The sequence below is a fragment of the Ranitomeya variabilis genome, chromosome 3, assembly GCF_051348905.1.
Source record: "Ranitomeya variabilis isolate aRanVar5 chromosome 3, aRanVar5.hap1, whole genome shotgun sequence".
NCBI classification, from domain to species: domain Eukaryota; kingdom Metazoa; phylum Chordata; class Amphibia; order Anura; family Dendrobatidae; genus Ranitomeya; species Ranitomeya variabilis.
The window spans coordinates 662,411,728-662,691,066 of NC_135234.1; the positions used below are offsets into that span (position 1 = coordinate 662,411,728).

Genomic DNA, 279,339 nt, shown 5'->3' on the forward strand with positions numbered 1-279,339 from the left:
TCTTTTGGAGCAAAAAATAATACAAAACCCGCTCTTATTTTTGAGGAAACATGCAATGTAGTAGTTCTGGAATAGTCAAGTAAAAAGTCACACAGCGTCACTGAGTAGCCCTAATGCTGCTACTGTGACATAGGGAGTGCTTATTAATTGCAGTAGGAATAAAGAGCCTAATTCCAAAGTATGGCTTTCTTACCTGCACTTCTCCCTATCTGTATATGTCCTGATGGAAGAAGTGTTGTTATCTGTAACTGCAGGACGCTACATTACCAGAATGGTTCACATTCCTGAGCAGATCATACATTTTGCATTACAGCACCACATTCTACAGTTTAATGTGAAGGATCCAAGGGCTCACGCTTAATAGGCAATAGCATGTAAAGAACATTTAGTAGACAAATGTGTTTTTCGAAGAATGCATCAGTCATTGGGAATATTGTTTCAAAATGTATGAAGGCAATCTGAATATACCTAAAGTAATTATACCTAAACTAAAGATTTCACCAATCTTTAACCCCTTCACCCCCCAAAGCTTTTTCCGTTTTTCGCTCCCCTCCTTCCCAGAGCCATAACTTTTTTATTTTTCCGTCAATATGGCCATGTGAGCACTTATTTTTTGCGGGATGAGATGTACTTTTGAACGATACCATTGGTTTTACCATGCCTTGTAACAGAAAACGGAAAAAAAATTCCAAGTGTGATGAAATTGCAAAAAAAGTGCAATCTCACACTTGTTTTTTGTTTGGGTTTTTTGCTAGGTTCACCAAATGCTAAAACTAACCTGCCATTATGATTCTCCAGGTCATTACGAGTTAATAGACACCAAACATGTCTAGGTTATTTTTTATCTAAGTGGTGAAAAAAAATTCCAAAGTTTGTGAATAAAAAAAACAAAAACAAATTGCGCGATTTTCCGATACCCGTAGCGTCTACAATTTTCGTGATCTGGGGTTGGGTGAGGGCTTATTTTTTGCGTGTCGAGCTGGCGTTTTTAATGATACCATGTTGGTGCAGAAACGTTCTTTTGATCGCCCGTTATTGCATTTTAATGCAATGTTGCGGCGACCAAAAAAATGTAATTTTGGCGTTTTTTTTTTCTCGCTACACCATTTAGCAATCAGGTTAATCCTTTGTTTTTATTGATAGATCGGGCGATTCTGAACGCGGCGATACCAAATATGTGTATTTTTTTTTAAATTGTTTTATTTTGATTGGGGCGAAAGGGGGGTGATTTGAACTTTTATATATTTTTTACTTTTTTTATATTTTTAAACACTTTTAAAAAATGTTGGCATGCTTCAATAGCCTCCATAGGAGGCTAGAAGCTGGCACTACACGATCGGCTGCTACATAGAGGTGAAGCACAGATCACCTCTATGTAGCAGAAATGCAGGTGCGCTTTGAACGCCGACCACAGGGTGGCGCTCAAAGCAATCGGCCATCAACAACCATAGAGGTCTCAAGGAGACCTCTGGTTGTTATGGCAATGCACCGATGACCCCCCGATCATGTGACGGGGTCAGCGGTGCGAGCACTTCCGGCCGGGAGCGCTAGTTAAATGCCGCTGTCAGCGGCATTTAACTAGTTAATGGGCGCGGGCGGATCGTGATTCCGCTCGCGCTCATTGCACGCACATGTCAGCTGTACAAAACAGCTGACATGTCGTGATGTCGCGGCTTTGAGGTGGGCTCACCGCCGGAGCCCACCTCAAAGCGGGGGTTCTACCAGCTGACGTACTATTCCGTCAGCTGGCAGAAAGGGGTTAAAGACTAAAGATCACCAGTAAAGGGAATGAGTTAGTAGGATCAACCCTCTCAAGCAGTCTATATGGGTCATGTGTCACAACAACCATAAGACAGCCCTGGGACCGTGAATGCTGACACTGCCGGAATGGCACCAGCAAAGGAGGCGAGTATAAGCTTTAATTATTTTACTATATGGTGGCCCGATTCTAACGCATCGGGTATTCTAGAATCTGCATGTCCACGTAGTATATTGCCCTGTCACGTAGTATTTTGCCCAGTCACGTAGTATAATGCTCCATGCAGTTATGGCCCCATAGATGCTCCATATAATGCTCCATGCAGCTATGGACCCAATAGATGCACCATATAATGCTCCATGCACTTATGGCCCCATAGATGCCCCATATAATGCTCCATGCAGTTCTTTATGGCCCCATAGATGCCCCATATAATGCTCCATGCACTTATGGCCCCATAGATGCCCCATATAATGCTCCATGCAGTTCTTTGTGGCCCCATAGATGCCCCATATAATGCTCCATGCACTTATGGCCCCATAGATGCCCCATATAATGCCCCATGCAGTTATGTCCTCATAGATGCTCCATATAATGCTCCATGCAGTTATGGCCCCATAGATGCTCCATATAATGCTCCATGCAGTTATGGCCACATAGATGCCCCATATAATGCTCCATGCACTTATGGCCCCATAGATGCCCCATATAATGCTCCATGCAGTTCTTTATGGCCCCATAGATGCCCCATATAATGTTCCATGCACTTATGGCCCCATAGATGCTCCATATAATTATGGTCCCATAGATGCCCCATATAATGCTCCATGCACTTATGGCCCCATAGATGCTCCATATAATGCTCCATGCAGTTATGGCCCCATAGATGCTCCATATAATGCTCCATGCAGTTATGGCCCCATAGATGCTCCATGCAGTTATGGCCCCATAGATGCTCCATATAATGCTCCATGCAGTTATGGCCACATAGATGCTCCATATAATGCTCCATGCAGTTATGGCCCCATAGATTCCCCATATAATGTTCCATGCAGTTATGGTCCCATAGATGCCCCATATAATGCTCCATGCAGTTATGGCTCCATATAATGCTCCATGCAGTTATGGCCCCATAGATGCTCCATGCAGTTATGGCCCCATAGATGGCCAATATAATGCTCCATGCAGTTATGGCCCCATAGATGCCCCATATAATGCTCCATGCAGTTCATTATGGCCCCATATAATGCTCCATGCAGTTCTTTATGGCTCCATAGACGCTTCATACAGCATTGTGCCACATGTAATGCTGCTGCAATAAAAAAAAATGACATACTCACCTCTCGTCGCTGCTCCTCAACGTCTCGTCTCTCCGCACTGACTGTTCAGGCAGAGGGCGGCGCGCACACTAATACATCATCGCGCCCTCTGACCTGCAGTCACTGCAAGAGGACGGAGCGGCGCCCGGCGGGTGGAACGCGGACAGGTGACTATGAAATACTCACCTGCTCCTGGCGCTCCTGACGCTGTCCCTGCCTGTCCCATGGTACCGCAGCTTCTTCGCGCCTGCGCGAGAAGGACCTGCCATGACGTCACGGTCACATGACCGTGACGTCATGGCAGGTCCTTCTCGCGCAGGGCCTGTGATGATGTCGCGGTCACATGACCGTGACATCATGGCAGGTCCTAAGCGCATACCATCCTTGCCACCAAAACCTGCCGGGGGAAGGTGGGTATATAATGATTTTTTATTTATTATTATTTTTAACATTAGATTTTTTTACTATTGACGCTGCATAGGGAGCATCAATAGTAAAAACTTGGTCGCACAGGGTTAATAGCGGCGGTAACGGAGTGAGTTACCCACGGCATAACGCGGTCCATTACCGCTGGCATTAACCCTGTGTGAGCGGTGACTGCGGGGAGTATGGAGTGGGCACTGACTGCAGGGAAGTAGGGAGGGACTAATCGGACTATGGCCGTCGCTGATTGGTCGCGGCAGCCATGACAGGCAGCTGGCGAGACCAATCAGCAACTTGGATTCCATGACAGACAGAGGTCGCGACCAATGAATATCCGTGACAGACGGACAGACAGACGTGACCCTTAGACAATTATATAGTAGATAGCAGCCAAACATTTAGATCAAGAAGGGATTGTCCAAGTAATGGACAACCCCTTTAGTATGCAAATGACTGTTCAGGACTATGGGTTGGACAGTCATCTGCACGAGAATCTGTCTACAGAGATCATTTTAAATAAATGGGGGCTGTGAGACATGTACAGAACAGCAGAACTGATCTTTTGTCTCCTTACAAACACATTTGCTGCAGCTCTCACAGCTCTGCTGTTTTACACTTTTTAGAAGCAGATTCTCATGCAGATCAGTGTCCAACCTTAAGGTACCTTCACATTAAGCGACGCTGCAGCGATCCGAGCGGCCCTGCGCTTAGTAACCCGATGTTTACCCTGGTTACCAGTGTAAAACATCGCTGGTATCGTTGCTTTTGGTGTCAAACACGACGATAAACGCCGGTCTGACGACCAAATAAAGTTCTGAACTTTGTTCAACGACCAGCGATATCACAGCAGGATCCTGATCGCTGCTGCGTGTCAAACTAAACGATATCGCTAGCCAGGACGCTGCAACGTCACGGATCGCTAGCGATATCGTTTAGTGTGAAGGTACCTTTAGGCAGGAACAGCTCATTTACATATAGGAAAAATGTGGCTTTCTTTGGAATGAGAAATCAGATTGCAGATATTAAGTTATCATTTTATTCAACTTTCTATGACCTACATGCCCATACAGATGGAGTAGAAGGCTTGATCCTACCGACATATACCCTTCAAATGGGACAAAATATGTTTTTCGTGATAAATTTATCTTCCGTTATATTGTTTGCCAAGCAAAGACCTGAACATGCTCACTCTGTTGCTTAGTAAAACAGAAACCAATATCAGATTTCCAGGACACCAGCACTTCTAGACACCGAGTGAGATAAATAAAGGCCCACTACTGTATTTTCCCAAAAATAAGACTGGGTTTTACTGTATATACTTGAGTATAAGCTGAGGCACATACTTTTGCCACGGAAACTGGGTAAGCTTATTGATGCGGTATGCATTGTCCCCTCATCCCTGTGCTGTGCATGGCTCCCCCTCCCCAGCCCTGTCATTGTATGTAAGCCTCCCCTCTTCATTGTCCTGGTATGAATGCCTCCCCATCCCTGTCTGTATGCTTCCCACTTCCGTCCCTATATACATGCCTCCTTATTCCCTATCCCTGTGTGCATGTTTCCTATTGAAAAAAACCCCCATCACACTCACCTACCTGCGCGCCCTGGATGTTGGCACTGCATCTTGTTCTGGCCACCGGCCCCTGCCTGAAGCTCTTCCTTTGCTCAGCGGCCACGTGGTACCGCTCACTAAGGTGATGAATATGCGCTCCAACCCTATGAGAGTGGAGACGCGTCCATATTCATCACCTTAATGAGCGGTACCACGTGACCGCTGAGCACAGGAAGAGCTGCAGGCAGGGGCCGGAATGAGATGCAGTGCCAGCACCGAGGGTGAGCAGGTAGGTGAGTATGATGTTTGCACCGGCTCCTGTCACCCGCTGCTCCGCCGGCTTTTTATTCCGTGACTCATGTATAAGCCAAGGGGGGCGTTTTCAGCACAAAAAATGTGCTGAAAAACTCAGCTTATACATGAGTATATACAGTATATTATTTTTGTTCCGAAAGTTGGATTAGGGCTTATTTTCAGGGAATGTCTTATTTTTTTTAATTTCTATGAATAATCCATATTTATTCTTGAACAAATTTTTTTAAAAATCAGCATTTATTCAAATATAACCATTATCACACATACCAAAGGTCCTTAAAGGGCCACTGTCACCCCCCCCAGCCGTTATAAACTAAAAGAGCCACCTTGTGCAGCAGTAATGCTGCAGTCTAACAAGGTGGTTCTTTTAGTTTTTGATTCATTTATTACCTCAATAAAGTGTTTTAAAAATTGGCCACAAAGACCAGATATTGTACCAGGAGGCGGTCCGAATCGTCCTCTATGAATCCACCAACTGCCGTCACTCTTCTCTTCAGGGGCGATGGTCGCCGCCCCCTTAACGTTGTTGCTTCTTAAATCCGGCGCCTGCGCTGTGCGTGCCTGCCTGGGGCCTGCGCAGTCTTCATTGTCAGTCACAGCTCAGACGCAGGGTGCCTGACTGCGCCTGTGCGGGCAGTGCGGCCACCCTGTTGCTGAATCCCCGCCCCGCACTGTGTTATTCATTATGCACAGGGCGGGGCTGGCATTCCTGGGCATGCGCACTGCGCTGTTCAGGCGCTCCCCATCTCGGACGCTCCCCCATCTCTGACGCTCCCCCTGCACCCTGCGTCTGTGCTGTGACTGACAATGAAGACTGCGCCTGCCCCAGGCAGGCACGCACAGCGCAGGCGCCGGATTTAAGAAGCAACAACGCTAAGGGGGCGGCGACCATCGCCCCTGAAGAGAAGAGTGACGGCAGTTGGTGGATTCATAGAGGACGATTCGGACCGCCTCCCGGTACAATATCTGGTCTTTGTGGCCAATTTTTAAAACGCTTTATTGAGGTAATAAATGAATCAAAAACTAAAAGAGCCACCTTGTTAGACTGCAGCATTACTGCTGCACAAGGTGGCTCTTTTAGTTTATAACGGCTGGAGGGGGTGACAGTGGCCCTTTAAAGGGAATCTGTCAGCAGGTTTTTGCTATGTAATCTGCAGGAGGTAGGGCTTAAACCACAGATCTCAGCAATGCCTCTCTTATCAAGCTCCCTGGTTTTGTTTGCTTACAAAGATTGTTTTGGTACCAGGAGCTTCTTGCTCAGACACAGCAGGCCATGCCTCCTGGTCCTCCTGTCACAGGCACCTGTCTATGGACATTCTACATACAGAGCCTGGTGTGGGCAGGGGCAGCTTCTTCAGCTCTGCTGTATTGCCAAGTCTAAAATCTCTGTGCCAGAATGGCTGCACCCAGTAAACTAAGTAATACATCCTTGGATTAAGCTTCACTTTGCGAACATTACTCTGCCCTCAGTTAAGGTAGCAAAAACCTGGTGACAGATTCTCTTTGAGCAGTCAACCTCAGAATAGAAAATCTGAAGAGGGGGGGGGGGGGGGTGTGTGCTAAGGGAGCCGAGGCCCTGGAATTGTCGACTTTGCCCCCCCCATACACACGTAATGCCGCCCTGACTAACTAGGGCATATTTTTGGAGTTGAGTTTATATTTGAAGCATACTCAAAAGCATGAAGAATCTTGCTGGGACTTATTTTCAGAGGTCTTTGTTTCGAGGAAACACAATAGTTACTTGGATTGTGGTGTAGTTTCTAGGTAAGCAAATGCTTATGCAGATGTAATTTTTTATTTACGTAAGTGTTCTCTCTATACCCATCTTAGTCTTTTGGGATGTTCACATATCCATTTTTTGGTATGCAGATTGTCCTTAAAAAAAAAAAGAAGGAAACATCCAAAGAATGGATAGCACACTAATATCATCTGAATCCTGTCTGTTTTTTAGAGTGTAATGGGTTGGAGAAACTTGGATTTTTTTTTTACACTCAAGAATAACAGATAAACACACGGAGCAAAAAAAGCATGAGAACAACATCCAGTAAACAGAATTAGGTCTACGGCCCTCAAATCGGACATCCATTTTTCACATATGTTTTTCAAAATTTTTTATTAAAAAGTCTATGGTGCTATTTTTATGGGCCTCATGTCCAATCAAAAACAGTCTGATCATTTTTTTTTTGTGAAGTCATGGGTCACAATTACACATCCAAGTTGATGGGTCCTTGAAAGATCATGAACAGCACACAGGCAAGCCATCCACGGCTGCAATTAAAATTGTAGTGGATAGGAGAAACTATGTAATTTTTTTTTTTTTTCAGGGGTGAAAAATTACAGATGAAACACTGATGGCAAAAACTGACACATGAACCACTCACTGATGAAAATAGGATCCAAAACTCTGATGAAAAATTGGGATGTTTTCTGTGTATGTGAAAAATCACGGATGTCTGAATGAGGCCCAAGATATCGACAAGTTTGGCAGAGTGATGGTTAGGGAAGAAGTTGTGCCTTTCTAATTCCAGGCTGACAATCACATTGTACTCCCCCGAGATAATCCGCCAGTCAACATGTCAGCCGGCAGATTTCTCCTAGAGAACACAGGAGAGCTGGGCTGAACAAGTGCTACTGTGTATGGGAGAGATGGCTGAGATGGCCGTCAACCCAACATTCCGCCAAAGCATCGTTTGGCCGACAGCCATTGTAATGTCTATGTCCGGCTTACGGGTGTGTGTTTGTGATCTATCTGATAAGCATATCCTTAAATTTCCATTAACCTAACAAAGAATGTCCTATTTCTCTGGCAGACCTTGCTTGTTGGCTAATAGAGGGGATGCCAACCACAAGACCCCCCCATTTCTATGATGTTCATATGCCCTTAAAGATATATTAAGAGATATAGCCTATAATTGCGGTCCAGCTCAATACTGAATTGGCGCTGTGCTGTCATCAGTACATTACCCATCAGGGACGGGTCCACTGCAGGAAAGAATGGCAAATATAGTGGTATTACATATTTTATATCAATATTTTGAAGATCTGTTAAACAATTTTAGTAATGAAAAACAAAGAGGTCAATGGGATTAATTTCTCTTCCAAATTACCAAAACCCAACGGTTAAAAAATAGCAGAATTTTCCCATTGCTTGACACCTAGTGAAATGATCAGATAAAGCACAAACTAGTTTTATTTACATATGATCTGTATAAAGACAATATGACATCCGTAAAGCAAACAGTAATGGAAATGTTCCAAGTGGTAAAACCATGCGGCACACATAGGATACAAAAGGTTCAAGTTTGCTCGTCTTTTATAATCTGTAAACAAGTGTTAACATTTAATGAAAAAAAAAAAAGACTTGGATGGACGTCCCTGCACATAGCATAATGTAACAAGAATTTCCAAACTTATGTAATCTTTACTAAATATGATTCATAGTGATTGTAACCATTTAAATAAGATAAAGTAAAGTTTGTCAGGAATGTATATCAGGAATAGCCAAGTACTAAACATAGAAGACAAAAAGTAACCTATACCTATAGTAGCCCCGATCAAATGTCACCACTGCGGCCATAGCTCAGCCAGTAGATGGCCTCCGCTGACCTCGCTCAGTAACCATCTAAATGGCTTATGTGGCTCACATACTTCTTACATGGAATCGGACATGAGTTTTATACTGCCCAAATCTCGGAGCATGTAAAATCCTGATCCTGCAGAGTTTAAATGGGAATAAAGAGAGGGGATTTATTAAATAATTTAAAAGTTTTCTGCAGTAAATTTATTTATTTTTTTAAATGTATAACTTTATTTGTTATTCAGCTTTAGAAGTGGTAGCAAAAGTGGGGCCCATATTCGAAAATTTGCTATGAATTATGTAAAAAGTTCTAAAAAATTAAATTGCTCAATACACAAGGAAACGTACATTTCGGGCCAAAAATGTGTCAAATTTCTAACAAGGTTCGCATCTCTTAGTAAATTTGGCATCTTTTACTCCAACGTACCTGAGTTGAAGTATTGGTAAATTTAACCCAGGTTTTATAAAATGAGCAGGGTTCAATGACCGGATTCTTCATATACAGAAAAATGGACAAACCGGGCAGGGAGAGGCCGAGCGGGGCAGGGAGAGGCCAGAGGGGAGCTGCGCAGGGAAAAGCCAGAAGGGAGCAGCGCAGGGAGAAGCCAGAAGGGAGCAGCGCAGGGAGAAGCCAGAAGGGAGCAGCGCAGGGAGAAGCCAGAAGGGAGCAGCACAGGGAGAAGCAGGAAGGGAGCAGCGCAGGAAGAAGCCAGAAGGGAGCAGCGCAGGGAGAAGCCAGAAGGGAGCAGCGCAGGGAGAGGACGACCGAGCCGGGCGAGGCCAGAGGGGAGCCACTGGCTACACATGGTTTGGGCAGAATAAAACTGAGGTTTTAGCTCTCATTAGTCTTGTTTTTGTCTATTGTAGAATTTTGAACTATTTCCTAATAATAAATCTAGTTGCAGTGAAAAGCTGGTGGCACGTGCTCCGTTGAAATGAATGAAAGTTATGTGATTCTATGAGCACTTTCACTGGGTAACATTTCCCTAGCAGACCAGTTTCCATGCAGGAAATGTAATAAGGCTACGTTCACATTTGCGTTGTGCGCCGCAGCGTCGGCGCCGCAGCGCACAACGCAAACAAAAACGCAGCAAAACGCACGCTAAAACGCTGCGTTTTGCGCCGCATGCGTCCTTTTTGGCCGAAAGTTGGACGCAAAAAAAATGCAACTTGATGCGTTTCTTGCGTCCAACGCTTGCGGCCATGCGGCGCAAAACGCAGCACAACGCATGTCCATGCGCCCCCATGTTAAATATAGGGGCGCATGACGCATGCGGCGACGCTGCGGCGCCCGACGCTGCGGCGCTGACCGCAAATGTGAAAGTAGCCTAACGGCGCTGTTAACCATGCCAGTCTAACCACATGTACCCATCAGCAGGAAGCTCCCAATGATAGCATTTACCTGCACTAGGCAGTAAAGATGAGCTCTTATCAGGTCCTGCCGAACTTATATACTGTACTAAATTAGGACTTAGGCCATGTTCACATGTCCAGTAATGATCCCTTTGAACGGATCCAGCAGAAATCTGTTAGGCTAGGGTCACATTGCGTTAGGGCAGTCCGTTTAGCGCATAGCGCTACGGACTGCGCTAACGCAATGTTCCAAAAGGGATCGCGTTATCCGATCCCGCTAGAGCAGATCCCCGATCTGCGCTAGCGAGGAACAGACCGCGAACGCTGCAAGCAGCGTTCGCGGGCCGTCACTCACATGACGGCACATTGCTAGCGCACGCCCAATGTGGGCGGGCGCTAGCGATGTGTTCGCCATTACAGGCAATGGCGGCGTTAACGGACTATGTTACACCGCGTTATGCCGCGGTGTAACGTAGTCCGTTAAACGCGGTCACATAACGCAATGTGACCCTAGCCTTAGGAAAAAAGTTGTGCTGACAACTTTTTAGTCCGTCATTCGGTGATCTCTACTGGAACCGTGTTTTTTTTTTAAATGATCTTTTTTTTAACATTGGAGTCAATGGAGCCCATTTGTATCTAATCCAGCAAGAAAAAGGCTTTTCTTGACTAATCTGTTACAAATAAATGACAATGGATGCCACATTAATGTGTTTTTTTTCCCATTGACTTCAGTGTTAAAAAACAAAACAAAAAAACCCGGTTCCAGTAGAGATCAGTTAGTGAGTAACGAGCTAAATCGATGTCAGCACAACTTTTCCTAACAGGTTTCTGCTGAATCCGTTCGAATGGATCATTTCCGGGTATGTGAATATGGCCTTATATGCAGCGTTGGAAAAAAAGTGCTCATCCAGAATTTATCTGACCTGGGAGAAAGCGGAGTGCCTACAAATCCCTGAATGTCTCCGGAGTAAGAGGCTGCCTGCCTGGAGTGAGATAAAGCGGCACATTATAATGCACTGTATGGGGAAGAAAATCTAATTAAGGGTCTGTTGAGAATCTCACAGAATTTTTGCTCCTATGAACTAGCACTTCTGAACTATGACTTAAGATTATTCCTTTGCTACATGTAGAGAATGATTAATAGGCTAAAAACCTGTAAAAACAAGCAACATATAATACAGGAATAAAATAAAATGACATCTGTGTATGTTATAATCGTGAAACCAGTTGCTACGCTCCTTTTATTTACAAGGTGGATTTAAACCAAGTCATTGATCTGTACTATAAAACACAAAATGGGAAGCGCACTGATGTCCGATCGGATGAATCTGCTACAATGATATGATGGGGACATACAACAAAGTAGTTAAAACCTAGTGAGAATTACTGTTTACCAGTGGGGAAAAAAAAAAATCTGGATAATTTATCATCTGCATGATTTACAGAAAAAAATAACTTCAATTGTTAAAACCCTGCCATCTAAAATGCTGGTTAAAAAAGACCCCCTCCCCCACATTGGTACCACCTGCCAACCCTCCCCTGAGACTACAGTATGCGGCAATAAGAAAATAGATGAAGTGAAGGATTTCTTTAATATATTTTGTAAAAATCTTTAAACTTGTGCAAATTATTCCACCATTAGTGGTCCTCGCGTTTACTGTACATTCACTCCTTAGGTCCTTAGCAATGTGCAGACAAGCCCCCCACCATGTATGAATGTCTAGATCATCTCGGCAAAGCAAATGGTTTTATTCACACTGGTATTTGGATGTGTGCAGTTTAGCACCAGTTGGGAATTTGATGTGAAGCCAATGACACACGTAAAAGCAGATACTAAATATTTGCTCATTAATATATGGCCAACAGCTCCGAACATGTGAGCTTGCCCAATAGTATGTTAGTTCGAAGGGCTGCTATCAAATGTAGATGGGTGGTCTAGTCTGATTGTTAATGGGGTCTGAAAAATATCTAATGTCTGATGACAACTTTGATATTGGCTCCTTATGTGTTCACCTGTGATTGACCACCATGTGGCGATTTGCTAGGAATGTGGTTTATACCAATGAACGCTACTGGAATGCTTCACATGATGACACCAAACACACTGTGGTATCGCTTGCATTCATATATCAGAATAAAACTATGTGCTTTTGTCTTTGGAGAGATGATTTCTAATATTATAAAAAAAAAAAGATCTGTCATGTTTAAAAAAAAAAAAAGTAAAAATCTAATAATTTCTATCGAGCCTGTAAGTTCTCATGTGGTGTTGTATTTCACATATCATAGGTCTGCTTAAAAGAAAAGAAAATGGTTTTGGTACCGTATTGGCCAGTTGAAAAAAAAATGTTGACTGTTCTCAGAGCGAGAAACTAATAATCTTGTAGTTACGATACCTTTTATTGGCTACCAAAACTAAAATAAGTGACGTTACGAAGCAAGCTGTCGGGACTTCTTAGAACCACAAATCTATGTCAGTGTCATGTCTCTGCTCTTTTTGTGCATAGAATATATATAATGTTTCTTCAGATACTTTGTTATAGAATGCCTGAGGAAAAAACCTAAGAAGACTGGAAAGCTTGCTTATTTTATTTATTTTTTTATCATAAGTACAAGATTATTATTTGTTTCTCCCAGGGAGAACAATCAATCATAGGTCTGATTCACATTGTGTTTTCCACAAATAATGAGAGTCAGACATGCGCTGATGGAGCCATTATTTTCAATAAGGCAGATTCCAAAATATTCACGAAGAAAGTTCAGGAGGCCTGGATGCTTTTCTTGATAAATAGAATATCACAGGTTATGGGTACTAGACTCAGTGATGGGACATTAATCCTGGGAACTTGTCTGATGAGGAGTCAGGAAATAATTTTTTCTCCTCATTTGGAGCAATTCGCATCGGCCTCATGGGGTTTTTGTTTTTCTCTTTATCAATGTGTTAAGTTCTATAGGTTGAACTCTATGAACTTATGTCTACTTTCAACCTTAGAAACTATAAAACGTGACCTCCTTTCTGGTGGTATACGCCCTTTAAGGCAGACACAATAGCATACGATGGATGAAAGTCCCTGATATTTTCAGGAATGGGCAGACAAATTCTCATCTTCATAGATGGATATTGCTGGACACAGCCTGGAAAAACATGCAGTTTGGCAATGTACTGTTCATTAAAATTTGAAGCAATCCTTTAGATATTAACAATTTCCCTTACAGCCGATTGTCTATAAGTCCAACTACCGCCGCTGTATATCCTATAAGCACTATAAGCATGGCACCGAGACTGGCCAGATTCAAAAAAGTGCTTATAAGCTCAATAGAAAAGAGCTTTTAAGCACTGTGCACGTTCTGTTGTCTAGCAGCCGGTGTCGATCTCCAGTAAATGGTAAAATTGCTTGTATCTCCAACAATGTCCAAAAAGATCCATTTAAGAAGATTTCAATCCTTTTTCAATCCTCGTTTTCCCTGACGCCTGAGGAGTAGAACGTTACTGAAGATCTGCCCTTTTGGCGAGTTAGGAGGCTTCAACTATTTAGTGAGATCCTTTTGACCGGAAAACGGAAAATGAGAACTGCCGGCTACTAGAAGATGAAGAAGACACGTTTCCCTAGCATGATATATTACAAAGTTTCATAAATTCTACTTGTTAATATAACAATAGGTATGGTTTGTGTTCCACAGAACGTCTTTACCTATCTACTATCATCTAGGATTCACAGCTTTTGGGTGGTCCAATTCAATATTCACATCTAAAAACATAACTACGGAATCCTAACGATATAAAAGAAAACGGCTAATGATACAGATCAGAGAGTGTAAAACGTGACACTTACCTGTAACTTTGCAAGAGAACTTACTTGTGGACCATGAAATTAGATAAACCCTAGCAAATATGACCAAGTCACAGACATTCATATGGGAGAACATACTGATGTATGACGTAACGCTTTACAGTGTGCTACTAAGTCAGTGATTACATATATGCCCAGGTTACGGTGCCAAGCGCGGCACGCACCCCTGCTGCCAATCACGTAGGTGGATGCGGCATGCAGCTTAGTAGATCTATTGGACTTGAACCACTTGCATGTGCATAGTGCTACTCCTAATCTTGGATACTGCTGTCTGGCAAGTGACTAGAATAAGAAATACAGCTGACATTAGCAGTAGTAACCAGTGTAAATATAGAAAAGTAGCATTCTAGTTGCCAGCATAATGTACAATCGCTGTGACAGAGGCCATCTCCGAACCCTATTGAGAGTCGTCCTGGGAGCAGAGTGCATATATGACTATTGCAGATCAGCCAGGTAGTATGACGGCGGAGTATATGGAAAGCTGGGGATGAATAATGACAATCCAGATCATAGCCATCGAAGAGAATCGCTTACTCCCTTGCCACAATGGAAAGAAGGCAGTAATGAAAAAGTGCATCGATATCGAGTTCTGTTTTGTTTGTGTTTTTTTTACCTGCTGGCAATACAGTTGAGTAGTTAGCAAATTTCCAAAAGACAAATTCATTAAAACATTCAGCATATATTTAACAACATATATTAGTAGGCAACAAAATACTTCTGTATGGATCAGGACGATCGTTCTATCACTTGCATTGTCTATGACAGGGGCAGGTAAACGATAGCTTGACTGCGGCGTATGAACAGGGGCTTGTCTGGTCACTCGGCCGGTAAGCTACAGCTGGCGCGCCCCTGTACTCTATATACTCAAAACCTAGTAAAAATGCTAAACCCTCTGCGATTGCCATAGAACAATTCAACATCACCTCCATATTTACCACGAGCGGATCTGAATGGTGATAATTGTTATATTAATATTTACATATTTAAAATATAGGCAGAATATTTTACATTTAAGACCTATCTAAATGAAAAATCTAAATTCTACACAGTTTGTTTTTTTTTTCCTAAGTTGAACGCCCCACCTTAGTAGCATCCAGGCTCAGCAGACGGTGGGCTCTGTCGCACTGTAGCAGGGCACTCATGGCACCATTATGAAGAAGCAGTTTTACTACCTAATTTTAATTTAATAAGACAATACAAAGCTACCGCTGCAAATATCAAGGATTTAAAAAAAATAAATCCTTTCAATATTAAATAAATCTCCACTGAAGAACTATGTAAGCGTACATGCAGAGTGCCCAGTATGCGCTGGCACCACAGATGCTGTACCCCCACCAACCGTTCTGTAGCTAAAATACATTAACGTCCAGTGACTTGCTTTTTAATACTACCGTAGCACAGTGTTCCCTTTCATAAAATTATGCAGACAGACCATGATCTACTAGAGGTTATGCTAAAAGATAACACACGTTTTAAACTATTATCAAGCATTGGAATTTTGTACGTGAAATTTTGACAAAAATAAGAGCCCGGTGGCATGTCTTGAATGGTCAAGTTCAGTCTATTGTCTTTACATGTTGTACGCAACATAGATCGGATCTAAATGATCCGCTAAGAAACTGTCCCGTAGATGCATCCTCTGTTTTTCCCCTCGAGAGTTGATAGGGATGACTCCAGGATCCACCACCACCACCACTCCCACGATCAAGTAATGTTCTTCCAGCACAACGTTGGTCACAAGAGGAACCAGGTCCAGAGCTTCTTGTTCAGAGCCACAAAGCTCAACCACGACCACCAACAGGTTGGTCCATGTGAACACAGCACTGTTTTCAAAGAAAGGAACACCAAAGAAGAAAATGTTTCAGCCATATAAAAGTGACACTGCAAAATTGTAAGCTCTTTTGACAAATTGTATTAATTTACTATATTTTTCAGACTATGGGACACACGATAAAAAGGCTCACCCCAGTTTTACATATTAAAAAACTGAAACAGTACTTCCTAATCAGTGGGACCCCCCTGGTGGTGTAAATAAGTAGAAGAGCCAATAGCATCAGGGGTCAATAATGTGCTCTAGGGTGTTCTACAGGGTCTGCCATGTTAACCATCAGATCCCATTAGTGCTTCTCTGCAGCATTCACATTATACACACAACACTGCTGTATGCACAGTAGACTCACAGCACTGCTGCACGAACAGTATATACACACACAGCACTGCTGCACGAACAGTATATACACACACAGCACTGCTGCACGAACAGTATATACACACACAGCACTGCTGCACTAATAGTATATACACACACAACTCTGCAGCACTAACAGTATACATACAACTCTGCAGCACACACAGCACTGCAGCCCTAACAGTACATACACACAGCACTAATAGTACACAACTGTGCACTAACAGTACATTCACACAGCACACACTGCACTAACCGTACGTACACACACAACTCTGCAGCACACACTGCACTAAGTACATTAACACAGCACTGGAGAACTAACAGTACATTCACACAGCACTGCTGCTCAGTACATATACACAGCACTGCTGCACTAACAGTATATACACACACAACTCTGCAGCACACACTGCACTAACAGTACATACACACTGCACTAATAGTACATACGCACTGCTGCACTAACAATACATACACAACTCTGCAGCACAGTAAAAACATGAACTGGATTTCTGCATATAAACATATATACACACACCACTGCTGTGGGAATCCTACAATGATTTTAATAAGTAGCTTAGTGCAGGTATAACCCCCCAAACTTTCCCACTTTCTCAAGACTTGATTGATATCCTAGAAGGTCTTTCAGGTCCAGTGTTCACTGGTGTGCGATTTCAGGACCTGCAGTATAGTGAGGACTGTGCCGGTCCCCCTTGAGCTTTAGTGATGTGCAGGTTCTGCTTCCTCTTCTGCCCTGCACAGATCAGATAGATCAGTGTCGGGCAGGAGGAGAGAGAATTGTGCCGCTGCATAGTTCTCTCACTGATCAGTAATAAAGCTATAGGAGCACTCCTCTCCATCCACAGAGAAAGCTGCCCCCTGAATTTCTGATTTCTTTTTGCCCTGTAGTCAGAGAAATACAGTAATTTAAATGTATGTATCTGATCCTAAGTGGTAAAAGCATATTTTTATTTTGCAGAGCTGCATTTAGTGTTCTGTTTTCTGCCTGAAATTTCCCGATACCCCTTGCTTATTCAGTGACTGCAGAAGGCTTGCTATGGAGTTTTGGTAAGTACGGGCTTCACACCAAGGACTATGCAGTAATCTGATGCAGAAAACAACTAAAGAACATTGCTTATAAATGTCAGCATACTGGTAAGGGTGTATAGGTGTGCGCGTCACAGACTAATTGGACGGTCAAATACAGCTCTGTAGAATAGAACGTAACTCAGATAAGACATTTGCATTGTTGCTCTTTATGAAGATTATATCTACCTCCTTTTCACGTATAACCATATGTCTCCATACTTACACACGTGTATTAATTCACGTGTCATACGTACCACTCAGCAATGCTCCGGTGTGTGCGTGACACTGAGGTTTCAATGTCTATGGGATGGTAGCGCAGTCCCCTCAGCTCCAGTGTTTCATCCAGTGCTCCAACAACAAATAAGGCATCATGCCGTTCTACAGATGGAAACAAATAACTGAGCAAAACTTATATTGTGGGAGAAAAAAGCCAAACTGGATCACATAAAGCATTTGCAGCACGTGTTCTCAGTGTCATCGCAACAGCGGGGGTGGGGATCCAGTGACTAAGTGAAATAGTCCAATCAGGGAGATATTAGATTTGGGACCACACTACAAGCCTAGAGATCAGACCATTTGTCCACCCTTGTTAAATATAAGTTAGTCCCGAAAAACCCTTTTAAAGTGAAGACTGTGGTTACAAGTGTACAGTTAAACAAATAAATCTCTAGACGACTTCCGTACCTCCACTTGCATCCGTCAGTTCTGTCCTACGAACAAAGCCAAGGTATCCAGTTCTTGCCCAAAGGGTCTGAGTGTCCCCGAAGCTGAGTTTGGTGTTAAAGTGATCAGCCTGCAGACTTTCACTGTCGTATATAGTGTAGTATCCACTGGCCGTGTGCGGACTGTTCACCCATATCTATGGCAAGAGAAGCAGACAATTAATAGCTGGAAATCCACACTGTAGTTAGATCAAAATGGGAGGTCTGGAATGGAGCTAAGCAATAAGTGAGGACAACGCAACAAGCACACAACCCTACAAGTGACGTAGTCACATATGGTGGCCTCATTTCCTCTTTTGAAGGTACGTATAGGGAAACTAGGCAAAAATTGGCAGTTGGACATCTTAGCAAGCAAACCCAGTGCCATCTTATAGTTTATTAAGACCTGCCATTTTTGATCAGCTGGAGAGATGTCTTAAAGTGATGGCTATATTTACACTCAGGATTAGTCTGTCATAGAAACTACACGACTACTGGTTCATATAGGAAGGCAACGTATTTATTTGAAACACTATTAAAAGTAATAGAAAATAAGTAATTCCAGAATCCTCAGTGATTACACAAATGTCACCTATTTTACAGCGAGCACCTACCTCACCAAGATGGGAATCTCCCAGGGGTCCTTTGGTCTCTGGATTAACAATAATCACTGTGACTCCAGGTAAAATCTGAAATAATCGAATAAATCGAACCATAACAGTAGTAAAGGAAGATAAACACCAGGAGCTCCATACGGATTCAACTTAATATACACTGCTCAAAAAACATAAAGGGAACACTTAAACAATACAATGTAACTCCATGTCAATCACACTTCTGTGAAATCAACCTGTCCAGTTATGAAGCAACACAGATTGTGAATCAGTTTCTCCTGTTGTGCAAATGGAACAGACAACAGGTAGAAATTATAGGAAATTATCAAGAAAACCCCTATATAGGAGTGGTTCTGTGGGAGTTGACCACAGACCATTTCTCTGTTGTCATCCTTTTTGGCTGTTTTGGTCAGTTTTGCATTTTGTCATTGCTGTCACCCATAGAGGTACTGTGCAATAACATGAGAAGATGTCTACAGTACAACCAACAGAAGTTGCTCAGGTAGTGCAGATCATCCAGGTTGGCACATCAGTGCGAGCTGTGACTAGAAGGGTAGCTGTTTCTGTCAGCACAGTGTCCAGAGCATGGAGCAGATTTGGTACCAGGAGACAGAACAGTACACCAGGAGATGTGTAGGGGGTTAACTCCTCATTGTGCAAGGAGGAATAGGAGTAGCAGTGCGAAAGCCCTGAAAAATGACCTCCAGCAGTCCACTAACATCCATTTGTTTTCATTCAAAAGTTTAGAGATGGTTGCATTAAGTTCACCTGAAAAGGTTAAGAGTGCATTTTAGGATCATCCTGAAATTTTTCTAGGAAGCCAAATATCCCTATCTTTTTGTGAGTAGTGTATATGAGACCGCCTGTTTTCATAAAACTGATCAGCCAAGTAATGTGTATCGGGGCATCTCGATCCCCCTCCGACAACAGATGTAAACAAAGACAAGAAGTGGGCTACTGGATCTAATCTGCCCAATTCTTTTGTTCTTGAGCAGATAAGCCCAAAGGAAGGACTCTGCAAGCAGCTTACCCTCTTCTTTCTACAGAGGGCACATGCATGTGTTTGGCTGTCAGCTACCTAATGTGTTTGGCCAGCCAAAGTGGCTACGTACATTAACCCTGCTGTTCTGTTCGTTTCCACTATACACTTTTACTGCTCCGGTCATTTTTGACCGGACCTATTAAAATGCTGTTTTAGCTACTTAAAAATTTTTTTTTGAATACCTGTTGCATTATTATACTGTATGTGAACATGGTTGGTCATTATAAAAAAAAAATACGCAAAAAAACGCAATTTTTTTTATTTATTTTGTGTTTATAAAGGTTACAAGGGCTTATTGAATTCTGCACAGAAATTACAAATTTGAGCTTAACTAACTAACTATAACAACTACTACTACTACTACTATAACAACAACTATAACTAACTGTAACTATAACTAAAATTAACTATAGTATAAAATTTAACTGCGTGCAAACATTTTGAAAAAAATAGTAATAGTAAAAATAATAAAAAAAAACACTGTTGTGTCTTGAGTGAAATAAAACATGGAACTATGTACACCACCTCTTTTGCTGAGAATACCTTGTGGAAGCTCAGGCTTGTTTTTTCAACAAAGGAGTCTAATATATCCTGGACCTCTATATGCCTCCCTTCCCCACTCTGGTGTTTTTACCATATGCTTTGTGTACTTAAGGCCCCGTCTCACATAGCGAGATCGCTAGCGAGATCGCTGCTGAGTCACAAGTTTTGTGACGCAACAGCGACCTCAGTAGCGATCTCGCTATGTGTGACACGTACCAGCGATCAGGCCCCTGCTGCGAGATCGCTGGTCGTGTCAGAATGGCCTGGACCTTTTTTTGATCGTTGAGGTCCCGCTGACATCGCTGAATCGGTGTGTGTGACACCGATCCAGCGATGTCTTCACTGGTAACCAGGGTAAACATCGGGTTACTAAGCGCAGGGCCGCGCTTAGTAACCCGATGTTTACCCTGGTTACCAGCGTAAATGTAAAAAAAAACAAACAGTACATACTCACCATCTGATGTCCGTCAGATCCCTTGGCGTCTGCTTCCTGCTCTGACTGAGCGCCGCAAAGTGAGAGCACAGCAGTGACGTCACCGCTGCGCTCTGCTCTCAGCTCTCACTGTACGGCGGCTCAGTCAGAGCAGGAAGCAGACGCCAAGGGACCTGACGGGCAACAGATGGTGAGTATGTACTGTTTGGTTTTTTTTACATTTACGCTGGTAACCAGGGTAAACATCGGGTTACTAAGCGCGGCCCTGCGCTTAGTAACCCGATGTTTACCCTGGTTACCCGGGTGCTGCAGGGGGACTTCGGCATCGTTGAAGACAGTTTCAACGATGCCGAAGTCGTTCCCCTGATCGTTGGTCGCTGGAGAGAGCGGTCTGTGTGACAGCTCCCCAGCGACCACACAGCGACTTACCAACGATCACGGCCAGGTCGTATCGCTGGTCGTGATCGTTGGTAAATCGCTTAGTGAGACGGGGCCTTTAGTCCTGCCAATAAAGCTCATTTGCATTTGAATTTGAAATGGCTGGCTGAACTGCTTACTTACTGTTAAGAAAAAAAAAAAACACCAGACACCACCCCCTGGGCTCCAACACCACAAGGTCTGCTTTGCACAGAGAACCAGCATAAGGAAAATTAAAAAAAAAGCAGGGTAAATACCGTATTTTTCAGACTACAAGACGCACTTTTTCCCCCCCAAAAAAAGGGGGGGGGGGAAAAAGGGGGTGCGTCTAATAGTCGTAATGCAGGCTTACCCGCAGAGGTGTGGTGGCGGCGGCAGAGGTGCGGCGGCAGAGGTGCGGGGATGAGGAGGCGCAGTAAGCGGGGTCCCTTTCACCGGTGAGATGATGCAGCAGCCCGGTAAGCAGCAGAGCCGGGTGAATCATGTTGTTATCAGTGGTGGCGGCCATCTTCCTGAGGCCGCGCATGCGCAGATGGAGTGCTCTGCTTCCCGGGGCTTCAGGAAAATGGCCGCGGGAGGCCGCGCGTGCGCAGATGGAGATCGCGGTGGCCATTTTCCTGAAGCCGAGTTCACAGATTTAGCTCTTGGCTTCAGGAAAATGGCAGCCGCGATCTCATCTGCGCACGCGCGGCCATTTTCCTGAAGCCCCGGGAAGCAGAGCACTCCATCTGCGCACGTGCGGCCTCAGGAAGATGGCCGCCACCACCGATAACAACATGATTCACCCGGCTCTGCTGCTTACCGGGCTGCTGCATCACCTCACCGGTGAAAGGGACCCCGCTCACTGAGCCTCCTCATCCCTGCACCTCTGCCGGTAACCACTGCTGCAACCCTCCCATGGACACCAGGCTGTGGCGTCGCCCACCTAAGCAGGAAGGGACCCTGCTCAGGTGCACGCCGTACCGCATCACCCCTCCTCTGCCGACACCATGCCTCCTGTGACCCTGCTCTGCCACTGCTAGCCCTCAGGTAAAATACTATAAATTCGAACAATAAGACAGACCCCCATCTTATAAAAAAATCTTTTTTTCTGCAGTTTTCACCCCAAATTTGGGGTGCATCTTATGGTCCGGTGCGTCTTATAGTCCGAAAAATACGGTAACATACAGAGAAAAAAAATTGCACAGAACTGTGCTGAAAGCCAATGCGTATGGTTTGTACTGAAAGCATGTGTAAATCTGCACCTAAAGCAACTGTTTACTTCATAAACAATAGTAGATGCAATAAGTAGTCTCAAAAGAAATTATGACTCATTTGTTTTACTCAAAAAATGGCTGAAATAGCATAAAATGCTATTCAGTCATTTTTGACCGGGAACAGTACAAGTGTAAAAAAAAATGTGGCGCAAAAACTAAACCAAAAAAAAAAAGTGCCCTTAGAAAGAACCCCTCTAATTAGGAAAATAGAAGTAACCATAAGTTTCAGAACCGCATAATGAATTTTTAAAAAATATCAACGTTCAAAAACGGTCATTTTTGACCGAACAGAACAGCAGGGTTAAGAATACACCACTCCTTTACCATAGCTTATTAAAAGGGCCGCATGTAATTCAGCCTGTATGAGATAATTGATTTATTGGGTATAAAGAAGACTTTAAAGCAGCAAACGCACATTATAAAATATAGATGTAGCAGAGGTTATTATGGTCATGGTCTAGAAGCTCACCTTTCCAGACTCCAGGAGAAGCAAACTCTGAGGAGACCCTCTTTCTACCAAGCGTACCCTTAAAATGGATAAGAACAAAATGGTCATTACATAACTTACTGATCTATTGGATCCAAATGATAAAGAATTTAGATGACGAATAAAACAACATACAAGCCATATTTTATATTATACAGTATGTACTATACAGTATATATTTATAAGACTAATGACACATCCTCGGAGTGATGAGGTTACTGATGGTGACGGGCCAGCACACGTGACCTGCCGCGGAGCAGCTGGAGAAATGTAATTAACCCTGATAGAAAATATAGCCTTGACTTTATCTGTCATCATGTGAGTTTATTTTGAAAGAACATTTAAAGTAAAAGAATAATTCCAGAAATTCCAGAAAGTGATTATACAAATATATTGTACAGTGCGCGCGAGGAGCGGAGGATTGGCCATGAACATGTAGTCACACATAAAATGTCCAGGACGGGGTTATAACTAATGCCAGCCCTCCTGACTAGGGTCAGGCGAAACTTCCAATATTGGCTGACGGTCTAACATGTATGGGGGCCTCCCAACTCTCCCAGATGATGATGTTGGGGAAGGAAAGGGTCTGGCTTTATGTTTTCCAGGGAAAAAAAAGCAGCTGTCAGAGCCATTTGAAAGCAGCTTTCTCTGCTCTCCCCGGTGAAAACACACAAACATTCATGTGTATGAGTAAGTGAGTAAGTTTTGCGAGCTGGTGATGGTCGAATGAGCGCTCGGCCACCAGCTATCGTACGTGTAAGGCCAAATTCCAGTCCACCATACACATTAGACTGCTTTCTGCCGAACAGCAGCAACCATCTCTGCCAAACACAGAAGTGCTCGTTCAGCCGAGGATATATTTGTGAGGTGACAAATTCCTTAAATTAGAGCCCCTGAGCTACCAGAAGATTAGAGAGACTCTGTCACGGTCTCTGACCCTGGGAGAGAACGTCTCCCGCACATCACATACTTTTCACAAGCCTCAAAAAAAAATAAAAAAATCTATCAACAGAAATTATCAATTGTTACTATCAGATTTTAGTGATTCATGTTCTTTTGGCAATTCAATTTTTTCATGATCTTTACTAAAAAACAAAATTGCAATTTTTAAAACTGGCCATTGGGGTTATTGCACACACAGACGTCATGTGTTTAGAAATGTTACGAAGAGTTTTCATCAGGCTCCTTATCATCAGAGGCAGGATTGCAAGGACATGTAAGATCTCTATACACAACTGATAATACAGGATCCACCATTCATAGAAGGTGATGTCACATCTGACATTGCTCCCCCTCTTCAAAATGATTTTTGTGGGGGCTCATTGGATGCTTTAATACAAAAGATAGGGTCAGTTCATTGTTTCTACTGTACATGTGGATTTCCTGAAACAGCGGGAATTTAGTCAAAAAAAGACTGTCGCCATTATGGAAATTTTAAGATTTCTATTTCTTTATTTTTAATACAAATTGTGGAACAGAAGAAAAGTAATTGCTAACATTTTTTTAAAATATAGTACTTATCAAAAGTTTGGACACACGTTGCATTGGTTTTCCTTGTTCTTATTGGAATGTGTACATTGTAGGATAAGAATGAAAGCAGCAAAACCACAAAGAAACAATAATGTGAAGAAGTTAGAAACATTTTACTCTGATGACAGATTTACACAACCTTGGCATTCTCTCAAGCAGCCAGGTAGTCAAGAGTAATGGCTACCAGTTAACAGGTGTGCCTCGTCAAGAGTTTGTCATTTGTGGAATCAGAGTCGTCAGAAAGGGTTTATGAATATCAGGTGTGTTTTGTAGAGGCAGTAATGGTACACAGCTCCATACAGTGGAGAGCCATATTTCACTGTTCCAAGTCAGAACATAGCAAGAACCACTCAACAACTTAGAGAGAAATGGCAGTGCATCATTCCTTTAAGACCTAAAGGTCAGTCAATCCCAGAAATGCCTAGAACCTCAAAGGTATCTTCACGTGCAGTCATGAAAACAATCAATCGCTATGGTGCAACTGGCTCTCATCAGGCCCCAGGAAAGAAAGACCAAGAATTACCTCTGCTGCAGAGGATAAGTTTGTCAGAGTAACAAGCCTCAGAAACTGCAAAGTGACAACACCTCATATAACCAACATCGTAAATGATGCATGCACATCAAGTAGCAGACACATCTCAACATCAACTGTCTAGAGTAGACTGTGAGAACAAGCCTCTCTAATCGAATTGCTGCAAAAAAGCCACTACTGGAGACTGCCAACATGAAGAAGAGTCTTAGGGACAAACAACACAGAGAATGGACATTAGATTAGTGAAAATCTGTAATGTGGGTCGGATGAGTCAAAATGTGAGATTTATGATACCAACCACCATGTCTTTGTGAAATTTGAAAATACAAGGCACACATACTCAGCATGGCTAACACAGCATTCTGCAATGACATGCCATCTCATCTGGTTTTTAGTCAGTGAAACCATCATGAGTGTTGCAACAGGGTCATGACCCAAAACACATCTTCAGATTATGGAACAGTTGTGTAACCAAGAAAGAGAGGAATGGAGTGCTGTGACAGATGACATGACCTTCAGAATCAAGATGGAGTGCTGTGACAGATGACATGACCTTCAGAATCAAGATGGAGTGCTGTGACAGATGACATGACCTTCAGAATCAAGATGGAGTGCTGTGACAGATGACATGACCTTCAGAATCAAGATGGAGTCCTGTGACAGATGACAGGACCTTCACAATCAACCGACCTCAACCCAATGGAGATGACTTGGGATGAGTTGGACTGAGTAGTGAAAGTAATGCAGCCAACAAATGCAAAGCACCTCTGTAAACGCCTTCAAGACTGTTGGAAAGCCGATCCAGGTAGCTAAAGTTATTTGAGAGAATGCCGTGGGGGTATAAAGTGGTCACCAGAGGTAAAAGAGTAATCTAATTTCTGGTTTGTTTCACACGTTTCGTTACTTCTTGTTTCCTTACGATTACCTTTGAGGTTTTGCCGCCTTCAGTCTGAATCTTAATGTGCACATTCCAATAAAAACTAGGAAAACTATTGCATGAACAGGTTTGTCCAAACTATTGGCTGGTAATGTACATTTATCACAAAAACCTGATTTAAACAATATGTCACTTAATGATAACACATTCTTTTTAAAAAGGACATATTAAAAAGCTATTTCATGGGGAAAATCATAACCAATGTTGTGGAAAAAAACAATTCTGAAGGCTGATTGATGTATAGACTTGGCAATAATAATAGTTACTTGCTGAATTCTATGAATTTTTGTCATCAGATTGTAATAAGTAACAATGCCATCTGGTCTCCAGCTATAATCAAGATGTCCAGTTCATGTAAAAACATTGACTACAGGAAGCAGCGGATGAGCTACTGGGAGGTTACGAAGGTCATGGCAGAAGGTTTTATCCGGTCACTTGTCAGACAGCCGGAGGTCGCAGAAATGACAGCATCCACAGCGATACCCTGACATTGGCATCCCAGCAGATCCTGGCAAGGATAACCATTATAGCCAGCATGACTAATCTGATGTGTGATGACAATCTGGTATAATGAGGAAGATATTTAACCATTTCACACCATTCAGGAATATACTCCAAAGACATACTGTTGGGGAATCTAGATTGTGAGCCCCAATGAGGACAGTGATGACAATATCTGTAAAGCGCTGCGGAATATGATGGCGCTGTATAAGCAAACCACAATAAATGATTAATTAGTCTGCTTTGCATATTTGTATGGCCACATACTTCTACTATTTCATCATGATTGACACTGCACATGCTGCACTTCACCTCAAAGTGACAAGAAACAATGGCCCCTATGCATGAAAGCCTTACACCAGAAAACTGGCGTAAAAAGGGTTTAAAAGTCGCAACATGAGGCAGCGCAAACATTTTTGACTTGGCATTTTCACACCATTTTTGCCCAGCTCCTACAAAGTGGGCAGAGCTTAGGCGGGATGGGATGTGGTGTCTCCTGCTCGTCAAATTCACGACGCACAATGGTGTTCCTTACTCTAGTCCCTGATTGGCATAAGATTTGTGGTGAGGGGCACACTTTACACCATGACCCTGTTAATGAATCAGGCCCATCGCACTCCACCCCGTCCTCTAACACCGGTGTGAAAAACGCCAGTTTTGATGATTTGGGGACAGTGTATTAATTATAACTTTACTAATTAATATTAATTGCAGCAAAATCATCAATATTTAAAAATTAATTAACTTATAACTTGAACTATAACTAGCTAACATTAAGCATTGGAGGTTTTTCAGCTTTCCAGAAAATGGCAGTATTATAAAACTGAATACCTGTCATGTCGAAGAGATTTGAGATCCACATACACCGTTGTAGGATCTGGCCCTGAGGTTCCCTGGGAAATAAATGAAAAAACAACATCAACATATATAAATGGAAGAAGTTTTCTATACACAGGGATTTTACGACAAAATGCATCTTGTCATAAATTCTAAGATGATTAAAAGTTAAAGGCGTTGTCCAGGACTACAATATTCAAGACTCATCCTTAGAATACCTCATCAATATCAGATGAGTGGGGGTCGGATATCCATCACCAGCCAGTGAACAGCAGGTTCCACAATGGTTCATCACCTGCCAGTGATCAGCAGGTTCCACAATGGTCCATCACCAGCCAGTGATTAGCAGGTTCCACAATGGTCTATCACCAGCCAGTGATCAGCAGTTTCCACAATGGTCCATCACCTGCCAGTGATCAGCAGGTTCCACAATGGTCTATCACCAGCCAGTGATCAGCAGGTTCCACAATGGTCCATCACCTGCCAGTGATCAGCAGGTTCCACAATGGTCCATCACCAGCCAGTGATCAGCAGGTTCCACGATGGTCCATCACCTGCCAGTGATCAGCAGGTTCCACAATGGTCCATCACCAGCCAGTGATCAGCAGGTTCCACTATGGTCCATCAGCAACCAGTGATCAGCAGGTTCCACAATGGTCCATCACCAGCCAGTGATCAGCAGGTTCCACAATGGTCCATCACCTGCCAATGATCAGCAGGTTCCACAATGGTCCATCACCAGCCAGTGGTTAGCAGGTTCCACAATGGTCCATCACCAGCCAGTGATCAGCAGGTTCCACAATGGTCCATCACCCGTCACTGATCAGCAGGTTCCACAATGGTCCATCACCAGCCAGTGATCAGCAGGTTCCACAATGGTCCATCACCAGCCAGTGATCAGCAGGTTCCACAATGGTTCATCACCTGCCAGTGATCAGCAGGTTCCACAATGGTCCATCACCCGCCAGTGTTCAGCAGGTTCCACAATGGTCCATCACCAACCAGTGATCAGCAGGTTCCAGAATGGTCCATCACTAGTCACTGATCAGCAGGTTCCACAGTGGCCAGATGTAAAGAACGTACAGAGTGGAACAGTACAGCCCCGTACTCTGAGTAGTGGCCAATCTCAGGTACCAAAACCCTGCTCCTATGAAGGTGAATAGGAGTGAGCCACAGTAATTGAGAAAGGCCCCTACACAGTGTACGGAGCTAAGCTGCTCCACTCTGCATACTACTGTCATCAACGTACCTGCTAAGAACTCATCGTGGAGACGCCGGGTGTTGGATCTACACAAATATTGTTGTCTGATTCTATGTATAGGTTATCCATATCACAGACCTAGACAACTCCATTAATAACAAGTGAAATTTCTTTTTTTTTCTCTTTTTTAAAAGGGGTTGTCCACTACTGGACAAAATAAAATCAATATATACTCACCTTCTACATAGCTGCCATTCAAGTGATGTCAGTGCTGCTATTCTCAGGGGGGCAATGTAACAATATGACTGCTGTATACTGTGACCGCTGCAACAAATTGCTGGTCATCTGAGTGGATATCCACTCTAACAAAATAGTAAAGTCTGCAGTCGGTCAGCGTCCACTGATAGCAATCAAGTGACACAACAGTGTCATGTCACCCGCTGTAAGAGCAGCACTGGAACGGCGCCACTGCAGGAGGAGAATAGACGTTGTTTTTATTTCAGTGGGGCCTTGAATTAAATCAGAAGTTGTCCAGTAGTGGACAATCCCTTTTAGTAGTTTGGGTGTACCTGCAATGAAAGCTAAAAACATCATTGCACTCTTTGATCCTTATGGCTGAATGTCTCTCGGCTGTTTAATAGTCACAACACATGCAGGGAGGATTGCCTACCAAACAGACATGCAGCCGCGGGGACTCAGATATTTTTCAAGCACGCTAAAGACACTTGGTTAGCACACGAGCGTGCTCAGATAACACCTTATCCGAGTATGTTCGCTCCTCACTATTCACTAACAGAACGTTGCTAGGATAGTCAGCCATGCTGCAGATCCTCTGATGCTGGTCATGGTCACGGTTTCTACAAGTGTGTAACTCATATTACATCTCTCCTCCCTACTATACCATAACGCAGTCTCTTCATTTCTAATTACCTGTAAACATATTGCAGTATTCACTCTTGATCCAAAGGTAGTACTAACAGCACGTGGAGACAGACCAAGGTCTTTGAAAAGTTTGGAGAACGAGTACGTGAGGGCAACTCTTGGACGTTCTTCTGCCACCACAACACAAGTTCGTACATAAGATAGATTTATTCCTCTGGTCTGTAAAAGAAAATATCAGATGAGTGAAATCCAATCAGAGTATAAGGACACAGCCGGGACGTAGGAATAGCTGTTTGTTCATCAGACTTTATACACCAAGAACTCATCCCACAGTGTTTTGTAGTCACATTATGTGTAATTCAGGTTATAGAAGTTTCTTGTCCAAATTCCAAAACTAAGTTAAGGTGTATACAGAACAATTGATGGCGCCGTGTCAGGCATCTACTTCCTTCTATTGGAAAGAAACCATTATGTGCAAAACGTTTAAAGCGAAGTACACGTTAAGAATGGACTTCACTAATGTGGAGTCACCTGCATTAAGCGCAAGACTACAAAGAGCAAGGTCTGCTGAAAATGCTGTGCACCAACCCCATCATCCTATTACTGCCCATGAGTGAGACAAGAACATCTGTGGAAAGTACAAAGGACCCTAAAAACATGGGAGAAGGTCCAGACTCTGGCAACGTCTTGGACATTTGGTGGACATTTTGATGTTTCTTTGTAGGCTCTGTGGTCTGGAAGCCGGCAGAATGATACAATAACAAAAATAATTGAAGAAACCTTATAATGAGCGTCTCTGATCTAGACCAAACGCCTTTAGAAGACAAATCTTACCTTCAACACCTCAATCTGGTTCCCAAGTCCCTTGGAGCACATCTCCATGACAGAATAGGAACAGAAAGTGTCTCTTATCTTGTACTGACTTACTGCAGACAGCCAAAGGAATAAGTTGGATTCCAACTCCATAGGAGGAATTAATATAGACTGGTGACCAGAGTAAACACTGTGTGCAAAGGGAGATGTAGAAATGATAATATTAGAGGACAGCATAGTCACTGTAAAAGAATAGGGAGAAAACCGTTGTACACAAGGGTAGACAACTTTATGATCCCTATAGGATAGGTTTTTATTATAAGTAATATAATCAATACAAAATCCCATCTAACTGCGCAAAGTAAAAATCTGTTCTATCCAATGATCCAAAACTGTCAATGTTTCCCCAGACATATTATAATGTGCTCTCAGTCCATATTTGTGGACTTGCCAAAGTAAGCAGAGCGAGAACATACAAAGTCAATGTAGATGTCGTCCTTGGTTGGATTCAAATCCAGGACCCCAGCGCTGCAAGTCAACAGTGCTAACCACTGAGCCACCGCATTGCCATCCTAACAATCATTATGCAGCTACATAATCTATATTTATGTACATGAAGCTGTCAGCTTTTTTATTTTTTCTTGATTTTATTATTTTAATACCAACCTGCAAAGGCACCAAAGTACAAAACCAAGTCCACAATAAGGATCCAGACATATGGCAATCTGGCGTGTAGAGTACAGTTCACACTGTAATTTTATCGCCCGGCAAAGTGCATTTACGGATCCATGGGACATCTGCAATTGAATGGAGAATTAAATTAATCAGGATCCTGACCATAAACACTCATCGTATACAAATAGAAATGTGGAAATAGTAGAAGATTTTGGTCTATTTAATATGGAATGAATAACTATCGAAAAATGAAAGATCATTTTCTACCTGAAGTTCGTTCATAGTTTAGGAATTTCTTCTTTTTAATGAAAACCCAAAGTAAGTATTAGGGAAGAAAAAGTAATATCACAAATACCTTTTCAAGCTCAGATTTATATAGCAGCAATGTGTCCTAAACTGCAATTATTGCCACCAGAATTTATAACCTACCATATTTTTCGGAATATAAGACGCACTTTTTTCCTCCAAAAATTTGGAGGACAATGGGCGAAATTGTCTTATAGTCCAGATGTACCTGCGTGAGTGGGGAGGTGGGGGAGCGGCAGCAGCAGAGCAGTGGGTCACAGGAGGAAGGAACAGGCTGCTGCGGCTAACCAGTGCCCGCAGCTAAAAAAATGAATATTCACTGCTTCCCACGCCCATAGTCCTTCCCATCTCTATTCACAGATGCAGTCACGGAGAGGTGGGAGGGGGACTATGGGCGTGGGGAGCAGTGGCTATTCATTGATCTTTAATAGTGGGCACAGTCGCCGCAGCCGCCAGCTTTCTACAGCAATTGGGAGATCACGTGTACCCGCTATTAGAGAATTAATATTCACTGCTCCCTACACGCATGGGAGTGGAGAGCAGTGAATATTCACTCTTTAGTAGCATGCACACATGATCGCCCAGCTGCGGCATGAAGAGGACTTCTCCACACGCTCATAGTCCTGGGTGTGGAGAGCAGTGAGTATTTTGGCAGCTGTCCTCTGCTTGCAAAACGCACATGGCGTCACTGACATAACCTGCTTACAAGCATAAAGAGCTACAGGTATCAGAGCAGGACGCAGCGAGGGAGTGCAGTAAAAATAAGCAGAATGGTTTTTCTTATGGGAGCATGCCTACCAGGATGGGGATGAGAGGGCCATGCGTACCAGGATTAGGACGAGGGGCCATGTGTACCAGGATAGGGATGAGGGGGCCATGCATACCAGGATGGGAGTGGGGGGGGAAACATTTACCAACATGGTGATGAGGGGGCCATGTATACCAGGATGGGAGTGGGAGGGGGGAACATATTTAACGGTATGGATATGAGGGGGCCATGTGTACCAGGATAGGGATGAGGGGGCCATGCATACCAGGATGGGAGTGGGGGGGGGAACATATTTACCGGTATGGATATGAGGGGGCCATGTGTACCAGGATAGGGATGAGGGGGCCATGCATACCAGGATGGGAGTTGGGGGGGGGGGGGGGCGGGGGAACATATTTACCGGCATGGTGATGAGGGGGCCATGTATACCAGGATGGGAGTGGGGGGGACATATTTACCAGCATGGTGATGAGGGGGCCATGTATACCAGGATGGGAGTGGCGGGGGGAACATATTTACCGGCATGGTGATGAGGGGGCCATGCATACCAGGATGGGAGTGGGAGGAAACATATTTACCGGCATGGTGATGAGGGGGCTATGTATACCAGGATAGGGATGAGGGGGCCATGTATACCAGGATAGGGATTAGAGGGCCATGCATACCAGGATGGGGGGACCATATTTACCAGAATGGTGTTGAGGGGGACATGTATACCTGGATTGGGAACATATATACACCAGGATGGGGGATATTAGTAAAGAATTTTTTTGCTTCAGTTTTTTTTCTATTTTCCTCCTCTAAAAGCTAGGTGTGTCTTATGGTCTGGTGCGCCTTCTAGTCCGAAAAATACATAAATTTTCCCATCTCAGGTACAGACCACTTATAATCTGAGAGAAGTAAATCACCCTATGGCTTTGGGCTACAGGAGAAGAATGGGGAAATGAAGACTTCGAGCTCAGATTACACAAAGTCCAAGTAGGTGTTTCCCTTGCTTAGACTGAACCTCGGGACCCAGTGCTGTAAGGTAATAATGCAGAACACAAAGCTGAAATTAAACTTTGGCTAAAAGACATCTACATAGAAAAAGTCATTGAAGGGAAATGTGCTATCAAAAAAGAAGCCATTGTTTAAATCAGGTTTTCATGTAAAATGTATGTTTTTTTTCCCCCCATATCACTATCTACATGCCTCCACATCAAAACACCAGATCACTAAACGTACCTTTACCCCTGTGAGCATGCCAGTGGTGCTAACACTGAAGTCGAGGTAGGCCAACATTTCGGGAGTAGGTGGCTTATATATCTGAAATGATCGCTTTCTGGGCAAATCATCTGAAGTCAAAGAAAATGTGCAAATTAATATACGGTTGAGTAGGCGAATAAACTCCATGTCATTACTGCAATATTTCCACATTTAAGATTCTATAAAGACTTTATCCCATGAATCAAGTTCAAATGAGAAGTCTCAAAAGTATAAAAATTTTATAGTAAACTTTGCACAACTTCACGGCACAGAATATCTTAGTTTTTTTCTTTGTCTAAGACGCTCTTGGCGCCACCGGTACTATTGTGAGAGAGTTGCATGAGCAGTGTCACGCGTTTCACTTCTCTGTTCTTACTCCTACAAGCCCTCCTGTGCACTCTATGGCCCGATTCATCAGTTTGTGCCAGAAATCTGACGGAAAACAATTTTAAGCACCACAAACTGAACAAATTTTGCAACTTTCAGTTTTTGCACCCCAGCTCCGGCAACTTTCTGCAAAATGAGTGGGGTTTAGCAAGGAAGGTTGTGGCCAAGCAAATGAAAGATTTTCCCAAATTATGAGGAAAATATGCTGGGCTCCGTAGGTGGATGTGCACTTTGAACCATAGATGGTGGCATACTAGGCAATGAATTGTAATAACTCTTCAGTGAATTATTTTCATCCATTTCTTTAAGCAAGTTAACAGAGAATATCGGTATTTTTTTCATAAACTGTGCAATAAAAATAATATTAACTGGGGAGTAAGGGGTGTGGACAACCCCTTTAAATACTAAGCTTGTATTTTTGTTGATCTGGTTGTAACTGCAAAAATTCAGAGAGAAGGGTGTTTTATGAACATCAAAGACTGACTGTCACTTCCGAACAGAAAACCAGGTGTGAACAGGTGCAAGCTAAGAGAGCCACCTCCATGTGTAACTAACAAATTAAAGCTGCACTCTGTAACACTATAGTATGCAAACATGGAATATAGGAAATTGGAAATGCCAGGCTGCTCTAGGAAAAACAAAATTAAAATTAAGATACTTAGCGAATAAATTGGCCAATTTATGTGTGCCCAACAGCCATCGACAAGGCGACCTTCCTTGCTGGGAACCTAACATAATAGAGGTATCATTTTAGGTTAGGTTCCCAGCAAAGAGAGGTCGCCTTGTCGATGGCTGTTGGGAACACATGAATTGGCCAATTTATGCGCTAAGTATCTTACTTTTAACTAGAGCAGTAATTCAATTCCAATTTCCTATATTTCATGTTTGCATACTATAGCGTTACAGCTAGAGTGCAGCATTTGTTAGCAGCATATTTTAGATATTCTTACTATGGAGAATGGTTTTGTTTCCTGTCCCGTGTACAAAGCATCACATTGTCACGATCTGCTGCGATATGTACTTGACATTGGCGGTAATAACAGTCAGCTTATAGGTGCACGCTAAGCGGCATCATGCGAGTACACAGCCCTCCAGCTGAGCAGGAGCGCAGGATTGGGAGCTACATCAGGGATCCAGCAGGTCTGAGAATATACAGCATCATAGCATACAGCCTGCTTTAGGAAATCTCCCTTTACTTGCCGTATTTCACTGCTACAACTAAGAAAGCACATGGAGTTAGAAATGAGTAAGGGTACTGTCACACAGTGGCACTTTTGTCGCTACGACGGTACGATCCGTGACGTTCCAGCGATATCCATACGATATCGCAGTGTCTGACACGCAGCAGCGATCAGGGACCCTGCTGAGAATCGTACGTCGTAGCAGATCGTTTGGAACTTTCTTTCGTCGCTGGATCTCCTGCTGTCATCGCTGGATCGTTGTGTGAGACAGCGATCCAGCGATGCGTTCGCTTGTAACCAGGGTAAACATCGGGTTACTAAGCGCAGGGCCGCGCTTAGTAACCCGATGTTTACCGTGGTTACCAGCGTAAAAGTTAAAAAAAACAAACAGTACATACTCACATTCCGGTGTCTGTCCCCCGGCGTTCTGCTTCTCTGCACTGTGAGCGCCGGCCGGCCGGAAAGCGAGCACGGCGGTGACGTCTGACGTCACCGCTGTGCTTTCCGGCTGGCGCAGACACAGTGGAGAGAAGCAGAACGCCGGGGGACAGACACCGGAATGTAAGTATGTACGTTTTTTATTTTTTTACTTTTACGCTGGTAACCACGGTAAACATCGGGTTACTAAGCGCGGCCCTGCACTTAGTAACCCGATGTTTACCCTGGTTACCCGGGGCCTTCGGCATCGTTGGTCGCTGGAGAGCTGTCTGTGTGACAGCTCCCCAGCGACCACACAACGACTTACCAACGATCACGGCCAGGTCGTATCGCTGGTCGTGATCGTTGGTAAATCGTATAGTGTGACAGTACCCTAAGCGTTGCGGTTGTGTGAAGAGGTAAGGGCATGGTTTAGTTTTAACATGATTTTTTTTTTTTTTTAAAGAGGATTTTTTTTTTAATCTCTGAAATCTGAAGTTGGTGCAAGATTAACATATACAATTTTGCCAAAAAGTACCGTTAGCAGAGTCAATATTCACCTGTGTCTATGATGGTTGGCCATGTTTTCACATCCACCGCAGCTGCTGCCTCTTTGGACTTTAGCAATCTCAATAAGGTTTGCGTTGTGAGAATGCAGGAAGTTTTACTGACCTAATAAAAAGGACAGCTATGTTATACTGCAATGTCAAAAATACACAGAAGATCCACTGTAAAGATAACAAGCAGGGAGCGACGCCAGGATGTGTATACTGCGCCTCGCTAGAGATGGCGGCACTATATTAATATATAAGAGAAGGGTGGACAAGCAAAGGATGACCCAATGCAATCCTCAGAAATACAATTTTCCTATTTTTCCTGACCTCAACCCCTTCCCTGACATATTATTACCGTACATCATATGTTGGGTCCAGTGTTGGATGGAGACTGACGTGCTGAGCCTGCATCACTGCCGGCAGATCGTGGCTGTGTTATACAGCCATCACCTGCCTCTAACAGCAGCAAGCAGAGCCAAGACTGCATCACTATCGGCAGATCGTGGCTGTGTTATACAGCCATCACCTGCCTCTAACAGCAGCAAGCAGAGCCAAGACTGTATCACTGCCGGCAGATCGTGGCTGTGTTATACAGCCATCACCTGCCTCTAACAGCAGCAAGCAGAGCCAAGACTGCATCACTGCCGGCAGATCGTGGCTGTTTTATACAGCCATCACCTGCCTCTAACAGCAAGCAGAGCCAAGACTGCGCCTGGTCACCCCTTAAATGTTGCTGTGAATCTCTTGACAGCAGCATTTCAAGTTCTACACACCTATTATGAGGTGCCGAAGAGCTGCCCTGCCAGCCAAGGGGCCCGCTGAAGACCTCCGCATCTGCCATTATATTCTTGGAAAGACCATCTTGTCTCTGGCATTCATAGTAGACTGTGATTTTTACTATATACTGCAGTATATAGCATAAGTTATCGGACTGTTATAGGTTCAAGGAAAAAAAAAACGTTTTTAGAAATATAAAAATTCAAATCACTCTTTCTCCCATTAGAAATATAGAAAAATTAATCAAAAAGTAAAAAACATCTGCTATGATAGCATCCATAAAAGCTTGATCTATCAAAACAGAAAACTGATTAATCCAATCAGTAAACAGGGAAAAAAAAACCTGAAACTTTTTTTGGTCACCGCAAGAGAAACGCAATAACAAGCAATCAATGCGTCGCATCCATCCCTGATTGGTAAAAATAAAATGACCGCTCAACATGCAAAAATCAAGTCTTCATAGAGCTCCAGCTAATAAAAATGTAACCGCTACAGGCTTTAGAAATTGGCGACACAAGCGATTTCCGATTTATGTTTTTTAACACTTAAAAAAAAAAAAACCCACAAAAAAAATCTCTAAAAGTTTGGCATTGTAATCGCACTGACCCGGGAAATCATTTTAACCCATTAATGAATACAGTAAAGACAATCCCCCCCCCCCCTCCAAAAAAAACCAAAAAACTGGTAAAATTGCATTTTTATTTTCTTCACAATTTTGGATTTTTTTTCCACAGGCATTATTCAAGACTGCAAATCTGCCCAGCAAAAAAGAAAAAGAAAAACAACAAACCCTCCTGTCGACTAAAAAAAAAAACCAAAACCAAAAAAAAAACACTGTGGCTCTTAGAAGGGAGGAAAGATGAAGGTGCAAAAAAGGAAAAAGCCCTTGTCCAGATGGGGATAAAGGGGTTTTCCTATCTCCAAAATCCTATCTACCTATCTAATAGGTGTGATGACAATAACAACATTAGCAAATACCTCCAATTACAATATTTTCATAGTAGTTCTGATTAGCTATGTCACTTACCCCATGTGCAGGGCATTGCAGTAGATTAGGTATACATGGTTACGGCCACTCATATAGTGACAATTAGTTAGTTGTTAGTGGTCGTATCCAAGGATACCTAAGCTACTGCAATTCCCTGTACATGGGGTTAACTGCATAGCAAATCAGAAGAACTACACTACAGTTCTAATTGGAGGTATTTGCTATTATTATTACACCTAGTACACATTGAGATAGGATCTTGGAGATGTTAATACCCCTTGAATCCAGTTACAAGTTACCAGTGCACAGGATAAGTGATAAGAAGTAGAATAGTTGTGGTCCAACATTGAACAAACCCACCGATTGCCAGAAGAGGGGACTTGTGTCTTGTGTTTCAATGAAGCATGATCTGCTCATGTGCTCTTCCATTCAGTCTCTATAAGACCACCAAATATAGGGGAGTCCCGTATACTGGTGATCAGGGGGTGTCTCAGTAGATGGGCACCCACCGACCTAGTTACCATCTACCCTGTGAGTAGGTCTATCTTTTAGTAATTGGAATGATCTCTTAATTCTCGGATACCAATAAAGGAGAGGCTTACAGGGTCCGACATTCATCATGTGAAACTTAGGTGACCAGCGACTTACATCTACAATCATCCGGACTGTGGGTAAGGTGGCCGAGAGGTTCTGGGCGTGAGGCGGCCGGACAGTAACGGGAATGCAACCAGCATATAGACAGCCATAAAATGCAGCAATCAGCTCAATGCCTGAAAGTCATGAAACAGAGAGGAAGCACGTGCATGTGACCAGGAGCTTCACTGTCACAAATGTTACGAATCACAGTAATCAGAGTAACGGTCATCTTAATAGAAATAAAAAATCTATTCACATAATTAAAAACTGGTAATTAAAAATTAAAACGATGGTTCCTCTTTAAGGAAGGGTTAAAGGGACGTTTTAGTGAAAAGATGTGATCGCCTATCTTTGGGATTGCCAGATTGGGTCACTGTGATCCCGGATATAATGCAGCGGCATTGTGTAGGACTGACCACCACCTTTCATGCCCTATGGGGACGGCTGAAAAAAAATCCTACATGTTTGGCAGTCCCTTAAAAAATTAATAGGACGGTGGTCAACACCATGTACACGTTCTGGAGATCTGTGGGGCCTCAGCGGTGAGACCCCCTCTATCCAATGGAATGGTGATAACTTCTTTTTACTGCACAACCCCTTTAAGTTGTAGTTTATTACAAGCAGAAATCCTGTGTGATCTGCTGACAGCCTATAGGAAGAGCAAAGCCAACATAACACCTCATGGGTTGGGTGAGAAAAATTACTGGAAAGCAAAGTCATTTCTCATGATAAATACAGGAATAGCTCGAAGAAGAAGCAGCAATGTTCTTCACAGAAGGGTTAATGAAGTATTCAGTGTTATACAATTCCTGCTAATCTACAAACATAATCCCAGTGCAAGATCACCAAGAAATTGGACAAAGCGTGCCCGGGGCCAGAAATGCCCAGACAGGGGGAACCATCAAACTGGTACTTGGCTCATCCTGAATCATTTTACTGCATCTTTAACAAGGTGATTGTAGACCGAGGGAATAAACCTTGCCCTAGTTAACTACATAAATTGTGCCGCCACATGAAGCCATGAACAAATGTGGTATGCAGAATAGATACCTGCAATGGGACTAGACACATACCAGGAGGATAGAGGAGTACCACGTTATCCCCAGCGTTTAGGTGACCTTTTTCCACCAGGGTGGCAGCTATTTTCTCGGCTCTCTTATGTAGCTGTAAACAGGAAGCGGTACACACGGCCGTCCCCTAAAAATGGAGTTATAGGTCAGTATCAAAGAATTAGACTTGCAGTTTTATACCAAAAACTAAACCCAAACCACAAGAGAAGGGCTTCAGGAATACCTTTGCGTTGAGTAGTATAAATAGAATGTGCTCTGGTGTGGTCTGCGCTCTCCACTGGAGTATTTCTGACAAATATTGGTGCTGTTAACGGCAAAATATAGCAGGTCAAAAAGGAGTTTTACACATGTATTTCACACTCTACTTCTAGACCTGAGCTCTGCAACATGCGCGAGAGCCGGCAGGTACCAACCCTACATCACTGGAATGGTGCCGTCCAAGAGGCAAGTATCGCTGGAACGGTGCCAGTCCAGGAGCCGAGTATCACTGGAACGGTGCCAGTCCAAGAGGCAAGTATCACTGGAACGGTGCCAGTCCAAGAGGCAAGTATCACTGGAACGGTGCCGGTCCATGAGCCAAATATCACTGGAATGGTGCCGTTCCAGGAGGTGAGTATCACTGGAACGGAGCCTGTCCAAGAGGCAAGAATCACTGGAACGGTGCCAGTCCAAGAGGCAAGTATCACTGAACTACCTCTTGAAGCTCATCAAGAGAATGCCAAGAGTGTGCAAAGCAGTCGTCAAAGCAAAAGGTGGCTACTTTGAAGAACGTAGAATATAAGACATATTTTCAGTTGTTTCACACTTTTTTGTTAAGTATATAATTCCACATGTGTTAATTCATAGTTTTGATGCCTTCAGTGTGAGGCTATGTGCACACGTCAGGATTTTCTGCAGAATTTTCCTGAACAAAACCGGACTTTTTCTGCAGGAAATCCGCATGCGGTTTTTTCGAGTTTCTGACACATTTTTTGCGCGTTTTTGACGCTTTTTTTCCCGGAGCTTACCAATGCATTAAATAGCGGGAAAAACGCGAAAAATCTGCAAAATTAATGAACATGCTGCGTTTTTTACCGCGATGCGTTTTTTTCGTGGAAAAAAAGGCATCATGTGCACAAAAATTGCAGAATGCATGAAAAATGATGGGATGCTTATGTATGCGTTTTTTAAGTGTTTTTTCCAGTGGAAAACGGCCGAAAAAATGCGAAAAAAACGTGAGAAATCCTGAACGTGTGCACATCGCCTAAATGTACAATTTTCATAGTCATGAAAATACAGAAAAATCTTTAAATGAGAAGGTGTGTCCAAACTTTTGGTCTGTACTGTATGTATCATAACAATCGCACAAGAGTCCTGGGACCGCGAGTGAAAAACACCTCTAGAACGGCGCCAGAGTGGAAGACGAGTATAAGCTTTTTTAATTTTATCGGCGCCAAACATTTAGATGAAGAAGAGGTTGTCCTACTAGTGGATAACCCCTTTATCATTGACTATTGAGAATGTTGAGTGCTGTATTTTCTATTGAACATAGAGGTGTTCCTTGTCATTGGAATATTGTGATGATAATGAGAATGCTGAAAAGTTTTTTGCACAGAAAATGAAGTTCACTTCCAGTGTAAGGTCCAGAGGTTAGAGTGAAAATGACAAGACTTCTAATGACACGTGATATGATATGTGATGGGCTGTATACCCTGTGACATGGAATAAGGAGGGTCGCTATGTGTTAATTTCTTCCAACCAGCAACCAATCTTTTACCTTTTTCACCAAGTCATTTTCTTCTATCTGTCCAAGATCTCTACCCGATGCCTGAGCAATTCTCTTCCCCGCAACCAGATTACCGACCATAACGGATGCTGGGCCAACTCCTTCAATGTAGAGGAAAGAATTTAGTAAGTTTATAAAGACGTGTGCACAATGCCCTCACATACAGAACGTTAGACGAGTGCGGTGGAGGATTCTCGCCTCCTGGAACCTTGTAAGAGGTTCCCCAAAATACAGCAGCATCAAGATCTGATAGGGATGGAAAACAAAGCCTGGAGACCAATGTGTTTCACACGTCAATGAGCATTTTCAGGGGTGCCCACATTGTAATAAGACAATTACTGGCCTAAAAGCCGTTCTACAGGAGAAAACAAAATAACACTTTGTCCCAAAGAACATGGTGCCCACTTGCTGCTTGGACTTGTATCCATGGTTTATAAGCGGGCCAACACGGCACCACAATATCATCACTGTACATCATAGTGTATAGGAGGACATTCTTCATATTTACCGGGCTGTTTCTGCCGTGGCTTTGGCAGGTTGGTCACACACGTGTGAGGACACATGAGTATATTGCACGGGTGTAAGGTGCCTTCCAAAAAGTGCTGCTTTGTTTGAGATAAGTGAATTCCTCCAAGAGGCGTTTTTGGCAATGAGTTTGCAGGAACAAGAGCGAGGCAGTAAACCCCGACCTGATGGATACTATCGATGGCCTGCATGAAAGAGACAAAACCATTCGGAAATGGCATAAGAATTTGACAATAAATATATATATTTAAATGGCATAAGAATTTGACATTAAATATATATATATATATATATATAGATATATATTTATATATATATATATATATATATATATATATATATATATATATATAGATATATATATATATATATATATATATAGTATTTAGTAATCTTATAGTAAGTAATCCAATAGAAAAATACCCCTAATCATTGCTCACACTTTTCTGCATCAATAACCAGAGTGTTAGCAGGAAAAACAGTGTAAAATATGGGTCACGTCGCGTTTTGATGAGTTGTTTCCATGCACTACAATGAGTAAAAACGATACAAAAATGCTGAAAAAATGTGACATCCTGCAGACTTGTAAAAACGTATCAACGTATGCATGAGATTTCAGAGATTTCTTCGCTTTGCTGGTACACTAAAGCGCAGATTTTTATACTATTGTAAAAATGCAGAGAGTGTGAACAAGCCCTTACTGGAATAAAATGATGTGGACACTTATGGTCATATTTTTTTGCTTGGCCTAAATGCATGTATTTGGGATTAAACGTCATTTTTGCAATTGAATTTCATTAAAAATGTTGCGTCGTTTGCTTTGTATAGAGTCTGTAAGAATCTGTCAGTGTGCTTGCTCTGACGGAGAGGTTTCAGCTCTTATTTGTCTTTTTCTCAGTTCTTCTATGAGAGAGATGCTCAGAAGAAGACAAGAAAAAGAGCCACAAATGTTCCCCTGGACGAGCTCATATTCTGCAGCCAGCAATGTGCAGGGAAACAAAGAGTCCATAAAAGCCAAATGGGGCAACATTTATAATAAAACTCACTTGTAAAACAACTACGGTAAGTCCAAAATGTATATATTAAAGAAAAAAGAAATGTCTCTGAAGGGATCCATATTCTTAAACTTTGAGAAGAAGACCGAAACTCAAACATTTAAGCCATCAAAAGGAAAGGACCCATATAAGAACCATGTAACCCTTTACCTGCAGGACACGACTCATCCACTGGAAGGAATCCTCCTCGGAGGCATCGGGACGCTGCTCCGCCACCACCACGATGCGTTCATCATAGAAGACCGTCACTGAGAATACAGCAATCCTGACAAATACAACACAACATAAATGCACCATCTTCATTACGATCGATGAGGGGCTCACCTCTGGGACCCCACTAATACTGAGAATAAAGAGGCGGCAGCCCTAATTCACACTCTGGCTACTTCACCATTTTCTCCACACAGCGCTGAGACACTCAGAACCACCGGATGAGTAGGAAACTGCTTGGGTTGGGATGGTTGCAGGTCCTGTGTACAGCGGGGGGCTAGTGAAAGTGTATTCAGGAGCTGTAGCTCGGAATTGGGCACAGACTCTTCATTCTCAGGATGGATTGTTGGGGTGGGGGAGGTCATAGGGATGGGACCGATCATAAAGTAATCGCGTATTCTAGTGATAAATCACTTTAGGAGATGAGAATGCCAGTTAAACTAAATAGCAATAGTGTTTGTTGGGGATACTAATATTTCACAGTTAAGGGGTAGTGAGGTCATTACTATATGCTTCAGACTATACACAGTACCTCTACATGTACAGTACATGCGTGCACACACACAGCTCTGCTGTCTACATACACACATCACTTTGCTACACTCATTCACACCGCTCTGCTACATTACATACACACAACTCTGCTACATCAACACACACAAACACATATTACTACATTCCCAGGTAAGTCAATGACCACATGACGTGAAAGGTCCGTCAGCTACTCAAAGCCTGCAGTATGAGTGCTGGTTCTGGTGGTTCCTCTCCAGCCTTTCAGTGATCAAAGTGATCAATGTCGAGTAGGAGGGGAGACAGCAGATCCTCAGTGATCGGGAAGGACAAGGTGTCAGTGTTCTCCTTCATTATAAGAAACTCTGCACACACTTTTTTGGCCAGATTTTTCAGTGCTATAAAGTAGGTCTTCTAGTCCAAAAACACAGTATGTTTTATTCAATGGGTGGGTAAGCTGAACATGTAATAAACAGGGATTTCATTTCCATGTGCTTATTACCAATATCTGTATCCATAGGTGACATAAAGTTGTCATTACATTTGGTTCTAGAGAATTTATACCTAGATCCGCTTCTTTTAGGCACTGATTTTTTTGCTTCATTTATTGTCAAAAACATACACAATTTTGTTCAGTGCTGAAGGCGATTGGTGAAAAAAGATCACAAAATGCAAAGACAAAGGAAACTGAAATTACACTTCCACACGCTATACCCCATTAACACATGACAACAGAGTATGTCCTACCTTCCTCTGTACAAGGTTTTAATCGATTCCACGGCTAATGCAGTTGCTACAATGTCATCTGCATTGTGCCGCCTTCCGCTAACCACCAACGTCCCATCCATTTTTCCTACCACAAACACAAGGTTCCCCTGGAAAAAGGAAAAACAAGATCAAATAGATAAAAAAAAACTCCTGCAATTTACATGGATACATATGACGTGGCTCAATCACTGCAGGGGAATGAGGGTCCCCCCAGCTCCACCATACACATGCACTCAGCAGAGGAGGGGCTTCGGATGTCTTTTCTCTCTCGAGGGTACGGCAGCGGGCAGTCCATTCAATTATCGGTTTTACAGGTCATTCACTGTACATGTTACCTTTTAAAATGGAACAAAATTGGTTGTGGTTTTAACTGCACCTCAACTGCAATGTCTGAATGTACCTTGCGTCCAGTGGCCACATCGGTGGTCCAGTGGTCACATCGGTGGTCCATATAGCCATATTAACCGCCTCTTATCTGCCAACGCCTCCGCTGGTTAGTGGACTCGACACAACATCACCGTTGCAAAGTGATGCACGCATTACATGGCGCTACTAACCAAGAGACAGCGGAGATGCCGGCAGGTAGGAGGTTTGCAGGACTCTGATTCAGCGGCCATGGACTACCGATACGATCGCCAGACCAAGGTTCTGCAAATCTTTTGGGCTCAAATCTGGGAGTTGCTTTTTCTTTTTTAATCTATGCTTTTAAATAAAAATGTTCAACAGCATAAAATCACAAACAGTACAAACCCCTTTGAACTCAATGACCCTCATTAGAATAATAAAAATCCCCCCAAACAGGGTTATATACTGACTGTGCACCTTTACAGTAAGGAGTGTTTTATTTATGAAGAATTATAAAGTGCATACAGTAGTAAGGACCGACAGAGGAAAAAAGGGGGTAATCACTCCTCCTCTGCTCTCATCTCTCCAAAACACTTGGAATATCTGGAAGGCGTCAGCAAGCTTCTATATTCTGCATCCCATCTCGCTAGGAGTGGTCTTTTCTTAGAACCCCTTCTCGAAATGATGACTTGCTAATAATCAATGATGGTCTAGCAGCTGCCAAATAAAATTATACTTAACGGCCCCTATTTAAATAAAGGAATAATACATAGCAGACGGAGCAGATTTCCGCTTAGGTTTTTAAAGAAGGCTTCTTCTTGTAAATTTCATCTAAAACTAAAGATAAACTTAAAGGGATTTTTCCACAATGTTGATTTTAATCACTAGATCTTGGAATAATAATAATTTCCACAATTGGATGTGTTTAAAAAAATGTTCCTGTGCTGAGATAATCGCATAAATGTGCCCCTGCTGTGTACTGTGTAATGGCTGTGTCTGACCGTACAGGGACATGGCCGGATCATACCACAGCTCCTGGGCAGGGGAGGAAGAAAGAGAGGATACAGACATTACAGCTGGGGATCACAGTGGATTCTTTTTGTGAAGCAAAGTTTTTCCCTGCCTGGTTTTAAAAAAATGTTTTACCTCAATGAAAAAATTATTGGCGATCCCATGCGGTCCTGTCTGCATACTCTTTAGCTTCCTCCCTGCCCAGGAGCTGTGGTATGATCAGACCATGTTCCTGTACGGTCAGACACAGCCATTACATAGTATACAGCAGGGGGACATTTATAAGATTATCTCAGCACAGGAACATTATATTTAAACACATCCAATTGTGGAAGATATTATTATTACAAGATCTATTGACTAAAATTAACTTTGTTCGTGGGACAACCCCTTTAAGGTAAAAGACAAAAATCAATTATAGAATGAGGAAAGGAAGAGACTGAATTAAATTATAAAAGGGATAAGGTCGTATTTTGTACATCAAGTTACCGTATATACTCGAGTATAAGCCGAGATTTTCAGCCCATTTTTTTAGGCTGAAAGTGCCCCTCTCGGCTTATACTCGAGTCATTGTCCCTGGGGGGTCGGCGGGGCAGCAGCTGTGACATACTCACCTGCTCCTGGTGCGGTCCCTGCATCTCCGGGCGCTGACAGCTTCTTCCAGCGTTGAGCGGTCACATGGTACCGCTCATTACGGTAATGAATATGGACCCGACTCCACACCCATAGGGGTGGAGCCGCATACTCATTACTGTAATGAGCGGTAATGGTGACCGCTCAACGCTGGAAGAAGCTGTCAGCGCCCGGAGACCGGAGATGCAGGGACAGCGCCACAAGCAGGTGAGTATAATGGGGAGGGGGAGTAGTGCGCGATAGTCATCTGTCCCACGTTCCGGTGCCGCTCCGTCTTCCGTGTCCTCTGCAGTGACGCTCAGGTCAGAGGGTGCGATAATGTGCTTAGTCTGCACCCCCTGCCTGAACGTTAGTGCAGAGGACGTGGAAGACACAGCAACGCCGGAACGAGAAGAGGTGAATATAGCAAGTGCCGGGGGCCTGAGCGACGAGAGGTGAGTATGTGATTTTTTTTTTTTAATCGCAGCAACACAATATGGGGCAAATGTCTCTATGGAGCATCTTATGGGGCCATAATCAACATTTGTGCAGCATTGTATGGGGCAAATATCTCTATGGAGTATCTTATGGGGCCCATATTAACCTTAATTTTACTTTTATTGGTATGTATTTTTATTTTTGAAATTTACTGGTAGCGGCTGCATTTCCCACCCTAGGCTTATACTCGAGTCATTAAGTTTTCCCAGTTTTTTGAGGCGAAATTAGGGGTCTCGGCTTATACTCGGGTCACTTATACTCGAGTATATACGGTAACTTTAATAGCAGCCAATTAAATTCAGCACTTACAGGTCCTACAAATCCCAGTAAGCCCGTCCTGGTAAATGGGGTTTCCCCAATTGGAGTTCCTGTGGCACCAAATGGTAAAACCTGGAGAGAAAAAAACAACACACAACTAAGTGATTTGCTGCTTGCAAAAGTACAAGAAAGAGGGATGCAGGGATCGTACATGTAGGATGAAACTCTGAAGTGAGGCAGTCAGGGATTTGAAAAGCTATATGTGAGGGACACCACAGGTACCATATTCACACAGCAATCGGAGAGCATGAACAGATGTCTATTTGTAGACAATCCAGGCAGGGAATGGAGAATATTGTACTCCTTCCAAATACAGGCAGGTATCACCTGTGCTCGCACTGCAGACCTGTCCAGATCACAGTAGTATACACAGATTTACATGAAGACTCCCTCAGATCTTAGTTTTTATCTAATGTACAATTCCACAGTGAGGAAACTGAATATAAAAATGTGAAAAATCATGGACAGAGGTTATGGACTTTGCTTGGAAGTGATAGACAATGTAAAGGAAGTCCCAAGACAATTCCTGCCAGTTAGACAGGACCCATAAAGGGAAGGTACCATCGGAAAAATAACTATTGTTTAAATCAGGTTTTTGTGATGGATGTATTTTTTTTTTATTTGGCAATTTTGTTTTTCTCATCACAATCTTTATTAAAAAAAATTGTAATCTTGCACTTTTCACACTGGCCACTAAGGCTTTTTTAGACTCATACTACCTTTTCGGGAAAAGTTTTCAGCAGGTTCTTTATCAGCAGAGGCAGGATTACAATGACAGGTTAACACCTCTATACACAACTGATACCAAAGACTCCCCCAATGACATTAGGCGATGCCACAGCTCTCCCTGCTTCCCCTCCATTACCAAGGAGCTTTTCACACGCTCATTTGCTGCAGCAATACATAAGATCGAGGCGGATTCTGTTTATTGTGGCTATATACATGTGTTGTTTCCTGAAACAACAGGAAATTAAAAGTCTAAAAAAAACCCCTAGTGGCTAATGTGAAAATTGCAAAATTTAGATTTTTTTTTTATTTTTAACACAGATTGTGATAGGTACAAAAAAAATTGTCAAAAATATTTAAGAAAAAATAAATTTAGCACAAAAATAGGATTTAAACAATAGGACATTAAAAATGTTACCAAAAACGTCTTAAAACTAAGTAATAGGTCATTTTGGTCATTTTATGAGGATAGTTTTTAACAATAAGCTGATCACAAAGTGTTGCCCCTGCTGGTACCCAGAAAGATCAGCTGTAATCTTTGAGGAAACCTATAGCATATGATAAGTATTCCTGCAGCGCCACCATTGGGAAACATTAAGCATTAGACAGTACACATTCAAATCAAATCCATTATGTGTAATGCAGGACAGGACAGGTCCTCCGGGGAAGGTGACACTTTCTGCAACCACATTACAGTTTGGACCAAAGAAGAGACCATGACCCTGAACAGAGGGCCACCAGTAGTAACTAAGTATTACTTGAAGGGTTTATTCAGGTGTAGGGTTTTTTTTTTTTTTTACTAGTTGTGCACTACCTGTCTGTTATAACCCGGCATCAACAGTCGACACATAGCGGTAACTAACTGCTCCTGTTATTATTTCAGCTGCTCAACGTCAACAGAGCAGCTCCTTTTCTTCCGGGCTGCTCTACTGACAGGGGGTGACTACCAACTTCATGCGGATTGACAGCTGGCTCTCCACAGTTAGGCAGCGGAGAGCCAGCTGTCAATCAGCATGTCATCTGCAGTCACCACTTGACAACAGAACAAAATAGAAGAGAAGAAGCTGTTCTGTCAATGTGATGTCAGTGGAAGCCACTGAATCTCTGGTAGAAGTGCTCCGTGCCGGCAAAGATGGGCGCTGGGTACAACAAGTATAATCACAATGAAACGTCTTGTCTTGGGGCGTGCAAGCAATTAGACATATGTTTTATATGCATACACACCTCAAATGTATTCTTCGTCACTCCTGACAGTCCGTAATAACTTATCCCCCCTCCTTTGTAACTCACGCAGATTTCACCAATCTCATCTGTTTTACATAACTGTGGCACAGCTTCCGGTTTTACGATACACATCACCCCTGAAAAGGCAGGCGAGCTGGAATCAGCAACAGACTGTGACTTTATACTTATACAGTCAGTGTTCAATGCTGGACCAAAAGTAAAAAGATTGATTAAGATGTTATCTATGGACCTCCTGTTCATTTTTGAACATTTTTCTTGGCCGCAGGAGGATAAAGCGTAATATTTAGATGTGCGGTCCAGGTATCTTTTCTCTACAACTGTGGTGTATTTAGGTCTTATTTTTTATTTCTTCACTTATTTGGACCAGGTATTTTCTCTCACTTGTAAAAGTGAGTTTTGAGATCAGTTCTCTTTGTGGTGGTGCTGTGTCTCCGGAGATGTTGTGGCCCAGAAACCTGAGAGCTTTTCCTAGCAGCACGGGTGATATTTGCCACTTAGGTCAACCCTTTTGTGGGTGCAGAGTTGGGGTTGTCGCCATGTGGCACGCTACTAATAATGTAAGTAATAACTTAAAGAGGTAGTCATGAGTTGGAGGTGGGCTTCTATACACAGGATAGAAGATAATTTTCTAATTGCTGGAGGTCCAACTGCTGGAATCCCCACATCTGAAAAGCCTCATTCTGAAAGAGCGGGCTTCAAGCATGCACAGCCAGGCTTCATTAATTCTCAATGGAAGTGCCGAAGACTAGCGGATTGCTGTGCTTGGTTACTCTGATGTTCTCATTGAGAATGAATAGAGCGGAGGTGTTCACTCTTGACCTTGGCTCCATGCAGACAATGTTATTCAGAGATCCATTCTTGGGATCAGTGGGGGTCCCATTAGTTAACTCCTATTCCAAGGAAAAGGACAAACTTCAAAGCTTGCTACAACTACTTCACGCAAAAATCTTGAGTTCATTTATGAAAATTTTGATTTGCCGCAATAGATCAACATATAATATTTGCATATGAGGTCCAGGTCCTTCTTCTCCATAGCTGTGGTGCATTTACAGAATTAAAAGTAATGGAGATTATTTACAAGACTAACAGAGATTTTGTACAAGCTATACTTGTAGAAAATGTCATATAATCTTAAAACAATTCCATTTTATCCATGAATAACCTATTAATCAATTAATGACTTGGCCATTTACTCCCCTTCTCTCCCAGGCATATTTTCGGGGTTTTATTGTACACGTGCTTTTAACAGCTCTATCATTTTTTCTCATTTAGTTATTGAACTAATTTTATTTTATTTTTTAGCGATGCATGGGGCTTTTTATGTCATATCAATTTTTTTTCCTTTGCTGATATTGGGGGAAAATGTTAAGAGAGATAGGCAATATAGGTCTATGTTTAATATTTATTTTATTTTTATGATCGCAAAAAAACAGCTAAAAACATTTTAAATGGTCTCCGCCTTTCCGCTGAAATTATTTTAATATATTGAACATGTTTCTACGATGGGAAGTGGGGCTAGAAACAGCGATGCAGACTGGCAATGTCTCTTTATGTTTGTTTTTTTTTAAATTTATGCTATTTTCATCTATTTTTCTCATTTATTTTATACACTATGCCCCTCAAAGGTATATCATACATATGTATGATTTGTATACATCAATACAATCATAGAACATATCAATACATTGTTTGTTTGTTTCCTGCTTTCCTTTGTAATTGGGGCTGGTATATTAGCCCCAGCCACAGGGAAATGTCAGCCTCCGAGATGCATAATAGAGCTTTCTGTGTTTCCTAGGACATAGCAACTCATTTTCCTTTCCTACACCAAGTGACCAAATGTTCACTGGGTTCGGAGGAGGAAGCAGGGTAAGTGCTTCCTAACTGATATACCGTATTTACTCGAGTATAAGCCGAGATTTTCAGCCCACTTTTTTGGGCTGAAAGTGACCCTCTTGGCTTATACTCGAGTCAGTGTCGGCGGTGAGGGGGAGCGGCGCAGCGACATACTCACCTGCTCCTGGCGCGGTCCCTGCATGTCCGAAGGTCTCCGGGCAGCTCTTCCTGTGTTCAGCGGTCACGTGGTACCGCTCATTAAAGTAATGAATATGGACGCATATTCGTTACTTTAATGAGCGGTATGTGACCGCTGAACACAGGAAGATGCCGCCGGCTCCCGGAGACCATCTGACACTGAGATGCTGCCAGGGACCGTGCCGGGAGCAGGTGAGTATATCGGGGAGGTGACATTGCGCGATAGTCACCTTCCTCGTTCCACCGCTGCGCGCTGCTCTGTCTTCCATCCTCTGCACTTACTGTTCAAGTCAGAGGGCGAGATGACGTGATTAGTGTGCGCGCTGCCCTCTGCCTGAACAGTCAGTGCAGAGGATGGAAGACAGAGCGGCGCGTGGAATGAGGAAGGTGACTATCGCAAGTGCCGGGGGCCTGAGCGAAGAGAGGTGAGTATGTGATTTTTTTTATTTTAATCGCAGCAACAGCATATGGGGCAAATGTGTGGAGCAGCATATGAGGCCATAATGTATGGAGCATCGTATGGGGCCACAATGTATGGAGCATCGTATGGGGCCACAATGTATGGAGCATCATATGGGGCCACAATGTATGGAGCATTATATGGGGCCACAATGTATGGAGCATCGAATGGGGCCACAATGTATGGAGCATCGTATGGGGCCACAATGTATGGAGCATCTTATGGGGCCACAATGAATGGAGCATCATATGGGGCATAATGTATGGAGCATAATGTGTTAATGTGTGGAGTATCTTTTGGGGTATAATGTGTGGAGCATCTTATGGGGCCATTATTAACCTTTGTGCAGCATTATATGGGGCATATTTTAATATGGAGCATTATATGGGGCGTATTTTGTATGGAGCATCTTATGGGGCCCATCATGAACTGTATGGAGCATTATATGGGGCTCCTGATTCAATATGGATATTCAAAAACACGTAACCTACTGATGTCTCAATTAATTTTACTTTTATTGGTATCTATTTTTATTTTTGACATATACTGGTAGCTGCTGCATTTCCCACCCTAGGCTTATACTCGAGTCATTAAGTTTTCCCAGTTTTGTGGCAAAATTAGGGGGGTCGGCTTATACTCGGGTCGGCTTATACTCGAGTATATACGGTACACACAGTTTTATAAATAGGTGCAGAAATAATTGTGGACTAGCCGGACGAATAAACTCTATAGACAGTTTAAAAGCAGTTAAAACATCACAACATACTGGTATACATTTCACAGAAAGTATATTGAGATGATGGGAGTCGCCTAAAGAACTGATAAAAACAACAAAAATCAGCTAATCATTTTTAGCAAATGCTGTATATGACAAGTTTACATCACACATTGAGACAACAAAAATGTCCTCTTATACCTCCAGGCATCACGTGACCAACATCTTGCACCGTTAAAGCAGAGTTCTTGTCTTCAGTGTTTACACGGATAACACCATAACTTAACCCATTCATGGACAGAATAGCTCTTCCAGGCAGTGGGGCCCCAGGGATCCCAGGTCTTAATAAAGAATAATTCTTATCATGACATTGCACATTGTAACATTATCATATGTGTAATTACTAAGCGTAACACAGACAGATACAAGAAGGGCACGAGACTATACTATACAAAGCGGATATAGAAAACTGCTGCAAGCTTCAATGTACCGACCCAGTATCCTCCATATAGATAGATGGATAGAGATATATTTAACCCCTTTCATTCCCATGATATAGTAGATGAAAAAGAAACACAGGAAAAAAAATTAAGGCCGTCTCTAAGGCTACGTTCACATTTGCGTTGTGCGCCGCAGCGTCGGCGCCGCAGCGCACAACGCAAACAAAAACGCGGCAAAACGCACGCTAAAACGCTGCGTTTTGCGCCGCATGCGTCCTTTTTGGCCGAAAGTTGGACGCAAAAAAAATGCAACTTGAAGCGTTTCTTGCGTCCAACGCTTGCGGCCATGCGGCGCAAAACGCAGCACAACGCATGTCCATGCGCCCCCATGTTAAATATAGGGGCGCATGACGCATGCGGCGCCGCTGCGGCGCTGACCGCAAATGTGAACGTAGCCTAAACGCAAGTAGTATGCCGATAGTTTATTTTCTTACTATACCTTCGGATGGCTACGGTCATGGCTTCTGGAGATGTGGCACATGGACAAATCGCTTCAGGCTTAAGACCATAATTTTGAAATAAACTCAGGAAAGCGTCACAGGATGAAACAGACCCTGTGTAAAATCGGAGAAAAACACAGAAATTAAGTGCATTCTAGAGTTATGAAATAAAAAGGGTTAATAGAGGAGCGATATTACACTGCAAGGGTTCCAGATTGTGTAACCTACCACTACGTGTAAAAATGCTATAATTATGACAGGTAAGCTAAAGTAGGACATAGCTTCAAAATATCCTCGCATGATGGTAGACTAGAGGCTCTGGATATATCAACTATAAAATGAAGAGCTGAAGACTTAAGTGTACGCAGCGTATATAAATGGTAATGGAAATGATGGTACATCTGGAGAAATTCCCTTCATTCTTTTATCACATCCCATCCTGCGCACACAGAGGTCTAAGCATGGAGAACATATCATGATAGGAAGCATTTGTGCATTATACATAGGCTGTGATAAAAAGCCAATGATCACTGGCAGACTCCAGGTTGGTGTGAAGAATTCTAAGGTGGCCATCAACAACTGCTGACTTTGGTCAACCTTTAGGATGCGATGACTCAATCGATGGGCAGGACCCTGGTCCAGCAGCCACATCAATGCCACCAAGATGGTGACACACCGGACCTACAAATCACAAAAGGAGCAGGGCATGCAAATGGGACGTGGGTTACTGGGTTCCCATCCAGCCGCTGAAGACGTCTGACATGTCTGCTGAACCAGGGCTCTGCAAATCGATTCGTTAATCTCTAATAATGAGCAATTCTGACTTTCCCGTACTGGCAGGTATTGGGGGGGAAGGAGGCTCGGCCTGTAGGATGTTAACATGCCCAACAGCTTTGTTCTGGCACAGCCTTACTCCCCTCTCCCGATTTGGTCAGTATTTTGCATCAGGATTTGCAAGCCAAAACTAAGTGTGTTTACGACACAGGGGACATAACAGATTTAGGCTACTTGTCTTTTTTGCATCTATTCCTGGTTTAGGTTTTAAAATATTGATGTAAAATATTGACCAAATCTGCAATGTATGAGTAAGGATCCATTCATAAGAACGCTCATTCTTGATGATAAGCCCCCATTAAACCTACCGTAGATCAGCCAGAAAATGAGTGGAACACATAACGCACATACTCTATGGGTCTATAGTATTAACGAATGTTCAGCATGTGTCAGATATTAAACAGTGTGTTTCCTGTGTCCCCCAATGAAGCGAGAGAGAAATAGGTTTATTAAAAGGATGGTAAATGGCACAGGTATTGTTACTTGGCCGACTGGGGCATACAGACACCATAGTTTCTTACTCGATGTCATCCTCGTTTTGTTAAAGTGACTACAATTGAGTGCTTTTGTTGTGCCTGGGTATTGAATGGCTGCCCACTCCTCCGAACAGGCAAGATGTAATACTAGATTTTCCCATGCAACCTACTGAGAAATGGCTTTGATTTGAGGAAATGATTGTGCTGATGATCCAACTCTATTAAATACAGAACATGAACATGCATTTTAAGCAGCAAGTAAAATTGACACAAAACAACTGTCCACATTCTTATTGAGTGTTGCAGTTTTGTCCTTTACAATCTGGTTATCATAATCATTAATCATAAACTACAAGGACGCTTACAAGGATTGGCTCCATCTGTTACAATGAGCATGCGAAGTGAGGCCAAACTGATATCCTTCTGTTCTCGGTGTGCAATCATTGCCCAGTGCAAGTCCCGGCACTTTACTACCGCAACCCTGGCTGAGAGACAAGAAAAAAACAAAGAGGTATTCATGACTTTATCTCAGTGCTGTAGGATATCCATTTCCTTCACTTCTTGTTTCCAACGGAAGAAAAATCAACTTAAATGCCAAGATCTCAGCACCACGTCATTTACACAATTGTGGGCTTTGGCACTGATCTAACTAGAAATAAACCCTCACGATAAAGAATAGAATTTGCTCAAAACTGGCAGTGATCTCACTCAGGTTTCAAGATAATATACTGATAAGAGTTCTGTCCATCAATATGGCACAATCGAATTGGTGAAGTTACAGCTGCTGTTCACTTTTCATTTTGTTTGATATCTTCTACTATTTTTAAAGGGGTTCTCGCAAAGTGTAATAAAATGTCCCTCATCACAAAATTCTCACAGCAGCCTCTGCTAGTCACGTGTTAGGACGGGCTGCAGTCTGAAGAAACACAGCTTTCAAGTCCTGTGTCTCAACTGACAGAGGAGCTGTATTGTAAGCACAAATATCGAAGCTGCAGGAGCAGGGTTGTGACATGAAAAGAAATAAATCTTCTCCTAGGCTGACAGGACTTAGGCTGGAGAAAAAAAATTGTCAGGGAGAAGAAGATATATTGCATCAATTACGTCACGGGGCCTATTTTATTACACGCAGATCTTTTTCACATGTTAGTTTTTTTGGTATTTGCATAGTAATTGTAGACCAAAATCAGTAGAACCTACAGAGTGAAAACCTATAATTGAAAGATTTTTTATCTAGGTGTCAGATGTCCTAAAAATGCATTGACAGCACTTCATTCACCTCACAGCCAACAAGGCAGCACTAAGGGCCCTTTGACACTGTGTTCTTCCTCAGACTCAATAGTCCCATTGGGGCTTTGAAACCCCCTCACACCCTGCAAAACGGGATTTGGACATATGCGCCGATGGGGCTATTGACTATAATGGTGCCAATGGAGTCAATGTGTGCTCTGTCGTGCATCATTTTTAGAAGAATACGCCTACTCGAGGCGAACACCCAGATGTAGTAGACTGTCTGAGTGTCCACGTCACAAGTTGACTGTCAGCACTATTATTGTCAATGGCCCCATCGGCGCATACATCTGAATCCCATTTTGCAGGGGGTTCAGACATTAGCCCCAACGGGACCACGGAGATTGGAGAAGAACACAAAGTGAAAGCACCTTAAGGGTATGTGCACACGTTAAGTATCTGCTGCAGACGTTTCTGCAGGGAATCCTAAAGGTTTTGGCAGGAAAACACAGCATCAAATAAGTGTATTTGAAGTGTTTTTTTTCCCCAGTCATTAGAATAAGTTAAAAACACTGCAAAAATGATGAAAGAATCGATATGCTGCAGATTCTAAACTGCTTCACATTTGCAAGGAAAAAATAAGCAATGTGTGCATGGGACTTCATGAATCTCATTCACCCTTCTGGTATTCGGAAATCCCTTCGTTTTGTGACAAAGCTGGGCTGAAAAAAATGCTACAAAAATGCAGCAAATACTTAACATGTGCATGTACCCATGCTAGACAGATTGCTTGTGTCGCTGCAGCCTTGGCCTCAAGAGTCAATGTGTCTATGCCAACATGATGTAGTTGGTGATAATCACTGACACAGATGAATGCGGATCAATGGTTGACTGCAAGTATCTCCAGCTTAAAGCAGCTCCAAAATCATTTACGCACATGTAATGAGTGAGTGTTCATAGAGCTGACCCGTTGGGCAGGTAATACAACACTTGACAGTAATTATGAAGGAACGTTTATTCTTTTGAACCGGTGCACTTATCACCATGTAGGACATTACCTTTATTTGCATGGACTCGTTGGACCCAAGATAAAGGACACGCTTTCATCACCGCATACGGAACACTGATTGTATGCATTTTATTCACTACATTCTAAAGGAAAATGATAGAACATATGAGAACATTTATAAACTGTAGTCATTTTTTATAGATGAGGGGCATGGGACATACGCCAGCTCACACACTGCTGGTGCCAATGATGGGGCAGAACTCTGATACTACACAGAATGGGCATCATGTTTGGGATTTCCCTGCAGTGACTAATCAGGGAAAGCTTCACACAATATTAGAGAAGCATCTACCATTACAATGGAGCTTCCAAAAATATCTCCAACAGTTTTAGGGCGCATGCATATATCCGTATTAGCGGCCATTTTGTGCCTCTACTGAACCTCCAGGCAGAAGCATAACCCACTGCTGGGTGCACGGTATTATCAAGCCACATTATCCGAGGGTACAAAATGAGAGTCTCACCGTTAGTATGCCATGCCAGAGACCAGCATCCCTCTTAAAATCGAGGACATTTACCATGGTTTCACCTACGCAAAGGACACAATTTTACATGAATGGCCATACTGTTTAATCATGTGATAGTATACAAGTTATTCTCATTTATATCATATAATAGAGGGTTTATCCAGAATTGACATTTATCACCAATCCAGAGGATCTAAATATGACGGCAGCCAAAATACTACAAATGCACAGAGAGCATGAACGCTATTTGGATTTCACCCACCTTCTGTATAATTACAAGACTGAGAAAGAGCCTGACAATGAGAAAGCATTGCTATTCGAGAAACTGCGACCCCCATCACGCTGCCTTCTTTACTAGTTTTATACTGCAAAACAAATGTATGAGATTATTAATACACAAGACAGGCACACGGCTCAACTTATCCAGAAACACGGATATCGGTCTAGTCCTGGACTCCCGTAAAGGACAAGTCGTAATAACAGGATTGTGTAGGCGATTTTATTATTGTTCTAGTACAAGCAACCATCATGTAGAATCTCCTACCGTTATCGGACTACAGCTCCTAAGTAGGCCTATATGTGTCTATGGTAACAGACTACAAACTGTAGTCTGGTCTTGTAGTCATATTGTCATTCATCTCCTCTCCCCTACCAAATGTACAGTGGGTATGGTAAGTATTCATTTAGACCCCTTTACATTTTTTACTTTTTGTTTCATTGCAGCCATTTGGTAAGTTAAAAAAGTTCATTTTTTCACATTAATGTACACTCTGCACCCCATATTGACTGAAAAAAAACAGTAATGTAGATATTTTTGAAAATTTATTAAAAAAGGAAAACTGAAATATCACATGCTCATACGTATTCAGATCCTTTGCTCAGACACTCATATTTAAGTCACATGCTGTCCATTTCCTTGTGATCCTCCTTTAGATAGTTCTACTCCTTCATTGGAGGCCAGCTGTGTTTAACTAAACTGATAGGACTTGATTTGGAAAGGCACACACCTGTGTATATAAGGGTACTGTCACACAGTGCAATTTTGATCGCTACGACGGTACGATTCGTGACGTTCTAGCGATATCCATACGATATCGCAGTGTCTGACACGTAGCAGCGATCAGGGATCCTGCTGAGAATCGTACGTCGTAGCAGATCGTTTGGAACTTTCTTTCGTCGCTTGATCACCCGCTGACATCGCTGGATCGTTGTGTGTGACACCGATCCAGCGATGTGTTCGCTTGTAACCAGGGTAAACATCGGGTAACTAAGCGCAGGGCCGCGCTTAGTAACCCGATGTTTACCGTGGTTACCAGCGTAAACGTAAAAAAAACAAACAGTACATACTTACATTCCGGTGTCTGTCCCCGGCGTCTCAGCTTCTCTGCACTGTGAGCACCGGCCGGCCGGAAAGCGAGCACAGCGGTGACGTCTGACGTCACCGCTCTGCTTTCCGGCCGCTGTGCTACACAGTGCAGAGAAGCTGAGACGCCGGAGGACAGACACCGGAATGTGAGTATGTACTGTTTGTTTTTTTTACGTTTACGCTGGTAACCAGGGTAAACATCGGGTTACTAAGCGCGGCCCTGCGCTTAGTAACCCGATGTTTACCCTGGTTACCCGGGGACTTCGGCATCGCTCCAGCGCCGTGATTGCAACGTGTGACCGCAGTCTACGACGCTGGAGCGATAATCATACGATCGCTGCGACGTCACGGATCGTGCCGTCGTAGCGATCAAAATTGCTCTGTGTGACAGTACCCTAAGACCTCACAGCGCATGTCAGACCAAATGAGAATCATGAGATCAAAGGAACTGGCCAAGGAGCTCAGAGACAGAATTGTGGCAAGTCACAGATCTGGCCAAGGTTACAAAAGAATTTCTGCAGTACTCAAGGTTCCTAAGAGCACAGTGGCCACCATAATATTTAAATGGAAGAAGTTTGGGACCACCAGAAGTCTTCCTAGACCTGAACGTCCAGCCAAACTGAGCAATCATGGGAGAAGAGCCTTGGTGAGAGAGGTAAAGAAGAACCCCCAGATCACTGTGGCTGAGCTCCAGAGATGCAGTGGGGAGATGGGTGAAAGTTCCACAAAGTCAACTATCACTGCAGCCCTCCACCAGTCGGGCAGAGTGGCCCGACGGAAGCCTCTCCTCAGTGCAAGACATATGAAAGCCTGCATAGAGGTAGCTAAAACACACATGAAGGACTCCGAGACTATGAGAAAGATGAGATGAAGATAGACCTTTTTGGTGATAATTCTAAGCGGTATGTGTGGAGAAAACCAGGCACTGCTCATCACCTGCCCAATACAATCCCAACAGTGAAACATGGTGGTGGCAGTATCATGCTATGGGGGTGTTTTTCAGCTGCAGGGACAGGATGACTGGTTGCCACTGAAGAAAACATGAATGCGGCCAAGTACAGAAATATCCTGGATGACAACCTCTTCCAGAGTGCTCTGGACCTCAGACTTGGCCGAAGGTTCACCTTCCAACAAGACAATGACCCTAATCACACAGCTAAAATAACAAAGGAGTGGCTTCAGAACAACTCTGTGACTATTCTTGACTGGCGCAGCCAGAGCCCTGACCTAAACCCAACAGCGCATCTCTGGAGAGACCTGAAAATGGCTGTCCACCAATGTTCACCATCCAACTTGACGGGACTGGAGAGGATCTGCAAGGAAGAATGGCAGAGGATCCCCAAATCCAGGTGTGAAAAACTTGTTGCATCATTCCCAAGACGACTCATGGCTGTGCTAGCTCAAAAGGTGCTTCTACTCAATACTGAGCAGGGTCTGAATACTTATGATCATGTGATATTTCAATTTTTCTTTTTTAATAAATTTGCAAAAATTACATTTGTTTTTTCAGTCAAGATGGGGTGCAGAGTGTACATTAATGAGATCAAAATTAACTTTTTTGAATGAAACAAAGAGTGAAAAATGTAAAAGGGTCTGAATACTTTAGGTACCCACTGTATAATACCATTTATTTTATGCACTTACAGTATATAGCGCCATTAATTCCACAGCGCTTTACAGTCATTATGAGCTCTGTCCCCATTGGGACTGACAATCTAAATTTCAGATCAGTATGTCTTTTGGAAAAAAACTAGGGGAAAAAATAAAACTGTGCAGATAACCACTGAGCCACCCTGCTGCCCCAATTAGCAAACAATAGATTACTAATGTAAGGCAGTAAAACTGTCGATTTGTTGACTTTTACCTTGGAGACACATAGGTTTACATAGGAGCTGTGAACACAAAACAATAGGAGATTTGTAATGACTATTTGCAAAACAGTCTTCGTTTTCCATTTTGGTTGCATCAGCCTCAAATAAAATAATTTTTCACCTGCTGGCTTCATTTAGTTTCCTTGGACAAGGTCTACTTATAATTTTGTGCCAATCTACAATTTAGTGATATTCATGTCTTACTTCTACAATATTACAGAACAATTATTAAAGATTTAAAAGGGTGGAAAAAAGGGAAGTGAATTTAGAGAGGCAAAGCGAAAACTTCCATAATTGTAAATTATAATAATGCTGAAAAAATTAGATAATTCATCTTGGCTATTGACAACGACTTAAGACAAGCCCGGCCAAGTCATGGAGATTCATAAGAGATAGATATAATTGCCAAATATTTGCAGAGGTTGCAGAGCGTAACCATAGAAATGATTCTCCCTTTATCAATGGCAGCTGTAAATGAGGCGGATGATTTTTTTAGGAACACTTTGCAGCCTACGGGTGGGAAGTAACCTTACCGGCTCATCTCTCTAATAAGCAGCAAATTGTAATTATTCAGGGATGGTCTAATTCTAGCCTAGCTTAAAGGGAATCTGTTGCCAGGTTTTTGATACATAACCTGAGCACAGCATGAGGTAGGGGTTAAAACACTGAATTCAGCGATGTATCACTTATCCATCTGTGTGCTGTTGTTTACTTACAGTGAAGGTTTTATCACTAGGATACTGTAGTTGCTTAGTCTAGTTGGTGCGCGCTTGCTAGTCGAACTCCGCCCCCTCCTGTGATAAGCGGCTCACTGTCCATAGACTACGTACATAGAGAGCTGATGTGGGCGGGGTTAACTTTCTCAGCAATGTTGCATCTAAAAACTCTGATTGTGTCAGTAAACTAAGTGATACATTGTTGGATTCAGGGTCTCTTTGCCTATATTACGCTGCTCTCAGATGAGGTAGCAACAACCTGCTGACAGATTCCTTTTAAGGCATTAAGATTTTAAAAAAATCTTTTTTGCTTAATTATTCTTAGGAAAATTCTGACGTGCAACTAAGTTCACAAAAAAACGCCTATCCATCTGATGGCCAGTAGTAGATCAGGCACAGAGACAAGCATTTAGCATTCTGGGCTGTACAACTGATACGGCAATTTTACACAGCACAAGTAGTCTCACGCACGGGTCCTATTGATTCAATTATGGCCCCTATTTGAGACTGGCCATACACATGATAAAGCTGTTGTCGAAATGATTGGTCAGCTGACCGCTACCTTCCCCAGACACAGGCTCCAAGTGTTCCTGACTTTTCTGAGCAGATGCCAGAATTATCTGGCAGCGGCTTATCTCACTGCCAAACAAAAGGATAGGAGGACTGAATTCCAGCTGTCCAGTCTTTATGTTCCCCACTATTATCTGTTGGGGGATGGTTGGGAGGCCCTCGTACACATTAGATGGGCAGCCTATCGTTGTATGGTTGCCTCAGTAACTCTACAGCCCAATGTGCTACCTGCAGCTCTCAATTCCTCATGTAAAATGGGGGAGAAAAGTGCAAGTAATGTGGCATTTTAATTTAGTATTTCAGGGTAGAAGATATTATTGGTGCATCATATATGAAAACAATTAGATTTAAAGGGAACCTGTCTTGTTGAAAATGGTATCTGATCTGCAGGCCGGATGTTAGAGACCAAGAGAAGCTGATCAGATTGATGCACATTTTTGTGGGAAAACTTTCAGTAAACCTTGGATTCTCTTCCTTTAAATCCCTGGTGTTTGTATGCATATGAGTCCAGTGGGCGGTCCTATCGGTGATTGACAGTCAGTGATTGATGCAGCTGTCAATCACTAGTAGGCCCGTCCACTGGACGTAAAAGCATACAAACACCAGAGGTCTCAATAAAATACAAGTTATACTAAATCTTAATCTACAAACCTATATATCATTCTGCACAGCTTCTCCTCGTTTACACCATGTTGTTCACAGCTCAGACTTCATGTACAATGTGACAAGTTCCCTTTAATGATTTTACCAGCCCGTTTACCTCAATATAAGCAGGTTCTATGCCCGCTACGGTGATGTGTGGTTGCCAGTCCTTTGGTGCCTTGGTCAGGTATCTGGAATCAGTCACAACCCACTTCAGCTTTGGCCACCCTATAGAAACATACCTAAATTGTGAGCCCATGGTCTTTAATATTTAGAGGTTAACATAAGCCCCCGGAACAAAAGTAATATGCAACAGGTAAAGGCTACCAAGTCATATTTTACCAATTTTAAAGGGGTTGGCCAAAAGATCTTTGGCAAAACTCTCTTTGTGAAGCACAGCCTGTTAGTTCCTCATAGATCTTCTCTCAAAAATGACGGTTAATTTAGGAGACATGGGACCAGTCCTGTCGACCAGCCTCCTCCAATTAAAATACACTACGCATTAGAAAGCGGCTTTTCAATTGGAGGCGGCTGATGGACAGGTCCCTCCACTAGCTGTCATTTTGACAGCAGATCTATGAGGAACTAACAGGCTGTGCTTCACAAGAAAGGAGAGTCTGTAATACTTCCTTTTGTGGCCCTTACCAATATTTATGTCTCCAACAGATTTGTTAAAATGAAATGGCCACCGGCTTTAAAAGGTAACCTGACAGACGCTTCACGATTTCAGCCGGGTATGTTTGACTCTGAAACGTCACCGGGACTCGAGCTGCACAGGCGACTAGCTGCACAGGCATATCCCTGGCGGCCTCTCCCTGCCTTCTACCAATGTCTGACAGGTCTCTCCCTGTACACACATGCATGGAGGGACCCATCACTCCAGGGGCGAGAGGTGGAAAGATGCCCCAGGAGACCTGCCTTTCCAACTTATCTCACTGGCAGGATGGTACATAGCAACAATTCAGAGTCAAACATACTAAATTTATAGACAGGATTCCTATGATAAAACACAAATATATTTATGACAATACATTATTTCTAGTACAAGTGCATTGAAAAAAGGTCAAAAATACAAATTTCTTCATAAATAGACATATTGTGGTGGCACATCCCATTTAGCTGAATATATAAACTTACAAAATGTTGCTGGAAAATGTGTACATGCAGACCTAGAATTGGGGGGGTGCAATTATGTGACGAGAACCCCATTAAGGAAACCATAAAAGAAAAAAAAAAAAAAATATATATATATATATATATATATATATAGAGAGACATATCTCTTCCTCTTTCTATCTATCTACACTCACCGGCCACTTTATTAGGTACACCTGTCCAACTTCTTGTTAACACTTAATTTCTAATCAGCCAATCACATGGCGGCAACTCAGTGCATTTAGGCATGTAGACATGGTCAAGACAATCTCCTGCAGTTCAAACCGAGCATCAGTATGGGGAAGAAAGGTGATTTGAGTGCCTTTGAACGTGGCATGGTTGTTGGTGCCAGAAGGGCTGGTCTGAGTATTTCAGAAACTGCTGATCTACTGGGATTTTCACGCACAACCATCTCTAGGGTTTACAGAGAATGGTCCGAAAAAGAAAAAAAATCCAGTGAGCGGCAGTTCTGTGGGCGGAAATGCCTTGTTGATGCCAGAGGTCAGAGGAGAATGGGCAGACTGGTTCGAGCTGATAGAAAGGCAACAGTGACTCAAATCGCCACCCGTTACAACCAAGGTAGGCCTAAGAGCATCTCTGAACGCACAGTGCGTCGAACTTTGAGGCAGATGGGCTACAGCAGCAGAAGACCACACCGGGTACCACTCCTTTCAGCTAAGAACAGGAAACTGAGGCTACAATTTGTACAAGCTCATCGAAATTGGACAGTAGAAGATTGGAAAAACGTTGCTTGGTCTGATGAGTCTCGATTTCTGCTGCGACATTCGGATGGTAGGGTCAGAATTTGGCGTAAACAACATGAAAGCATGGATCCATCCTGCCTTGTATGGAGCATCTTTGGGATGTGCAGCCGACAAATCTGCGGCAACTGTGTGATGCCATCATGTCAATATGGACCAAAATCTCTGAGGAATGCTTCCAGCACCTTGTTGAATCTATGCCACGAAGAATTGAGGCAGTTCTGAAGGCAAAAGGGGTCCAACCCGTTACTAGCATGGTGTACCTAATAAAGTGGCCGGTGAGTGTATATACACACACACATCTCAAGTTATATAAAATGAAAATGTGTCTTCCACAAATAACACCCAGAAATAGACTAATTAAAAACATCATTTTAATTTAATTGGCAGACAATAAAACCGCAGACACTACTTCGCAAAAAAAGATGATTTTCCACAGTGACAGTGCGACTAAAGAATGTAATTACAAACTATATATCATTGTTATATTCTATTAATTTCACCGCTCCATGAATTCCAAGTAAAAATATCAACACAAGATACTGGGAAAAATATATTCTAGGCAGGAAAATAATCGAGTGGCTTACCCTTGAATTGCACAATTTCTCCATTCTGCGTTTTTGGCAGTCCTTTCAGGCAAACCTCGGTGGTAAGAGCAAGCTTCACACCACAGCTTCCCAGCAGGAAACCAATCTGATGCCCACCAGCATCCTGTTTATGAAGAGGAGAGGAGGAAAGTCAAATGGGCAGAAGAAGGCAATGGTGAGGCTCACTGATATTACTGGGATTTTAGCCAGTCAATGTGGAACAAAAATGGATGCTCTTGGAAAAGGAGAGCGCTCCGCTATATATTGTAGTATAATAGCTTGCTCTATAGGTCTGTATGACTGGGTCCAATGGCTACGTTCCACCGGCTACTGAGAACTTTGTATCAGAGGGGATCTATGAACATGTTTTTCCAGTGACCTTCAAATCAAAGAAGCCTCAGACTAGAACTATGAATGAAGTTGAGCACAATGTTCAACGTTCACCAGAACCTATAAATTGGTTGTGAAGATCCTCAGCACGGAAAGGAAAAGCCCTGCTTCGCTTAAAGGGAATCTGTCAGCAAGTTTTCACAATGTAATCTGAGAGCAGCAGAATAAAAGGCAGGAGAGCCGGATTGTGTCACTTACTGGGCTGCCTAGTGCATTTTTCATAGAATCCCCATCATATCTGTTGCAGATGTAGTAGCGGTCAGAGTGCTAATCTGGGTATAACCCCGCACACACCCCTGATTGGCAGCTTCCTGTGTACAGGAACATTACCAGGAAGATGCCAATCAGTGGTGGAGGCGGGGTTATACAGATTAGCTGGACTGCAGTACACATGAGAACTAGTCAAGCAGTGATAATCACCTGCTGATTAAACACTGATTGTATGGAAACTACAACACACAGCCCAGTAAGTGACACATCCTTGGAATCAGCCTCACTTGCCCTATATTATGCTGCTCTGAAATAGCAAAACCTGCTGACAGATTCCCATTAAGATGCAGAGAAAAGAAAAATACATCCAGTCATTTGGATATAAAACCACCAATTTACTAGTATATCTTAAAAGGTTTCAAGTACTTTAAAAATACTGCATTAAAGGCATAAAGTGACGCGTTTGGAACCTAGAATTGTCCAAGTCATGGTATCATGGAAAGGGGCACTGAACTGCTGCTCAGCCACATCAAGGCTTCAGAGTGCCTGCGATTACTTTCTACAGTCATTTTTTGCAGACATACTCTCTTTAATTTAAAGGCTGAGTGGAGATTGTGTACAGCCCCAGCCCCCATTCACTTTCTATATCTTTATACATTTGTCTGTTTAGCATGGTTAGGTTTTTTTTAGTTTTTTTTTTTTACTATGGAAAGTCTGAGCGATAACTGCGCACCCTGATTAGATGACATACTCTTGGGGCGCCATCACATCAGTAACAGTGTATTACATAGGATACTGCTCAGTTGTGATGACCGTGTACATTTCCAAAAAAATGCTTGTGCTGCAATTAGGCCTTGCTATAATAAAATGGCCCAGACTACATTATATATTCAATTATTCAAGAAAAAAGTCATGAACATAAATTATGAATAGCTTTGCTTTCACTCTACGTCACGCTCTCATTTGCTGGAATTACATTTTTAGGTACAATTACTAGCAAACGTCAAAGGGCCAAGAGGAGTCTGCAATCGGAATAGTCACCGGAGATTGAAGGCCTGAGAATGTGTCCAACATTACTCTAAATTTTATTGTTACCTTTCTAGTAAGAGGTACCTCAATCGGCACTGGAATGACTTCTGCCAGGAGACAGCCGTAAAAAGCAACCATAAACATGACTGGATCATTATTGGGATAGACCAGGGCCACCTGAAAGAAGACAATTCATGAGAAGATTGGCAGAACAAGAAATCAATTATTAACTGGATACAATACTGCAAGCGTAGCATCTATTTATACAAATCAATAGTTTAAAAGAGAAAATAGTAAGTTTTCAAAAGTGAATTTCCAGGCAAAGGCTCAGTTAAGATCAATATCCCATTACCAACAATCTTAGGATGTCCTACACCTTTGATAGTGGTCAGCTGAACACCATTCTTCCCAAATTCCTCATACATCTGGGGCTAAGCTAGACCAAGTGTGAATATGTTCTCAATAAGAAGCGGTGACTAACCTAGCACCAGACTAACAGAGTGACTAACCTCTGAGATCAAAAGGATCAGTCATGAAAATTCAGCCTGCCCAATCCTTCTGACCTCCAACATTACACACATTAGAAGGTTGGCTAGTCCTCATGAAATCGGTGGGTCTTGGTGTTTTCCTGTCAACGCAAATGGGTACAATTGCAAAGTGATCTTCAGACAAGCAACTTTGCAATTAAAAATCCTCAACGTTCTTAAGAATGAAAGGATTTTTTTCCAACTTTATTGTTTACATCTCATTGCCTAGGTTACCAGCCACAGCTGCAGATCTATAAGAAGTGGCCAGTGTCCTAAGTAAGATGCGAGCACAGTGTTTCCAAGCTTGGTCTAGAGCTGGCTGGTTAGCTGGATCTATCCAGCTTCAGTGCCACTGATGTGCTCCTCCAATGTTGCAGAGACAAAACGGCTTCTGTTTGCATCATTGGACAGCGCACAGCACAGATCAATCTATCTGCCAATGTATCAGGAACGCACTCCAATCGTGACAAGCAGGAATCCGGGAGGCAGGGGAGCGGAGTGTTCTACACACAATCTGATGAGAACAGCCTCTTATCTGTATGACTCGAATCGTTTGTTTTTCTTTTATAGAGCAGGACAGCCAATGTTGACAGCCCTGAAGAAGTTGACCCCGGGATACTTTCCAGTGTCGATCATATTGGACCTGCAATGCTTCAGCATTTAAAGAGGGGCTGTCACAGGTCTAAAGTGGCCAGCTTTGGCTCTTCTTTTAGTCCCACTGATCCGAGCCTTATGGTTTCAGAGATATGATCCTTCATGTTTAGTGCTAAATTTCATATTCTTTACAAAGGGGAGTGGCTCACAGGATTCTCTGGGGTGTGTCTTTAGGCTCCTCTATATTTTTACCCTGTGAGAACTGTCCCCTTGTAAAAAAAAAAACATAATAGTAAGCACTAAATTAAAAGCCCCCATCTCTAGATCTGTATGGCGGACCGAAAAAACAACTGAAAACTTAAGGAGGCAGGAAGAATAAAATAAGAACAAAAACTGGCAGCTTCTGACATTGTGACGTTTTTTTTTTAAGCTCTATAAATGGGAGCGATGGCTGTGATTTATAACTATTTTATTCTGCATCCACAACAAGTTTGTGCAAAGGAGCATTGCGTCATGCGACGGACATATCACTGGATTAATGCATACATTCAATGATAAAAAATGTAATTATATTACAAGAACCGAATAGTGACAAAATGAATGTATAGTGGGGGGACACAAAAATGTCACACTGGTACAATGAATTGGACATGCCAAATGAAAATGATGGAAGACAACAGTTAAAGGGGATTTCCAGTTTCAGAAAAGTTCGGTTCCCAGGCATAGTTTGCTGTAAAAAACAAAAAAACAAAAACCTGACCCTTACCTACCCATGCTGGGGTCTGGGCTGAGTCTCTGCTGCGGTCTTTGTTGTTTGTCTGCAGCGCTGACATTACTTCGACAGAGGTGCAGTCAATCATGCTGAGCTCAGTGACTGGTTGCAGAGCTGTTTTCTTAACGTTAGTACGGGGAAGCGGCGGAAACGCAGGCTGTTTTTTTTTACATTAAACTGTGCCTGAGAACAGAACTTTTCTGAAACCGGAGGACCCCTTTATTGTAAACCTTACATTAGAGCATTTTAGAATACTGAGGGGGGAACAACAGAACCCACTTATCGCCTCCTACTTAATTTGTGTTTTATGTGCATAAAAGTGGTATTCACACAAATAAAAAACATATACAATGCATACAACAGTTTTAGACAAGTGTCTAAAAAGAAAATACTCATCCAATGGATGTACATGCCAGCAGTGATAAGACAAGAAGACAGACATAAAAAACCATAAAACACATTATCACATGTGACGAAACACAACAAATAACAAAGATTAAGAAAATAAATAAAATCCAGAAATATCATATTGAGGTACCGTATTTTTCGGACTATAAGACGCACCGGACTATAAGGCGCACCCAGGTTTTAGAGGTGGAAAATAGGGGAAAAAATATTTGAAGCAAAAAAGTGGGGTAAAATATTTAATAACATACTATTATATGTGGTGTTATTATATATAATAGTATGTTATTATGTTGGAAGCTAAGGGGACCAGTGTGGTGGCTGTAAAGTAGTATATGAAGATGCTGGAGGGTGAGTATAAGAATGGGGGCACAGGGCTTATATTGAAAGCACCACTCCAGCACTGCAAAATAACACTGGAGTGCTGCTTTAAAATCCCATAGGAGAACTATAACTCCCAGCATGTCCTGCAGATCCTATGACATGCTGGGAGTTATAGTTCACTAAAGGAGTGGCAGAGTGCTTTATTGTGTTTTGGAAAAACTAACCTCTTAATTGTGGCAGCCAGCCTGTAGTGAGGTAAAAGCATCCCATGACTGCACACACAGAGCCCTCCCTCTTGTTGCCTTTCCACAGCACAGGTAATGGAAGCCAGCAGATTCTATTGTTGGAGTCTGAAGGACCTGTAATGATGTCAAGAAGAGGGAGGGCTCTGTGCTGCCATGTGATGCTACAGCCTGCCCACTTCTCACATCATCACAGGTCCTCCTTGTGCACACTGCACAGCACTCAGCTCCAGCCCAGGAAGGTACCAGCGTACTCCTCTCCCCCGGACCCTGCTGCTGCTGCTGCCTCCTCCTCCCCCGGACACATGGATCTCCCCAGCTGCTGCAGGAATCAGCGCTGAGGAAACCATGTGTGTCCCTGCTTAAGCGCAGTATTCATTTGCTGCTCCCGGCTCACCGCTCAGCTGATAGGTGTAGCTAATGAATATTCACTGCACTTAATCATCGGGACCATGTAGTTTCCCCAGTACTGATTCCCGGCAGTGGGGACATTTTTCTGCCTCCTGAAGTGGGATAACAGTGTGATCCCACTCGCTGCTGCCCCCCTCCCCACATGCTACATCCCTACCATAAGACGCACCCACACTTTCCTCCCAAATTTGGAGGAAAAAAAGTGCGTCTTATGGTCAGAAAAATACGGTAGGTCTAATGCCACAGCGCAAGCTTTATGGGGATTTGGGACAACAACACAAGTAGCAATTCTCAGACTTCTTGACAGTTTTGTAGAAAAACCTCCAGACAGAAGTCTAGATCACCTCCTTATAGGACTTTAGGTCGAATAGAATAATTTTTAGACCATAATATAGCAACTGATAACCTAATTTATAGGGTTGTCATATTGAACAAGGTGGTCTTTTTTTTTAATTTTCACTGGATTCATTGATACGAGAGAGACAGTCACTGAGTCTAAATGTAACCGGCTGGATACCATTATCTTGGTATAGCTTGAAAATGGGACTCTGTTGGGCTCTGGGTACACTACAAAGTAGCATAACATTGCATTACACAAGAAATAGGCTTTAGATACATAAAAACAAGAGAAACCCTATAGACTGAACATTTTTTTCTCTTAGGGTACCGTCTCACAGTGGCACTTTGGTCGCTACGACGGTACGATCCGTGACGTTCCAGCGATATCCATACGATCTCGCTGTGTCTGACACGCAGCAGCGATCAGGGACCCCGCTGAGAATCGTACGTCGTAGCAGATCGTTTGAAACTTTATTTCGTCGCTGGATCTCCCGCTGTCATCGCTGGATCGGTGTGTGTGACACCGATCCAGCGATGTGTTCGCTTGTAACCAGGGTAAACATCGGGTTACTAAGCGCAGGGCCGCGCTTAGTAACCCGATGTTTACCCTGGTTACCATTGTAAATGTAAAAAAAACCACTACATACTCACATTCCGATGTCTGTCACGTCCCTCGCCGTCAGCTTCCCGCACTGACTGAGTGCCGGCCGTAAAGTAAAAGCAGAGCACAGCGGTGACGTCACCGCTGTGCTGTGCTTTACGGCCGGCACTGACACAGTCAGTGCGGGAAGCTGACGGCGAGGGACGTGACAGACACTGGAATGTAAGTATGTAGTGTTTTTTTTTTTTTTTTACATTTACAATGGTAACCAGGGTAAACATCGGGTTACTAAGCGCGGCCCTGCGCTTAGTAACCCGATGTTTACCCTGGTTACCCGGGGACTTCGGCATCGTTGGTCGCTGGAGAGCTGTCTGTGTGACAGCTCTCCAGCGACCACACAACGACTTACCAACGATCACGGCCAGGTCGTATCACTGGTCGTGATCGTTGGTAAATCGTTTAGTGTAACGGTACCCTTAATGTAATAAAGTTAGTATATCAGCACCAAAGAAATATATCCTAAGTGGTGCGATTATTGGGTGATCGGGGCTGATGGCGGTCGGATCCCACTGATCTCTCCGTCCATGCACCGATAACACAGGTCATCTGTCACTCTCAATTAACATGTAATTGCTTTATTGCTGAGTCGGGCATTGTTGTTTTTTTCTTTCTACACCTCTCTGTACTTGAGATATGGCCCCTCTACCCTTTATAGAAATCTAATCCTTATTAATTAAGGCTAAAATAATTCATTTACAGATAAGGAACAGGGGGAGAAAATCTCAGGACCATAGAGGTGCAGGAACAAAAGAAAGTAAACTACTGATTAATTAGAACCACGATATTTAGACCAGGTAAACAAATATATACATACATATTTATGGCAAGTAACTGGTCCTCTTATACAGTAACCGCCAATTTTTTTTTTTATACATCAATAGAAAACATGAAAGTAAGAAACGCTGTAATATCTTATGCTTCTTTCTCCTCATGGACTGAACTCTCATTCTCCAAATTCTCATTTCTCAAATACAATCTGGCAGGAGTGCTCATTCTATGAAGAACTGTCATTTCTGTATCTGTCTGCTGCCTCTATCTCCTCCCTCCTCCATCGAATCTTCTAAGCACCAACTGTCGCCTTGTATCTCAGTAATGGTGAAGTCTGTCTTCACTGAATACAGATTTTACGCTTTGAGGGTGAAAGATCAAGGTGGAGAAAGCAGCATTCTCTATATGGTATATTACAAAACTTGTTTATTTGCATGTGCACTAATTACACGGTTACTCTTCCAGTGTATTTCTTCAATTCAAAGGGAATCACTTTCCACAGGAATATAAATCCCTAAGTTTGCCATCAAGTTACGATGGATCCGCCATCCAATAGACCCAAATGGCAGCGACGGGCTGTACTGGTCTTAATGAGGTATATCAAGGTTTCAGATTTTTATCCCAGAGACTGGTGGTGTTAAAGGCTTAAAGGGTGGTAATTTACATATGTCATTTATATGCAGATAAAATCTCTCTCTGCCCTAAAGCTGTGAAAGGTAAGTCATCTGTGATATCTAAAGGTCACCAACGGACCATATTGATTTTAATAGTGTCATTTTTCGACTTTTTTTTTTTTTTTTAAGACCCTCCAAAAGAGACTGACAACACAAATGTTAATTGAGCCGTAGATAGTGCCAAATTAACCTAAAAATATATCACTTATAAACAGATAATCAAATTCATTGCTTTCAATAAAAAAAACAACGAAAAGTAAATAAAAAACAAAATGTAAATAAAATAGCGCATAAAATACATGCAAATACAAAAAAGTCTGACTTTACCCTATCACCTGGCTTCAGCCCCTGCTCATTTTTGGTCCCCAATTTATTAAGAAGGGTGTAAGCCAGTCTCACGCTTCTGGTCCACAATTTTCCTGAAATAAAAAAAAGTTATTTTACAGTCAAGTCTCAAAACTGCCACCACATACAACGGGTCATTAGTTTGTGTGCACCAAGCTCCCCGCTGTGGTGGCTGCAGGGTGACAACATTTGTTTAAAGGGTATGCTCCCACGTCTTTAAGACGCCAGAGGAACCAGCGGTCGTTTTCCTGAAGCGGCTTCGCTTGTGTCCTTTCCTTTGGTTTTTCGGCAGCTCTACCGCCGGGGTCTCTGCTTTTTCCTTTTAAGTCTATCAGAGGAGGCAGATTTCAAGCAAAGCCGCCAGAAGAATGAGTATGTCACTTCTTAAAACCATTTCTGCATCATGAAGTGGTTACCAGACGTGACATAAGGCTGAACATGTGCACAGCAAAGTCGTTTTCACATTGCTGTGCACTATGTTCTTTTAACGGCGATTTTGCAGAGAGTTTTCAGGTGGATTCCACAAGAAATCCACCTAAAAAAGACAACGAGCGCACATACCCCAACTGTTTATGAAAGTGAAGGACTTATGCATCAGAAAAAAGGAAAATCCAACTAGTATAAAAACACATTATTAAGTGAATCTATACAAACCATAGTATTGAAAGATAGAGATTCACTTTCAAACTGGCAATTGTGATCAAATTCAGCTTACAAATGTCCACAGGGGGTAATTACTTTTCATTTTGAATATCACAAGCTACATTTTAAATAATTAGAAATCTTGCATTTTTCACATCGGCCACTTGAGCTTTTTTTTTTCTTTTTAGCCTTTAATGTCCTGTGATTTCAGAAAATCCACATGTACATTAGTACTAACAGGCCACCTCACACCCTATCTTGTATTTTGAAGCATCTACTGAGCGTAAGCAAACGTAATTGTGAAGCGAGGGGGAGCAGGTCAGCTGTGACATCGTCTATTGTCATTGGTGGATCCTGTGTTATAACCTAGACGAGTTACCTGTCATTCTAATCCTGCCTGTGATGATAATGAGACCCCTGAAAAGTCTTCTATAAAGTGAAAATGACAAGATTTCATTTTTTTTTTCAATATAGATTGTGATATGAAAAACAAACATTGTCAAAACTTAAAAAAAAATCGAAACACAAAAACTTGATTTCAATAAAAGGTCATTGTCTGATTCCTCTTAAGTAGAAGTATCAGTAGATCGATGTAATACAGAACAAGAGGGCAAAGGATTTTTTTAGGCAGTACCAGCTCTGAAACAGAAAAATAAGAACATTGCTCTACAACTGACAGCAAGCACGGTACTCTGGGTTCTCTAAAGCATGAAACATTGTAGAAGACATTATGTTCTGGGTCACTGTACCATAGGTCAGCGTATAGACCGGTTTCCCAGTCACGTCCAGGGCGGTGAGACATGAACATTTTGCTTGTGTTGTTCCCCATCGCTGCAGAGCTGCTTCTACTGAAGGCGGCCAATTACACACCACTCCTAACGGCTCTCCCTTTACAGGGGTCATCTGGCGACCCTCTGGTTTTGGTTGGTTAGGGTCTGGCCTAGGAACTGTACAGTAAAAACATAACATGTAAATTCCATGCAATAATGTAAATCCCCCAGTATGTCAAAGAGGCCATAAAATCTGGCTTCATGGGACAATTCCCAATTTTTCTTTGCAAATCAATATGAACCAGGGAACCACTAATTATGAGCGAGTGTGCTAATACAGTATTCTCGGTGTGCTCGAATACTATGCTCGAGTCCCGCAGCTGCATGTGTTGTGGATGTCAAACAGCTGCAAGACATGCAGCTGCGGGGACTCGAACATAGTATTCGAGCACGCCGAGGATACTCTATTAGCACAGGAGCATGGCAGATAACACCTTACCCAAGCACGTTCGCTCATCACTAGCAACCACTCTATAGCCCTATATGTCAACTAAAATCAAGAAAAAATGTACAGGTGCATCTCACAAAATTAGAATATCATAAAAAAACAGGGATTTTTGTGTGAGTAAAATCCTTTTCTCCGAGCCAATCATTGGGGGACACAGGACAGGTGAGCGGGAAATGGAGCTCGCAGATGCCGAGGCACGAGAGTGCCTGGGGGGACGGGCTATGAAGTCGTTTTCTAGAAGTTTGCATGTTCCTTGTTCTGTGACAGCTCCCATCAGAGGATGTCTCTCGCATGGCTGAAGGACTTTCTGCGCTAGGCAAGCAGATGCCCTGGCTTGAGGAGGAATGCTGGTCCTGTGTCCCCCAATGAGGCGACGGAGAAAGTTAAATTAATTCAGTTCTTCAATACAAAAAGTGACCCTCATATTATATAGAGTCATTACAAACAGTGATCTATTTCAAGTGTTTATTTGTGTTAATGTTGATGATTATGGCTTACAGCCAATGAAAACCCAAAAGTCATTATCTCAGTAAATTAGAATACTTTATAACACCAGCTTGAAAAAAGATTAAATTCCGAAATGTTGGCCTCCTGAAATGTATGTTCAGTAAATGCACTCAATACTTGGTCGGGGCTCCTTTTGCATCAATTACTGCATCAATGCTGTGTGGCATGGAGGCGATCAGCCTGAGGCACTGCTGAGGTGTTATGGAAGCCCAAGTTGCTTTGATAGCAGCCTTCAGCTCGTCTGCATTGTTGGGTCTGGTGTTTCTCATCTTCCTCTTGACAATACCCCATAGATTCTCTATGGGGTTAAGATCAGGAGAGTTTGCTGGCCAATCAAGCACAGTGATACTGTTGTTTTTAAACCGGGAATTGATATTTTTGGCAGTGTGGACAGGTGCAAAGTCCTGCTGGAGAATGAAATTTCCATCTCCAAAAAGGTTATCATTAGAGGGAAGCATGAAGTGCTTTAAATTTTCCTGGTAGAGGGCTACGCTGACTTTGGTCTTGATAAAACACAGTGGACCTACACCAGCAGATGTCATGGCTCCCAAAACCATCATTGATTGTGGATACTTCACACTAGACTTTGGAAATCAAGGTCTCAGAGTCTGGAGAAAGAGTGGAGAGGCCACAATCCAAGCTGCTGGAGGTCTAGTGTGAAGTTTCCACAATCAGTGATGGTTTGGGGAGCTATGTCATCTGCTGGTAAAGGTCCACAGTATTTTATCAAGACCAAAGTTAGCGCAGCCGTCTACCAGGAAATTTTAGAGCCCTTCATGCTTCCCTCTGCTGAGAAGCTTTTAGGAGATGGAAATTTCATTCTCCAGCAAGACTTGGCACCTTTCCACACTGCCAAAAGTACCAATACCTGGTTTAAAAACAACAGTATCACTGCTTGATTGGGCAGAAAACTCGCCTGACCTTAACCCCATAGAGAATCTATGGGATAATGTCAAGAGGAAGATGAGAGACACCAGACCGAACAATACAAATAAGCTGAAGTCTGCTATCAAAGCAACCTGGGCTTCCATAACACCTCAGCAGTGCCACAGGCTGATCGCCTCCATACCACGCCGCACTGATGCAGTAATTGCAATGATGCCAAAAGAGCCCCGACCAAGTATTTAGTGCATTTACTGAATATACATTTCAGTAGGCCAACATTTCAGATTTTAAAATCATTTTTTCAAGCTGGTGTTATAAAGTATTCTAATTTACTGAGATAATGACGTTTGAATTTTCATTGGCTGTAATCCATAATCATCAACATTAACAGAAATAAACACATGAAACAGATCACTCCGTGTGTAATGACTCTATATAATATATGAGTATCACTTTTTGTACTTAAGAACTGAAATAAATTAACTTTCTGATGATATTCTAATTTTGTGAGAGACACCTGTACCTAGTGCAAATATTCAATGTGACTAGATGTCTGGAAATCATTTATGACAACTGACAGCTAAATGATACCTTCCACAATCTCTTCGAAATCGTCCACAAAGAATTCTTTTAATGGTGGTCTTTTTGGTCGCTTGAGTGTATTCAGTAGTTGTTGGATCTTTGTAGACACTCGGCTATTGACGGCAACGCCTGTAACAGCAAAACAAGACGGTAATAAATCAGCACAAATTTGATGGGCAAATTTGTAGCATTTCACTATATGGTGTCAGAAAGAGAAATAAAAATATCTCCAAGCTCCAACCATGAAAAAAAGTGACGGACTCCAACTAGGGCAATGGAGCCATTTTTAAACTATAAATCAACTGACATTTCCTGACAACCGGAAATTTTTAGAGTATATGATTTTTTTAAATTTGTCGATTTGTTGTGGAATTTACCTTTTTGTTTCAAAGACATTGTCTGACATATAAAAAAAATTGGCATGGTATTAAAGCACTTAAATGAGGCATAGGCACCCCCTGTGGATTCCGTAGCGGCTACTCCAGTGGTCTGCACTAGGACAGGAATTGACGAGGTCCCGTTCTTTTGTCACCTGACTAATGAGACCTGTGATTGTCTGCAGCTCCCAGACTGGAATGTGATATCATACGCAGAAAAAAAAAAGTGGCACAGTCAGCACACTGCACTAAGTTGTATTTTCCATGCATGGACAACTCAAGACCCAGTCAAGCAGCCAGCAGGAGAGGCACATCTGATGACATCACATTCCAGTTACTCGACCCGCTGCAGACAATCACATGCCCCAGCAGTCAGATGACTGAGGAAGGGAACATGCATCCCAATGCAGACCACAGGAGCAGCCTGTGCTAGATCTAAAGGGGACTCATTCTATTGTTTTAAAACCAATCCTTCCAAGTCCAAAATTATGTAATATATAATTAATCCCTATAATATAGAATAAATCTTTTACATACTGAAAAATAGAGCATGATAATAAAAGATAAATAAATTGTTATATAAAAGTGTCAAATGTAGTAAACCTGTGGTTTAATTTGCTCTTTAAAGCCCATGAAATAAGTGGAAAGGCCAAATAACGTCCTGGTGGCTAGAGATACATGAATGGAGTTACCATCTGCAGTGTCCATCAGGCTGGACCTTCTTGCAGCTTTGTGCACCCCCTTTACCAGACCGGAGGGCGGCAGGTCAATATTTGCTGGGCGGACAGAGGACAAGGATGAGGAGGAGGACGAGGATGTGGTTGTGGTGCTTGTGACATCAGGAGGAGCCGATAGACTTTCTGTAAATAAGTAATGACAGATCGCATCAGTATAAATGGAGGGTAAAACTATATTTAAACTGCCCAAATCCTCTAATAACACTTCATGAATGTGTAACCAAGCAAAATTATGGTGATGACGTCTTTGATGGCCCTGTATAAAATACAGGCTATGAATTACACCCCCGTCTGGCCTCCAGAGTGAAAATATTTATTATGCACCTACAAGAAATTCCTCTGTACTCTCTTAGTTCCTGCTATTTTTTTTTTACTGTTCGGTCTTTCTATTCCTATCCTTCCCTACATATAACAAGGTAGTTTATGTTTTTACAGATCCCCAAAACATAACGATAACTGCACGACCCCTGCAAACTTTGTGAATTATTTCCTGTTAAAATAATCATTTTTTTTTTCACAATTCATACAATTTTGAAATATATTATTTTTTATTAATTGTTTATGGGTTGGAGATTTCTTATGGACACAAACCTGTCCTGGTCATGTAATGGGCGCAGAGGAGCACGGTTCATGCCTTTCTAGGGGCGCTCAGCATTCTCATCATAAGACAGATTTTTATCACCTTGTAGTACAGGTTTATATTCAATTTTGCAAGTATTTTGGAAAATTTTGTAACTTTTGACCACATTTTTCCTCTTTTTGCTGAAACACCAATTTCCTCTTTACTAGAAGAAAGAAAACTATCATCTATTAGGCAAACCAGGCACCCATTTGTGGCTACTATGCAATAAGTCTTCTCCTTACTGGAGGAACTAGTTTAGATACTGTTTCCCATAGAGTACTGCCTATGTCTCCATACTCCAGGTGGATCTGTTCAGTGAGAAACAGTTATCTTCCCCTTTGCTGAAACCTCCACCTCCCTACCCACCCACAAAGAAAAAAATAGAGGTTTTGCTACTAACAGTATTTATCACAAGATCGTGCAAGTCTGACAGCTGTGGTCTCCACTGATCCCGAGAATGGAGTTCCGTGTCCTCCATGTGAATGGAACAGTAGTGATCATTCATGGACACCACTCTATTCACTGCATCTCAGAGGTTTCATAAATCCATAGAAGTGAATAGGTCTGTGGGCATTAGTTTGCACTACTGCTCCATTCACAAGAGGCCACGGGACCCCATTCTCATGATCGGTGGGGATCTCAATGATGGATGCATGATAGCTGTGGCTCCTATCACTTATCTTGTGGACTTTCTACTAATAATTTTAATACATTCCTAACATATTAAATAATTCAGGAGGAGTCATTTTGCAAACATTGCAGGAAAAGCTAACCACAGTCACCGATGCAGCACCATGGCTTGGAGCACAAGGGTCCAGGGTTCAAATCTCACAAAGAATGACATCTATAAAGAGTTTGTGCCCCCCAGTGTTTGCGTGGGTTTCCTTAAGTTTCTTCCAACACTACGACAGGCACCCTGGTAGGGATATAAATGACCATAACTAACCAGAGATCTGTACTACTTGCTAATGTCCATTTCCTCAACCAAGGTGAGACCGATGTTGCAATGAGATTCCTCGGTGCTCTTGCATGGAATCTTCTTGTCGTATTTGGAGGAGACTTCAGTTTCCAAATGGAAGCTAACCTATACATTTTTAACCAGTAAGTCATCTTTGTCTGTTGAGGCAGTTTGTAGAGTCTGACAACAATTTACCCGTCTGATATTTGGAGAGTTCTCCATCCTAGAGAGAAGAATTTCAGCGTTTTCTCTGCCTCTCACGATTCATATCACTATGATTCACTCTATTTAGCCAGAGTTTCGTGAACCCCTGGACAGCCCAACGTCGTCTATTAAATTAGAAGGATAAACATGCTAGGGACAAACGCTATTATGAATCTGGGGAGAATAAAGGGAAATAACTGGCCAGGGCACTCTACCCACGTCAAAATTCCTCATATATTATATCTCTAAATTCGTGACAAAGAGGAAAACTTAATTCCACAGAAGACATCCTGGGGTCGTTCAAGGCATATTATGAAAATCTATTGAATATTAAAAGTAGATACAACTTTCTTTCAGACTCGAACAGTTACTTGGAAATGAAGGAATATCTTACAAAACATATTTCTCCCTCTATCCCTAAAGAGAATAATGAGTAGATAGACTCCTAGATAAATGTCCTGGCCCAGATAGATGTATCCCAGAATTTTATAAATTATTGTCACAATCCATGGAACCACCCCTGCTGAGAGCTTTTAACTCCATAACCGAAGGTGCCCATTTCCCTATACAATCTCTTCTGGCTCACATTTGCGTGATTCCTATGCCAGGTAAAGATCCATTGGTCTGTGGTAATTACAGTCCAATAAGCTTAATAAATATTGAAGTTAAACTATTCTCCAAAATGACGTCCAACCATCTTAAACCTCAAATTCCCCTTCTGCTTTACGAGGATCAAGTTGCGTTTGTCCTCAGAAGGAAAGCGAGAGACAGAACAAAATTATATAAACTCTGTCCTTGATCTCCTAACCTAAACACAAGGGGATCCATTTATGTCTCCCATTAGTGGATGCTGAAAAGGCCTTGGAAAGGGTCCAGTGGGACTTTTTATGCTTGGTCTTAACCTACGCAGGTCTAGGTCAGCATACAATAGTGCGCTTAAAGGGTCTCTATACAACTCCAGTAGCACAGGTCAGAGTTAACAGAAATCTCTCAGCCATTTCCTATTTGAATGGGAATAGACGGGGTGCCCTCTGTCCCCATTACTTTATATACTTTTTATGGAATGTTTGCCAACAACTATTAGAGGAAATATTTCTATTTAGGGACTGTTAATATGCGGCACAAGTTGAAAATCAGCTACTTATGCAGATGACCTGTTTCTCTACAGGTCTAACCTGAAAATAAAGTTTCCCCAATATTGTAGTAAAATTTCAGACCTTTGGGGACTTCAGCAATTATAAAGTAGACACCCATAAATCTAAGGTCCATAATATTAATATTCTCAGTCCAGTTTCATTTCACATGAATGACTCATTCCCTTTTAAATGGACCTACTAGACTATTACAAATATTACCGTACATATATGTCAGCAAATCACGAAGCCCTCTATTCCCTAAACTTTTTTCTTCTCCATATAAAAAATTACCGTAAATCAAACTTGACTACTTGCAGTAAGCTTCCTTTGTCATGGTTTGGGAGAATATATTCATTAAAAATGAATATCCACCAAGTGCCCTCTATCTGAGGCAAGATCTCCCTATCCACAAACCCAGACTTTTCTTCATACAGATGATCTATGTTCATCTACTTCCTTTGGGCAGGCTGTAAACTTGGACTTAAACTTAAAGCCATGGTAGGGATGGGATTACCGGACATTATATTGTTCTACAAGGCTTCCCTACTGACATGTATTCTTAACTGGTGGGAAGTACTGGTTGACCCTTGAAACGGAAGCCAGACCCCCCTACTCTGGTTGACCCCTTTACAACAGCTTCCTATACTATTTTCTCTCCCCAAAACCTCTACAGTGCTCAAGTACTGGGACAGAATTTCAGCCCTTTTAGGTTTATTTTCTAACGCAAGCCCTCTTTCTCCTAGTTTCTAATAACATGTCTTTCTATGAAAGGTTGGAACAGCCACACATTCTGGGTCTTTCTTAATTATCTATCTATGTTAGACAATTAATGCATGGAAGTAGGGTGATGCCCCTTGATGCTATCTTAGGCTTACAGGTCAAGGGAGCTTAGCTCCTACACTATTAATTATCTCCCTCTCTAAATTATCCCCAAGTTCATTTTTCTCGACAGACCGTACACTATCTGAAATTATATACACACAATTATCTCCTCCTTCCCATTTAGTGTCGCTACTCTACGAGCTTCCGCTAGGAGGAGAATATTGGAACATCCTTTTCATTTACAACTGCTTGGAAAACACAGAAAATACAACAGTTATCCTCCCCAGATTGATGTAAAGCTTTGACCTTTATTCACAAATTCTTCATTAGAAAAATAATACAATTCTCTCTTGGTGGAACAGAACTGTGTGAACATGCCACATACAGTTGATTTGTCTGCACTGGTGTGCCAAGTGGCCAATTCCTGATTGTAGGCTGGCCGCCTCATCGGTATTATTGCACCTGTGTAGTTGCCATCTTACCTTGGGTCCGCTGCACCTTGATAGTGCATTTGTTTGGAGGCCGCGACAGGTAAGCACCTTTACCTGTGTACTGTTTTTTTTTTATTTTTTTTTGGAACAGAACCCCAGCCTGCTCCACTAGCTTTATACTCTGTGCTCCGCTGGAGATGTGGAAAGCGATAGGTACTGATACACATATATATGGTGGCGATGTGAAAAAAAATTGTTCCTTTGTGGTCAGCTATTAATGATCTTTATAATAAAGTTTGTTCAGACTCGGGCAGATGGTCCCCGATAATCAAATATTCCTGGCTCACTCTCTTCACTGAAAAAAAGTCTAATGCGTTTCTTAATATAATCAAATAAATAAGGCAGCACACTGTATCGCCAAAATTTGCAAACATAAAATATGAAAATTGAATTGCATTACTGAACTAGAAATATGAAAAATTGAGAAAGTTTAGAAAATAAATTGGCCAACTCATGTGTACCTGGTAGGAACGATAAGGCATTTCTCGTTTACCAGGACCTAACAATGCCTTTCCTCTCTGAGAATAAAAATTCTTCTTCATCTTAATACAAGCAGCTCGTTTGGTTATCCCATGTCACCAGAAGACCTCAGAAGTACCCTCTTTGGGAGTGGCTAATCATCTTCATCTATATATATATATATTTATATTTATGTAAGATGAAGGAGATGGTTGCCTGGGACCACGTCAGAACCGACCAGTTTTTCAGAACATGGAGCTCTTGGTTTCTGTTTAAGGAATCTGAAGAATTCCAGTCTTGGCCACATACTCAAACCAATTCAAGACTATAAGTATGGACCATCGCCGCCTCACCTTTGCTTTTTTCCCCAAGCTTTTTTTTTTCTTCTTCTATCTTCATACTATTTTTAAAATAAAAATACTAGTATATTGTTATTAATTTCAGCTTGGCTTGCTGGTTTATCCATTGTTCGGTATTTCTAGCATATTTCTTTTATGATGTGGTTTAATAAAAAATAATTGAATCATAATTGAATAACTAAGCAGACAGGCACAAATAAGTATTTGGTATATAAATGATGACTCCATTAGACCCCATATTGCTGACCGATACTTTCAGACTTTACCAGAATTATTTCCCAAAGTGCTGAACTGTAAAATCATTAATTACATAAATATATTATGACTGCTTAAAGGATAAGCATTAGAAAGCAGCAATAGGATTTTTTTTTTTTCTTTTTACCTATGTGAGTATTGGAAAGCACATCGGCTAAGGATCCACTGGTGCTCTTCACGTCCCCGTGTGACAATGTAGATGATGCTGAAGATGACGTGGACGAGCCCTGAATAGACTTATTTATCCAGGAATCCGTATTCTGTAAACTTTGATTGAGTACAGCAGAAAGAGCAGCCTGACGTCTCAGAGAGCCTTCATCTTCGGAGGCGGATGAAGTGTCTGTGAGGGAGGATATACAAAGCTTACATACCATGCCAGGAGACAGAGGATTTAGATCTGGACTGAAGATGGAAATACAAACTGGTCAGTGGTCACGGTCACCCGCTGCAGCCTACATCTCACCATAGATATGGGATATTAGTGGTACGTTCAAGCCAAATTTGGCAGCACGTACACAAAATCCTATTGTGAGGCCACATGTATCAAACCCTACAAACAATAATACCATGAAGTGCAACACTTAAGCTTTTTGTCACCTAATCTTTTATGGAAAAGTTTACTTGTAAAAAAAAACAACCTCAAAACTTGCATTTCAAAATTGCACTCAGAAAATTTGAGAAGGTTGAGAATTAGTCTGAGTTTCAATGATAGACAATCATATGAACCGTTACCAATTCAGTACTGTAATGAAGGAGCCATGGTGCTCCAAGGCCATCGTTCTACAGATTGGTGAGGAATTAATAATGACTCACACATTGACAGACTATCAAACCAAACCTTGTTAGGTTTACACTAAAAAGGCAACATAAAAATTACAATTATCACAACAAACAGAACATTAAAAAATTAACCCGAAACAGTAAACTAAAATGTTACCATTTATAGTAGGTTTTCATAAGAAAGACAGAAATCTTTAGCCAAAATACAGAGTTTAGACCAAAAATAAGACCTAGCATGATACTACAGGTTTTGGGGTTTAGAGTATGCTTGAAATTACAGTCAGGATCAGCGTTTGGGGAGGGATGACAAACTGTTCAATTGCCCAGGGCCCACAAGGCCCCCATCATTTCTATTCTGAGGTTATAACTGCTTATGGACCTTTGGTGGCATCATGGTCACCAAAAGTCCTTTAACTGCATGAGTCTAGCGGAACTAAAGAGGAGACAGACTGGTATGTAGAATGAGTGTCAGGGGGAAGGGGGAGGCAAACTGGGCAATATCTCAGGGCTCCCATTCTCTTAGGGCCCCCAGCATATCTATTCTGAGGTTAAAAATGCTTATGGACCTTTGGTGGCATCATGGTCACCTAAAGTCCTTTAATCCAGCAGTCTAGCAGAACTAAGGAGGAGACAGGATGGTATGTAGGGCGAGTGTTAGGAGGACGGGGCAAACTGGGCAATTTCTCAGGGCCCCCAGTCACCATGATGTCAACTGCAGGAGTCTAGAGGACTAGACAGGTTGGTATGTTCTGATACTGTTCCACATAACAGCCTTATACTGAAGTGACAAAGCAGGGATGGGGGGGGAAACTATATGCAGATGGGTTAGGAATTGGCTAAAAGACAAAAAAACAAAGTTGTCATAAAAGGTATGTTCTCTAAATGGGGTATAGTAAGCAGTGGGGACCACAGGGATCGGTGCTAGGACTGATTCTTTTCACTTTTTTTTTTATTAATGACCTTGTGGATGGGATTGAGAGTAAAGTGTCGGTCTTTGCTGATGACACCAAACTATGTAGAATACTAAAATCTGACCTTGACTTTACAAAATGATCTGGATAAGATGTCTGAATGGGCAAACACTTGGCAGATGAGATGTAATGTAGATAAATGTAGAGTAATGCACCAAGGATGGAGTAATCCCATTGCTGCATATACATTAAGTGGGACCTTACTTGGGACTACAGAACAGGAGAAGGACTTGGGTGTTCTGGTTACAAGTAAGCACAGCAGCAGTACTCAATGTCAAGCAGTAGCCGCAAAAGCAAACTAAATTTTATAGTGTATAAAAAGAGAGATAAAATATTGTTATCCCAACGTACTGTTACCCCTTTATAAATCACTGGTGAGGCCACATCTAGAAAATGATTACTACATGGGATGGTAGGACTCTCATATGACAGGTTGGAAAATTTGGGCTTGTTTAGCTTAGAAAAAAAAGAAGATATTTATATGTATACAGTATATGTGTGGTCAATACAATGGACTGGCACATGACTTACTCTTTCCAAAGACCATAGTAAGCACCTGGGGGCACTCATTACCGTTGAAAGAAATGGGATTCTGGCAGCTAAATAGGAAAAGGTTCTTTACAGTTAGAGCAGTCAGACTGCGGAATGCCGACCACAGAGATAGTAATGGCAGACACTAGAACAGCTTTTAAAAAAGGGCTAGAAGATTTCCTCAGTACAAATAATATTGTGGTTTATAGTTAGTGACAAAATGTACAATTGGTGGAGAACGGTTGAGCTTGATGGACCTAGGTCTTTTTTCAATCTATGCAACTATCTGTACCGTATGTGCCGTGTGTGTATATTTACTTGTATACTGTGTGTAATATATATATGTACCGTAAGTGCAGTATGTGTATATTCACATATATATGTGCAGTGTGTGTATAGTTGCCGAGATTGAAAAAAGACCTAGGTCCATAAAGCTCAATAAAAGTGTGTGATAACATGATCATGTTTGAATAAATGTTGATCTCGTTGTTCAACAATAAATGTGGATTGTTGTTCATGGAAAAAAAAAAAGACATCCCTTGAACATAAGCCCTAACCAATGTTTCGGAACAAACGACAATAGAAGCCCCAGTCTTATTTTCGGAAAAACACAGTGCTATGTCCTCAGATGAACACCTAATCAAAGATTTTCTTGACATTCCTAGTATTTTATAATGACTATACTGTAATTTAAAAGGGTTGTCTATTACTTTAATATCGTGACCTATTACAGAGCCAAGGAAAGATAATCAATATCAAAGTAATGGACAACCTAAAAAAAAATAAAATAAAAAAAAAATGGAGAAACATAATACCTGGAGGAGTGCATGCATCTGCAGGAGACTGCACAAAGGTGGACCTCCTTTTGGTTGGCATAGGCAAAGCCATCTTCTGTTCTTTATGCTTTGCCAGGGCAGCTTGGACCGCTTCTGTATGGATATCTGGAAGGTAAAATGTCTGTTATGCCATGGCTAGTTTGCAGGTAGAAACCACACTGAACGCTCGGGTTTTCCTCTATATTTCAAAATAGACATCAAAACAGTAGCACCTCTGCTTACACAGCTACATATTTTCATTGGAACTGACAGTATACTAAAAACCGAGCAAATTCATCTTTTATCTTTTTATGAAATGAAAGTAGTAGAAAGAAAAGTTAATGGATTTTATGTTAAATTATGAAAACAGAGTGGAGGCTCATTAAATAAGGAAATGTTTTTTAGAACTTTTTCAGGCGAGCAAATGGCCGTGCATAACGTCAACATCACAAAATCAGAACTAAATAATACATGAAGAGAAATCCTTAATGAAGAGAGGAGACTTCCAAGGTAAAAAGACAAACCAAAGCAACTAAAACTAAATAACAGAAAAAAAGACTCTAAAAATAAAGGCCCTAAATAAATTCTCACAGAACTGAAACATTATCCAAAAGAAAAGTCAAAAGAGCAATTGGGAAAGGAGACACTGTTCCTCACAGGCAGGAGAACTGACAGGTGACACATTTCTGGTGTCCTCTTTGTTACAGGTTTAGTTGTGTGATGACTTCCATGTCCAGCAAAACTAGGCGAAGGGCCTTCCCTCTGCAATAAATGCTCCATAGACCTGGACAGCAGTGGTGGTGGTCCGAATACAGACTATAGTCCAAAAGGTGGAAAAAGGGAAAATACCAGTAGCTCCACTTTGTGGTACCAGTAGGGATGTATTCAAGTAAGTACGAACATAAAAGTAAATATTCGACCCATTCAGAAGACCTACTGAGGGAAAAACAAAGGTTCCTGCCCCACCGAATGCAGAGTATACAGAAGAGAGCAGGATTTCTTACCTGAGCGATACCGTTCATCTCTGGCTCCTCCAGATCTGGCTCTATGGTACTTGGAGGATGATTGTGCAGGAACAGCCGATGACCCACTTGTTTGGTTTCGATGGTCTTTCTGCAGGGCTGGATCAACAGCTGTAATGGGAAAAAAATCATTTTACACATTTAATAAGAGTAGATTACATAGGCAGAGCCAATATTATTTAAAGTGGTTAGAACATAAAAAATGACAATAACTAGAAGAATAAGAAGTGGAGATGTCACTTTTATCCACACAACTTTCACCACAAAAGTTGAAACTAGTCACTCTTACAACACAAAATTGCCGAAAGTGAAAATGACTTTACCATCTACTCTGACGGTCACGGCGTTTAGAAATGGACGATGCACTTATTAAACTCTACTGACATGGACAGCAAATGCTCTCCAGCCAAAATGGAGACCAAGAGGTGCCATACATGTTGGAAGAATGTCATCAGTATTCGATTATGGTGGGACCGGCAGACCACCTGAAGTATACAGGGGTGTCCCATCTTTCCCCCACTGGCCGATGTCAGCAAAAAGAAGGGTTGGGTGTTTTAGATCTCAATATGACCAATACTTTTTTTTCTCACAGCAAAATAGCTGCTGTTATAGGGCCCGGTAGTGGCTTACTTCTCTTTCCCCCATGTAGAACACATGTAAGATCAGTCAGGACAAGCAGGCACGTGGATGGGGGATTGGGAGGAATAGCTCCCGAATGTATATGGCCATCTTTAGGATGCCTTGCTTGCAGCAATTGTGGGGTTGCAGGAGTTGGACTCCCACCCCAATTGTGCTTTGAAACCAGCATTGGCCATCAGCCGATTACCACAGGTCCTGCCCCTGGGGCCAACAAAATCTTAACCTTGGGTCAGGCACATCTCTGGCACTCCCAAATTCATAGGGCTGTACTAAAATAGAGCACACAATCAGATGCAAAAAAACACAAACATTAATCAAACGTAATAAGAAAAAAGTACCCACATTTCGCAACTACAGCCAAAACCCTCTTATTTGTAAGGAAACCATACTTATTTCTATGAAATATCCACAAACTTTACATTATTCAGTCACAAAACGAACAAAATAATTGTGATAAAAAAAAATAAAAACAAAGTACAAACCTTCGAAAGTGAGAACCTTCAGGCCCAAAGAGCCTGAGAAGCCACCTTCTCTTCGTAAGGACAGCAGAGTGGGAGGGTTTCAAGCAGCACCAAAAAAGTAGGAAGGTACTAGGAATGGCAGGAGCCCCTGCCGCCTTCGAGAGGAGTGGGGAAACAGAAAAGTGTGGGGTGTCCATGTCAGGCCTATTGCACCTGACGCAGGGTTAAAGGGGCTGTCCACTACTCGGACAATCCCTTCTAAAACTAAATGCTCGGCCCCATCAAAATAATAAATCTATTCTCCTCTCCCGTGCCAGCTCCGTTCCAGCAGTGCCGGCAATCGCAGATCTGGGGCTGTGATATGACATGTGATGCAAGGCGTCCAATCAGAGCTGGGGTCACAGTCTCTGCCTCCTGTCGAATTGCGCGTGATGAAGAAGTCTGAGATCAGCTGCAGCCTGGACTTCTGCTTCATGCTCACTTTGTCCGAAGGCTGGGGCCCAACATTTAGCTTAAGAAGGGGTTCTCCTAGGATAACCTCTTTAAGGAATTCTGAAGGAGGTTCATTTCTGACGCCTTCGCCTCTTTTCAGGGAAGAGGAGACATCACATAAAAACCAGATGTGTTAGCCCAAAATTAATTGGAATGATTCAAATTATTAATCTATCCATTAATGGTAGCGTAGCATACAATTAATCAGAAGGACTGTTCCCACTGGAATTTCCAAAGTCTAATCCGCAACTATATACGGCAAAAAAAAAGAACTGCAACACAACAGGCTGACAAGGCAAACCACTAATATATATATATATCTATAGATTCTGACCGCACATTTATCATACGTGTTCTCCCATCGCATGCACACGAGACAAGCATTTTAATTAATCAGTACGTTATTACAGAGCCTCAGGCGCTCATTAATAATAGATGAACACTGGAAATAGCTTCACATCTCTAGTTACCTAGATGTATGGAGAGCACAGAAATATTGCAAGGCATCACTGCCTGCCGCTCATCTGTGCAGAGCATTTACACTACAGTTTTCAAGTAGTGATAAGCGAGTGTGCTCCGATAAGGTGTTATATTCAAGCACGCTAGCGTCCTAATCGAGTAATTTCAGCGTGCTCGATAAAAAATGCTCAAGTGGCCGCAGCTGCATGTCTCGCGGCTTCTCAACAGAGCAACACATGCAGGTATTGCCTGTTTTTTAGGATATATATATATATTCCAGTTGCAAATCTTTACTCATTACATAGTGGAATGTGTCGAGAACAATAAAACTTAAAAATGATTAATGTAAATGAAAAGTAATATCCCATGGAGGTGAAGTGAAAAATGAAATTACAGGCTCATCAAACTTCAGTGGAAATGCCTCAAGACAAGGAAATGATGCTCAGTAGTGTGTGGGGCCTCCAAGTGACAATATGACCTCCCTACAATGCCTAGGCATGGTACTGATGAGGCGTCAGATGTACTTCTGAGGGATCTCCTCCCAGACCTGGACTAAAGCATGCGCCAACTCCTGTACAGTCTGTGGTGCAACGTGGCGTTGGTGGATGGAACAAGACATGATGTCCCAGATGTGCTCGATTGTATTCAGGTCTGGGGAACGGTCAGGCCAGTCCATAGCTTCAACGCCTTCATCATGCAGGAACTGCTGACACACTTCAGCCACATGAGACCTAGCATAGTCAAGCATCAGAAGGAACCCAGGGCCCACTGCACCTGCATAGAGTATCATAATGGTTCTGAGAATCTCATCACGGTACGTAACGGCAGTCAAGGTCCCTCTGGCGAGCACATGGAGGGCTGTGCGGCCCTCCAAAGAAATGCCTTTCCACACCATTACTGACCCACTGCCAAACCGGTCATGCTGGAGATAGCTGCAAGCAGCAGAACGTTTGCCATGGTGTCTCCAGACTGTCACATGTGCTCAGTGTGAACCTGCTCTCATCCATAAAGAGCACAGGGTGTCAATGTTTTTTTTTTTTAACCAATAGATTTTTATTAAGTTTTAAACCGATACAAGTCATACAGTCAGCACAGAGATAGTAGAATCAGTAATAGGTACATCACATATGACTTGGTTCCTAGAAAAAAGGAAGAACCAAGGAGAACTGTAGTACAAAAAATAGGGATCATATGAACTAAGGGGGAGGGAAGGGGGGTGAGAGGGAAAGGTATATATTGGTCCACGAAACATTAACTGATTTTGATAATGCGGTAATTATTCAGTTTCAAATGCATCTTAATGCCATAAATAGGAGGGGTATTGTGTCTAAGGTTGCGTGTGTAACTGTCATGATCTCTAAACATTAGAATAGTGTTTAGGTCAATTGCTGATGGTTAGATGTGGTTTAAGTTATAATGTGTGTCTGATAGCTTGCCAAGGACCCAACCTTTGTCAAAGGGTGCCAATGTTGAGTCTGCCAATCTTGGTGCTCTCTGGCAAATGCCACTCACCCTGCACAGTGTTAGGCTGTAAGCACAACACCCACTTGTGGACATCGGGCTCTCATACCACCCACAGGAAGTCTGTTTCTGACATTTTGAGCAGACACATGAATGTTACTGGTCTGCTGGAGGTCATCTTGCAGGGCTCTGGCAGTGCTCCTCCTGTTGCAGAATTTATGTAGCCTAAAATATCAATCAGTATTAGCTACCTCTTATATTCCAAATCATAAAAGGGGTCAAATTCTGCAGCAGGATGGTGCTCCATCTCATACATCCATCTCTACAACAAAGTTCCTCCAGGAAAAAAAGATCAAGGAGCTGAAGGACTGGCCAGCCCAGTCACCAGACATGAACATCGTTGAGCATGTTTGGGGTAGGATGAAAGAGGAAGCTTGGAAGACAAAACAAAAGAATCTAGATGAACTCTGGGAGGCATGTAAGACTGCATTCTTTGCTATTCCTGATGACTTCATTAATACATTGTATGAACCATTGTTGAACCGCATGGATGCAGTCCTTCAAGCTCATGGAAGTCACACGAAATATTAAATATGACTCTAATAGCACCACAACTTCATTCACCAATTTTATGCAACATATATTTGTATTTTAAGTTAATTATTTGTTTGAATATCACATTTCTTTCTGTGGGCGACAAAACTTTTGCCTTGCCAAAATCTGACCATTCTGTGTCCATTAACTGATCAATAATTCTGCATTGATGCCAATTTAATTTTCTTAACCTAAACCACATTTTGGAGGGTTTCAGCTTTCAAAAGAATAATTTATACAACCAATGGATGAATTTAACGTCAGGTTATAAGCTTTTATTTACATAACATGGATAAGCGACATAACTTCTGTGAGGGAGTGTATGAATATTCCATTTCCCAATAGTTTCTAGTTGGTTTTCTGTTTTTTTGGGGGGGTATCACGAGAAAAAAAAGTTTACCATCCCAAACAGGGTGTGAAATGCAGAGACCCTTGTGGGTCTGTGTGATCTGACCCTTCTGGATGTAGCTAGTGCCCCCACCCTACAATTAACGAGCTTGATTCAAGCATTACGACGGCTGCAAATACTGTGCAGTAAAATATGTTGATTTTAATAGAAACGGATTATTTTACCTAATGACACATTTTGGAGACTGACCTTTTGCTTCCTTTTGTTTCACCTCTCGGATCATCGTTCTCTGCACGCTCCTCTGATGTGGCGTGTTTGAGGAAGTGCTAGAATGGGACGGTACAGGGCACATGAACTTCCTTCCGCAGCCCTGTGTGTTGATCAATATACAAGACGTGCGCTATCCTGAAATGCTACATCAGGCGACACATAACCCCAGCGACAGAGTATGCGGCATCTGCACTGTTTTCACTGCATAATAGACTAATTTGCCTCCTTCCTGCGGCTCTGCGGTCAGATCACTAATAAATTAGGACTGTTGTGGCAAAAAGGTGTGAGCCAGACACAAATTTAGGTTTTCGGTTTTGCTACTATCGTGGCAATTTGCATTCATTTTAGATTGCTGTGAAGAATAATCAGACGAAATGCAAAAGAATGCTAAGCAATTCCTTGCCATGAAAATTAAATAAGTCGTCCACCAATTGGATAACCCGTCATTAGAGGGAATCTGTCATCAGGTTTTTACTACCTCATCTGAGAGCAGCATAATGTAGGGAAACAGACCCTGACTCCAGTGATGTATCACTAAAAAAAAATAAAATACAAACATTTGGTATTGCTGCATCCTATGCATCAAAAAATATATAATAATAATAATATTAGAATCCAATCGGTAAACGGCATGAAGAGAAAACTGAATTTTTCAATGTAAGTACACCAGTCTTATCAGGTCTAAGAGACTTATTTAATACTGTATATAGTTTGCATCCAGAAATCTAGAGAGAGAAATACTTTAAAAAGGTATAGAAGGACACAGCCCACGCAATAAAGTTATGGGAGGACAAATATTCCTTAAAGCAATTTCCTTAAGGGGTAATCTGCAAACTACAGTTTAATAGTTGGAGACAGGTTGGGAGCCATGCCTCTGGGGGAAGAACAGAACCGCCTCCAAGCAATTTCTTTCATGATCAAAGCTGTGGCTGTCACCATCTTCCTAGCTGTTAGCAATGATTCTAAACTCAAAATGATCATCTAAAGATATAGTCGAGGCGTCCTGCTCCCTGCCTTGCACTGATACTAGAGATGATTGAATCAATTCAACGCAAATTAAACTCAATCTCATTTTATGATACTTGCAGGTCCTGATGAAACAACTGGCAATTTGGGTGAAGCACCAAAAAAATGCCCACCACCAATTTTCACATTGCAGAGGACTGCATCAACCACAGAAGGCTGGTATGACCTTGAGCGTGACCATGCGCGCCTTCTCATAATGCTTTGCAGTTATCAAATCACCGGATATAGCACAGCCTATCAAGAAAGACTAGTATGCATAAAAGCTGAGGCAGGGAATGCAGCATTTATCTTATGGCCATTTTAGAATAGTGAGAAGACATTGGAGCTCACAGCCAGCAATAAAGATAGGAAGAGAAAGTCCGAAGACATTATACAAACATTCTAGACACTAATTTGTTGAATAACTGCAGTAGTCTTCAAATAATACAAAGATGCAAACGATAAGGCGAGTAATATGAGAGATGCCAGCAGTGGCAGACAAAATATAGGACTGATCAGTGATACGGTGCTTTTTTTCTGCCTTTCTTAATTCACTAGAAAGCAGTAGAAAGGCAACACAATAGTTTTTACAGAAAAAAAAAATGAAATTAGTGTCAGTGACTGATGACCGCACATAATTTTTCGGATTTCATGTGCAGTCGTTTTGTGATGGGGGGAATCATTGGTGGGGTTTGTTTTAAATACAAAAGAAAACTCCCCAAAATCCAGACATTTAACTGCGACACACATCTCTCTTTTTCACCATATTTTCACTTCCCATTTTTGCTCATCCATTGAGGCCTTTCTCTCTCCCCATGTATTTTCTCTGTCCCTAGCCTATGCACCCCATACACAGATTATACATGAGTATTTTCTAGCTAGTCATTCCCCCCTTTTTTTTAGGATTCTTTAAAGCAGGGACAGTAACGCCAGCGCAGATTGGGCGCCGGGCATACGTGTCATAACACGTACACGAGAGCCAAGGGAATGCAAATGCTGACACCGCTGAAACAGCACCGACACTGGAAGGGAGTATAATTGGTTTTATTTTATCAGGGGCAAAAATGGGAAATGAGAAGGGGTTGTCCAAATAGTGGACAACCCCTTTAAGAGAAATATGCGCAATGGCAATGGACAAGAAGTGTGAAAGCAAAAAAAAACATAACATAGCCAAGAATGTGGAAGCATCACCACCACTGGCACCAGCTTTTCAGACAGAAGTACCACCAAGTACATGCCATAGTTGGCTTCCTTTGCCTCTGGCAAGAGAAACAATGGGGTCACAGCAGAATGAGCTTACCTCTAACAGTGACACTGACAGTTTGTGTCGGTAGTTTACAAAGAAAAGTCTCTTGCTTGATCACAAAAAAGAAGAGTGATAATTTTTGGACCTTTTTTTAATGTTTAAAATGATGACCAGAGTGTCAGTATGCGGTGTTATTACATGAGCTGTTGGTTACTACCAGGTCATCAGTCTCTATAGTGAGATCACTGACAGTACAAAAGCTAGGTCTGTGTTACAGAAAGTGAAAGGGGATGGACACAATTCTAGGAAAGCTCATAGTATTTTTCACAACTTTTCAGGGCCCTTGGTGTAACTGTGATTTTGGGAAAAATCTAAAGCTTTGGTCATCTCTGATTGGACAACTAGCCGCTATAAATATTGGCCATATACAGAATAATAATCCATTGCTATGGCAGGCTATTCATCAGCCTAAAACACAAATACTTAGCAATCATTGAACTTCTTGCAGAACCAGCAGAATATTACAAGCGCGGTGACACAATCGGGTAAGAATGTGAGCACCGCAGGCGGCTCCCCAGTCTCCTGGTTATATCCATCGCACAAGTTGGATGATTTGAGAGGGACTATAAAACTGATTCACTGCTTTCTATCGTGAGTGTGATGACAAGCTAACTGATCAGAAGCCGCCCCATGAGGATTGCAATTAGATCATTGTGCAGGAGAAGACCAACTCCAGATGCTCCAGTGCAAACCCAAAAAAGGTGACGTGATTTCATGATAGTGAATTTATTTCTGGATGGCGAGTGGACAGGACGCAGGGGTGAAACAGCCGATAAGTCTCGCAGTAAGGCCCTATGAAGTATGGGATTCATTACAAGGTTTTCTGCACAGAGCTGCTAGAAGCAAAATGTAAGTATTCTGCTGGGACGCTCCAAGCCGTCCTACAGCCAGTATTGCACAAAACACTAGTGACATGAAAATTTAGGTCTTTTTTTTCTGCTAGTACCATATGGCTAGAAATTCCCTCAGCGTAACTGGGCTCTTATTGTATCACATCTGAAGAACTCAATAAGAAAGCTGTGCAGTAAATTATAGCACTTCCAAAGCATGGGTCTAGGGTAGAAACTGCAAAATAATTATGTGTCAGTCCACAGAAAGCCGCTCCAACACAGGTTCTTGGAAATAGTTTCTATCTTAGAACCACAGGGAGAAGTGATTTTTTTTTTTTAATGTTTAAAATGATGACCAGAGTGTCAGTATGCTGTGTTATTACATGAGCTGTTGGTTACTACCAGGTCATCAGCTTCTATAGCGAGATCACTGACCGTAGAAAAGCTAGGTTTGTGTTAGGCCCCTTTCACACATCAGTCGCAATCTGTCGAATTTTGACTGATTGATGCTGCCGGATCCGTTTTTTTTCTCATAGACTTGTATTCGCAAAGGATTGCGACGGATGGACTCATGTTTCATCCGTTGTTCGCCGGATCAGTCGAAAATGGTTTGCCCGGCGTCCGGAGACAACGGACAAAGTAATGTTTTTTGTGTATGTCGAAACAATGGACAGCGAAGGATCTGTCGCTGTCGTTTGCTCGAATGGAAGCCTATGGGCGCCGGTTCCGTCAAATGACGGAATCCAGCGACGGATTCCGTTTTGTTTTTTTTTTAACTAAGCATGCTCCTATCTATATTACATTAACACCAAAAGACGGAGTACAAAAAACACCAATAAGGTAAAATAAAAACAAAAATAGTTTATTACATCAAATACACATACAAAAAATGATAGCCAAATAACAGGGCTATAAATAGGAGAGGGGAGTAAGTAAAGGGAACCTGCTGGCACAGCAGGAGGAGCGACGAGTAATACAGGTAAAGTAGCCAAGAAACATCTACGCGAAACGCGTGTCAAGGGGTCACAGAGGGAGGACCTATACACTATTGGCTATTATGGGTGAGTTGTAGCTAACCTCTGGGATATGTGGGGTTCTCGGGGACTTGCCACATCAGGCAGTGTCTATGGTATCTATTTATAGTATCTTTACTTTTCACCTATTAGGGTTTCATGACCCCACATTTACCCGTTTGATTAGGGTTGCTATTCTCACCCTTGGCTACTTTACCTGTATTACTCGTCGCTCCTCCTGCTGTGCCAGCAGGTTCCCTATACTTACTCCCCTCTCCTATTTATAGCCCTGCTATTTGGCTATCATTTTTTGTATGGGTATTTGATGTAATAAACTATTTTGGTTTTTATTTTATCTTATGTTTTTTGTACTCCATGTCTTTTGGTGTTGGTATATTGTAGGAGTATTACACTAGCTCATATACTTTGTTGCATATATGCATTTATGTAGGGAGCAGGGCTCTTGCCTTTCTCGGCCTTGGTATTTTTCTGTGCTTATTCTGATTTTTGTTTTAATATCTATATTACATGGTCTTCTCCACTGCACTCAACAGGTTACAAAAAAAAAAAAAAAAAAAAAGAGTAACATGCATTGTGCAAATGCCTTTTATTTTTTTTTCTTTAAATCCTATACAATACAAAATTAAACCCAGGTCCTAGGACACGTTGTACTAAACGAGACAACATTCTTTATGGTCATACGTGTAACAGAGGTGCTCAGAGCAACTTTAGAGGCCAAGCAGCCCAAAGCACAATTATTCCCGCAGCTTCACATCCAAGCTCAGTGCTGTCAATCAATGCAGCAGGGGTGGAGTTACAAGGTGAAAATGTTGGAGAAAAAGTGTACAGGACCACATGGCTCTGCCTGTGGCGCTCCAAGCACTTAATCTGCATACCCACCAGATTTTTAAAAATTTAGTCCATGTTCAGTATTTGGTCAGTATTTTACCTCAGTATTTATAAGCCAAAACCAGGAGTGGGTGATAAATACAGAAGTGGTGCATATGTTTCTATTATACGTTTCCTCTAATTGTTCCGCTCCTGGTTTTGGCTTACAAATACTGATTGAAAATAATGGCTAAATACTGAACGTGTGAACGTGGCCTCCAGCTAGGGCTCATTTCAGTGCAAGGCATGTGCTCCCTTGAATACTGATTGCGGAGCTGACAATCTGAACACTGGTCAGCCATTTTAAAGAAATACACACTGGCAGTATTCTTCAGTAACAGCAGATTTTCATAGATTTCTTGTCATGCACATATGTGCCAGGCCGCCAGCTAGGCTGAGGTCTATTACAACCCTAGAGGAGAAGATCAGGCCAATCAGCGAAAGGAATGTTCTCACCATGTATGACAGAGAGGGAGGAGGTGACCAAGTGACAGGACAAGCAGCTCCATGGTAGCTTTCAGACAGCTACTTTCTGTCCAGAAACTGAAGTCAGGAGTAGTGATGAGAGAACGTGCTCGGATACGGTGTTATCTGACCATGCTTGGGTGCTAACCGGGTGATTTTGATGTGCTCGAATAATATGTTCAAGACCCTGCGCTCTATGTCTCATGGCTGTTTGACAGCCGCAACACAAGCAGGCCTGTAGAACAGCCATTGAGACATTATTATTATAGCGACATTTATTCCATGACGCTTTACATGTGAGGAGGGGTATACTTAATAAAAACAAGTACAATAATCTTAAACAATACAAGTCACGACTGGTACAGGAGGAGAGAGGACCCTGCCCGCCAAGGCTCACAATCTACAAGGGATGGGTGAGAATACAGTAGGTGAGGGTAGAGCTGGTCATGCAGCGGTTTGGCGGATCAGTGGTTACTGCAGGTTGTAGGCTTGTCGGAAGAGGTAGGACTTCAGGTTCCTTTTGAAGGTTTCCACTGTAGTCGAGAGTCTGATATGTTGGGTAGAGAGTTCCAGAATAGGGGGGACACATTTTTCGAGCACCTGAGCATGCTCACATAACTCCTTGTGGGAGCACGTTCGCTCATCACCAGGAGCTGTCAGGAGCAGACATAAGTGAATAGGAGAGAGTGTATAGAAATTAGATTTTGACTAATTATCGATCGGTCAAATAAAAAAATGAATAAAGTCTGCCCATAAGTAAAGAGGATTCACAAAAATGACTATGAAATGACAAATTTCACTGCAATTTTATCCTCTGCGAACAGTGGGGGATTATAAAACTTTGCAGATTATCACAAATCAACATTTCCAAAAAGCAAACTAGCTGCGCAGCAGTCGGTCCGAGCTCAGATTCTACACTCCACACACCAATACATGCTACTTTTATAATCCGATTCTAAATCTTCGTATTTATGTATTAACGGATTACACACACCATACGGTCTGACCCAGAAATGAACTTCTTTTCTCAGCTAGAAATCAAATTAGTTCAGCAAGTCGGAAGGTGATGAGGCGCTGTGTGACACCGCCATGGACTAAGGAGCCATTCTCACCAATTTCAGGCTTATTATTCTGAAGACAAATCGTTCGGCAGAAAAAATAAAACAGGAACAGAAACTGTATCTACTTGCAGGAGAGTCGCTCCATGACAGTCAGTCTGAGCTGGAGAACAAAAGCAGACAGACCCAACTTGTTTCCAGGCCATCAAAATTTTACCAATTTCTCAAAGAATTGGCTCAGATGGTCACATGGAAATTCCATAGCAATTTACAACATCGACCCCACGGGGCAAAAACAAGCCACGAATTTCACACATTGCAATGCTTTATAGCGAAATTCAGAGAGAAAATCTGCTGCTGTGTGTGAATATAAGTCAACACCGCTCCGGTCTGGTGTATGTGACTACTGAAGGAGAGCGGACACATACAGTGGTAAATTCATCTAGCTAACTGTGCCAGAACCCTGCCGTAGTTTGTCCAAACGCAATATCTTTAATGACTTGCACCATATGATGTGTTTTACACACAATTTTTTTTTACAACTTTTACAATGAGTTGGTGGCCACCCTAACATATGACATGATGGCCAAAAAAAGGGCACAGAATTGAGACGCCCATTTCTGACACAAAGTAATCCAATGGATGGTGTAAACTTAAGACTGGACAGCCGTAATATTAGATAGATTTACAAAACAGCACAAATATACGGACATATGTGGCACATCTTAAAGTTTAAGGCCTCCAAAAGTCATTAGGCCAATGTTGGCCCAGCTCAACGATAAGGATGTGTACGGCCGACAGCCTACTGTGGATGGGAGCCCCGGAGGAAATATTGATCCGCCATGTCCGATCTTAGACTGATGAGCGTATTCTGCTCCCAGAGATATGTCTGGCAGTGGCTTTCTTATAAAGAACATAGGGACAACTGGCCAAACAAATCCTGTGTATGAGCGTGCCGGCTGAGATGGCTGCCGGCCTAATGATCCGCTGAACCACCGTTCAGCTGATAGCCATGTAATGTGTATGGCATAAGATTAAGAATTAGACAGTTGTGATAAATATACCCCAGTGTACAGATTCTTCCACTAATAGAGAAGTATTAGTAAAGAACACAGCTCACAGGTCTTCACAAGGAAACATAACCTAAGCTGTGTGAACAAGGATCTCCAGACACATACTTCAGACAAGGGCTGCAACATCTGCCTATAACCACTGTCTCCAATAGAGTCCTTTCACAGGAAAAATAAGATATGTTGCTGCATATCAGCCCAGGGTATGCTTTACAAAAAAAAAAAAAAAAAGGCTTGAGACCATATAGATATTTTGACCTCTGAGTCAGACACATACACAGAAGGTAGTTTACAAATGTAATATGAACCATGACCAACGCCGACTTGCTCTTGCTTCTGCAATGCTGAGAAGCATGATAGTTAGCAAGAAGCATTCGGCTATGTTCACATATTGCTTTTGCTGCCTTTTTTTATATGGTTTCACTGTGTTTTTTTTTTTACTTCGGTTTTGTCAGGGCACATTTGTCTCTAGTGCATGCTCATTAAGTTTAGCGTAAAAAAAATAAATAAATCAAATTCAACAGGTTTTGCAACCTAAAACGCAGTAAAACCTGATGCCTGCCTATTTTTTGCTTAGTTTTTGCGCTACCCAATAGGTGACAAAAGCTGCAAAAATACCGAAAGTATTGACATGCTGTATTTTCCAAAAACCAATGTCTTATGGAAAAAGAGTCAGGAAAAAAAAAAACAAGCTGTGTGCATGAGATTTCCGAAATCTCAGACTTTGTATTGTGAAACGCAGCTGAAAATTTGAATAAAAAACGCTGAAAAGAAAAAAAAACAGAGCAAAAATGCAATGTGTGAACACAGCCATGGAGTGAAACTCTTCTAAAGGATCAGACTATATATAGGGTTTGCTTTTAGTCTGTAACTAGAAGCAGCAATAATCAGGTGCACACAGGACTCCACAGACTTACATTGTAAGGCCACGTTCACACGTTCATTATTTGGTCAGTATTTTACCTCAGTATTTCTAAGCCAAAACCAGGAGTGGAACAATCAGAGGAAAAATAGAATTAGACTCACCGGTAATTCGGTTTCTAGGAACCTTCCACAACGGCATACGGAGGTTGCCTCTTTGCCCTGATGGGGAACAGGAAATAAGGAGAGGTTAAAAGGCCCTCCCACCTCCCACTTACCAGTGACTTATAACTGAAAACCATAGCACCGGTTTACCTTTGAATCCCAGATTTTTGTCCAGGAATATAGGGAGGGAACTAGCGCAGTCGTGGAAGGTTCCTAGAAACCGAATTACCGGTAAGTCTAATTCTATTTTCTCTAGTCACCTTCCACGACGGCATACGGAGGAATACCAACTAATTTGGCGCTAGGGAGGGACAACGGCCTGGAGAACTTTCCGGCCGAAGACTAAGTCTTTGTTGGGCAAGATGTCCAATCTATAATGCTTGGAGAAAGTATATAACGAAGACCATGTAGCTGCCCTGCAGATCTGTTCTGTTGATGCACCTGCTCTTTTTGCCCAGGAGACCGAAGTGGATCTAGTTGAGTGGGCCTTGATCCCCACTGGGGGAGTTTTGTTTTGAGCGAGATATGCTTCTGCTATAGTCCCCTTAATCCAGTTAGAAATAGTGCTTTTGGCTACTTTTTTCCCTTTATTCTGTCCAGAGAGATGGACAAATAGATTTTGATCGATTCTGCAAGAGCTGGATTGCTCTAAATAATGTAGTACAATACGTCTGACATCAAGAGTATGGAATCTTTCTTCTTTTGCATTTGCTGGATTTTGGCAGAAAGAAGGTAGGATAATTTCCTGAGAGCGGTGGAACTTGGAGACTACCTTTGGAAGAAAGGAAGGGTCGAGACGAAGAACTAAGGAGTCATCCCTAATAGACAAGTAGGGCTCTCTTATTGATAGGGCTTGAAGTTCTCCTACTCTTCTTGCCGTGGTTATAGCCACCAAAAAGATTGTTTTGTAGATAAGATTTTGCGGAGAACAAGAGGATAAGGGCTCAAATGGTGGACCTGTAAGCCCCTGGAGTACTAAATTAAGGTCCCATAAGGGAATCAGTGACTGCGTTTTAGGGTTCATTCTGCAGGCTGACGTCATCAACCTCTTAATCCAGCGATGACCTGCCAGATCCCGGTCGAAAATAGAATTGAGAGCGGAGACCTGGACTTTTAATGTGCTAGGCTTGAGGCCTATCTCTAAGCCTTTCTGTAGAAAATCTAGAATTTGCGACAAATTTGGACAGAGGGGATCTGGTAGATTAGGAAAGCAGAAAGATGAAAATTTCTTCCAGACCTTATTATAAATAGCATTGGTTACTGGTTTTCTTGATCTCTGAAGTGTAGCAACTACTGGGTCCGATAGCCCTTTAGCTCTCAGCACCTGGGCTTCAGTAACCATGCCGCTAGATTCCATTTCTGGGGATCCTGATGATAAATGGGTCCTTGCAAAAGTAGGTCATTCTCTACTGGCAATTGGATCGGGCCGTCTACCTGTAGATCGATGATCAGGTTGTACCAACTCCTTTTTGGCCACAACGGGGCTACTAATATAGTCGGAGTTTGTTCTTCTCGGATTTTCGGTAAAACCTCCGCCAAAATTGGGACTGGTGGAAACGCATAGGCCAGGCGAAAATTCCACTTCTGGACTAGAGCATCTACTCCTCTGGAGCTGTCCCTGGGATTTAGAGAGAAGAAGGTTTCGACCTGAGTGTTCTGACGAGATGCGAAGAGGTCGATTTCCGGTAGACCCCATCTGTCCACAAGCATCTTGAAGCTTCGACTGATCAGGCTCCATTCCCCTGGCTGTATATCTTGACGACTCAGATAGTCTGCCTGGGTATTGGAGGAGCCTTTCAAGTGGACCGCTGTCAGGAGACAGTAGGTATTTCTCTGCCCAGGAGTTTATTCAGGTGGAGACATTTTTTAAGTTGTTGAACTTTGTACTGCCCTGGTGTCGGATATGAGCAACTGCAGTCATAGTGTCCGAATATACCCGAACATGTTGTCTCATGATAATTCGACCTGCTGCTAGAAGGGTCTCCTCTACACCTTTTAGTTCTCTGTAGTTGGACGACTTCCTGATGGTCCCAGAGTCCTTGGAAAGGAATGTTGTTTACCATCGCTCCCCAGCCCCTCTTGCTGGCATCTGTTGTGATTGTAGTTAGCGGGATTTGAGTCCAGCTGACACCTTTGTGGAGATTTCTTAGGCTTACCCACCGCGCTAGGGAGGCTCTGACTCGACCCGGAGTTTGTAGCCTTTTGTTTAAAGAGCTGGGATGGCCGTTCCAGTTCTCTAGAATGAGCTTGAAGGATCTTTTTTTCTTGTCTGTGGCCTTCTCCAAGATTTCGTCTAGAGAAGGTCCAAAGACATAGTCTCCTTTAAAGGGTATAGCACATAATTTGGCTTTGGAGGTGATGTCACCAGAACACATCTTGAGCCAGGGAGCTCTCCTAGCCGAATTAGTTTGTACCAGGGACCTAGCAGCAACTCTGATGAGTTCCATGGAGGCATCAGCCAAAAACCCAGTAGCCGTAAGGAGGCTAGGTAGAGAGTCCAGCAGTTCACCTCTGGAGGTACCCTGAGATATGTGGGACTCTAGTTCCCCTAACCAGCGGGATAGAGCTCTAGCTACACAATATTAGCTTTTAAGGCTACCGTAGAAGTATCCCAGGATTTTTTCAAGAGACTTTCAATTTTCCTGTCCATCGGATCCTTCAACTGTGAAGAATCTTCAAAAAGAAGGGCGGTTCTTTTCACAACTCTCGCCACTTGTGAGTCTACCTTGGGAACGTCCCATTTAACAGAATCACCTTCTATGGGGAATCTGTGTTTCATCTCAGAGGGAATACTAAGGCGTTTCTCCGGAGATTCCCACTCTTTGAGAGATCATGTAGAGTATATTAGAGTGTACAGGGAACCCCACACGTTTACCCTTTGTTATCCAGCCAAACATCTGGTCTTGAATGGACTGAGGTTCTGACTCCTCCTCCAACCCCATAGTGCTGCGTACTGAAGATACTAGATCCTCAATCCAATCCGAGGAAAAGAGATATTTCCTGGTTTCAGAGGCTATAGGTGACATGGGTTCTTCTCGTCTACCAGAGGATGAAGCATAGGAGAGGTCTGATTCTGATTCAGAGTCCTCAACCTGAATCTTCCTTTTCTTCCCTAGAGAAGCTGGTGGAGGGGTAGGGGTAAAAGCTGCCAGGGAAGACTGCACTTCTTGCTTAACAAGTGAGCGGATCTCTTCCAATAGGGAGGGTTGCTCTGCTCGGACTATTTTATCAGTACATGATTGGCAGAGTTTTTTTGTCCCATAACGAGGGCAATTTAATATTGCAGATGGCACACTTCCTCTTTATAGCAGTTTTAGGGGTAGACTTGTCTCCCTGGAACGAGAGGGAGAGTAGTGTCAGAAAAAATAGGGAGACCCCTTAGGCTATCTATGTAAGGACCCATCCCTGCACACTTACTGTGGCAGGGGCAGCGCTGGGCTCTGCAGGCGCAAGGCAGGTATTGCCTTCCATACCGAAGCACAGTCTTACCTGCAACGTTTTCAGGCAGGTTTTATACTAAAAAAGTAGGTCCCTGCCCCCCAGCGACAATCATGTTCCCTCCTCCCCTCCTGGTCCGAGAGCAGAGGAACAGCGTCTTGCACGAGGCGCTGCCGGTGGAAGTGTTGCGCTCCATGGAACAGATTGACCCGGAAGTAACGCGCGCGACCACTTCCTGGACGCCGGCTGGGCGCGAGGAGGGAGAGGAGACCAGAGAACTCAGGGAGGACTCCGGTCGGGATCACTGGCCTGCTTTACCCTCAAGGGGGTGCGGGAAGGCCAGGAGGAGGTCCTGAGGTTACCGCCGAGCGGAACGACAGGAGCAGCAAGAAGGGGAGGCGGAAGCAACCACATGCTGCCCGGCTTAGGAGAGGCAAAGCCTAGAAAAAAGGTACTGTGGTTGCCGGCCACCACAGCACACGGAACCTCTCTCTGTCCCATGGGGAACAGGAAAGACACTGGTAAGTGGGAGGTGGGAGGGCCTTTTAACCTCTCCTTATTTCCTGTTCCCCATCAGGGCAAAGAGGCAACCTCCGTATGCATTCGTGGAAGGTGACTAGAGAAAGTATAATAGAAACACGTCATCACTTCTGTATTTTTGACCTGCTCTTGGTTTTGGCTTACATATACTGAGGTAAAACACTGACCAAATACTGATCATGTGAACGACTTCATACAGAAAGCCCAGTGTGATCCAGTGAGTCAAAAATGAAGTCAGACGACTGAAGAGGAGCGGAGCACTGAAAACCAGGCCTGTGGAGTCAGTGTCCATTTAGGTGGAGTCTGAGTCGGTGTCATGGAAACTGAGGCGTCCGAGGTTTGGCTTACCGACTGCACAGCCCTGCAGGGCAGCGCTTGAAACTGGAGAAAGCGGTGACTGAAAAGTATTTTCATGAACTTACACTGCACTACACACACATATTTAGAGGGGTTTAGGGAATGACATCTTAGTTATCAGCGCTTCTTTATTAAAGGCTCAATGCAAAGTTGTGTCAACGAGTTCAAGCTGAATGTAGCCTGTACCAGCAAGAAAACCGGCAGAGAATGATCTCCTGAAAGCTCCGTGTCTAATAAATCCATTCACACTTATCAAGCCAAAGAGAAGACAGTTTACAAGAAGCCGACCACAAGACTAATAGCCGGCGTGTTCCAGTCCATAAACAGCATTATCAGCATGGCACGCAGAATTTCCTATAGACATCAAGCAACTGTTCACCTTTTATGATGATGACCATTTGTTTTACATAACGAGAATGAACTGATAAGATCACATGATGGTGGAGCCGCTGAAGGAAACACGGTGAAAGAAAACGTCCCTTTTCCAAAGCGCATCTTCCACCTGTTCTACCTATAAGGGAATGGGAGAAAGGAACTAAAAATGACTAAGCAGGACTTCATCTTCCCTCTCGCTGTTTGTTAGTCTGCGGGAAACCAGCAGAGAACACAGGGGTTAATCTGCAGATGATTCCTTCCATTTCCGCCAAGCCAAGGTGTGGGATTAGTGATCTTTGATCATTCTGTAAGCAAAGTGGAGGGGGGAGGCTCCTGCTGCAGCTCATTGATTTATATTCATGCCCAAGATAGCAAAGAGGAGGACACTGGAATTGGCTGAAACCCTGGGACAAACAGACAACTTTTTTTGTAAGTTTGGAAATGTCCAAGTAATAATAGAAAGAAAGAAGATAAAAAGGAAACAAGAAAAAAAGATGTCTTTGGTGTGTATTTTTTATATTTTTGTTATTTCCTAGCTTTAAAACATTATTCCGAGACTTTAAATCTGCTGACCAGTGTAGGGCTGACAGCCTGGGATCGGACCCCCACAGATCACCTAGTCATCAGCTATCCTGTACATAAGTCATAACGTTTCAATGTTGGGATTACATGGAGATACCTCCGTTGTTCCCAAATTCAGGAAATATAAAGTAATACAACCTTTCGGATCATTTCCAGACATCATTGACTTTAGTCAGGAGGATAGTACACTGGTGAGTGAGAGTGTGTACACAACAAATATGCATTATTTTTGTGAGACCCCTCAATATGGGTTTACCAACCACACTATAAGGATATAATACCTGCACATCAGTCAGATACAGCAGTGCGGGTAATTCTCTGCTAATGTGATCAAAACGCGCTATTTACGGTCATCCTTATGGTCTTGAAAAAGATTGAATGTACTGTGTTCCACTCTTGTATATTTTGGAAAAAGTAACATTATTGGCTTTCTGCATCCTTGGGTACATTGATAACAGGTGGTAGGAAGGCTAAAAACCCACCAACGCTGGCATCAAGCAAATACAACATATACACTACTGCTCAAAAGTTTAGGGTCACTTAGAAATTTCCTTATTTTTTAAAGAAAAACAGTTTTTTCCAATGAAGCCAACAATAAATGATTCAAAAATACACTCTATACATTGTTAATGTGGTAAATGACTATTCTAGCTGCAAACGTCTGGTTTGTAATGGAATATCTTCATAGGAGGCTCATTTCCAACAATCATCACTCCAGTGTTCTTATGGTACTTTGTGTTTGCTAACTGTGTTAGAAGGCTAATGGATGGTTAGAATACCCTTGAAAACCCGTCTGCAAGTATGTTAGCACAGCTGAAAACAATTTGGCTGATTAGAGAACCTATAAACCTGACCTTCATTTGAGCTAGCTGAGAATCTGGAACATTACATTTGTTGGTCCCATTAAACTCTCAAAATGGCCAGAAAAAAAGTACTTTCATGTGAAACTCGACTGTCTATTCTTGTTCTTAACAATTTCTCGCATGGAATAGCCTTCATTTCTAAGAAACTGAAGATTTTCTACAACGGTGTGTACTACTCCCTTCAGAGGAGAGCAGAAACAGGCTCTAACCAGAGTAGAAAGAGAAGTGGGAGGCCCCACTGCACAACTGAGCAACAAGACAAGTACATTAGAGTCTGTAGCTTGAGAAATCGACGCCTCACTGGTCCTCAACTGGCAGCTTCATTAAATAGTACACGCAAAACGCCAGTGTCAACGTCTACTGTGAAGAGGCGACTCCGGGATGCTGGCCTTCAGGGCAGAGTGGCAAAGAAAAAGCCATATCTGAGACTGGCTAATTAAAGTAAAAGATTAATATGGGCACAGAACACAGACATTGGACAGAGGTAGATTGGAAAAAAGTGTTATGGACAGACAAATCCAAGTTTGAGGTGTTTGGATCACACAGAAGAACACTTGTGAGATGCAGAACAACTGAAAAGATGCTGGAAGAGTGTCTTGCCATCTGTCAAGCATGGTGGAGGTAATGTGATGGTCTGGGGTTGCTTTGGTGCTGGTAAAGTGGGAGATTTGTACAAGGTAAAAGGGATTTTGAATAAGGAAGGCTATCACTCCATTTTGCAATGCCATGCCATACCCTGTGGACAGCGCTTCATTGGAGCCAATTTCATCCTACAACAGGACAATGACCCAAAGCACACCTCCAAATTATGCAAGAACTATTTAGGGAAGAAGCAGGCAGCTGGTATTCTATCTGTAATGGAGTGGCCAGCGCAGTCACCAGATCTCAACCCCATTGAGCTGTTGTGGGAGCAGCTTGACCGTATGGTACGCAAAAAGTGCCCATCAAGCCAAACCAACTAGTGGGAGGGACTTCTGGAAGCATGGGGTGAAATTTCTCCAGATTACCTCAGCAAATTAACTGCTAGAATGCCAAAGGTCTGCAATGCTGTAATTGCTGCAAAGGGAGCCTTCTTTGACGAAAGCAAAGATTGAAGGAGAAAATTATTATTTCAAATAAAAATCTTTTTTTTTCGAACCTTGCCAATGTCTGGACTAGATTTTCAATTCATTTGGCAACTCATTTGATTAATAAAAGTATGAGTTTTCATGGAAAACACAAAATTGTCCGGGTGACCCTAAACATTTGAACGGTAGTGTGTATATAAGAAAAAAAAAAAAAAAAAACAACGCGTTCCCATCAAACACGGAGTATTACATGCAGTAAGTGTGTACAGATCATAACTAATAAGGAAATCATTCATGCCCCTGTCTATATTGAGGACGTGGGGAGATTTATGGTCCATCCTGATTGGGGTACACCTTGTCGCGGTGGGATGGCTTTTTTTTGCCTTTTTTGATCAAAATGGTGCCAACTAAGCACCCTATATTATTTACATGTATTATCACTATTTACTTATATACTTACCGCAGGGTATTGGCTCCTTTTGTTTTCATCCTAGGCTTTGTCTGGTGAATGGCCACAGTGTGAACGTTCTCCCTACACACTGTACTTCTACCAACATGTGTCCCGGCTCATTTGTTTGGTTTTGCTCTGTTCCACTCGTTTATGATTTGGAAGATCTAACATTATTGCCTGTCTGCATCCTTGGGAAACATGATAATAGGCGGTAGGAAGGCTGAGAAACCACTAACGCTTGCATCATAAGCAAATATTGATACAAGAAATAGGAAGAAAATACCCCCGCGAGTTAGCAGCAGGAAAGCAAACACGGAGTATTACTATAAGCAGCGTGCGGTAAACATGAGCACATGTAACAAATAAGGAGATCGTTCATGTTAGCTGCGGGATGAATGTTTATAGACCAAAAAAGGGAAACCAAAATTAACCCAACATTCCTTATGATAACTTCAGTGAATAGAAAGAAAAATTCTTGTTTATATCCAGAGGCAGAAAAATAAGTTAATACTTTGTTTCAATGCATCTGGTACAGGCAATTCGCAATTAATGGGTTTTGTATTTTATTTTATGCAGATTTTGGTGCGGGTTTAGATCTACGCTATGACAAAAATGCTGTAACTGTTACATAACTACAGCACAAGACAACTGCAGCCAATCACTGGGCTCATTGCTTTAGTGCCATCTACATTGGCATGACTGATGAGCCCAGTGATTGGCTGCAGTGGTCACATAGCATAGTGGTGACATGACCGCTGCAGCCACATCAATGACAGCTGGGTCCGCGGCAGAAAGGAGCATCAATGGGTAAGTAAGAATATATACCGTATATATATTTTTTACACCGAGGATTAGTAGAACAGGCTCCAGACATACGGTACATTGTATCTACACTGACACATTGTAGCAGATCAGGACATAGAGGTTGTATGGGAAGAGCTCATAAGGGACTGACTACCCTGGAAACGCAGGCCAAAGCTATCCGCCATGAAAATGATTATTACTGGACAGTTTTCAGCCACAGTAAGAAAGCACGCTTGTGACCTTTCACTGACAGCAAGCAGAGAGCTTGAAAAGTATAAAGAAATCCAACAAAGTGCATTAAAAAGTTCCAAATATTTTCTTATACAATAATTAGGCTTTAATCACACAAGAGGAGCACAACGTAGGTCTGATCAAATGGCCCGTACCCCTAAACCTTTACAGACCTGCTAATAACAGTATCACAAACGTGTGTCCAAGTCAAGCTTGCAGTTTAAGTGCTTTATAAAACAAAACTTCAAACTAAAGACCACAGGTAATAGAAGGGGAGAATTAAATGATTCACTTTTTTTTTTTTTTAGCCACTGAATCCACTGCAGGGTTTAGAGAATAAAAGCAAAGCGGTCGGGTGTGGTGCAGGCTGTAACGGACACAAAGACTGTCCTTTAGTGCGACAATATCATGAAGCACATACCACCAATGGCCACAAGGTGGCAGAGTGAGAGCTGTATTGTTCCGCGGCAGCAGGATTTCACAGAATTTATAAAGAATCTTAACCCAGAATGCACTCACTGCAGCCCAGGTCTACATGGAGGAAGGGCAAGCTACTTTACATACATAGCCTGTGGTAGGAAGAGCACAATCAGCTGCATGTAAGCCCCACCTAGTCATGCTCCTGTCTGATACATAAGTGGTGCTTTAATGGGCAGCTTCACTGAAGTTGGTTTGTAAATGAGAATTTCATTGTGAAAAAAACCATAATATGATTAACTACTTTTTCACATAATCCATAGCAGGAAATGATTTTTCATATGAGAGAGATCCTCTAAATGACAGAGGAGCCAGAGTTCAGAATAAGCCCAGTCACACAATGCGGCATGGCGGTGACCTCCTGTTTCAGGGATTTCCAGGTGAAAAGTCTTTGTGAGCTAAGCCAGGCCACAGCCACAATCAATAACACCCCATCGTGCTGTGGTGAGGATCAGACATAAATCAGTGGCTAGAAGAAATCTGTGACGCTGGAGGGAAGTGTTCAGTCCTGGTGTGATCTCCAAAGCAGAAGTCAGCTTCTTCATTTCTTACTGGTCCGGAATGATAGAATATTCTTCTACACTATATGTAAAATGTATCCCTAGGGTTTAATTCTCTCGATGGAAGCCTAAACAGAGTACTGTCGGGTGGACTGCACTAGCGTGCTCTTCTTTCTACTGTAAGGACGGCCTTTCCCATACTTTGGACCTGTGACCTTGGTGTCCTTAAGTAAAGGTCATGTGAAACAAAATCGTGGAAAACCCTGTTAATATTAAAGGGCTATTCTCAATAAAGTAAGTATCCGCTAGCCTTAGGATCCAACTGCTGGGACCCCCAGTGATCCCAAGGAGGAGACTCTGGAATCAGGGAGCAGGGCTCTAGATGCTCGGCCTCGGCTCCATTCATTGTTTAGAGGACTGCCGGAGATAACAAATAGTAAATGAATGGAGCGGAGGCTGAGCATGCAGATGGTGCTCTATACAGTACGGTGCCAGGTAACCAGAGCTCAGTTACCTGGCTCCAGTAGAAATGCCTTTTGCAATCCTCACAGTCCTGAGCCTGGGATTTCCCGCTCACTCCAGTCCTTGCTGGCTATCTGCTGCTGTTCCCGATTACTGCCTATTCTCAGCTTCACATCTTTCTACAGATTACTACCGTAAGTCTTCTCCCTAACCTTTTAAGCATTGGGCGATTTTTTTATTTTGCCACTTTTATTTTTTCTTCCCCTTCATCCAAGAGCCATATTTTTTAAACACCTTTTTTGGTTAACGTAGGTTTGTTTTTTTGCCATTTTTTGTTGCATCATTTACTGGTGCTTTTCTTATTTATTTTATTTTATCTTACATTCAATAAGCAATGAATAAGCCACTTGCAAAAACGCTCAAAAACAGAAGTCCTGGTGTCTTCCAGGTGTTTTTTGGCCTTGCCATTGATTTCTATGGTAAAGTATGGAGCATCTTCCTAGCGGAATATGGCCGAAGACACGTCACGTCTCCAAAACACTTGGCAAATTTTGAAAGTATTTAAAAGACGCTCTAAAGCTTTTTATGAGATAATAAAAACAGAAATAAAACGTTCCAGTATTGGATCCATTTATTTAAATGGGAGTGAATGTGTCATAAAATCTATTCTATTTTTTTAGCTGGAGCAAAAAAAAAAAAATGTACAATTTTGCCTGGCCAGCAATATGGATGACAACTGAATACGGTATTTGTTGTGGCTTTTTGGTGTGTGTGTATGGGTTTTTTTTTTTGTTTTTTTTTAACATTGAAGTCTATAGGAAATGGATCATAACAAGTAGTTTCCATTTTGCATCCAATTTTGTTCTGTTTAACACTTTTTTTTTATTTTTTTTTTTAATGCTGGACCTGTTACAGACAGATGACAACCAGACATTGGAACAAAGCCTTACACCGTCTTGTTCTATTAATCTGTCACATTACAGTATTATAGCCAGGCACAGGCTTGGACTGGATCACCGGAGAACAGGAAGATCGTCTGGTGGGCCCCCATGCAGGGATGGGGTCTCCACCCCACCTATAAGAGATGTAAGAGGCACAATACATGTTTCACTATGTACAGACAAGGGCATAGTCTCAACATTCATTTATCAAACTACCCCATTTATTACAACATAGAAATCAATGAATGTAGCTGAATAGTGGGCCACCAGTCGCAATGTTACTGGTGGGTCCTTGGCACCCCAGTCCGGACACATACAAAAACTACAGGCGCTGTCCAACTTCCACCACCTATGGCCTTTTCTACCCCCTGTACTAGGCATAGAGGATCAGCTCACAGTGTGTACGGACTGGGGCTGAAATTCAGCCCTGGCATTTGAAATCACACAGGTCCATGCTGTCCTTGTCCCCAGCACCAGACGGGATATATTACTAATATTACCCTGGAAGGAGGAAAGCAAGATTTACTACGAGACCAATATTTCTAATGATATCGGTGGCCTGCTGGGATAAGTGATGGATTCAGCGACTTTGTGCTCTGTTACAACTCTTAACAGTATTGGCGTCTTGAGAAAACCGATTCTGTTAACAACGTAGCAGACAAGGCGGCCCATGATCAGACAGGCCCTTCTGGAATTAGCCAGAGTTGCCAGATGGCCAGTCCGGCCCTGGCTCACACTACAGAGCCATCCTTGCCATGATGACCGCTTGGCATATTATAAGATGGCCGTTAGAGAAGAGGAGACCATGAAGGGTGTAAATATTTACACCGCCCGAAAGTGCCAACCGTTCTGGCAATTGCCAAGGTAAGAACTGTTACTGCATCCATTGCCAGGTGATTCCGAGTACAGTTATGTCCCAGGCTCTAGATCCACAGATAAGACGGACCGGTCACTGCTGCGCCATCAGTACAACAGGCCTGAAGACCCCAATCACTAGAGCCAGCAATCTGCGTCAGAGCACCTAGGAATAGAAGGTCAGAAGTGACAGGAAATGGGAAAAAGAGAAATTCTTACATATGTATTATTAGGAAACGTTCATTGTAGTGCACGTTCCTATCAGAGCAGATTGCAATATTCAATTGTTATTGTAAGGCCGAATTTCTCCGTTTCCGTGGCTTCAAGATTAGTTTTCTTATCCCTCAACTGTTCACAACAGAATCAGGTGTCTTCCGGGTTCTCTCATTTGTTTCTTCTGCAAAACTGGCGAGTGAGATCCAAATACACAAGAACGGATGCGGCCAATGACTGGGAACAATCCCATAGAGCACAATGGGGTCACCCGATGGGTGGAAGCCAGGCTCCCCTCCAACAACTACATCTTCTGGTATGTTGGCCTATCTCTGGTTATTCTGGACGCCGTCAGGCCATTCACCATAATCTTGTAACAATGTCACTCACCAATCAGACCAAGAAATGATGACAGAAGTAATAAAATAAAAAACAGCAAAGTACATTCAAGTGGTGTCAGGAGCAAGATCCTCACTACAATTATCTTCTGATCTGTAAGATCAACCCTCCACACCTCTTATATGGGTGTGCTAGTGATTGAAATGTAAATCCATCAACGCCTTTATATCTCTTATCTGCTGCTGCATTCCTGAGAAGTTAGCATGTTAGTTCAGATGCAAATGAGGCATTCTATCCTCAAACAGCATGCATGGGGGGGAAAAAAAACAGATCACACTCAGACAAATGTTATTCAATGAGGCTCTGCAGATGAGCAATTTTTTCACTGACCATAGCCGTAAAAAAAATAAATAAATAAATTTAAAAAAATTCCATAAATCGGATGACACCCATTCAAGGCTGTGGGTGAGAAAAAAAAAATAGATGGCGTACGGAGGCACAGTATAACTACAGATTTTTATGGATACATTGCAGTTCTGTAAGATAGGAAACTGGAAATGGTCTTGTAAATGATTACGGTAATAGCTGCTGTAAAAAAAAGGACAAGGGTGGAAAAAATCATTTGAGTTTTCTGGATCCAAGAAGCATCGTTTCTCCTTGCGGAGAGTGACATGATAAGCATGTCGAGGTGAGGAGACTTAAAGCCGCAATGCTCCTCTGGGAAATATGCAAATTGTCTCTTCAGAGAGGAAGAGGACTAGAACTCTAGTGCCACCTATTGGAAGTAGCAATCCTAACAGTCAATGTCGACCCTTTAACGAGCCTTGTCACATGACTTAGGATAATAGCCAAACCAGAATCTCAATTTGCAGACACTGTTTCGGGGAACTGCCCCTCGTCAGTGCAAAGTGGAGATCTGATTTGGCTGATTGAGAGGCGTCTGACCGGGATCCAAGAAGTATAATTTCTCCTTGCGGAGAGTGACATGTTAAAAGCATGTCGAGATGAGGAGTACCCCGAAACACAGTGTGCAAATTGAGATTCTGGTTTGGATATTATCCTAAGTCATGTGACAAGGCTCGTTAAAGGGTCGACATTGACTGTTAGTTTTGCTACTTCCAATAGGTGGCACTAGAGTTCTAGTCCTCTTCCTCTCAGAAGAGACAATTTGCATATTTCCCAGAGGAGCATTGCGGCTTTAAGTCTCCTCACCTCGACATGCTTATTATGTCACTCTCCGCAAGGAGAAACGATACTTCTTGGATCCCGGTCAGACGCCTCTCAATCAGCCAAACCAGATCTCCACTTTGCACTGACGAGGGGCAGTACTCCGAAACACACTGTCTGCAAATTGAGATTCTGGTTTGGCTTTTATCCGAAGGCATGTAACAAGGCTCGTTAAAGGGTCGACATTGACTGTTAGGATTGTTACTTCCAATAGGTGGCACTATTAGGATTGTTACTTCCAATAGGTGGCACTAGAGTTCTAGTCCTCTTCCTCTCTGAAGAGACAATTTGCGAGTTTTCTGGATGAAACCCTGGACATTTTGTTGTTTTTTTTACGCTCGTGTGAACCTTCCCTTTAGCTGTGAGGTTTCAGATCAGAAACTCTCTAAGGCTAGGTTCACATTGCGTTAGGGCAATCCGTTAAGCGCATAGCGCTAGCGGATTGCGCTAGCGCAATGTTTCTCTAGGGTCCGCGTTCGCCGTCCCCGCTAGCGCAGGAATGGACCTCGGGCGCACCTCGGACGCTGCAAGCAGCGTCCGAGGTCCGTCACAAAAGAACGGCACATCGCTAGCGCGTGCCGAAAATGGCATGCGCTAGCAATGCGCTACAGGCAAAAATAACATTGCTGTCAATGGGTGCGCTAACGGACCCGTTGCACGGCGTTAATTGCGACATTTTCGCCGTGCAACGCAGTCCGTTAGCGTTAACCCATTAACGCAATGTGAACCTAGCCTAATTCTCACATAAATCTTTGCAGTATTTGATCTCCTTGTGTTTTTATGGAGAAATTCTGCTCCAAAACCTCAGGAAAAAACAACTCCTGTTGTACTTGGCAAATATTTTGCCAGAATTGGTCATTCCCTTTATATACACTCTCTAGTTTCACAGTTTTGGCTCTATTAACTTAAAATTCTTTATTATGTTATTCAAAAATGTTTTTTTTAATAAAATCCCTGTAAGCAGGCAGATCAGCATTATCTGTATGTGGAGTGTGTCAGGATGGGAAGCTCCTCTGATCGCTCCGATCAGTGTGGGCATTAATCACAGCGGCCTTCCAATGGGGGATCATGGAAACCCTTTTCCCTGCATTAGTTATGATAAATGCCCCCCATGTGTGCACACTTTGTGACTTATTCCGTGCAGAAATCTGATCCTGTAAAGCAGATTTCCAGGACTACAGCTGCTCCTGTAACTTGTCACTGCGAGGACTTCCACTGAAGAACGAGGGCTTCCACCAAAGAACGAGGGCTTCCACCAAAGAACGAGGGCTTCCACCAAAGAACGAGGGCTTCCACCAAAGAACGAGGGCTTCCACCAAAGAACTAGGGCTTCCACCAAAGAACGAGGGCTTCCACCAAAGAAAGAGGGCTTCCACCAAAGAACGAGGGCTTCCACCAAAGAACGAGGGCTTCCACCAAAGAACGAGGGCTTCCACCAAAGAACGAGGGCTTCCACCAAAGAACGAGGGCTTCCACCAAAGAACGAGGGCTTCCACCAAAGAACGAGGGCTTCCACCAAAGAACGAGGGCTTCCACCAAAGAACGAGGGCTTCCACCAAAGAACGAGGGCTTCCACCAAAGAACGAGGGCTTCCACCAAAGAACGAGGGCTTCCACCAAAGAACGAGGGCTTCCACCAATGAACGAGGGCTTCCACCAATGAACGAGGGCTTCCACCAAAGAACGAGGGCTTCCACCAATGAACGAGGGCTTCCACCAAAGAACGAGGGCTTCCACCAAAGAACGAGGGCTTCCACCAAAGAACGAGGGCTTCCACCAAAGAACGAGGGCTTCCACCAATGAACGAGGGCTTCCACCAATGAACGAGGGCTTCCACCAAAGAACGAGGGCTTCCACCAAAGAACGAGGGCTTCCACCAAAGAACGAGGGCTTCCACCAAAGAACGAGGGCTTCCACCAAAGAATTAGGGGTTCCACCAAAGAAAGAGGGGTTCCACCAAAGAAAGAGGGGTTCCACCGAAGAACGAGGGCTTCCACCAAAGAACAAGGGCTTCCACCAAAGAACGAGGGCTTCCACCAAAGAATTAGGGGTTCCACCAAAGAAAGAGGGGTTCCACCGAAGAACGAGCACGTATTTGAGACGTCATAAACCCGCGCTGCCTGTGAGATATGTGTTGCACCGTGATATTTTACTAGACTGGCTACTTCCACCGAATCATTCCTATGGGAATCACAATGTAAATTCAATTTCATCGTCCTACTAGGGAAAAATATGGACGGGCTCCACCAATGGGCAAGCTGGAGAGATGAGCTGAAGTGTAAAGCGATACAGTAGTATGAAAGGATGTTCAAAATACATAAAAGACGTTCCCCAAAAATCTACATTCAAGTGACCGGTGACCGTAGAAAACACCATCAAGAACTACCGTATTCAGTTATAAAGTTGCACTGAAGACTAGAAGTCAAGAAAACAGCTTCAGATGCACAGAAGTTAATAGGAGGAAATGTATCCAACAAATGCTATTTTTAAGACATATAAATAGCTTTTCCCACCATATGCTGAATCGCTGGAGGGAAGTGGCAAATAGGATGACAAATACCTGTACATTTATAGTGTAGAGCAGAGCAGCAGGAAGCCGCAGTGAGTAGCGGATGATGTATGTCTGTACAATGGATGCGGCCCATTAAAGTCACCAGGACCAGCACGTAGAAGAGCAGATAACGCCCCCCTGCAATGCTCCGTACATAGCGGAGACCCCGGTAATAACCCGCCCGCTCCTTTCATATAGTCAGACGTTAGATACGTCACATTTATTGAGCCACATGCAAATACACAAGAGAAATCTATTGTTGAGCCCCTTTACCGTGCAATTTCTAGCATTCGAGCTAATGGTATCATGGAAGGAACAAGCACACCAGAAACTGAGGGGCACCAAGTAGGGATTCATCATTTTTTAATTTTAAGTGACTTTTCTTTTTTGTCTTGTGACACATTTGTACAAAACTGCGCAAAATCAACCAAGCTCTTTTTTTCTTGCCTTTTATATTTTTTGTGCCTTTTGAAGACCAAAAGTCCTTTAAAATGTCACATATAAGTCTCCAACTGCACAAAAATGAAAGAAGACAGTTTTTTTTTAATCTACTGGAATACAATAGCGTAAAAAATAATGAATAATGAATAATAAGAATAATAAGAATACTAATAATAAATAATAATAATAATAATGAACAATAATAATTATAAATATTGAAATGCAAATAAAAAAGTCACCGTTAGTGTAGAGTGACACTGGGTGTTATTCGAGCATGCTCGGGTGCCAACCGAGTGTCTTCAGGGTGCTCGATTACTATGCTCGAGTCCCCGCGGCTCTTTGACAGTCACAGCACAAGCATGGATTCCCTGTTTGTTAGACAATCCCTGCATTTGTGGCGGCTGTCGAACAGCCGGGAGACATGCAGCCACAGGGACTATGAATGGGCTGCAATACTAACCCCAGAGCACAGGCCTGCTACAGCCTGACCCCACAGATCAGACCAGGTCACCAACATCTCAAATCGCAATAAATCACAAAATCCTAAAACACTGACATAAATAAAACAGTTTGTAATGGGCATAATTCTATTTATGTCTCCTACCAAATAAGTTTTTCCATATTTAAAATTAAAAAAAAATAAAAAAAGTTTGTCATGGTCAATTACCATCATCTATGACCAGTATAACTGGGTCACAAATCCAATTATTGGTAATGAATGCACAAATAAGGATCTCTGGCACAGGACAAATGGATATATCATGGCATGCAACAACCTACATATAAACCTACCGCAGAGATTACATGCACTAACTATGAAAATGGAGAAGGCTCCCAGCCGCAGGCGCCCGGCTTCAGGGTTAACATTTCCAGTAGTGATCTGCTCTCTTGCTCCTGGCTGTATTCCAGGGTTTATAGAAATGAAGAAGCTGAACTATACAAGGGAAGGGCAATTCCACAACTAAAAATACTTTAAGAAGCAATTTGCTAATCCACAATGTGAATTTCCCTTTTAGGCCAGAGAATCCATGGCCCCTATTAAGCCCCAGGGGTGCTGAGATCAAAGGTGGCCCACATCTGTGTCAGGCTTCCCTCCCCTCAACACCAGGAAGGTTGGGGGTGCAGGGGATGCGATAGGGCCGAGAAGGCTAATCCCACATTCTGCTAAGTAAGGGGCTACCAGGGTCTTTTTTATTTCTGTGTTGGGACATCACCTTGTGCATGTTAGCAGTGTCACCACTATGCACACTCCTCCTATACTGTGACATCACTATGTGCAAAAACACTTTCTCATGATCTCATAATATTTATTAGACCTGCTTTGTCTCCTACGGATACATTTTACAATACAAGCACGCATTACTAAATAGACCTGACAATGTTGGTGTATTTACTTTCATGTCAGAATGGCGGCGTAATCAATTTTCAAAGTTTAATTTCAATCTCTTAGCACGACTGACAGTGTCTCAGGGTGCCTCCTGCTGCAAAGTCCTCACTCTGCTCAGTACAAGCTGCTGCTGTCAGTCAGGCTGGGTGGCGGAAACTGAATACACCTGGATTCATGGGCTCTTTCACGCTTCTGTTGGACTCCAGCAATTATGACATGGAATTAAAAAAAGAACACTAATCTTCTCAGGATCAACATCTATCTAATAATGTATACAGTTTGTATTGTGAAATCAGGTGACAAAAACTGTAAAGGGGTTGCCTGATCTCAAACTACTGCTTGTACGCTCAGCTAGAAGTAATGAAACAAACTGAGCTTTAGGTTCCTTCTCCGGGTCCAGTGTTGGGTCTCCACCACTGCCCTAGTCTGTTTGGCTGCAGAAGTGACATCACGTCAACAGGGCTACAACCAATCACTGAGGAGGCAGCGAGGGGGTCAGAGAGAAGGCGGTGAGAGGGTCAGAGAGAAGGCGGTGAGGGGGTCAGAGAGGAGGCGGTGAGGGGGTCAGAGAGAAGGCGACGAGGGGGTCAGAGAGGAGGCGGCGAGGGGGTCAGAGAGGAGGCGGCGAGGGGGTCAGAGAGGAGGCGGCGAGGGCGCCAGAGAGGAGGCGGCGAGGGGGTCAGAGAGGAGGCGGTGAGGGGGTCAGAGAGGAGGCGGCGAGGGCGGCAGAGAGGAGGCGGCGAGGGCGGCAGAGAGGAGGCGGCGAGGGGGTCAGAGAGGAGGCGGAGAGGGGGTCAGAGAGGAGGCGGCGAGGGCGCCAGAGAGGAGGCGGCGAGGGGGTCAGAGAGAAGGCGGCGAGGGGGTCAGAGAGAAGGCGACGAGGGGGTCAGAGAGGAGGCGGCGAGGGGGTCAGAGAGGAGGCGGTGAGGGGGTCAGAGAGGAGGCGGCGAGGGCGCCAGAGAGGAGGCGGCGAGGGGGTCAGAGAGGAGGCGGTGAGGGGGTCAGAGAGGAGGCGGCGAGGGCGGCAGAGAGGAGGCGGCGAGGGCGGCAGAGAGGAGGCGGCGAGGGGGTCAGAGAGGAGGCGGTGAGGGGGTCAGAGAGGAGGCGGTGAGCGGGTCAGAGAGAAGGCAGCGAGAGGGTCAGAGAGGAGGCGGCGAGGGCGTCAGAGAGGAGGCGGCAAGGGGGTCAGAGAGGAGGCGGCGAGGGCGTCAGAGAGGAGGCGGCGAGGGCGTCAGAGAGGAGGCGGCGAGGGGGTCAGAGAGGAGGCGGTGAGGGGGTCAGAGAGAAGGCGGCAAGAGGGTCAGAGAGGAGGCGGTGAGGGGGTCAGAGAGGAGGCGGCGAGGGCGGCAGAGAGGAGGCGGCGAGGGCGGCAGAGAGGAGACGCTGGATCGTTGACAGGTAAGGTTTCCTTATGGATGTCTACTATGTATGAAATAACTTAATGCAAATATGGATACAAACAAACAGAAAAACATTTTTGACACTTTTACCGCTTTTCGATCAGGGGAGAAGGATAAATACTTCATAATCAGCCAGTGGTGAATTAGGCTACTTTCACATTAGCGCCGTGCACTGCACGTCTATATGCGACGTTGTGGCGCACCGACGCATACTGTGGAAGCGCCGCACAACGGGGGCAGCGGATGCTGTTTTTCAACGCATCCGCTGCCCCAATGTGAGGTGCGGGGAGGCGGGGGTGGAGTTCCGGCCGCGCATGCACGGTCAGAAATGCTGGACACGACGCACCAAAAAACGTTACATGCAACGTTTTTTGGTGGCGACGGTCCGACGCAACACAACGCAACCGTCGCACGATGGTTGCGACGTGTGGCAATGCGTCACACTGCGTCGCTAATGTTAGTCTATGGAGAAAAAACGCATCAGCAAGCACTTTTGCAGGATGCGTTTTTTCTACAAAACGACGCATAGCGACATGCAGTGCACGACGCTAGTGTGAAAGAGGCCTTAGATGTCACTCAGTGTGATGATATTTTATACCACAAAAATGAATTCTAGCCTTACCTTGGGTCTGAGGGATGTAAGGAGCCAGCACTTTTGCCCTTTTCTTCTCATAGCCCTTCTGTGTAATATCTCCTGTAAGCAGAAGCACAGGATGTAGGTAAATTGCATATCAATGTAAAATGTCCATCAATCACATGGGAAAAAACCGCACACCTACAGAATACAAAGAAGAGATTACCATAGCAGACGTATCGCCACATCTACATCAGTGTAAATGGGAACCCCGGACTACAGGATGGAAGCCGGATTGGCAGCCGGTGCGAAAGCTCTAATACCACAAGCGCTCCTCCCGCCTCTGGGCATTGGGGCGTCATCTGCTGCACGCTCACATACAAGACGACGCGCTGTGCTCCTTACAGGCAGTTTCAAGTGTAACATTTCTTACTAGATTACATTTAGGGTATGTGCACACGTATTTTTGAGGGCTGCGGATTTCATAAAACCGCAGGTAAAAGGCACTGCGTTTTACCTGCGGATTTACCGCGGTTTTTATGCAGATTCCACCTGCGGTTTTACACCTGCGGATTCCTATAGAGGAGCAGGTGTAAACCGCTGCCGAATCCGCACAAAGAATTGACATGCTGCGGAATGTAAACCGCAGCGTTTCCGCGCGTTTTCTTCCGCAGCATGGGCACTGCGGATTTTTTTTTTTCCATAGGTTTACATTGTACTGTACACCGCATGGAAAGCGCTGCGGATCTGCAAAGTGTGCACATAGCGTAAAAGGGCTTCAACTTCACCAACAAACGACTATGGACCCAGCTCAATGCAAATCATCAGTCCACCGAAACTCTGAACCCAATCTCAACCCAACAACAATGCGTAAAATCCAACACAAAGCTCAACAACATGCATACAAATGTCAATGTGCACGCACACCTCATCTACTCCTGGAATTGCTTCTATAATATAGGTAGTAATCTACACCCATATGCGGAGGTGGAGTATGTCTCCTATGCGCTCTATTTGTAGTCGCACATCCTCGGGGTCACAGTAGTTTCTGAGGTTTGGGATCTTAGGCATTGTATTCGTGAAACAGCATGCTCAGGATGAACAGAGCAATAGGCTCCTCAGAGGATTAATAAAAGAGCAAGTCACAGATCCGCTGATAATTTGCGATTTTAGAGACTCACAACCTTGGACTGAAGTGACACCAAGGCCCTGAAACTCTGATTCAGTGGCCACTTATTGAGCCCTTGACATTATTAATACACATTGACCCTTTAAAAACGGTTTAAAGAGCAAATGTTTAATTACATAGAAAAAAAAAGTAAAACTCAAATGTGTCAATTTCTAAGTATACAATCCCGAATACATAGTTGTAATCTTATCGCGACATCCCAGAATTTCCACCGTCACTTATTACGGTAATTTAGGTGATAAAGTCCATTTGATTACAGGGTGCGATGACGCCGGTGCCCTACAATGAGCAGTAACTGAGCGAGGGAATAGGAACTGGTGCTGCAGTATTTCCGGTTTCCTGAGCTTTTTATCATAGTAGAACACAGATAAGTGGGAGGAATATGACATCATTAGAAGTAGCAGTGAGTAATCAGACAGATCAACTTTCACTTCCTCAGCACTAGTAGGGCGGCACTAATCTGCAGCACTAATCTGCGGCACACAGGGATGAGCTACCAGTGAATGTATGGCAGAGGGGGTCCATGTCCAGGGAGTGAAATCCTTCTCCTCCAGGATACTGTGCGCTTTCTGCCTCCCGCGTGATGATCCATAACACTTCCCATATTCAACAGTCATGGCCAGTGCTTGTCCGGCAGCCACCCAGCAGGCCCAGAATTACTCCTGGGCATGCACAAGAGCTGTCAATCAACAGCTGGGGGTGCATCAGCAACACTTGTCGCCCCCCGATGTGGCATGGGACGCGCTGGATACCCATTTATTCTGGCCATACAGATTACATGACAGGCGGCCAAACAGCGACTTCATGGGGATGGTCAGAATATGCATGTGCAGGGGGGCTTCCATCTCTCTGAATGGCAGATGTGCACACTGGATTTCAACATGCCAGATTTGGTCCTGGGTTTAGTCGGCAGCGGCTTACACCCACCTATCTTTATAGACATGGAATACACACGTGGTTTAGTCTGGAGGAATATCTGACAGCCATGTAAACTTTATGGGCAGCTTCAGAGTCTCCAATCCTGCGCCTGATGCAACATATTCTGTCTGGTAGGGTTCACACTCCGCAGACTCTAATGGATGCATGCTTTGTGCACGCCCAGCAAATTCAGACATGCTGTCAAGGTATCGTATGCCTGCGAGTTACTAAGAAAGATGTTGCCCATAGGAATCCAAAAGCAAAGAGGGGAAAGCATCAGACACCCCCTTACTGAGGCTTCAGTGAGTCTAGGATGTACCCGTATCTATTCAGTAAGAAATGTCCGCCCCGACAGTACCTAATTCCTGCTTCTTGGCAATCATTTCCCCTCATCAATTACCGTAGACCTTAATCCTGAAACACCTGAAAGATATGGGGCAAGTGGCCTGATAACATATGTGTGACTTCTGCTCTTGCAGAGTTGACATTTGGGCACCCAAGTTTTCTTTTAATGATATATCACCTCAAAGGGAATGAGGGTGTTCAAGCAGATGATCCTTGTCAAGTGCAGCACGGTGGCTCAGTGGTTAGCACTGCAGTCTTGCAGCCCTGGGTTCAAATCTCACCAAGGACAACATCTGCAAGGAGTTTGTATGTTCTACCCGTGTTTGTGTGGGTTTCCTCCAGGTTCTCCGGTTTCCTCCCACATTCCAAAGACATACTGATAGGGAATTTAGATTGTGAGCCCCAATAGAGACAGCAATGATAATGTGTGCAAAACTGTAAAGCGTATGTTGGCGCTATATAAAAATAATAAAGAAGATAAAGAAGTGTATGAAACATTACAAGAACATTAGATTTTAGCCTGTGCACCAATATGAGGTCTGTGAAGCCTGCAGGACAGTCCCCATCTGCTATCATTGACCAGAAAGACAGGATTGCATGGTCACACCATCCCCCCCCCAGAGATAAGGAGCTCCAGAGGTGTCTGACATGCTTATCTCATGTCTTCACCAAGTGACAGCAAACAGCTATTGGCTTATAGATTTCCTATCTGACTGCTATCTGCTGTCTATGGCCAGGAGAGATCTAACCCAATGCAAAGTGACACAGCATAATAAAGGTAGAAGCAATATGTGGACCTACCACTTACAGGAGGACAGCATCACAAACAGATCAATGTGTTGTCATAAAACACAACTCCAGACACAATACCAGGGAAACAGAAGACGACACCATATGAGTCAGGGCACATGACGCGATACAGGCTGGAAGACTAGTCTAAATAATGAGGCTGCAATATGTAACCGGCCAACCACGTATCTGGCATCTGTCTATGATCACAGGACTCTTCCCCGAACACTAGGAGTTGGGCCTACAGGCTCCAACTAGATGTTCCCTCAACCCACAGCATCACTTGAAGAAATATCACCTTTCCGAGTCATGATTGGACTTCAAACCCAATTAAAGGCATGATAGTCCTACTCTGCCATAGAGATGACACCTACAGTACCTGTCCTGGTGACCATAGCCCCATGACCGCGCTTTCATTTCCAAGTGTGCCCACTATGGCTGTACCCAGCGTTGGACATTACTTTACACATACTTGAGTCAATGGCAATAAATGCCAGAGATTTCTAGATTTCACATCTATCACCCCTACTACACCCAAGAGACTAGGATCCACACTGCTCATGCACTAGTCGTCGGAGACGTGGGGAGGGAACCAGGCACTACGGGGATTCCATGTGGGTCTTCAATGCACTACACTCAGTTCAGACAATTTTCATTCCATGTGTGAACAGACCCTACACGGACCAATGTTAATCCATGTGCCACTCCACAAGTGGCATTTTCACATGGACCTCAGGTCCACCAGGAAAAATGGTCACAACATGCACTAGGCAGGCCCAATTTACAGAGCAGACTAGTGCCTGCCAATAAGGCATCGATGTCCTGCACCATTTCCCTATGCTGATGAGCACGTGGAGTCGGGTACGGAGCCGGGCACGTACGCAATTGCAGCCGTAATTGGCTTAAAGTGACATAAGTTCAGCCCAGTCTGAGACACGAATTGGTGGCCACACTGGCTCAGGCAGATATATAGTTAATTCGGAGCTTGTTGGCAGAACCCAATTGTCAGTCTGTCTTAGAATTTATTTGGTCAAGATCTGCCATGCTTTTTTCAAGAGAAATCACAAATATTGCAGTGTACATGAGCTCTATATACCTAAGTATCCGCGACCAGACAGTTTCTCCATAACCATGCCCATCACAGTGCTCCCCATAAAGCTGCACCCACACATCCGTGCGCCACGGTCTGAGAATGAACCGACTGCAGGCCAAGCTCGGGTCATGAGACCCATAGGCAATCTGTGCACGCACCGTATAGGTGACATGCACACTAACCTCTGCAGAAGATTTCTTTTTGAACATTTTTGTCTAAAATTGTATGAATGGCTAAGTGCACAATGCTCCTGTCCACCCAACTGGACAGATACAGTTAGGTCCATATATATTTGGACAGAGACAACATTTTTCTAATTTTGGTTATAAACATTACCACAATGAATTTTAAACAAAACAGTTCAGATGCAGTTGAAGTTCAGACTTTCAGCTTTCATTTGAGGGTATCCGCATTAAAATTGGATGAAGGGTTTAGGAGTTTCAGCTCCTAAACATGTGACACCGTGTTTTTAAAGGGACCAAAAATAATTGGACAATTGACTCCAAGGCTATTTCATGGACAGGTGTGGGCAATCCCTTCGTTATGTCATTCTCAATTAATCAGATAAAAGGCCTGGAGTTGATTTGAGGTGTGGTGCTTGCATTTGGAAGGTTTTGCTGTGAAGTAAACATGCGGTCAAAGGAGCTCTTCATGCAGGAGAAACAAGCCATCCTTAAGCTGCGAAAACAGAAAAAACCCATCCAAGAAATTGCTACAATATTAGGAGTGGCAAAATATACAGTTTGGTACATCCTGAGAAAGAAAGAAAGCACTGGTGAACTCATCAATGCAAAAAGACCTGGGCGCCCACGGAAGACAACAGTGGTGGATGATCGCAGAATTATCTCCATGGTGAAGAGAAACCCCTTCACAGCAGCCAACCAAGTGAACAACACTATCCAGGAGGTAGGCGTATCAATATCCAAATCTACCATAAAGAGAAGACTGCATGAAAGTAAATACAGAGGGTTCACTGCACGGTGCAAGCCACTCATAAGCATCAACAATAAAAAGGCTAGACTGGACTTTGCTAAAAAACATCTAAAAAGCCAGCACAGTTCTGGAAGAACATTCTTTGGACAGATGAAACCAAGATCAACCTCTACCAGAATGATGGAAGGAGAAAAGTATGGCGAAGGCGTGGTCCAGCTCATGATCCAAAGCATACCACATCATCTGTAAAACACGGCGGAGGCAGTGTGATGGCTTGGGCATGCATGGCTGCCAGTGGCACCGGGTCACTAGTGTTTATTGATGATGTGACACAGGACAGAAGCAGCCGAATGAATTCTGAGGTATTCAGAGCCGCCATACTGTGTGCTCAGATCCAGCCAAATGCAGCCAAACTGATTGGTCGTCGTTTCATACTACAGATGGACAATGACCCAAAACATAAAGCCAAAGCAACCCAGGAGTTTATTAAAGCAAAGAAGTGGAATATTCTTGAATGGCCAAGTCAGTCACCTGATCTCGAACCAATTGAGCATGCATTTCACTTGTTAAAGACTAAACTTCAGACAGAAAGGCCCACAAACAAACAGCAACTGAAGACCACCGCAATGAAGGCCTGACAGAGCATCAAAAAGGAGGAAACACAGCGTCTGGTGATGTCCATGAGTTCAAGACTTCAGGCAGTCATTGCCAACAAAGGGTTTTCAACCAAGTACTAGAAATGAACATTTTATTTACAATTATTTAATCTGTCCAATTACTTTTGGTCCCTTTAAAAACAGGGTGGCACATGTTAAGGAGCTGAAACTCCTAATCCCTTCATCCAGTTTTAATGTGGATACCCTCAAATGGAAGCTGAAAGTCTGAACTTCAACTGCATCTGAATTGTTTTGTTTAAAATTCATTGTGGTAATGTCTATAACCAAAATTAGAAAAATGTTGTCTCTGTCCAAATATATATGGACCTAACTGTATGTTGGAAGAAAAGTCTTGGTGAATACATGCTATAGATTGCCCCCGCTCAACAGATGGAAACCAAAGTGTGCTTTTGGCCTCTATCTAGCTCAGAGGTGGGCAACTAATTTTCCCAAAGGGCTAAATGAGAAACAGTGAATGTTGTGGAGGGCCGAACTAACATGCTGACATCAATATTAACACATTAAATATAATTATTTTATATTAATATTGTATCAATTAATATTGACCAGAATTAAGTATACTGACAACCTCTATATACCGTACAAGCCCCATAAATACAGTATGAGCCCATAAATAGCCCCCATACAGAGTAGGAGAACACAGACAGCCCCCCTATACAGTATGAGCCCACACAGGGTCCACCTATATACAGGTGGTGAAGGCGGGTGTGTCCCGGGAGCCGAGGTTTTCAGCCCTCTGGCTGTCTTCTATCTGTAGGACGTACTGGACCAGGCAGAGGGATGGATGTGGCCCGCGGGCGGTACTTTGCCCTGGTCTGATCTAGCTAGTATACATTCCCATACAGTCATTCAGTGCAGCAGGCCGCTCTTTCCAATACAGAGGGCTACCACAAAGCACACACCATGCAGTATATACACCATGCAGTATATACACCATGCAGTACATATGTCTTTTCATCCAACAAAATGATGGTCACTGTCCGACATATAAATAGACAGTGGCCGCTAATGCAGAAGAGCGGGGGATTACCTCTGTCTCTATATTGGAGGAATATATTCGGGCTATGGGCAGCACGGTGGCTCAGTAGTTAGCACTGCAGTGCTGGGGTCCTGGGTTCAAATCCCACCAAGGACGACATCTGCAAGGAGTTTGTATGTTCTCCCTGTGTTTGTGTGGGTTTCCTCCGGGTTCTCCGGTTTCCTCCCACATTCCAAAGACATACTGATAGGGAATCTAGATTGTGATCCCCATCGGGGACAGCGATGATAATGTCTGTAAAGTGCTGTGGAATTAATGGCGCTATATAAGTGAGTAAAATAAACTGCAAGCTGTAGTAATTAGCAATTGTCTAATATAACATTCCTGTAGCATCGGGAGTGTCCAGATAATGTGCTGGGCTCCAGTGTATTCCCTCACAGCCACGTCTCTCGCCCCCCACAGCCCCTTATTATTAGCGCTGTGCTTGTGATGGGGGCAATCATAGAGAAGTGCATGAGAACGCGTCCCCTCGTGTATAATCAGCAGACGTGTCAGTGTTATTTTCACATGAGGTGAAGTATGCCGGGGGATAAAAGCTAAAATGCGTCTTATTCGGAGTTTCCTGCTCTGTCAGAAACCAAAGAAAGAAACCCCACTATTATCAGAAGGTAAACACGGAAATCCTGCCAGAATCACTAGCTGTAAATGGCAGCGACAGGAAATAAAACTGACAAGAACAACCAATGCTTAGAAGATTACTGCGAAGAAAGGCAGCACATGTCCACTGCACCGCTACAGAGGTCCACGGCGGAGAGTGAATGCTGCAGAGCGTGAATGCGGCAGAGCGTGAATGCGGCAGAGCGTGAATCAGGCAGAGCGTGAATGCGGCAGAGCGTGAATGCGGCAGAGCGTGAATGCGGCAGAGCGTGAATGCGGCAGAGCGTGAATGCGGCAGAGGTCCGCGGCGAAGCGTGAATGCTACAGAGGTCCGCGGCGGAGAGTGAATGCTGCAGAGCGCGAATGCGGCAGAGCGTGAATGCTACAGAGGTCCGCGGCGAAGCGTGAATGCTGCAGAGGTCCGCGGTGGAGTGTGAATGCGGCAGAGCGTGAATGCTGCAGAGGTCCGCGGCGGAGTGTGAATGCGGCAGAGCGTGAATGCTACAGAGGTCCGCGGTGGAGTGTGAATGCTGCGGAGCATGAATGCTACAGAGGTCCGCGGGGAAGTGTGAATGCTGCGGAGCGTAAATGCTGCAGAGCGTGAATGCTGCAGAGCGTGAATGCTGCAGAGCGTGAATGCTGCAGAGCGTGAATGCTGCAGAGCGTGAATGCTGCAGAGCGTGAATGCTGCAGAGGTCCGCGGGGAAGTGTGAATGCTGCAGAGCATGAATGCTGCAGATGTCAGCTGCAGAGCGTGAATGCTGCAGAGCGTGAATGCTGCAGAGCGTGAATGCTGCAGAGCGTGAATGCTGCAGAGGTCCACGGGGAAGTGTGAATGCTGCAGATGTCAGCTGCAGAGCGTGAATGCTGCAGAGCGTGAATGCTGCAGGGCGTGAATGCTGCAGGGCGTGAATGCTGCAGGGCGTGAATGCTGCAGGGCGTGAATGCTGCAGGGCGTGAAAGCTGCAGGGCGTGAATGCTGCAGGGCGTGAATGCTGCAGGGCGTGAATGCTGCAGAGGTCCGCGGCGGAGCGCGAATGCTGCAGAGCGTGAATGCTGCAGAGCGCGAATGCTGCAGAGCGCGAATGCTGCAGACCGTGAATGCTGCAGACCGTGAATGCTGCAGAGGTCGGCGGCGGAGCTTGAATGCTGCGGAGCGTGAATGCTACAGAGGTCCGCGGGGAAGTGTGAATCCTGTGGAGCGTGAATGCTGCAGAGCGTGAATGCTACAGAGGTCGGCGGCGGAGCGTGAATGCTGCGGTGCGTGAATGCTACAGAGGTCAGCGGGGAAGTGTGAATCCTGTGGAGCCTGAATGCTGCAGAGCGTGAATGCTGCAGAGCGTGAATGCTGCAGAGGTCCGCGGCGGAGCGCGAATGCTGCAGAGCGCGAATGCAGCAGAGCGCGAATGCAGCAGAGCGTGAATGCTGCAGAGCGTGAATGCTGCAGAGCGCGAATGCAGCAGAGCGTGAATGCTGCAGAGCGTGAATGCTGCAGAGCGTGAATGCTGCAGAGCGCGAATGCTGCAGAGCGTGAATGCTGCAGAGGTCTGTGGCGGAGCAAGAATGCTACAGAGGTCCGCGGCGGAGCGTGAATGCTACAGAGGTCCGTGGTGGAGTATGAATGCTACAGAGGTCCGCGGCGGAGCGTGAATGCTGCAGAGGTCTGTGGCGGAGCAAGAATGCTACAGAGGTCCGCGGCGGAGCGTGAATGCTACAGAGGTCCGTGGTGGAGTATGAATGCTGCGGAGTGTGAATGCTACAGAGGTCCGCGGGGAAGTGTGAATGCTGTGGAGCGTGAATGCTGCGGAGCGTGAATGCTGCGGAGGTCAGCGGCGGAGCGCGAATGCTGCAGAGCGTGAATGCTGCAGAGGTCTGTGGCGGAGCAAGAATGCTACAGAGGTCTGTGGCGGAGCGTGAATGCTACAGAGGTCCGTGGTGGAGTGTGAATGCTGCAGAGTGTGAATGCTACAGAGGTCCATGGGGAAGTGTGAATGCTGCAGAGCATGAATGCTGCAGATGCCCGCGGTGGAGCGTGAATGCGGCGGAGCATGAATGCGGCTGAGTGTCACATTCCCTTTAAACGGGCCAACTATCCAGGCTCTCATTTCTGCTAAACTGTGGGCTTACCAGGGATGGACCCTCATTTACAGTCTGCAGGCGATCAATATCTTTGCTAGCAGTCACTGAATAGGGGATCTACCAAACAATCTGAAGATCACATAGATTGGTGACTCCCTACAACAGATCTGATGACTGTAAAGTCTCACGAGTTGATCATGATGTGCCCAGGACAGGACAGATTGTCATCCTATTATGCTATATATAAAATTTCTTTTAAAATGTTATTAAACATACTAAAGTGTGATTTCATACTAAAATGTAAAATCCTACAAACATATACATAAAAAAAATAAATAAATAAAACAACGAAAAAAAAAAAACAAACAAAAAAAAAAAACTCCCTTTTTTCATATTGGGACTATTTCCAAATGCCAAATACAAATTTTCGAAATTTCATTCATATCAAAACTGAAAAAACTAATATGCAATTTTGTACCTGTCAATTTATTTGCTTTGTACATCATATACCTTCTATAACATCATTTAATCCATCCAAAATGGCTTTTTAAAACAGAGCTTATCCCGGCATTTATGTTTGAAGCATAATAAAACATTCAATATTTCTGTAACCCCGTTGGAGCAAATACCTGTGAAGTGTACTAATAGAGTACAAAAGTTAAACTGGAAAGAATCATATTGGATCTTCCGTCTGGGTACATTATACCCAGATGGATTAAATGATGTTATAGAAGGTATATGATGTACAAAGCAAATAAATTGACAGGTACAAAATTGCATATTAGTTTTTTCAGTTTTGATATGAATGAAATTTCGAAAATTTGTATTTGGCATTTGGAAATAGTCCCAATATGAAAAAAGGGAGTTTTTTTTTCTTTTTTTTTTTTCGTTGTTTTATTTTGTTTTTTTTTTTATTATGTATATGTTTGTAGGATTTTACATTTTAGTATGAAATCACACTTTAGTATGTTTAATAACATTTTAAAAGAAATTTTATATATAGCATAATTATATTTATAGTGTTTTTAGAAAAGAAAAAATCATTTTAGTGAAGAATTTGTGGGTACATTTTTTTTTTTTTTTTTTTTTGTTTACGTTTTTTTCCAGTGTGGAGTTTTTTAACACTTTTTTTCCTCCTTGTGTGAGAAAAAAAAAATAAAAAAAAAAAATTTGTCAGTCCCCACCCAAATTGACATGCAGGGATATCTGCTATAAAATGTGTTCAGATAGATCTGTTTATATGCATGACATTATACCTGAGGAAGACTCTAAGAAGTCGAAACCGGTTGTATTTTAGTTTGAAATAAAAATCATCTTTGAATCAGAATATCGAGTTCCATCATCATCCTTCAGGAGCGCATATTGCTGGGAAAAACATTCACAAAGTGTTATCGCCTATGAAAGCACTGCTCAGTGCGCTCATCAGTTCCCAGATCTTTGCAGCAAACTGAGTGGAAAGAGGAATGGAGTGATCCATGGATTGGATCTATACACAGTATATCAAGACACCAAAAAGGTGAGTGGATTCACACTGAGTACACACCTTTGGAAACTAACTACTACACTCAGAAGTCTGCGCATCCTATTTCTCTCCCTATAATCCCCTCTTGTATTACACAATCCATATCCAGAAGAGACGTCACGATGGTTTACAGGAAGAAGGACTGTGCCTTTGCCTCTGCGGTTCTGCTCTCCTGCCTGTATAACTGTGTACAACTGTAAAATGGAAGATGGGCTTTCAGGGCAAGTGAAAGTTCTGCACCTATAGTGCTGACAGAACAAGTAACTGATTCACTCAAAAAATTGTGTACGGCAAGTTACAGAGATTACGAAAGAGGACCATTCCTGGACATATGACACAAAGAATTTTTTTTATCTTGTTGAGAGGGACGAGGGGAGAAAGCCCAAGCTTTTACTAGTGTGAAAGGACGGGATAGACATGCCATAAAGCAAACAATAACAAGTATTTCTAAAAGTTGATGAATATATTTATTAACTCTGATCTGTCCTAACTTTGAACAGCTGCCACATGTTCTGGTCCCGGGATGAGGTTTTACATCACTAATCCCCAGTAGCAAGTTGCCCTTCAATCTGGCACTTTGCCTGATCCCTAAAACCATTTCATCTGTAGGCTGCAGCCATATAATACATAACAGATAGTAAAGCAAATAAAGAAAAAATAGACGCATTTGCAGTTCTACAATTGAAAATTGCAGAATTTTATGATCTCCCTTGTTAAGGCTACGTACTTAATAGACTGTGAAATGAGCGCTATTTCTACAATGGCATTTAGAGGCCGGGCTCTCCTGGTCGCTGCACCCAGTCTCTGGTGGAGGCCTGGACTGTATTCTGGAGGGTCGGACACTGCAGGACTGCCTATAGCCAAAACTGGCGCACATTAATGCTGGGCAAAAACGATTGTAAGAAAAGCCAAACTCAGGAGCTGATACACATGAGAAAAGTATTGGCCTTTCTTCTGTATTTTAGCCATCTTTGTTGCACCCACTTCTGGCCTTATGGGATTCCAGCCTTATCCATATTCTGGTGTCTGAGTGCGGCCGGTTTCTCACGGCCATAAAACTAGCAAACGTTAGTGTCTATTTCCTGGAACAAAACACCCCAACTCCCAGTGGTCTAAGAGAACTGAACTTTGATCACAATAGGGTTCCATGATGATCGGCCGTGTGGTCCTCATATGCACGATAAAATACATCCTGTTTATGGCAATCTGGAGCCAACCTTAGGGCCATAGCATTGGGAAAATAGTGAAAAACACAAACAAGGAATTTATTCCGTATAATTTACGTCCATTTATAATCCAGTTTGTATGTGGACTGACTTCACTCTAAAAATGCCCATAAAGCAGAAATAGTGATCGGCCGAACATTCCCCCATAGACAAGAACGCTCCGCTCAGCAAAGCATTCGCGTGTCTTCAATAGAGAGGAGAAAGCCGCCAAACACCTGACAAACTTTTAATCTGGATCTACTACTATCCTTATCTCGACCCAACATTATCTGTCAGGGAATAGTCAGACAGCCCCATACACACAACTATTTATATGAGAGTTTAGTTCTTTCAAAGAAAAATGCAACCTTGAAAATTATTGCACGTTTTGTTATACGCACGTTTAGTTCCTTTGTGTGCATTGGAAGAACAAAAAATAAATAAATTGAGAATAAAAGGCAAACTGGACATCATTTCACACAAAACCCCAAAAATGGGCAGGACAGAATTGTTGGCACCTTTCCAAAATTGTGGTTAAACAACTTTAAGTTATGGTAACTCAATCTTTGCATTGTGAGTCTGTGTGAGCCACACTAAGCATGGAGAACAGAAAGAGGAGAGGAGAACTGTCTGAGGACATGAGAACCATGATTGTTGAAGAATATCAACAATCTGAAGGTTCCAAGCCCATCTCCAGAGATTTTGATGTTCTTTTGTCCATAGTGCGCAACATAATAAAGACGTTTACAACCCATGGCACAGTAACTAATCTCCCTGGATGTGGACGGCATAGAAAAATTGATGAAAGGTTACAACGCACGATAGTCAAGATGGTGGATAAGCACACCCATCAATTTCCAAAGAAATTCAAGCTGTCCTGCAGGCTCAAGGTGCATCAGTGTCAGAGCGAACTATTCATCGACATTTAGATGAAATTAAATTCTATGACCCAGGAGGACTCCACTGCTGACACAGAGACATAAAAAAGCTAGGCTACAGTTTGCAAAAATGTACATCTGAAATCCTTCTGGGAAAGTGTCTTGTGGACAGATGACACCAAGATAGAGCTTTTTGGTGAAACACATGATTCTACTTTTTACCAAAAATGGTATGAGGCCTACAAAAAAAAAAAAGAACACAGTACCTACAGTCAAACATGGTGGAGGTTCAAATATGTTTTGGGGTAGTTATACTGCCTCTGGCACTGCGTGCCTTGACTGTGTGCAACTCATCATGAAATCTGAAGATTACCAAAGGATTTTGGGTCACAATGTAGGGCCCAGTGTCAGAAAGCTGGGTGCTACTGTAGGTCAAGGGTCTACCAGCATTACAATGATCCCAAACATACTTCAAGAAGCACTGGAAAGTTTTAAGTGGCCAGCAAGGAGTCCGCATCTAAGTCCCATTGAACACCTGTGGAGAGATCTTAAAATTGCTGTTGGGAAAAGGCACCTTCAAATATGAGAGACCTGAAGCAGTATGCAAAAAAAGAGTGGTCCAAAATTCCAGTTGAAAAGTGTAAAACGGTTGCTGATGGCTATAGGAAGAGATTGATTGTAGTTATTTATTCCAAAGGGTGTGCAACCAAATATTAAGTTGAGAGAGCCAACAATTTTGTGTGGCCGATTTTGGGGGTTTTGTGTGAAAGGATATCCAATAATTTTCTGGGAGAAATACTTAATTTTCTGGAACAATTTCAAGGGTTCCAACACTTTCAGTCATGACTGTGTATGTAGATCTGAAGAATCTGTCACTCCAGCTCTATTACCCACTCAGCCTCGCCACCTCCTTAACTGACTGCTCCTCTTAACTGAAGTTGCACAGAATAGAGGCTGTTAGTCAAACAGGAGAAGGCGGTGCTAAGTGAGGAATAGAGCTGGAGTGACAGAGGATTCAGATCTACAAATAGCTCTTCAGCCTCATTTACATATTCATTCAAATAACTGATTTCTCAGTAATGGAGGAGCAGACTGGCCATGAAAAGGTATTGCTGGATTTGTCTAGGAGAGAGCTACATGCACATATAGTCTGGGATGAGAGATCCTGCTGCTAGATTAAATATTACCTCCATTATAACATATTGAATAAGGATGTGGAATGCGGTTACCATATGTTAATTAGGGCGAGAGACTTCTATACCGTCCAGTATATACCGGACCCAGGAGTCCTCCTCCTCTCAGACATGACCGGATGGCTGGTGTAGAGGCAGGAATAACCCCGTCATGTCTCTGAAGATCAGCTTTGTAATGAAGCAATGTCACAAATGTTTTAGACATCGGTCTGCCGCACCGTTACAAAAGATACTGGACCGCGGTTGCTGAGGGATATACAGTACATCGGGAAGCTTCCCACAGAGCCAAATATATCCAAGCCTGCAGCTGTCCCGGCTCACCGCTTCCATGGGCCCAGCATCTAATTGATTGGTATCTGCTGCAGCTCCAGGGAATGGAAATCTCCATTATTCCAGATATTTATCTCAGGCTTGTTAGGCTGCATGTGTCATGTCATACAAAACATCTCATCTAATGGCGGCACCGCGCAGCGCTGCACCAGAAAGGCGACCATGTCAGGAGAAGGTGGAACACGGGTCCAAATCACAAAATTACAGTCTGGGCGTGATTACCATGTGCGAGGACCACCAGTAGGACCAGTCATTGCCGCCTGTATGGCAGGAAATATCAGCGGGGCCGTATCATCTGGGTTATCGAGTCTCCACCCATGAATACAGCTCACGCTCACTTTGAGTCGCTCATTCACTGGATTTTCAGCTCCGTAGGTGCCAGAGTCTGGTCATGAATGATGCCAACCTGGCAATGAGATGTGTGGCAGGAGGAAAGAAATCCTATTTAGATTTTGAGCCCCAATGGGGACAGTGATGATGATGTAAAGCGCTGTAGAATATGACGGTGCTATATAAGCAAAGCATAATAAATAAATCAGAAATTAAAGGGTTACCTCTCAAAGAAAACTCCACATCATTTCCCCGTCTTTTATTTTGCCCCTATGAGGCTATGTGCACACGTATTCTTGGGCTCTGCGGATTTTTCCGCAGCGGATTTGAGAAATCCACAGGTAAAAGGCCCTGTGTTTTACCTGCGGATTTACCGCGGATTTAGTGCGGATTCCGCCTGCGGTTTTCCACCTGCGGATTCCTATAGAGGAGCAGGTGTAAACCGCTGCGGAATCCGAACAAAGAATTGACATGCTGCGGAATGTAAACCGCAGTGTTTCCGCGCTTTTTTTTCCGCAGCATGGGCACTGCGGATATTGTTTTCCGTAGGTTTACATTGTACTGTAAACTCATGGAAAACTGCTGCGGATCCGCAGCTGCAGGATCCGCAGCAAAATCCGCAACGTGTGCACATAGCCTAAATCTGCTGAATGACATGGGTCTGGAATAAAAACTAGTAGTAGCATTTTATAGAGGGAGCTCAAGTGAACTGCTGACCACGGAATCAATTGACAGCATAGGTCTCTGCTCTCCACTACGAGAGGGACCACAAGTAGGACACCACCTCTCTAACATATCCAGAAAACCTAATAAGAAAAAGGGAATCTGTCAATGCGTTTTTACTATGTATTCTGAGAGCAGCATAATGTAAGAGTAGAGACCGTGATGTGTCACTTATTAGGCTTTGTGCTGCTGTTTCAATACAATCAATGTTTTATTAGCAGGAGATTATCAATATAGGACAACTTGGCACGTGCAGAGTAGTCCAACCAGAGTGTCCCCCCCACTATACAGTGTACATAAAGCAACCAATCAGTGATGTGGATGTAGCTATACAGGGCAAAATAACTGAGCTCAGCTTAATCTGCAGCAGAGAAAACAGACTATCATAACTGCTGTATACTAAGTGATACATCGCTGGAATCAGGGTCTCTGTCCCAACCTCATGCTACTGTCAGATTACATATGAAAAACCTGCTGAGAAATTCTCTTTAATAAAAAGAGGTTTTAAAAAGATAACGTAGACAAGTTTATGGTGGATTTGTGCGAGATAACCATTATTTCATGTCTATGGTGTGTGTGTGTGTGTGTGTGTGTGTGTGTGTGTGTGTGTGTGTGTGTGTGTGTGTGTGTGTGTGTGTGTGTGTGTGTGTGTATATATTTTTTTTTATTTATTTATTTTTTTTTTCATTCACATATGCTTTTTATTATTATTAATATATTAAACATTCAATAAACAAACTTTTTTATGTTTCTATTTAATACAGAATGATATATACAATAGGTCATTTCTGACGATCTCGCCTCATTAAGCCGGCCACACTATGTAAATTTGTATATCTGGGAAAGATTTGACTTCATTTCTAGTTGACAAGCACAATGTATCTTCCAGGCTATTGGATATGACAGAGCTGGATTTTTACGTTTTAATCAATGAGACATTTTCTGCCATTTGTCTCATTTTAGCATGTAAAGTAATACAGACGTGCTCCAACACTGTCTGCTCAGCTGTCCGTGTCATATTATTGAGGACAGCGAGACTCGTGGAGATTAATAGCCCAATCTGAGACGATATCTGGCCGGTCTGTGTAACATGGCCTTTACCCGAGCCCAGGATCGCATAGTCACATAACGATCTGAGGGAATGTGATCTATGAAAGCACAAGCCCTAATTGTTACACAAATATCAAATATCTTTTACAAGCCTGTGGCATACTGATTACCACCGCATTTACCCTATCTCCACAATGGCTTTACACTCGCACATACATTGTCCCCAAGGGACGTGAAATATCTTCTACAGCACAAAATGGCGAACGCAGGCAAGCGAGGCGTTATGGAACGTGGCACAGCACGCGAGGAAATTCACAGGAAACTTAATACAGAAGACAGATTATCCAAACCTATATATGGCAGGATTAGGATTGGCAACTAACTTCATGAGTGCAAAAGGCAGGAAGACAAATGTCTGCCCATACGGGGTGATCAAGGTTATTCCCATCTTTGTGTATAGATAAAACTGCAAAGTGCTTGTATGAATAAGGACTTGTCATTAAAAATCCTCTCCTTCCTCAAGAACAGGACGATTTTTACATTTTACTGTTTACAGTTCATTGCCAATGTTCGCGACCACCTCTGAACATGCGCAGTGCTTACAAGCTCTTTCCAATAGAACTTTTAGCACTGCACAGAAGCACAATGGAATCGCTGGAGCACACTTAGCTCTCAATCCAGATAGCTTTAGTGTCCCTGTACTGTTCAGATTGTTTAGGGGGTAAAGATGAATTATCCAGCAAAACTGAAGAGTGATTTTGGGGTGTTATATCCCTTTAAAGACTAAGCTAGAATATAGCATCGTTTTCTGAGCAGTGAAGATTTAACGTCTAGAAAGCTCAAAAAGAAAGTCCAACCCAATAAAAAGTCCCACCCACCCCCAAAAAAATCCTAAGCCCCCCCAAAAAGCTCCAACAAAAAAAAGCCCCCCACACACCCAAAAGACCCATACACGCCCACAACAGGCCCAAACACACCAACAAAAAAATGCCCAATCAAAAAAAAAAAGGTTCAACCCAAAAAAAGGCCCAAGCCAAAAGAAAGCCCAACCCAAAAAAGGCCCAATATCCCAAAACAAGGTCCAACCAAGAAAAGGTCCAACCAAGAAAAGGTCCAACCAAGAAAAGGTCCAACCAAGAAAAGGTCCAACCAAGAAAAGGCCCAACCAAGAAAAGGCCCAACCAAGAAAAGGCCCAACCAAGAAAAGGCCCAACCAAGAAAAGGCCCAACCAAGAAAAGGCCCAACCAAGAAAAGGCCCAACCAAGAAAAGGCCCAACCAAAGAATCCTGAAAATGAAGGGTTAAAGTTGTTTTCAAATTCTCCTGTGAAATACGAAAGGTGTATAATTTCTGAATGTTGGTGTTTTTATGTCGACCCTGTTACTGTTAGTAAGAGCAGGTGGGATTTGGTGGAATGCTCCGACATATCAGATTAACCATCACATATGCAGAAAAAGCCGTAAATTAAAGCAGAAAAAGATTTCAGGTTTTGGCGCACGAGTCGCTCCAAGATTTGCCAAATTTCTTACCAGGCGTGACTCAAGTTTTGTGCATCTTACTCTTGTTGACTTTTCTTTCTTGCATTTCTCGGCCTCGTATTTTATGATTGGACGATCGCCTCCACTTGCAGGAATAATTCTACATAGATGTGCTGACGATTCTACATATACACTCGTCAGTGCGCACAGAAACATGTAACCACGGGTCTGGTACAAGTGAGCGCACTCTACACCATAGGAAGCGTGCAATGATTCCTGGAGCATCAACCAAAGGTGAAAGCACAAAGCGTGTGCACATCCATTCATCCGCCGAGAAACTGCACAGACGACACACACTACCTGTGGAGGCTGTTACTGCAGTCTGCGGTGTAAGGTCTGAAAGCCATCAGGTCACACAATGCATTACTAATTGCAATAGATTGGGCAGGCAAGGGAATTTTATTAGGTCACTCCCATGAAGTCATTTGTAGAAAGGTATCCAGCGGCTGAGATGCAATTTGAGTACAAGTAACCAATAATTAAATACTTATAGTTATGGCTGATCCTGGAGAGCAGTAGTCCTATAGCCTCCACCACATGGCGCAAGGCTCCTACTGTAACAGGGGATTTAAATGGGAGGCTTGTGTGAGGACACATAGCATCAAATATTAAACGACAGGTGTCAGTAGCATCAACCCTCCTAAGCCGTCTGTATGGGCATGTAGGCCATAGGAAGCTGAATAAAATGATACCTGGATATTTACGATTCATTGTCTTATTCCTGAGAAATCCAGGTTTTTCTTAATATGTAAATGAGCTGGTAAGATCTATGGACCGGACACAGATCGGCCTCCAGAGCTTATGAAACATGAGAGGAGGGGTTACCAGTGTGAGACATGTAGGGAAGGAGAGCAGACTGTCAGTCATTACAAGTCTCACACTGGTAACTTCCTCTTTCACTTGAAACAATCTCTGGAGGCAGACTCTCAGGGAGAGCTATGTCCCACCCATAGCTCTTAACAGATCATTTATATATTACGATGTGGATTTTACTGGAATAAGACATCAGATTGCAGATATAAAATATCACTTTATTCAGCCTCCTAAGACTTACGTGCCCATATAGACGGCTATGGAGGGTTGATCCACTGACAAATTACGGTGCATTTGTCACGAGATAGCCTAGTGCAATGTTATCGTCACTGTGTAATGATGTGCCAGGCCGGCCAATCAGAAGAAGAGCCACGGATGCCAGGAGGCCATTCTCAGGGTCCCCGCCAAGCAGCCACAGATTACAGATATGGGGGCTATGCAACCATCCGCTCCAACTCCATCACCAAGTGTTCTTCTTACTGTAGTAGATTAATGCTGAGATCACCCTGTAGTCTTGGTGTACTCCTTCGGATGGCTCTTTTGTACTTTCGTCATGTTTTTATTTAGACCAAAAAGCAAGCTGTATTGCCAGATCCATGGTATGACACATATAGAAAGCACCTATAAACCCTATTGACTTAAAAAAATAATCTTTGTTTAATCTGAAAATACCAAGAACAGTTTTACGAATGCGAGTTTCACTGTTCATGTATGAGCCACAAGTCTAGCCTGATTGCCAACTCCTGAGTGTTCCTCCTCCCTGCTGAGCACTCCTACTGCTCAGTACAAGCTGCAGCTGGGTGGGTGAAGACTGAATACACATGGACTCCTGAGCTCTCTCATAAAATGCGGATAACAATCAGGATTATACAGCAACTCTGACAAGGATTGTAAGCATAACAGTCTCATCTGGTCTAAGATCTATTTAACAACGTATCAAGTGATTACTGTGAAATCTGTTATCAGATCCTCCTTAAAATTCAACAAGCCCAGTCATCCACCCCTTGCACGGGCATCTGCCACTGTGAAAAAGCTCCGACATCTAAATACAAAATTATACACATAGCTTTTACGTCCAATGTTCGTCTAAGGTGTCTGACCACCTGAAGTGTCTTCAATGAAATTCCTATAAATATTAGATGGGTGAGAACTCTCAGCACTTTGCAGGAATGGGGCTTTCCTTTAAAAAAAGAAAAAAAAATAATTTACGAAGCACCGCTCTGGTGGTGCGTAGGGAAAAGGGGATCAAACAGCAATACCAAGTGCAACCACTGCTAAAAATATGGCGCTGTGCTGTACAGAGACACTGCACATACAGGAGTAGCCCTTCAATCAGCTGATCGGGGGAGTGGCAGGTGTGGGAACCCCACAAATTAAGGTGGTTTATCTAGAGGATAAGCAATCAATTTTAAATTATTGGAATACCCCTTTAAAACAGTATTGTTCTGACATTGACTACCCCATAGCAGGGATTAGGCTACGTTCACATTTGCGTTGTGCGCCGCAGCGTCGGCGCCGCAGCGCACAACGCAAACGAAAACGCGGCAAAACGCACGCTAAAACGCTGCGTTTTGCGCCGCATGCGTCGTTTTTGGCCGAAAGTTGGACGCAAAAAAAATGCAACTTGAAGCGTTTCTTGCGTCCAACGCTTGCGGCCACGCGGCGCAAAACGCAGCACAACGCATGTCCATGCGCCCCCATGTTAAATATAGGGGCGCATGACGCATGCGGCGCCGCTGCGGCGCCCGACGCTGCGGCGCTGACCGCAAATGTGAACGTAGCCTAAGTTCTGCCTTTCTTGATATGAGTCAGCACAGGACAAAGAGGACACACAAATGCAATGAGTCATTGTAAAATAAGCACAGTGGCCACAGATCACGTGGTTAACCCTGTACCTGCCGGGGAAGCCACTGACTGTATGTATACAGAGACTAAGAGGTCAACAAGCCCATGAGCCTCCAGCATGACCTCATCCTCAGTCCCTATACAAAGAGATGGGTTACAGCTTTTGTCACGGCCGGGATGAGGAACACAACATCCCTTATTGTCCACATAATGTTCCGTAAACAGTGGAAACATTTCAGCAGATGCGGAGGGACAATATATCACAGGCAGGGCCTGGAACACACTGAGGTCATTGATGGAGACCAATACTACGAAACCACAAAGAACAAAAAGAAAACTTAAAAATGGATTTAATCTGTTAAATGTTTTCACCTATAAAGCAAATGTACAGTATTACAACATCAGACGGGGAAAAAGTGCATGAAGAAGCTGCAACATGGACCTGGAGTATGCCCCAAAATGGAGTGTTCTGTACCCCCAGACCTCATGGCGGGCGCATACACTAAGGCTGTGTGCACACGATGCAGATTTAGTCCAGATCTGCAGCGGTTTTTTCTGCTGCAGAAACGCTGCAGATCTGCACTGTGATTTACAGTACAATGTAAATCAATGTAAAAAAAAAAAAAAAAGCTGTGCACATGGTACAGAAAAATCCGTGCAGAAACCCTGCAGATTTCAAAGAAGTGCATGTCACTTCTTTTGTGCGTTTCTGCAGCGTTTCTGCACCCCTCCATTAATAGAAATCCGCAGTGGTAAAAACTGCATAAAAACCGCGCAAAAAACGCATCAAAAATGCAGCTGCGGATTCTGCCAGGAGATGCAGATTTAGTGCAGAAAATTCTGCACCACATTTCCTACGTGTGCACTAAGGACTCTCTGCGGATCTGCAGCGTTTTTTGCAGTGCAGAAACGCTGCAGGTCCCCAATTGATTTCCAGTACAATGTAAATCAATGAGAAAAAAAAAATGCTGTGCACACTTTGCGGAAAATCTGCTGCGGAAACGCTGCGGTTTAAAAGAAGTAGCATGTCACTTCTTTTTTGTGAATCTGCAGCGTTTTTGTACCCATTCCATTATAGAAAACCGCAGGGGTAAAAAACGCAGCAAATCCGCAAGAAAACCGCAGCAAAAAACGCACAAAAAAACGCTGCGGAACCGCACAAAAAACCGCAGGTGCGTTTTCTGCCAGGAGAGACAGAATCCGCACCAGAAATTCCTAAGCCTAATCCGCAACATGTGCACATAGCCATAGCCTAAGACTGGTGGAGAATGAATGTTTACTGCCATGGGGCAAAAAGTCACAGAATCTGATCATGTTCAATGGGGTAACGTGGCCTCATCAGATCAATGCACACACCACCCGCCATATAGAGAGTGAGGATGAGACCGGCCTTCCTCACCTCCAGGAGCCGAAATCAGTGACGCTGGATTACCCCCCTGACTCCCGGGAAACAGCAGGAACAAGAGTGTCTACAGCTCAACTGTCCAACCATTGTATTCCCCAATCAAACAAAGACTTTGGGGCAAAGCTGGGAAATAATGGTTTCCCTCATACACATCAATAATCACAATGCATATGTTATTGATATATAGGGGGGTACTCTGGTGGTGGCTTACCTCCTGTGAGAACAAGAGATTAGGTATATTACATCCCAACATGCTCAATCCTTCTTTTTCCCAACATCAGCCATCTCCAGAGAGTCAGGACATCCCATGAACACAGACTGTCAGCAGGTCTTACCAAAATCGGTGGGGTCATCTAATGTGTCACCTTCAGAAATTCATGGGTTAACCTATATATGCCATAAATCTCCATAGGTGAGGGTCCCACCGCTGGATCAAAACAGAGAGGAACTTTATTGCATTCCACGGATGATGCATAGTGATTGCACAAGTTGTATGAAAACCATGTAGGTGACTATACATACTGACGTTTCGACTCTCCTGAGTCTAGGCTTGGTGTGGAGAACAATGTCCTCCTCCACACCTACCATGGAGCACCAGCAATACTAGTACTGTGACACCGTGATAAAGGCTCGGGAGACTCGCCACGCTGACCCTCCCTGATCTACATCCTACTGACACACAGTGCCCAAATGATCTTTATTTGAGATGGGAAGAGGTGGTTGGCCATGTACGTATGTAGCTCTCTACGGTGTATGGGAAGCATGCGATCACGGTTGTCCTAAGGCTTGTTCATTAGTCATTCAGGGAGAACTGCCCATAACATGAGCATGTGTTTTCAATGGGGAGAAGAGAATAAGCCACCGGACACCAGTGGCAGCAGCTTATTAGTTGCAAAAAGAAAAGGATGAGGCCTGTAAATTTCAACATGCTCAATCCTTTTTTACTCTACCTGTGGCAAAGGCAAAATTAATGTTGGTCGAACATTAATACTTATTAGGTGCGCAACAGTTCCCACCCATCAGCGCTTTAGTCCATTTATTTCTCATGTGCTAAAAAAGTCCTGATTTTCATCGGTGTGCTTGGTCAGATCTTCATCAGTGTTGGTCAGTCTGTCAGCTTCTACCATTAGAGCTTCGCCATTTTTCTGGTACGCAAAACAAAATCGATTAAGTTTTCTCAAGCTTCTAGCAAAGAGTCAGTGAAAAATCAGACTTCTGTCCGAGTTTTCTTGGATTCAGATTTGCATTGGACTTTGTCAGAAAAAAAATCTGATGCAAATGCTGGCAGATGGGGTGGGTGTAAAGCCGTGCCGCCAGAGACACAATATATGATAAGAAACCGAAAGAAGTATAAATGCGGGTTTATTCATCGATGCATTTCGAGGCAACACAACTTCTTCATCAGGACTAGCCACAATGATCTGATGAAGAGACTGGATTGCCTCGAAACGTGTTGACAAATAAAAATAAATCTATACTTCTTTTGGTTTCTTATCATATACTGAATCTCAGACGGCGCGGCTTTACACCTACCCCATCTGACAGCATTTGCATCCTACCTAGTGGTGCTGCAGCAGCCTTTTACAAAGGGTGCCTACTGTGGAAAAAAAAAAAAGTTTGTAAAAACTGACATCTGCTAAAGGGGTATTCCCATCTCCAAGCTCCTATCTTAATATGTACTAGGTGTAATAATAATATTAGCAAATACCTTTAATCAGAAATGTTTTATAGTTCTTCTGATAAGCTATGTCACTTATCCCATGTGCAGGGCACTGCAATAGCTTAGGAGTCCATGGTTATAACCACTAACAACTGTCATTATATGAGTGGTCATATCCATGAACACCTAAGCTACTGCAATGCCCTGCACATGAAGTAAGTGGCATAGCTAATCAGAAGAACTGTATATTTCTAATTGGAGGTATTTGATAAAATTATTACACCTACTGCATAGTGGGATAGGATCTTGGAGATGGGAATACGCCTTTCAGTGGAAAGGCTACTCATATCCAGTATGTAAAAACACTGTACATCCTAGATTGTAGCATAGACCCCACTTGTGGAGCAAAATAATAGCATCCCCACCTGCGAGCCTCAGCTCTATGCTGTGCAGCCACTCATACACCAGCCACACTTCACCTCTGTTTACTACACGATCAGGTTTCCATTTCCCTTTAATGATCTGATTGGTGTCACCATGAACATACCTCAGCCCTCAGATATGTGAAAACACATGGCTACACCCTGGAATGACCCGGGGGCTGTGATTCTTGGCCAGGAGCCCTAAATGCTACCTGTTGATACATAGTGCTGTTCCAAGAAAAACAATTACTAATTAATTAAGTGATAAGACTTATTAGTTATTAAACTCCTAGCAGTGAAGAGTTTTATATGTTTATGGCTAGTAAGTCAGTGATCGTGTGATCTAAAAACTCCTTGCGATGATTGCAGAGAAACTATTTAATATGCTCCTACTTACAATCATTGCTTTAGATGACGGAACAAAACACCGTGTGCAACAGCCAGCCCGAAGATATTGATAATAAAAAGTATGCTTCCTTAAAGGGGTCCTCCAGCACCTCTCACATGTGGTGATGCTATAGTGTGGACCGTTGGGCACTTGTCAGGTGTTCTGCACAGCCGGATCTGGGCCCCGTAACATATATCCAGCTAATAGGGGTGTGTGTGTGTGTGTGTGTGTGTGGGGGGGGGGGGGTTGAGATATTAGAGCCCCCAACGATCTCAGATCTGAAGTCATCAATGTAGCAAACAATATAACACATTGTACAACTTAACACAATCCAAGAAAATCACGGGTGGCCAAATTTGTACTTAAAGGGGTTGTCCGGGCTTGGAACAAAAGTCTACAGTCACTAACTGCAGACTGGCGAACCATGACACGATTCCACCCTAACAAGTAATGGCGCCTCCGCTCTATGTCAGCTTTCCCTTTAATGTCCCTGGTAAATCTCTAGGGTCATGCTATTCTGCCGGCCCTACCCATGTATGCGTCACAGATATTGCCAGAAAAGTGCCTTTCAAAAACCAACCGTAACCTCCATAAATCATCAAACCGAATATATAGTATAAACTTGTAAATCAATAAACTGATCAAAAGTTACATGCATAATTATTCATTTGTGGCAGTCTCATTTTTATGTCTGCCCAGTTTTGCACATATCACTCCCAAAGGATGCCCCTCCAGGCTCTATTTACCCTTCAGTAGTAATTCTAAATATTCTGCTATAGTTTCAGTCCTCCCGGTAGATCAGGCTTCCTGCCAGCACAGCTCCATTCTGCCTCCAGCATTGATAGACTACATTCTTCCTAGAGTACGCTCTAAGCGCCTAACAGTACCCTGACTGATGGATTTACCTTTTCCTTTCTATCTACATCAGTATAGCTGCCTGAGTGTTTTTGCATTGTTAGCATACTCCTATCAGAGCTCAACTCTCCAGCAATCAGCAACAAAGCTTGGAATTACTAGGCAGTGCAGGGCTGTTTTTGTGTTTGCTGACATTTCATTGATTTCAAGCAACAAAAGCTGATCTATTGATGCATATGGCAAAAGATAATCCTCTGTCATATGCATCAACAGAGCAGCATTTGCAGTTTCACATCACTGATCTGCCTGCAGCAGACAACAAATAGCTCCAGGTTGCGTCTCAGCTCTGCATTGCCTAGTAAGTACAAGCTCTGATGTGGAAGTGTAGGAGAATTGAGCTCTGTTAGAAACCAGCTAACAATTATGTAAAACCACACAGACAGATATATTGATGTAGATGGTGTTCTGCAGTTTGTGGTGCTTCGTTAAAAAACCCCCCAAAAAAACATTGTTGCCTATGAAGCCCAGCTTATGGCTGGAGATCATAGAAAAACAAAAATGGCAACAAAGGGGGCCTATAGCATGCCCACACCTGTCACAGTAACCTATCTGCACCCCATGGTTGCGTCGCAGCAGCTATACCAAGGTTCTACCCAAGAAACACTGCTTTAGGGGTAAAACCAGTAAGCTGTCTCAAGACATTTGCAACCTTATTGTTGTAAAACATACTGATGGCATTGGTTACAGAAGATTTTTTAAACTACTGAAGGTTTCAGTGAGCACTGTTGTGGTCATAACCCGGAAATGGAACGAACATAATTTCACCATAAACCAGCCACGACCAGGCGCTTCCTGCAATATCTCTGACAGAGAAGTGAAAAGAATTATCAGAAGAGTTGTCCAAGAGTCAAGGACCACCTGTGGAGAGCTCCAGAAAGACCTGGAATCAGCAAGTACAATTATTTCAAAGATAACTATAAGCAATACACTCAACCTCCATGGCCTGTATGCATGCTGACAACGCAAGACTCCACTGCTGAACAAAAAGCATGTTAACGTTTGCTCAACAACATTTAGACAAGCCTGTGAAATACTGGGAGTATATAGTCCGGTCAGAGGAGATCAAAAATGAATTCTTTAGATTCCATAATAAAAACACAATGTTTGGAGGTCAAAAGGCACTGTATAAATATTATCCCCAAAACACCATACCAACAGTGACATTTGGAGGAAGGAACATCATAGTGTGGGGCGCTTTTTCAGCATATGGCACTGGCAAACTTCAGATGATTGAAGGAGCGATGAATGGGCAAATGTACAATCTTGCAAAAAATCTGCTGCCATCTACCAGAATAATGAAAATGAAATGACACTGGACATTATAGAAGGATGTAGATCTGGGAATATATTCTGACGGAATATAGGCTGAACTGGATGGACAAATGTCTTTTTTCGGCCTTGCTAACTATGTTACTATGTTAGCAAGACAATGATCCCAAACACAGAGCCAAGGAAACTCTCAATTAGTTTCAAAGAAAGAAAATAAAGCTGTTGATTGGCCCAGCCAATCACCTGACTTGAAACCAAAAGAAAATTTATGGACGTTACTAAAGCTCAGAGTTCATAGAAGGAGCCCATGGAACCTTCAGGATTTGATGAGTGTTTGTGTGGAAGAAAGGGCCAAAATCACACTTGAGCAATGCATGCGACTAGTTTCTCCATACAGGAGGTGTCTTGAAGCTGTCATCATCAACAAAGGCTTTTGTACTAAGTTTTAAATAAATGTCAGTAAGCATGTTCAATCCTTTTTCCCTTGTGTCATTTCCCATTATTACACATAACCTAATTTATGGACTTCTATGGTTTAAATGTCTTTTGCCTGTGTGGATTGTATGGGTTGTTACCGACATCTGGTGAGAATTTCATGTGAATAGGACCTTTAGAAATACATTTACCTAGAAAATTGGTGACGTGTTCAATATTTCTTGCATCCGCTGTATATTATAAATGTAACACAAGAAACCATATAAAAACTGACTAACAGCACAATGCACATTTCATTTCCTCGAAGCACAACATTTTGTAGAAAAGGTTACCAGGAAAAATGACATCACTACTAAAATGTCATTATGATCCATGAAGATGGAATTACAAACAAACATCACATACAGAATCCCTAGAAACCAGACAATATAATAAAGCAAATATAAAAGACACATAAAACACCTTTGTATGTCCCTTCGCACCAGACATATCACGTTCACTATGTATGGAGTGCAGACACAGATACACACACATTACAATACAAGCCATAAAAGTGCTGAGCGTGCATCACATTTACTGCCAAACCCGCCTGGAATTCCCACTACTCAGGAATCCTCAAACAACCCTGCTGTATTTATGGCTCCTCTGAAGCTCAGCCATTTAAAGAAACAATGTCTGGAACTGGAAAATAAAACCACTTCACATCAATGATTTAACAGCTTAATAAGCCTTCATAAACAGCCGCTAAGCTGCTTTCAATGGAAATTAACACTTTATTTGCATTGGTGTCATCACTGACCACGGGGTGAGGACGAACAATAGGAATCCTTCACATGAAGAAAATTGCAGCAGACCGTTTTTCGATTATTGGCTTAAGATCATTTATTAAATCCATCCCTTTTGTGACAATTGTCAGTAAAGACCCCATTAAAAACACAATGTATCTTCTTGGCCAATAGGGTAATCGGCCCAGATTTTCCTAACTGCAGTCTCATCAGAAAAAGCTAATTTTGCCAGGGGAACAGCTGAGGTTAGCCAGGAAAATGTAGTTTTACATGTTGGCCATTCAAATAATTGGAGGTCAATGAAGTCTAGTGACGGCTTGTGTCTCCTAGAACGGGAGGTGCTCATATAGAGCATTTCTCCATTTTGGTTCTCCTGTGGTACAGCAGTGATGCCTTTGGCCACAGAATGAGACCCACGATGAAGTGAAGGAGACCCACGATGAAGTGAAGGAGACCACGATGAAGTGAAGGAGACCACGATGAAGTGAAGGAGACCACGATGAAGTGAAGGAGACCACGATGAAGTGAAGGAGACCCACGATGAAGTGAAGGAGACCACGATGAAGTGAAGGAGACCACGATGAAGTGAAGGAGACCACGATGAAGTGAAGGAGACCACGATGTAGTGATGGAGACCACGATGAAGTGAAGGAGACCACGATGAAGTGAAGGAGACCACGATGAAGTGAAGGAGACCACGATGAAGTGAAAAAGACCACGATAAAGTGAAAAAGACCACGATAAAGTGAAGGAGCCCCATGATGCAGTGAAGGAGCCCCATGATGAATTGAAGGCGACCCATGATGAATTGAAGGCGACCCATGATGAAACGAAGGTGAAGAGATGTCAACCTAGCACATGGTGGTGACATTTGGTGGTAAAGATGGGAGGAAACTGACTAGCCATGTAGCCGTGCCTCTGCCCTCCCACGATTCATGCAGTACCCTGGAGCTGACACTGAACAAGAGAGATGCACTGGTCTACATCAGTACACTTTGATATTGATAACTATTCAATACTTAGGTCACCAATATATTAGTCCCAGAATACCCCAATAAAAAGTGTCTGTTAAATTACATTTTTTTTTTCATAAAAGAATTGTACATGTAAAAATAAATAAGCAACTTTGTAATAGATCTCATCAGAGAATTCTGCTTCTTTCGCCTCCTGGACTGATCAATCATTCTAAAAATTCTCAATTCATGGGTAACATCTCTTCACTGAATACAGACGTATCATTACTGAGATAGAAGATGGTAGTTGTGCTCATTCTATGGAGAACTGGAACTGTAGTTTCAGGAGAACTTTCCGCAGAATATCTGTGTCTGCATCCGGCGTCATCGAATCTTATAAGCACAAACTGTCATCTTCTATCTCAGTAATGGGAACATCTGTCTACACGGAATACAGAATTTACCCATGAATTAAAAGTTAAGGATCAGTCCGGAAAGAGAAGATATATCACAAAGTTGCTTATTTTTATGTGTACTACTTCTATATGAAATAAACATGACATTGCCGATTACTCTTTAAAGTAAGATGTTGTGTTCCAATAGACCATATTTGAGAGTACCACCTGGTAAGGAGGCGCTGCACAGACCACCACTCAGCTGCTGAGTGCCAGGGTCTTGGCGTGTTTCCGTCCAGCCTCTGTCTTCACAACCTTATCTAGACCAAACTTTTCATATTCATAAATTTAATGCATGATGTTTTTTGTAAGCCAGAATTAGGAACGAATCCAAAAAATAAGAGACTTTTCCATACTGTATTCTTCACTCATGGATTTGGTCAAAAAAGATGAACAATTGTGAACTAGGCCAAAGGGTAAAGTAAGTGCACACTCCTGATCCACGGCCCCTTGGTAAAAACCATACAAATTAGCCCAAAGACGAGGCCCATCTTTCTGGTGACCAGGAGAGTCTGAAGAGCGGTGACGTCACCGAGATGTCACTGAGCCACAGAGTGGCAGAGGCGGGAGGAGCAGAAGAGCCATCACCTCCCGGGATTGGTGGCTCCTGTGTTATCAGCTGCTGCTATCTGTTATTATCCTGTCTGTAATGATAATGAGACTGCTGAATGACCTATAACAGATCAGCAAACATCAATATTGGGCTCAGAGCCCAGTGTATAGATAAAAATGTATTATACATTTAAAAAGGAAAAAAAAAATTAGGAATCAAAGAAAACATTTAACAAAAAAAAAAAAATTTAAAAACATAGATACATTTTCTGATGGCACATTCAATTTAAGACCCAATGCAAACGACACCGTGTTCCAAATTATTATGCAAATTGGATTTAAGTGTAAAAGATTTAATTGTTTTGTTTCTGAAATAAACTCGTGGATGGTATTGTGTCTCCGGGCTCAATGGATCACTGAAATCAATCTTAAACACATGTGATAATTAGTTTTCCAGGTGATTCTAATTAAAGGAAAACTACTTAAAAATGATGTTCCACATTATTAAGCAGGCCACAGTTTTCAAGTAACATGGGAAAGAAAAAGGATCTATCTGCTGCCGAAAAGCATTAAATAGTGCAATGCCTTGGGATGAAAACATTAGATATTTCCCGAAAACTTTAGCGTGATCGTCGTACTGTTAAAAGATTTGTGGCTGAATTTGAGCACAGATGTGTTCGTGCTAATAAAGTCATAATGAGGAAAGTTTCTGCCTGGCAAGTTCATCGGATTTAAGGCCCCGTCTCACTTAGCGATTTACCAACGATCACGACCAGCGATACGACCTGGCCGTGATCGTTGGTAAGTCGCTGTGTGGTCGCTGGGGAGCTGTCACACAGACCGCTCTCCCCAGCGACCAACGATCAGGGGAACGACTTCGGCATCGTTGAAACTGTCTTCAACGATGCCGAAGTCCCCCTGCAGCACCCGGGTAACCAGGGTAAACATCGGGTTACTAAGCGCAGGGCCGCGCTTAGTAACCCGATGTTTACCCTGGTTACAAAAAAAAACAAACACTACATACTCGCCTTTCGGTGTCCAGGTCCCTTGCCGTCTGCTTCCTGCTCTGACTGACTGAGCCGCCGTACACTGAGAGCAGAGCGCAGCGGTGACGTCACTGCTGTGCTCTCACTTCTCACTGTACGGCAGTCAGTGAGAGCAGGAAGCAGACGGCAAGGGACCTGGACACCGAAAGGCGAGTATGTAGTGTTTGTTTTTTTTTGTAACCAGGGTAAACATCGGGTTACTAAGCGCGGCCCTGCGCTTAGTAACCCGATGTTTACCCTGGTTACCAGTGAAGACATCGCTGGATCGGTGTCACACACACCGATTCAGCAATGTCAGCGGGGCCTCAACGACCAAAAAAAGGTCCAGGCCATTCCGACACGACCAGCGATCTCGCAGCAGGGGCCTGATCGCTGGTACGTGTCACACATAGCGAGATCGCTATGGAGGTCGCTGTTGCGTCACAAAACTTGTGACTCAGCAGCGATCTCGCTAGCGATCTTGCTATGTGAGACGGGGCCTTAAGAGAGCAGCTGCTAAAAAGGCATTAAAAACCAACAAACAGATATTTGAAGCTGCTGGTGCCTCTGGAGTCCCTCGAACCTCAAGGTGTAGGATCCTTCAAAGGCTTGCTGTGGTGCATAAACCTACTATTCGGCCACCCCTAAACCGTGTTCACAAGCAGAAACGGTTGCAGTGGGCCCAGACATACATGAAGACTAATTTTCAAACAGTCTTGTTTACTAAAGAGTGTCGAGCAACCCTGGATGGTCCAGATGGATGGAGTAGTGGATGGTTGGTGGGTGGCCACCATGTCCCAACAAGGCTGCGACGTCAGCAAGGAGGTGGAGGAGTCATGTTTTGGGCAGGAATCATGGGGAAACAGCTGGTAGGGCCATTTAAGGCTCCTGAAGGTGTGAAAATGACCTCTGCAAAGCATATACAGTTTCTGACTGACAACTTTCTTCCATGGTATAAAAAGCAGAAACGTGCCTTCAGGAGCAAAATCATCTTCATGCTGACAATGCATCATCTCATGCTGCAAAGAATACCTCTGAGTCATTGGCTGCTATGGGCATAAAAGGAGATGAACTCATGGTGTGGCCACCATCTTCCCCTGACCTCAACCCTATAGAGAACCTTTGGAGTATCATCAAGCAAAAGATCTATGAGGGTGGGAGGCAGTTGACATCAAAACAGCAGCTCTGGGAGGCTATTCTGACTTCATGCAAAGAAATACAAGCAGAAACTCTCCAAATACTCACAAGTTCAATGGATGCTAGAATTGTGAAGGTGATATAAAAGAAGGTTTCCTATGTTAACATGTAACTTGGCCTTTTAGGATGTTTTGGAGTTATATAGCTTTTTTGTTCAGTGAATGTGACCTCCTAATGCTGCAAATTCCACAAATGAGCATTTTCAGTTCTTTAAAACATATCAAATGTTTAGAAATTCTACTGTGCCTAATAATTTGGAACAGTACATTTTGAGTTTTTATTTATTTTGGAGATTATACTGTTATCATTGGGAGGTTTCTTCAATAAAATTCGATGTATACTCTAACGGGTGATGACTTTTATTAGACTGACTGTCATTTGCACCGGCCACTTAGGAAAATCCGAGAAAAATGTCATTTGCATAATAATTTAGAACATGGTGTATATGGGGAAACCAAATGTTAATGCAACTGTTAGGACCCCACTATGCTTGATTTGTGGGCTGCATAAATGATCCAGCCACAGTTTACACAGGACAATGATCAGGAATGAGCATTACTATGAACGCTCCTCCAGATAATTATCGGCCCATATAAAGGCGGCCTTCAGTTTAACATTTAATTTAAAAAAAAAATCAATCATTATGGGTTAGAAACCTATGGTAATATGACCCAGCAGTTCTTGCATGTACTACCCCACCCAAGTGCTGTGTCAGATGCTATGAGGTACACATACTATAATAGGCCATTAATCTAACCCTTGCGGTACGGACTACGGGGAATCTGGGAGCTCGGCCAAGGAGCACTGTTTGTAAATATTAGTATGAGGTGTTACATGCACTTGGTGGTATTCGGCAGGCGTCTCCTCTGCCTCACTAGTGCTGTACATGGCCAATCTCTGGCCATAAATAACATTTATCCGTTCTTCACACGTCCAGTATCAAGTATACACTAGTACAATATGGCCGAGGGCGGCCAAGAACCCACCGCCACCGACCCCATCTACGTATGTGATAACACAAACTCTTCTATATTTAGGACATCAGAATTAAGGAAGGGAAGCAAGAGAGGACATTGTGGCAGCAGGCGAAACCAGGCCCAGAAATTTACATTAGGGCTCAAGCTTTCCTGGCCTGTGAAAGTCATCATGAGTCTCATTTTTGTTTGTCATACACTTTTTTTCTCCCCTACAGAGAAGACTTTGGAAATAAAACACATTTAGATCATGCTACATTTACAAACTACCTGAGACCCATATTTTTGTACTTTGGCTATATTCACATTTCTGGCGTTCTCACCAGAAAAACAGAACGCAAATGGACCCCATAGACTTATCAGAACCATTAAAATATGTAAAAAATAAAATAAAAAAATAAGCATCTGTTTGTGGTACTGAGACCACCCCTTCTCAATCACTAGATTTTCACCAAGTAAAAGAACAACAGCAAATGCTCACCTTTAGTGCCGGTTCCGTTCCAGCAATGTCGGCGCCTTGTTGTCCAAAGCTCACATATTGAAACTGGCATCCATAGGAAGACAAAGAGTAGCAGTAGCCGCTCTCACATTCTCCAGATTACAGTTTTGTCTAAAGGAGGCGAGAGTGCTGCTGGGCTCACGTAACAATGTCACATGACCCCAATGCGCCGACATCGCTGGAATGGTGCTCGCCCCAGAGAGGAGTATAGGCGGCTGTTATTTTTACATGGGTAAATAAAGTGACTGAGAAGAAGAGGTAGTCCAACTTAGTGGACCACCCATTTAAATGATTCCGTTTATATTTGTTTTTATGATCCAATTGAGGATCAGAAAAACAAAAATGTCTTTAATTTGTGTCTGTTTTGCCTGCGTTTTTTGGACGGACAAAAAAAACATGGTCTGGACAACATTTTTTCTGTTCAAGAAACAAATAGACGGAACAGAGACAGTTGTATGTTTTTGTCTCTAGGAAATGTATCATCATGGATGGTCATCCCTTATGCTTTCTGTTAATAGGATCCATTTTTAAGCACTAGCCGTGCCCAGAACACTAGAGGTATCACACCTCTGGTAAAGAATGGATCTGTTGAAAATGGAGACAAAAATAGGACACTGTGACGCTAGTCACTACTCACATATAAGTCATGAGGATGGGTAGTCAAGAAGTCCAAGATCAAAAGTCAAGAGAGTACATCATAGACAGAGGTGAGACGAAGGCGTAGTCAGGAAACAGTCCGAGGTCAGAATTACAAGAAGGTAATGTACCGCGGCAAAAGGGCTAGGCAAACGAATGGTCAAGACAAATCCAAGGCCGAGCAGCAAATACCAAGGAGCACAGAGCAAGCACACACCTCAGGAGCAAAGCTACAACAGGCAGCAATCAAAGGCAGAGAGCTGGTTAAATAGCCAGGTAATTACTCTGGACAAGAGACGCATGGATGAAGCAGCGGCATACCCCGGGGTCCTGATTGGACGGCTAAACTGTCACTGCAGACACTGACACCTCAGCACTCCCCACTACTAGACTGGACGGCAGAACTGCATCCAGACACTCAGATAGGAGGAATCAGGATTAGTGATGAACAAAGGCGTTATTCGAGCATGCTCGTGTGCTGAGTGTCTCCGGCATGCTCAAAAAATATGTTTGCGGTTGCATATCTGCCAGCTATTAGACAGCTACAACACATGCAGGGATTGCCCGTTAGCCTCGGGGACTCAAACATATTATTCAAGCCGAAGATACTCAGCACACTAATCGGGATATAAAACAAATTTACCAAAGCTTATTTCGTTATCTATTTCTAGATCACTAAATTGCCTGTAGATCACGGTAGTCCAGTTAAGAAGCCACCGGTCACACAAGAGAGCGCTCAGAAGTGAGCGGCTCAGGAGGCAGAAGTGCTCAGCTCCTGCATAAGTGCGCAGATCATGGAGGCAGCATAATATGGCATCTAATCTAGATTTCGCCCCAAAGACGAGGGGCATTGCACTCCTTATATATGTAAAGTACCCAACTAAAGGTCATAGAGCGTTCTAGTAAAATACACACCCATCCCATGAAAACGGTCGCTCCATCACCAGAGATATACTGGGAAAGTCGAGTGCCAGTTTATGACGCTCTTAAGCGTCAAAGAAAAGATTATTCGCTTAGCAAGCGAGGCCAATAAAAGATCAACAAGAAGAGATGCATCACCCTCTCTGACCAGAAATACGAGGAGAACGAGCCGGAGCGGAAACCAACGCATCTGCTCTACAGATAGCAGAGGCCTTTGTGTTGTGGAGGAAACATGCAGAGCAGATAAAATTCAGGGAGGAATAACAAACATAACGTGTCAGGAAAAAAGAAAAAATACTAATCATCTACACTGGGCTGTATCAGCTGGGGCCTTATTATCTCCATACACTGTGTATAGAGGATATTCCAGCAGAGGGAAAGTCCAATGTAGTTGTTTTCCCAACAAGAGATAAAACATGATGATGTCACGTCTGTTATACAGAATTCCATGGATTGTTCCAAGGGTGTGGACTAGGTATGATCAGGAAACCATTCAATCACCTCGTCCCTACTCTTCCCAGTGTCATGCCCAAATTCACCCGAATGGCTACTATATATATTTCTATACATACATATACAGAGCTCAGCATAAAGGCGTGCACCCCATAAGATGTCAGAATCCTTTAGCCAAAACCAGGAGTGGGTGATAAATACAGAAGTGGTGACATGTTTCTATGATTGTTTTACTCCTGGTTTTGGCTTACAAATACTGCGGTAAAAAAAACTCACCAAATACAGAAAGTGTGAACGTGGCCTAAGCTTTCTGTCAGAATCAACATTTTCTTATGGGATGTCATACTACAAAATACTGCACTGAACTGCTCAGCCGGCGTGCACACAGCAACTGTGCTTGGTTTGGACAGTTATTTTGTGCCAACTCACTCCCAATAAAATCCCATTCAATATGCTGTGCTGATTTTCCATGGCCACAGTGTATCTTGACTAAATATATGTGAGCTTGTTCGGATTTTCTCCCACATGGCACATGTGATAACACAATGGAGCCCTGCCCTAAAGATTGACCTACTTACTGTACGAGGTGAACCTGGACAATGAGGCACTGCTAGAAGAACGGCCACATGCACAAATAGACAACAGATTTTCTGAGACAAATTTGCATGAGGAAAATACACTCAGTATTGCAGTGCCAATGTTGTGGGTAGAATTTGGCATGTGGAAAAATCCTGCAGCAGAAATGGGTTTACACTGTGGATTTATGTTGCAGCAGGATGAAATCTGCAACAATTCACTGCAATTTCTCCAACAAAATCTGCACCAGTTTTCCCAATGTGGATTCAGCTGTCAACTTTCTAACATGACAATGTGTTACTCACAAACTACAGATAAACAGTAACTATTGATCCCAAAAAAGAAGTCGGCTCAATAAGACATAAATGTAGCTCAATGTTTCATGGTCCAAGTGTAAGGGGCTCTAAGGACTGGTATTCGCCCCTACCCCTTTAAGAACCGTCCCAGTTCTCACTGTAATATGTGAATGTTCTATATGGTTGAAATTGTTATGTTCATGTTTGCTGCTATGTTGAAGTATTTTATATGCCATTTTATGTGCTGCTGTACAATGTATATTACTTTATTATAGGGAAAGTGCAGTACCCTAGGTGGGACACTAGATGTGGCACAGTAGTGTGTGTAGTTAACTAATAGGAGGAGTCTGCTGTGGGTAAGCGAGGAGTATTTCCTGATTAGAGTCCATTAAGACAGGTAACTGGTATAGCTCAAAGGGGCAGGGAGCCCCAGGCATCCCGCAGGGGTTCAGAGCCCGGGACAACACAGTGACCACGTAACGTTACCCAGGGAGAAGCCCAGCCATCCAGGGCCAGTAAGCCAGAGCAGCAGCAGAGACAGCAGTGATCACGGTAGTAGGAATTGAAACTGCAGGAGAAGGGGAGGTCACTCACCAGGTGGCAGATCATCGCATGGGCTGATGCCCTTAGATCTGGTGCGAAACAGCTGAGGGAATGCCAAGCGCAGAGAGTCTGAACAGGGAAGACGCTGAGGAACCGTATCATACGGTCTGACCCGGGCACATGACATGACAAGGAGAGAAGTACAGGGAAAGAGAAAGAAATGTGTAGTGTGGAATCTATTGTTGAAGCTGTAACAAAGATGAACGTGCTGTGAAAACAAGAGAGTAAAGTTTTGCATTTGAAGATTGAAATGGACTCTGTCTTTGTGCTCAACACCAGCAGCCAAACTTCAGCAGCCCCGATGGGACCCTGACGGTGCAAAGGGTGCAGCAGAGGGTATGCAAGAAAAGGCACATTGATTATATGTGTCAGGAGGCCAGGGCACAAGTAACCAGATATGCTCAGCCACGATTATGGCCCTGGCTCTGCCTTTCACACAAGAATGGCGGCGGATCTCCTGACCTGAACTCAACAGCCTCTTAGGGTCCATTTACTGGGACCGACCTGCGGCATGACACGATACAGGCAGAACTACAAAATGGACAGCTACTGGAGTAGGGTCAGATAGTGAAAGCCTCAAGAACCACGTCCTTCATGATTCAGCTTTTTTGTGCACTGGCTACAGCGGTAATTATCGAGAAGGAACAAAAATACATTGTAATGTAATGTGATTTTCTATTGTACTGCAGGATGGTAACAATAGTGACACAGAAGGCACCACGTTATCACACTACATCATGGATCAGGGACAAACACGTCCCCGCTGCCCGCTGAAAAGTAACAAAAAATCATTTATCAATGAAACCAAGTAAAGGTGCAGATTAGAACAGGCCAATGTCCCCAGAACTTTCTGCTCGGCACAAACCTTCCATTGTTCAGTGTCTTGTGTCACCTAATCCTCGTACTCTGCAAACAGAGGTTTATTTAGGAGTAAATTCTCCCTGAGGAAAGTAGGCAGGGCTATTAAAAAAATGTTAAAATCCTTAACACAAGCATTGCGCTGCCCAATAACACAATAACAGGGTCACAATGGACTTTGGCCATGTTTACACACTGAGTCACATACTCGCCATATCTGTCATTGTATGAGAAGGGTCATAAGGGAGATTTCTGAGATAGGATGTAAAATACGGCCTCATGACTCGCTGATTTATATTAGTAACGCCCCTACAGACTCTGAATCCCAAATTTGACATTTCGTATCATAACCCATAATATAGACAGACCCATTACCTAACATAACCCCTAGACCTCACCTAATACAGATCCCCTACGTTACATAAACCCTAGACCTCACCTAATACAGATCCCCTACCTTACATAACCCCTAGACCTCACCTAATACAGATCCCCTACGTTACATAAACCCTAGACCTTACCTAATACAGATCCCCTACCTTACATAACCCCTAGACCACACCTAATACAGATCCCCTACCTTACATAACCCCTAGACCTCACCTAATACAGATCCCCTACCTTACATGACCCCTAGGCCTCACCTAATACAGATCCACTGCCTTACATGACCCCTAGACCTCACCTAATACAGATTTCCCTACCTTACAAATCCCCTAGACATCACCTAATAGATTGCCCTACCTTACATAACCCCTAGACCTCACCAAATACAGATCCCCTACCTCACCAAATACAGATCCCCTACCTCACCTAATACAGATCCCCTACCTTGCATAACCCCTAGACCTCACCAAATACAGATCCCCTACCTCTCACCTAATACAGATCCCCTACCTTGCATAACCCCTAGACCTCACCTAATACAGATCCCTAACCTTACATAACCCCTATACCCCACCTAATACAGATCCCCTACCTTACATAACCCCTAGACCTCACCTAATACAGATCCCCTACCTTACATAACCCCTAGACCTCACCTAATACAGATTTCCCTACCTTACATAACCCCTAGACATCACCTAATAGATTGCCCTACCTTGCATAACCCCTAGACCTCACCAAATACAGATCCCCTACCTCACCTAATACAGATCCCCTACCTTGCATAACCCCTAGACCTCACCAAATACAGATCCCCTACCTTGCATAACCCCTAGACCTCACCTAATACAGATCCCTAACCTTACATAACCCCTATACCCCACCTAATACAGATCCCCTACCTTACATAACCCCTATACCCCACCTAATACAGATTTCCCTACCTTACATAACCCCTTGACCTCACTTAATACAGATCCCCTACCTCTCACCTAATACAGATCCCCTACCTTGCATAACCCCTAGACCTCACCTAATACGGATCCCCTACCTTACATATCCCCTAGACCTCACCTAATACAGATTCACGTACCTTACATAACCCCTAGAGCTCACCTAATACAGATCCCCTACCTTACATGACCCCTAGGCCTCACCTAATACAGATCCCCTACCTTACATGACCCCTAGGCCTTACCTAATACAGATCCCCTACCTTACATGACCCCTAGGCCTCACCTGATACAGATCCCCTACCTTACATAACCCCTAGACCTCACCTGATACAGATCCCCTACCTTACATAACCCCTAGACCTCACCTAATACAGATCCCCTACCTCTCACCTAATACAGATCCCCTACCTTGCATAACCCCTAGACCTCACCTAATACATATCCTCTACCTTGCATAACCCCTAGACCTCACCTAATACAGATCCCCAACCTTACATAACCCCTATACCCCACCTAATACAGATCCCCTACCTTATATAACCCCTATACCCCACCTAATACAGATCCCCTACCTTACATAACCCCTATACCCCACCTAATACAGATCCCCTACCTTACATAACCCCTAGACCTCACCTAATACAGATCCCCTACCTTACATAACCCCTAGACCTCACTTAATACAGATCCCCTCTCTAGAAGTTGTAAAGCGCTGCGGAATATGTTGGCGCTATATAAGTAAAAATTATTATTATAATATTATCCCCTACCTCTCACCTAATACAGATCCCCTACCTTACATGACCCCTAGGCCTCACCTAATACAGATCCCCTACCTTACATAACCCCTAGACCTCACTTAATACAGATCCCCTACCTTACATATCCCCTAGACCTCACCTAATACAGATCCCCTACCTCTCACCTAATACAGATCCCCTACCTCTCACCTAATACAGATCCCCTACCTTACATAACGCCTAGACCTCACCTAAGGCCGGGATGACACATACGCGAGATACGTCCGAGTCTTGCAGGTGAAATCCCTCCTCTGGCACCGGCACTCCGGAGTGGAGCGTGCAGCCGCACAGCAATACATGGAGCTGCACGCTCCGCTCCCAAGTGCCGGCGCCAGAGGAGGGATTTCACCTGCGAGACTCGGCCGTATCTCGCATATGTGTGATCCCGGCATAATACAGATCCCCTAGATCTCACCTAATAAATACAGATCCCTGACCCTCTACATAAATACAGATTCCTTAAAGCCACTGAACTAATAGACCCCAGAACACACTCCACCTAAATAAAGACCCTAGACAAAACTGTCCTTAAATACACACCTGTGACAAGTCCAGTCTATACCACAGACCTCAGAAGAAACCTTAGTATGGACCTCAGACCAGTTCAGTCTTTAATACTGACCCTACATCAGCCCTATCCTTACTATGGATCTTCGTCCAGTCGTTAAAAGGAATCTGTCACCAGGTGTTTGCAACTTAGTCTGAGAACATCATGATTTACAGACTGGCCTGCTTGCTGTAGTTCTGATGAAATTACTGTTTTATCTGCAGATTACCACTAAAGGACTAGTAAAAGTGCTGCCATGTAGTCCTCCATATTCATGAGCTCGGCATAACCCCGCCCCCACCATTGATTGTCAGCTTTCTGTCTATGCATACTCTAGACAGAGAGCTGCCAATCAGTGGTGTGGGCGGAGTTACCCCGAGCTCAGCATTCTGCTAGATCTGCAGCAAACCGGCAGTACTCAAAACTGCAGCAAGTAGCCCAGTGCGAGACACAGAACTGTAATCAGGACCTCTGACTCTGCATCATGTAGCTCTCGGATGTGGTGGCAAAAAAAACTGTAGCAAATTCCCTTTAATACAGACAAGACAAGGTTTTACTCACCCCTCTCTATCACTGGTGCCCAGGTGAAAGGAGCGCAAGAAGGGGGCGAGGCAAGCAGCAATGGGGCATGGAAAGGAAAGGACAAACTTTATTAGGGGAAAATGGTAAGGAGAGGAAAGAGAAGGACACCTGTCAAAGCAGATGGTGAGACAACTGTACAGTTAAATACTGATAAATGTTATCTATACTTTGTTATAATACAATACTTTATGATTTGTATATGATATTAAAAGTTAGATGAAGAATATAACAACTTGGGCACCCACCTACAGTATAGGACAATAAGCATTACACTACTAGGATATCACCGGATTGACCACAAGATAATAGACGTAAACATAAATTAAAAAAATTCAGTAAATACCCATGAAACAAATACTTATGGTGCATTCTGCCATGATCAAAGGTCTTCAGGATTGGACGGTACATGACAATGCCAGATAAGGTTGGTGGAGGAAGGTTGACCTTGATGGACCTAGGTCTTTATTCAACCTACAGAACTATGTAACCTGCAGCTAGCGACCATCCAGATAACCATATTATTGCCAATATTGTTGCTACAACAACAACAAAAAAAAAGCACAAAACCTACAAATATGTAGGAGAGAAAACCGATTGTCACCGTCAGTCATTTTTTCCACGGGTTTGATCCTTATCATGAATAAAACTCATTCTCTTTCATTTTGCTTCTAATTTTTGTCAAACCGCAGGGAGTTTCCAACAAAGAGGCTTACAAAACGACGGAAATTCCATTTACGATGAAAAGTATTAATCTGAGAAAACCTACCTACTAAAAAATGGCAGAAAATTCACGAAAATCACCGATAGTCAGCTATACATCTCCAATGTCTTGTGCGATCCTTACATGGTAGTAATCACCAATCAGCAACAGTCAACGGTGGAAATTGCTCTACGTCAAGAGAGAAGCAAGGCAGGCGTTTCCGAGAGTGTCCTCCCTCCACCCGTGATCCCCAAGGTTCAGCATGATAGATGTTGGATGGACAATCAATTCCATTGACTCTTCCTACCCCCCGACCCTGACTGACAGCTGAGCCCCAATGTAGAGCCGGCTGTCAGTCACAGCCGGGGGCGCGGTATTCTCAGAGCGGTGACTGAACCGGCGCCAACCCCCCCGCCTCCGTGACTCAATACCAAATGCTGGCAGGGAGAAAAAAGATCATTGTGAGTGACTGAGAAGGGGTTGTCGGAGTGGTGGACAGCATCTTTTAGAGAAAAACAAGAAACTTTCCCAAAACACTTCAAAACCACTTCACGAAATGAAAAGTTCATCTAAGAACTCCTCAAAGAAACATTTCTCACAACCTTACCCTAAAAACCTTGCAATTTTTGATTGCTTAAAAAAACCCAAAAAACATGCATCCGCACATAGCCTTATAGATTAGTCTTTTGTAAAAGAAGCCAGAAAAGCAAACACTATACCTGGAACATGATGCATTATGAAAAAATGCACAGATGTAAAAAAAAAAAAAAAGGACAAGAAAAAGATCCTACACTAATTGTAGTGGCCAAAGAAATATTTGGTTCAAATACTGTGTTAATCCAGCCTTGGGTTTTCACTTTTAAATCCTTATACTGCAGCCCTCTCCCTAACAGCGCCCTAGGCAGCCGCCTACATACCCTACCCATCATCTTGCTCCTACATCAGGACTTCAGAACCATATCCAATAACGATAATGCCATTTTTGGGTTTTGCATCACTAAAGCCTGTTTCACACATCAGTTTTTTGCCGTCAGGCAGAATCCTGCAAATTTAAAAAAAAACACGGATCCGTTGCTAATTGTGAAAAACTGATGCGACGGATTTTTTGCTGGATCCGTTTTGTTTTTAACTTGGGGATAGAGTTTGGATTTCCTGTTCCAGGGGGGGGGAAGAGGAGAGAGAGATATTTTAGACGGATACAGCAAAAAACGGATGAAACGTGAGGCCATCTGGCGCTAATACAAGTCTATGAGGAAAAACGGATCCGGCAGCTACTTTTGCTGGATTCATTATTTTCACATTTCGCCGGATTGTGCCTGACGGCAAAAACCTGATGTGTGAAAGGGGCCTAATACCGATATTTTTGTTGTTCGGCATCCATTGTCTAGCTCAATTACACAGGCTTATTATCATTAACTATGCTTGTAATTGGGATATGAATGATAAACCCTCTGGAAAAAAAGGGACAGGAATGATATTTTTGTGTTAGTGTCATGGACGATGTCTCAAAGTACATAAGTGTTCAGAAACTTGATCAGTTAAAGAAAAATATTGTAAAGGAAGCCAACAAGGTGGGACATGTGTATATCAATGCTCCAAACACAACTTGGCCTCCAAGGTTGGGTATCACAGGATCTTTTGAGGGGACCATCCAACCCGTAGGGTTTGTCCAGGTTGCATGCAGGCCTCTATATGTAGGCTCCAGAGTAATGCCTGGGCGTGCATTAGCTAAACTAAGAAAATCTACAGATTGAACTCACTGCACCCAACACCCAAGGTCTTGTACTCTTCATGTGAAGTGTTCCGATTCCTAAATTGTGAGGATGGAGTTCCCCGTATGAGGATTGTTGGCAATTTAGGGATGTGCCATGAGCATATCACAGACATAAGGCATCATTCACATGCTGCAACTGTGGTGCATTTATTTGCCACAGCCATAACACAAAAAAGCACGGTCTACCGAGACTGTGAAAAACCAAGGTAAAAATTGTTGAAGTTACATTCTGATTTCAGTAAGAAAAAATGCACCGTGGCCACAACCTGTGAACACAGCCATAGTGCACTATGTATCATCAAGCATCAGACAAGACCTGATTGGTGGCCTGCATCTACAATTTGGAGTAGGCGGTCTGGGAACAAACATGTGGAATATCTCTGTCACCACTTCTGTAGGTGCAAACTCTCAGACGAGATACCCTCAATGTTGGGGCAGTCCACTGACTGGGAGATTTCCTGCCCTAATGAGTGATGATTGACAATAATGGTTACAGGGTCAGTGCAAACTGTATGGGGAACATGATCCTTAAATCCTGGTACAGTTTGCATATTATTAGCAGCTAATCCCATTTACATGAGGTGTTGATGAAAACAACGCACATAAGGGTGATCAGCCATTGAGTGATCGCCGCTGTATTTACCTGGGTCTGTGATTGGGAAGGAGTGCTCTGCCGATTATGCTTAAAAGGGCCCCCAGGGATGCAAGTTATCTCCTACCTCCTTACTATCCAAATGATATAAAGTGCAGACCACTGGAAACCCCAGACATCCTATGCAGAGCGCCATCTTGTATAAAGTGGAGTTGTCCATTCTTGGCCTGCCCGCCATTCAATCCGTATGGGGCTGCTGGACAAAGCTGAGCGCTGTAGTCTTTCTCCGGCAGCGCCATGGACAATGTACGGAGCATGGACACCTACCATTTATACAAGACGGGGCGGCAGAGCTCCATTCTTGTCTGCTCCTGTGATTGCTGGAGATCCCGGCGCTCAGACCCCAGAAATCATTATTCCCTATTCTGTGGTAGGTGGTGACTAGCCATTTTGGGAAAACCCTTGAATGCGTAGAACCCATGGTTGTTCTCCCAGCTTTCCTGCTGGATGTTTACATGATGTCAGTGACTATTCTTCACAGGACAGATCTTCATTGCCACGCTGAACTGTTCCATGATGGAGGAACTATGCGGCTGCGGTGAGTCACTGGCTTACTTTATGTCTTACCTCCCATGTAATGAGGCCAGGACAAGCCTGAACAAGCGAGGAGCATCACATCCTGGGCCAGCAGTCATCCTCGCTGTTTATCTGGAGGTTACTAGGTGCGGCCCGGACTGACAGACATTATTGTTCCCCCTGGTTCTGAGTCACAGAATATACAGTACCACCACCACACCGATCACACACCATTCACACTGGAAGCCGGCAACAATCACAGGTATTGCGCAGATGACGTTACAAGCCACGCATCCCTGGCCAGAGGCTACCGTCACTGATATTAAAGGGGCTGCCCAAAATAGGAAAAAGAGGCTGCTTTCCACAAAAAAACAGCAGCGCACCTATCCAGAGTGGGGGCACTAATGCACCACTGCCACTTTCACTGAGTAGCAATATCACACATAGCCTGTGGAGAGATGTGACGCTTTTTTTTGTGTTTTTTTGTTTTTTTTTAAATCTCGGATAGTATCTGCCATGATGCAAAATGAATGCAGATTAAAGTTTGACTTCAGGCTGTAAACATCTTGAACAATTGTGGCATATCCACCAGATGTACCATGGCTGTATAGCACATGCATCTCCCACATCTATAGAAACAAAGACCACATCGTGTCAGTGCTAATGACTGGGAAGCCGGACCACCTCTCCACCGGCCGTGATATAAGGGACCTGTTCTCCTGATACCTGCGGGTCCCAATGCAATGAAGCCACTCCTGGACAGACGTGTCCATACACACGACCCAGAGAAGAAAAAAAGAAGGCGAGACCACCACAACTGATACGACCAATATAAGATTTGTGGCGGGTACTGTGGATAGGCCATATTTGTATGAGGTAAGATTACTCCTCTGAAGTGAATCCTCAGGATCCAAAAGTTAGGTCATTAATAAGTCCTGGACATCCCCCTAAAGAAGAACTCCAGGCAAATAGTATCAGTTCAGCTTTACGTTTTTGCTTTTACGTTTCCATTACCAAGTGCCGGATTTACTTGTAGCACCAGGCGCTGGCATATTAGTAGCACTTGCTCGCTCCACCAGGCGCAGGCACCCTCGCTCCACCAGGCGCAGGCACCATCGCTCCACCAGGCGCAGGCACCCTCGCTCCACCAGGCGCAGGCACCCTCGCTCCACCAGGCGCAGGCACCCTCGCTCCACCAGGCGCAGGCACCCTCGCTCCACCAGGCGCAGGCACCCTCGCTCCACCAGGCGCAGGCACCCTCGCTCCACCAGGCGCAGGCACCCTCGCTCCACCAGCCATGTTTCCGAGGACGTCACTCGGACCAGCGGTAACTTCTCATTCATCACCTTGTAGCAGGCAACGCACCATTAAGAGCTGTCAGTGCCATTTACTAAAAAATTATGGCACTAACAATCAGTACAATCCTAAGGATTACAATTAGGACTTTTTACACCGACTTATAAACACAGCTATTATGAGGCAAATGAACTTCCACTAACACACCCCGACAGACGAACATAAAAGTGCTGACACAGCCTCCAAGTACCCAACTCATAGCACTGACCGAGGAAACGGCTATCCCCCTTGTGAGGTTTTGTAAAGGCACATGAATACATGTACACATGAAGATTGTGGTCCATCGATGCATCTTGAACTAGCAGAGGTGACCTACATACTGGTCCATCTGCGCTCGCTTACACAGGCCAAGGAACAATACTACATTTGCTCTCTCACATCATCGGCAGCACATTCCCTGGGTACCATGGCCGATAATCGGAGATTAGCATTCCTCAGTCGCCACCAGATTTGACATGTTATAGTTTTTATTCTGGATACTAAGGCAATTAATGGACACTTCAGTCTTCTCATCACTGTCGGGACTGTGTGACAGATAACACCTATACATAGATAACACAGGATCTACCAATCACAATAGATGATGGTCACAGCTCACCTCCTCCCCCTCTCTGCACAGTTCACGCTCTCACCACTTTTCCATACAAAGGGATGGCTGTCCCATAATCAAATACAATACATAAAATGACAAAATCTTCACTGAGAAAAATTATATCAATAAAAGTCTGTAGTCTGTTCACTCTACAAAAAATAATCTCTGACAAAGCTCCATCAACGGAAAAATAAAATTATCACAGGTCTCAGAAAATGGCAACAACATTTTTATATTTTTCAAACTTCTGATTTTTTTTTCACCATTTATTTGCCAGCAGGATTTCAGTCCCAAACTATTAATATTCGCATGAAGCAAGTCCATCAATACCTTTACATGGCTAGTCCGTCCCTCCAGTAGAAACCGATATGCTCTATTTCCCACTCAGCGCCACCTCCTCTTGCTTGACTCACTGCTCCTTTGGGTGAAGGAGAAATATAATAGTAGTGTGCACACAGTCAATTGGTTGAGGTGCTGGTGTAATGGGCCTCAGTATAGCGATAGTCAATGGTTCACCATACAACAAGATGTGACAATCTCAATTTGGATGCATTATTGTAATAAAAATATTTGCACCAATTATTCCCAAGAGTGTGCGGTGAACCACTGACTATCCCTTTGGGTGAAGACACACTGTATAGAAGAGGTCAGTCAAACAGCAGTAGGTGGAGCAGGGAAAAGAGCTGGAGTGACAGAGGCTTCATATCTATTAAGGCTCATCCACCTCATTTGCACATCAATTAAAATGCTGATTTCTCTGTAATGGAGGACCGGACTGGCCAAGTGAAGACTTTGTCTTTGAAAGAGCTCTATGACAAAATCTGTCACACTTAATCATGTCTGGAAAAGGAAGAAGGTCGGTTTCACAACTGACAGTCTCCAGACTAGAACTCAACAGCTTCGCATTTAAAGAGATCCACCGACGATCTGGACATGACTGTACTCAGAACTAGAGATGAGCGAATATGTTCGGAAACAATAGCCGAAGTTGAATTTGACTGTTTGTGCCGAATTTATGTTTGACGATCATTTCCGAACATATTTGCTCATCTGTACTCCCACTGACTCCAATGGGCGTTCGGCTGAGTTTGGCAAATACTGCAAATACAATATTTGCCGGCGATCGTAATCCGAACCGAATATTGAAAAACTTGTTCAACTCTACTCAGAACGTGAATGTTAAAAAGTGTGAAACCAGTCTTAGGTTATGGGCACATGCGTCAGGAAACCGCTGGCAGTGGTTTTCCTGAAGCATCTTCACTGACGTTTCCTCTATTGTTTATATGGTTTCTTTTTTTTTTTTTTGCGGGAGTCGTCTTTTTCTTTTGTTTTTAATTGTTTCCGTTTTACCTAGTAAGCACTCCTCAGCTTTCGAGGCCCAAAGTGACAAAATACAGAACATGTGCACAGCAAGTCCTTTTTACATTGCTGTGTATTTCGTTAGCTTTTTTTAGTCTTTTTCAGGTAAGCCCCAGGTAGAACCTGCCTGAAAAAAAGACGTGTGCACAAACCCTTACACACACCTCCATGTCCATTTTTCATGGTCCATTTTTATCCCTAATCCATTCACTGGAACAGGCAAATTATGTCTGAAAACCACACCAGAGAAGGACATGACATGGTCCGCAAAAAAAAGACGAAAATGGACATGAGAAAATTCTCACAAAATTGGAAAAAAACGGACATAAAACAGACGGCAAACACTGACATGCGAAGAAGGCCTACGTGGGGAGACTTCTCTAACATAAGGTCTTTTGGGATGTTTCACTGAAGAAGGAAGAAGAAGTTCTCAACGTTTTTCAGACATTTACACAAATGTTCACTTACTTTTAGCAGCCAAGTCATGAGAAATGGAGGACTATTAGAACACATTCCCCTATAGGGTAAATGCAGAATGAGCGAGGTCTTCCGAGGGGGGTGCAGATCCTGTAATTACATGTATTAGGTGGCAGAGCCGTGTCGGGGGAAGTCTGGGAGGAATAACATGACACCAGCTCTACAAGATCCACCATCAGCTGCTCCTGAATTATTAATGAACTGTAATGTATGACAATGACTGAGATGTCTTACAGATTGAGCACAAAGTCGCTTTTGTTTCACACATGGATGGAAAACACAAGGCCCCATTGAGAAGTAAAGAGCACTCCTAAACTTTTGGAGTGAGGTCTATTGTAATGACCGGCAGCGAGAGCTGGACATGGCCTCCACGAGCGCGGTCAGCGGAGGGAAAAGGGATCAGGGCACTTAAAAGGGCTGTTTGTAATATTACTACAATAACCGAATAAGGGAAATCCAAAATCCAGACAGATCAAGTGACATTACTAACTGCTACATTGCACTAAAACCAGGCAAGCGAAATATGTCATTTATCACACCGTACAAGTCACAAGAAAGCCACAGGCTGCACTGTACATTTGGGGGAAGCCTCCATCTTGGATGTGAACTTATTCTTTAGTTATAGTCCCTGGTATGGTACCAAATGAATATAAACAGATATCATGAGAAAAGACCTACAAATATATAATAAGCACCAATATATAGGACTAGTATGGAACAAAATTCAGCAGAGTTATAATGGTGAAAGCATATAAGAGAACTGGATAAAAAATAACAATCTTTATTGGATGAATTAAAGTGTTAAAAAGGTATGGCAGGTGAGTTGTGTTTGGAAGCAGAATTAGACATAAATAAATGTAGCTTCTTAGTTGGCATTGACCCGTGATAGTTCATCTATTGAGAGTTTATACTGGCTGTAATTATATAGTAAAGTGCTATGTGCAATAAGGCCATTAATTAAATAGCATAATTCAGCCATTAAAAAGGCATATAGTAGAAAAGACTGAACGATATACCTGAGCCAAGCAATGGTGCCGCTCCTCTACACGAGTTTCGGCAGGCAAGCCTTATTCTGGGGAGACTTAAAAGGGGCTGTCTGAGACCTTTACATTGATGGCCGAAACTAAAGGATAGGTCAGCAATATCTGATTGGTGGGAGTGCGACCCCCGAGAACACACACGTTGCTGGGATCTTCCTGACTGCCCTGGAGAGGTGCTAATCGAGCTAATGGCAGTTGGGGTTGACACACACACAAACACATACACACAATTTGACTTAAGAATCTCCCACAATATCCCTCGTTCACCACTTTACAGGGAATCTGTCACCCCATTTTAGGCCTTTAGGTCTATAATGCTGTATATAAGCCCCCAATGTAACCTGAAAGATAAGAAATACAAGTTAGATTATACTCACCAGGGGCGGTCCCTGGGGGGGCATATCTACAGCATTATAGAATGCTTTAGATAAGCCCCTGATGGCGGTGGCAGCAGCTTATAGGCCTAAAATGGGGTGACAGATTCCCTTTAATGAAAATAAATTTTTTTCCCATGGAATGTGGACTACATCGAAGCTTCTTTTTACAAATAAATTGGTGAAAGAGGGACTGTCTTGTGTTTATTTCTTACTTTTTATGTTCTTCAGGTATCCATTTCTGGACTACATCAGATTTTGGTGGATTACAGTGTACTTTTAATTAATTGCTGTCATTAATAACTTGGCGGCAGGACGTTTCCTCCACTGCTCTGCTACCAAGAAATGTGAACCGAAATATGGAAACCACAGAATGGAAGGTCTAGGATTTAAAGGGTTATTCCCGCCTTAACCATTCATGGTTGATATGAGAATTACTCTTTCCAGGCTCTGACCACTTGAGGCTGAGCTACACAAAAAGCCTATGCTCATAGAAATGAATGGCCGAGATGTAAGTAGCGTGGTTCAGCCGCCCTCGACTTTCAGTAGCTCCATCATCAATGGTCATAGCCTGCAAAGAATCGTCATAGTCTCAACCATGAAAAGGCTAAGATAGGAATAACCCTTTAATTTGTGTTATAGGAACCAGCTGGCCTTCACAGCTTCATACCTTTACCTTTGACATATAATGGGGGAGGAAGGGATACACACATGCACATAATGTATCAGTTGAGAGAATTTGGGACAGAGACACAGATATAAGTGACATGTCGGCTTGCCGCCAGATCTCCATACCCTTGACGCAATAGACAGAGACAAAAGCCCTGGGCTGAAGTTAGGAAATGAAAGAATGAGGGCAATTCATGCACACATGCCCCAAGTGGAAAGGAAGATGTTTTCCTTCACTTAAAAGCACGCAGAATAGTTAAAATACTAAAATGAGAAAGATCAGTATTTTATCAACACAAATTCTATTTACCCATCTTGTTCGCACTTTTTTCTTCCATTAATAAAAATAACATAGAAGATCTTTAAATAACATTGCATTACTTGTATGGATCCAAGTAGTTACAGCATTATAGCCAGGAGCTGCAATCACAATTCTGCAGGTTTCAGCTTTCTTCAAAGGTCAGTATCTGCTTGTGCTGTAAATGCTGGGATATGTAGTGTTTACATGAGGTATGGGTTTAGAGAAAGCTAAGGCTAGGTCATCGGCTTAGACTCCAGCTGAAGAAATGTGTATCCAGCACCTAGGAATCTATCATGCCCCATACCTTTATCCCCGCCAAAATCTGCTGTCACATTAGATCATCAGCCATTACTTCCACCTGAAGAGAGGGCAGGACAACTGGCAAACAGAGGGGCTAGCTATTGATTTGGGAAGAGAGTCCTGCTCACGGATGAATTATCGCACATTACATATCACAAATGCTGAGAGTGTCATAATTATGAAATCACTAGATGGTGGCCCGATTCTAAAGGTACCTTCACACGAAACGACTTTGTAACGATATCGCTAGCGATCCGTGACGTTGCAGCGTCCTCGCTAAGCGATATCGTTTAGTTTGACACGCAGCAGCGATCAGGATCCTGCTGTGATGTCGCTGGTCGCTGAATAAAGTCCAGAACTTTATTTGGTCGTCCGATCGCCGTGTATCGTTGTGTTTGAAAGCAAAAGCAACGATACCAGCGATGTTTTACACTGGTAACCAGGGTAAACATCGGGTTACCAAGCGCAGGGCCGCGCTTAGTAACCCGATGTTTACCCTGGTTACCAGCGTAAAAGTAAAAAAAACAAACAGTACATACTCACCTGCGCGTCCCCCAGCGTCTGCTTCCTGACACTTACTGAGCGCCGGCCCTAAAGTGAAAGTGAAAGCACAGCGGTGACGTCACCGCTGTGCTGTTAGGGCCGGAGCTCAGTCAGTGTCAGGAAGCAGACGCTGGGGGACGCGCAGGTGAGTATGTACGGTTTGTTTTTTTTACTTTTACGCTGGTAACCAGGGTAAACATCGGGTTACTAAGCGCGGCCCTGCGCTTAGCAACCCGATGTTTACCCTGGTTACCCGGGGACCTCGGCATCGTTGGTCGCTGGAGAGCGGTCTGTGTGACAGCTCCCCAGCGATCAAACAGCGACGCTGCAGCGATCGGCATCGTTGTCGCTATCGCTGCAGCGTCGCTTCGTGTGAAGGTACCTTAACGCATCGGGTATTCTAGAATATGTATGCGTAGTGTATAGCACAGCCCACGTAGCACATTGCGCAGCCCACGCAGTACATTGCGCAGCCCACGCAGTACATTGCGCAGCCCACGCAGTACATTGCGCAGCCCACGTAGTATATTGCGCAGCCCACGTAGTATATTGCGCAGTCCATGTAGTATATAGCACAGCCCATGTAGTATATTGCCCAGCCACGTAGTGTATTGCCCAGCCGCGTAATATACAGCACAGCCCATGTAGTATATAGCAATGTGGGCATCATATCCCTGTTAAAAAAAAAGAAATAAAATAAAAAATAGTTAAATACACACCTTTCGGAGCCCCCGGATCCAAGCGAAGCGGTTACCGACGCTGCTCGTGCGCTCCGGTCTCAAGAGCGCATTGCGGTCTCGCGAGATCGCAGCATGGACCGGTTAGCGGAGCGTCACGAGCGGGAAAGGCCTGTTGTCGATCCGGGGGCCGACGGACGGTGAGTATATAACAATTTTTTTTAAAATTATTTTTAACATTAGATCGTTTTACTATTCATGCCGCATAGGCAGCATGAATAGTAAAAAGTTGGTCACACAGGGTTAATAGCAGCGTTAACCGAGTGCGTTACACCACGGTCAACGCTGCCATTAACCCTGTGTGAGGGCAGACTGGAGGGGAGTACGGAGCGGGCACTGACTGCGGGGAGGAAGGAGCGGCCATTTTTCTGCCAGACTGTGCCAGTCGCTGATTGGTCGTGGCTGTTTTGCCACGACCAATCAGCGACTTGGATTACATGACAGACAGAGGCCGCGACAAATGAATATCCGTGACAGACAGACAGACAGAAGGACGGAAGTGACCCTTAGACAATTATATAGTAGATGTGCTCTGCCTCAGTTTTTGGTTTCTACACAATGGGCACAGTAAACCCCCACAATGCTAGCTACTAAAACCCCATGTCCATGAGCCATGTCAGACGCTATTCTTGCAGGCTCCATTTGACTTTCAGCTCTAGACTATATTGACAATCTTCCTATTTGCTGCCATCACTACCCCACTTTTAGCTTGACAGATAATGTTCATTAAGATAATAAAGTTGATATTCGGACACAAGTGGAGATATTGATCGACTGTCCGCATGCTGGTTTTCAATCGATAAATGTTTTCTGACATTCAGCCGATTCCTGTATTGCTCTCAGCTCCAATCATTACAGCACATACAGCTCGTTATGCCACATGCTTAATATTGGCAAAGATGGAACTCTCTCACATCCCACTGTCCAGCATCTGCCTCCAATAATGTTGGACTCAAGTGGGAAGATGGAAGAATATTACATATCCAGTGTGTATGCGATTACTGTATGATCACTGGGGGTCTCGAGGCTGGGACCTGCATCGATCACGAGAACGAGGGTCCTAGATTCCCCTGTGCGAATGCACTTGTACAATAACACCATTCCTTTCACTGTCTACAAGTCAGACATACAACGCTAAGGATAATAGCACTCGGTTATCTCAGTGGGTCCAGACTTTAGCACAACACAGAGTATTATTTTTGCTCAATGTGCTCCCTAAAGGGTTAAGAGAACTCTTTTATATGAACCCTGTAAAGTCCTTTAAAGGGTTTGTCAAGAACTATTACTCTTTTTTTTTTACTGTGGGCTGAAAAGCTAACATGCAGGTAGTTACTGACAGAGGCTCAGAACGGTCACAGAACCATTCCTTCCAGCGATTCAGCAGCTCCAAGTCAAAAAAGAGCAGCTCTTCTGGGCTCCTTGGTCGATGAGCCGTGACTGCAGATGTCATGCTGATTGATAGCTGTATCTATGCACTTAAGCAGTGCAGAGCCGGCTATCAATCAGCATGTCAGCAGTCATACCCTGTCAACAGAGCAGAGATGGAGAGAAGTCACTGCTCTGTTGACATGTCAGCAAAAGCTGCTCAACTGCCGACAAGAGGCACTCTGTACCGGCAGAGATAAGAGCCGGGCACAACAGGCAAGTAGTTAGCAACTATCTGCCTGTTAGTTCTTATGCACGTAGCAAAAAAAATACATAGTCCTGGATAACCTGTTAAAAACGGGAACATTTTGGCTAAATGAACCTATGCAAGTCAATTACTGGCCGATTCACCTAGGCCACCAAAATCTGTATGGGGAAGAATGATTGCCAATACGGTCTCCATATATCAACAATGTTGTCAGCAGCAAATCCCGTTTGCAAGGGCAATGTGCTGTCAACAATGATGATTTTTATGCAAAGTAAATGACTGGATCATCTGACAAATAAGCGATTCGCTTGTTAATTAGGTGATCGGTGGCATGTTTACACGGAGTGACAATCGGGCTTATGGCCCTTAAGGTGGTTTGAAAAAGACAGAGGATTATCCTCCACTCCGCACCCATTCGTACCAGTCAGTGCCATGGATGAATCTGAATGGCCGCCATGTTACACAATAATGCGATAATGCATGGTAATATCACAATATACATCTGTTCAGCAGCTCTGTGCACTAAACATTAGATTTGCTCTTTACGATCATTCGGACGTCCATCTTTCATGTACGAGTTGCTCCTCGTTGTTATTTACAGACAGAAGGTACCCAGCATATACTTTTTTTTTTCCACATGTTTTTTGTCTTAAAAAAAAAAACAAACACCCCCCACAAAAAAAAAAAGTGCCCTAGCTATGGATAATAAAAACTCCTCCATTCAAGTCTTTGGATCTGTGAAAAAAACTTTTTTCATGTTCATGAGTTTAAGAAATGTTCTTTGTACGAGTAAAAAAAAAAAAGAAGATAAAATCACCAATAATAAAAACTGACACAATGACGATGACCAAACACTGATGAAAATCCGAATCAAAACATTGATGAAAAGTGGTACGTTTTTACAAAAAAAATCACCAGCGTCTGAATGAGGCTGTGTTCTGTGCAGATACTGCATTTTACTAGACCCTTGAAGGCTGCCCAACAAAAAAAAAATATATATATCTGTTTCAGGTAGGGTTTCATTTGTATGTCATTCATTTTTACACCAACAAATTAATAAGTAAAGCTAGGCCAAATAATGTTTCCCATGTTAATAATTGCAATGGATTTGTAAAAAATGGTTTAATGGACAGAAAAACGGATCAGCCTAGTAGTAGATGCTATGATCTGTTACACGTGGGCATTGATCCGTGAGTATAAAAGGTTATGTGAACGTCCCCGGTGACTTGTTTTGGTCTGTGTGCTGTCCCGTAAGCCACCGGTTTTGCCAATAGACAACACATGGATGTAAAATACGCGGTTGTTCCATAGGTAATATACTATGAGCTGATGACATAAAGCCCAGACTCTGTGATAAGAGAGGGACTTTCACCTGAGAGATGTCATTTCTCATAAGTCATAAACGTTTCCTTCCACCAGTGTTAATTTCATCTCAATGGTCACTTTTGGTTTCCACCATAGGCCGGCGTAACTTAGAACAAGACGGGAACTGGAATCAAAACAAACTGAAAGAACAATCTAAGGAAATAAGCCTTTTATCAGGTGAAAATCGCGATCTGGCCTCCCGCATGTACAGCAGGAGAAACATCCAGGCTTAGGGTAGCAGACCCTACGTTCCCAGCCAAGCATTGTTATTCCGGCAGCTGCATCTCAAACTTGTTGACTTCATGTGGAGCAATAGGACAATATAACAATCTGATAAAAAATTACTGATATTCAACACAGGATTTGGTCTGCAAGAAATTCACTTTCTTTTAAAGGTACATGTTCACGACAACTTTTTCAGGTGGATTCCGCCTAAGAACCACCTGAAAAAGCAAGAAAATAAAAAAATTAAAAAAATGTACATACACATAGCAATGTAAAAACATCTTGCTATGCACATTTTCCATCCTTTTGAGCATCTTTTAACCGTTTCTAGTTTCCAAAACCGCAAAGTGTTTAAAAGAAGTGACCGGTCGAGTCTTCTGGCGGCTCCTGCTTGGAAGATGTCCACTGTTACTACACACAATTAAAAGAGAAAACGCCAGAGGCAAAAGCTGCCGCAAGAGACGTCAGAGAAGATGCTACACGAACGGCGCCACCGGCATTTTCCTGGAGTGTCTTCTGCTTCAAAAACTCCGCGGATACACCGGCGTCTAAAAGACATCAAGTGCATATAGCCTTACAGTAATGCCAGAGGGCACGGCCAACAGAAACTCATGCTGAGGAGTAGCCTTAGTAAAAGAAAGATGTGTCAAATAGGAATTTGACACATAAAATACACAAAACTCACGTTAACCCATCTATCCTTTTGTTCCAACAGGATACAAGCCGTCTGGCTTATTGAAAGCACATGCACGGTAGGCCGAACATGCGTACAATGTGCACAAGGAAGGTCTGGTAACGTTGACCACTATCTGAGATAAATGGCTATGCCATAATCGATTGATAGATAAGGGTCACAAACCTATCTCCGGAACAGAAGAGGGGTCCCCTAATCCTCCACTCCGACTGGTGCCGCAGCCGGTGCTACGGGTGAGGAGGTTGTGCATCTGCAGATCTGTTTATTTTCTTTTATGGGAATCCTGAAAACTTACAAGAAACTAATTTAGGAACTTACAACTTCTAATAAAAGTGTTGAAATATTATTTTTTATCAAATTAAGGCTGGTGCAACATGAAGACTATGGCTAAGACACTAAGCAAAAGATGCATAGATGCACTATAATGCTAGTGAATGGGGTCGCATTGTGACCCACAGGGTACCGCTTGGATATTTGCAACTGGCTCATCACAATACCTTGTGGGTCACAATGCGACGCCATTCACTGGCATTATGCTGCAATACAGCACTGGCATCTATCCATCTTTATCTGCTCAACTTCGAGCCAGAGACGCCAGGTAGCCCACGCCTAATACCACGAGACCCTCAAAAATCTCATACTTCCTCACCTGCCAGTCACAACACTATTTTTCTGCTACCTAAAGTGCCAGTTTCTTCTACCAATGGACCTACCTGCCTGTCCATGCTTCAAACGTGTCATGGAAAGAAATCAATCTAAAGAGTAAAAAAAAAATTTTTTTAAATGTGAAAAATATTTCCTTGTGATCTGCTGATTGAATATAATTTTCTCACAATTGATGGAAACAATTTGCTTCTTCCTCAAGGTTCTATTCCCTATAATAAACATAACAGTTTGTAGATTTTTCATTGGGAAGTTAGGAAAAAGAGGACCGTCATGGGTCACATCATGGGTCTGCAATGTACGGTACCTGTTCTTATTAAGTTCACATGACTAAGGTACTTAGAGGACTGACGACTATAAAATAATAATGAAACTCTCCAGACATTAGTGGTGGGCGCCCGCCATATTGCAGTTATCACTTTCCATTGATTGCAGAACAGCAACAACAAAACGGGTGTTAAAAGAGCTCCGCAGCCGCTTCTGGAAATTCTCAGTTTTTGCCCATCCCACCTCTCTGAATTCTATTAATACATTACACATTGTATGGCCAGGATTACAGGCAGTTCTTCCCATAGCCCTCACTTAAAACAATGAAGTAGAGAAGCTAAGCTTGGCTGTAAAAAAAGGAATATTGAATATTTAGTCCCTGGAGAGTTTAAGAGATTATTTTCTAAAATGGTTTTCTCAATAGCATTTGCATTTCTGTATTAACGAAAGAGGATAAAGACAAAACAAACAATGCCAGCTTGTCTTCCGGGGAACAACCGGCAGGATCGGGAGGAAACGGTCTGTAATTGAAGGTTACAGCTATTGATAGTTTACCCAATCCCCTGAAATTACTCGATCCCTCAATTACTGGCCCAGCAGTCCCCTACGTAACTAGTGTACGATAAAAACATCCTCAAATATCAGCGGGAAAAATCGAGGAGAATTATTTTCTAAAGGAACACTAAACCTAGAAATAACAACACAGGGCTTATTCTCCGTCAGCTTTCTGTAGGAGAACAGCCAATGATTCAGTTAGGGGTGAGACCTGGTGGACTTTAGGTCGCATTGAAAACAATTGGGGAGAGGCTCCTGCTGCAGCTAGTTGTCTCACCATCAGAAAAAGGACAGTGAAAAAGAGGAAGAGTCAGATGGTTAACGTCTTGGTACACGCAACATTTTCCATTTTGATTGTAATAGGAGACAAAATACAATTAATGAATGAGATTAATGAAGGAATTTACTTTACGTTTTGTATATTTTATTATTGGCCATGTTCACACGTCGCGTTCTTGCTGTGACAAAAACACAGTATTTTACTGTCCCAGCAAGTGAACGAGATTCCTGAAGTCTCATGCAGCCTATTTTTTTCCTTCAAAATTTGAAGCAGTTTCATATCTGCAGCATCTAAATTCTTTCTTATTGCAGCATTTTTTCCCCCATGGGTAAGTGCAGCGCTGCCCCTGATGACTTCCTGTTTCAGGAGGGGAGATAGACACAGTGGGGGAGGCGAGTGCAGCCCCAGCCTCCTGTTTGAGATTCCTCTCAAACGAAACCTCACAGGAATTACAATAAAAAAAAACAAAAAACACATTTAAGGATTAGCTAGATAGGGAGACGTGTAGGGTGTTGTGTAATAAAGATGATTACAAAACTGGTTAGGATGTAGAGAGACAGCCCGGTGGCGCAGTGGTTAGCACAGCAGCCTTGCAGCGCTGGAGTCCTGGGTTCTAATCCCACCTTGGCCAACATCTGCAAAGAGTTTGTATGTTCTCTCCGTGTTTGCCTGGGTTTCCTCCGGGCACTCCGGTTTCCTCCCACATTCCAAAGACCTACTGATAGGGAATTTAGATTGTGAGCCCCATCGGAGACAGCAATGATAATGTGTGCAAACTGTAAAGCGCTGCGTAATATGTTAGCGCTATATAAAAATAAAAAAAATAAAGATTATTATTATCTTGCTCTTCCACTGTGAGGGGGCTACGGAGGGTCGTAGGATCCTGCTCTGCATAATGGAAACCCACAACCAGGAGGGAAGTTTAGGCTCCACTTTCTACCAGAAAGTTGGGCCCATTCATGGGACATTATAGACCCTTCTGAGCGGTTTTTCTACTAGATAATGTTTTTTTAAAAAAAAATCACCAATCTAGTATTGCCCACTCTTATTAAATAAAAAAGAACTCCAGATTGGTGATGATAGAGGGAAAGGGAACTTATCAAGTTATCTCCTAACAACAGGATGAAGAATCACTTATTTCACTGCTGGGACCCCCGATCCAGAGACCAGGGCTCAGAATGAAGCCGATGATGAGCATACGCACCTCCGCTCAACAGGTTCTCTATAGGACTCCCTGAGAGAGCGCTGTTCTCACCTATAGCTGATTCCTGTCATCCATATTCTCAGAAAACAGAGAGGAGGCACACGAGAAGCCATACAGAACATACACAGCATTGCTGCAGTAGAAAATGTGTTAATAATTCAGACGTTCACATAGGTCCGTCTATGATCAGAACCTCATGTAATTATACCAGCATGTCGCGTCTAGTCTGGAATGGAAATGTGGGTGTATGAATTTATGATGTATAAATGTAAGACATACTTGGGGCCGGGTGTGCGATTTAAATAGATTTTGGAAACAGTTTCCTTAACATTTACTGTGATTTTGGTCAAAGATCCTCAATGTGACCTTGACTGACCTTTAGCCATAACAAAAACTACACCCAAGTAGGTCTAGGATGTATGTATCAGGTCATAAAAAAAATCTTGTCCTGTAGGTAACTACAACATTAGATAAACACATGGAAAATTACACCCGTGTCATTATAGAACAAAAAGGAGACCAAAATGCAGAAGCAGAGGGTGAAAAATGAAGTAAATCCTATGCGTTAATAGCTTGTACGGCCACGTTAAGCAGCAAGTTATCGCTTTCTGTATGACTATCAGTCTCCCACATCGTTCTGGAGGAATTTTGATCCCTTCATTAAAGGAAACCTGTCACATGAAAAAAAAACGCCATTAACCTGTAGATATGGGGTTAATCTGCAGGTTAATAGCATTCTGAACATGCCCGGCTCCCTGCACTTAGAACCTCGCTGCCGGGAGGAAATTAACTTTGTACCCCTGGCAGTGTTTGGGTTTCAGTCACGGGGGAGGTGCTGGCCACTGTTCTGTCTACAGAGAGCGGCGGCTGCAACCGCAACCCTGGCAATGACTGATCGCAGCTCAGCATTAGGGTCGGCTGTCAGTGTCAGCAGTGCGCGCCATCACCACCAGTGCGCGCCATCACCACCAGTGGGCGCCATCACCACCAGTGCGCGCCATCACAACCAGTGCGCGCCATCACCACCAGTGCGCGCCATCACCACCAGTGCGCGCCATCACCACCAGTGCGCGCCATCACCACCAGTGCGCGCCATCACCACCAGTGCGCGCCATCACCACCAGTGCACGCCATCACCACTAGCGCGTTCCATCACAAACAGTGCGCGCCATCACCACCAGGCGCACCATCACCACTAGTGCGCTCCATCACAACCAGTGAGCGTCATAACCACCAGTGAGTGTCATAACCACCAGTGCGCACCATCACCACCAGTGCGTGCCATCACCACCAGTGCGCGCCATCACCACCAGTGCCCGCCATCACCACCAGTGCGCGCCATCACCACCAGTGCGCGCCATCACCACCAGTGCGCGCCATCACCACCAGTGCGAGCCATCACAACCAGTGCGCGCCATCACAACCAGTGCGCGCCATCACAACCAGTGCGCGCCATCACAACCAGTGCGCGCCATCACCACCAGTGCGCGCCACCACCACCAGTGCCCGCCATCACCACCAGTGCCCGCCATCACCACCAGTGCCCGCCATCACCACCAGTGCCCGCCATCACCACCAGTGCGCACCATCACAACCAGTGCGCACCATCACCACCAGTGCGCACCATCACCACCAGGCGCACCATCACCACCAGTGCGCGCCATCACCACCAGTGCGCGCCATCACCACCAGAGCCCGCCATCACCACCAGTGCCCGCCATCACCACCAGTGCCCGCCATCACCACCAGTGCCCGCCATCACCACCAGTGCCCGCCATCACCACCAGTGCCCGCCATCACCACCAGTGCGCACCATCACAACCAGTGCGCACCATCACAACCAGTGCGCACCATCACCACCAGGCGCACCATCACCACCAGGCGCACCATCACCACCAGTGTGCACCATCACCACCAGTGCGCGCCATCACCACCAGTGCGCGCCATCACCACCAGTGCGCGCCATCACCACCAGGCGCACCATCACCACCAGGCGCACCGTCACCACCAGTGCGCACCATAACACACATAGAAAGGTCTCTCCTTACTCTGTACACATGATGACAGTGATGGCTATGTACTCAAAAGAAAAAAAATCTAAAATGTGGTTTATTATTGATGTAGTTGGTAAAGGAATGTACAGAGCTAAGAATAACCCCTGTCCAAGGGAGACGCAGACAGGTCATATCCATCTATGATAAAATATTGATTACCTCTGGCCCAGTACATTTGGGTGAAGCCGACTAGTAATCAATGCCACTGAGTATGCAAGATACAAAGCAGAATGTGGAATCAGATCATGAAGGTTTACTAGCAATGTGCATAAAGAAATGGAGAATGAGCAAAAATATATATTTATCTCTGCGAGGAATGAAATGAGAAGGAAGATAATACAAAATAAATAAATGAAATTGCAGCGCTCAGACGGACAACGCAAGCTTTCAAGTCATTTACAATGCTGTTAAACCTATTGCTCCCATTCATCACTCCACCGTACATCACACTACAGCAAGGGCCCGCTGCTGCCATCTTACTTTATGAGGATGAAAGCATCACTTCTTGGACAAAACACACATGGAGCATAGTGGCATGGCGAATATCAGGGGAGAGAAGTGTAACCATGAAGCTTGTAAAAGTAAAGGCTAGATCCACTCATAGCAGAGACATACAAAGTACAGGGGTCCATAGTAACCTGCAGTCAGAGACATACAAAGTACAGGGGGGTCCATAGTAATCTGCAGTCAGAGACATACAAAGTACAGGGGTCCATAGTAATCTGCAGTCAGAGACATACAAGTACAGGGGTCCATAGTAATCTGCAGTAGGAGACATACAAGTACAGGGGTCCATAGTAACCTGCAGTAGGAGACATACAAAGTACAGGGGTCCATAGTAACCTGCAGTAGGAGACATACAAAGTACAGGGGGGTCCATAGTACCCTGCAGTAGGAGACATACAAAGTACAGGGGGGCATAGTAATCTGCAGTAGGAGACATACAAAGTACAGGGGTCCATAGTATTCTGCAGTAGGAGACATACAAAGTACAGGGGTCCATAGTAATCTGCAGTAGGAGACATACAAAGTACAGGGGTCCATAGTAACCTGCAATCAGAGACATACAAAGTACAGGGGTCCATAGTAATCTGCAGTAGGAGACATACAAGTACAGGGGGGTCCATAGTAATCTGCAGTATGAGACATACAAAGTACAGGGGTCCATAGTAATTTGCAGTCAGAGACATAAAAAGTACAGGGGGTCCATAGTAACCTGCACTGGGAGACATACAAAGTACAGGGGTCCATAGTAATCTGCAGTAGGAGACATACAAATTACAGGGGGGCATAGTAATCTGCAGTAGGAGACATACAAAGTACAGGGGTCCATAGTAATCTGCAGTAGGAGACATACAAAGTACAGGGGTCCATAGTAATCTGCAGTAGGAGACATACAAAGTACAGGGGTCCATAGTAACCTGCAATCAGAGACATACAAAGTACAGGGGTCCATAGTAATCTGCAGTAGGTGACATACAAAGTACAGGGGTCCATAGTAATCTGCAGTAGGAGACATACAAATTACAGGGGGGCATAGTAACCTGCACTGGGAGACATACAAAGTACAGGGGTCCATAATAATTTGCAGTCAGAGACATAAAAAGTACAGGGGGTCCATAGTAACCTGCACTGGGAGACATACAAAGTACAGGGGTCCATAGTAATCTGCAGTAGGAGACATACAAATTACAGGGGGGCATAGTAATCTGCAGTAGGAGACATACAAAGTACAGGGGTCCATAGTAATCTGCAGTAGGAGACATACAAAGTACAGGGGTCCATAGTAATCTGCAGTAGGAGACATACAAAGTACAGGGGTCCATAGTAACCTGCAATCAGAGACATACAAAGTACAGGGGTCCATAGTAATCTGCAGTAGGTGACATACAAAGTACAGGGGTCCATAGTAATCTGCAGTAGGAGACATACAAATTACAGGGGGGCATAGTAATCTGCAGTAGGAGACATACAAAGTACAGGGGTCTATAGTAACCTGCAATCAGAGACATACAAAGTACAGGGGGTCCATAGTAACCTGCACTGGGAGACATACAAAGTACAGGGGTCCATAGTAATCTGCAGTAGGAGACATACAAATTACAGGGGGCCATAGTAATCTGCAGTAGGAGACATACAAAGTACAGGGGTCCATAGTAATCTGCAGTAGGAGACATACAAAGTACAGGGGTCCATAGTAATCTGCACTGGGAGACATTCAAAGTACAGGGGGCATAGTAACCTGCAGTAGGAGACATACAAAGTACAGGGGTCCATAGTAATCTGCAGTAGGAGACATACAAAGTACAGGGGTCCTGTTATGATCCGGTGACCTTGGAGCCGCATGAAACTTTCTCTGGAGTAGGTGGAAACTATACTGACCGCAGATCCTGAACTAACACCGCAACTAGAAGTAGCCGTGGGGTGTGTCTAACAAACCCTAGACACCTCGACACAGCCGGAGGACTAAATACCCCTATAGATGGAAATAGGAATACTACCTTGCCTCAGAGCAGAACCCCCAAGGATAGGCAGCCCCCACGAATATTGACTGTGAGTAGGAGAAGAAAAGACACACGCAGGCAGAAAACAAGATTTAGCAAAAGAGGCCACTCTAGCTAAATAGGAAATTAAAACCCTTCAAAAAATATCCACAGCAGATAATACAAAAAATTCCACAATCTAACTAAAGACGTGGAATGAATATCTGCAACCCCAGAGAATCCAACAAGACTGAGAAAATACTGACACAATCTAAGCTGGACAAGAAAACACAAAAGAATAGCACTGAATCATGAAGCACACAGCATGTGTGCCACAGAAACAAAAGCAGACACTTATCTTTGCTGACTTGGCAGAAAGGCAGGAGGAACCAGGCAGAGGTCCAACACCTCCCAACAACAATTGACAACTGGCAAGGACTAATGAATCCTGCACACCTAAATACCCCAGTCAGAACTGCAATCAGCAGAAACACCTGACCAGGACTGAAACCCAGGGACAACTGCATTACCACCTACCACCACCGGAGGGAACCCAAAAGCAGAATTCACAACATTACCCCCCCTTGAGGGGTCACCGAACCCTCACCAGCGGCCCCAGGCCGATCAGGACGAGCCAGATGAAAGGCACGGACCAAATCAGCAGCATGGACATCAGAAGCAAAAACCCAAGAATTATCCTCCTGGCCATAACCTTTCCATTTGACAAGGTACTGAAGCCTCCGCCTCGAAAAACGAGAATCCAAAATCTTCTCAACCACATACTCCAACTCCCCATCAACCAACACAGGGGCCGGGGGATCAACAGAGGGAACAACGGGCACCACATATTTCCGCAATAAAGATCTATGGAAGACATTATGGATAGCAAAAGAGGCCGGAAGCGCCAATCGAAAAGACACCGGATTAATAATCCCAGAAATCCTATAAGGACCAATAAACCGAGGCTTAAACTTAGGGGAAGAAACCTTCATAGGAACATGACGGGAAGACAACCAAACCAGATCCCCAACCCGAAGCCGGGAACCAACACACCGACGACGGTTAGCAAAACGTTGAGCCTCCTCCTGAGACAACACCAAATTGTCCACCACATGAGCCCAAATCTGCTGCAACCTGTCAACCACAGAATCCACACCAGGACAGTCAGAAGGCTCAACCTGCCCAGAAGAAAAACGAGGATGAAAACCAAAATTACAAAAGAAAGGCGAAACCAAAGTAGCTGAACTAGCCCGATTATTAAGGGCAAACTCGGCCAATGGCAAAAAGGCCACCCAATCATCCTGATCAGCAGACACAAAGCATCTCAAATAGGTCTCCAAGGTCTTATTAGTTTGCTCGGTCTGACCATTTGTCTGAGGATGAAATGCAGAAGAAAAAGACAAATCAATGCCCAGCCTAGCACAAAAGGCCCGCCAAAACCTAGAAACAAACTCGGAACCTCTGTCGGACACAATATTCTCCGGAATACCATGCAAACGAACCACATGCTGAAAAAACAACGGAACCAAATCTGAAGAGGAAGGCAATTTAGGCAAAGGCACCAAATGAACCATCTTAGAAAACCGGTCACAAACAACCCAGATAACCGACATCCTCTGGGAAACCGGAAGATCAGAAATAAAATCCATAGAAATATGCGTCCAGGGCCTCTCAGGGACCGGCAATGGCAAAAGTAACCCACTAGCACGGGAACAACAAGGCTTGGCCCGCGCACAAGTCCCACAGGACTGCACAAAAGAACGCACATCACGTGACAAGGAAGGCCACCAAAAGGACCTACCAACCAAATCTCTGGTACCAAAAATACCAGGATGACCAGCCAACACGGAACAGTGAACCTCAGAAATCACTCTACTAGTCCATCTGTCAGGAACAAACAATTTCCCCACAGGACAGCGGTCAGGTCTGTCAGCCTGAAATTCCTGAAGAACCCGCCGTAAATCAGGGGAAATGCCAGAAAGGACCACCCCTTCTTTCAGAATGCCGACCAGTTCAAGGACCTCAGGAGAATCAGGCAAAAAACTCCTAGAAAGGGCATCAGCCTTAATATTCTTAGAACCCGGAAGATACGAAACCACGAAATCAAAACGGGAAAAAAACAAGGACCATCGAGCCTGTCTAGGACTCAGCCGTTTGGCAGACTCGAGGTAAATCAGATTCTTATGATCAGTCAGGACCACAATACGGTGCTTAGCTCCCTCAAGCCAATGTCACCACTCCTCAAACGCCCACTTCATAGCCAACAACTCCCGATTGCCGACATCATAATTGCGTTCAGCAGGCGAAAACTTGCGGGAGAAGAAGGCACACGGTTTCATCAAGGAACCAACAGAATCCCTCTGAGACAAAACGGCCCCTGCCCCAATCTCAGAGGCGTCAATCTCAACCTGAAACGGAAGGGAAACATCTGGTTGGCGCAACACCGGAGCAGAAGTAAATCGGCGTTTAAGCTCCTGAAAGGCAGAGACAGCCGCAGAGGACCAATTCGCCACATCAGCGCCTTTCTTCGTCAAATCGGTCAAGGGTTTAACCACGCTGGAGAAATTAGCAATGAAACGGCGATCAAAATTTGCAAAACCCCCAAATTTCTGAAGGCTCTTCACGGATGTGGGTTGAATCCAATCATAAATGGCCTGAACCTTAACCGGATCCATCTCCATAGATGAGGGAGAAAAAATGAAGCCCAAAAAAGAAACCTTCTGCACCCCAAAGAGGCACTTAGACCCCTTCACAAACAAAGCATTGTCACGAAGGATCTGAAACACCATCCTGACCTGTTCCACATGAGACTCCCAATCATCGGAAAAAATCAAAATATCGTCCAAATATACAATCAAGAATTTATGAATATAAGTCCGGAAGATATCATGCATGAAGGATTGAAAAACCGATGGAGCATTAGTGAGCCCGAATGGCATCACAAGGTATACAAAATGGCCTTCGGGCGTATTAAACGTAGTTTTCCATTCATCACCCTGTTTAATACGAACAAGATTATATGCCCCCCGAAGGTCAATCTTAGTAAACCAACTAGCCCCCATAATCCTAGCAAACAAATCAGAAAGCAAAGGTAAAGGGTATTGAAACTTGACCGTGATCTTATTCAAGAGGCGATAATCAATACAAGGTCTCAAGGAGCCATCCTTCTTAGCAACAAAAAAAAATCCCGCTCCCAACGGTGAAGAAGATGGCCGAATATGCCCTTTCTCCAAAGACTCCTTAACATAACTCCGCATGGCGGTATGTTCAGGCACAGACAGGTTGAAAAGTCGGCCCTTAGGAAACTTACAGCCTGGAATCAAGTCAATCGCACAATCACAGTCCCTGTGCGGTGGAAGGGAACTGGACTTGGGCTCATCGAATACATCCTGAAAATCAGACAAAAACTCTGGAATTTCAGAAGAGGAAATTGACATCAAAGGAACATTATTATGAACCCCCTGACAACCCCAACTAGTAACAGACATAGATTTCCAATCCAACACAGGATTATGTACCTGCAACCACGGGAAACCCAGCACGATAACATCATGCAAATTATGCAACACCAGAAATCGACAATCTTCCTGATGGGCTGGCGCCATGTGCATGGTCACCTGTGTCCAAAACTGAGGCTTATTTTTAGCCAAAGGTGTAGCATCAATCCCCCTTAAAGGAATAGGGTTCTGCAAAGGCTGCAAGGGAAAACCACAACGCCTGGCAAACTCAAAATCCATTAAGTTCAAGGCGGCGCCTGAATCCACAAACGCCATGACAGAAAATGATGACAATGAGCAGATCAAGGACACCGATAACAGAAATTTAGGTTGTACAGTACTGATGGTAAATGAACTAGCGATCCTTTTTGTCCGCTTAGGGCAGACTGAAATGACATGAGAAGCGTCGCCACAATAATAACACAACCTATTCTGATGTCTGAATCCTTGTCGTTCCGTTCTAGACAAAATCCTATCACACTGCATTGGCTCAGGAATTGGCTCTGAGGACGACGCCACAGCGCGCACAGTTCTATGCTCCCGCAAGCGCCGATCAATCTGAATGGCCAGAGACATAGAATCACTCAGACCGGAAGGCGTGGGAAACCCCACCATAACATCTTTAACGGATTCAGAAAGACCCTTTCTGAAAATTGCCGCCAAAGCATCATCATTCCATTTAGTCAACACAGACCATTTTCTAAATTTCTGACAATACAATTCTGCCGCCTCTTGACCCTGAGACAGGGCCAACAAGGTCTTCTCCGCTTGATCCACAGAATTCGGTTCATCATATAATAATCCTAAAGCCTGAAAAAAGGAGTCTACATTAAGCAAAGCAGGATTCCCAGATTCCAGGGAAAATGCCCAATCCTGTGGATCACCACGCAGCAGGGAGATGACGATTTTAACCTGCTGAATGGAATCACCGGAGGATCGAGGTCTCAAAGCAAAAAACAGTTTACAATTGTTTTTAAAACTCAAAAATTTGGACCTGTCACCAAAAAACAAATCAGGAGTAGGAATCTTCGGTTCTAAAACTGGAGTCTGAACAATGTAATCAGAAATACCCTGTACCCTAGCAGCAAGCTGGTCTACACGAGAAGCTAATTCCTGAACATCCATGCTAGCACAAGACTCCTCAGCCACCCATAGATAAAGAGGGAGAAAAAGACAAAACAGACTGCAGAAAAACAAACGGCTCAACACCTTTCTTCCCTTCTTCTGAGATGCATTTAGCTCATTATTGGCCAGTTGTACTGTTATGATCCGTTGACCTTGGAGCCGCATGAAACTTTCTCTGGAGTAGGTGGAAACTATACTGACCGCAGATCCTGAACTAACACCGCAACTAGAAGTAGCCGTGGGGTGTGTCTAACAAACCCTAGACACCTCGACACAGCCGGAGGACTAAATACCCCTATAGATGGAAATAGGAATACTACCTTGCCTCAGAGCAGAACCCCCAAGGATAGGCAGCCCCCACGAATATTGACTGTGAGTAGGAGAAGAAAAGACACACGCAGGCAGAAAACAAGATTTAGCAAAAGAGGCCACTCTAGCTAAATAGGAAAGGATAGGACAGAATACTAGGCGGTCACTATTAAAACTCTTCAAAAAATATCCACAGCAGATAATACAAAAAATTCCACAATCTAACTAAAGACGTGGAATGAATATCTGCAACCCCAGAGAATCCAACAAGACTGAGAAAATACTGACACAATCTAAGCTGGACAAGAAAACACAAAAGAATAGCACTGAATCATGAAGTCATGAAGCACACAGCATGTGTGCCACAGAAACAAAACCAGACACTTATCTTTGCTGATTTGGCAGAAAGGCAGGAGGAACCAGGCAGAGGTCCAACACCTCCCAACAACAATTGACAACTGGCAAGGACTAATGAATCCTGCACACCTAAATACCCCAGTCAGAACTGCAATCAGCAGAAACACCTGACCAGGACTGAAACCCAGGGACAACTGCATTACCACCTACCACCACCGGAGGGAACCCAAAAGCAGAATTCACAACAGGCCCATAGTAACCTGCACTGGGAGACATACAAAGTACAGGGGTCCATAGTAACCTGCACTGGGAGACATACAAAGTACAGGGGTCCATAGTAATCTGCAGTCGGAGACAACCAAAGTCCAGGGGTCCATAGTAATCTGCAGTAGGAGACATACAAAGTACAGGGGGCATAGTAACCTGCACTGGGAGACATACAAAGTACAGGGGGCCATAGTAATCTGCAGTAGGAGACATACAAAGTACAGGGGTCCATAGTAACCTGCAATCAGAGACATACAAAGTACAGGGGGGTCAATAGTAATCTGCAGTAGGAGACATACAAAGTACAGGGGGCCATAGTAATCTGCAGTAGGAGACATACAAAGTACAGGGGGTCCATAGTAACCTGCAGTCAGAGACATACAAAGTACAGGGGGGTCCATAGTACCCTGCACTGGGAGACATACAAAGTACAGGGGGTTCATAGTAATCTGCAGTAGGAGACATACAAAGTACAGGGGTCCATAGTAATCTGCAGTCAGAGACATACAAAGTACAGGGGTCCATAGTAATCTGCAGTAGGAGACATACAACGTACAGGGGGTCCATAGTAACCTGCAGCCAGAGACATACAAAGTACAGGGGGGTCCATAGTAACCTGCACTGGGAGACATACATAGTACAGGGGGGCATAGTAATCTGCAGTAGGAGACATACAAAGTACAGGGGTCCATAGTAATCTGCAGTCAGAGACATACAACGTACAGGGGTCCATAGTAACCTGCAGTAGAAGACATATAAAGTACTGGGGTCCACAGTAAAGTACAGGGGGGCATAGTAATCTGCAGTAGGAGACATATAAAGTACAGGGGTCCACAGTAAAGTACAGGGGGGCATAGTAACCTGCAGTAGGAGACATACAAAGTACACGGGGGCATAGTAACCTGCAGTAGGAGACATACAAAGTACAGGGGTCCATAGTAACCTGCACTGGGAGACATACAAAGTACAGGGGTCCACAGTAATCTGCAGTCGGAGACAACCAAAGTCCAGGGGTCCATAGTAACCTGCAGTAGGAGACATATAAAGTACAGGGGTCCACAGTAAAGTACAGGGGGGCATAGTAATCTGCAGTAGGAGACATATAAAGTACAGGGGTCCATAGTAACCTGCAGTAGGAGACATACAAAGTACAGGGGTCCATAGTAAAGTACAGGGGTCCATAGTAACCTGCAGTAGGAGACATATAAAGTACAGGGGTCCATAGTAAAGTACAGGGGTCCATAGTAACCTGCAGTAGGAGAGGCCTGTAGCATACTGTAGAGACACATACAAAGAGCAGCCTCCATCTTGGCCAGGAGACAGTGTGAGCCCTGCACAGGTTTCTCACGGCCTCACACGACCTGTAGGTGTACCCTGTACAGTACAAATACCTGCTGCTGACTACAGCACCTTCCTCCTTGTGTAACGCTCGCAGAGGCCTAGGAAGCCTTGGTCGGGCAGGATGATGGGTTCTTACACTGCCGGGTATCACTGTGTGTATTTTCTGAGAATCACTGGGATTAAATAAAAGGAACTGAATGCACAATAGCGCCCCCAGTCACTGACTGGCAGCAGTACGGCTCGTCTCAGATCTGCATTATAGCTGCCATAGATACCTGAAGCCACAACGTTCTGCTGCACCAGTCACGTGACGAACAGCGGGGGCACCACAGGGACCCCACAGCCTTGTTATATCACTAGTGATGAGGGAGTGTGCTGGGATAAGGTGTTATCCAAGCTTGCAATGGCTGTATATCTCGTGACTGTTCGACAGCCAGAACACATGCATGGATTCCCTGTTTGTTGGACAATCCCCGCATGTGTTGTGACTGTTGAACAGCCAGGAGACATGTAGCCGCGGGGACTCGAGCATAGTTTTCGAGCACGTCGAAGATACTCTATTAGTACAGGAGCATGCTCACTCATCACTAAATATAACATACTGAGTTAGGCCACGTTCACACTAGCAGTATTTGGTCAGTATTTTACTTCAGTATGTGTAAGGCTAGGTTCACATTACGTTTACAGCAGCCCGTTCATCACATACGGTAACGGGCTGCTGTAAACGCAAGTGCCGGTATGGCAGCACGCTAGCGCAGATAGAGCATCGGCTAGCTCTATCTGCGCTAGCAGTGACGGACCCGGAAACGCTGCAGCCCGCATCTCGGGGTCCGTCACTCAAAGACGGCACATCCCTAGCGCATGCCCATTGTGGGCGTGCGCTAGCGATGCGTCCGACATAGGAATTAATGGCGGCCTTAACGGACTACGTTACACCGCGTTTATGCCGTGGTGTAACGTAGTCCGTCTAACGGATGCCCATAACGCAGTGTGAACCTGGCCTAAGTCAAAACCAGGAGTGGAACAATCAGAGAAAAAGTATCACAGAAACGCGTCACCACTTGACTTTGGCTTACAAATACTGATATAACATATTGACCAAATACTGAATGTGTGAATGTGGCCAAAGAGCCCAGAAAGATTCCCCATCCCACCACCACTTTATATTTCCAACCTCCACTTTTGACAACCACCAAAGTCTTCTGGGTACCGGGGTGTACTGCTCCTGTATGATCAGAGAAGGTTATGAAAAAATAGCCGCGTACACAAGAGATCGGGAACTGCATTTACAGGGGCTTTCCAAAGGTTTGAAGGTGTTGTCCTCAGGACAGCCAGTAATACCTATTTGGTGGGGGTCTGACTCCCACCATACCTCTCCTCTGTTAATCCTTTTCAGACCATGTTGACGTGATGGCTCCGCACACCTGGCACATGCTAATATGTGCCATCTAACACTGAGGTGTGACTACTAATAAATGGATCAGGGCTACTTGGAGAGGAGGACACAGTGTTTACTTGACAATAAAGTGTCAGCTGTTTACATGGCGTTCACTGTGGGGGATGTATATACACAGCACCCTGCAGACAATCAGTGGGAGCCGCTGGTTCTCAGAACAACTTTGGTGTACACAGCACATGAAGTGAAGAGCAACGTCTATTTCTAGTTTTAACAAAAATATATATTTATTATATAATGCTATAATATTATATATGATCTACTCTATAACCTGATTTCTATTCATTCCTGATTCAAAGGGAGACCATATTGAGTCCTTCCTGCTCACGTGACGGTCACACAGGAGCACAGTGCATCACATTCCCAGGACGGTCATCTTGTAATGAGCCATGTACCGGTGTGTCCATCACCGAGACAGGTGATCCATCACTGTCTATAACAAAGAAGGTGCCTAGATATTAAAGGGTTAGTCCCATCTTCATACATGGAGATTGTCAGACAATTCTTGTAAAAACAATCATTTTTTTTATTTACGGCTTATTAAAACGCACATATCAACACTTTTGCTTACAGCTTTTACCTTGGAGCCCGACCACCGCTGCGCTGTACTGAAGCTGGGCAGGATTAGGAGGTGACAGCACGCTACAACGATCCAGGCCAGCTTCAAAACAGTGCATACAAGCTCAATAGGTGCTTGTAAGCACTGCACACGCTCTTCTGTCTATGAGTAGTGGTCGGTCTCCTAGGAAACAAACTGCAAAAAAAAAAGTGTTCATCTCTCAAGAACAACTGAAAGCTTTAATAAGCAGTAAATTTAGTAAGTATAATAAATCTCCAACAATTCCCATTTATGGAGGATAGGAATAACTCCTGAAGCCATTGAGGACAAAACCAGGTTAGTTTTTTTCCCTCTGTGCCTTCCAAGAGCCATAACTTTATATGTTCTCTCCGTGTTTGCGTGGGTTTCCTCCGGGTTCTCCAGTTTCCTCCCACATTCCAAAGACATACTGATGGGGAATCTAGATTGTGAGCCCCAATGGGGACAGAGATGATGATGTAAAATGATGCGGAATATGATGGCGCTATAGAAGCAAAGCATAATAACTAATAATAAATGCATATACGCTGAGCTATACACTAGGCACAACATGGACTGAGTCGTGCTATGGACATCGCAGTCGGAATCCTGAGAACAGGATGTAAGTGCAAAACTCTTAATGCAAAAACAAATTAATTTTTTCATTGCTCAACCAAAAATGCTCAAAATGCAAGATGAGTTATGGAAATTGGTAGATTTTTAGTTTCTAAGCACTAGCAATTGCTCACTTATAAGCAGCGGTGACACATGAAGTAGAAATGAGTTTACACATAAATAACCACATAAACACCGTATAAAGGAAAACTGGTTGGCCGAATGCCAGCATTATTATCTGCGCCCGAAATTCTCACCTTTCTTCTCACTAGTAAACACCATCTGGACGCGCTGCTTCTCTGTATAAGCAGAAGGACGTTTTCATGACTAATCAACAGAAGCAACAAACCCAACATCAGACTCACATGACGGAGGGATGTGGGATTTATGCTAATTTACTACCCACCACACATACCGTACATCCAGCTTCAGTATACGGACATGTGCCAAACATCAATGTCAGAAGAAGCCATAGATTCACACGACTATCTCTACTCCATGATCTTCTGGGCGGCAAAAAGCCAATAAGTTAGCCAGTCATCACAAACATCTTGTGGGTATTATTCCTGCGTCCTGACTATCCCAACATTGGGAGCAAAGGAAGGAATGAGGTATGATGGATACAATATGGTCAATCCTTGGTTCCAGTGAGGGTTTAGCCACCCTCAGTAGCTACACAACATACTCCCCTCTACCCATAGAAATAAACATGCATGCTTGGTCAAACCATGACCATCCCGCACAAAAGGAACATATACACTACTCACAAAAAGGGATATTTGGATTTCGAGCGAAATTTCAGGATGAACCACTCTGACCCTCAGGTGAACTTAATGTGACTTCTGAACTCTAAATTTCTGATCGACCGTGTCCAACTGTTCAATGTTTCAGTAGTTTTTACACAACTTGCTGTTCTCTAACAAGGAGCTTAATGGCAAAATTCATAACAGGTGTGATCCATGAATCGGCTAATAAATTTCAGGGTTCAATTAGAATTGGTAATGAACAGTTCTCTTCATCATGCTGTTCACATTTTAACATCATGAGACGAAGACGTCACCTAACAATTGATCAACATTCCCCCAACCATTGTGAGGCTTCAAGCAGGATGTTCTCACACGGTAGTGTGGCCACTGAGCTTATAGAGTCACCAGCAAATTGCAATAGAGATACCGAAAGACTGGAAGAGTCACAGAAAGGCAAAGAAATTAACGTCCTTTGACCACATCCCACACGGATGACCATTTCATTGTGAACAATGCCCTTCGGAACCGGATGACGAATGCCACACAACTCCAGGCACATTTAAGGGAGGTGAGAGGCACTCAAGTGTCATGTCAGACAATTAGAAACCGTTTACATCAGCATGGTCTGAGTGCTAGACTACCTGCAAGTGTACCTTGACCACACCACCAGGCACAGGCATCATCGTCTTGCATGGACCAGGGAGCATCTACGCTGGACGAGGGACCAGTGGGCTTCAGAGCTGTGTACTAACGAAAGACGATTCACGCTACACAGAAATTATGTCTGTCAAGCATGTTGGAGATGCTATCCATCAGCCACTGTTGCCACCAAACGAGCTTTTGGTAGTGGTGGTGTTACAGTGTGAGCAGGTGTGTCTAGTCAATACAGAACTGCCCTAAACTTTGTCAAATGGTACAGTAACCAGTCTCTACAACACAGGCCTAATTTGATCTTCATGGACGCCAATACTCCAGGTCATTGAGGTCACATCATTAGGGAACAGCTGCTAGAGACCGTTTGAGGGGTACCTCAAATGGAGTGGCCTGCACGTTCTCGAGCCTTGAATCCTATAGAAAACCTATGGGATCAGCCAAGTCGCTGTGTAGAGGCTTGTAACTCTGTACCCCAAAACCTCAATGACCTGAGGACCGCCCTTCAATAAGAGAGGAAGGTTGCCTCAGCAGACCATAGCTTCACTTGTGAACAGCACGAGACGTCGTTGTAAAGCTGTAATTGATGCTCAGGGCCACATGACAAACTACTGAGACACTGACATTTTTTTTGCTGGGGTATACCCGCTGCTGTTGTTGACTTTTGTTTCAATAAATCGTTTGAGATGAGGAAATCACCATTGCATACCTCTACTTAAATGCCCTACTTTCATGATAAAATATTACTGTAGAGTGAACTTTTAAGCTTTCCATAACTGGTTTATGAGCACTATTTTACTGGTACTTACCAAAATCCAAGGTTGGATTTATCCAAGTGGCTCCAGCAATCTACTTAATATGCACAACACCATGACAGGTGGAAAAACCCATGTACGCTCCTACACTTCTCGAATCCTCTTACTACCCTATGTTTTACATCTAATGTTTCAGAGACATTGGAGAACATTTATCATAACCAAAAAGTGAAGAGGTTGCCCACAGCAGTCACTCCAGAGCCCTGACTGGTTGGTAAGGGCAACATCTGGACCGTGTCTAAGGTACAAATCTTAATCTCCTTCTTTGCTTGGAACTTGACACAAGATGGGCAGCTCATTCAGCCCAGATTCATCTCTCCCAACTCTCCCGATGAATGCTCGGCCGAGCGTTCCTGTGTTCTCTACGGGGAGAGTGGAGTAAGTCGCTGCCAGATTCACCCACCTGCCAGCAGCTTATTTGTCTGCAGAAAAAAAGGATCAAGTGAATAATATCTAATACATTAGATGACTCCCATCACTGCGGAAATTAGCGGGTATAGCTGATTTCTATCCAACATGTATGGGGCCACATTAAGATGGCCAGCTTTTTAGCAACTGTATTACACTGCATGTCCAGACCCGATTGCGAGCCTCCCAATCCGCAACATCCATACCATGCCAGCAGTCGGGCAATGACTTACGGCTATAATACTGATGCCAAAATGTCACTTTATTCCGGCCGTCTAAATGCGGCCTAAAGGCTCGTGGACGTGACTGATTTTCTCGTAAAGTGGTCTTCATGGTTTTTTTATGGATAGCACTCTTACCCATGATACTCTATGGAACTGTGCACATGTCCAATTTCTTCTTTGGACAGAGTGGTTTGCAGGAAAGAGAAAAAAAAAAAAATCAACAACATATCCAATTTTGATCAGTGTGTCGGCTCAGAATCGGCAATGCAAGTCTACGGTTCCAATTTTCACCGACTGACAAAATGGAGAAGGTGGAGATAACTTTAATTTTTTTCTCCCATCATCTGAAAAATAATCAGGACACTCTAATCAAAGTCTGATCAGAATGAGCTGTCCGTTTTATCTCGCATGTGGAGAAAACCTTCATTTGACCCTAACTCATGAGCATCTGCCTCCACTACCTACTTATGCTTCCATCGCCCTCCGCCTCGCCTAAGGTTCCTCATCAGGTGATGTCACTGCCAGCCTAATGTAATAGTGATATTTCACGTAATGCCCTGGAAAGTCATCGGTATCAAGTAAAAGCACAAGACGGCACCGGCAAAACACAGAAAACATAACCATAAAAAAACACAAAAAAAACCTTGAAGACAGAGGTTAGGCTACTTTCACATTAGCGTTTTAATCTGCAGCGTTTAATCCGCAAACGCAAGGACACGAAAAACGCATGAAAACGCGTGTAAACGCAGCGTTTTTAAAACGCTTACGGTTACCGCATGCGTCATTAAAACGCAGCGTTTACATGCTTTTGCTTGCGTTTTCTATGCCAAATTTACCAGAGAAAAATTCTAGATGCAAGAACCAGCCAATGGGACTACAGAGGGCGTGTATTATGTGAAATCTATATATAGACCCTAGGACAGCTGAAATCTTCAGATTTTGCTCCTGCGTCCTGTGAGAAGATGGATCTTCACATGGATAGCTATTACTTTAAACTGGATCTGAGCATCAAGATTTTTCTGGCATGTGCGTTTGCTTGGGAGCAACACCGAAACCGGGAAAGACAGAGAAGGACAAGGCGTAGGCGTTTTTGGCAACACCCCATTGTAGAACTGCGTGAGAGCCGTGGTGCATATCACACCCTGTATGGTGAGCTCAATGAGAACCCAGAAAAATTCCCGGAATATACCAGGATGTCACAAGACTCTTTCCGGGATTTGCTTGATCGGGTCCAAGGAGCCATCCGGAGACAGGACACACAGCTCCGTAGAGCCATTCCACCAGCGGAACGTCTCCTGGTTACCTTATGGTACGTAATAATTCTAAACAAAAGCTACCCAAAATTTTTTGCAGGTCTGATGTTTTTTTGCCTATTTTGTAAATTATTTATTCTTACTACAGATTTCTTGCAACTGGAGAGAGCTTGTCATCCCTTCATTTCCAGTACCGCCTTGGGATTTCCACGCTGTCCGGAATTGTTTTTGAAACCTGCCGGGCTTTATGGACCATTCTCCGTGAGGAATTTATACCCATACCCACGGAGGACATGTGGAAAGAAATTGCTGACAAATTTTGGACTGTTTGTGATTTTCCCAACTGTTTGGGTGCGGTGGATGGGAAGCACATCCGGATTACCAAACCAGCCAGAACGGGATCACAGTTCTTCAACTACAAAAAATATTTTTCAGTAGTTCTTATGGCAATAGCCGATGCGGACTGTCGCTTCATTGCTGTGGACATTGGTGCTTTTGGCCGTGGCAACGATTCACAGACTTTTAAAACCTCTGATATGGGCCGACGTGTTTATGGCAAAAATTTTAATTTCCCACAGCCACGACCACTCCCCTACACTCAAGGCCCACCGCTGCCATTTGTAATGGTTGGGGATGAGGCCTTTCAGATGAGTGAAAATCTCCTGAAGCCCTATTCAAGTCGGGACTTGAACCGCACAAAACGGATCTATAACTACAGACTAACCAGGGCACGCAGAACAGTAGAGTGTGCCTTTGGGATTATGGTGTCCAAATGGCGCATTCTAGCAACTGCAATAAATCTAAAAATGGAGACAGTGGATGAGGTGGTTAAAGCCTGTGTGGTTCTCCACAATTTCATTCTGGCTAAGGAGCGACCCACCATAGAACTTGATGAACCTGTTGCAAACCCTTTGCCTGATTACAGTCATCACCCGCTGCGGTCAACAGTTGAAGTAGGCCACATGCGGGACCAATTTGCAGCGTTTTTTGATTCTGACATTGGACGTGTGCCATGGCAGGACAATATGGTGTAAAATGTACTGCTGGTTTCGGGTCTGCAAATTTATGTTTGGAATGTTAATGTTTTTTCAAATAAAATAATTGTGATTTACTTTCTTCACCAAGTCTCCTATCTATTTCCTTAACAAACCACTTTGGGTTTTTGGGCTTAGGTTGTTGACGTAATTGAGTCCTGTCTTGGTTCACCATTAGCTATTTGCCACAGACTGTATAGACGATGTCCGTTATTGTCGCAGTATTTGTCCAGTACTTAACATCAGTATTTGTAAGCCAAAACCAGGAGCGGTAGATAAATTATTTTAGTGGTGCATATCTGTTTATTGTACTTTTCCTCACATAGTTCCACTCCAGGTTTAGGCTTACAAATAGTGCTGTAAAATACAGAGCGAATACTGACAGTGTGACGGCAGCCTACACCAGAGATCTATAGTCATCAAGTCAGGTGTCTGAACTAATGAATTCATGATGCTATTTGCTCTTGAATTCATTTTTCCTGACACTTGTCCGGGTGAGTATAGATATGCCATGTATGACGTACATTGTTCCTTCACTTTGTGTGAAATATATGTATATGTACCAATAAGATAAAATGGAGGTAATACAATGCATTTCTAAAATCAGCAGGTCAGGGGTCATAAATAATGTTTCTGATAAGACACGACCTGTTGAGTATAGTTGTGCTGTGTATTACCACCATTTTGTCTTCTGTGTGCGACCAAAAGTCACGGAGTAAACAGAAAGAACTGTTTTTGGAGAAAATACAAGTGTTATTTTTGGGGGCAACCTCATATCTCTCAACCAAACACACACCAAGCTTCAGTGTTCTGCTAAGTAGGTACTGGAGGTTGGAGGTGGCCCCCAAAAAGTGTTTGACGCATAATTTGTTATTGGCGCATGCTGTGTGGTGACGGCGGCGAAATACACAATTAACCAAACCTTATTGGGGCAAAACACAGGTTTATTAAACACACACAAACCAAAAACTTAACTGCGCCTGCTTGGGGTTGAGTGCCGATATTGTGGGGTGTTGAGTTGTGAGGTCTGGCTTACTGTAGCCGACATAGGGGTGGCAGGAGAAGGCGCTATGAAACTACTGGGGTCAGGATATTCAGGGATAGGGCTAGACACATGAGAGGGTTGAGACACACTGGAAGGGTGAGACAAACCAGACATTACAGACACATTGGGAGGTGAGGGGGGAGGGATAGCTATGGTTTTTTGTTTTTTTTTGCCTTTCCCCTTCCTTGTTTTGCGCGGGCACGTTGTCGTGGTGGCAGGGAACGCCAGGGCAGGGTCCGTCAACGGCAGTCTGGTGGTGGTGGTGCCAGGAAACGCCAGGGCAGGGTCCGGCAATGGCAGTCTTGTAGTGGTGGTGCCAGGAAACGCCAGGGCAGGGTCCGTCAACGGCAGTCTGGTGGTGGTGGTGCCAGGAAACGCCAGGGCAGGGTCCGGCAATGGCAGTCTTGTAGTGGTGGTGCCAGGAAACGCCAGGGCAGGGTCCGGCAACGGCAGTCTGGTGGTGGTGGTGCCAGGAAACGCCAGGGCAGGGTCCGGCAATGGCAGTCTTGTAGTGGTGGTGCCAGGAAACGCCAGGGCAGGGTCCGGCAACGGCAGTCTGGTGGTGGTGCCAGAGAACGACAGGGCAGGGTCCGGCGGCGGCAGCATGCTGGTGGCAGTGGAGGAGGCCCAAGCAGGAGCAGCAGTTGTCATGGTGGTGGCGGTGGGCTGACCCACTGCACTGGGCATGGTGGTGGTGCTATAATACGGTCCGGAAGTGTTTGGAATGGAGGTGGCCGTGCAGTGGTATGCAGCAGATGTCGGCATTGATGTAAAGCGTGACATTGTGGGCACTGTTGGAAATGCCCCCACTGTCTGCTGAAAATACCGACTCTGCTGCATAGCCTGCACGTAAGCAGCATTGCAGGCCTGCATAACAGTAATCTGGAGCTCAGGACTAAGGTGTTCCGACATGCCCTGTTCTATCTGATTAAAAAAATGATGTGCTGGCCTCTGGAGGTCGGCTTTCACTTGGGCAAGGGCTGTGGTTACCTCCTGGATACGTGTGCTCATATGACTAATGGCAGTATCCAGTCGGTCACCCATCGCCTTGAGTCCCTCATGGAAGACCGAGCTCAAGTGCAAAAACTCGGGCATGAGTGACCTGTCCGCGGCCCTCTGCCGCTGCCGGGAGGAGCCCATAAAAAATTGGCTAGAGGCAGAGGACTGGGGAAGGGGAACACCTGATGGACCAGCTTCCTGGTCTCCAGGTTGTGTGGCAGGCCCACTTGCTGCAGCGCTGGAGGATGGCTGGGACGGGTCCGTGGCTGACTGATGAAGGACCGCTCCAGAACCTGGGCCAACAGTGGAGCTCCAAGTGCTGCGAAAAAAAAAAAAAAAAAATTTTACAAAACATTTACAAAAAGATAACTCAACAGTTAGATAAACATTCAGATAGGGAAAGGTCACACTAGCACTATTTGGAGTGAATTTTACATCAGAATTTGCAAGCCAGGAGTTCAACAGTAGGAATAAAAGTTTCATAAAACCACATGCTCTACTTCTGCATGCATCGACCACTCCTTGGGGATTAAAAAAACTGATGTAAAATATGAAGAGACGATGGAGGCAATACAAGCCATATCTGTATACAAGCAAGCCACCTGTATACTCACCAGGACAAGTGCCAGGAAAAATGAATTGAGGAGCCATTGGCATCCTGAATTCATTATTTCTGACACCTGACTTGCTGAGTATAGATCTGTTGTGCAGGCTGCCGTCACACTCTCAGTATTTGATCAGTATTTCAAATCAGTATTGGTAAGCCAAAACCTGGAGAGGAACTATGTGAGGGAAAGTATTCAAAGAACACGTACCCCACTGCTGCATCTATCAATCACTCAAGGTTTTGGATTACAAATACTGATTTGAAATAATGACCCACAAAAAATTGCATTATACACCACTTTTTTTTTTCTTTTTTAACCAATATACTTACGTTCTTCGTGGAAGGACTGGTCTCAAAAACGCAAGGATGCGGTGGTACTTGTATTTGCGTATCCTTGCTGCAGAACCACTTGGAAGCTGGCTCTCTTGGCGCAGGTCCTTGTTGAAGCGGTCCTTCATCGATCTCCAACGTGTTTTCACTTTTGACACTGTTGGCAAAACAAAACATAATAGTTAGGACAATGGTCTTTTGACCATGGTTACACAACTGTATGTGCTGTGAAAAAGTAATGACTTTCTGACATCATACACAGTTGTGTGAGCATGGCCAAGGTATTGACTACATCACACTGCATTGCGATACTTACCAAATGCAGAACGGACCCGAGCCGGGGCATTGGCCCAGCCATCCCACAACGCTGCGGCCACCTCATTCCAAAGCCTCCGGATCGTCACATTGTTGGCGTGCAGTGGATCCCGGGTGTCCCACAATGCGACTCGCTCGTGAACCAGGGAGATGAGGTGTTCATTCTCAATTAGGTCCTCATCCTCCTCTGGAACCTAACAACAAAAAGTACATTAATATAGGAGACGTTCACATACGGAAGACAGAAAACAGAATCAGAGGAATGGCATGAATATTGAAGTAAAAAAAAACACTGGTGCTGAAGCAAAAGGGAAAGAAAGAGAGAAGTAGAAAGAAATGAAGATTCAAGAATTATAAAGTGAGGATACAATACACATTCAGCCAGCTATACTTACACGATGCCGCCGTCTTGCCCGGCCATGACTACGCTGCTCCTGCCCAGTCTCCTGCCCAGTCTCTTCCGCTGTAGAAGAAGTGGTCTGAAAAAGGGAAAATATACATTGTCATATGTGTAGATGTGACAGTGAATACAATCTGAGGAGGTGAATACTCACTTCGCTGACATGTTCCCCTTGTGCAGGCCCAGGCGTTTCCTCATCAGAAGAAGAAGACATTCTGATGTGTGCAGAAAGAAAGGAATGACAGAAATTAGGGCACATAGACACAGATTATAGAAAAGAAATGCATTGGATAGGATATACTCACATAGTTCTGAGGCTTGTTTGCTGATCCAAGGGGCTGTGGGGCGTCTCGTCTGCAAGGCAGTCTGATGAGTAGTGACCTGCAACTGTCCACACCCTCCCTTTATCACCTTGTATGTGGGGGGTGGCTTATCAGTGTCTAGGCATGTTTTTCTCAATTGAGACGCATGCGTCGGCAAACGCAAGCAAACGCATGTACTGAAAAACGCATGCGTTTACATAGACTACAATGCGTTTTTTGGGCGCAAACCTTGCGCAATCAGCCGCATACGTTTCCAGGCGGCAAAATGACGCCTCTAAAAATTACTACATGTTGCATTTCCGCGCCAAGACGCAGACGGCTAGACGACGCATGCGTCGTCAAACGCGGCAAAACGCGAACATAGAAAAACGCACGCGTCGATAATGTTAAAGATAGGAATACACAACGCATGCAGATATTTGCGGAAGAAACGCTGCGGACACAACCGCAAATGTGAAAGCGGCCTTAAATGGTTAACAAGAAAACACAAGCTGAAGAATAGGCTTAATAACCACAACAGAGGCGCAGGTAGTCATAGCATCAGCCATTACTTCAATTGGGCGCACAACAAACCAGCTGAATATATGCAAATCCATCAGCACTGTACGCCGGCCCTAATGACGGCATAATGCTAGAAAACAGGATTCCCCGAGTCACAGAGGAGCCCGAGCAGCTGTTACATGTGTGGCACGTGGCACTCAGAGATTTAGGGAGCCAACGTGCCTCACAGTTTGGTGCCGGCGCCTAATTATTACTATTTTTTATTGAGATCTATGGGCGTTCTTATTTGCTGCTCATCAAAAATAGAGGATGGCTGGGGGGTTAGTATGACCACCTCCTTTCTCTGAATGGGAAAGCAAGTCAATGAGACAAAAGGCTACAGTGAAAAACAAAAAAAAATACACGTTTTACAAGCAGACAGATCGATTAGTCATCCATCAATAACACACGGAACATTACAATCCAGAGTTTAGGATTCTTACTTCACTGGTTGGATTTGGCACCAACCGATTTGGGGTATTAAAATGGCCGCTGATTGGTAAATATTAAATTGGCGATCATTTAATAGCCTGATTACAGAGGCAGACCGCACTGGATGATCTGTAGTGTGCATAAGCTGCCATTGTTATCGGCAGCACAGGTCAGGACTATACAGGATGATGTGCTGCCGAGAACAATCATCTTTTGTGCAGCGTAAAAGATCCTTTCACCGAACAAATAAGAGTTTTGCTCATTTATCGGATGATCGGTAGCCCGTTTACACTACGCTCCATCATAATAAGTCTACACTGTAAATGAGGCTTTATTCACCTATGGCCACAAAGTAAACATGCAAGCTAGGCCAAACATGCAGGTTTACCCTGCAGGAACAGCCGATAGTGCTTCACTACTGCTTACCCCAGTATGTTATATGAATTAAAAACCAAAATCTATTCTTGATTTCCAGCTCAGCGCCGCTCCTCCGCCCTCAGTCCTGTGTCCCCTGCTGATCTCCTGAAACAATGTCAGACGACCACCTTCACAAGTCCTTCTGAGCAGAGAAGTAGCGTTTCCTCCATTCGGACAAAAATGTGAAGGCTGCAGCCAATCGCCGGAGGTCACGTGACTTTGTATACATCAGGAGACCAGCGGGGAACACAGGGCTGGAAAAAGCGGATGGAACATGTATGTGAAAAACGGACGTCTGAATGAGGCCTAAAACGTTGGAAATGATCCTTACAATTTAGATGGTTTCTAAAGCCTAAGGATTGTACGTTATAAACCGTCAATGGCTTAAAGCAGATCAGTGACCAGAATATCTCGTAGATCGGCCTAAAGGTCACATACGTGAAATATTATCTATGGCAAGAGGACATGAAAACCTTACAAAAAAATGGAAAAAAAAAAATTGAGCATTTTTATTTGCTATGAAAGGGCCTAACTGACGTCCTATGACAATCCTCCACAAAGGATCCTTTATTAGGTGTAATAACAAGATTAGGGAAGATAAAAGCCTGCGCTGGACGAATAATAATCTGGCTATAACTACCAGTTAGGACTTGCCTTTGCCTTAGGAGGAATACTGCATTATCTGCCTGTCAGCGCGGCTGACAATCTCTCCTGTCCTGACAATTCAATGGCACAGAGAGGGCCGTCATTTCAGAAGCGGACTGTTGCGCTCGGTGCTGACAAGACTGCTGGGCGGTCAATTAGAAAAGTAAATTATTTATTCCACTTTGCGGATATAGCTCCATCGTATTCTGAAGCACTTTACAGACATCATCTCCGTCCCCATTGGGGCTCACAATCTAGATTCCCTATCAGTATGGCTTTGGAATGTGGGAAGAAACCGGAGAAACCAGAGGAAACCCACGCTAACATGGAGGGAACATACAAACTCCATGCACATATTGTCCTTGGTAGGGTTTGATCCCAGGACCCCAGCACGAGGCAAGAGTGATAACCACTGAGCCACCGGTCTAAGCTTCCAAGTTAAAAAAGCTCCATAATATTAAAAGGGGTTGTCCCATCTTCTCAGGAGCGCCCCACTCCCCTGCCTCCCAACTTCTTGCTTGCCAGGGGGATGATTGACAGTTAGTACCAGAGGCCTGGCTGAGCGGCTGGTCCGAGTCGCACACTCTCCAATGCTAGCAGACAGGTACAGACTGGGGCTGAAATTCAGCTCTGGCATGATTACTCCGCCACAACTCTTAACAGTGTGGGTGTCTTGAGAACACAGATTCTGTTAACAACGTAGCAGACAAGGAGGCCCACAACAAGACAGGCCCTTCTGGCATTTGCCAGAATTGCCGGATGGCCAGTCCGGTCCTGCTAGCAGATGAGGACCATTGGAACATTGACGAGCTTGTAAGCACTGTGCTCCATGACTATAAGACCAGCACATCTGAAATGTCTGGGAAAGGTATCTAATGACCTATCTACAGCAGATCAGTGGGGTCCAAGACCCAGATCCCTCACTGATCAGCTAATTTTTTTGCTCTGGCTGGCCGTTGCTGGTTACTGTAACAGCTTCTATGCAAAAGAATACAAGCTGTTCTGCAGCGCCCAGCAGCGGCCACTACACTTTGACAAGAGTCGCACTCAGTAGCTCCATTGCAAGTGTTTACATTCGGCCATGAGCAAACAACAGCTGATCGGTGGGAGCGCCGGGTGTCGGACCCCCAAGGATCTGCCACTGGTGACCCATCCTGTATATAATATATTTATCAAATACCTATGCCTAGAAGACCCCTTTAATATTTTTCTATTGCACAAAATTTAGCCATTTGCAGAACCACCATGAATGATAAAATGGTCAAATACTCATTTTATTTTCTGATAATTATACTTTTCATATAAAATAGGTGAAGAACATATTTTTAGTTGGAAAAGTAAATAAAAAAAAAATCCCAATGCTTTAACGTACTGAAGCATACATCATCAACGTCGTATAATTTCAATCTCGAAATTGTTTTCTGGGTTTTCCATATTTTTCTGGATTAAAATAAGGCAATAAAAGCGTGAAACGCGGCAGCACATGATGACATTTGTGCTCTATTTTCACATCCATCAACACTAATCATTACTCTATTTGCTCATAAATATTTTCAGGGCAACATGAAAGCTTGTGCCCCAGGTGGGATTATTTAAGAGGCATGGAAACATTTCATCATCCTGAAACGCCCAGAGATTAGACGACTGAGAGGAAGCAATGTCGGTTACCCCGGAATTACTCCAGCACCGTATGTTCCAGGCAAGCGGCGGCGTCAATGAAAGAGCCGTGATATCAGGTGGTTTCATTCTGCGACATCACACCATGCATATATTCAGCCCCCGCCGTACAGCTCATAGCTATTTAATGCACACCCCAGGGAGCAGAGTCATTAAATCGGCCTCTGTAAATTCTGCTGTCAGCATGCATAATGTAATGTCTGCACACAGCCATGTCTGCAGCCGCTACAGAAAATCTTAATGAAAAGTGCAACCAAACCACAACCATGGATTCAATTCCAAATGTAATATAAAGGAAACAAAACACATTAGTGCAGTATTTGGTCACCTGTGTCTTCCCATACAATGTATCTAACCCTTATATGCAAGATTTTACAGTCAGTACACACGGGCTAAAGAGAAAGCTGTATATGGGTCACACAGGGTACGGGAAACCATCCCAAGACTAGATAATGTGTCTTCTGCGTATATAATCCAACAGGTCATGGGGCTGATTGTCGAGTACGACCATAGAAAATGCCAAGTGCAGCCGATCAGATGTCGCTATATGGTTGTGAGGCCCCTTTGCAGGAGGGATGAATGGCAGCACACATGGTCTCCTAGTGGAGAGTAGCTAGGCCTCCATGTGCCGCCATGTGTAGAAGCCATTCTCCCTTTCATGCCATGGTTATATGGAGGAATGACTCCATAATAAAGCACCTTGTGATATTTTGCTGTTCAGAACGTCCCTCTTTGGGTAGTTTCCTACAAAACACACAATTGTAGCGCATCATCCATTCCTGAAGGGAGAACCCGGCCTCTAGGTGAACCTGCAGCCATCAGCATACAAGACATGAAGTCTACAGCATTAACAACGCTCTTGGCATCGGCCAGCAGAGCAGATCGCTTGATTACCTAGATACAGGCAATATTCCAGATGATAACGTGACCTACAAGGGAGAGCGCACAAAAACTGCAGCTAGTTACTACCTATGACAGACTCCTCTTGGCAGCGGCTCATCTTCCCTGGAAAAAAAAGATTTGGGCTTTGATTCACCAATGGCACCAAACCGTCTCTTCTCCATTTGTCGGGGGACGGTCAGGAGGCCTCTATGCACATCAGATGGTTGGTGGGTTCACATAACTTTTCATCTAAATACCCCCATACACATTACACTACTGTTGGCTGAGCCCGCCAATATCGACAGGTTTGGCCAATGGTCCAATATATATGGGTGTCCCAGCCAACTGATGGTTGGGGGAAGATGTTGACCACACATGTCTGATTTCAGACTATGGAACGCCTTATGAGATAAGCCCCACAGAGAACAAGAGAGCGCTCCTGTACAGGGAAAAGGCGGCTGAGATGGCCTCGGCCAACAGCCATCTGGTGTGTATGGCCGGCCTAATGTACATGGGGCTCTTAGTATAGGTGATAACATTATTGGCAATAGGGATTTCCTCCAATCGTAAGCTGTGTAGAGTGCTTGATGTCTGGAGTAAAGAAATATTGTGATGGAAGCCACCGCACCAAAGGATTGTCCAAGCAACAGATATCCAACAAGAAGGGCTTGTCCAGCCCTGCGTACATTTTAGGCAAGCATGGCTTACACACTGTTCAGCTGTACTAGACTGTGGCGCCTCATATGTGCACTTGATACATTATAGCGTGGATTAGTATCAGCACAGAAATTGTGACCAAAACACGGCAGCGAAGGACCTGGAGAAACCTTAGAGGGGATCCGTCAGTGCTCCAGTCATGTCTGTTTTACTAAACACTTGTATTCCCCGTGCGATAACTGGGGCAGCTTCTCTTAGAACTCTTCATTGTGCAGTTCCTCTGTGATTCCTCATGGAAATGTATGAAGAAAATTGCCAACTGGGCGTTCCCACAATGGAGGAGTGTCTCTGCACCATTTAGGGATACCACCGCTTGGAAAGGAGAAATGGGACCATCCAGTTATCAATGCATTCACATTTACAGGGGTCAGAATAGAGAAACGTCACAAGGTAGTGTAGAAATCCATCCAAGACACCGGAGGAGGGACGCCCCCCCCCCCCCCGACACCGGAGGAGGGACGCCCCCCCGACACCGGAGGAGGGACGCCCCCCCCGACACCGGAGGAGGGACGCCGCCCCCCCCGACACCGGAGGAGGGACGCCGCCCCCCCCCCGACACCGGAGGAGGGACGCCGCCCCCCCCCCGACACCGGAGGAGGGACGCCGCCCCCCCCCCGACACCGGAGGAGGGGCGCCCCCCCCCGACACCAGAGGAGGGACGCCCCCCCCCGACACCGGAGGAGGAGGGACCCCCCCCGACACCGGAGGAGGGACGCCCTGCACTGGAGACGAGGCTTCTCCCATTCGCCAACATGCGAGGAGGCTTTACCACGACAAGACAACCTGTTAGGGATTTGCCCATCTCATAAAGTAAGTTGGCAAGCACTGAGGATTAAAGCTCTAACATGCCAGTGTGCCAAAGGATTTCTTCATAAACTGTGTCAGCCACAAAATCTTATACCACACAGCCATTAAACAGTACCCAGAGCAGCACATATTGCACGTCTCCTCGCCTGCAGTGCTATCGGCATAGGGGTTCCCTTTGTTTCACCACCAGATGGATCCCGCACCCCCCTCTATTAATTAACACTTATTGATAAGATGCCAACACATTCCTCAGCTCACACTGGATGCAGCCAGAGACAATAGTTCAGCGTATAGGAAGCCAACATAATCAATGGGCGATATAAGACCTCTCATGGGGTACACAATGGGCAGCACATGTCACCTAGGAGGCGACTGGCAGAAGGTCCTGGGGGGGCAGCTGTGCCACTGCCTGATACTGGCGGCCCACGTATGCTACATTTCTATCCAATGATAGGATCTCTTCTAGATATGTAATAATCAGCATATATTATGTAGAAATTAGTGAGGAGCATGCTCAGATGACTCCTTATATACGCACGTTTGCTCATCACTAGTAATGATCAATATATACGGTAATATGTAGAGAAGTAATAATCAGTATGGAATAGGTAGATAATATGTAAAAATGAATATAACAGGTAGATAATATATAAATATGTAATAATGAGTATATATTCTGTAGATAGGTACATATTAGATAGCGAATATTGCATGTATATATTATATATTACACATTTACATATTATATACAATTATTACATGTATATAATTTATATTAGACATTTACATATTATATACTGATTATTACATGCATATATAATATATATTACATAGTTACATATGACATACGATTACGAATCTAATTCATATAGCACAGCTACAGTTATAGTATTACATATCTACCTGTGATAATTCTATAATTACATAGGTGCATAGTATATGCTGATTATATATGTAATAATTATCACATGCAGAAACATATTTATGTGTGTGGATATCTAATAATCAGTATATAAGTACTGTAATAGACATGTAATATTTAGCTATTTAATATGAATAAGATATGTAATTATCAGTATAATATGAAGCTATGTAACAATATTATATGTAGCTGTATATAATATGTAGATATGTAATAATTGGTATAAGTACATACATAATATACAGATATTATAACAGGTATAATAACTCGATATGTAATATAATAGATGTAGTAGACAATACCTATATAATATACAGATGTAAATTGGGATTCGAAGTACACACATGTATATAATAACCAGTACGTGTTATATATACCTATGTAATAATAACGATGTATTAATGGGTATATCTCCATAGGTAAGATCACATAGATCTGTAATAATCAGTATATAATAATCACAGATGTGATAGCAGATCTATCCACAGGACACTGTAGGCACAGCCTGTTAGACTACACTGCAATGAATGTAGTTTCTGATCGATCGATGCTAGTGATCGATAATGATCGGGCGCCCGTGCACTCTCTCGCCCCACCGATCAGCTGGGATCAGTGGATCTGGTGATGGCTGGTGATGACAGCTCCACATTACAATAGCCTCCATTGTCGCCTGGCTGAGGAGATGCCAGTGATCCCAGTAGATCCCAGCAGATCAGACAGCACAGTGGATCCCTCCCTCGCCATTCATAGACAGCTGCAGAGCAGGCTCTACCTGGGCTCCGCTCGCAGTGGTTTCTCCCATGTCCTCACAGTCTCCCCAGAAGAGCCGGGCTCCCCGGCCGCCAGCACTCACCTTCTGACAGCTCCAGCTCCAGTTCGGCCAGCTGTTCCCTCACCTCCTTCGGGAGGGCTGACAGGTCGAAGCCCCTCTCCGCCATGGAGCCGGCCGGATTCACCGTATTAAGCCGAGAGGTTTGAATCGCCGGAGCTCAGCGCATAGCCCTCGCCACGGCCGCCATGCCAGGCCCTGCCTCACGTCACATGACCAGACAGCCATCCAGCCTAACGCGGCTGACAGCAGGAACACTGACACCCCGAGCATAACACCGGTACTACAGCGCAAAAGCCAACCTGAGGCGAATGGAATAGTAATAAAGAAATCTAGCGCCACCAGGTGGTAGGTTGTGGAAGTACAGTTAGCTTTGTCCCCTGCAGGACACAGCAGTGAGCACTAGGGTGGGTATCTTTTTCCTGAGGGGTTTCTTTACATTCACATGACTTTTTTTCCAGACGTTTTTCATTTCTTATAGAGAAGTCTATAGAGAGGCTTGGACTGACCCCTGGGGAACAGTTGAATTCCCCGGTGGGCCCCTGTGCAGGAGTAGTTGCTTACCCCCCTATATGAGCAGTAGTTGTTCATGTCACATGGCGTGGGGCAGTAACCGTGGGCGAGGTACTCGTCTCGTGCACCCCAGCACATTACGTGAAGGCGGGGGTCCTGGCTGGGTGTGTTGACCCTGTGCTACGAGGGCGGTACACCCGTGCAGGCCGCATGGAACCAATGTTGCTGGTTTGCCAGGAACAGATGTTGGACAGTTCAATGAGGGAGACCTCCAGTTGAAAATAAACCTTTTACTGAACAGGAATTTGGTAGGGAATATATACAGGATATAGCAGGTACACAGTCTTATCAACGTTTCCCTCACAACTCCATTATCCACAGTTTCCTTCCTTCGTTTCTCTATTGTCCTCCTCTCTTTACTTTTTCTCTACTTGTCCTCTGTCTCCTCAGTTTCTCACTACTTCACCACAACTCCGCTCAGCTTGACAGTTCTGCTTAACAAGAGTCCTTTATCGCCCTGCAGTTCTGACTCGTCTTTCCCCTCAAGGTGCCAATATGGCTGGACTCAGCGTCAATCTATCTGATGCTCTGGAGCTCCCGCCCAGGACTTTCTACCCATCTCATGTACTCACTCCTGTCTAGGCCCGTTACCTTCAAGAGCTGTAAGCCACTCGGGCCCTTTCTGTCAGGGGTCCTTTGCCAGGACCCATCTCCACTCGATCACACTGTCTCTTAGGCCGGAGTCACACTAGAGAGTTTTACGGACGTATGAGAGGCGCAAAAACAACGCATTGCGTCTATTTCTCAGCTGTATTTTACAGGCGTAGAAAATCACAGCATGCTGCGTTTGTCAGCATATTCCTTAAAAAAAAGTCTATGGGGGCGAGAAAAATATGGATTACACACGGACAGGCTCGGACTGGCCCACAGGGTAACAGGGGAATCCCCCGGTGGGCCCCTGTGCAGATCTGGGCCCCCAACCCCACTATATGGGCATTATTTGGCATAATTAAAATTTATTCGCTCTGTAGATAAAAAAAAAAGCAGCATCTCATCATTCATTAACCAAACTACCCAGTTTATTAATATATAGAGATATAGGTAAATTTGTGAACAAGGGTAGTATAATATTTGTATGCAGGTGAAAAGTGGGCCCCCACAGTCAGTTACTGGTGGGCCCTTAGCACCCCAGTCCAACACTGCACACGGACCATCAGTGTGACTGTAGCGTGGGAATTTTTCTGAATATTTTCTCACGCTCGAGTTCATATGAGGTTATGCCAGCAGGGGGCGCAGCACCACAAGTCTAGGTAGCTACGTTCCCCTGCTTCCCATTCATTCCCCAGTTTTTACAGGCAGGGGCGGCTGCATTAGCAGGCTCCTGCTTGTAAAATTATTTAACCCCTTCAGATGGATTTACAGCGTGGGACATGACTGTAACGACGGAAGGTATGGGATATTGTTGTTTTTTTTGTTTTTTATTTTTTACAGAACGAGGGTCGTCATTTGGATTGAGAGTATAATAAACTATTACAACACCCTGTGTATTTATTTCAATAAAATACTTTTTTCCTAATGTGTGTGCGTTTTATTAACCGTTTACTACTATTGGATTAATTATGGATAGGTGTCTTATTGACATCTCTCCATTATTAACCAGGCTTAATGTCACCTTATATTAGCAAGGTGACATTAACCCTTTATTACCCATATCCCACCGCTACTCAGGAGTGGGAAGAGAGTGGCTAAGTGCCAAAATAGGCGCATCTTACAGATGTGCCTCTTCTGGGGTGGCTGGAGGCAGATGTTTTTAGCCAGGGGAGGGCCAATAACCATGGTCCCTCTCTAGGCTATTAACATCTGCCCTCAGTCACTGGCCTTCCCACTCTGGCGGAGAAAATTGCGCTGGAGCCCACGCCAGTTTTTTCCGTGATTTAACCCTTTATTTTAAAAGCTAGAGCCCCCAAATTTTGCACACACACTCTACTAACATACTAACATTAGTAGTGAGGAATATGTAAAAATATAAGGGATATGAAATGGTTTACTGTATGTAAACCATGTCTCATATCCTGTCGGGTTTGGGAAGGAGATAGCAAAAGCCGGCAATTGAATTGCTGGCTTTTCTGCTATCTAGCGCTGTATTAAATATGAATATATATATGTGTTTCACTGATATATATATATATATATATATAGACTGTATATATGTTTTCACGAATATTTGAGTCCATGGATCCATTCTATGTCCATTTTGCAAGCCGCCCGTACGGGTGCCATACGGATTACATACGGAGGTTTACATGCGCAAAATACGCAGCCACACCCTGCCTACAGATGACATACGGATCACTGTTTTGGGATTATTTTTGCGTATTGCGCATGTAAAATACGGACCGTATTTTCCTACGCCTAGTGTGACGCCGGCCTTGCTCATTTCTGCTCCAGATCTTGCTCTCTCTTTCTTTCCTTCATTCTGCTCTCACTTTAGGGACACCTCAGAATGCGGCACTGTTCACCATGAGCCTTAAGTCTTCTTTCTACGCACTCCAGGTCCTATCCACCCTCCTAACTGGAAATTGTCATTTTCCCTTCAACTCACCCCCTTCCCACTCTGGACTTGTCCAAAACATTAACTCCAACTATGGTAAAACTACACACATACACATTATCAATATTACTAATACCTTTAACCCTTATCACAGTTCACATTGCATCACCTAACATTTACAACAATAAATGTGATTCTTCAAGGGGGAACGTGGGTAGTAAGAACATCTCTGTACATTCCAATACATTTTGTTTATTATGGACAAACAATGGCAGCGTTTCATCATTTAACAGATGATTGAATTTATTATTATATAGAAGCAGAGGTAAATTTGGCAACGTCAATGTGCTGTCTATGGGAGAATGTCAGTGACTTATGCCATTCCTGGAGAATGCTGCATTTAAAAAAAGTTAGGCCACGTGCACACGTTGAGTTTTTTACATCAGTATTTGGTCAGTTTTTTACCTCAGTATTTGTAAGCCAAAACCAGGAGTGGGTGATAAATGCAGCAGTGGTGACATGTTTCTATTATACTTCCTCTGATTGTTCCTCTCCTGGTTTTGTCTATAAACTAAAAATGGTACCACATATCGTCTATATGGGTTATGACATGATCTGTCAGACCTGATACTTGGCTCCTTGCCACTGCAGGAACCTGTCATCTTTTCCTATGTCCCCCACATGGGGGAGGAAACCCGTAGGGAGAAGAATGCATCTATACATCTATTTGTAGGTACACCTTAGCAGCCTACACTTGGTGACTGTCCAGGGGATCACAGGAACCCACCACACACACACACCCATCCTATACATGTAGTCTGATTTTTTGTTCCTGCGTGTTCCTAACCTGCTGATGACAAGACAAACTGAACTGCTGAGACCAAACCATCTACAGAATTATTGAGCTCTGGTTGATTTAAAGCACAAGCACTTTATAACGCTATTATGTTTACTGTTGGTCGTCATATTGCTTTTAATTGGGAGTTTAATACAAGTTAATTTTTAGTTTATAAAATTTATGAAACACAAAATAAACTGAGATTTTTGGAATTCTAAATGTACTGTAAGGGGTTATCATATTCCCAAAATGTCCTTCCTAATATCTATCTTTAACTCCTAACCACTTTTTTTAATTTGCTTTATTCTAAAGTTCCCTACCATTCCCCCTATAAAGCTAATGCCTATATGTGTTTTTAACTTTTACTTCCTGTGACTTTTCATTGAGAGGAGCCTTAAACAAGGTGTCATCAGATAGATGGCCCTGCAATAATTTCGCTCTTCTATTACCCTTCCCCTGGATAAGGATGTCACTTACCACAGTTTCTTTTATTGCTGCCTTTTGATGACATCTAAAACAATCACGATGATAGCTAATGTGAGGGGTGGAAGAGATGAACGCGCAGAGCCGACATTCTGCTTCTGTCACCTCACCGCTATCCTACAGCTAGAGACAGGATGTCATCAGGGGGCCATGATAGAAGCAGGGTGACTGACACCAGCTCTACCCCGTAGCTTTTACATCGCCCGGAAATGAATCGCCATCAGATGGCAGCTCTGCTGTCACTCACCCTGCTTCTATCACCATCCCCTGATGCTTCTTGCTTAACCCCTTTACCCCCAAGGGTGGTTTGCACGTTAATGACCAGGCCAATTTTTACAATTCTGACCACTGTCCCTTTATGAGTCTATAACTCTGGAACGCTTCAACGGATCTTGGCGATTCTGACACTGTTTTCTCGTGACATATTGTACTTCATGATAGTGGTAAAAATTTTTCGTTATAACTTGCGTTTATTTGTGAAAAAAACGGAAATTTGGCGAAAATTTTGCAATTTTCCAACTTTGAATTTTTATGCCCTTAAATCACAGAGATATGTCACACAAAATACTTAATAGGTAAAATTTCCAACATGTCTACTTTACATCAGCACAATTTAGGAACCAACATTTTTTTTTGTTAGGGAGTTATAAGGGTTAAAAGTTGACCAGCAATTTCTCATTTTTACAACACCATTTTTTTTTAGGGACCACATCTCATTTGAAGTCATTTTGAGGGGTCTATATGATAGAAAATACCCAAGTGTGACACCATTCTAAAAACTGCACCCCTCAAGGTGCTCAAAACCACATTCAAGAAATTTATTAACCCTTCAGGTGTTTCACAGGAATTTTTGGAATGTTTAAATAAAAATTAACATTTACATTTTTTTTACACAAAATTTATTTCAGCTCCAATTTGTTTTATTTTACCAAGGGTAACAGGAGAAAATGGACCCCAAAAGTTGTTGTACAATTTGTCCTGAGTATGCCGATACCCCATATGTGGGGGTAAACCACTGTTTGGGCACACCGCAGAGCTCGGAACGGAAGGAGCGCAATTTGACTTTTCAATGCAAAATTCACTGGAATTGAGATGGGACGCCATGTTGCGTTTGGAGAGCCCCTGATGTGCCTAAACATTGAAACCCCCCACAAGTGACACCATTTTGGAAAGTAGACCCCTTAAGGAACTTATCTAGATGTGTGGTGAGCACTTTGACCCAACAACTGCTTCACAGAAGTTTATAATGCAGAGCCGTAAAAATAAAAAATCATATTTTTTCACAAAAATTATCTTTTCGCCCCCAATTTTTTATTTTCCCAAGGGTAAGAGAAGAAATTAGACCACAAAAGTTGTTGTGCAATTTGTCCTGAGTATGCCGATACCCCATATGTGGGGGTAAACGACTGTTTGGGTGCATGGCAGAGCTTGGAAGGGAAGGAGCGCCATTTGACTTTTCAATGCAAAATTGACTGGAATTAAGATGGGATGCCATGTCGCGTTTGGAGAGCCCCTGATGTGCCTAAACATTAAACCCCCACAAGTGACACCATTTTGGAAAGTAGACCCCCTAAGGAACTTATCTAGATGTGTTTTGAGAGCTTTGATCTCTCAAGTGTTTCACTACAGGTTATAACGCAGAGCCGTGAAAATAAAAATTCTTTTTTTTTTCACAAAAATGATCACATTTTGAGACCTATAATTTTTCCATATTTTGGTCCACAGAGTCATGTGAGGTCTTGTTTTTTGCGGGACGAGTTGACGTTTTTATTGGTAACATTTTCGGACATGTGACAGTTTTTGATCGCTTTTTATTCCCATTTTTGTGAGGCAGAATGACCAAAAACCAGCTATTCATGAATTTCTTTTGGGGGAGGCGTTTATACCATTCCACGTTTGGTAAAATTGATAAAGCAGTTTTATTCTTCGGGTCAGTACGATTACAGCGATACCTCATTTATATTTTTTTTATGTTTTGGCGCTTTTATACGATAAAAACTATTTTATAGAATAAATAATTATTTTGGCATCGCTTTATTCTGAGGACTATAACTTTTTTCTTTTTTCTTTGATGATGCTGTGTTGTGGCTTGTTTTTTGCGGGACAAGATGACGTTTTCAGCGGTACCATGGTTATTTATATCCGTCTTTTTGATCACCTGTTATTCCACTTTTTGTTCGGCGGTATGATAATAAAGCGTTGTTTTTTGCCTCGTTTTTTTTTTTTTTTTCCTACGGTGTTCACTGCAGCGGTTAACTAGTGATATAGTTTTATAGGTGGGGTCGTTACGGACGCGGCGATACTAAATATGTGTACTTTTATTGTTTTATTTTTTTTATTTAGATAAAGAAATGTATTTATGGGAATAATATATATATTTTTTTCTTTATTTAGGAATTTTTTTATTTTTTTTTTACTTATGTGGAAAATTTTTTTTTACTTTTTTACTTTGTCCCAGGGGGGGACATCACAGATCGCTGATCTGACAGTTTGCACAGCACTCTGTCAGATCACCGATCTGACTTACAGCGCTCCTGGCTTACCAGCGCCTGCACTGAGCAGGCACTCGGTAAGCCACCTCCCTCCCTGCAGGACCCGGATGCCGCGGCCATTTTAGATCCGGGCACCTGCAGCGAGGAGGAGGTAAGAGACCCTCGCAGCAACGCGATCACATCACGTTGCTCCGGGGGTCTCAGGGAAGCACGCAGGGAGCCCCCTCCCTGCGCGATGCTTCCCTGTACCGCCGGCACACCGCGATCATGTTTGATCGCGGTGTGCCGGGGGCGGTCCGTGACCGCTCCTGGCACATAGTGCCGGATGTCAGCTGTGATAATCAGCTGACACCCGGCCGCGATCGGCCGCGCTCCCCCCGTGAGCGCCGCCGATCGCGCTGGACGTACTATCCCGTCGGTGGTCATACGGGCCCACCCCACCTCGACGGGATAGTACGTCCAATGTCAGAAAGGGCTTAAGGCTACTTTCACACATCAGTTTTTTGCCTTCAGGCATAATCCGGCTATTTTTTAAAAAAACAGATCCAGTGCAAATTGTGAAAAACTGATGCCCCGGATCCGTTTTTTTGCTGGATCTGTTTTTGTTTACCGGGCCTAGAGTTTGGACTTCTTGTTCTGGGGAAAGGAGACAGAAAGAGAGAGAGAGGCTCTCCATGAGAGAGAGAGACTCCAGAATGGAAAACGAAGCTACGGGGCATGCTCAGTGTAAAAATACCAGAATCGGTGGCTGGATCCAGTCATTTCACCTCACGTTTCATCCGTTTAACGCTGGAACCGTCACTGTGCGTTTTTTCGCCAGACAGAAAATACGTTCCTCTGTACGTTTTTTCCGTCGGCCGGAAAAGTAATTTTTAACTAATCCGGCAAAAAACAGATGAAATGTGTGGCTATCAGGCACAATCCGGCGCTAATACAACTCTATGAGAAAAAAACGGATCCTGCAGGAAAAAAAAGCTGACGGCAAAAACCTGATGTGTGAAAGTAGCCCAAGAGAAACAAGCTGCGGGCTGGTGGTCACAGCAGCAGAGTGCTGGCGCTACTCTCATCTCCCCCACTCGATTGTTTTGGATGTCATCAGAGGGTGACGATTAATTAAAGAAACTATGGTAAGTGCTGCCCCCCAGAGGATATCCTGTTCCAAGCAGGGTGATAGTAGAGAAAAGCGAGTGCTGGGCCATCCCCCTGATTTGGTGTTTTTTTGCTTTTTAAACTCAATAGCCTCTGGTTATGCAAGCAGGGCAATATACAGTATATTTAGTTCTAGATTTATTAGGTTTATTTCCTAAAAATAAAACAGCTTAAAAAATGAAATCCATAAAGTTTTCTTTAAAAAAAATGCTAAAGAAGCACACCTCCCATCAAAGTTTTTATCCTCTTAATATATTGCAGTCATCATATTATAAAGCACTGTACACTTACCACTTACAATTGCTCATTTTGCCTTTCTACCCAGATAATTATTCTCTTTTTTTCTGCCCTATGTAGAGACAGGAAGTATCTTTTCCCTGCATAAACCATTCCCCTATTCACCTCCTGACCCAGCTGCCCCCTCCTCCCCCTGCAAGGGACTTTTGTAGGGACTGATGAGTCATCCAGATAAAACTGAACCGGACTCAAGTTAGTCTGCAGTTAGCTATTAGTTATTAGTTAGCTATTAGATTTTCATGTATGGCAGTTAGCTATTAGTTATTAGTTAGCTATTAGATTTTCATGTATGATGAATTATACATAGAGTGGATATTGTTTGGGTAAAATTTTGTTCAGGACTTTGAGATGTTTATTTTGACTACTAGTGTGTTGTGAAATTGGATTCTGGGCTCCCCCGGTGGCCACTTGTGGAATTGTACTTGTGTGCATCATCCCCTCTGTTCACCTGCTCCTATCAGGATGTGGGAGTCGCTATATAACCTTGCTCCTCTGTCAGTTTCATGCCGGTCAACAATGTTATCAGAAGCCTTTCTGTGCATGTTCCTGCTACTAGACAACTCCCAGCTAAGTTGGACTTTTGTCCTTGTGTGTTTTTGCATTTTGTTTCTGTTCACAGCTGCTGTTTCGTTACTGTGTCTGGAAAGCTCTTGTGAGCGGAAATTGCCACTCTGGTGTTATGAGTTAATGCTAGAGTCTTAAAGTAATTTCTGGATGGTGTTTTGATAGGGTTTTCTGCTGACCATGAAAGTGCCCTTTCTGTCTTCTTGCTATCTAGTAAGCGGACCTCGATTTTTGCTAAACCTATTTTCATACTACGTTTGTCATTTCATCTAAAATCACCGCCAATATATGTGGGGGCCTCTGTCTGCCTTTTGGGAAAATTTCTCTAGAGGTGAGCCAGGACTGTCTTTTCCTCTGCTAGGATTAGGTAGTTCTCCGGCTGGCGCTGGGCATCTAGGGATAAAAAAACGTAGGCATGCTACCCGGCCACTTCTAGTTGTGCGGCAGGTTTAGTTCATGGTCAGTATAGTTTCCATCTTCCAAGAGCTAGTTCTCATATATGCTGGGCTATGTTCTCTCGCCATTGAGAATCATGACAGTTTGACCGGCCAAAAAAAAGGGTTAAATTACTGGCTGAGAAAGGAGAGAAAAAAGAAGTCTGCTACAATTTTTTTTTTTTTTTTTTCCCTCTAGTTCTGAGTGTGCTCTTAATTGAATCACTTGCTAGTCTGCCTATACTGCAGCCTTCCTCTCTTTCTCTCCTTCTTATCCTTGAATGGCTCTGTGTTCACCTGTTTCAAATGGATCTTCAGAGTGTAGCTACAGGTTTGAATAATCTCGCCACAAAGGTACAAAATTTGCAAGATTTTGTTGTTCATGCACCTATGTCTGAGCCTAGAATTCCTTTGCCTGAATTCTTCTCGGGGAATAGATCTCACTTTCAAAATTTTAAAAATAATTGCAAATTGTTTTTGTCCCTGAAGTCTCGCTCTGCCGGAGACCCTGCACAGCAGGTCAGGATTGTAATTTCCTTGCTCCGGGGCGACCCTCAAGACTGGGCTTTTGCATTGGCACCAGGGGATCCTGCGTTGCTCAATGTGGATGCGTTTTTTCTGGCCTTGGGGTTGCTTTATGAGGAACCTCATTTAGAGCTTCAGGCGGAAAAGGCCTTGATGTCCTTGTCTCAGGGGCAAGATGAAGCTGAAATATACTGCCAAAAATTCCGCAAATGGTCTGTGCTTACTCAGTGGAATGAGTGCGCCCTGGCGGCGATTTTCAGAGAAGGTCTCTCTGATGCCATTAAGGATGTTATGGTGGGGTTCCCTGTGCCTGCGAGTCTGAATGAGTCCATGACGATGGCTATTCAGATCGATAGGCGTCTGCGGGAGCGCAAACCTGTGCACCATTTGGCGGTGTCTACTGAGAAAACGCCAGAAAATATGCAATGTGATAGAATTCTGTCCAGAAGCGAGCGGCAGAATTTTAGACGAAAAAATGGGTTGTGCTTCTATTGTGGTGATTCAACTCATGTTATATCAGCATGCTTTAAGCGTACTAAGAAGCCTGACAAGTCTGTTTCAATTAGCACTTTACAGTCTAAGTTTATTCTATCTGTGACCCTGATTTGTTCTTTGTCATCTATTACCGCGGACGCCTATGTCGACTCTGGCGCTGCTTTGAGTCTTATGGATTGGTCCTTTGCCAAACGCTGTGGGTATGATTTGGAGCCATTGGAGGCTCCGATACCTCTGAAAGGGATTGACTCCACCCCATTGGCTAGTAATAAACCACAATACTGGACACAAGTGACTATGCGTGTTAATCCGGATCACCAGGAGGTTATTCGCTTTCTGGTGCTGTATAATCTACATGATGTTTTGGTGCTGGGATTGCCATGGCTGCAATCTCATAACCCAGTCCTCGACTGGAGAGCTATGTCTGTGTTAAGCTGGGGATGTAAAGGAACTCATGGGGACGTACCTTTGGTTTCCATTTCATCATCTATTCCCTCTGAGATTCCTGAATTCTTGTCTGACTTTCGTGACGTTTTTGAAGAACCCAAGGTTGGTTCACTACCTCCGCACCGGGAGTGCGATTGTGCCATAGACTTGATCCCGGGTAGTAAATACCCTAAGGGTCGTTTATTTAATCTGTCTGTGCCTGAACACGCGGCTATGCGAGAATATATAAAGGAGTCCTTGGAAAAGGGACATATTCGTCCTTCGTCATCTCCCTTAGGAGCCGGTTTTTTCTTTGTGTCTAAGAAAGACGGCTCTTTGAGGCCGTGTATTGATTATCGACTTTTGAATAAAATCACGGTTAAATATCAATATCCGTTACCACTGCTTACTGATTTGTTTGCTCGTATAAAGGGGGCCAAGTGGTTCTCTAAGATTGATCTCCGTGGGGCGTATAATTTGGTGCGAATCAAGCAGGGGGATGAGTGGAAAACCGCATTTAATACGCCCGAGGGCCATTTTGAGTATTTGGTGATGCCTTTTGGTCTTTCAAATGCCCCTTCAGTCTTCCAGTCCTTTATGCATGACATTTTCCGCGATTATTTGGACAAATTTATGATTGTGTATCTGGATGATATTCTGATTTTTTCGGATGACTGGGACTCTCATGTCCAGCAGGTCAGGAGGGTTTTTCAGGTTTTGCGGTCTAATTCCTTGTGTGTGAAGGGTTCTAAGTGTGTTTTTGGGGTTCAAAAGATTTCCTTCTTGGGATACATTTTTTCCCCCTCTTCCATCGAGATGGATCCTGTCAAGGTTCAGGCTATTGGTGATTGGACGCAACCCTCTTCTCTTAAGAGTCTTCAGAAATTTTTGGGCTTTGCTAACTTTTATTGTCGATTTATTGCTGGTTTTTCTGATGTTGTAAAACCATTGACTGATTTGACTAAGAAGGGTGCTGATGTTGCTGATTGGTCCCCTGATGCTGTGGAGGCCTTTCGGGAGCTCAAGCGCCGCTTTTCTTCCGCCCCAGTGTTGCATCAGCCTGATGTTGCTCTTCCTTTTCAGGTTGAGGTCGACGCTTCTGAAATCGGAGCTGGGGCGGTGTTGTCGCAGAGAAGTTCCGACTGCTCCGTGATGAGACCTTGTGCTTTTTTTTCCCGTAAATTTTCGCCCGCCGAGCGGAATTATGATATTGGGAATCGGGAGCTTTTGGCCATGAAGTGGGCTTTTGAGGAGTGGCGTCACTGGCTTGAGGGGGCCAGACATCAGGTGGTGGTATTGACTGACCACAAAAATTTAATTTACCTTGAGTCTGCCAGGCGCCTGAATCCTAGACAGGCGCGCTGGTCGTTGTTTTTCTCTCGGTTTAATTTTGTGGTGTCTTACCTGCCGGGTTCTAAGAATGTTAAGGCGGATGCCCTTTCTAGGAGTTTTGAGCCTGACTCCCCTGGTAATTCTGAGCCCACAGGTATCCTTAAAGATGGAGTGATATTGTCTGCCGTTTCTCCAGACCTGCGGCGGGCCTTGCAGGAGTTTCAGGCGGATAGACCTGATCGTTGCCCACCTGGTAGACTGTTTGTTCCTGATGATTGGACCAGTAGAGTCATCTCTGAGGTTCATTCTTCTGCGTTGGCAGGTCATCCTGGAATCTTTGGTACCAGGGATTTGGTGGCAAGGTCCTTCTGGTGGCCTTCCCTGTCACGAGATGTGCGAGGCTTTGTGCAGTCTTGTGACGTTTGTGCTCGGGCCAAGCCTTGTTGTTCTCGGGCTAGTGGATTGTTGTTACCCTTGCCTATCCCGAAGAGGCCTTGGACGCACATCTCGATGGATTTTATTTCGGATCTGCCTGTTTCTCATAAGATGTCTGTCATCTGGGTGGTGTGTGACCGTTTCTCTAAGATGGTCCATCTGGTTCCCTTGCCTAAGTTGCCTTCTTCTTCCGAGTTGGTTCCTCTGTTTTTTCAAAATGTTGTTCGTTTGCATGGTATTCCGGAGAATATCGTTTCTGACAGAGGGACCCAATTCGTGTCTAGATTTTGGCGGGCATTCTGTGCTAGGATGGGCATAGATTTGTCTTTTTCGTCTGCTTTCCATCCTCAGACTAATGGCCAGACCGAGCGGACTAATCAGACCTTGGAGACATATTTGAGGTGTTTTGTGTCTGCGGATCAGGATGATTGGGTTGCTTTTTTGCCTTTGGCGGAGTTCGCCCTCAATAATCGGGCCAGCTCTGCCACCTTGGTGTCCCCGTTTTTCTGTAATTCGGGGTTTCATCCTCGATTTTCCTCCGGTCAAGTGGAATCTTCGGATTGTCCTGGAGTGGATGCTGTGGTGGAGAGGTTGCATCAGATTTGGGGGCAGGTGGTGGACAATTTGAAGTTGTCCCAGGAGAAGACTCAGCTTTTTGCCAACCGCCGTCGTCGTGTTGGTCCTCGGCTTTGTGTTGGGGACTTGGTGTGGTTGTCTTCTCGTTTTGTCCCTATGAGGGTTTCTTCTCCTAAGTTTAAGCCTCGGTTCATCGGCCCGTACAAGATATTGGAGATTCTTAACCCTGTGTCCTTCCGTTTGGACCTCCCTGCATCCTTTTCGATTCATAATGTTTTTCATCGGTCATTGTTGCGCAGGTATGAGGTACCGGCTGTGCCTTCCGTTGAGCCTCCTGCTCCGGTGTTGGTTGAGGGTGAGTTGGAGTACGTTGTGGAAAAGATCTTGGACTCTCGTGTTTCCAGACGGAAACTCCAGTATCTGGTCAAATGGAAGGGATACGGTCAGGAGGATAATTCTTGGGTCACTGCCTCTGATGTTCATGCCTCCGATCTTGTCCGTGCCTTTCATAGGGCTCATCCTGATCGCCCTGGTGGTTCTGGTGAGGGTTCGGTGCCCCCTCCTTGAGGGGGGGGTACTGTCGTGAAATTGGATTCTGGGCTCCCCCGGTGGCCACTTGTGGAATTGTACTTGTGTGCATCATCCCCTCTGTTCACCTGCTCCTATCAGGATGTGGGAGTCGCTATATAACCTTGCTCCTCTGTCAGTTTCATGCCGGTCAACAATGTTATCAGAAGCCTTTCTGTGCATGTTCCTGCTACTAGACAACTCCCAGCTAAGTTGGACTTTTGTCCTTGTGTGTTTTTGCATTTTGTTCCTGTTCACAGCTGCTGTTTCGTTACTGTGTCTGGAAAGCTCTTGTGAGCGGAAATTGCCACTCTGGTGTTATGAGTTAATGCTAGAGTCTTAAAGTAATTTCTGGATGGTGTTTTGATAGGGTTTTCTGCTGACCATGAAAGTGCCCTTTCTGTCTTCTTGCTATCTAGTAAGCGGACCTCGATTTTTGCTAAACCTATTTTCATACTACGTTTGTCATTTCATCTAAAATCACCGCCAATATATGTGGGGGCCTCTGTCTGCCTTTTGGGAAAATTTCTCTAGAGGTGAGCCAGGACTGTCTTTTCCTCTGCTAGGATTAGGTAGTTCTCCGGCTGGCGCTGGGCATCTAGGGATAAAAAAACGTAGGCATGCTACCCGGCCACTTCTAGTTGTGCGGCAGGTTTAGTTCATGGTCAGTATAGTTTCCATCTTCCAAGAGCTAGTTCTCATATATGCTGGGCTATGTTCTCTCGCCATTGAGAATCATGACACTAGTGGTCCTGGGTTATTCACGTAAATCGCTTATGTCGCTCATCAAACGTACTCAATCGTACATAAGTTCAATTTAGAAAGAGGTACCCTGGACCACTAGTACTCAAAATGACAAGGTCAATGACCTCAATAATGTTTGCCAAAAAAATGATCAACTCTATGTGTAGTTCAGAAGTTATTCACGTAAATCGCTTATGTCGTGCATAATCAAACGTACTCAATCGTACATAAGTTAAATTTGAAAATAGGTACTTTGGAACACTAGTACTCAAAATGACCAGCTCAATGTCCTGAATAATATTTGCCAAAAAAATATCAACTCTATATGTAGTGCAGAAGTTATTCACGTAAATCGCTAATGTCGCGCATAATCAAAAGTACTCAATCGTACATAAGTTCAATTTGAAAAGAGGTACCCTTGACCAATAGAACTCAAAATGAACATATCAGTGTCCTGAATAATATTTGCCAAAAAAAATCTCAACTCTATATGTAGTTCAGAAGTTATTCACGTAAATCGCTAATGTCGTGCATAATCAAACGTACTCAATCGTACATAATTTTCAATTTGAAAAGAGGTACCCTGGACCACTAGTACTCAAAATGACCAGCTCAATGTCCTGAATAATATGTGCCCAAAAATTATCAACTCTATGTGTAGTTCAGAAGTTATTCATGTAAATCGCTTATGTCGCGCATAATCAAAAGTACTCAATTGCACATAAGTTCAATTTGAAAACAGGTACCCTGGACCACTAGTACTCAAAATGACCAGCTCAATGTCGTGAATAATATTTGCCCAAAAAATTATCAACTCTATGTGTAGTTCAGAAGTTATTCACGTAAATCGCTTATGTTGCACATAATCAAACGTACGCAATTGTACATAAGTTATTTGAAAAGAGGTACCCTGGACCACTAGTACTCAAAATGACCAGCTCAATGTCCTGAATAATATGTGCCCAAAAAATGATCAACTCTATGTGTAGTTCAGAAGTTATTCACGTAAATTGCTTATGTCGCGCATAATCAAACGTACTCAATCGTACATAAGTTAAATTTGAAAAGAGGTACCTTGGACCACTAATACTCAAAATGACCAGCTCAATGTCCTGAATAATATTTGCCCCCCAAAAAATCAACTCTATGTGTAGTTCAGAAGTTATTTACGTAAATCGCTTATGTCGCGCATAATCAAACGCACTCAATCGTACATAAGTTCAATTTAACCCCTTCATGACCCAGCCTATTTTGGCCTTAATGACCTTGCCATTTTTTGCAATTCTGACCAGTGTCCCTTTATGAGGTAATAACTCAGGAACGCTTCAACGGATCCTTGCGGTTCTGAGATTGTTTTTTCGTGACATATTGGGCTTCATGTTAGTGGTAAATTTAGGTCGATAATTTCTGAGTTTATTTGTGAAAAAAACGGAAATTTGGCAAAAATTTGAAAATTTTGCAATTTTCACATTTTGAATTTTTATTCTGTTAAACCAGAGAGTTATGTGACACAAAATAGTTAATAAATAACATTTCCCACATGTCTACTTTACATCAGCACAATTTTGGAAACAATTTTTTTTTTTGCTAGGAAGTTATAAGGGTTAAAATTTGACCAGTGATTTCTCATTTTTACAACAAAATTTACAAAACCATTTTTTTTAGGGACCACCTCACATTTGAAGTCAGTTTGAGGGTTCTATATGGCTGAAAATACCCAAAAGTGACACCATTCTAAAAACTGCACCCCTCAAGGTGCTCAAAACCACATTCAAGAAGTTTATTAACCCTTCAGGTATTTCACAGCAGCAGAAGCAACATGGAGGGGAAAAATTAACATTTAACTTTTTAGTCACAAAAATGATCTTTTCGCAACAATTTTTTTATTTTCCCAAGGGTAAAAGGAGAAACTGGACCACGAATGTTGTTGTCCAATTTGTCCTGAGTACGCTGATACCTCATATGTGGGGGTAAACCACTGTTTGGGCGCACGGCAGGGCTCGGAAGGGAAGGAGCGCCATTTGACTTTTTGAATGAAAAATTGGCTCCAATCTTTAGCGGACACCATGTCGCGTTTGGAGAGCCCCCGTGTGCCTAAACATTGGAGCTCCCCCACAAGTGACCCCATTTTGGAAACTAGACCCCCCAAGGAACTTATCTAGAAGCATAGTGAGCACTTTAAACCCCCAGGTGCTTCACAAATTAATCCGTAAAAATGAAAAAGTACTTTTTTTTCACACAAAATTTTTTTAGCCTTAATTTTTTCATTTTCACATGGGCAACAGGATAAAATGGATCCTAAAATTGGTTGGGCAATTTCTCCTGAGTACGCCAATACCTCATATGTGGGGGTAAACTACTGTTTGGGCACATGGTAAGGCTCGGAAGGGAAAGAGCGCCATTTGACTTTTTGAATGAAAAATTATCTCCATAGTTAGCGGACACCATGTCAGGTTTGGAGAGGCCCTGTGTGCCTAAACATTGGAGCTCCCCCACAAGTGACCCCATTTTGGAAACTAGACCCCCCAAGGAACTTATCTAGATGCATAGTGAGCACTTTAAACCCTCAGGTGCTTCACAAATTGAGCCGTAAAAATGAAAAAGTACTTTTTTTTCACACAAAATTTCTTTTAGCCTCAATTTTTTCATTTTCACATGGGCAACAGGATAAAATGGATCCTAAAATTTGTTGGGCAATTTCTCCTGAGTACGCCGATACCTCATATGTGGGGGTAAACCACTGTTTGGGTGCACGGCAAGGCTCGGAAGGGAAGGCGCGCCATTTGACTTTTTGAATGGAAAATTAGCTCCAATCGTTAGTGGACACCATGTCGCGTTTGGAGAGCCCCTGTGTGCCTAAACATTGGAGCTCCCCTACAATTGACCCCATTTTGGAAACTAGACCCCCAAAGAAACTAATCTAGATGCATAGTGAGCACTTAAAACCCCCAGGTGCTTCACAGAAGTTTATAACGCAGAGCCATGAAAATAAAAAAATTATTTTTCTTTCCTCAAAAATGATTTTTAGCCCGGAGTTTTTTATTTTCCCAAGGATAATAGGAGAAATTGGACCCCAAATGTTGTTGTACAGTTTGTCCTGAGTACGATGATACCCCATATGTGGGGGTAAACCACTGTTTGGGCGCACGGCAGGGCTCGGAAGGGAAGGCACGCCATTTGGCTTTTTGAATGGAAAATTAGCTTCAATCATTAGCGGACACCATGTCGCGTTTGGAGAGCCCCTGTGTGCCTAAACATTGGAGCTCCCGCACAAGTGACCCCATTTTGGAAACTAGACCTCCCAAGGAACTAATCTAGATGTGTGGTGAGCACTTTGAACCCCCAAGTGCTTCACAGAAGTTTATAACGCAGAGCCATGAAAATAAAAAATTATTTTTCTTTCCTCAAAAATGATTTTTTAACCCACAATTTTTTATTTTCCCAAGGGTAACAGGAGAAATTGGACCCCAAAAGTTGTTGTGCAGTTTCTCCTGAGTACGCTGATACCCCATATGTGGGGGTAAACCACTGTTTGGGCACATGCCGGGGCTCGGAAGGGAAGTAGTGACGATTTGGAATGCAGACTTTGATGGAATGGTCTGCGGGAATCATGTTACGTTTGCAGAGCCCCTGATGTGCCTAAACAGTAGAAACCCCCCACAAGTGACCCCATTTTGGAAACTAGACCCCCCAAGGAACTTATCTAGATGTGTGGTGAGCACGTTCAACCCCCAAGTGCTTCACAGAAGTTTACAACGCAGAGCCGTGAAAATAAAAAATCATTCTTCTTTCCTCAAAAAATATGTTTTAGCAAGCAATTGTTTATTTTCACAAGGGTAACAGGAGAAATTGGACCCCAATATTTGTTGCCCAGTTTGATGTGAGTACGCTGATACCTCATATGTGGGGGTAAACCACTGTTTGGGCGCACGTCAGGGCTCGGAAGGGAAGTAGTGACATTTGAAATGCAGACTTTGATGGAATGGTCTGCGGGCATCACGTTGCATTTGCAGAGCCCCTGATGTGCCTAAGCAGTAGAAACCCCCCCTAAGTGACCCCATATTGGAAACTAGACCCCCCAAAGAACTTATCTAGATGTGTGGTGAGCACGTTCAACCCCCAAGTGCTTCACAGAAGTTTACAACGCAGAGCCGTGAAAATTAAAAATCATTTTTCTGTCCTCAAAAAAGATGTTTTAGCAAGCAATTTTTTTTTCACAAGGGTAGCAGGAGAAATTGGACCCCAATATTTGTTGCCCAGTTTGTTGTGAGTATGCTGGTACCCCATATGTGGGGGTAAACCACTGTTTGGGCGCACGTCAGGGCTTGGAAGGGAAGTAGTGACATTTGAAATGCAGACTTTGATGGAATGGTCTGCGGGCGTCACGTTGCATTTGCAGAGCCCCTGATGTGCCTAAACAGTAGAAACACCCCATAAGTGACCCCATTTTGGAAACTAGACCCCAAAAGGATCTTATCTAGATGTGTGGTGAGCACTTTCAACCCCCAAGTGCTTCACATAAGTTTATAACGTAGAGCCATGAAAATAAAAAATAATTGTTCTTTCCTCAAAAATTATGTTCTAGCAAGTAATTTTTTATTTTTGCAAGGGTAACAGGTGAAATTGGACCCCAATAGTTGTTGCCCAGTTTGTCCTGAGTACGCTGGTATCCCATATGTGGGGGTAAACCACTGTTTGGGCGCACGTCGGGGCTTGGAAGGGAGGGCGCACCATTTGACTTTTTGAACGCAAGATTGGCTGGAATCAATGGTGGCGCCATGTTGCGTTTGGAGACCCCTGATGTGCCTAAACAGTGGAAACCCCTCAATTCTAACTTCAACACTAACCCCAACACACCCCTAACCCTAATCCCAACTGTAGCCATAACACTAATCACAACCCTAACCCCAACACACCCCTAACCACAACCCTAACCCCAACACACCCGTAACCCTAAATCCAACCCTAACCCTAACCCTAATCCCAACCCTACCCACAACTGTAACCCCAACACAACCCTAACCCTATCCTTAACCCTAACCACAAGCCTAATCTTAACCCTATTTCCAACCCTAGCCCTAATTCCAACCCTAAGGGTACCGTCTCACATAACGATTTACCAACGATCACGACCAGCGATACGACCTGGCCGTGATCGTTGGAAAGTCGTTGTGTGGTCGCTGGGGAGCTGTCACACAGACCGCTCTCCAGCGACCAACGATGCCAAGGTCCCGGGTAACCAGGGTAAACATCGGGTTACTAAGCGCAGGGCCGCGCTTAGTAACCCGATGTTTACCGTGGTTACCAGCGTAAAAGTAAAAAAAAAAAAAAACGTACATACTCACATTTCGGTGTCCTTCAGGTCCCTTGCCGTCTGCTTCCCGCTCTGACTGAGTGCCGCCGTACAGTGAGAGCAGAGCGCAGCGGTGATGTCACTGCTGTGCTGTGCTCTCACTTTCCGGCCGGCAGACAGTCAGAGCGGGAAGCAGACGGCAAGGGACCTGAAGGACACCGAAATGTGAGTATGTACGGTTTTTTTTTTTTTACTTTTACGCTGGTAACCAGGGTAAACATCGGGTTACTAAGCGCGGCCCTGCGCTTAGTAACCCGATGTTTACCCTGGTTACAAGCGAACCCATCGCTGGATCGCTGTCACAACGATCCAGCGATGACAGCAGGAGATCCAGCGACGAAAGAAAGTTCCAAACGATCTGCTACGACGTACGATTCTCAGCAGGGTCCCTGATCGCTGCTGCGTGTCAGACACAGCGATATCGTATGGATATCTGTCATGGTTCCCAATGGCAGGGGAACATCAGGATACATAAATAACGGACGAGCTCTTGGGTGATGGAATCTCGAGCTGACCGTGAGCTAAACCTACCACACAACTAATAGTGGCCGGGGGGCGTGCCTACGTTTTATCCCTAGACGTCTCTCGCCAGCCGGAGGACTAACTAACCCTAGTAGAGGAAAAAACAGACCTGGCTTACCTCTAGGGAAATTCCCCCGAAAAGGAGACAGAAGCCCCCCACATATATTGACGGTGAGTTCAGAGGAAAAGACATATGCAGTATGAAGGTAGGTTCAGCAAAGCGAGGTCCGCTTACTAGATAGTAGAAAGATACAAAAGGGAACTGCACGGTCAGCTGAAAACCCTTTTAAAATACCATCCTGAAATTACTTTAAGACTCATGTGTCAACTCATGACACCGGAGTGGTAATTTCAGCCCACAAGAGCTTCCAGCTACAGAGAATGATATAACTGTAAACTGGAACAAAAAATGCAAACAAACTTAGGACTAAGAGTCCAACTTAGCTGATCAGTAGTCTAGGAGCAGGAACATGCAACAGAAAGGCTCTGGTTACATTGATGGCCGGCAAGGCAAAGACTGAAGAGCAGGAATAAATAGGAACTCCCCACTACTGATGAAAACAGGTGAACTGAGAAAGAAAACACACCCGAGTCACCAGTACCACTAGCCACCACCAGAAGGAGCCCAAAAGCAGATTCACAACAGTACCCCCCCCTCAAGGAGGGGGCACCGAACCCTCACAAGAACCACCAGGGCGATCCGGATGAGCCCTATGAAAGGCACGAACCAAATCAGAGGCGTGAACATCAGAAGCAGTTACCCAAGAATTATCTTCTTGACCATAACCCTTCCACTTAACCAGATATTGTAGTCTCCGTCTGGAAATACGGGAGTCCAAAATTTTCTCCACAACATACTCCAATTCACCCTCAACCAGCACAGGAGCAGGAGGCTCGGTAGAAGGAACAACCGGCACCTCATACCTCCGCAACAACGACCGATGGAAGACATTATGGATAGCGAAAGATGCCGGAAGGTCTAAACGAAAGGATACAGGGTTAAGAATCTCCAAAATCCTATAAGGACCGATGAACCGAGGCTTAAACTTAGGAGAAGAAACCCTCATAGGGACAAAACGGGAAGACAACCACACCAAGTCCCCAACACGAAGACGAGGACCAACACGACGACGGCGGTTGGCAAAATGCTGAGTCTTCTCCTGGGACAACTTCAAATTGTCCACCACCTGTCCCCAAATCCGATGCAACCTATCCACCATAGTATCCACTCCAGGACAATCCGAAGACTCCACCTGACCGGAAGAAAAACGAGGGTAAAACCCCGAATTGCAAAAGAAAGGAGAAACCAAAGTGGCAGAACTAGCCCGATTATTGAGGGCAAACTCTGCCAACGGCAAAAAGGCAACCCAGTCATCCTGATCCGCAGACACAAAACACCTCAAATAAGTCTCCAAGGTCTGATTAGTCCGCTCCGTCTGGCCATTAGTCTGAGGATGGAACGCAGACGAAAAAGACAAATCAATGCCCATCCTAGCACAGAATGCCCGCCAAAATCTAGACACGAACTGGGTCCCCCTGTCAGAAACGATATTTTCCGGAATACCATGCAAGCGAACCACATTTTGAAAAAAACAGAGGAACCAATTCGGATGAGGAAGGCAACTTAGGCAAAGGTACCAAATGAACCATCTTTGAAAAACGGTCACACACCACCCAGATGACAGACATTTTCTGAGAAGCAGGGAGATCAGAAATAAAATCCATAGAGATGTGAGTCCAAGGCCTCTTCGGAATAGGCAAAGATAACAACAATCCGCTAGCCCGAGAACAACAAGGCTTGGCCCGAGCACAAACATCACAAGACTGCACAAAAACTCGTACGTCTCGAGACAGGGAAGGCCACCAGAAGGACCTAGCCACCAAATCCCTAGTACCAAAGATTCCAGGATGACCTGCCAACGCAGAAGAATGAACTTCCGAGGTGACTCTACTGGTCCAATCATCAGGAACAAACAGTCTACCAGGCGGGCAACGATCAGGTCTATCCGCCTGAAACTCCTGCAAAGCCCGTCGCAGGTCTGGGGAAACAGCAGATAATATCACCCCATCCTTAAGGATACCTGTAGGTTCAGAATCACCAGGGGAATCAGGCTCAAAACTCCTAGAAAGGGCATCTGCCTTCACATTTTTAGAACCTGGTAGGTATGAGACCACAAAATTAAACCGAGAGAAAAACAACGACCAGCGCGCCTGTCTAGGATTCAGGCGCTTGGCAGACTCAAGATAAATCAGATTCTTGTGATCGGTCAATACCACCACCTGATGTCTAGCCCCCTCAAGCCAATGACGCCACTCCTCAAAAGCCCACTTCATAGCCAAAAGCTCCCGATTACCAATATCATAGTTTCGCTCGGCGGGCGAAAATTTTCGAGAAAAGAACGCACAAGGTCTCATCACGGAGCAGTCGGAACTTTTCTGCGACAAAACCGCCCCAGCTCCGATCTCGGAAGCGTCGACCTCAACCTGAAAAGGAAGAGCAACATCAGGCTGACGCAACACAGGGGCAGAAGAAAAGCGGCGCTTAAGCTCCCGAAAGGCCTCCACAGCAGCAGGGGACCAATCAGCAACATCAGCACCCTTTTTAGTCAAATCAGTCAAAGGTTTAGCAACATCCGAAAAACCAGTTATAAATCGACGATAAAAATTAGCAAAGCCCAAGAATTTCTGAAGGCTCTTAAGAGAAGTAGGTTGCGTCCAATCACAAATAGCCCGAACCTTGACAGGATCCATCTCAATGGAAGAAGGGGAAAAAATGTACCCCAAAAAAGAAATCTTTTGAACCCCAAAAATACACTTAGAACCCTTCACACACAAGGAATTAGCCCGCAAAACCTGAAAAACCCTCCTGACTTGTTGGACATGAGAGTCCCAGTCATCCGAAAAAATCAAAATATCATCCAGATACACAATCATAAATTTATCCAAATATTCACGGAAAATGTTATGCATAAAGGACTGAAAGACTGAAGGGGCATTTGAAAGACCAAAAGGCATTACTAAATACTCAAAATGGCCCTCGGGCGTATTAAATGCGGTTTTCCACTCATCCCCCTGCTTAATTCGCACCAAATTATACGCCCCACGAAGATCAATCTTAGAGAACCACTTAGCCCCCTTTATTCGAGCAAACAAATCAGTCAGCAGTGGCAAAGGATACTGATATTTGACTGTAATTTTATTCAAGAGTCGATAATCAATACACGGCCTCAAAGAGCCATCTTTTTTAGACACAAAGAAAAAACCGGCTCCTAAGGGAGATGAAGAAGGACGAATATGTCCCTTTTCCAGGGACTCCTTAATATACTCTCGCATAGCAACATGTTCAGGTACGGATAAATTAAACAAACGACCCTTTGGAAATTTACTGCCTGGAATCAGATCTATGGTACAATCGCAATCTCTGTGAGGAGGGAGTGAACCAAGCTTAGGCTCCTAAAAAACATCACGATAATCAGACAAAAATGCTGGAATCTCAGAGGGAATAGATGATGAAATGGAAACCAAAGGTACGTCCCCATGAGCCCCCTGACATCCCCAGCTTAACACAGACATTGCTTTCCAGTCAAGGACTGGATTATGAGATTGTAACCATGGCAATCCGAGCACCAAAACATCATGTAGATTGTACAACACAAGGAAGCGAATCACCTCCTGATGGTCTGGAGTCATACGCATAGTCACTTGTGTCCAGTATTGTGGTTTATTACTAGCCAATGGCGTAGAATCAATACCCTTCAGAGGTATAGGGACTTCCAGAGGCTCTAGATTAAACCCACAGCGCCTGGCAAAGGACCAATCCATAAGACTCAAAGCGGCGCCAGAGTCGACATAGGCGTCCGCGGTAATTGACGATAATGAACAAATCAAGGTCACAGATAGAATAAACTTAGACTGTAAAGTGCCAATTGAAACAGACTTATCAACCTTCTTTGTGCGTCTAGAGCATGCTGATATAACATGAGTTGAATCACCACAATAGAAGCACAACCCATTTTTTCGCCTAAAATTCTGCCGTTCGCTTCTGGACAGAATTCTATCACATTGCATATTCTCTGGCGCCTTCTCAGAAGACACCGCCAAATGGTGCACAGGTTTACACTCCAGCAAACGCCGATCAATCTGAATAGCCATTGTCATGGACTCATTCAGACCTGTAGGCGCAGGGAACCCCACCATAACATCCTTAATGGCATCAGAGAGACCCTCTCTGAAATTCGCCGCCAAAGCGCACTCATTCCACTGAGTAAGCACAGACCATTTACGAAATTTTTGGCAGTATGTTTCAGCTTCATCTTGCCCTTGAGACAGGGCCATCAAGGCCTTTTCAGCCTGAATCTCTAAATTAGGTTCCTCATAAAGCAACCCCAAAGCCAGAAAAAACGCATCCACATTGAGCAACGCAGGATCCCCTGGTGCCAATGCAAAAGCCCAATCTTGAGGGTCACCTCGCAGCAAGGAAATTACAATCTTAACCTGCTGTGCGGGATCTCCAGCGGAGCGAGGTCTCAGAGAAAGAAATAATTTACAATTATATTTGAAATTCAAAAAACGAGATCTATCTCCGGAGAAAAATTCTGGTATAGGAATTCTAGGTTCAGATATAGGAGCATGTATAACAAAATCCTGTAAATCTTGAACTTTTGTGGCAAGATTATTCAAACCTATAGCCAAACTCTGAGGATCCATTTTAAGCAGGTGAGATCAGAGCCATTCAAGGGTTAGAAGGAGAGGGAGACAAAGACTGCAATTAGAGCTGAAATGCAACTGATTCAACTATAGAGCAAGCACCAAGGGAAAAAAAAAAAAAAAAAAATTTGCAGACTTCTTTTTCTCTCCTTTCTTCTGCCAACAGTTTTAACACTTGGCCGGCCATACTGTCATGGTTCCCAATGGCAGGGGAACGTCAGGATACATAAATAACGGACGAGCTCTTGGGTGATGGAATCTCGAGCTGACCGTGAGCTAAACCTACCACACAACTAATAGTGGCCGGGGGGCGTGCCTACGTTTTATCCCTAGACGTCTCTCGCCAGCCGGAGGACTAACTAACCCTAGTAGAGGAAAAAACAGACCTGGCTTACCTCTAGGGAAATTCCCCCGAAAAGGAGACAGAAGCCCCCCACATATATTGACGGTGAGTTCAGAGGAAAAGACATACGCAGTATGAAGGTAGGTTCAGCAAAGCGAGGTCCGCTTACTAGATAGTAGAAAGATACAAAAGGGAACTGCACGGTCAGCTGAAAACCCTTTTAAAATACCATCCTGAAATTACTTTAAGACTCATGTGTCAACTCATGACACCGGAGTGGTAATTTCAGCCCACAAGAGCTTCCAGCTACAGAGAATGATATAACTGTAAACTGGAACAAAAAATGCAAACAAACTTAGGACTAAGAGTCCAACTTAGCTGATCAGTAGTCTAGGAGCAGGAACATGCAACAGAAAGGCTCTGGTTACATTGATGGCCGGCAAGGCAAAGACTGAAGAGCAGGAATAAATAGGAACTCCCCACTACTGATGAAAACAGGTGAACTGAGAAAGAAAACACACCCGAGTCACCAGTACCACTAGCCACCACCAGAAGGAGCCCAAAAGCAGATTCACAACAGATATCGCTGGAACGTCACGGATCGTACCGTCGTAGCGATCAAAGTGCCACTGTGAGACGGTACCCTAACTCTAATTCCAACCCTAACCCTAAGGCTATGTGCCCACGTTGCGGATTCGTGTGAGATTTTTCCGCACGATTTTTTAAAAATCTGCAGGTAAAAGGCAATGCGTTTTACCTGCAGATTTACAGCAGATTTCCAGTGTTTTTTTGTGCGGATTTCACCTGCGGATTCCTATTGAGGAACAGGTGTAAAACGCTGCGGAATCCGCACAAAAAATTGACATGCTGCAGAAAATACAACGCAGCGTTTCTGCACGGAATTTTCCGCACCATGGGCACAGTGGATTTGGTTTTCCATAGGTGTACATGGTACTGTAAACCTGATTGAAAACTGCAACGAATTCGCAGCGGCCAATCCGCTGCGGATCCGCAGCCAAATCCGCTGCGGATCCGCGGCCAATCCGCTGCGGATCCGCGGCCAATCCGCTGCGTATCCGCAGCCAAATCCGCACATGCCATAACCCTAACCCTACCCGTAACCCTAACCCTACCCCTACCCCTACCCCTAGTTCTAACCCTAACCCTAGTTCTAACCCTAACCCTAGTGGAAAACGAAAAAAAATATATATATATTTTCTTTATTTTATTATTGTCCCTACCTATGGGGGTGATAAAGGGGGGGGGGGGTATTTATTATTTTTTTTATTTTGATCGCTGTGATAGAACCTACCACAGCGATCAAAATGTACTTGTAAGGAATCTGCCGGCTGGCAGATTCGGCGGGCGCACTGAGCATGCGCCCGCCATTTTCCAAGATAGCGGCGCCCAGCGAGGAGACGTACGGACACCGGGAGGATCGGTAAGTATGAAGGGGTGGTGGGGGGGTGGATTGGAGCACAGGGGGGGTGATCGGACCACAGGGGGGGTTTATTCAAACAAGGAGGGAGCGGGCAGGAGGACGGGGGAGCCGGCAGGCGGACGGAGGGGACCGGACCCCATAACGGAGCACTGGGGGGGCGATCGGTGGGTGTGGGGGGGGACATATTAGGTTTTCCAGCCATGGCCGATGTTATTGCAGCATCGGCCATGGCTGGATTGTAATATTTCACAAGGTTTTTAGGTGAAATATTACAAATCGCTCTGATTGGCAGTTTCACTTTCAACAGCCAATCAGAGCGATCGTAGCCACGGGGGGGTGAAGCCACCCCCCCTGGGCTGAAGCACCACTCCCCCTGTCTCTGCAGATCGGGTAAAATGGGAGTTAACCCCTTCACCCGATCTGCAGGGACGCGATACCTCCATGACGCATACGCTGCGTCATAGGTTGGGAAGGCACAGACTTTCATGACGCAGCGTATGCGTCAAAGGTCGGGAAGGGGTTAAAAAGAGGTACCCTGGACAACTAGAACTCAAAATGACCAGCTCAATGTCCTGAATAATATGTGCCCAAAAATTATCAACTCTATGTGTAGTTCAGAAGTTATTCACGTAAATCGCTTATGTCGCGCATAATCAATCGTACTCAATCGTACGTAAGTTCAATTTGAAAATAGGTACCCTGGACCACTAGTACTCAAAATGACCAGCTCAATGACCTGAATAATATTTGCCAAAAAAATTATCAACTCTGTGTAGTTCAGAAGTTATTCACGTAAATTGCTTATGTTGCGCATAATCAAAAGTACTCAATTGTACATAAGTTCAATTTGAAAACAGGTACCCTGGACCACTAGTACTCAAAATGACCAGCTCAATGACCTGAATAATATTTGCCAAAAAAATTATCAACTCTATGTGTAGTTCAGAAGTTATTCACGTAAATCTCTTATGTCACACATAATCAAACGTACTCAATCTAACAAATTTTGCCCCAAAAATTCACAACTCTATGTATAGTTGAAGAATTTTACAAAATATGCTAACTGCACATGTGAAACATTTTATAGGTACCTCACTGTTTGCTATCACAACTTACTTGAAGTTTCCATAAGGGCTTAACCCACTAATCTATGTTTAATTCAAGGGTTGTTGAACAGATGCTAAGTTTGTGTGTGAAATTACACTTAATAAGGTTTTATGTCATCAAATTATTTATATGTAATTGTAACGTCATTATTAACCATTTTTTAACTTTACATAGTGGTTCTTGTGTAGACACGGGGGTCAGTGGGTGCTCTCGTCCGCTGGCCCGGCCGCCTTTACAAAGACAACATGGACCATGGCTCATCCCAACTGAACGCCCGACCTCCTCAACAGTGGGTGGAACACTACTCAGACAACACAGGGTGAGGGAATCACAATATTAGGACTTTCTTGGATCCCCAAACAATTAATGGCATATATCACACAACCAGCAAAACACAAAATGTAACAGGCAACAATTTCTCACCCTTCCACTGGCTCACCAGGGATTATAATATCCGTTCATCAGAGCTTCCAGGGCTACTTACTCCAAGCCAGCAGCACCCCACTTTCGACGGGCACCCACCGAGAAAGGAATATTGCCAGATATAGGAAGCTGACTGAGTACCGCAAATTCTGTAGTCAGGTGACTGGATTGTCCCAAGCTGTATACCATCCTTATGTAGTCTTTGATATCTCAGCCGAATCCTTGCATTCGATGCTGAAGTCCATGTAGTCTTATAACCCATGTTCTCTCCATTTTAACAAGGACAGTATGGTTCCAATTATCCATTAAAAAGTTCACTACTATTAGTGTTTTGGTTTTTGCTGTGTTATAGCACCACCCAGTGGTGGTTAAATTTATAACCTGTGTTTTTAGTAAGAATTAGAGTGTTGCATTGTGGGATTGCACCAAGGTATCATGGGATAGGTAAACATTTTTTCTCTGTGTACCTCCCGAGACACACGTGTTATCTGCTGTGTTGGAACTACCTCACTTGCTTGCCATCCTGGTTAAGTTTATCCGGTAAGATTGTTATCCCTGTTCTTGCAATGTAGTGTTGTACAGAATGCGATTAACTGTATAGCAGCCAGTACATAAGAAATGTGATTATCAGTGACCTGCTGTATGTAGATATATATAGAAGTTGCATCATCCTGTATATTTTGCGTGCTAGTTGTAAAGTATCAGTTGTGCTTTTATTTGGCTCAATACTTATCCATATCATTTATACTCATAGTTTTACCGCGCTCATGTTACCAATAAATAAGTTAGACTACAGAGAACAGTCTGCTTATTTGGGAGACAGAAGTGGTTTATGCCGTATGTCGGATCACACACCGTATCAACGTGTATGAAGAGAGAACAGTAAAACGGAAGCTAGACACCAGCGATAGCAGTAAAACGGAGGCTAGACGCCAGCAATAGTGAATACCACTTACGGACGGAGCCGCTTGTACCCTCACCGCACTGCCCGCGGATACCGCAGCGGCCGCCATACAGTCACAAGTACCGAGAGTGCAGCCCCCAGCAAGCGCGACATGTCCACGCTGAAGTTCATTTCTACCCGCCCTGAGACGTCCTACAGTCTGCAAACAGACACGAAATGTCTGCAAATCGAGCATCTTCACTCGGGACGAGGTCCCAAACAAGCCGCTCTAGCAAGTCTTCCTCGAAAAGGTCTGTCACCCTCGCCCGTGCAGAAGCTGAGGCGGCGAAAGTAAGATCCTCCTTCGCTGCACAAGAGATGCAGTTAAAGTTAAGACAAGCAGAGCAACAAGCAGAAAGAGCTCGCCTACAAGCAGATAGAGAAGCAGAAAGAGCCCGCCTGCAAGCAGAGCAAGAAGCAGAAAGAGCCCTCCTGCAATCCGATAGAGACGCAGATACAGCACGCCTGCGAGCAACTTTGGAAAGGCTCTCCGCTGAAAAAGAAGCAGCAGCCGCAATAGCCAAAGCTGAGTTCTTAGAAGCCATGGAGTTTCCTGAATCTGAGCGAGACAGCGATGTACGTGGACCAGAGCTTGATCGACAGGACCCAGCCCAACGCGTCTCAGAATATGTCCACCGACATCCTAAAATAGACGATGACTCTGATCCGTTACACCAATCAGCCTATACAGATTACCAGAGATCCATCCTCCAAATGCCGTACTGGAAGCAGGAAGGTACACCACGAAATGACGTCGACCACCACTACCGTCTAACAGAACAGAAGGTACGGCCTCCTCCCAGACTGACAGGGACACCCTTCGCTTCGGAACGGTTTTATGCAGACTATCCTAAGCCAGAAGCTCCTACCAGGTATGAGGATGCACCACACACACAGCATGGCAACAGCACACCAGCTCATGTCGGCACGGACTCAGCAACTATGAACTTTGCAAGGTTCTTTACCCGCCGAGAGCTGGTGACCAAGGGACTTTGTAAAGTTCACTGATCGCACTGAAAGCTATAGAGCTTGGCGAGCCTCCTTCCAGAACGCCATCAGAGACTTGGATCTTTCCAGTAGTGAAGAGTTAGCTCTACTGGTAAAGTGGCTTGGGAACGAGTCAGCTGAACACGCCAAAAGAATCAGGTACATTAACATAAAGTACCCACACACAGGACTTCGTATGGTGTGGGAGAGACTTGAAGAATGTTATGGGTCAATAGAAGCTATAGAAAACGCTTTATATAAAAGAATTGATGATTTTCCCAAAATAGCAAATAAGGGTTACCAAAAGCTCAGGGAACTGAGCGACTTGTTAATGGAGGTACATGCTGCTCACTCAGAAGGTGACCTACCAGGGTTGGCATTCCTGGACACTGCCAGAGGTGTCAACCCGATTGTCCAAAAACTCCCTTACAACTTACAAGAAAAGTGGGTCAGTCACGGGTCCCGTTACAAATAGGCTCATAAGGTACCATTTCCTCCTTTCAGGGTGTTTGTAGACTTTGTCGCTCAGCAAGACAAAGTTAGAAATGACCCCAGTTTCGATTTCACTATGTCATGTACCACTGACTCTGGTGTAAAACCCAGTAAAACACCAGTGGCAGTCCACAAAACTAAAGTTACCTCCACAGGTTTTCCTTACAGGGCAAGTAAGTCTTCTCCAGAAGAGAACAAACCTCAGGATCTCAGCAAACACTGCCCCCTACACAAGAAACCTCATCCTCTACTAAAATGTAGAGCCTTCAGGGAGAAGTCTCTAGAAGACCGTAAGAGTTTCCTAAAGGAAAACAAGATATGCTTCAGATGCTGCGCGACGACCTCACACTTTGCCAAGAACTGTGAAACCAGTGTGAAATGCGCAGAATGTAGTACTGTGGAGCACAACACGGCCTTACACCCTGGACCACCCTCAGGGGTATCGTCGCGAGTAGAAGAGTCTGCCGAAAATCAGATGGATATGTATGTAAACAGAATTTTAGGCAGTAGAGAACGTTACAACACTTGCTAAACTAAGTGCAATATCTTATTCAACGTTCTATTTGTATGCACTATCCTTATGGTTCAACAGTCAAACAAATATTTATGCCTTTCTGTCTTGGCTCAATGGGCCCCACTCTCAATACTAGACCCGTTGCTGTCGTATTCTCTACAAGCCCCTTTCATTGTTACACTGGCACTAACAATGGGGGGGTCACCAGAATTTCCCGCTAGGCCACAAGTCTTTCGTAAGTGAGTAACTTAGCATCCTGTATGTGCTCGGCTTACTAACCACCCTAGTTCTCTTCCGAAGCAGGGCCACAGCCCACACCCTGTACCGTGTGTCTATGCTGGAAGTAATGGCCCACAGGAACGGTCTTCAGCTACAGCCAGATCGTCTCTCAAGCCTGGTTCGGCTCTAGTCACGGTCTTCTACTGCCTTTGAGTCACTATTTTCTACTCTGCTCAGGCCTTCTCCGAGATCTGACCACCCTTGGGCCCTTCTGGGATGATGGTGGCTGTAAGCCCACTGAACAGCCACATGACCTGCCTGGTACAGGTTTTGGTGCCAACTGCTGCCTTCTCGGCCCAGCCAGGCCTTTTTATATTTTGTCACTGCAACACAATTGTCACCTGACCCATTGTCATCTTCAATGTCTTCTCCGGGAGCATGCACTTCCACTCTTGGGGTTCCAACTAATATAATCCTGTTTGCCTTCACTTTTCTATAGTCTTTAAGAAGCAGATGGCGGTGTTCGCTTGGCCTTAACTTAAGGTACCGTCACATTAAGCGACGCTGCAGCGATATAGACAACGATGCCGATCGCTGCAGCGTCGCTGTTTCGTCGTTGTGTGGTCGCTGGAGAGCTGTCACACAGACAGCTCTCCAGCGACCAACGATGCCGAAGTCCCCGGGTAACCAGGGTAAACATCGGGTTACTAAGCGCAGGACCGCGCTTAGTAACCCGATGTTTACCCTGGTTACCAGTGTAAATGTAAAAAAACCCAAACACTACATACTTACATTCCGGTGTCTGTCGGGTCCCCCGGCGTCCACTTCCCTGCACTGTGTAAGCGCCGGCCCTAAAGCAGAGCGGTGACGTCACCACTGTGCTCTGCTTTATGGCCGGCCGGCGCTGACAGTGTGCAGGGAAGCGGACGGCGGGGGACCCGACAGACACCGGAATGTAAGTATGTAGTGTTTGTTTTTTGTTACATTTACAATCGTAACCAGGGTAAATATCAGGTTACTAAGCGCGGCCCTGCGCTTAGTAACCTGATGTTTACCCTGGTTACCAGTGAAGACATCGCTGAATCCGCGTCACACACGCCGACTCAACGATGTCAGCGGGTGATCCAGCGACGAAATAAGGTGCTGGCCTTCTAGCTCCGACCAGCGATATCACAGCAGGATCCTGATCGCTGCTGCGTGTCAAACACAACGATATCGCTATCCAGGACGCTGCAACGTCACGGATCGCTATCGTTATCGTTGTTAAGTTGTTCAGTGTGAAGGTACCTTTATGTGTCCTCTCATTTGTTCATCTCCTTACAATTTAATAGAGTGGATGCGGGTGGATTGAGCTCAGGAATTGATGTTGCTCCACACAAGGCAAATACTGACTATTACACAGCCAACATTTCTCTATCATTCGCGACCAGAGTGAGGTCCGTTTGCTGCTGTTAGCCTGTTAAATGTTACTGTCTGTCATAAACCACAGCATTGAAATCATGCAATTCTGTCCAGGTGACAGTACCAGGCACCCATCGACCCCCTTGATCCATCTCCATTGGCCAGTAGGTTATCATGACAGCCAGGGGTCTGTTGAAGGCCTCTGTGAATTACATGTTGGTACTATATAATGCAATACTGAAGTATTGTAATATAACTAGAGTATAAGCGATTAAACTATTGCATGTTCAAGTCCCCTATTAGAAAAAAAGTTCAAAGTAATAAATGTTTTGTTTTTAAAATACAAAACAAGTAAAAACAAATTTTAATCACTCATCTTTTCTCCAGAAAAAAAAAAAAAAAGACATTTTAAAATAAGCACATTTGGTATTTTTAAACTTTTATAAAATATAAAGAACAAGAGAAAAATAAAATTCAATCAAAGTGATCAAAACAATATGTATCCCAATATGGTAGCAATTAAATCTACCACCCGGTGCACAAAAACAAGCCTTCATACAGCTCCGTCAATGGAAAAATAATACTTTATACTGTAAGTAGTGATGAGTGAGTATACTCGTTGCTTGGGTGGTCTCCGAGTATTTGTAAGTGCTCGGAGATTTCGTTTTTGTTGATGCAGCTGCATGATTTACAGTTGCTAGCCAGCCTGAGTACATGTGGGGGATGCCTGGTTGCTAGGGAATTCCAACATGTATTCAAGCTGTGTAGCAGCTGTAAATCATTCAGCTGCGGTGATGAAAACTAAATCTCCGAGCAGTCATAAATACTCGGAGACCACCCGAGCGTACTCGGGAAAACCTGAGCAATGAGTGTACCCGCTCATCACTAGTTATAAGTCTTTGCAAAAAAATATACAGTATATATTTTTTTTTAGTAACTTTTTTCCAAGTTCAGAATTATTTTAAGCCATTGAAATAATAAAAGGCTATGCATGTTTGCTATTGCTGGATTCGTATTGAGACCCCTTCACATGTCCTGATATTTCCAGGACTGGAAAAAACAGTACCGATGCTATATGGGTCCATGTGTACGTGTGTGTCATCCATGTGGCGGATTTGGGAGTGCAAATTTAGCTAGATTTCTTATGGTGAACCTGAGTGGGGACTTGTTTTATTGTGGGTTAAGTACAATCTTTTATTGGTAGCATTTTGGATTATGGAACATTTTGGATCACATTTATCCTGCTCTCTACGCTGAGCACTTACATCAGGGTTTCCATCTAAATCTGCAAAATACGCGATTGGGAAACCAATGAGGGATCCATTCACTATAATGAGGCAGAAGAGTTACTTTGGACTCTGGCTTCTATTTGGCAGTATCCGGCTTTTCAGAGGTGCCCCAAACTATGGCGGACCACGCTTATATGCACGCTTAAAAAGATGGGCACTGCTGAGTCATAGGTCAGATGGTATCTACAGTGCCTCCATCTGCCTCAACATAGGGAATCTTCCTTCGGGGTTCTGATTGAATCAGATATTTCAGAGATTTACACAGTAACCCCGATGTAAGCGCTCAGTTTAGAACACAGGATATATGTGAGCCAAGCCTTACTGCGATCTTTGGGAGGTTGACTGAACACATCAACAGCAGGTAAAGAATTGGTTTTATTTACGCCGTTTCTCATAAGTGACTAGATGACCTTATTCTTCGGGTCAGTGCGATACCAGATTTAGATCGTTTTTTGTTTGGCTGTTGTCACACATTGACTTTTTTTTTTTTTTAGCAAAAACAAATTTTTGTATCCCCATATTTGGAGAGCTATAATTTTTTCCACAAATTTTCTCGACAGTGATGCGAGGGCTGGTTTTCCGTGGGAGTCGATGTTTTTATTGGTACCATTTTCGAGCACATGACTTTATTGATAGTGTCCTATTCCAATTTTTGGCAGAATGAAAAAAAAAAAAACAGCAATTCAGGAATTGTTTTTATTTAATTTTTTTATTACAAGCACCATGTAAAGTGATAAGACAACTTTATTCTTCGGGTAAGGTTGACTACAGCAATACCACATTTATATAATTTTCTTTTGTCTCTTTTCCAGAATAAAACAATTTTATAGAAAATATTGTTTTTGCATCGCTATATTGTGAGAACTATAGCTTTTTATAATTTTTTCACTGATGGAGCTATGTGGCGGTTTGCTTTTTTACATGACAAGATGAAATTTTCAGCAATACTATTTTTATTTACATTTGTATTTATCATCGCTTTTTATTCCACTGTTTTTCCAGTGGTGTGATGAAAAATCATTGTTTTTGCCACGTTTGTTATGTTTATTTTTTATGATGTTCACTGTAGGGGTTAACTACTGTGATCGTTTTATAGATCAGGTCGTTCTGGGAGTGGAAATACCAAATATACAGTGGGGCAAAAAAGTATTTAGTCAGTCAGCAATAGTGCAAGTTCCACCACTTAAAAAGATGAGAGGCGTCTGTAATTTACATCATAGGTAGACCTCAACTATGGGAGACAAACTGAGAAAAAAAAATCCAGACAATCACATTGTCTGTTTTTTTATCATTTTATTTGCATATTATGGTGGAAAATAAGTATTTGGTCAGAAACAAAATTTAATCTCAATACTTTGTAATATATCCTTTGTTGGCAATGACAGAGGTCAAACGTTTTCTGTAAGTCTTCACAAGGTTGCCACACACTGTTGTTGGTATGTTGGCCCATTCCTCCATGCAGATCTCCTCTAGAGCAGTGATGTTTTTGGCTTTTCGCTTGGCAACACGGACTTTCAACTCCCTCCAAAGGTTTTCTATAGGGTTGAGATCTGGAGACTGGCTAGGCCACTCCAGGACCTTGAAATGCTTCTTACGAAGCCACTCCTTCGTTGCCCTGGCGGTGTGCTTTGGATCATTGTCATGTTGAAAGACCCAGCCACGTTTCATCTTCAATGCCCTTGCTGATGGAAGGAGGTTTGCACTCAAAATCTCACGATACATGGCCCCATTCATTCTTTCATGTACCCGGATCAGTCATCCTGGCCCCTTTGCAGAGAAACAGCCCCAAAGCATGATGTTTCCACCACCATGCTTTACAGTAGGTATGGTGTTTGATGGATGCAACTCAGTATTCTTTTTCCTCCAAACACGACAAGTTGTGTTTCTACCAAACAGTTCCAGTTTGGTTTCATCAGACCATAGGACATTCTCCCAAAACTCCTCTGGATCAACCAAATGCTCTCTAGCAAACTTCAGACGGGCCCGGACATGTACTGGCTTAAGCAGTGGGACACGTCTGGCACTGCAGGATCTGAGTCCATGGTGGCGTAGTGTGTTACTTATGGTAGGCCTTGTTACATTGGTCCCAGCTCTCTGCAGTTCATTCACTAGGTCCCCCCGCGTGGTTCTGGGATTTTTGCTCACCGTTCTTGTGATCATTCTGACCCCACGGGGTGGGATTTTGCGTGGAGCCCCAGATAGAGGGAGATTATCAGTGTTCTTGAATGTCTTCCATTTTCTAATTATTGCTCCCACTGTTGATTTCTTCACTCCAAGCTGGTTGGCTATTGCAGATTCAGTCTTCCCAGCCTGGTGCAGGGCTACAATTTTGTTTCTGGTGTCCTTTGACAGCTCTTTGGTCTTCACCATAGTGGAGTTTGGAGTCAGACTGTTTGAGGGTGTGCACAGGTGTCTTTTTATACTGATAACAAGTTTAAACAGGTGCCATTACTACAGGTAATGAGTGGAGGAAAGAGGAGACTCTTAAAGAAGAAGTTACAGGTCTGTGAGAGCCAGAAATCTTGATTGTTTGTTTCTGACCAAATACTTATTTTCCACCATAATATGCAAATAAAATGATAAAAAAACAGACAATGTGATTTTCTGGATTTTTTGTTCTCAGTTTGTCTCCCATAGTTGAGGTCTACCTATGATGTAAATTACAGACGCCTCTCATCTTTTTAAGTGGTGGAACTTGCACTATTGCTGACTGACTAAATACTTTTTTGCCCCACTGTATGTACTTTTTTTTTGTTTTTGCATAAATATATGTATTTATTGGTTTAATATTTTGTATTCTTTACATTTTTTTGCAATCTTAACTTTTTTTTTCAACAATATTCTTTTTATTTGGGGGATTTTTTAACAATTTTTGGGAAGGAGATTATAGTAATAGTCAATAAAGTGAGTAATAAAACAACAGCGATCTAAAATTTGTTCAATTAAATAAGAATATGTATTCAAAGAAGAATCAACAGAGGAAAAAAAAAGGTTAATGCAAGAGGAAAAGAATGTGGAAGGAAAAGTTAGGAAAGGTAGAGGAGAAGGGGAAGGAAAGAAAAGAGCATAGGAGAAGGTTGGATCAGAGAAATGTGGAGAGTATGGACAGGGGAAAAGGTCATCCTTAGGCCGGGGTCACAAATGCGAGTTTTACGGACGTAAGAGCGCAGAAACTACGTCCGTAAAACTCGCATTACATACGGCACAATTATTCTCAATGGGGCTGCTCCTATTAGCCGTATATTACGGTTCAGTATTATACGGCTTTCTACGGCCGTACAAAATCGCAGCATGCTGCGTTTGTCAGCGTATTGCGCAAATAATACGCCAATGAAAGTCTATGGGGGCGAGAAAAATACGGATTCCGCACGGACCTGCAGTGTGACTTGTGAGAAATACGCAGCGGTGTTAGTGAAAAGTCGGTAATTCAATTGCCGGCTTTTTCCTTCTCCTTCACAAACCCGACATGATATGAGACATGGTTTACATACAGTAAACCATCTCATATCCCCATTTTTTTTGCATATTCCACACTACTAATGTTAGTAGTGTGTATGTGCAAAATTTGTGCACTGTAGCTTGTAAAATAAAGGGTTAAATGGCGGAAAAAATTGGCGTGGGCTCCCGCGCAATTTTCTCCGCCAGAGTGGTAAAGCCAGTGACTGAGGGCAGATATTAATAGCCTAGAGAGGGTCCATGGTTATTGGCCCCCCCGTGGCTAAAAACATCTGCCCCCAGGCACCCCAGAAAAGGCACATCTGGAAGATGCGCCTATTCTGGCACTTGGCCACTCTCTTCCCACTCCCGTGTAGCGGTGGGATATGGGGTAATGAAGGGTTAATGCCACCTTGCTATTGTAAGGTGACATTAAGCCAGATTAATAATGGAGAGGCGTCATTTATGACACCTATCCATTATTAATCCAATTGTAGGAAAGGGTTAAAAAAACACACACACACATGATTAAAAAGGATTTTAATGAAATAAACACAGCGGTTGTTGTAATAATTTATTGTTCTCGCAATCCATTTGCAAACCCTCGCTTGGCCAAATAATAAACGCACAATATACATACCTTCTGATGTCAGATCACGTCCCACGATGTAATCCATCTGAAGGGGTTAACTAATATTACAAGCAGGAGCCCTGCTAAATGCAGCGGTGCTCGTGTCTGTAATCCCCTGGCGAATTAATGAAATGTAGGTCATTGACCTACATTTCCTTCAGTCGCGGTGATGCGCCCCCTGGTGGATGTCCTCATATGACCTGGAGCGTGGGAAAAAGTTCCCAGGCTGCAGTTCATGAGAACATCCACCAGAGGGCGCCTCACCGCGACTCAATGTAAGTACAGATCCAGCTTTCCTTTCAGCACCCGGGGATTACAGGCACGAGCGAGTGGTTTATCGCAGCTCGTGCCTGTAATATTAGTTAACCCCTTCAGATGGATTACTTCGTGGGACGTGATCTGACATCAGAAGGTATGTATCTTGTGCGTTTATTATTTTGCCAAGCGAGGGCCTGGAAATGGATTGCGAGAACAATAAATTATTACAACAACCGCTGTGTTTATTTCATTAAAATACTTTTTAATAATGTGTGTGTGTGTTTTTTAACCCTTTCCAACAATTGGATTAATAATGGATAGGTGTCATAATTGACGCCTCTCCATTATTAATCTGGCTTAATGTCACCTTCCAATAGCAAGGTGGCATTAACCCTTCATTACCCCATATCCCACCGCTACAGGGAGTGGGAAGAGAGTGGCCAAGTGCCAGAATAGGCGCATCTTCCAGATGTGCCTTTTCTGGGGTGGCTGGGGGCAGATGTTTTTAGCCACGGGGGGGCCAATAACCATGGACCCTCTCCTGGCTATTAATATCTGCCCTCAGTCACTGGCTTTACCACTCTGTCGGAGAAAATTGCGCGGGAGCCCACACCAATTTTTTCCGCCATTTAACCCTTTATTTCAGCAGCTACAGCGCTGAAATTTTGCACATACACACTACTAACATTAGTAGTGTAGTATATGCAAAAAAAAAGGGGATATGAGATGGTTTACTGTGTGTAAACCATGTCTCATATCCTGTCGGGTTTGTGCAGGAGAAATGAAAAGCCGGCAATTGAATTACCGGCTGTTCACAGATATCGTGCTGAATGAAATCTAAATACAGAATATATATATATGTGTCTCAATGACATATATATATATATATATATATATATATATATATATATATATATATATATATATATATATATATATATATATATATATATATGTTTTCCCTAACATTTGAGCACATAAATCCATTAGATGTCGGTTTTGCAAGCCTGCGCGAAAATCTCGCAGTACGGATGCCATACGGATTACATACGGAGGATGCCATGCGCAAAATACGCTGACACACCCTGACTACGGATCAATATTTTGGGAACATTTCTCCGTATTACGGCCGTAGTACGGACGTATAATGCGTGGCGTATTGTCTTACGCCAAGTGTGACTCCAGCCTTATTGAAACAATATTTATAATAAAACAATTTTCAATTTGCTTAGTTAAATATGTAATTGTACCTGTACCTCTTGGCATATAATAAGGCTTTTTTACCTAAAAGGGGGCATTCCGACTTGAGGAAAGAAATAGGTACCAAGATGACCATGTGGAATAGTATTTTTTTAAAGAATTACTTCTTAGAGCACAAGAATGTTCAAAAGAATTATGGTTAGACTTTCTTTTCATTTTTTCTGAAGTGGAGGGAGCATCTATTGATTTTCACTTGGACGATATACGTATTTTTGCAAATAGATGAATTGCGAATTGTTTATTTATTTTTATTTTTTTTGTGTGTGTGTGTGTGTGTGTGTGGGGGGGGGGGGGAGTCAATTTGAATCAACAGAGAACAAAACCAGTTGGGGAGACATGGAGACATTTCAACTACAGAGTTGTTAATATTGCTCAATAAATTAGCTACTTCTTTCCGCAGGTCGATTATTTTAGATTATGACCATAGAATATGTAATATGTTAGCTTTTTGAGTACAGTTCCTCCAGCATAAGTCCAATCCCTCCTCAAGAATCTTCTTCAATCTGATAGGTGTATAGAACCAACGAGAAGACTTTAAAATAATTCTCATGTACCGTATTTTTCGGACCGTAAGATGCACCCCAAATTTTTAGAAGGTAAATAGGGCAAAAAAAAAAAATAGTGTCAAATGGGGGTCCGTCTTAGAGTCTGAATTCAGCTTACCAGGGAAGGGATCGGCGTAGGTGGAAAAGTGGTCACAGGGGTCGTTCGGTGGTCCAGGCTGGTGCGGTGGCCTAGGCTGGTGCTGCTACATCGGGACCGCCGCCGCCACAGGATTTGTAAGTATATTGCGACCACAAGACGCACCTCCATTTTCCCCAAAAAATTTTGGAGAAAAATGTGGGTCTTATGGTCCAAAAAATATGGTATATTAGCATTTACATTTGATTTGTATGTTATTTTAATTGCTTCTTTCCATGACTCAGACAAGAAACATATTCATATCTTCTTCCCACTTAACCATATGTTTTGATTTTTCAATAGGTACATCACTATTGAAGAGTATACAAATTTTTAGTGTTCCAAATAGTATTTATTAAGGGATTCTCCAGAAGAGATATGATAACTCTTGGAAGAGATATGGGCAGAGAGAATTTCCCCCTAATATATTTCCTTAGTTCTAAAAAGTTACATATTTCCTCTTTTGGAAGGTTGTATGAAAGATTCAAGGATAGAAAATTTATGATTGAATCTTTTTTAGGTTTGGTAAATAAAGCCGGACAATTTGTTATACCATTCTTTCTCCATTTATCTATAGTGAAGTCTGGAAGGGCAGGGCAAAATATAAAATAGAATTAGACTTACCGGTAATTCGGTTTCTAGGAACCTTCCATGACAGCTGTATCGGAGGATGTCTCCCCGCCCTAATAGGGGACAGGAAACAAAGAGGTTAAATACCCTTCCCCTTCCTGCAACCACCAGTGTTTTTTCTGGACACAGTAGCATGTATAGTTACCACTTAAGTGCAGGAATCATAAAATTAACAAATCCGATAGGGAGGGAAATTAGTGCTGTCGTGGAAGGTTCCTAGAAACCGAATTACCGGTAAGTCTAATTCTATTTTCTCCAGTCACCTTCCACGACAGCAGTATCGGAGTGATACCAACCGCTAATTTCTTTAGGGAGGGACAACCGCTTGGAGAATGCGTCTGCCAAACGATAGGTCCCCTCTCTGACCAGGAAGTCGAGACTGAATGGGTGGAGTGGGCTTTAAGGGTATGTGCACACGTTCAGGATTGTGTGCAGAATTTTCCTGAGAAAAACCTGACACCACTCCCAGGAAATCCGTATGCGGTTTTTGTGCGTTTTCGATGCATTTTTTGTGCGTTTTTGATGCGTTTTTTGTGAGTTTTTTTATGCGGGTTTTTTAGCGTTTTTTCAAACACAAAGTTGGTTGAAAAAAAAGGCTCCCATGAGGTCATTTCCTGGTCCAACCCCTCTTCTCCATTTTGCTTTCTTTTTGGATTCAACATGCCACACCATCGTCTTACTCCACAACAGAACCGGCTACTGTTGCATACGGCACTGCTTTCGCTGCACCACCACAGCGAGCTGGTAAGATAATGTCATTAGATGTGAACACTTTGCGTATTAGGCTGGGTTCACACTGCGTACAGCAGCCCATTCAACACATACGTTAACGGGCTGCTGTAATGCAAGTGCCGACTTTGGCACATCGCTAGCGCAGATAGAGCATCTGCTAGCTCTATCTGCGCTAGCAGTGACGGACCCGGCAACGCTGCAGCCCGCGTCTCGGGGTCCGTCACTCAATTACGGCATATGGCTAGCGATGTGTCCGACATTGGAGTCAATGGTGGCGCTAGCGGACTACGTTCCACCGCGTTATGCCGCGGTGTAACAAAGTCTGTCTAACAGACTGGGGGAACGCAATGTGAACCCAGCCTTAGGCTGCGGATATGCCGCGTTTCTGACACTGCGGATTGGCAGCAGTTTTCCATGCGTTGTACAGTTCCATGTAATAATAAAGACTATATTCTCCCATAGGAGCAATCTCGGGGAAGAAGGAATAGCAGATGACAAAAAAGGATGTGGGTTCAACCCATTATTCAGGAACGGGAGGAAAAGGGACACTTCCATGTCCTTTACCGGGATTTAAGGAGGTAAGACATAGGGAGAAATGGTATATTGACAGCTGAGTTTTTTTGTTATTTTTTATTGCTGTATACAACGTACATTATGTGTGTGTTTAAAATAATTTTAATTATTTTTTTTTTTTCAGCTTTCCAGATAAATTTACTCAGTTTTGCCGGCTTTCCATTGAGGCACTTGATCGTCTTCTAATTCTTCTTGGTCCACACCTCAGTTATGAAGATACGGTCATGCGAAGAGCAATCTCTGCAGAGGAAAGGCTGCTCATCACCTTGCGGTAAGGCCATTTTTTTGGATACATACTCCCAGACATATTGCCCCCTAATTAATGCTGCTAGTGCCCCCATAATGCTGCTAGTGCCCCCATAATGCTGCCACAATACTGCCAGTGCCCCCATAATGCTGCCAGTGCCCCCATAATGCTGCCACAATGCTGCCAGTGCCCCCATAATGCTAGTGGCCATGATTTGTATGTTTTATCTTGCAATAACCCGGAAATAAGTCATGTTGGGAGAGACTGGTATTTGGCGTACTTGTACGATGGCCAGTTGCAGTAGGTACAGGTGTATGGCCATAACTGTAGGCGTCAACATGGTCGGGCCTGTGTGTTGCCGCCTGCCCATAACGCTGCGATGCAGCTGCTGGTGGTGGTGGTGGAGGCACAATGGGGTTATTAAAAATGTTAAAAATACCCATCTTTACTTGTTGTGCAGGGGGTAGGGTGGATGTGCCATCAATTGCCGTTAACAGACAATTGGCTGCTGCCATGTATATTTGCTGCTTGTCCCGTGGCAGTGTCCTAAGGTGGTCTGCCAAAAGTGACCCAAATTTGTCATGCTCATCTTGTTTGCCTGAATGTTCAAGCAGATTGAGCGTTCCGCTAGTTAAATTTTCGATAACTTGCGCTTGTTTTGACTTCTTTGGTGCCGCCCTTCTCAAAGCCACAGGACGGGCAAAAGCAGCCCCCATCCCCATGCGCCTCGACACACCACCACCACAGTTGGATGCAGCGTCCGAGGAAGTAGAAGCATTGTTAGAGTCCAACACTTCGCCCGTATTAGCTGGAATGTCAATTTCTCCAAAGGTATCTGTCAAATCTTGTGACCTTCCAGACAAAGACATGTTCCCTGGAGAATCTTGGCTGCCCATCCTGCATTCTTCAACGTCCTCTCCAATATTGTCCTCCGAGGTGTCACCTTCAAGGTCCGGTGGTGTTTGGGCGTAGACGTTGCTTTCTGTTCTGCAGACCAAAGAAAAAACAATGTTACAAAAATACAATTTTAAATCATGACTTCAACCAAACCAATTTTTATAAATAATCTTCCTCCTCAAACTCCGGCTTCCCAATATGAACTGCAGCTGCTCTGCAAATGGCACCTTCTTCCTTGACGGCGAGCTGCCACTGAGAGTCTTGAGGGATTTGATGAATCGGTCTGTCACAGACCGCCATCTCTTCCTAACATCGCCCACTGAAATGAAAGAATATAATAAAACCCCATTACAAATCCTTTTTTCTTACATTTTCCAAATAATTTAAAAAATCAATACTTGCAAATCATTGTTCGCCTCTGTTTCGGTAGATTTGGCCACTCAGGAAATAGAGAGGTAACAATTTTTGGCCAGGCATCACGCTTCGACCCCTTGTATTGATCACTTGACCTGTCTCAGGGTGTTTTTCAATCTGAAATATATCAGATTACAAGGGAAAAATTGTATTAAAATTAATTGTGGACTAAGAAATATATGGTTATCTACACTAGCACAAAGACCGTGTGCAAGAAAAAACATTCAAGTGAAGGTTTTTTTGCCCGTCGCGTCCGACATTTTCCATCGTGCATGCGAGGCCGGCGTCACACTAGGAAGTTTTACGGACGTATGAGAGGTGCAGAAAATACTGATTGCACACGGTACAATGATTCTCTATGGCCCAGCTCCTATCTGCCATCTTTTACTGATCCCTATTATACGGTCTTGTACGGCCGTAGAAAATCGCAGTATGCTGCGTTTGTCACTGTATTGCGCAAAAAAATCGCCAATGAAAGTCTATGGGGCGAGAAAAATACAGATTACACACGGACCAGCAGTGTGACTTGCGAGAAATACGCACCGGTGTTCTCTAGAAAATCTGGCAATTCAGTTCGGTGTACAGTAAAATCACACTGACAGGTTAGAATAGAATAGCTAAAATAAATGTCTACACATAGTATAGGGGTATATATATATATATATATATATATATATATATATATATATATATATATATATATATATATATATAAAAATATATATATAAATATATATATATATATATATATATATATATATACATATATATATATATGTCAGTGAGACACACACACACACATATATATATATATATATATATATATATATATATATATATATATATATATAAATATATATATTAATATTTCATGCAGCGCTAGATAGCAAAAGCCTGGAATTTAATTACCGGCTTTTCTGCTATCTCCTTCACAAACCCGACATGATTTACATACAGTAAACCATCTCATATCTATTTTTTTTTTTTGGCATAATCCACACTACTAATGTTAGTAGTGTGTATGTGCAAAATTTGGGCGCTCTAGCTATTAAATTAAAGGGTTAAATCATGAAAAAAAATGGCGTGGGCTCCCGCGCAATTTTCTCCGCCAGAGTGGGAAAGCCAGTGGCTGAGGGCAGATATTAATAGCCTAGAGAGGATCCATGGTTATTGGCCCCCCCTGGCTAAAAACATCTGCCCCCAGCCACCCCACATAAGGCACATTTGTAAGATGCGCCTATTCTGGCACTTAGCCTCTCTCTTCCCACTCCCGTGTAGCGGTGGGATATGGGGTAATGAAGGGTTAATGTCACCTTGCGATTGTAAGGTGACATTAAGCCAGGTTAATAATGGAGAGGCGTCAATAAGACACCTATCCATTGTTAACCCTTGCACATATAAAGGGTTAATAAAGACAGACACACATTATTTAAATATTTTAATTAAATAATGACACTAGGTTTTGACCACATTTTATTGCACTGGTAATCCAAGGGTTACAAAAAAAAAAATTAACATTGGTTTACAATGGAACTGATGCAGCCGCAGTGAGTACCAAACGAGTCCCCCGAACACCGCGAGCTGCATTTGGGAGAACTCTGTATACAGTGAACGGGATCGCTTTACGATCCCGTTCATTGTTACGGCGGCCGCGGTTTAGAGCAGCCACATGTTATGTGGCTGCTCTAAACTCAAGATCATCGTGGGACACTCGTTTAATTGGATGCTGCGGAGGGTAGGTATACATTGTGGTTTGTTTTTTTAGTTTTTTTCTGACGAGGGATTCGTGGAATTGGGTGTTTAGGTGAGTACGGGTTTGTTTTTTTTAATTTATTTTAGGTGGCGATCGCCGGGGACATGTACAGTATGTATAATTTATTTCCACAGGTAACCACTGGCCACCAATGAAAAGGAATTTTATGGACTATGAGGGACTAGTGGAAAAATTATTTAATTTATTTTTACCACTGGCCACCAATGCAAATTATTACACACTGGCCACCAATGATAATTTTATGGGGGTTAATAATTATATATTTTAACCCCTTAATCCCATATGACGTACTATCCTGTCAAGGTGACCTGGGACTTAATTCCCAGTGACGGGATAGTACGTCATATGCAATCGGCCGCGCTCACGGGGGGAGCGCGGCCGATCGCAGCCGGGTGTCAGCTGACTATCGCAGCTGACATCCGGCACTATGTGCCAGGAGCGGTCATGGACCGCCCCCGGCACATTGCGATCAAACATGATCGCAGTGTACCGGCGGTACAGGGAAGCATCGCGCAGGGAGGGGGCTCCCTGCGTGCTTCCCTGAGACGATCGGTACAAGGCGATGTACTCACCTTGTACCGAGCGTCTCCCCCCTGCAGTCCCCAGATCCAGAATGGCTGCGGGGCTGCATCTGGGTACTTCAGGGAGTACTTCCAGGTCCACAGCAGGCGCTGGTAAGCCTGCAGCGCTGTCAGTCAGATCGCTGATCTGACAGAGTGCTGTGCAAACTGTCAGATCAGCGATCTGTGATGTCCCCCCCGGGACAAAGTAAAAAAGTAAAAAAAAAAAATTCCACATGTGTAAAAAAAAAATAAAAAAAAAATTCCTAAGTAAAGAAAAAAAAAATATTCCCATAAATATATTTCTTTATCTTAATAATAATAAAAAAACAATAAAAGTACACATATTTAGTATCGCCGCGTCCGTAACGACCCAACCTATAAAACTGTCCCACTAGTTAACCCCTTCAGTGAACACCGTAAGAAAAAAAAAAAAACGAGCCAAAAAACAACGCTTTATTATCATACCGCTGAACAAAAAGTGGAATAACACGCGATCAAAAAGATGGATATAAATAACCATGGTACCGCTGAAAACGTCATCTTGTCTCGCAAAAAAACAAGCCGCAATACAGCCTCATAAACAAAAAAATAAAAAAGTTATAGTCCTCAGAATAAAGCGATGCCAAAATAATTATTTTTTCTATAAAATAGCTTTTATCGTATAAAAGCGCCAAAACATAAAAAAATGATATAAATGAGATATCGCTGTAATCGTACTGACCCGAAGAGTAAAACTGTTTATCAATTTTACCAAACGTGGAACGGTATAAACGCCTCCCCCAAAAGAAATTCATGAATAGCTGGTTTTTGGTCATTCTGCCTCACAAAAATCGGAATAAAAAGCGATCAAAAAATGTCATGTGCCCGAAAATGTTACCAATAAAAACGTCAACTCGTCCCGCAAAAAAACAAGACCTCACATGACTATGTGGACCAAAATATGGAAAAATTATAGGTCTCAAAATGTGGAAACGCAAAAACCTTTTTGCTATAAAAAGCGTCTTTTAGTGTGTGACAGCTGCCAATCATAAAAATAAAAAAGTAAATCAAACCCCCCTTCATCACCCCCTTAGTTAGGGAAAAATAATAAAATTAAAAAAATGTATTTATTTCCATTTTTCCATTAGGATTAGGGCTAGGGTTAGAGCTAGGGTTAGGGTTAGGGTAAGGGCTAGGGTTAGGGTTAGGGTTAGGACTAGGGTTAGTGCTAGGGTTGGAGCTAAAGTTAGGGTTAGCGTTGGGGCTAAAGTTAGGGTTTGGATTACATTTACGGTTGGGATTAGGGTTAGGGGTGTGTCAGGGTTAGGGGTGTGGTTAGGGTTACCGTTGGGATTAGGGTTAGAGGTGTGTTTGGATTAGGGTTTCAGGTAGAATTGGGGAGTTTCCACTGTTCAGGCACATCAGGGGCTCTCCAAACGCGACATGGCGTCCGATCTCAATTCCAGCCAATTCTGCGTTGAAAAAGTAAAACAGTGCTCCTTCCCTTCCGAGCTGTCCTGTGCACCCAAACAGGGGTTTACCCCAACATATGGGGTATCAGCGTACTCGGGACAAATTGGACAACAACTTTTGGGGTCCAAGTTCTCTTGTTATCCTTGGGAAAATAAAAATTTGGGGGGCTAAAAATCATTTTTGTGGGAAAAAAAAGGATTTTTTATTTTCACGGCTCTGCGTTGTAAACTGTAGTGAAACACTTGGGGGTTCAAAGTTCTCACAACATATCTAGATAAGTTCCTTGGGAGGTCTAGTTCCCAATATGGGGTCACTTGTGGGGGGTTTCTACTGTTTGGGTACATCAGGGGCTCTGCAAATGCAACGTGACGCCTGCAGACCAATCCATGTAAGTCTGCATTCCAAATGGCGCTCCTTCCCTTCCGAGCTCTGCCATGTGCACAAACAGTGGTTCCCCCCACATACGGGGTATCAGCGTACTCAAGACAAATTGGACAACAACTTTTGCGGTCCAATTTCTCCTGTTACCCTTGGGAAAATACAAAACTGGGGGCTAATAAATCATTTTAGTGAAAAAAAAAAAGCATTTTTATTTTCACGGCTCTGCGTTATAAACTGTAGTGAAACACTTGGGGGTTCAAAGCTCTCAAAACACATCTAGATAAGTTCCTTAAGGGGTCTACTTTCCAAAATGGTGTCACTTGTGGGGGGGTTTCAATGTTTAGGCACATCAGGGGCTCTCCAAACGCAACATCGCGTCCCATCTCAATTCCAGTCAATTTTGCATTGAAAAGTCAAATGGCGCTCCTTCCCTTCCGAGCTCTGCCATGCGCCCAAACAATGGTTTACACCCACATATGGGGTATCAGCGTACTCAGGACAAATTGCACAACAATTTTTGGGGTCCAATTTCTTCTTACCCTTGGGAAAATAAAAAATTGGGGCAAAAAGATCATTTTTGTGAAAAAATATGATTTTTTATTTTTACGGCTCTGCATTATAAACTTCTGTGAAGCACTTGGTGGGTCAAAGTGCTCACCACACATCTAGATAAGTTCCTTAGGGGGGTCTGCTTTCCAAAATGGTGTCACTTGTGGGGGGTTTCAATGTTTACGCACATCAGGGGCTCTCCAAACGCAACATGGCGTCCCATCTCAATTCCAGTCAATTTTGCATTGAAAAGTAAAATGGCGCTCCTTTTCTTCCGAGCTCTGCCATGCGCCCAAACAGTGGTTTACCCCCACATATAGGGTATCAGCGTACTCAGGACAAATTGTAGAACAACTTTTGGGGTCCATTTTCTCCTGTTACTCTTGGTAAAAGAAGACAAATTGGAGCTGAAATAAATTTTGTGTGAAAAAAAAGTTAAATGTTCATTTTTATTTAAACATTCCAAAAATTCCTGTGAAACACCTGAAGGGTTAATAAACTTCTTGAATTTGGTTTTGAGCACCTTGAGGGGTGCAGTTTTTAGAATGGTGTCACACTTGGGTATTTTCTATCATATAGACCCCTCAAAATGACTTCAAATGAGATGTGGTCCCTAAAAAAAATGGTGTTGTAAAAATGAGAAATTGCTGGTCAACTTTTAACCCTTATAACTCCCTAACAAAAAAAAATTTTGGTTCCAAAATTGTGCTGATGTAAAGTAGACATGTGGGAAATATTACTTATTAAGTATTTTGCGTGACATATCTCTGTGATTTAAGGGCATAAAAATTCAAAGTTGGAAAATTGCAAAATTTTCAAAATTTTCGCCAAATTTCCATTTTTTTCACAAATAAGCGCAAGTTATATCAAATAAATTTTACCACTATCATGAAGTACAATATGTCATGAGAAAACAAAGTCAGAATCGCCAAGATCCGTTGAAGTGTTCCAGAGTTATAACCTCATAAAGGGACAGTGGTCAGAATTGTAAAAATTGGCCCGGTCATTAACGTGCAAACCACCCTCGGGGCTTAAGGGGTTAATGCTGTATTAAGGGGCAATTTAGCATGGGCCCATGAGCACTGGTCACCAATGACTATTATTTTAGGGGACATTTTTTGGGAAAAATTAAGGCGGATTTTATTAGGAAATTTAGGGGGAGGGGCCACAACAAAATTTGTGGACGTAAATAACAGCAGGGACAGTTCGATGGGAAATACTGCTCCCATCAAGCTGAGCCTGCTGCCACGACTTGGAGGGAACAGACATAGGCCGATGGGAGTAGTAGTCTCATCGGCCTATGTCCGAACACAAACACACACATACACACATATATATCATATCACACACACACACACACACACACACACACACTAACCACACTTATCATCTGCAGCACATCCAGGCTCATCCGATCATACCACTCCATGTCGGCAGCCATAATACAGGAAGACTGGTATGATCTGGGAGTTTCCTCTTCCTGGATTATGGGATGCGCATGCATGACATGATGGGATAGCCATTATGGGATGGACATTGTGTTGTCACTTCCTGTTTTACCCCATTTTTACTGCAAAAATAATGCTAGAAATCCGCAAATTTTTATATGTTTGCGGATTTCTAGCATTTCAATGCAAGCCTATGTGGGCGGGAAATCAGCGGAAAAAATCGCAACATTTGCACAAGTTTTGCGGAATACATAGAAACGATTGGGAACCATATGTAAGCGTTTTTTTCATGTTTTTATCACGTTTTTATAGCGAAAAATACGTGAAAAATACTGACCGTGTGCACATAGCCTTAAGGTACCGTCACATTAAGCGACGCTGCAGCGATAGCGACAGCGATGCCGATCGCTGCAGCGTCGCTGTTTGGTCGCTGGAGAGCTGTCACACAGACCGCTCTCCAGCGACCAACGATGCCGAGGTCCCCGGGTAACCAGGGTAAGCATCGGGTTGCTAAGCGCAGGGCCGCGCTTAGTAACCCGATGTTTACCCTGGTTACCAGCGTAAAAGTTAAAAAAACAAACAGCACATACTCACCAGCGCGTCCCCCAGCCTCTGCTTCCTGACACTGACTGAGCTCCGGCCCTAATAGCACAGCGGTGACGTCACCGCTGTGCTTTCACTTTCAGTTTAGGGCCGGCGCTCAGTCAGTGTCAGGAAGCAGAGGCTGGGGGACGCGCTGGTGAGTATGTGCTGTTTGTTTTTTTAACTTTTACGCTGGTAACCAGGGTAAACATCGGGTTACTAAGCGCGGCTCTGCGCTTAGTAACCCGATGTTTACCCTGGTTACCAGTGTAAAATATCGCTGGTATCCTTGCTTTTGCTGTCAAACACGGCGATACACGGCGACCTAGCGACCAAATAATGTGCAGACCTTCTAGCAGCGACCAGCAATTTCACAGCGGGATCCAGATCGCTGCTGCGTGTCAAATACAGCGATATCGCTATCCAGGTCGCTGCAACGTCACGGATCGCTGGCGATATCGCCTAGTGTGACGGTACCTTTAGTGAAGCTGGAGGTGCAAGCTTCTGGGATGAGTATGCAAGACTAATTGCTTGTTTAATCCAATTAGCGATTGTGCTTTTGGCTGCTTTCTTGCCCTTATTTCGTCCTGACCACTGGACGAACAGGTTTTGGTCCAACCTCCAACTGTCTGTCTGTTGGAGGTAGAACAGGACCACTCTGCGGACGTCCAGGGTGTGAAAAGCCTCTTCTTTTGGATTAGAGGGATTTGGACAGAATGAGGGTAAAATGATGTTTTGATTTCTGTGGAAGTCTGAAACTACCTTAGGCATAAAGGAAGGGTCTAATTTGAGGATTATACTATCCATGGTTATGGTCAGGAATGGCTCCTGGACTGACAAGGCCGGTAGTTCTCCTATACGCCTGGCGGTAGTGATAGCTACCAGGAAGACGGTTTTAAGGGTCAGGATTTTTAAGCTGGAGGCTGAAAGGAGTTCAAAGGGGTCCTCGGTCAGACCTTTTAAAACAAGGTTCAAGTCCCAAGGAGGGGTGTGGACGTGAAGTCTCGGACGGATTCTAGTTGCCGATGTTATGAATCGTTTGATCCACCGGTGGTTTGCTAGATCTTGGTCGAAGAAAGACCCAAGAGCTGACACGGGAACCTTTAGGGTACTAGGTGAAAGCCCCAGTTCCAAGCCCTTCTGGAGGTATTGAAGGATCTGTGCAATATTTGGGTTGAATGGATCTGGTTTGTTCGGGGAACACCATGATGAGAATTTTTTCCATATTTTGCCATAAATGGCGTTAGTTATTGGCTTCCTACTTTTTTGTAGGGTTTCAATCACGTCCTGTGAGAGTCCTCTGGCTTTCAGGATCTCAGCTTCAGTAACCAGGCTGCCAGCTTCAGCTTGTGTAGGTCCGGATGAAGCAGGGGACCCTGTTGAAGAAGGTTGCGTCTTTGGGGAAGCAGAATCGGGCCTTCTAGACACATGCCTGTTAATGCGCTGAACCAGCTTCTCCCTGGCCACAATGGGGCTACCAGAATCGTAACTTGATCTATCCGGATCTTCTGTAGTGTTTTGGGTAGCAATGGGATTGGCAGGAAGGCATATGCCAGGGCAAACTCCCAGGGGTGGGAGAAAGCGTCCAATCCCTGCGCCTCATTTGAGGAGGTCAGGGAGAAGAAGGTGTTTGATTTTGTATTCCGATTGTTGGCGAACAGGTCCACATTGGGAGTTCTCCCACCTCCGGACCAAGGATAGGAATACATCCTGGTTTAGAGACCACTCTCCTGGATGGAAGTCCCTCCTGCTGAGGTAATCCGCCTGGGAATTGTCCAATCCCTTTATATGTACTGCGGAGATGAACAGAAGGTGATTCTCCGCCCAGGAAAAAATCCTTCCAGCAGTTAACTTTAGGCTCGAGTGTCTTATGCCCCCTTGGTGCCGGAGATAGGCCACAGTGGTCATGTTGTCGGACATCACTCGTACATGGTGACCTTGAATGAGGACAGATGCGGCTCTTAGCGCCTCCTCCACTGCTTTCAATTCCCTCAGATTTGAGGCGCTGTGTCTTACATCTGGGGGGCACAACCCCTGAAAGTGGGAGCCTTCGATCACGGCGCCCCAACCTCTCTGGCTTGCGTCTGTTGTGAGTATTCTGATCCCAGCTGACTCCCCGATGTAGGTTTTGGGAGTTCAGCCACCATGAGAGGGAGGATCTCACACGAGTGGGAAGGGGAATCTTCCTGGTTAAAGCCATCCGGCGTCCTCTTGAATACGTCAGGATGTGAGATTGAAGGATTCTCGTATGGGCTTGGGCCCAGGAGACTGCCTGGAAGCATGATGTTAATGAACCCAGGATTGACATAGAGTCTCTTAGAGTCGGGGTTTTTTGCCTTCTGAACCTGGAGATCCTGTGGACAAGATCGATCCGACGGTCGTTGGGTAGAAAGGACATCCTCTTTTCTGAGTCCAGAAGAACTCCTAGGAATTTCTTCCGTGGAGATGGCCGGAGATCTGATTTTGCCAAATACGGGATCCACCCGAGTGACCTTAGGATATCGAGGACCTTCGTCACGTCCTGATTGAGGCGCGAAGCAGATGGGGCGATGATGAGAAAGTCGTCCAAGTATGGAATGACACAGATGAAAAAAGATTACCGCTTCTGACATGATCTTGGTGAAGACTCGTGGAGCAGACGAGACTCCGAAAGGAAGGACATTGAATTGGTAATGGCTGACCCGCTTGTTTTGGGAAATTGCAAACCTGAGGAACCTCCTGTGGTCTGGATGTATTGGCACATGGTAGTATGCGTCTCTTAGATCCAATGTCGCCATTACCCAGTCCTGACCAATCAGCGGGATTGCTGATCTGATCGATTCCATTTATTTTATTATCTGATTTAGAGGTTTCAGGTTTATGATGATACGGTGTTTTCCAGAGGGTTTTTTCACCAGAAAACGGTGGGAATAGTGACCTTCTCCTATTTCCCGATGTGGTACATGGGAAATCACCTCTGCTTGAAGCAGGCTTAGAATATCCAGCATCAGAGATTCTCGAAGTCCTGGAGACTGTAGAGAAGTGATGGTTAGACGGTGAGGAGGAGGACTCTCGAATTCTAATCTTAGGCCCTCCCGTATGGTACGCAGGCAGGGCCGTACTTGCCACTGGGCACGTGAGGGCACGTGCCTAGGGCGGGGACAATGCAGGGGGCGGCACCTGAGCAAGGTTTTTTTTTCTAATAAAAGCTGGGTCACCTCCCGACTGACCCCGCCCCCCCGCCTTCCCCCCTGCCTTTTCCCCCCGGCCGCCTGCCCGCCTCCCACCCACCCTCCTTGAAGACGATACTCACCCTGCTCCAGCGATGCCTAGTCTCGGCTTCTGCAGCGCTCCTGAATGAGCGGTCACGTGGTACCGCTCATTAAGGTCATGAATATGCGCATATTCATGACCTTAATGAGCGGTACCACATGACCGTTCACTCAGGAAGAAGTTGCTGCACCGGGAGTCGGGACAGAACCAAAGGGATGTCGGCACGGCCGGGCGGTGAGGAACAGGTAAGTATGAGGGATGGGGAGGGGGATGAAGGAGGACGGTAAGCCGCGCCATTCAAGATGGGAGCGGGGGGTGGGGTGGAGAGATGAGCCATGCATACAGGAGGGGGAAATATGAGCCATGCATACAGGAGGGGGAAATATGAGCCATGCATACAGGAGGGGGAAATATGAGCCATGCATACAGGAGGGGGAAATATGAGCCATGCATACAGGAGGGGGAAATATGAGCCATGCGTACGGGGAGGAAATATGAGCCATGCATACAGGAGGGGGAAATATGAGCCATGCATACAGGAGTGGGAAATATGAGCCATGCATACAGGAGGGGGAAATATGAGCCATGCATACAGGAGGGGGAAATATGAGCCATGCATACAGGAGGGGGAAATATGAGCCATGCATACAGGAGGGGGAAATATGAGCCATGCGTACAGGGGGGAAATATGAGCCATGCATACAAGAGGGGGAAATATGAGCCATGCGTACAGGAGGGGGAAATATGAGCCATGCGTACAGGGGGGAAAATATGAGCCATGCATACAGGAGGGGGAAATATGAGCCATGCATACAGGAGGGGGAAATATGAGCCATGCATACAGGAGGGGGAAATATGAGCCATGCATACAGGGGGGAAATATGAGCCATGCGTACAGGGGGGGAAATATGAGCCATGCGTACAGGGGGGAAAATATGAGCCATGCGTACAGGGGGGGAAAATATGAGCCATGGGTACAGGGGGGAAATATGAGCCATGCGTACAGGGGGGGAATATGAGACATGCGTACAGGAGGGGAAATATGAGCTATGCATACAGGGGCATACAGGAGGGGGAAATATGAGCCATGCATACAGGAGGGGGAATATGAGCCATGCATACAGGAGGGGGAATATGAGCCATGCATACAGGGGGGGAATATGAGCCATGCATACAGGAGGGGGGGTCATTATACAGTATTAAGCATCATGTGGGATCATTATACAGTATGAAGAACTGTGTGGCCATTATACAGTATTGAGCAGCATTCGTGGCCGTTATACAGTATGGAGCATCATGTGTGGCCAATGGCCATTATACAGTATGGAGCATCATGTGTGGCCGTTATACAGTATGGAGCATCATGTGTGGTCAATGGCCATTATACAGTATGGAGCATCATGTGTGGCCGTTATACAGTATGGAGCATCATGTGTGGCCAATGGCCATTATACAGTATGGAGAATCATGTGTGGCCATTATACAGTATTGAGCATCACGTGGGATCATTATACAGTATGGAGAACTGTGTGTGGCCATTATACAGTATGGAGCACTATGTGTGGCCATTATACAGTATGGAGCACTATGTGTGGCTATTATACAGTATGGAGCATCATGTGTGGCCATTATACATTATGGAGCATCATGTGTGGCCATTATACACTATGGAGCATCATGTGTGGCCATTATACAGTATTGAGCATCATGTGTGGCCATTATACAGTATGGAGCATCATGTATGGTGGCCGTTATACAGTATTGAGCATCATGTGTGGCCATTATACAGTATTGAGCATCATGTGGGGCCATTATACAGTATGGAGCATCATGTGTGGCCAATATACAGTATGGAGCATCATGTGTGGCCATTATACAGTATGGAGAACTGTGTGTGGCCATTATACAGTATGGAGCATCATGTCTGGCCATTATACAGTATGGAGCACTGTGGCCATTTTTTTTGTTTATAATTATTCTATATAAAACAGTGTGATCAGCAGTGCTAAATGGCTGTGGTTGGGACGTGGATATGGGTGTGACTAGTTGTGAAATGGGTGTGGTCAGAGGCGTGGCCTAAAATTTGCCGCAGCGCACTACGTGCGCCGCAAACTTTATATCTCCTTCCCTTCTTCAAAAGTTGGGAGGTATGGTACTGCATTTGCCAGATCATGGCAAGTGCTGCAAAACCCATAGGGAATGAATGAGGCCAAACACAGTGTTGCCGTAAGTGATCCGTTACGCGGCAGATGCAGAAAAACTGCCCGATCTGCTGCAAAAGGCGACTTTCACATCAGCGATTCTTGTCAAAGTCACCGATAGTGTCATACTCACCAAAGGGGGAGGCAGCACTAAAAGTACCTAGGGCAGCAGAAACTCTAAATACGGCCCTGTACGCAGGACCCACTGATCCGTGGTGATCGTCTGCCATTGGGAGAGGAAACCAGAGAGTCGACCTCCGACCGGAGAGCAGTCATTGCTTCTCAGAGGTCTGCTGAGGTTGGGGAACCAGAATATTTCTGGTTTTACCTCCCTTGGGATAACTCCACCATCCCGATTTGCCCTTACCCCTGTAATTTTGTTGGGGAGCTTGGTCACGGGGGGACCGAAAAAAACGCTTCCTAGGGTTCTTTTGTTCCGGAAGGACTTTCTTTTTATCTGAGGCTTTGTCCAAGATTTCATCCAGGACTGGCCCAAATACATAATGACCTTGGAAGGGAATACCACAAAGCTTGGACTTTTAGGTAATATCGCCTCCCCAGGATTTAAGCCACAAGGCCCTTCTAGCCGAATTAGTGAGGACAGCGGATCTAGCGGCTACTCGTACTGATTCTGCGGAGGCGTCCGAGAGGAATCCAGTCGCCTTCTGAAGCAGTGGGAGAGAATTAAGAATCTCTTCCCTAGACATACCTTGTACAAGGTGATTCTCTAATGTACGCAGCCAGAGAAACAAGGATCTGGCTACACATGTTGAGGCCACGTTAGATCTCAGTAAATTAGTTGAAGTGTCCCAAGATTTCCTCAATAAGCTCTGTTTTCCGATCCATGGGATCTTTCAGCTGAGAGGAATCTTCAAAGGGTAGGGCCGTTTTTTTGGTTACCCTTGACACTTGTACATCTACTTTGGGCATTTCCAATAGAGAACAGTCTCCCTCAAGGGGGAAACGATTCTTAAACTCCGATGGGACGTTTAACCCCTTTTCCGGTAGGCCCCACTCATGGAGGATAAGGTTTTCAATATTTTCGTGTATGGGGAATCCCTTCACAGTCTTAGGTTTCAAACCCCCAAACATGTCATCCTGTACGGAATGGCCCTCTACCTCCTCTTCTACCCCTCACCAAGGAAACTAACTCTTCCATATGCTCGGAGGAAAATAGATATTTTTTATTGTCAGATTTGGGAGCAGAAGTAGAACCTTCATTCTTGCAAATGTCCTCTGAACCCGAGGTATGTATCTCGCCTGAGTCAGAGTCAGAAACTACAGGGGCCATCTTCCTTTTCTTAGGAGGGGGAGGCTGCGGTGTTGGGGTCTGAGAAAAGGCCGCCATGGAGGACTGAACCTCTTGTCTGATGAGGGTTCTGATGCTGTCCATGAGTGAGGGCTGTTCACTACGCAGAACTTCATCTGTGCATGGTTGGCAGAGCTTCTTTTTATATGCGGAGGGAAGCTTGGACGCACATGCAGCACACTTGCGGCTGGGCATCTTATCTTTCCTAGGGGCAGGGACCTTGTCTCCCTAAAATGAGAAAGGAGGACTAAGTCACTTAAATTTAAATGGACAGCAAGGGACACCATCCCACTACTTACAGTAGGGGGGTGCACGCTGGGCTCCGCAGGAGCAGAATGTAGGGGTTTGTCGCCGTCCATATGGTAAGTGGTCCAGATAGAGAGGGTCACAGACAGAAGGTCTTACCTGGAGGCTTCCACAGCCAGGAATACTTTACCGAGGCTCCCAGCGAATTTGGCGCTCCTCCTCCTCGTTAGGGTCCGTGGGGGGGGGGGGTCAGAGACGCCCGTCATGGCTGCCGCTGGATGTCCTAGGGGCAGGGACACCGGCCGGCGCGCGCGGGAACTGCAGCGTATGGGACCGAGGAAACCAGAAGTTCAGGTGCGCGTCACTTCCGATGCGCGCACACCACCATCAGCATGGAGGAAGGAGGAAGTCGGGGAGCTGCAGGAGGACCCTGGAGCACTACACCGCCCTGCTTTGCCTCCCGAAAAAGGCGCAGGTAGGGCGGGTGAAGGTCCCAAGTCACGCGGTGGACGCGGAGATGGGAGCAGTCTAAAGGAGGAGAGCGGAGCCCCCGACCTCAACTGCCCGGCTTCAAGGTAACAGCGCTCCCGATCGCCGGCCACGGCAGCACTATCAGAGAACCTCTTCATGCCCCATAGGGGACAGGAAAAACACTGGTGGTTGCAGGAAGGGGAGGGGTATTTAACCTCTGTTTCCTGTTCCCTATTAGGGCGGGGAGACATCCTCCGATACTGCTGTCGTGAAAGGTGACTGGAGAAATAAAGTTTTTTCTAATGGGTAGCTAATTTGGTTGCTGTAAGAAATGTTATATAATTTCCTCCAGGTCATAAGTGTAGATTTTATTAGTATATTCTCTGGTAGAGGGAGGGATTGGTCTAGTAAAAAAAAACTCACAACAATAAGAGTTTCTAAGGGAGAATTCCCATTATAAGACTTTTCCATTTCTGCGCAGCTGGTTTTGGCTTCATCCTTAAGCCATTTCCTGCTCCGCATTATGATATTAGCCTCTGAGTGGGCATGTAGATTTGGTAGATCAATTACTTAATAAAGGGAATACCATTTAACTTTAGGCAACATAAAATAAGTCTATTCGTGGATGACGTGCTAATCTTTACCACTTAGCCTAAAGTTAAATGGTATTCCCTTTATTAAGTAATTTGCTCTAATGGTTTCGGCAAAAGTTCCATGATTAGGTCGAATTAGAGTGGAGATAATGGGCAACCTTGCCACATCCTGTTGTGGATGGAAAATGAGTTCGATAATATATTATACACTTGGACTTTTGCAGAGTATAAGGCCATAATAGATTTCAAGATTTGTTCACGAATTCAGAATTTTTTTTGAGTGGCTACCATATAATCCCAATTAATTTGGTCAAATACCTTTTCGGCATCAAGAGAGTAATATAGACGGAATTTGTATTGCTTAACTTGTTTTTCTTAGTCCCCCTAAGGGACTTTAACTTTTATTATTCTGACCACTGGTCTTATGCATTGCAATGCACCAGCACTGCTATGCAAGAGATCTGATATTACACAGGCAGATTGCCCAGTACACCCTTGCCATGGCTCACCGTAACAGGCACACCAGGAAGTCATTGCTTGACCTGTCTGCCACGTCAACCATCAGTTCCCCGTGATTTTGGCACCGGATGCTGATGGGGGTGAGATGGCACACAACTCCATCTCACAACCTTCACATTCACTCTCAATCATGGCATCTGGAGAGTTAACCAGCAGCTGTGCAGGCATCATCACTGGCTGATGCTGCAGGAGCTCGCATGTTAGGCATGCCGAGCTCCTGCTGTGATCAGGCAGGAGGTGATATTTCAGCACCTCCCGCACAGTCATGCTGCAATTGGTCAGTCAGATTGACTGACCGATTGCAGCAATCCGAGTGTGTGGACCAATTAAATGGGTCACTGCATCTCTGCCCATGCCGCTCAGCTGTCAGAAACCACTGTCAGCACGGCGCTGTCACTGCGTGTTTACAGTGTTTTAATTCATGGCGGACATAGCACATCACAGTGCGGGAACTGACACTAGTTCATGATGTGCTATCAGTCATACATCGTAAAGGGGATAAAGGTATTAATTGTTGGGTTATGTCACACAGACCTTAAGTTAAACATGGGTTTTTTTCCCTTGAGTGTTCCTTAAATTTGTTATTCATTAAATGTATTTGTTATTATACACAGTTTGATATAACAATTTTACTGCATTTTGCAATAAAACTGGTTATCTTGTACTATTTCTGTGTAAGTTGTGATAAGGTCAGTGGTGCCGTATTTGAGGGGAGATGGGTGTCACAAAGGTTATCAGGCTGGAGGGAAACTCATGGGTTTCATGTCACACAGGATATGTGCTGAGAGTAAACCAGTCATTACCAGAGTCTGGGTTTTGTTGTGAGTAGGTGTAAGACATGGGTGGGATGCCAACTCATCATATCTCCATCTTAAGGGTATGGTTGTAGGGAGTTGTCCAGCCACAGTTTGTGTTTTTTTTTCTACCTGATCTGTTTGGAGGAAACCTCCAAGCTAAAGCTCAGGTGAGAGATTCTGTGTGTTTGTCCCAGAAGGCTGGAGCCATAAAGACTTTGTATGGACTTTTTATTTTCATTTGTGCCAGAAAGCCTGTTTTGTGTTACTATTTTGGCTTTATGAAGCAATAAACCACCCAGGGACTTAAATACAAATTAATGTGAGGTCTTGTTTTATTTTCAGGACGAGTCAATGTTTTTATTGTTAACATTTTTGGGCACATGACATTTTTTGTTCACCCTCTATTCCCATCTTTGGGAGACAAAATGAAGAAAAAAAAAAGAAAAGCAATTCAGGAATTTTTTATGCCTATCACCGTGTAAAAGTGATAAAACAACTTTTTTACCCTTCGCCACGACAGCACCCAACGAGAGAGGGATCCGCCCATAGGAACAGGAAATCTACAGAATGAAAGGAGGCGGTCCCCTGTCCTCCTCAGTTTAGGTTTCCTGTTCCTATAGGAATCCGAAGTACCTGAAGTCCAAGAGGATGCCTGGGCCATGCACCCGCCTGCGTCGGTTTCTGTGGGAACGGCAGGGGCTGCGGTTCCAGAAGCAGCGGCGGGGAGCCCCTGCTTGCAGCCTTCCCCCTCGTCTGTCAGCAATCCATGGTCCGGTCACCGCTGGTCCGCCCGGCTCCATGAGGACACACGCGCTGCAGCGGCCGGCTTAATATCTCCAGCCGCCGCATGGTGAGAGAGCGGCGGGTCTAACCCGGAAGTCACCGGAGCACTTCCGGGTTAGGTCCGGTGAGGCAGGAGATTCGGCGCCAGATTTAAAAAGCGGCGCTGGCGTCGGACCGGTGTGTGTGAGTATTGCTTCACTGGCCGTCGAAGCGCACTAGCCTGCAGCAGAGCAGCGTTCTCCCAGTAAGGAGAGAAGCACTAGGAGCAGCACTAAGAGTGGTGGTCGGCCTCCAGAGAAACGATCTACCACCAAACAGAAGGATCACTTGCCAAAAAATCCGCCTCCAGAACCGGTACCTGTCAGCTTCACTGGGTGAGTTTTTAAAAAAGCCTCTTCCTATATGCTGATATATGTTCCTCCTGTATCCCCTTCCTCTAGACTAAGAAATGGACACACAAGTCCAAGCACAAGGAATGTGCCTTATGTACGCAGCCCCGTCCGGATTCTTATACTAAAAGGTTATGCTCAGAATGTATCATGCTAACCTTACAGCAGGAGAATATAATGACTCCGTCTGATGTTAGCGCCATAACCCGGGAAGAAATGCAGGGTTTGGCGCATACAAGTAGCACCAGTACCCGCCAACCAAGCAGGTCCCAATCTCCAGCAAGCTCAGAATCAGAGGATGTACATAGATCCTCAGACGAATCTGGATCCCAGCCGAGTTCATCCGAGAATGAAGGGGGGCTTTGTCTACCTAACAGCAGTATAGACAACTTAGTAAAATCTGTCAGGAGCACAGTGAGGTGCCCAGACGAGAAAGGGAAAAAAATCGGCTCAAGACATCATTTTTGCGGGGTTAGGACAGAAAAAACGTAGATCCTTCCCCGTTATACCCACTATTAAGGACCTAATTAAAAAAGAATGGGATAAGCAAAATACAAGAGGTTTCCTACCATCATCCTCTAAGAGATGCTATCCCTTCAGCGATGAGGAACTAAATTCCTGGTCAAAAGTGCCAAAGGTTGATGCCGCAGTCGCTTCCACGTCTAAAAAAAAAAAAAAATCGGTCTTACCGGTTGAGGATTCAGGGGTCCTGACAGACCCGTTTGACCGTAAAGCAGAAGCCTTACTAAAAAGATCGTGGGAGGCTAACACAGGGGCATTCAGGCCAGCTATATCTAGTACCTGCACTGCAAGGTCACTTCTAATGTGGATGGAACAGCTGGAGGAACAAATTAGAGGTAGAACTTTGAGGGAATTAATCTTGCCGAAAATCCCTCTAAAGAAGCGATAGCATTCCTGGCAGATGCCTCTGTGGATTCGCTACGCCTAGCAGCCAGATCAGCCAGCCTAGTGAACACAGCCCGGCGAGCACTGTGGTTAAAAAACTGGAAAAGGGACGCACAGGCAAAAGCAAAACTTTGTGAGATCCCCTGCCAGGGGGAGTTCCTTTTTGGGAAAACATTGGATGAACTCCTGAATAAAGCGGGAGAAAGAAAGGCTTCCCTAATCAATCTCTTCCATCTTACAGGAGAGCCTTCAGAAGACGCCCCTTTACCAGAAACAAACCGTTTGAGCAAAGGGAGCGATGGGAGATGAAAGATCTAAAACAAAAAGGTGCTTTGTTTAGCGGATCCTATAATCCAGAGCGTAACAGATACCGCTGACCATGAAGTGGGTGGCAGATTAAAAGTTTTTCTTTCCCAAATGGGAACAAATAACATCTAGCCAATGGATTCTGGACATTATACAATACGGTTTAAAATTGGAGTTTGATCGAATCCCTTGGGATCCTTTTGTAGTAACATCACCAAAAGGACGGGAACAACAAAGGGCTCTGGAATCAGAGATCCTATCTCTATCTAACAGAGTCCTAATAGAGGTTCCCCAGGATCAAGAAGGGACAGCGTTCTATTCCCCATTATTCTTGATCAATAAGCCAGATGGTTCATTCAGAACCATCATAAATCTCAAAAAATTAAATTCTTTTTTGCGTAATCATACTTTTAAAATGTAATCCATTAGTTCTACCATCAAGCTTTTGTTCCCTAGATGTGTCATGGCCGGGATAGACCTAAAAGATGCCCACTATCATCTTCCCATACATGCAGAACACCAGCAGTACCTAAGGGTAGCAGTTATCCTGGCAGGACAGGTTCGTCACTTTCAATACGTAGCAATGCTCTTTGGGCTTTCTATGACTCCCCGCATCTTCACAAAAGTGATATTAGAAGTGATGGCTCATCTACGCCAACGGGACACTTTGATAATACCCTACCTAGATGATTTTCTAGTAGTAGGAAATTCTATACCTCAATGTAAGATTCGATTATCTAATACGATCTCGTCCCTACAGGAGTTAAGTTGGATCGTCAACTTCAAAAAGTCCAGGCTGAATCCCGAAACCGTTCAAATATTTCTAGGAATCCAGCTAGACTCCGTAAGTCAGAAATGCTTCCTCCCACAGTCAAAAAGAGTGACTATACTATCAAAAGTGTCAGAGCCAATGGAAAACCCACACGACACAAAGGAAAGCTATGTCCTTACTGGGATCATTATCCTCGTGTATTCCAGCTGTGCCGTGGGCTCAATTTCATACCCGTCAATTACAGTATGAAGTATTGTCGGTTCAGGGAAAGGAAGGACATCTGGAAAGTAAACTAACTCTTTCCAGAGATGTCATAGAATCCCTATCCTGGTGGCTAGATATGGAGCCCCTTTCAAAGGGTGTACCATGGATAATAGACCCTTCTAAAGGTACCTTCACACGAAACGACTTTACAACGAGAACGACAAAGATCCGTGACGTTGCAGCGTCCTGGATAGCGATATCGTTGTGTTTGACACGCAGCAGCGATCTGGATCCTGCTGTGATATCGCTGGTCGTTGAATAAAGTTCAGAACTTTATTTGGTCGTCAGACCGGCGTGTATCGTCAGGTTTGACACCAAAAGCAACGATACCAGCGATGTTTCACGCTGGTAACCAGGGTAAATATCGGGTTACTAAGCGCAGGGCCACGCTTAGTAACCCGATGTTTACCCTGGTTACCAGCGTAAAAGTAAAAAAACCAAACAGTACATACTCACCTGCGCGTCCCCTGCCGTCCACTTCCTGCTCTGACTGAGCGCCGGCCGTAAAGTGAAAGTAAAAGCACAGCGGTGACGTCACCGCTCTGCTGTTAGGGCCGGCGCTCACACAGTACAGGAAGCGGACGCCGGGGGACGCGCAGGTGAGCATGTACTGTTTGTTATTTTTACTTTTACGCTGGTAACCAGGGTAAACATCGGGTTACTAAGTGCGGCCCTGCGCTTAGCAACCCGATGTTTACCCTGGTTACCCGGGGACCTCGGCATCGTTGGTCGCTGGAGAGCGGTCTGTGTGACAGCTCTCCAGCGACCAAACAGCGACGCTGCAGCGATCGGCATCGTTGTCGCTATCGCTGCAGCGTCGCTTCGTGTGAAGGTACCTTAAGATAATTACCACCGACGCCAGCCCTATGGGGTGGGGTGCACATATGGAGGATAGTCTGGTCCAAGATACTTGGGATCAGGCAGAATTAACATGTTCTTCCAATTGGAAAGAATTAAGAGCGGTAGAATATGCCTTAAATCATTTTATTCCACAGATTCAAGGAGCACATGTAAGGGTTTTCTCGGACAATTCCACCACAGTGGCATATGTGAACCGTCAAGGTGGTACACGGTCAGGAAGTCTGATGACCATAGCAGCAGACATCTTCCAGCTAGCAGAGACTCATCTCGCATCCCTAACAGCCCTACACATCAGAGGTGTAGAAAACATCAAAGCAGACTACCTCAGTCGAAACATGTTACGCCAAGGGGAATGGACCTTAAACAGAACCATATTCAGAATGATAACAAGAACATGGGGTATACCACAAATAGATCTGTTTGCCACAAGAGACAACAGACAGGTAAAAAGGTTAGCTTCCCTGAACTTCATGGATCATCCAGACATGTTGGACTCTCTTCACCACCCTTGGAAGTTCAAACTGGCACACGCCTTTCCTCTGATGTCTCTGATTCCACTAGTGATCAGAAAAATCAGGAGGGAACGAGCAAGAGTAATCCTCATTGCACCCTTTTGGCCAAGAAGACCATGGTTCTCTTGCCTCCAGACCATGTGTCTATGCGACCCATGGATTCTTCCATCAGACAAGGAACTGCTGTTCCAGGGCCCCTTTTTCCACCCGCAAGTGAAAGGTCTTCACTTGACGGCGTGGAATTTGAGAGGCAACTATTAAGTTCAAGGGGTTTTTTACTAAGTAGAAAAAGATCTACCACCCTAATATATAGTAGGGTATAGAATAAATTCTTAAACTTTTATACAGTACCGTTCACTAAGCAAGTTCCGGTGACACCTATTCTAGAGTTCTTACAGAAGGCAGAGAATTAGGGTACTGTCACACAGTCACACTTTGGACGCTACGACGGCACGATCCGTGACGTCGCAGCGTCGTATGAGTATCGCTTTAGTGTCGTAGACTGCGGTCACACGTTGCAATCACGGCGCTGGAGCGATGCCGAAGTCCCCGGGTAACCAGGGTAAACATCGGGTTACTAAGCGCAGGGCCGCGCTTAGTAACCCGATGTTTACCCTGGTTACCAGCGTAAACGTAAAAAAAACAAACAGTACATACTTACATTCCGGTGTCTGTCCCCCGGCGTTCTGCTTCTCTCCACTGTGTAAGCAGCAGAGCCGGAAAGCAGAGCGGTGACGTCACCGCTGTGCTCGCTTTCCGGCTTGCCGGCGCTCACAGTGCAGAGAAGCTGAGACGCCGGAGGACAGACACCGGAATGTAAGTATGTACTGTTTGTTTTTTTACGTTTACGCTGGTAACCACGGTAAACATCGGGTTACTAAGCGCGGCCCTGCGCTTAGTTACCTGATGTTTACCCTGGTTACAAGCGAACACATCGCTGGATCGCTGTCACACACAACGATCCAGCGATGTCAGCGGGTGATCAAGCGACGAAAGAAAGTTCCATACGATCTGCTACGACGTACGATTCTCAGCAGGATCCCTGATCGCTGCTGCGTGTCAGACACTGCGATATCGTATGGATATCGCTAGAACGTCACGAATCGTACCGTCGTAGCGATCAAAATGGCACTGTGTGACAGTACCCTTAGGGTCATCAGTAAACACCTTAAGAGTTCAGGTCTCAGCATTAGGAGCCCTATATGGATGCAATATAGCAGCTAATAGGTGGATCTCCAGATTTATAAAGTCTTGTGAACGTAGTAACCCGGTCCATATTCCCCGTCTACCTCCGTGTGATTTAAATCTAGTACTGGAGGCCTTAACCGGCTCCCCATTTAAGCCACTAGATTCCATACCTCTAAATGTCCTAACATATAGAGTAGCCCTATTGGTAGCCCTAACCTCAGCTAGAAGGGTTAGCAACATCCAGGCCCTATCAGTAGACCCACCTTTCTTAATAGTATTTCAAGATCGAATAGTCCTAAAACCAGACAGACCCCTCATACCTCCCTAAGGTGGCATCCACCTACCACAGATCACAGGAAATTTTTCTCCCTTCCTTTTTTGATTCCCCTGTAACTCCAGAACATCATAAGTTCCACACCTTAGATGTCAGAAGAGCCATCCTGACCTATATAGAAAGGTCTCAGACAACACAAGCCATGGCTTCCTCCTGGGCAGAACAAGCAGATGTACCAATCCATTTAATATGTAAGGCCGCAACCTGGTCTACACCTTCTACTTTTTACAACCATTATAGACTTGATCTATCTACATCTTCTGACCTGACCTTTGGTAGAGCTGTTCTTAGTACAGTAATCCCACCCAGATAATGACTCTGAAAATCTCTTATGTGGGGTGCTGTCGTGGCGAAGGGTAAAAAGCCGGATTACTTACCGGTAATGATATTTTAGGCTACTTTCACTCTAGCGTCGTGCACTGCACGTCGCTATGCGTCGTTTTGCAGAAAAAACGCACCCTGCAAAAGTGCTTGCAGGATGCGTTTTTTCTCCATAGACTTATTAGCGACGCATTGCCACAAGTCGCAACCATCGTGCGACGGTTGCGTTGTGCTGTGTCAGACAGTCGCCACCAAAAAACGTTGCTTGTAACGTTCTTTGGTGCGTCGTCTGCAGCATTTCCGACCGTGCATGCGCGGCCGGAACTCCGCCCCCACCTCCCCGCACCTCACAATGGGGCAGCGGATGCGTTGAAAAACAGCATCCGCTGCCCCCGTTGTGCGGCTCTTGCACAGTATGCATCGGTGCGCTGCAACGTCGCATTGCGACGTGCAGTGCACGACGCTAGTGTGAAAGTAGCCTTAGTGAGTCCATGACAGCACCCATTTACTACCCTCCCAAATTTTGCACAATTTCCTTCTTTTAAGCTCACAAATAATGGTTGTATAGAGTTTAAGACAATTTTCATTGCTGATTATGAGTTAATACTAAAACTTTGCGGTTCCCTTTATACTCTGAAAACTAAACTGAGGAGGAGAGGGGGGACCGCCTCCTTTTATTCTGTAGGTTTCCTGTTCCTATGGGCGGAGCATTACCGGTAAGTAATCTGGATTATTCTTCTGGACAATACATTTACAGCGATACCAGATTTTGAATTTGTGCTTATTGCTGCAAAAGTGCTTCATAAAATGAACATGAAGGACAGCAATATCAAAATGGCATTGCTGTGAACATTTTCCATCTTATGTAACAGCTTTGAGAAAGGATGTGGTCCATAATGGAAACAAAGTAAAATAAGGCAGCGGTTGAGCCGCCGCTAGATCAATGACGAAGCTGCTTCAGGAAACTGGCCAACACGGTCATCCTTAAGCAGCATCACCTAGGGTAAAATTAGGTGTGCCACTTTCTAAAAGACATATGCATGTTGCCTTGTACAGGGTTTTTTTTTTACAATTTTTTGATCACTTTCTGTTCTATTTCTGCAAATGGCAGGACGGTGGGTAGAGTATTCAGCTCCGCTGTGGCCCCTCCGCATTTGTATTGGCATCCTTATCTAAATTTCACACTAGCGCCACCCTTGCGCACGTTCATATCCCAGCATTCCCCAGCAAAACGGTGCATGCTCAGAGTAACCTCTGGCGGTCTCCGGCAAAAAGGCACCGGTGGCTGTGCATGTGCAGATTGGGATGTCTTCTCAATAACTAGCCGAGATCTCGATCTGAGCATGTGCCAAAAGTGGGAACCATTTTGTTGGAAACTAAAAAAAAAGGTTAAACTGAGCATGTGTCTCCTCCACTTTGCAGG

The 279,339-nt window shown here is 43.9% G+C and overlaps 2 protein-coding genes across 4 annotated transcripts; both read right to left on the reverse strand.

Annotated features, from left to right (window-relative positions):
- Nucleotides 1–14,754: 14,754 nt before the first annotated feature.
- On the reverse strand, nt 14,755–211,515 carry DIP2B (disco interacting protein 2 homolog B). Of its 2 annotated transcripts, none has more exons than XM_077297861.1 (38): nt 211,248–211,515; nt 120,262–120,333; nt 86,736–86,864; nt 85,732–85,857; nt 82,762–82,974; nt 77,284–77,451; nt 76,224–76,343; nt 73,712–73,909; nt 72,303–72,394; nt 66,325–66,435; nt 64,630–64,753; nt 62,245–62,354; nt 57,224–57,326; nt 56,959–57,023; nt 56,484–56,577; nt 54,564–54,683; nt 52,888–53,002; nt 52,150–52,289; nt 48,722–48,858; nt 46,763–46,843; nt 43,967–44,094; nt 42,650–42,764; nt 41,428–41,629; nt 40,911–41,020; nt 39,378–39,458; nt 39,158–39,281; nt 38,097–38,218; nt 35,690–35,801; nt 33,124–33,233; nt 30,816–30,946; nt 30,171–30,339; nt 29,385–29,555; nt 27,248–27,309; nt 22,899–22,956; nt 18,739–18,813; nt 18,108–18,282; nt 17,678–17,801; nt 14,755–15,966 (listed from the first exon to the last, which is right to left on the reverse strand). In XM_077297861.1, the coding sequence occupies exons 1-38, from the start codon at nt 211,330–211,332 to the stop codon at nt 15,714–15,716; spliced, it is 4,725 nt and encodes a 1,574-aa protein (XP_077153976.1). In that variant the 5' UTR covers nt 211,333–211,515; the 3' UTR covers nt 14,755–15,713. The 2 variants fall into 2 exon arrangements, with proteins under 2 accessions (XP_077153976.1, XP_077153977.1); XM_077297862.1 differs by having other exon boundaries at nt 66,343–66,435; nt 211,248–211,473.
- LOC143818477 (uncharacterized) lies at nt 201,796–203,815 on the reverse strand. Of its 2 annotated transcripts, XM_077299774.1 has the most exons (5): nt 203,338–203,815; nt 203,187–203,247; nt 203,028–203,111; nt 202,634–202,826; nt 201,796–202,474 (listed from the first exon to the last, which is right to left on the reverse strand). In XM_077299774.1, exons 2-5 carry the CDS (start codon nt 203,244–203,246, stop codon nt 202,314–202,316), a joined length of 498 nt encoding a protein of 165 aa, XP_077155889.1. In that variant the 5' UTR covers nt 203,247; nt 203,338–203,815; the 3' UTR covers nt 201,796–202,313. The 2 variants fall into 2 exon arrangements, with proteins under 2 accessions (XP_077155889.1, XP_077155888.1); XM_077299773.1 differs by having other exon boundaries at nt 203,187–203,815.
- Nucleotides 211,516–279,339: the final 67,824 nt, after the last annotated feature.

Coding starts and splice junctions, on each gene's coding strand:
- LOC143818477 (XM_077299773.1), bottom strand. CDS start 203,291: ATGTGCCCTAATTTCTGTCATTCCTTTCTTTCTGCACACATCAGAATG. Junction 203,112..203,186: donor AAGGGGAACATGTCAGCGAA/GTGAGTATTCAC, acceptor TCCCTTTTTCAG/ACCACTTCTTCTACAGCGGA. Junction 202,475..202,633: donor TCGGGTCCGTTCTGCATTTG/GTAAGTATCGCA, acceptor TTTTGCCAACAG/TGTCAAAAGTGAAAACACGT.
- DIP2B (XM_077297861.1), bottom strand. CDS start 211,332: ATGGCGGAGAGGGGCTTCGACCTGTCAGCCCTCCCGAAGGAGGTGAGG. Junction 64,754..66,324: donor AGGTACCTCTTACTAGAAAG/GTAACAATAAAA, acceptor CTTCATAAACAG/GATGCTGGTGGGCATCAGAT. Junction 54,684..56,483: donor ACGAGTCCATGCAAATAAAG/GTAATGTCCTAC, acceptor CTTGTCTCTCAG/CCAGGGTTGCGGTAGTAAAG.